We start from the raw sequence: 288,358 nt of genomic DNA, 5'->3' as shown, positions 1-288,358 counted from the left end.
CCTGCCACTGGAGAAGTTCTCCTTGGGGACCTGGTCTTTTTCTTCTTGGGGCTTCGTTGGACTTTTTTCTTGGGTATAACTTTGGGGGCATTAGGATCCCATCTTAAGAGAGAGCGAATGATGACCCCTCCCAGAGTACCGCTCCCTCCAGGTTTCACAATGATTTCTTTTTTGGTTTGAGTGTCGATGCGGGGATCGGCCAGTTGGACCAAAGCGACTTTGTTTCGATCGAAAAAGCGTTTGGTTTGATGAGGAATCTGAATGATTCCTTGGAGTATTTGACGTGCCGTCACCGTGAACCATCGTAAGACTTCTTTGAGACTAGCTTCTAAGACACGAGCTCGTATTTGTGGATTTTTTTCTCGACTGATGCCATACAAGGCACGAATCAATTTGACGGGAAGATGCGACTGAAGGGACGTCATGTTGACGTTGTGTGAGACAGACGAAAAAGGGTCTGAGGTTTTTATAGATTTTTTTGTGGAGTGAAATTAAGTCGAGGACGGAGACGTGTACAGGACAGGCCCTCCGTCTTGGCACCAGTGGTGAAACAAATGGGTACGAAATCGCAAATCCTCGGGGGTCGTAGGTTTCAAATCGACGAGTAAATAGGCGTGTGGAGTTTGAGTGGCATCGTCGTACGCCTGAGTCAGCCAAGGCGTTCCTAACTGTTTGGCTAAGACTTGCACTTGCGATTTATCTCGAGGGTTTTTAAACAAGACCACGTAATGCGCATTGAGACTGATGGTGCGATGGGCTTTACTTTGTCAAAACAAATTTTGGGTGATGTAAACGACACTGGCATTACGATGATGCCCTTTGCGCGTGAACCACAGTTTAATTTCTTCTTCGTCTTCTCCTAACATGTCGTCTAAAATGACCAAATGGGTTTGACGGGAGTCAGAGACGATGCCGTCGTCTTCTTTAGGAATGCCTTCCACAAACACGATGGAATCGCCTTGACTTTCTCGCAAGAGGCTGTACGCCGATTGCCACTCTTTGTAACACCACACGATCCGCTGAGGTGGCCGATCGATCAAATGATGTTTATGTTCGATCAAACGTTTGACGAATTCGGTTTTGCCTGAACCGCTAGGACCAGCAATGAGCATGTTAAAGGGATGGCGAAGATACAAAGCCTCCCAACTGGCACGATCTAAGTGTTCGTCGATGACTTTGACAGTAGAGGAAGAGGGAGCAGAGACAGCAGAGGTAGCCATAGTGTGAGAAATGTCACTTGTGACACGAAAACAAACAAGACAAGAGTTTATATACTTTTCAGAACACGTTTATTGAATGTTTCAGACATGAATACAAAAGACAAAAATACATAAAAGCCAAAGGCTTAAGTACAAGGATAAAAGGTACATGATAACCATTAACGTGGAATAAACACAAGTGTCTGTACAACATGTTTTGGGTAATGTTCTAACCAGTTCTATAGTAGGGGGTAAGGTCACACAAGTGTCCTCCCGAAAGGGTCTTTCAGGCCTGTCCACGACAGTCCCGTCCTGGGTGACGGGTTCTTTTGGTACCGTCACTAACACGGGTTGAAAAGTAACTTTTTTCCTTGAACAACTCTCGTGCATACTGGGCCACTTCTTCCTCAAAATCCCATTCTTTCCAGGGACGGACATCTGTCCAATGGGGATGTAAGTCATAAGCTACACACACATCGTCATACACGTCTTGGGTAGCTAAAAGTTGACGAATCTTTTTTTCCTGTTGAGGTCGAGAAGTATCCAGATGAAAACGCAAGGCTTTGAGCAAAAGGAGTTTTTCGTGACCATTTAAGCCCATTGAGGTGGTAAGTACTGATCGTAAAGAGTCCACAAAGAATCGGCTGGTAAACGAAATCCCAGAAAACAAGTCACTAAGACACACACCACTTGTCGACCCAAATTGAATGGATACAGTTCTTGTAATAATCGATGGTAATGATCCACGGTTTGAATATGGTCATTGAGTTCCTTCCACAGAATCTGTTCAATGATATGTGACATAATCCGTTGCATGGCAACTTGATTTTATAGTGTCTTTGTTTCGGAAGCAATAAAGGTAATTTCTAACTAAACATGTTCGTTCTCCAGTAGGGAATTTAAATGTTACATACTGTAACTGAAACGTCAGAGTTTGTCTAGATGTTTCGTCTTTTTCTAAGCAGATTCCATGTAACAAATGTTGGTAATCCTTTAACTCGTCTTCGTCAATACGTTGCAGTAAGTGAATCTCGAAGTAACCAAAATTACGAACGTCTAGTTCATCATCATTTACAAACTGAAAGTGTTCAACAAGGTCTGACCACTGAAAAAATTTCTGACGAATCAGTCCTCTTATACCATTCAGGTACCAGTGGTTAAAGATCTGGTGACGTAACGGATGCAATTGTTCTTTACGTTTCACTTGTATTTTGACCAGTTCTCGGTAAATCCTTTCTCTCAACTCCTCAGGCAAGCCCAAAATGTTCTCTTGTAAAGTATCCATAAGTATATACATTGTTTTTGGAATCGTTGGGTGGTGGCCAATAGCCTCGTTTACTTTTGTGCCTGATGTAATATCCACTCATAATCAGTCTTCTTATACTTTGGAACAAAGCATAATTTAAAAACGGTTAAATAACTTTGCGTTTGCGTTTCACTTGTATTTTGATCAGTTCTCGGTAAATGCGTTCTCTCAACTCCACAGGCAAAGCACGAATGTTCTCTAGCAAAGTATCCATGAATAGGTCATACTAAATCCTCTTTGGTCTGACACGAGAAATGTACTCTTTGCACAAACATGGTTTTACTTCAGTGTCGAATTTAAATCGTTTAGTCACTAATCTACACATTACAATTCGTTCAGAAGTTTCCTCTTTCACTAAGTTGACGTTGTGTTCAAGATGTTGGTAATTCGTTAACTCTTCCTCTGGAATTCGATGCAGTAAGTTTACAGTGATGTAGTAGATAGAATCGTCCATAACAAACCAATCCTTTTTAAAACTAGGGGATCGTTGATCAATGTCTGTCCAATGGAACACTTTCAATTGAATCAGTCCTTGTATAGCCTTCAGGTACCAGTGGTTCAAACACCGGTGACATAACGGATGCAATTGTTCTTTACGTTTCGCTTGTATTTTGACCAGCTCTCGGTAAATGCGTTCTCTCAACTCCACAGGCAAAGCACGAATGTTCTCTTGTAAAGTATCCATGAACAGATTATGGTAAGTTACTTCAATGTCTCCGTCCCACTAAGGGTAAGTAATGACAATTCGGTGACCATCGAGCATGTTCTACGTAGGCCGAATCTTGCGGTTCCCAGTGGTGAAGTGACACACCGCAACTGAAGCACTTGACTTTATCTCCTTCGCCCAAGTAGAAAAATCCGGCTCTGGCTAATTCTTCGGGGGTCGGGCCTCCCAGATACTTAGGCCATTTTCCTTTGAACGATTGAAGACGATTTTCAAAGTCGCAGTATTCCGACAAACGCACAGGAAACGAATATTCGTCTTTCACAGGTTCGTTTCGATGAGGGTTGAGTGACATGGGCAGGAGTTTGCTCAGGGCTGGATGACATCCGTAGGGGGGTAGACGTGAAGGTGAACATTCCCCTTTAAAACTAAACCCAGTAAAATGTCCAAGAGGACGAGCAGCATCACTTTCGCATCCCTCAGGTTTGACACGCACAGCATCACTTTCCATGATAGGGGTAGTGACACTAAAGTTCCCATGATGCTTTACGGCATCGCTAAGGTCACAACGTACAGCATCGTACCCATCGCAAGGCTCACAATCGCATTCCACTTCCGAAGCCTCACACTTGAATTGTGCCTTTCTAAACAACTTGTTCTGTGTTTCTCTGAAAGTATTCATCTTGTTCACTCGGTCTTGGTAGTCACAATGAACTATCGATCTTGACCATAGCCCCTTTTTATGCTAGTCGCAATGCAGTCTCAAGCTTGTACATCTTTCCTTTTTTATGTTTTTTATGTCTTGTTCTGGAAGGTACCGTCTCTAAGGTACCGTCAACATTGTACCGTAGTGTGATGGGTGGAAAGGCCATAGAAAGGTAAGGGCAGTGCGGAGACCATCGAGTATATTCCAGAATAGCTGAATCTTTATAGATACATAGATCCATTCGTAACTTCAGTCCGCAAGCGAAACACTGTACCTCGTATCCCAATCCTGACTCAGGTCCCAAGTAGACAAATCCTGTTCTAGCTAAAACATGCGAAGAAGGTAATCCTTCCCTATCCGTAGGCCATTTCTGAAACGTGTCCAATCGACGGGCACAATCACAATAGTCAGGTAAGAAGACTGGAAAATGGTAGGGTTTGAACTTGGAGTTCTCATCGGGTTTCTCACTCGATTCTTGCTGTGGCGAAGTCATCCTTCTAGCGGGTGACTATCCTCTTACAACCAATGTTTTATACCAACGTGTCCATACGGTAAGGTGAAATGATTGGGAAGTCGAACTCGCTTCTGGTACACGATTTGATAGACTTTTTCCAAGGGCCGACTGACGATGTGGTGAGTGGGTAAACGTACAATCTTGTTCGGTTGATAGGTGGTCACTTTAAAGTTTCCATCCTCTCCCGATTGCAAGGCTTCTTTCAATACCCCAAAGTTGACCACACGACTGGTACGATAATTCAGAGTCAGTCCTTTCACTTTGCACGTCGTGTGCACTTCTCCTTGTTTGTCCCGGTATTCGTAGCCGTAATTTTTGGGACCGCCACTGACGAAACTTAGAATCTTGTCGTCGGGATGCTCGTCTGTCCAGGCTCCTAAACGGTCTCCTTCGATGTCAGGGTGCTGTTGACTCGGGTGGTGGATGTAAATGCAACTGTCCGTGTCAAAGTACAGGACGCGTTCTCCTAACATTTCTAAAGCTTCGTACAATTTTAAGCGAGCATGAGCTGTCACGTAAGCCGCAATGATGACATTTCCAAAAGGGTCGTCTTGTACAAAGTCCAGATCTTCTTCGTAATTGACCAAGATCAAATCCTCTCGAACGACGTCCACGTGTTTCATGTATTTGGTTTTGTCGTGAATCATCTGGAAGTAGCGAGAAGGTTCTGTCAAATATTCCGTCTTGGGTAAACACGGTCGTTGTGCCATTTTACCCCACAAGCAATTTAACATCACTTTGGCAAACGATCGCCTGCCTTCGTTTTTCTCGATGTGGTCTAAAGAGATGCCTTCTTGTTCATAGTATTTCTCTTTGAATTGTATTTGGTCTTCGGGAGTGTGACACCAGGACGGATAGTCGCTGCTTTCATGCTTCAGTTTCAAAAAGGCATCCACGTAGTCGGCGAAAATGCCTTTCTGACTGGGGTCACCCTTGTGGTAATGTTGTGTCTTAGGAAAGTGGCAAATTTCGTACACTTCTAACAGTTGGTATCCCATGTCCAGAGCTTTGAACAATTCTACGCTGACGTAGGTTCCCGTCAAGGCACGTTTTTCCCGGGTGTGATGGTAAGGCTGGTCTTGGTTGCACATTTCGGCACAAGTACGGCATAATAAAAACATCAGTTTGCCTTGACAATGGTGAGGTAAGACGGGATGGTATAGGTTCGTGGGAGGCAAAACTTTACACTTGATCAAGCCTTCGTATTGTCGAATGTTTTTCAGGTCGATGTGTTCCGTCAGCAATTGTGGGTGCCCTACAGGAAAGCGACAATATTTGCACACGTAGGGATACAGCGAACACACGTCCAAGTATTTGATTTCTTCTCCTTTCTCTTCGTCGGCTTGGTACAGCAAACAGGTGGCATTGGTCCTTCCTCCGTACAAACTATCCCTCGGGTTCAGCGGGTCCATGAACTGGTAACTTTCCACGAGGCATTTAAACTCGGGATCGGTTTTCATACGGTGATCGTACTCGTGTTCCCACATTTCCACCACTTGGTATCCTTGCTGTTCCAACTTTAAGCGCCGCTGACATGTGTCCTGGTACTAGTCTTCCATGGTTCGTTGTAAAAACTGATTTTTAGTGCTACGGTCAGGGTAACAGACGGGACATCCGTGAAATAAGCAACCGTTAAACTCGTACACGATCTTGGGGTTTTCTAAGTCCCAGCCATCTACCGAATACGTTCCGATGGTCTTTTCACCCCCTCCGTTGCGGGCATGCTGAATCCACTTGTCTTCCTTGTCTCACAAGTAATGTAACCAGCGTAGGGCTTTGACCGAGTATTGACGTTTGACATAGTTGGTCGTTTGAGGACTGATGACAGCCACGGTGTTTTCAGGCATGAATCGTTGCCGGTACACTAAGGAACACGCTTTGGCAATGGTGCAAGCTTCTTTCAAAGGATCGACCCCTCCGTGTTCCATGAACAGTTCTCGAAATTTTCCACAGCATCGCCGTAAAATGTCCACGTCGGAACGACAATACTTTAGCATTTCTTCCTGAAAGTCGAAAGGGTCCGAGGTGTGAGCCTGGTACCAAGCGTAGAAAGCTTCTCGTTGTTCGGTACGCATGTTGTCGGGGTCGTAATAATGAGCCTCAGGTAAATGGGGTAGAACGGCGTGTTGATTGGCTTACGTATTGAAAAAGTGTGGAAAGTACACTTTAGCCATTTCTGTCATTCCAAACATTTTAGGCATTCGACTCAAAGGCATGGCCTAATAGCTCATCGAATCTTTAAACTGTACTTGTCCCACTTGCATGAAAATGATTTTGGCTCCGTTCAAAGTGACTTTAGGACGTTCGGTGCCATGTTCCGTATAGTACCTCAAAACAAACTGTCCATCGTATCCGGAGAAATTGTGAGCCATCACTGTGGCATGGCGATGACAATCTCCGTAACGTTCGATGTCCTCTTGGCTCCACGTCTTGTCGATGGGGTCTAAGACCCATTGGGCAAAATCGGCTAACGTGCTCGGTCCTCGAAAGATTTTTTCGCGTCCTCCAGGAATCTTGTTGCAGTGAGGGCAATGACTGAAGATAGATTCTTGAATGCACTTATCGCACGCTCGATGAGCCACGCAGAAATTAGGAATGTGAATGCCAGTCTCTTGCATGCATTCGAAATCAAAAAAGATGAAATTGTCTTTCTTCTTGTAACCGTCCTCTTTCTCTGGTGGGGGCTGGTATTTTTGCACGTAGCATTCGTGTTCCAAGTCCACGATGTGGTGACAAATGTGACATTTTTTCTTTCCTGAACATACGTGTGTCTTGGCATTATTGGTACGTAGGCCTTGTCCACACGTAGGGCACAATCTCAGCAGTTGACAAGCACATTTCTGCTGTGAACCTTGCGTCTTCAGATGTTGTTGGTAACAGGCAGGGCTGACAAACGTGCGCAGACAAGCAGGACAATGTACTCTTTCTTGTCCTTCGCTCAGACAGGGTGGAGACGCCAAACATTCTGAGCATTTCCATCCGCAATGTTTGTGTTGCTCTCGATTATTATAACCATAGTCACATTTCTCACGGTAATATTTGTATCCCAGGAATCCGGTGATAGTGGTAATGGTATCGAAATGGTCATCGTGATGATAAAGGTGAATGTATTTTCCATCCTTAAAGTCTTGGCCTCGAAACAACAGAGGCCCGCGCACTTCTTGAGGGTGCACTTTCAAGGTGTAGAATGGAGCTAGGACATCTTGCAATGTTTGCATTTCAGGAATACCGCAGGGTGTGTCTTTGGACAGGTCAGCTTGTTGTAACAGGAGTTCTGCTTCACTTCGTTGTTTGGCTCGGTTCGATTTTCGAATGTTGTCCCAGGCTCTTTTCCATTCTACCGTGTCGTTCTTTTTGGCATAGGTTCGTTCCACCATGATGGCCCTGGCTAAACACATCTGGTCTTGAGGGTTGTGAATTTGGACGAGGCTCGTTTTGGTGATGCGAAGGCCGTTCACCAATAACACCTTATTGCGTTGTCCGGTCCTTTGAGGAGGACAGACGTGGGTCATGTCGAGTGTGGCTTTTCCATCGGTGATGTCAAACTGGTCATTGGATTGTTGTACGTGTTGAATCTTGTCCATGACTTTGGAAGCAGTCAATTCTGCAGGGGTGCTAAACTCGATCTAAACAGGGGATTTCAAACCGTCGTGTTGTATGGAAAGTCTCAAGCGATCGTCTTCTTTGGGTTGACATTGTCGCTTGAGTGTGGTGAGCAAAGAATCCCACACCCCGGTGATGAACCCTTCTGCTTTCTCTAACGGTACTTCGGCCTTGAAATCTTTAAACTTCACCGTGTATTTGTAAGCCGTGGTTCTAAATTTTCTAGAGGAGCGCTTTTCTGTCTCTCGAATGGAATAGTACTTTTCAGGGTTAACTAAGGGTGGTGAACTTTGTTTAGAGGGTTCGGATTCTGGTTCACTCATGTCCTCTTCAAAATCACTGGCATGAATTTGTGCCAAGACTTCAGCCCTGGTACGAGGCGATAGATCACGTTTCTGCCTCTTAGTTTCTTCTTCTTCTTCTTTCTTCTCGAATGAATAGGATCGTTTCATCTTGACTGAAAAACGTCAAATGACTCAAGTTTAAACACCATGGACTAATTTATAGTCCTAGCAGACAAGCGTATATAAAGGGTATGTGTCTTGTCCTTTCACTATTCATTTCACTCTCTAACCGAGCACAACGATGGAAGAGACTACCCAGATCGAACGTTTCATCAGAGCGTTGCGAGGGGTCATTAGAAAATTTTCTTCAGACCAGCCGACGGACTACTCTCCTTCTTTTCGAGATAAAAGTGAAGATACTTGCTATATCTGTCAGAAGAAAGAGCATTGGTCTTCAGAGTGTCCAGACCGTCAAAAAAGAAAAACAGGGGTTAAAAGAGACAAAAGTCAAGATACCTGTTATTATTGTCAAGAAAAAGGACATTGGTCTCCAGATTGCCCAAAAAGAAACAAGAGGAGTCAGAAGAAAAGAGGGATTCTTCTTCAGAAGAGAGGGATTCTTCTTCAGAGGAAGAAGAGGAGGAAGATAGCACACAGGTGAAGAAAAAGAAACAGGAGAAGAAAAGAAGAAGAAGGGAAGAAAGTGAGGAGGAAGAGGAGGAAAAGACTGTTGACGGTGAAGAAATTTAAAAAACAGAGAGACTAAAAAGTGAGACAGAATAAATGAATGTACTTTTTAAAGTGCTCTGTTGTAAATTGTAAATTGGATTGCAACTATTGATAAAAGAATAAATTAGCTATAAAAAGGTAAGTGTCTTTGAGTTTTGATTTTAAATAAGAACGTACACTCACGCACTCATATACACGTAATATAGGGGTAAAATGTTTTTTTTTGTTGATTTTTGAGTTATTGGCAATTGAAAGTGTATCTCTTTTCGAGAGAAGTGGGTGGCCCTGAAAAGGGCCTTTGGTTTTTGGTGTAGGGGTGAGTTTAAGCAATCAACTTTAACTGCCTTAAGCCTTTGCCACGGCCAAGGCCTACTTCTGGACTGCGTACTGTTGATGATGATGATGATTTGGTTGAAATCACTAAGGGTGGTACGGTAGGCTTAGTCACAGGGTTGACGTGTTTAGCTCGGGAAGGTCGTATTCTCTTCGGTCGTGATAAAGAAGTCAGATACATTTGTTTCAGACTTCTTAACTCCGCTAAAATGTCCAACAGTACCGTGACCGTTTGATTTTCACCCTCTTGTTTCTTTGCTGCTACTTCTTCTTGTTGTTTTTTTCTTACCTCTTCTTCTTGCTGCTGTTGCTGTAGGAGAAAAGCTTGTTCCGCTTCCTTTTGTCGTTGTATAAATTTCTCCAATTCTTCTTTCTGTCTCTGTCTAAAATTCTCCACTTGCGGTAATGAAGGTGACGAAGGTTCCGGAACAAATTCTTGCGAGGTAAGAAAATCCACAAAATCCCAATTTACCTCTTCTGAAAGTAAGTCCGGGTTCCCTTTACCGGTCTCCACTGCTGGTGCACCCCAATGAATCGTTTTCTGAGTTTCCGTCATGTTGAATCACTGTCGCATAGATTGACTGCACACAGGCGCTAGCGAATCTATATAGATCACGTGACGTCACAGACTGCTCTCTTCGGATTGGATGCGGGCTGACTGAATTTTGTAACGCGTGTTTGGATTGGTCAATGAACTCAATCCGTTTCAATCCTTCCTCTACCTATAAATAAGCGCAGTTCACTGCATTGATTCACCTGTTCTCGTCGCCTCAAGATGTGGACCACAGTCGAATCATCCACCTTTGTGTCTTCAATGATGTTTAGGACGGACATGCTAATGTATGTCCGATCCAAGTGGACCGTTGTCCACAAGTCAGACACCAGTCTGTGGATACGAAGAGTCTATGTGGAAAGACAAGGTTGCCTCAAGAGAACTCTGATTTATGGCCCTACACTAAGACGCAGCTTGAGGACAAGAAGATGCCGCAGATGCCCTTTATGTTAAGGGCATATTAACATAAATCCAAAGGCCCTTTTCAGGGCCACCCACGTCTCTCGAAAAGAGATTGACTTTCCATTGCCTACCCCTTTTTTATTTTTATTTTTTTTTAATTTAAAAAAAAATCCCATGTTTAATTGCCTTTGTCCCTAGAATGGATATTTTTTTCTCCCATGTTTCAATTGCCTTTGTCCCTAGAATGGATATTTCTTTTCTCCCATGTTAAATTCCCTTGTCCCCAGAGTGGATGCCTTTTTTTCCCATGTTAAATTTATATAGTCCCCAGAGTGTATATTGCTTCCCATGTTAAATTTACGTAGACCCCAGAGTGGATATTGCCTTTTTAACATGGAACTCCCCTAGTCCCTAGACCGTCCCACCTTACTACTAACAAAACGTTTGTGCTGAGGACTGATGCGTTCAATACGGGACTTCTGGCTGTTTTGCTACAGGAGCAAGATGGGATGAAACTGTCCATTGCTTATGCAAGTGGGAAATTGCTCTCTAGGGAGCGAAACTACTCCGTGATTGAAAAGGAGTGCACAGCTTTAGTATGGGGGATAGGAAAATTGTTGTTTTTTTCTGTTTCGATCGAGTACGTCTGTACACGAAACCTTAAGATAACCTCAAACCAAGTTAGGACGATCATATCATTTTGCTGAAAAACGTTTTAGAGCGACTTCGACAAACGGGACCGACAGCACGACCGTCTAAGTGCGATATAGGATTTAGGAAACTAACCAACCTAGGTCATACCCTTAGCGAAGACACGTTAACGCCAGATAGTTCAAGGGTCGACCAACTTAGGGACGCAGTACGACCGACCACTCAGACTGAAGTTCGATCTTTCTTGGGAATGGCAGGGTATTATCAACAATATGTTGCTAACTTCAGCGTTATTGCGAGCCCATTGACTGACTTGACTCGGAAAAAGACTCAACTCCAGTGTTAAACTTTTTTTATTCATTGCCGCAATTGTGATGTTCTCAAAAGTATGCGATATATGATCCATATCATTTAATGTATCTTTCACAAAGATCACAATTAGATAAGCGGATCTCGTGTGATCGTCAACATATCGAGCGAGTCAGAGAGTCGTCGTGGGAATGTCAACGTTGTCGACAATTCCTTCCAATTCCGTTCCGTCCACTGAGTAACTTGTACTGCTCAACAAGACCATGATAACATTGTTGCCAACCGTTTCGTTCAAGTTTCCATTCAACTTCCATGAAGACATAAAGTGGAAGTTAAAACCTTGACGTCTGTTACACTTGTAATTTTCTGTTGTGTTGATCAGGGACCCTACATGGAAATGAATACTACTGAAACTCTCTTTTCCTTCAATCGACCGAAACAGGCTTGCCGAAGTTGCATGTGGGTTTGGGTGTATCTTTGACTTGAACCATTATTTATACATTATTGATTTTGTTCAATATCGTTTTGAGAACGAACAAATTCTCTTTTCTTTATTTCCCATCACTGCATAGGCTATACGCCGCTGAGCAGTTTCTGAATTTAGTAGTCGTTATAGAGCGCTTTATGAATAGTATTACCAATCAGGGCTGTTATTACTTTTGTTTCAAGGTAGTTAATATGTTTTTGGTGAATGTCGAGTCACTAATCGTCATAGTGGGTATCCAATCCATATAATCGCCTGTAATTTGCAATCCAAATTTTGTAATCGATCAGCAGCAACCTTTTTAATATTATCTCCGACTAATATCGAAACCGTTTCATCGATTGGTGAAGAATGTGATGACAAGGCCTAGAGCACCTTTGGTATCTTTATAAATCTACGAACGAAATCATGAACAGCAACATATGAGAGATTTGGCTACAAGAGTAAAATAAATATATGTAAACAGATTATTATGACATAAAATTTCATAGAGGCGTGGGTAGTAGATATCAAATCATCGAATACCTCGGTCTATGCAAACACAAGTATCATATAACCGTGAGCAAATATTATAAATTTTAACTACCACTGATGGAGTCACGGGCTAGATTAGCCTGGGTCATGGTTGTAGGCTGTAAATTTCAGATGCGAGAATGGGTTGGGTTTTTTGCGAATCAAGTTGTTGTCTTTCCGTTTCTATTAGATACATTAACATGGTAAAATCTTTCTAGGCATGGGTAACTAGTCCATATTGAGTGGTAATACCTACTTGCTTGTTAAAGTTATATGGCCTAAGTGCGGCTTGTCCAAACCCAGTTATTTCCATATATATCCACGTGACCCATACCTAAGTGTTCAACGGAAAAACAATGGATTGATTTCCTTATGGTCGATATAGATGCGATGTCGATACTAAATATGTATGCGAATATAATGATATACAAATAAATCCTTCAAACTGAAGTGCAGATTTTCCTTCATAAATGTATTGTTTTGTAATAGATAGACAGACCGATTGGCGCCATTTTATCAGTCTTAAGTTATGTTGCTTTATTGACTCGGTAAGTCACTATATCTTGCGTCATATCGCTTGGAATGGTTACCATATGGTCATGAGGAGTTTTCCATAGCGAATACACATCATTGCGTCATTAAAATAACAGATTTAATTGCCCGTATATGGTTAAATATGTCTAACTTGTGATAATTAGATAAAGGTTAAATCCAAAATAAGATAACTAATAAAATATTATTTTCACAAAAGATATTGTGTATTGTTGTAGATGATAGATGTATTATACTATCATCATGTAAGTGTCTTTCCTCAAGAGGGTTGTGGTTCTTTGGCGCAATTTTTTTTGAATTTAAGTAGGGGAATATATATATATATATATATATATATATATATATATATATATATATATATATATATATATATATATATATATATATATATAGAGAGAGAGAGAGAGAGAGAGAGAGAGAGAGAGAGAGAGAGAGGAGAGAGAGAGAGAGAGAGAATTCCTCGTTGAGCTCATAGTGTAACGACAGCATGCATAAATGGCGTTTTCGTTTTAAAGCGGCACGTGCCACTTCACCCTACTGTTACTTCCTTGTTTCACTTAATCTGGGGTTGGATATATATATATATATATATATATATATATATATATATATATATATATATATATATATATATATATATATATATATATATATATATATATATGCTGATTCTTGAAATTATATATATGTAGTATCGACAACACATTTATATCGACCGTAAGGAAATAAATACACCGTTTTTCATTGAACACTTAGGTATAGGTCAAGTGTGTATATATATATATATATATATATATATATATATATATATATATATATATATATATATATATTATATATATATATATATATATATTCATTGATTTATTCATAGTACATGGTATTTCCATTTTATATGCCTGATCTAGTGTTCGGTACAATCTGTGAATCCTTATCGCACAACTACATTTTCCGTATTGCACACATTATCTGGATCTACGTTGAGGACTATACATATTTAATACTAGTCTACACATAAAACATCTGGAATGATTTATTGTTATACAGTTTATATTATTGATATATGTTAACACACGTTTGTACGTTGAAAAATATTATAATATTTGCATGCAAAGTGCCACTGTTGTCGCTAAGGATTGGGGCGGGGGAGTACGGTTTGTGCCATGGAGGAGTATATGGACATTTAACGGTATCTACAGCCGATAGATTGCAGTTAGTAGAGGATGACAACACTATTTTTGATATAATGTTTGACAATAAATTATGAGATTAAACTGGTGTAAAAAAGCGACACCATGCATATGAGAGAGAAAGATAATACGGGTACTTTGAAGGTGACGCCTTGTATTAAAGTATTAAAAGAGTTGTAAAAACTCCAAGTAAGAAATTCTCGGGAGTCCTTTGTCAAGATAAATAGATAATCAGATGGCAGTGACTACAACTACAGCATTTAAAGTTTAAAATTAAACAAAATGAAATATAAAAAAACAAGCTACGTTAAAGATGAAACAGAGAATTGACAATCCACAATGTAAATCATCAAACCTTCCGATTTCTCGCAAAATTTATTTCAGCTTCATAGTTCCGATTTTTAAAAATATTATGCACCGATGTTAGGTTGATTACTATCCAATGTGTCTATTAATATTACTGTTGGATAGAATCGTCAATAAATCTGACGATAAATCCGACAACAAATTTCCAATATAAATTAAGTAGCATGACGGAGTGCAGACATTCCTTTTTATTATAAGCTCATTTTTTCACCGTTATCTTCACATTTTCAGAATTGTGCAGTATTACCCGATATTGAACCCGCGCGCCAATACACATATAGCATTCACGTGCATAGAGGAACCACTTTCTATTGTAAACAAACAATGGAAGCAGACGCCAGCACTTTTGATTTCTTTTATTGTCCGTGGATGAAATAAACCAGTTGTTTGAGCCATATGAAAGTAGAGATGTCAAAGTTGACAATGTGGATGAATTCATCGAATCACAAAAGAAACTTTCAACAAAGCAGGCGACTGAACGTGATATCATAAATGTGCAGCGAAGAATGTATGATAATAAACGTGAGAAACGCTGCATTGAAAATATCTATCCGGATCATTTAAACACATATTTAGCCTAAATGTTTATAACGATTCGCAAAGTCACTGGTTCTGAGTATGAGCCATGCTCTTTAGATTCCATAAGAAACAGCATAGAACGACATCTTAAGGCTAAAGGGTATCCCATCTCTCTTAAAGACCGTCCATTTCAGAAATCAATCGAAGCATTAAATTCTTTAAAAATGCAACTGAAGAAGGCTGCTTTTGGAAGAAAATCAAGAGCATCAGAGCCGATAAGCCACAATGACGAAGAAGCTTTATTTTCAGCCGGTGAAATGGGCTCTCTCACGCCAGCTGCTTTGCAATTTTCCCTGTTCAACGTTTTTGGAAAAATGTTTGGATTTAGAGGCCGAGACGAGCACAAAAAATTAAAGTTTGGATATGTATCAGTTTTCACAGATTCAACCGGCACAAAATATTTCCAATATGCTGAGAGGGATAGCAAAACATTTGACGGTACTGGGAAGGATGACTAGAGTCTAACAATACCTCGCATTTTTTTCGACTGGAACAACACCCAGTTCATCTCTGCCTGCAATATTTGAAACGAAGGCAATTGGAAATGATGGATGCCGACAGCCGCTTTTATTTGACACCAATTCCAATTCAGAAACAGACAGAAACTTCCCAGATATGGTAATTATATTTCTAAAGATTCAATTAATGTCCTTATGTTTTTAAACATATAAATAAAGAAACAAATATTCGTAAGAAAACATTTCCGACAATAAAAAGAATACATGAAAATAAAATTACATTAAAGTAAAAAAAATATATGGGAAAGATATGGAGCAAATTTTGTACTCTGCGAATACCAAACCTTGCGAAATATAAGAAAACATGTATTTATGAACGTGTAAATATAAAAAATATAAAAACTATATTTTACTGGACAAAATATTACAAATTGCAGGAGTTATCTGAGACCAATGGGGGTTAATTAACTGGGAACTCTGATGAAACGAGCCGCAGAAAGGAAACAAATTCAGGGGATAATTACCATCCGTTCAGTAAGGAAGACTACTGTAACAACCCTGTCGAAAGCTGGTGTCCCTCCAACAAAGATCATGCAAATGACTGGGCATAAAAATATGTCATCTGTAACTGGTAATAATAATGAGAATAAGTCTACTTGCCTTTTTACATCTTTAATCTCCTCAAAATGAATTTTGGTGGCTCTTTCTGGCAATAAGAATTAAGTTGTTTTCCAAATACTGATCCACATCGCGGAAACGTAATGTACTCTGTAGGCCTATAATCCAGACTACATTTTTGAAATCGAAATCACATTACAAAGTCGACTGTATTGCATTCCAAAACGAAAAGAATTTGTTGTTCTCCAACAAACAATGTTGAATCAAGCATCCTATTGAGAATCTAGATTTAAAAACTTTCATATTTTTTCAGCTTACGATTCCAAATTATCCATGGCAGAACAGAAACAGTTATGCAACTTGTTGTCGACGCCAGTACCTCAAGTCACACGCACATCGTGCGGAAAACACCCAAAAGAAGATAATCAGAATTTAGCTGGATTGACAGAACAACTCAGTTCCTTGATTCCTGACCAGCTGGGAACTTTTATAATATGACTTTAAATTTAAATTTCAGCTAGAGCAAAATGAGATTTATTTTTCAAATGAGTGAATGAGCGCACGGTACGCTATGAAGTTGAAAGGTCGGTGGACGGAGCTAGGTGCGCATGAATACTGTTATTGTGTATTACAGAATCTACGGTTGTGAATTTATTTTGAAATAAAGCATAATTCAAATGCACTGTTTCTTGTAATGTATTTTATTATTAAGCCTTAGGTAGTTAAACAAAAATGAGCATATAATAAAAATGAGCATTATTAAAAAGGTTACTGCATTTGTATGGGAAAATATGAACTCGTTTTGTCCCATGGATACACTGCACTCCCAAGGTCGTGCAGTATTTCCATCCAAAATATTCGTTCATATTTTCCCATAAAAATGCAGTAGCCTATAATTACTGTGATGCAATTGTTTAAGAATTGCATAGTGTTACACTGTTTTTAAGACTTTCTGATCACTGGGGCACAAGCATGGAAGTGTATGTTTACATTTTAAATTCTTTCTACTGTTCAAATAGAAAATAAAGAGAACAAAACAACATAGCATTGACCATAATGAGTCATGATACAAAATATTCAACTGAATTTAAACATCTAATCCGCATGTTAGAAGAGACCAAAATTTCGTTTTCTTAAATAAAGGTATGAATATAATTATACTCTTTAAGTACAAAGAATTCTTAAAGATTGGAAATGCGGAGGGAAGCTTGCCAAATTCATATTTACATTTAATTCGCTTGTTCTATTATTTTCTATCGACAGTACTGTTTATACAGATGAATATGTTTCTTGTTCGACATATCATTTCAAGTGCAACCGTTTGGCCATTCACTAAAGTCCATGTTTTGGAAATAAGTTACGCGATACGTTCAGATAGTTATAACTTTGGTAGCACGTATTGAGCTGAGATAAAATTAGGAAGGAATTCTACTATTTTGACAAAATAACTGTGTGCTCATACCTATACAACGTGTGTTTGAACTTTTAGGTTTGTTATTGTTACCGCAACTTTGTCTGTATGCACTGTCATTATGACAATAACGCTTGAGAGGACGGCCTCCCCGTTTGACTCATTTGAATATAATTACATTTTTGCAAATTTAGGAAGTAAATTATTGTGGAACGAAAATGTAGACCCCCTAAAATTCCCTAGTGTATGTAGTACTGCAATACTGCCATCTACCATGACGAACATTTCTGGATATTTGCAACTGTAATTTCATGTCAATGGCCACCTTCTCATTAGGAAGTAATACAAACTAGTCAAACATTGACATTTGAACCTATATTAAAGTATTGATATGATTAATTGTTTGGTTCAGTGTGTTATTATATTACTTTTCCTTGTTGACATATATTCATGGTACGTGGGGTTTGTTAATAATTCGTGTTGTAATAAAACAATTATACTTATTTTTCAATGTTGCTTGGGTGCGTCATACAAGCATATATTGCTTTTTAATTTGCAATTTAAACCAGACACCAACATTTGATATTGTTTCCAATCGGAAATTTGCAATATTATAATTGCTAATGACTAAGAACAATGATTTTTTGAAAATGTAATGACACTAAAATATTGGGATTTAAATTAATTACTGCAGATTGTTAGGTGTGGTGGAATGTACGGAACGTGAATGGATTCTGTGAACGAAACAATGCTGCCTCGGTGTACAAGAATGATGCATGCAATTAAATAATTAACTATATTTGCTTAAATATTTATTATATTGAACGTGATAAATAAAGCTAGAAATTAAAATTTCAACTGCAAATGAATCCGTACGAGGTATTTAACATCATACATGGTTTCCTGGTTTATTTGAATATCTAAGTAATTGGGTACGTGTGGGGATGAGAACAGAAAGACACTGCCAATTGAAAAAGGAATATAAACAGATATTTTATTTTCAGTTTTTCATCTTATGTTCATTTGAGACGTGTGGAGTTGGAATGACTGGTATGTTCAAATAATTACTGCATATGAGGACAACAAATAAATATTTATATTTGCGCACAATTCTGCACTGTGCCTCTGCCTAAGCTATATACAAAATGATAGCTTAAATAAGGTTTAATCCCTTAAAGCTAGAAAACCGCTGTTAAACATTATTGAGTTTACGATTTACAATGAACCCATTATCATCAGCCAAACTGAAAAGAATCTACGGAAAGGGTAAATTTGGTTTGATGCACTAATATGACGTCATATAAAACACAAAATAAAGATTAATATCACATTGTGTGTTTACGTCACAGAGAGACCTAAAGCAGTATTGTATTGGGCCCTGCAACGTGTTTCAAGTCTATATTGTACAAAATGTAATAAAATACGCTAAAAAGCTATATAAAAAAGAATATTGCTGATAGTATCTTGTTTCTTAACATCTCTTTATCTGAAATAAATATTTATTAAAATCCCATTCCCAGTGTCCGATATGTTTTTTGTAATCAAACATCGTAATTAAGTCAAGCAGCACATACTAGGCACAGAGACATTCAAGCTTACGCTTGGAGTTGTACGTCAATAAACTATCATAACATGATAGAATCTCAAACAGTTTGCAACTTGTTAATTATAACATTTTAGAATTTGAACCATTTACACACGTGAATTGCATTTTTGAATCTTAAAAGTGGGAGAGATACTTGAATAAAAAAGGTAAAATTAATAAAAGTTATATTTTCTCTTTATAATTTTGTGTTTTTACTACGTTTATTGAAATACGCAAATTAGGGCAGGTATTTCACGACCTTGTGAACCTATGTAAACTGAAGTATACAAATACAGAATCCAATTTTCAAAGATTCACTAAGATGCAGACCACTTACGACTTACAAGCAATGTTACAGCTACTGTTACAAGTCTATGGTCTTAAAATAAATAACATAAATGAGTGGAACGCAACAAGTTGTGTAAAATTTAACACGTAATGTAATTCCCTGCAATACAAAGTGAAAATAAAATAGAACTTACAGTTTTTCAATTAAATTGTAAAATAATCATAGAATTACTTCTACAAGTCCTAAAGATACAAGATCTGAATTAACTTTATTGGAAATCCTAATTAAGTCCAACGCTGAAGGTGTGCATGTGCCTGTGTAGGTGTTATTTTGTTGCTGTACCAGTTGTCGTTTGTTGAAACACAGTATTGAATTCACTATAAATCCCAGTGAATGTCTCTGTCCAAGAATATTATTTCTTTAATGAGCAGTCTGTATTTCCAGAGACAAATCCCTTGAATAATTTAAAGATTTAAACCCATAAGAACTACTGGACACGAAAATAATACAACTTTGATTCTGCTAAATCTTAAATTATGAAAAAATATTTTTCCAGTGTCAATATTAAATGGTCTGCTAATTGACGTCAGGTCACAATTAGCATTTTCTAAAATTAAACTCATTACCTGATTTAAGAAAACATTCTAGAAACGTCATAATGCTTATAAAATAAAATGTTAGATAATATTATAAAATTATAATATATAACCTGGCCATTGTCGGATACGTAAAAAAGGAATCCTATAACGTAGACTGAGACCCATATAAATACGTTTACTTTTTGTTTTTATCTTGTCAATGATGTAAGGGATTTGTGATCACTAACACAATAATCAGAAATGGAACTGAACTATCAGAGATATCGAAGTGTTGCAAAGCCTATATCAAAGGCAAACATTCTTCTCGATTATGGAATAAAATCTGTAGCGATTTGTTTTGATTTCGTAGAATAATATCCAACTGGATGATCTACACCGTTGTTGTTTTCTTGAATCAATACTGTGCCAAGCCCAACATCACTTGCATCAAAAGACAATTTAAATGATTGACTTAAATTAGAAGTTGAAAAGATTGTTGCACTGTACAGTATGGTATTTAACGTATAAAAAGCCATCGGAGATTTTGCAGACCAATGAACCTTGCTTTTCTTGCTCAACAAATGTGTCAGAAGTTTATCAATAATGGAACGAAATTATAAAACATATTCCGATGGTATCCAGTCTTAATCAAAATTTGCATAAGTTGCATTTTATTGATAGGCATAGTGAGTTCATGGATAGCCTTGATATTAGTATTTTAGGTTTATCTATTCATTTGCCACAATCTGCCGTGTAAATGTAAAATAAACAACGGCAAAATTCATTTTGTGATATATTAATTGTCAAATTTGCATTGGTGGGTCTGTCAAAGAATGTTTGATGTGTCTCTAAGTTATTCTTCCATGTGTCATTATAATTGATATCATAATTGATTGAAGCATCACAATTATCCAGATATATTTTGCGTTTCCAATTTCACAGTGCAGTCATCGATTCTAGGCAATGTAAATGAATCTGTTTGCAAACAGTGTTCACATTTCTTTAGTCAGTGCACAGGATGAAAGTATTATTCATGGTGAGCTCTAATCAATTTTACTCAGTTCTGTGAAATTATTATCAAGCAAATACTTTATTTCTTTTTTTAAATATTCCTCCTTGAGAGGGTACACCCTATAAGGATACTGTTTCACGTGTGTGGAATCTAAAATTTCAACTTTATGGTAGATTTTATTTGTTCGTTTAGAAACATCTGGAAACAAGTACTCATATTCTTGTAACAGCTGGTTTTGCTCATTCGTCTTTGTTGCTGCAGATGTAAACGATTCTAGTCCAGATTGTTTACAACGAATGGCTGTTCCAGTCACTACAATACGATTGCATTCCATCGCTTAAATCCTCGCTGTGTACGACGGGTACAACTAAATTGAGTGCAAGATTAACATGGCAATCTCTATCAACGTACTACTACTTTAACATGTTATTATGATAAAGTTATTTTTGTAATTGCGTCCAAGGAGCATTGATGACCTAATGACAAATTACCTTCTGACAACTTCCTACTGTTTACAAACAAAAAAAAACTGTTAATTAGAATTGAAAATGTGTTACTTAAATTATAATATATAACCTGGATTATGTCTGGTACCCTAGAGGAATCTCAATAATCTAGACCCAAACCCAAATAAGTATGTTTATTTATATTATTAATGATAATACTATTAAAACACAAACAAATACAGAATAGTTTTGTTATGTCGTATTTGTTTATACAGAAATAAATCAATAATTCGGGTCAGGTATAAAATAAATTTGAGGTAAAGTCCAACATACAATATTATATTACAATAATATATAATAAAATAAAAATACAACTGAGAAACAATGCATATTAACATATATAACAATACTGACAATATACTAAAGCGTGAAAACAAAATGGCATTCATAATTAGAGATTGTGCTAATTGGATTCATAAGGCATGTAGCGGTGCATGGCCATTATAATGAAAGGGATACACGGACGTGCCGGTCACTATTAACAACGTTATTTTGCAATTCATTAATGTTCAGATCTTTTTAATTCATTCTTGTTTAACATCACCATTAAGAGAATAAAGATAAATGTGTAAATCAGTGTGCTTGAAATAAACCCCTTCAAATAAATTGTGCAGTGATCAACTACAAGGACCTACCCAATATATCGTTATTGATACAGAATATGTCATCACTTTAATCAGCTCAGCTGTTATAGTGTCATTGTACCTCACATCGACCGAACAGATCACTAATTTGTTTCAACACATTGCGTTCAATCGTCCCAATGAATTTAATTGTTCGAACGGATTACTAAATAGTTTTAACCGATTAGTATTGTTCTAATTGCCTACTAATTCATTTGTAATTCATTTTAGTTGATTAACCAATCCGTAGGCGTAGATATATTATGTAAGAAATACATTAGGAACTGTTTTGAGGAAAACTAAATCAAGACAGTGACCACAATGAAGACCTAAATTTGCTTGTTTGATTGCTGCAATATTCTTAAAATGTTATTGTTGTTACTGTTGTTGCTGTATTATAGATGCTCAGCGATGCTAAAATTCGGCTTGCCTTCACATACACCGTTTTGGGACAACACTCAACATGGCGCATGCCGAACCCATAAAATACGTAAATCATCGCGGCTGGATAGAAAACCGCTCACTATAAAACACCCAAAAGAGGTGAGATGGGTATGTTCCGTATCACCATATTTAGGGGCTGAAAGAAAACAAAACAGACATGTTTATATGTATGTCTTGGGAAAAGACAGAATTATGTGGCAGCATATAGTTCACAACATATTGTGTGGTACGACCCGATGATATGGGAACAGGCGGACTAGCTGAAAATAATTCTTCATACAGAGAAAACCGGTTATCACAGTATAAAATCGTTCACAGTCTAATTTGCTTTACTATAGGTACAAAAATTCCTAGCAGAGAGCGAATACACGATTAACGTAGGGAGGGGCATAAAAGGAAAAGAATACAATGATGTGCTTGAAGTAATACTTCCCACTACAGCCAGCCAGAAAATTCCAGCCTTCACGCAACAGGCAGAGGTACACAATGGATCCCGAAGGCGTTAAAAACCACCTCTATTTCCCCAACCACCCATACCGTTTCCGGTGCGTCAAAGGCCTACTTCAACCACCTAGCCACCTCTACAAACCCTGAGATCAATCACAGAGTTACCAAAGCTTCTACAGAAGCTTCATATAGAAGAGCAATAAACCCAGGCTGACTACGGAGAGATGGTAGGCTTACCACCGATACCAGTCCCCAGAAAGTATAATTTAGAGAAAGACATACAATCAAAGCCTCCCCACGTCAAACCAGGTTGAAATATAATAGAATCGCTAAATCCACCACACTAGAGGTCACGCCACCTAAGACCCGCACGTGACGATTGTAAGACAAACCACCCGTTATGAAAAAGGCATGCCCAACCTGAGAACCGGCCGATAGTTAACCCATGTGGACCACAACTACACTATTATTTAAGCTACCTCTTGTAGACAATGAAGATATCGTAAAAAAAAGATTTGTGAAACCGGAGTAAAATGGGACTTTATCCTTGAAAACACGCTAGAAAAAATAACGATCGATGAAGAGACCGGCATGTCTTTGCCAATGATTTTATCAATAAACTGCTGCAGTTCGACAAACTAAGAGGATCGAACCGCAGGTGCTGTGGCGGATATTGAGCAGCGATTGTAAAAATTCATTTTTGATGGTTTTGCCTAGTGGCTATTGAAGCGTTAGGCAAACGATTTACATGTGTTTCTCAGTAACGTCCGTTCTGAGTCCTGATGAATATTACTGCAAAAGATGGAATCCCTAAAAGGGTCATCTTCAAACTGAAACCTGGGGCAACTGAATACTTGTCTTGGGCCTTCTTGTCAGCCCAACCATAAACACACCCGTATGTGCAGCTAACAATAGGCTTAATTCCGATCTAGCAGCGATCCGCTCAAGGTTTCTGACATAATAGAATTTGAGAGCCTTAGTCTCGTCATTGCCGTAAACTTCTTTGGATGAGACCATACACTCTATCCTATTCTGAACTCTGAAAAGCAGCTGGACATACGTATCAGCATGCTGCTACTACCCGATGCAGAAAGATAGCCTGCTGTGAATGAATGACTTTTCAGAATGACTTAGACCATTACGAAGCACGAACGCATTTCATGTCAAAAAGATCATGCGATAGACTGACGTGGCATGGATGCGAAGCAATAGACAACCATGGTTCCTGGCGAGGAAAGAACGAGCTGTTTGTCAGCGCATGGTCCATCATATGATCACCTTCCAAAAGAAATGTCAGGTAACCCCGTTAAGCGACAACAAGAAACATGCCAACTAGTTAGTCTACTGATTCTGCTACGTGTTCACCAGCTACTGAAAGAACTACCAAATCGGTATCGTACAGAGGAAAAAGCGCGGTAGCTAACTTTATCCGGAGACTTTTAGGACGCAATGATATTCATCATTATGGTGTTAGTCGACATTCAAACGATGGTCATAATGCCAGGCACTAGGTACTCATGTGGCTAAGAACTGACCGGGCGAACCATCACGCCTAAATCAAATTGCGATGCGAAGGCGATTCGACAATATATGTAACTTCAAGCTTATGATAAGTTCGTTAAAATCAAAAGATCACTGTTGTATTTCACAATCTGCGAAACAACGACGGCCGCTTGTATATAAAGGCAGAGGCACTAGAAACGGCAGCAAAGAAAGGCAACAACGCCATCCCAGGAACATAGAAAATTGCATGACATTTTCCCTGGGTCAACTTCAATTCCTAAACAGTATCCTGGCAAAACATGCCGCGAACCTCTCTTATAGACCTCTCTCAAATTATATGCATGCCTGCGATTCCTCTGCCAGAACGAGGCTAAATGAGCATTCAGATTAACGATATCATCCAACAATATCAAATAATCCTGCATTGCAAATGCAAATTGTATCAATATTTTGTTAATATTTAAATGAAATTTTTCACCGCAATATCTGCTTTTGATGGATGAAGTATTTAGTATATAAAATGTCATCGTTTGGAGACAAATTTTCTTGTATGATATACATTTAGAACAATTTCAGTTAGTGCAAAATATTAATATTTAGTAAAATCATGAAATATATATTATTATTTTGTATTAATGTTTTAATACAACATAGGTTACTAAGTCAACAGGTTTGTGTTAAAAACATTTTACAAAGAATGATTTCAAGTCATGGACACCATTAAGAAAAATAATATGTCCCACATAAGTGCCATCAATGTTTGATTGGATCAGTGAAGAAACACACAGGAGACCCTTAACAAGAAAACAACTTGCTTCGAAAGGGATTATAAATGGTAATTAGGAACTTTTTTTAGAATGGGAGGGTAAAATAAACAAGAACATAATTTTCCAGATACTGTTGAACCATGAATTTATTGCAATAACTTTCGTTGATATTGCTATACACCAAACTTGAACGCATCATTTTAATGAAACGGTTATTCGAAAGCCACAGTGCGACTAGGTAATTTAAAAGAGGTATTATTACATCATAAGTAATTGTAGATACATTGGATTTACGAAAAACGGAAAACTTATGTTAGTGTTTGGCTAACATTATAACGATATAAAAAGTTTCGATATTAGTTCAAAGATGCTTGTTTTTTTGTTTAAAATAATGGATTCTAATGTAACTGGCACAGATTAGTTGGTTGACAAAGACGTCAATCCTATCATTATGATCAAGAACAATCCTTATCTCAGCGAAGGATATAAAAGTTGGAGGAAAAACTTAGTCATAAATCGGAATAATGTGAAAATCTGAAAGCTAATTGCAAATGGAACGTTTTGGCTTAAATATGTTTACAAGGGACAACTCTTTCATAGTATTCCTTACAGGTTTTTCATCCTATGACTCATTTTCTGCTTCCTTTAATTGTATTCTACCATCAGCTCAAACCATGCCGAATGCGTATCACAAAAGTAGTGACACAGTTAGTCTTGCATGTAGAAAACGTAGAATGTTCCTTATAGTTGAATTGCTCATGTTTCTTTGTCATTTACAAGCAGGTCGTTTCGAACAGGATCTCGGAATTAGATTGAATTGTTCTTTGGCGACAGTAATCCGTAACAAAGTCACTTTATCTCATGTTCTATGTTTTATTTTTGGCGCCACTCATATGTCTTTACTTAGAGTGGTTGTTTACAAATAAATGCCAGAACGTTTCAGAGCTTTGTATCCATCCATAATAAATAATTGCATCGAGATAAGAACTCAGCAACCTTCGTCCCTACTTAACTACGAGCTATTTTTGAACTACAAAATGACAAGACATTTAAATGTATTTTGGGTATTGTTTGTCATGAAGCAATAACTTTCATATCTGCACGTTATACTGGTTGCACGTCTGATGTGGAAATTGGATTACTTTATCTTCTAAAACCAAGAGATGATGTCATGGCAGACGAATGATTCACTTATTTTAAAAGGGTGAAAATAGTATTATACTGAATATGCATATATATATATATATATATATATATATATATATATATATATATATATATATATATATATATATATATATATATATATATATAGAGAGAGAGAGAGAGAGAGAGAGAGAATATATGTATAGTATGTACGCTGCATCAATGATATACCACGAAATGTATAAATTTTTCATTGAAAGGAAACGAGGCTTGCCCGAGTTTCCTTTGAATGAAAAATGTACACAACGAGTGGTATATCACTGATACAGCGTACGTACTATACATATATTTTATTTATACCACATCAAAGTTTTCATTTTATATGGGAGATAAAACTGACGGCCACAAACAGTACACTTTAGGGGAGTGAATTTTCACAACCCTTCGCATGTATGTACGCTCAAAAAAACGTTCTGTGGTGATTCATAATTTCCTGTACATTTCATTCATATTAATTCCTATATATTTCCTTTAGCAATATTAAATTAAATGAAAACACTAGGCTGATAGTTAACATTCAAAATATTTTTAATAATGTGCATGCAAACATTGAATTTGCAGCAACAGTACGATTCGAGCCAGAAACATCAAAATAATGAAGGAACAATAGGTAATTAAACAATTTAACCTTAACCATATTCCATTGATATCGTTTATGTCCATATTTCGCTATTCCTACTGACTGTCAGTGTCACTTTCAATAATTCTCCTACGTTTCCTCTGTGTGGGCCCTGTTTGAGAATTCGCCTGTTGAAAGAAGTCGACCCACTTAGGGATCTCGTTCATGTTTTCCGTTTGGTTCATAACAAACATATTTTGTACGGTGATGTTTGATCCGTAGAATGGGTTGCTGATAATCTGATTCTGCTGAATATTACACATTTGAGAACTTGATTTACTACAGTCTGTTGCTGTGCAGTTGGAATTATTCTTTGTTGTGGGGTTGGGTTGATAGCATCATTACTTGGGTGGACAGTGTTGCTCAGGTAATTGGAGTACGTTTGTTGTTGTTTTTCACTAATGTTTGAGTAGCTGTTTATAGACTGTGCGTTTTTGTGGCCTGAAATTTGCATGATATCAATTGGAGGAATGTTTTTGTCTCTTAACTTCTGAATTAAGTACTTACGGCTTGTGTTTGTTAATTTCTTTCTTTCTGTAATATTTGCCCTTTCTTTCATTTTTTTAATGATGCATCCAAGTTTGTTAATTCCAACGACTTCTTTCCTAAACCATTTTGGGTTTGTCGCTGAGATTGGCATAGTGTTGGGTGCAATATAGAAAGGATCTTCACGTTGACAAAAGTCTGCTGGTCTTAGCTCAGCCTACCGTTTGTAGATAGCAAGTGGATCTCTCTCTTTGTTTGTTTTCATACATCTTTATATTAATATCCCTGAAGTCCTTGCCATTGTCTCCTATTCTTGTTTTTGTCTGCCTTTCATTGAGTTCAAGATACTCGAGGCCATTCACATCTTTCTTTAGTGTAACATCCCCCCATTTCAGATTGTAATGTTCAGTCACTCACCTCAAACCAAAATGCACAGAGTTGTTAAACCACAATGTGTTAACAATGGCTTCAGGTGTTTCCGTCCCCATTAGATTTTTACTATACAAGGCATTTATTTCTTCGTCTGTGATCTGTTGACTCCGATTGGGTTTATTTCCTTTTTCTTTAGATTTTAAATCTTTTTGCTGAGCCCAAAGAGCTTCCCTTCTTAATGCAAAATTTGTGTTTGTTCCTCTCATGATTGTACTTGCATATTTCTTGATTTGAAGGTGGTGATTTAATAGAGCTGATGATGCTTCTTAAGCTGTTCGGTTCAAACTCAGATCCATCTTTTCTCCTAACACTGAGTATAAAACAAGCCAGGTGCTGATCCAATTCAGATGGGTGTATCTTGTGTAAATTTCTGAATTCATTTATTTTACTGCAAGAATTTTGTCACTAACCTTACATCAAAAAGTGTTTTTTTTTCTAAAGTGGTTTCATTCTGCTTACTTTCTATAAATTTCAGTATATCATCAGGCTCATGGTGTACAAATCTGTCTTCCCTAGCACAACGATCATTTTCATTTACAAATGTATCAGCCATGTCTCTATCAAACTCTCCAATTAACTCACAGTTTTTTAGATTAAATGTTGCTTCATCATCTTGCTCCTTATCTGATGTCATTGTTTTCTTTTTTCCACAGAGTTGCAGTGTTTGATTTTTGCCAGAGGGAGAGACTGGAAACAGCAGTGTTGACAGAGATGACAGCAGACGACACAGGATGGAGCTCAATAATATTTATTTCCTGGACTGTGTGTTGTTGTTTTGTTCTTTTGTATAAAAATGTTAGTTTCTATTTTAAAAAAATATTTTAAAAGAAAATCATTTTCTTGTTATTTGTTCCTCTTTAAATGTAATATTACAAGAAAATCATACTAAGATTTAGAGAGTATAATAGCTATAAAAACATCTTCATTATGCGTATTCATACGCCATGGGTAAATCACAATTTGATATACCAATACTATTGGTATATTAAGTTGCTTTATATCAACACTTCAAAGGCCATGTTATTTTTAATGCATGTGGTATAACTATATATATATATATATATATATATATATATATATATATATATATATATATATATATATATATATATATATGCACACCACTGATTGTATGCTTTGAGCATTAAAATTTTATCGCATTTAAGCCGGAAAGGTCTCAGTGAAGGGTCACTTAGAGCTTTCTTCGTTCATCTCCCCCATGTCAGTGTAAACTTCAAAGGGGCAGAATTCTGACTCAGTGAAATTGACCCGATGTATCTTAACACGGTCTTTAGAAAATAAACATTTGAGCTACCAACCCTAACCGCTTGGTAGGAAACTATGTCCACTTATCATTTTTTTCAAAGGGAAATTGTCACGCACTGTGGTTCAGATTCCGAGCTGTCTAAACCTGATGAAATGAATTATTTATTTGGGAAAAATTAGGGACCGCTGCCTACGATTGGACAGAATAAATTAGGGCTTACACTTTAGAGCATTAGTCGAACTTCTTTAGTCTGAAAATTTCCTGGAAGAGGAAACTTAGTCGACTCCGGTGAGCCTTAAGAGAACAGTGCTTTCCTAGTTCTATAAAATCATTCACTGTACAATATACATCGATATTATGTGATATTAATAAATATGCAATAACAGCTTAGTTTGCTAGACTAATGCAACATATGTAGTTGTCAGTATGCTTTCTGTAATTTTACCAGGTATGCCTTCATAATGGCATGTTTACAACCAATATACCTGTGCTAACAAGCAATACCAGCCTGCCTATACTGCCAAGAATTAACAACATGTCTAGGCTACTAAGAATTACTAACATATCTAGACTACCAGGAATTACCAGACTGCCTATACAACCTGTAATAACTATCATGTCTATACTTCCAAGAATTAACCAGACTGTCTATTCTTCCAAGAAATTCATAGCCTACTGATTACCATAGTGCCTATACAACCAATAATTACCAACATGTTTATACTACTAGAAATTACCAGACTGTCTATGCGTCCAATAATTACCAACATCTCTATACTACCAGGAATTACCAGAGTGCCTATACAATCAATAATTACCGTCATGTCTATACTACGAAGAATTACCAGACTGCATATGCAACCAATAATTACCAACATGTTTATACTACCAGGAATTACCAGTCTGCCTATGAAACCAATAATTACCATGATGTCGATACTAGCAGAAATTATCAGACTGCCTATACAGACAATAATTACCAACATGACTATACCACAAAACATTAGCAACATGCCTATACCACCAAACATTATAAGCCTGCCCCACCTGTATTGATTTTAGTAAACTCTTCATTACTTAAATGTCACTGGCCACCTATATTGTACAGATGTGTGATATTGTTATAGTTATAAACAAAACGCATTGGTTATGTATGCACACCGTACAAATTTTTAATTAGACTAAAAACTCCGCTTTTTTAAATGAAAAAATTATTCGCCAATCTCCGTAAACAATCGGTAGTTTCAGCGTGCCTAAACCGGATATGACGTACATTTATCCCTTCTATTCAACCTAGCCATTAAAGTGTTTAATTTGCCCTACGTAAATATCTATGTGATATAGCTGTGATCGTACGATCGTGCTTTTCTACAGCAAATATGGTGCACTGTTGTTGCATACGGATCTAACCAAAAGAGTGATAATGGGAAAAGGGGTTCTTTCTTTTTCCGGAAGACCATGTTTACCAGAAGAAACAAAAAAGTGGATTTAATCTGTGGGATCGAATAGAGGAGGGATGGGAAAGTTGTATCATTTATGCCGGATTATAGTGAATTTGGCCCAAAGACAATTCGTTCAACTCGAAATACAATTCGGCCAAACGTAACGATAGTGTGTACTTTCCTTTTCTTCAACAAACAAGTAGATGCAATGCAAGATAGGTATTAGGAAAAAAACTAAATTTAAACAAACTATTTTGATATTCTTTGAAAGAAAATAATCATACTTCGTAACGTGCATATTTATGAAAGAAAACACAAACTGACATATCTTGCTTGTTCTAATTAAAATATTTATATACATTTTCTATGCTAAAAAATATATGCATCTGCACAACATTTTCAATTTAAGTCTTCCGGTAAAATTATCAATAATCATTTATAAAACAATATTAATTTACAGATAATATTCTACATAATACGTATACATTTTGCTAAGGGTAGTGTACATGAGATATTATAACAAATATATTTAATTTTAGGCTTCACGTTGTAACACATTCGATTTTACATGAGAGAGAGAGAGAGAGAGAGAGAGAGAGAGAGAGAATAATGTTGAGCATTTTGTCAATATTTAATTGCTGCAATATGAAGCTAGTAGTAAAGTGGGCCACCATAGCCTCAATGGGAATTAGCATTACAGACCCCCCCGGGCCACTATAGCCTCAATGGAAATTTAACATGGAGAAAAATCGTGGGCCACTATAGCCTCAAGGGGAATTTAACATGGGAAATAGTCTTGGGCCACTCTAGCCTCAAGGGGAATTGAACATGGGAAAAAGTCTTGGGCCACTATAGCCTCAAGGGGAATTGAACATGGGATTTTTTTTTTAAATTTTTTTAAAAAAATGGGTAGGAAATGGAAAGTCATTCTCTTTTCGAGAAATATGGGTGGCCCTGAAAAGGGCCTTTGGGTTTATGTTAATGTATCCATTAACATAACGGGCATCTGTGGCATCTTCTTGTCCTCAAGATGCGTCTTACTCGAAGGCCATAAATCAGTGTCCTCTTGAGGCAACCTTGACTTTCTACGTACACTCTTCGTATCCACAGACTGGTGTCTGACTTGTCGACAACGGTCCACTTGGACCTGACATACATGAGCATGTCCGTCCTAAACATCATGGAAGACACAAAGGTGGATGATTCGACTGTGGTCCACATCTTGAAGCGACGAGAACAGGTGAATCAATGCAGTGAACTGCGCTTATTTATAGGTAGAGGAAGGATTGAAACGGATTGAGTTCATTCACCAATCCGAACACGCGTTACAAAATTCAGTCAGCCCGCATCCAATCCGAAGAGAGCAGTCTGTGACGTCACGTGGTCTATATAGATTCGCTAGCACTTGTGTGCAGTCAATCTATGCGACAGTGACTCGACATGACGGAAACTCAGAAAACGATCAGTTGGGGGGCACCAGCAGGGGAGACTGCCCAAGGGACTTACTTTCAGAAGAGGTGAATTGGGATTTTGTGGATTTTCTTACCTCGCAAGAATTTGTTCCGGAACCTTCGTTACCTTCTTCATTACCGCAAGTGGAGAATTTTAGACAGAGACAGAAAGAAGAATTGGAGAAATTTATACAACGACAAAAGGAAGCCGAACAGGCTTTTCTCCTACAGCAGCAGCAGCAGCAGCAAGAAGAACAGGTAAGAAAAAAACAACAGCAACAACAGCAAGAAGAAGTAGCAGCAAAGAAACAAGAGGGTGAAAATCAAACGGTCACGGTACTGTTGGACATTTTAGCGGAGTTAAGAAGTCTGAAACAAATGTATCAGACTTCTTTATTACGACCTAAGAGAATACGACCTTCCCGAGCTAAACACGTCAACCCTGTGACTAAGCCTACCGTACCACCCTTAGTGATTTCAACCCAATCATCATCAACATTACACAGTTCAGAAATAGGCCTTGGCCGTGGCAAAGGCTTAAGGCAGTTAAAGTTGATTGCTTGAACTCACCCCTACACCAAAATCACAAGGCCCTTTTCAGGGCCACCCACATTTCTCGAAAAGAAATACAATTTCAATTTGCCAATAACTCAAAAAAAACAGCCCATTTTACCCCTATAGTACGTGTCTTTGTATGAGTGCGTGAGTGTAGCTTCTTATTTTAAAATCAAAACTCAAAGACACTTACCTTATATCATTAATTTATTCTTTTATCCATTGTTACAATCCAATTCACAATTCACAACACAACACTTTAATAAAAAGTTCATTGACTTCTTCTGTTTCCTTGTTTAGTCTCTGTTTTTTTAATTTCTTCACCGTCATACCCTTTTCCTCTTCTTCTTCCTCCTCGCTTTCTTCCCTTCTTCTTTTCTTCTCCTGTTTCTTTTTCTTCACCTGTCTGCTTTCTTCCTCTGAAGAATCCCTCTCTTCCTCTGAAGAATCCCTCTCTTCTTCTGAAGAATTCCTCTTTTCTTCTGACTCCTCTTGTTTCTTTTTTGGGCAATCTGGAGACCAATGTCCTTTTTCTTAACAATAATAACAGGTATCTTTACTTTTGTCTTTTTTAGTCCCTGTTTTTTTTTTTCTTTTTTGACGGTCTGGACACTCTGAAGACCAATCTTGACTTTTATCTCGAAAGGATGGAGAGTAGTCCGTAGGCTGGTCTGAAGAGAATTTTCTAATGACCCCTCGCAAAGCTCTGACGAAACGTTCGATTTGGCTAGTCTCTTCCATCGTTGTGCTCGGCTTGAGAGTGAAATGAATAGTGAAAGGACAAGACACACACCCTTTTATATACGCTGGTCTGCCATGACTATAAATTAGTCTATGGTGTTTAAACTTGAGTAATTTGACGTTTTGCACTCAAGATGAAACGATCCTATTCATTCGAGAAGAAAGATGAAGAAGAAAGTAAGAGGCAGAAACGTGATCTATCGCCTCGTACCAGGGCTGAAATCTTGGCACAAATTCATGCCAGTGATTTTGAAGAGGACATGAGTGAACCAGAATCCGAACCCTCTAAACAAAGTTCACCACCCTTAGTCAACCCTGAAAAATACTATTCCATTCGAGAGACAGAAAAGCGCTCCTCTAGAAAATTTAGAACCACAGCTTACAAATACACAGTGAAGTTTAAAGATTTCAAGGCTGAAGTACCGTTAGAGAAAGCAGAAGTGTTCATCACTGGGGTGTGGGATTCTTTGCTCACCACACTCAACCCAAAGAAGACGATCGCTTGAGACTTTCCATACAACATGACGGTTTGAAATCCCCTGTTTGGATCGAGTTTAGCACCCTGCAGAATTGACCACTTCCAAAGTCATGGACAAGATTCAACACGTGCAACAATCTAATGACCAGTTTGACATCTCCGATGGAAAAGCCACATTGGACATGACCCACGTCTCTCCTCCTCAAGGGACCGGACGCAAAAAGATGTTATTGGTGAACGAGCTTCGCAGCATTTTAGAGAGCGTTACATGTGTGCCCATTTATTAAACATTTTTTTAAATAAAAGTTTAAACGTACAGAACGAAAATATATTCATTACTGCAACGACGCCTTTTACCCTCGCGGACAGTTATATTTAGCAACAGTGCTCTTATGCATGTAGCCTCCATATGATCAGCACCATATTGTGCTAAGGATGTAATGCCAACTAATAAACATACGGACTTTGAATTAACCTTGAAATCATAATGTGAATAATGTTTTACCTGTAATGTTATGCTACAACCCCCCACCCACCCACCCCGTTAGCGCAAGTAATTATTTCTCAAGATTGATAATAAAATTCGTGTTGGAATAACAACAAATATAATTCGTGTTTTCTATGTTTACAGAATACACGCATATACCCATATTCAATGTATAAGTTAAAACATAAACTAAACAACTATATTTCGGCCAATGGGCGATTTATTAATATTTAATACAACTCGGCGAATATCGAAAGTCTGACCCGAGTCATTCGAATGGGACAATCTAGCTCATGAAACACACATTTTATAGTTATGCTCCTGATTAAAGAGGATATAGTACATTTTTGTATTGAACAAAACTTGCAGAACAAAATCACCAATCGCTCGACTTACTCGATGTGTCAAAACAATTGAGGTTTGACGCAATATCATTGTATGCAACGTACACTTATATTAATCGGAGGATGATCAAACGCAGCGTTTACAGAGGTACATGAAGTCAGGGGATACACTGTCATACTATGCACCAAAAAGATCTTTCTTTCACAGCGTAATAGCATTAGAAACTTTTCAAATATATATTTTATGATATCTTATGTAATTATGTAGTTCGTTGTGCTTGAAACAAACATAAATCAAATTTATTTGCCCAAACAAGATAGTATATATACTGAAATTAACAAGAAAGCAAGTATACTTAAATTAACAGGACACATCACAGAATATGATTTTAATTCATCATGATCTAATCGGTCATATACTTTCAAAATGAAATAGTTAAATAAACATATGCAAAGCATGCCGTTATCTAATGGCGTAGCGATACATTTTTGTGCCAAATACATCCCTATACGAAAGAAGCCTGTCATAGTACGTTGCATGGTACGTCGTGAAATGATATGCTGAATTTTAAAATCAAATGTAATCGATATTGTATTAAAGATGTTTGTTTCCATCAGTATGTAATTATTATCTGCAAAATCTAAAACAAATGGTTGATGGTACAGAAATAATGCTTTTTGTTTGAAGTTGTAAAACCAAACGCAAATAAGTTATATTGGAATACACTACTGCCTTAAACGTGCAATAACTCGTACAAATCACCATTAAATAAATCACGACATAACGTCTTTTTTTCATTGAAGAGATATAAACCAAATGGGACTCTGTTTGGTCCTCACAGCTTTGGGGTAGACATAATAACATGCAAAAGAGATAAGTTGATTTATAAAACTGTATCCGTCACTCACTGGAAAAAGCAAGTCTCTTTCTGAATATGTCCGCTTCAAAGCTGTAGTTAGTGTTCATTTCGTTCATAAGACGTGTTATTTTTAAAACTTAAGCTAGCTGACATAGAAAATTGTTCTATAGATTTGGATAAGAGCAGTCACTTTATTGTTATGAACAACGAAATGTCTAATCATGATAGCTGATAATCATTCGATGAAAACTATAGCAGCTCCTGCTGATCCATCAAGTTATAAATGATTATGGTGTCTCGTATACAATTGTGTGTGCATGACACATACTTAATTATTTTATATGGGTTCAAGTGATGATTGCTGTGACGCGCCATCAGTCATCCAGGTTCACTGCATCACTTCATCCAAAAATGCATAATTCAGTTTAAGCTGGCAGATCCGCCTGCATTCGAACATTCGTTTCATACCAAACATGTATCAGCTTAGATGGCAAAATGACAGGACTGGAATTAATTACGCGGATAATGAGAACAAAGAACATGCCGCTGACATGTTTAGTATCCCTGAAGCCATATTATAACATTGGAAAATAAAGTCATCAACAAGAAATGTGGTAAACAAATTTTAAGCATATTTTGTCTTGGATTCTTTATTGAACGCATTGAAGGTTACAGAGCTAAAGAGGTGTTGGTTAGTTCTTGGTACTCTAAGGATGGACCGAACAGCCCTAGTTTGATCGTTTTGAAGTTTCTGCAGTATGTACAGAGACCACCCAGAGAAAAGTGATTTACATTAGTCCAGTTTGGAATGTAATAAAGAAATCATAGGTATATTACATGTTTGCACAATAAGAGTGTTCTGTCAAGACTGACTCTTAGGTTGGTATTGCTGACACTTATTGTTTCAGAAAAGTAATGGGACTGGGGAATTCGTTCGTTGTGATTAGGATTGTTTCAGTTTTGTCAACATTAATTTGCAGCTTGTTAAATGTCATCCAGGACTTTACATCGGAAATTATGACTGCATAACAACCGTGCAACAAAACCACGATTTTCGTGCTATTTAGTGGTTGACATAATCTAAATAATTTCCTATAGTTGTTTCAATATATGTTAGTTATAGCATGTGACAAATGTTTCTCATTGTCTCTTGAATTACTAAATGCACGCTTACATTTTGTCCAATAGAAAAGGACAAATATTACAGTCATCTATTTCTATTTGGCCCTTGACAAGATTATATTTAAGTGCATACCAGGAGTTGTTAACACCGTATTGAGGTAGATTGAGTGAGGAGTGGAACAAATTACTATCGATCTTGGCATACTTACTTAGGTTGTCAGTCACATTTTCACTATGTTCCGTCACGTCCGTACCTTAAATTTAGTGATAAATAAAATATTAAACGCAAGCTTCAAAGACGGTTAAATACGCAACTAGATACATTTTGAGTCCTTCAAACTGAGTGTTATTGTCACCGACCAACAGACCTGGTAATGAAAATTTGAAAGATTCAGGAACATTACTATTGTCCACTTGAGATAATGGTAGACCATAATGACGCTTTTGTCCAACACCGTTATTGTACCCCACCGCTTTTAGTTCCAGTTAAGATGAAGAACTATATTCCAGTCAAACGCACTTATAAGATGTGAGGTTTGGGATGGTTGAGTGTTTATAAATATCAACTGGCATTTTGGATTAAGTGAATATAAATGCAAGATCACTAAATGTTTGCGATGATGGTGACCACTCAACGGCATGAGTCTATTCAGCAATAAGATGACCGCATATTGTCCCATCCAATCCAAATGTCATTGATAAACTGGAAATAAAGAAGCGGTCAACTACTTGGTCAGCCACGGATTAAAAAAATCAACTACTTTAAGTCCATGTGAGTCAATGTGTAATAAGTAATTATATGTCATTACATGATCATTCTACTCATTCTATATCTTCTTCAAGAATCTAGGTTAAAGATGCTAGTTTCACGTATTTATGGAATCATCATTTCAAGTTCATCCTGCATAAAAACATGTCGGAAATGTTGGGCAATTTGTTTTGTCATTGTCAATAAATCTAACTTGGTCAAGGGCTAGGCCACGATCTGATATCACTTGCTGTCCTGGATGATTGGTTTCAATGCTTGGATAATCCAAACTGTGTCTTGTATATTTGTTTACGATGAACTATGCGTCCTGTGATAGCTTTTTCAAAGCCATTCCTGATGCTATACCGACACCACCTGAAGCAGCCGCTTTTGCAACAGTTGTAGCCGCAGCTGCTAACAACGTTGCGGTTGTAGCAAGGAGTGGAAATATTTAAATGGATGTTGCAGTTGCATTACGTTTGACTACGACAATATTAAAGTCACGGATGTATTAATTTCTTACGTCGCAATAATCCAACTAAGTTGTTTTGAGGTCAACAATACGTGGACAGTTCAAATTTAATTGTCTGTCTTATTTCATTTTCTTAATGTCACAAACGGGTTTTCACTAATCCGCCCAACCCTTCATGATAGGATATTATTAATTGAATATGTAACAGGTTTAGTTGCAAGTTGTCTGCAGGTGGATCAAGGACCCTAATTCGACCAACCCCGTCCGCTTCCAAGAGAATGTAGCCAGAAACAGTCACGATATGATCTATTGAACCACTCCAGGGTCACAAGTCAACAACAGATTGCATGAACAACTCCATATGTTCGAATAAAAAATAATAAATCATATGTAATGTACGACATTCATCTTTGTAAATTTGCAAACCAGAATCAACGTTTTAAAGCCAGTCAATTTACAACCATAATTTGTGATTTATATGTGCGACTTGATTGTCTGGGCAGTTTGTTCAGTGGGTTCCGGATGATGACGACTAATACAAGGAAGTCACTACTAAGTTGTCAAATGTCATCTTATTGGTGGCATGTCTGTCTCGATTTATATGATGAAACGTCACAAGTGCATGCTTTGGTGCGGTTAAACAATGTTTTGTATAAATTTGCTATATAAAATGTTCTTCACTATTGCTTGCCGGCTATGCATGTGTGGTGTGACTGCATAAACGATAGCACGAATGATTCTGTAGAACGCGAAAGGGTTAGTACATGCATCAGCAAAGTTAATCTCGAGAACTCTGTTATACCATAATTACATCCATAATGCCTAATTACCACGCTGTTCATACGAAATAAAATGACTGCCTATTCAACTCAACCCCCATAACCCACCCACCCCCACGGAAACAAAAAAAAAAAAAACACAAAAGAACAAAGCAAAGCAAACCCGTGCGAACTTATCTGCAAAACCCCAAATATATTGCTGAGGGGAATTGCACACGAAACCTTAAAATAGCCTCAACCATGTTGCAACTGACGCAATAAATATCCAGTCAGACGTTGAGCAGAGCGACCGCTAAGTATCCGATCCGACGAGTGGAAGTGAAAACGTTCACGATTCCCACTGGACAGCGATTCATGATCGAAGATCATCTGTTCCAAGGACAGTTACCCAAGCGTTTAATCGTTGGTATCGTCAAGAATTCAGCCTTCAACGGAGCCTACAACGAAAACCCTTTTGAGTTTCAACCCTACAATGTGTCCAAAATTGAAGTCAGTCGCGATGGCAAAACCTTGTGTACCCGACCTTTCGAACCTAACTTTGGTGCCGCGAAGAATTACTTGAGGTCGTACCTGTCCCTGTACGAAGCTACCGGTCAGTTAGGAACCAACACCAGTCACGGCATTACGTACGAGGATTACGTAGGAGGCTACGCTTTGTGGGCTTTCGATTTCACTCCAGACCAAGGCAGCGACGAGGGACATTTCCACCCTATAAAATCTGGCCAGATTCGTGTGGAAATTCAGTTTACTACAAATCTACCAGAGGCGGTGAACGTCCTCCTGTATGAAGAATTCGATAATACCATAGAAATCAACAGTTTGAGAGAAGTCATTCTAGACTATTAGAAACCATGGAAGACTGTTATCCCTCTTTACCTAGTGGAGAAACTTTGGAAATGGAATGTGAGGAGACCGTGGAAGAAGAAGAAGAATCCCAAGACGAAGAAGTTATCATGATGAAGTCAAGATGGCCAGAACAAGAAGCCCATCTAGTCTCCTGTTTTGCTACATTCCTGGCAGATGTAATGAAAGAATTGATCAAGGAAGAGTGTTATGGATGTCACAACGATCATCCCAGTCAAATTCAACACGACAAATGTCTGATGTTGAGCCAAGAAGAAAAATTGGACGAATATCTAGACAAAGCTTGGGGTGTCATCGAGATAGAATTCGTGTTGAACGAGTGGTATAAAGGCTTGGATAAACATTCTTCTCCTCCATTAACGTCTCTGGAACGCCGTCGCATAGAATCTCTCTTTGACCAGAGTAAGAAGTCGGATCTAAACGCCTTTTACTTGTCAGACATTTTCAAGCAAAAAGTCAGGATTGAATTGATGACTTATCATTACCTGTGAAGAAACAAAACAACACAAATCAATGGATACCTGGGAACTTTATTATCTTTTGAACCACAGTTCGTACACGGCTTCTTGGAATCCTGTCGTCTGTGCTAAAGATGAACTCCCTCATCGCAAACCTCAAGGCCATCTAGCTTATGTGATCAACACGGACGACAGTCATCTCCCAGGAACCCACTGGGTAGCCGTCTACTTTCCTCAAGAAGGATGTGTGGAATATTTTGATTCGTACGGATTGCCTCCTTTGGAAGACGATATCATTGACTTTATGAGAAGAAATGCTCAGACCACCCGATTCAATAATGTGAAATTACAAGGCACAGATTCCTTGGTGTGTGGACAGTACTGTGTGTATTTTCTGCATCATCGCAGCCTGGGCTATTCCTTAGAACATTTAGTGACTCATTTTGATCCTCGTTCTCCTTCAAGAAACGATGTGAAAGTAGATCGATGGTTTTGTGACCATTATGCTTATCTTTTGTCTCAAGCAGGAAACGTAGTGTCCATCAATGGCCTAATGACTTCCAACAGTGGAAATCACAATTTCATTCACAACGTTGTCAGCCCTGTTTAAAGTAGAGTGTGAATTGAAAAAAAATGTTTGTGATTTGAAATAAAAATGTTTGATGTTATATTGTTGAATTATTATTAAAAATGTTAGAGTTGTTTGTTAGTGTTAAGTGATTTTGAATAAAAAATGTTGTGTTTTGAAAAAAATGCCTTTGTCTTTTGTTTGGCTATAAGAATGTTGATTCATGCTCTTTGATTTCTTACTATCCCTCTCATGACACTCATTGAACGGTTCGGCTCGAAAACCGTGGAGGGATGTTTTCCTTCACGTCCGCGCTTTGACTTTAAGAACCGGGGTAGTTTCCAGTCTAACCATCCATTGTCGACTCATCCTCCTACGAAGATGTGCTCCAAACTAGCTACGCTAAACGAAGCCTACGTGAATTTGCATAGGGTCAGACACAGTCTGATACCGAAGCCAGAAGAGATAATGTGAGAATGTTAAAAGTCACTGAAGACCTGATAGAAGAGCTCTTCAGAGAAGAAGTGAACAGGGAGAAAGAAGAATGGACAGAGAAGTACAGACTTCAGAGACAGCAGCAACAGCAACAACAACAGCAGAAGCAGCAGCAGCAGCAGCAACCTGAACCTGACAGAGGCTTTGTCGTATCGACACCAAAGAGTTCTTCTTCTCTTTCCGAAGAAGCAGACCTATCGTCAGAAAGTCTATCCTCAGAGGACGTCGCATTCTTAAAAACTAAAAGATTGCCATAGCAAACAAAAAAAAAAAACAGCCCTTTTCAGGGCTACCCAATACTCTAGAAAAGAAATGACAATCGATTTGCCAATGTGTGTAGGTAGAGTAGTGTGAATATAAACACTGACTCTTTTGTGATGTGAGTGTATGTGAGTGTATGTGTTTGTGTATAGGATTGTGTGTTTGTAAGTGCTCACGTACGTTGGTGTGGATAGTAGATTAAGGTCATGTTTTTGGCTGTTTGAGGTGTGGGGAGAGTAGATTTGGGGTTTGATTGAATTGCTTTTGCGTATGTGAATAGTATATTGAAGTGATTAATGAAAATTTTAAATTAGTAATGGGTAGTATAAAAAAGTGAGTGAGTGTTTCTTTTAGGTCCGCGCGTTTGTTTGGTACTGATCTAGGTAAGATCAATTTTGTTTTAAGGGGACGTTTTCCATCACGTCCGCGCTTTCACTATAAATTGAAACTCGCTGGGCAGTCTAGCTACCCTGTTCATTCGTTAACAAGACAATGAATACCAGAATTGTAAAGCTTCTAGAACTCCAGATGCACCTGGAATATGCCAGGCGCCTGTTAAATGAACTGGCCGCGGAGGCCATTGTCGAAGAGGGAAGGATGAAAGAGGAGGAGAAAAGAAGAAAAAAAGAAGAGGAGGAAAAGGAGAGAAGAAATTTCAGAATCCCAGAGACAGAAAATTGGGATTCTGAAGCCACTTATCCCGCCCCTGCACTCCCAAGAAAAAAGGTAAAAGGAGACTGGGGAAGAAGATGTGTGTGTGGTGCCAGGCCTGGAAGGTGCCATCATTAACCAGGTGTCACTGGAGTTAAAAAAAAACCCAGCCCTTTTCAGGGCTACCCCATACTCTAGAAAAGAAATAACAATCCATTTGCCAATGTGTGTATGTAGAGTAGTGTGAATATAAACACTCACTCTTTTTTTATAGTGTTTGTGTTTGTGTTTGTAAGCGCTGACGTAGGTTTGTGTGGATAGTAGATTTTGGGTTTCATTTTAATGCTTTGCGTGTGTAAATAGTAGATTAGGGGTTTGTTTATTGATGCTTCACGTATGTGGATAGTAGATAATATGAAATGAGAAAAGTAGGGGATGTTTTCCTTCACGTCAGCACGTTTTAAGTGATGATCTAGGTAATATCAATTTTGTTTTAGGGGATGTTTTCCATCACGTCCGCGCTTTCACTATAATAACCCACAAAGTTTGATGTTCCAACCATTCTAAGGAATAATCAAAACGAAGATGGAGGTGACAAAATTATTCAACAATTTGAGAGATAGCTAGTTTTGAATCATGGATGAGACTTATGTAGTAGAAAGATTGAATAAGGAAGGAAGATTTGAAGGTAGCCTGAACAATGTGAAGTGTCTTGGAGTAGCAAAAGATCAAATAGGGGGAATGATTGAGGAAGAAGTAGAAAGAATCAGAGGATTCATTGACCCACCTTACGTGAGAGTAGGTACTTTAAAGGAAGCCTTGGATCATGTCATAGAAGTTAGGAGCTTCCTAGAAAATAGCTTTTATTGGACTGACTGGTGGTACGTAAAGTGGGGTTGTAACCAGTTGATAAAAGCAGAAGAACTAATTAGAGAGGTAATGAAAGTAGAAGTGATGAAGATAAAAGAAAAATGGAGCAAAGAGAGAAAGGAAGAAGAGAATAAGAAGAAGAAATTAGAGTTTGAAAGATTGAATAACAACTGGATGAAGATCCAACAGAAATTCAGAGAGATGGGCCATCCTGACTGGATAACAGAGGAGGAGAAGAAGAAGAAAGGAATAATGAAAAAAGTGAGAACTTGGTGGAAGAAGTGGAGGAGTTAGAAGAAGAAACCCAAAGGCCCTTTTCAGGGCCACTCATAGGCCTCTAAAAGAGATTGACTTTCCATTGCCTACCCCTTTTTTATTTTTTATTTTTTTATTTTTTAAAAAAAAATAAATCCTATGTTCAATTGCCTTTGTCCCTAGAATGGATATTTTTTTCTCCCATGTTTCAATTGCCTTTGTCCATAGACTGGATATTTCTTTTCTCCCATGTTAAATTCACTTGTCCCCAGAGTGGATGCCTTTTTTTCCCACGTTAAATTTATATAGTCCCCAGAGTGGATATTGCTTCCCATGTTAAATTTACGTAGTCCCCAGAGTGGATATTGCCTTTTTAACATGGAACTCCCCTAGTCCCTAGACCGTCCCACCTTACTACTTTTGTTCAATTCTGGCAGCTTTAAGATTGATGGACTTATCAGTTTCTGTTTTAAAGCGTTAAAAGCGTTTTTGTGGCACACATCCCAGGGAACATTATTATGAAGCTCTTTCCAAGTCAAGTCTGTTAATGGGCAGGCAATAGCTGCAAAATTGGTAACACATTTCTTGTAAAAACCAATCAAACCTAAAGAAGACCTTATTTGCTTCTTGGTTTCTGGTTTAGGTGCGTCTCTGATTGCACCTATTTTGTCTGGGTGAGGTTTCAATTGGTCTAGTCTACTTACAAGATGGCCCAAACATTCCAGATTAAAATATCCTTTACTACATCTGGTGGGTCTAGCTGTAAGATTAGCAGTATGGAGTCTATCAAACGGATCCATTTCTACATCAACCTGTTCATCCCATGTATATGTATAAACGAAGATATCATCTAGAAAACTGTCGACGTATTCCGTACCGTTAAACAGTTTGAGCATGAGACGAACGCACGAGGCACCGGCGTTGACTAAACCGAAAGGCATGACTTTAAATTAATAAAACCTTTGGGAGTCGCGAATGCCGTTAAACCGCGAGCATTATTAGCGATTGGTACCTGACAAAATCGATTGGTAAGGTCTAACTTGGAAATGTATTTGTGAATAGACAACTTTGAAAATAAGCTTTCTATGTCTGGCATTGGTTCTGCACCGTACACCTGATTTTATTCAGTTGCAGAACGACAATGGACTAATATTTTCCCCACTTCTTCGTTGATTGTCTCCCGTGCTTTAAAGGTTATTGGATATCCTTTAATCCTGATCGGCTCTGAGGTATTCAACTTGATCTCGTGTTGAATCAATCCAGTACGGCCTGATTTGTCCATCAACACGTCTGAGTGTTGGGAAGAAACCTCCAAGATCTGTGTACGCTGACTCTCGGGTAAATCCGGGCATACATTGATCTGGCCTATGCCTTCTTTCCCTATGTCAGTGGGTATTCAAGGGGCATTTTGGTGCTAGAGACAAATTCTGATTCAGCACACGACCTATCCTCTATCACTGCTATACATAGTACGTTCGAGACCCCTTTATCAGTTGTTTGAACAAGTCTTTCTGCGTAAAGTTTCTGCATATTTGACCTACCTTCCATGCCAGTGGTGTAGTCCAATTCATTTGAGACCGTCTTCTGACAAATCTTGCACAAACGACGTAATCACGCTAAATCACCGTTGAAGATGGGACAATAACATTCTCGAAATCCATTAACCGTGGTTTTATTTGTACTCAAATGACCTGCCGTACTCGACTCTTGCGCCACCTTGAGTACATGTGACATGAATTGATGGGGAGCAACTAGCTGAAATAACTTCCTACCATCAGGTGTAGTATATTCTCTATACATGAAACCTTTACAATGTTGAAATATAGAGGATCCACCGTTCTTATAGTTTTTCAGTGTACCCATACAACTTTCTTCGCGGTAGCGCTTAAAGACACATGTTTTTGCTGGTTCAAATATTCTTCGCGGGATATATCAGTGATGGCAGGGGTTGGTTATCCTCCTTTACCTGAGCTCTGGTTTGCACTGTGTGGCATTTTGGGAATTGGAAATTGGACATGGTTGGGAATATAGATCCATGTACATTGGCAATCGTAAGTTCATATATCAGGTTGGCTATGCACAACGCTTCAAAGGGTTCCTGTCAGGAAAGGTGTTTCGATATGTATCCTTGCGACAAGAACGTGGTTGACTGTTTGGTCTAGTAGCACACAAGGCGATTTAAACCCAAGCAATTGGTCATCCCGAACGAAGCTCCGTTTCACCACTAAACTAGCGCACTATGTGTCTCGTAAAACGGTCACTTCTTGTTCCTTGACAGTGCCATTTACGTCGGTACCCTTGCCTCTGGGAAAATACACGTGCCGATTGATTGGATGGCATCGCAACCGATCTCTGCACGCACTACTGGCTCGTACACTGAATCATGCTGGGAAAATCGAGTTTTTCATCTACTGACCGTCTGTCTTCAATGGCCACCGCGACTCTCTGGACTGATCCCTTCCGCCTAGGACAATTGGGGAAGACATGACACCACTCCTTGCAAGTGAAGCATTGTATGTCATTATACCTTCCTTGGTTATCCCTAGAAGGTTTTTCAAGTTCCTTGTGTTTTTTGACCTTAACCTGATTCCCAACTATGCAGTCTCGCGCGATCACTTTCTGAGAACCTTTCCGAGCTTCAGCGAATGTATATGTCATGTCATATATTCGAGAAGGACTCTTCCCTTAAAAAAGAAATATAACTCCTTGATACAAGTTGTCAACAGCTGGTCTCGAAGCAAGAAATCGATAAGACCCTCAAATTTCCTAACGACTTTATCACATTCCACCTATCTTTACAAACATTTCTCGTCCTGCTGGCGAACTGGGTGAATGTCCCGCCTCTCACGAGTTTGCTATACTTAAACTTCTTGCCAAATCCTTGCTCGGTTAGCCAGTATTTCTTCAGAAGCGCTTCTTTCAACGCGAGGTAATTAAGCGAAACGGCCGCGGGTAAACGAGAATACATGTCTAAAGCTTTTCCCGTTAACAACGCGCTACTATGAATCGACCACTCGTCCTTGTTCCATTTTCTACAGTGGTGTGCCCGTTCAGCTTATTTAGATAGCTATCGATGTTATATTTGTCTTCAAATGGGGCAGTTTTGGACATCTCAGTTTATAATCATGTTCCAACACACTTGTATCTTGCAATATCTTATAATTTTTTTGATACTCCCTCTCGATATTTCTACTTCTAGGTCCAAAGATTCTAACCTCACTTGTTTTTCCCTTTCTAATTTCCTAACCTCAATTTCGTTTATTAATTGTACAATTTCTCTCTCTGCTTCTCTTTCCCATTCTATCCTTTCTTTTTCGGCCTGTTTTCTAACTCTCGGTCTGCTTTTCTAATTCTATCTTCTTCTTTTTAAAAGTAATTTGTCTTTCGCTGGCTTCCCTTTCTATTTCTAATTTCTCCTTTTCAGCCTGCTTTTCTGACTATATCAACTCTTTCTTGGCTTGCCTTTCTGTTTCTAATTTCTTCCTTTCTATTTTCCTTTCCTTTAACCTCTGATCCATTTTCCTTGCCTGTTCTTCACAAACAAACATTCTAAGAGATTCCCTCTCGTAGGCAAACTATTTCCCCAGTTCCACAAGTTCTTTTACTGTTATTTCTAAAATCTGATATGATAAACATAAAGTGCACTACTATGCAAAAATGTGTCGCTCCGGTGGCCTAGTGGTTAGAGAGTCCGCCTCGGACGCGGGAGGTCGTGGGTTCAATCCCCGGCCGAGTCATACCAAAGACTTACAAAAATGGTACTTACAGCTGCCTCGCCTGGCGCTCAGCATCAAGACGTCAGTGTTAGGACTGGTCGGCCTGGTGTCAGGATAATGTGACTGGGTGGGACATCATGCTACATGTCTGCGACATGATGCCTCGGTGCTAGACATCACTATAAACTGCCACATTGCATACATCGTAGCGATATGATGAAAAATTGTTAAAGCTACGTTAAAAATCCAAATCACACGCACACACACACACACTATGCAAAAATGCGTAATTGCTACAATTTCCACAAAAAACAGTATTTTCCATCCCCATGAAATGTGTACCAAAAATAACATTATAATGATATATGACCACTTAACCCATCTGTCTTGTCCGGAACGTCTGAAAGACACAAAAGGTCATACAAGACTAATGAAAGAATAATTTTAGTGCTCCGTTAATTCCGACATCTCACTTCTGACACCATTGTAACAAGATAACCATGTTGGGGTCGGATTTATAACGAAACACTAATGATGATTGATACAAATACAATGCTTATTGATGAATGAATCTAATAAATAAAGAATTATGATTAATACTTGCGTGTTTATGATCCAATAGTAAAAATGATGTACTTTACTCATATAGTAAAATTGACGTATTCACTCAAATAGTGAAACATGATGTACTTTACTCAAATAGTAAAATGATGTAAAATTGCGTCAGCTGTCATACAATATATCTTTACAGTCCTAAAACACTAGGAATAACAAACCCAAAAATTGGCCCACGTCTAAAAGAATACATGTATGGAGTTACACAAAACACTCCGTAACTAGAATACATGGCTACCAATCACACTGTTTAATAAAGCAGTCAGCTTTACAGGTAATCACCGAACACCATTCATTCACTTCGTTAATCAGGCAATCATTCTGCCAGCAACGTCCGGTCATATTCTACTCAACCAGCAAAACACTGTTCAATCACCTCTATGGCTGCTATTCAACTTGCTCTGTCTGCAGCTCTGTTGTCAGCTCAATGGTTGTTATGGTCAGCTTTACGGCTGCTAGGGTCAACTCTATGGTCACCTCTAAAGCTGCTACCCCGTCAACTCTGATAACCATGGTCAGCTCTACAGCTGCTGTGGTCAGCTTTATTGTAAGCTCTACAGCTGTTATCCCGTCATCTCTGATGAGCTGAAAAGAAATCTAACACCGTGTCCTAAGAATGACACGGGCACATAATATAACAAGTAATGACGTTATATACGGTAAGCTTTACAAATTACATTATCGACAGAACATTACAAAGCAATAAACATGTTCAGAAGTAACCTATGTGTGATAACAACCATAAGGCTCTAAAGATTTCATAAAAAATGCAACCTTTTTGCTGAATATATATCTCCAGTTACGTCACATACAAGAATGGAGAATATTTTCTTTATAATACACAAGCCGGAGGTACATAAAAACTATAAAAAAGTAAACATGGTAGTACAATAGTTAGAATCTTTAATATATAAAATAAATTAATAAATAACTCACTTGTACAGCTGGAGATCTGCAAGTCCTTAAGTAGACTGCTCACTGACAACAAGTTTTCCTAGTGTAATATTTTCGTCTATGGTGAGATATTTATACACAGACGATTTAGCCATAATCATCTGTGCCTTGATGAATATCGGTTTTTCCCATCGAAAGCACCTTGCATAAATCACCATCGGAGATAGTTGTACAAACAAAAGAAACTCGAGTACATGTATTTATTAAATAATAAAGGGATATGTACAATTCCAGGGCAGCGTTTTTAAACAGTATCAAACAAAATCAATAATGTATATATAATGGCTCAAGTCAAAGATACACCCAAACCCATATGCGACATCGGGAAGCCTGTTTCGGTCGATCGAAAGAAAAGAGAGTTTTAGTAGTATTCATTTCCATGTAGGGTCCCTGATCAACACAAAATAAAATTACAAGTGGTACACACGTATAGGTTATTTCTTCCACTTGAGGCCTTCATGGAAGTTGAACGGAAACTTGAACGAAACGGTTGGCAACAATGACATCATGGTCTTGTTGAGCAATACAAGTTACGCAGTGGACAGAGCGGAAATAGAAACAATTTTCGACAACATTGACAACATTGATATTCCCACGACGACTCTCTGACTCGCTAGATATATTGACAATCACACGAGATCCGCTTATCCAGTTGTGATGTTTGTGACGGATACATTAAATGATGTGGATACTATGCCGTATATGTAAGAATGCGGCTATGAACTAAAACAAATTTTAACTCTGTATATTTATTGCGTCAGTTGCAACATGGTTGAGGCTATTTTAAGGTTTCGTGTGCAATTCCCCTCAGCGATATATTTGGGGTTTTGCAGATAAGTTCGCACGGGTTTGCTTTGCTTTGTTCTTTTGTGTTTTTTTTTTGTTTCCGTGGGGGTGGGTGGGTTATGGGGGTTGAGTTGAATAGGCAGTCATTTTATTTCGTATGAACAGCGTGGTAATTAGGCATTATGGATGTAATTATGGTATAGCAGAGTTCTCGAGATTAACTTTGCTGATGCATGTACTAACCCTTTCGCGTTCCACAGAATCATTCGTGCTATCGTTTATGCAGTCACACCACACATGCATAGCCGGCAAGCAATAGTGAAGAACATTTTATATAGCAAATTTATACAAAACATTGTTTAACCGCACCAAAGCATGCACTTGTGACGTTTCATCATATAAATCGAGACAGACATGCCACCAATAAGATGACATTTGACAACTTAGTAGTGACTTCCTTGTATTAGTCGTCATCATCCGGAACCCACTGAACAAACTGCCCAGACAATCAAGTCGCACATATAAATCACAAATTATGGTTGTAAATTGACTGGCTTTAAAACGTTGATTCTGGTTTGCAAATTTACAAAGATGAATGTCGTACATTACATATGATTTATTATTTTTTATTCGAACATATGGAGTTGTTCATGCAATCTGTTGTTGACTTGTGACCCTGGAGTGGTTCAATAGATCATATCGTGACTGTTTCTGGCTACATTCTCTTGGAAGCGGACGGGGTTGGTCGAATTAGGGTCCTTGATCCACCTGCAGACAACTTGCAACTAAACCTGTTACATATTCAATTAATAATATCCTATCATGAAGGGTTGGGCGGATTAGTGAAAACCCGTTTGTGACATTAAGAAAATGAAATAAGACAGACAATTAAATTTGAACTGTCCACGTATTGTTGACCTCAAAACAACTTAGTTGGATTATTGCGACGTAAGAAATTAATACATCCGTGACTTTAATATTGTCGTAGTCAAACGTAATGCAACTGCAACATCCATTTAAATATTTCCACTCCTTGCTACAACCGCAACGTTGTTAGCAGCTGCGGCTACAACTGTTGCAAAAGCGGCTGCTTCAGGTGGTGTCGGTATAGCATCAGGAATGGCTTTGAAAAAGCTATCACAGGACGCATAGTTCATCGTAAACAAATATACAAGACACAGTTTGGATTATCCAAGCATTGAAACCAATCATCCAGGAGAGCAAGTGATATCAGATCGTGACCTAGCCCTTGACCAAGTTAGATTTATTGACAATGACAAAACAAATTGCCCAACATTTCCGACATGTTTTTATGCAGGATGAACTTGAAATGATGATTCCATAAATACGTGAAACTAGCATCTTTAACCTAGATTCTTGAAGAAGATATAGAATGAGTAGAATGATCATGTAATGACATATAATTACTTATTACACATTGACTCACATGGACTTAAAGTAGTTGATTTTTTTAATCCGTGGCTGACCAAGTAGTTGACCGCTTCTTTATTTCCAGTTTATCAATGACATTTGGATTGGATGGGACAATATGCGGTCATCTTATTGCTGAATAGACTCATGCCGTTGAGTGGTCACCATCATCGCAAACATTTAGTGATCTTGCATTTATATTCACTTAATCCAAAATGCCAGTTGATATTTATAAACACTCAACCATCCCAAACCTCACATCTTATAAGTGCGTTTGACTGGAATATAGTTCTTCATCTTAACTGGAACTAAAAGCGGTGGGGTACAATAACGGTGTTGGACAAAAGCGTCATTATGGTCTACCATTATCTCAAGTGGACAATAGTAATGTTCCTGAATCTTTCAAATTTTCATTACCAGGTCTGTTGGTCGGTGACAATAACACTCAGTTTGAAGGACTCAAAATGTATCTAGTTGCGTATTTAACCGTCTTTGAAGCTTGCGTTTAATATTTTATTTATCACTAAATTTAAGGTACGGACGTGACGGAACATAGTGAAAATGTGACTGACAACCTAAGTAAGTATGCCAAGATCGATAGTAATTTGTTCCACTCCTCACTCAATCTACCTCAATACGGTGTTAACAACTCCTGGTATGCACTTAAATATAATCTTGTCAAGGGCCAAATAGAAATAGATGACTGTAATATTTGTCCTTTTCTATTGGACAAAATGTAAGCGTGCATTTAGTAATTCAAGAGACAATGAGAAACATTTGTCACATGCTATAACTAACATATATTGAAACAACTATAGGAAATTATTTAGATTATGTCAACCACTAAATAGCACGAAAATCGTGGTTTTGTTGCACGGTTGTTATGCAGTCATAATTTCCGATGTAAAGTCCTGGATGACATTTAACAAGCTGCAAATTAATGTTGACAAAACTGAAGCAATCCTAATCACAACGAACGAATTCCCCAGTCCCATTACTTTTCTGAAACAATAAGTGTCAGCAATACCAACCTAAGAGTCAGTCTTGACAGAACACTCTTATTGTGCAAACATGTAATATACCTATGATTTCTTTATTACATTCCAAACTGGACTAATGTAAATCACTTTTCTCTGGGTGGTCTCTGTACATACTGCAGAAACTTCAAAACGATCAAACTAGGGCTGTTCGGTCCATCCTTAGAGTACCAAGAACTAACCAACACCTCTTTAGCTCTGTAACCTTCAATGCGTTCAATAAAGAATCCAAGACAAAATATGCTTAAAATTTGTTTACCACATTTCTTGTTGATGACTTTATTTTCCAATGTTATAATATGGCTTCAGGGATACTAAACATGTCAGCGGCATGTTCTTTGTTCTCATTATCCGCGTAATTAATTCCAGTCCTGTCATTTTGCCATCTAAGCTGATACATGTTTGGTATGAAACGAATGTTCGAATGCAGGCGGATCTGCCAGCTTAAACTGAATTATGCATTTTTGGATGAAGTGATGCAGTGAACCTGGATGACTGATGGCGCGTCACAGCAATCATCACTTGAACCCATATAAAATAATTAAGTATGTGTCATGCACACACAATTGTATACGAGACACCATAATCATTTATAACTTGATGGATCAGCAGGAGCTGCTATAGTTTTCATCGAATGATTATCAGCTATCATGATTAGACATTTCGTTGTTCATAACAATAAAGTGACTGCTCTTATCCAAATCTATAGAACAATTTTCTATGTCAGCTAGCTTAAGTTTTAAAAATAACACGTCTTGTGAACGAAATGAACACTAACTACAGCTTTGAAGCGGACATATTCAGAAAGAGACTTGCTTTTTCCAGTGAGTGACGGATACAGTTTTATAAATCAACTTATCTCTTTTGCATGTTATTATGTCTAACCCAAAGCTGTGAGGACCAAACAGAGTCCCATTTGGTTTATATCTCTTCAATGAAAAAAAGACGTTATGTCGTGATTTATTTAATGGTGATTTGTACGAGTTATTGCACGTTTAAGGCAGTAGTGTATTCCAATATAACTTATTTGCGTTTGGTTTTACAACTTCAAACAAAAAGCATTATTTCTGTACCATCAACCATTTGTTTTAGATTTTGCAGATAATAATTACATACTGATGGAAACAAACATCTTTAATACAATATCGATTACATTTGATTTTAAAATTCAGCATATCATTTCACGACGTACCATGCAACGTACTATGACAGGCTTCTTTCGTATAGGGATGTATTTGGCACAAAAATGTATCGCTACGCCATTAGATAACGGCATGCTTTGCATATGTTTATTTAACTATTTCATTTTGAAAGTATATGACCGATTAGATCATGATGAATTAAAATCATATTCTGTGATGTGTCCTGTTAATTTAAGTATACTTGCTTTCTTGTTAATTTCAGTATATATACTATCTTGTTTGGGCAAATAAATTTGATTTATGTTTGTTTCAAGCACAACGAACTACATAATTACATAAGATATCATAAAATATATATTTGAAAAGTTTCTAATGCTATTACGCTGTGAAAGAAAGATCTTTTTGGTGCATAGTATGACAGTGTATCCCCTGACTTCATGTACCTCTGTAAACGCTGCGTTTGATCATCCTCCGATTAATATAAGTGTACGTTGCATACAATGATATTGCGTCAAACCTCAATTGTTTTGACACATCGAGTAAGTCGAGCGATTGGTGATTTTGTTCTGCAAGTTTTGTTCAATACAAAAATGTACTATATCCTCTTTAATCAGGAGCATAACTATAAAATGTGTGTTTCATGAGCTAGATTGTCCCATTCGAATGACTCGGGTCAGACTTTCGATATTCGCCGAGTTGTATTAAATATTAATAAATCGCCCATTGGCCGAAATATAGTTGTTTAGTTTATGTTTTAACTTATACATTGAATATGGGTATATGCGTGTATTCTGTAAACATAGAAAACACGAATTATATTTGTTGTTATTCCAACACGAATTTTATTATCAATCTTGAGAAATAATTACTTGCGCTAACGGGGTGGGTGGGTGGGGGGTTGTAGCATAACATTACAGGTAAAACATTATTCACATTATGATTTCAAGGTTAATTCAAAGTCCGTATGTTTATTAGTTGGCATTACATCCTTAGCACAATATGGTGCTGATCATATGGAGGCTACATGCATAAGAGCACTGTTGCTAAATATAACTGTCCGCGAGGGTAAAAGGCGTCGTTGCAGTAATGAATATATTTTCGTTCTGTACGTTTAAACTTTTATTTAAAAAAATGTTTAATAAATGGGCACACATGTAACGCTCTCTAAAATGTGCGAGGTATCAATTTCTAAACGAGGGTAAAAACGACAGGACGATGTGTTCAACCGTTATTGTCACAATTACATTGAATACTCACCAATACACCCAAACACATCTGAGGTACGTTATATGGTTATAACCAGCTAAATGTATTCACCGGCGTAAAACCAAAACCAGGAAGAAAGCCTTATTCAACGGCTAACTGTACACTAATACATACCTCAAATTAGAATGTGAACAAGAATAAAAAGTAATAAGTTCTCTATGCACTTATGATATTGCTTCAAAAGAAAATACATAGTAATGTATATATTTAAATACATCTGCTTAAATAAGGAATTCGAATACATTAATTGATATTAAGGCTACACTGCGTCACATTCATGAAAAAGTAAAACTTTCCATGTGTATATCACAGGTAATTGACTTTAATTATCGTATCCGTATTGTTCCATTGGCTACACATGTTATAAACAAAATGAAGCTAAAATATTGAAACAAACATATTTTTCATGTGCATTAAACCTTCTGGAGCGAATTCAGGAATGTATTTGTTGTACATCCACATTTTAATCAGTCACGGTTATACCAGACAAACTACGTGTAATTGACACGACACATGGAACAATTCAACATAATTATTAATATAAATTTTAATGTCGACAAAAATTAACATAATCGTGCAATTTAATGAACAATTAAGAATTCGAAATTCTTAAAAAATTCCCGATTATAAATTTTGTGGAATTATATTCCCTCACTCTCTTTCTATATATATATAAGTAGATATAATCGGACACTTAAAGTTGCAACACAAAGTGGATGCTGCTTGAAATAGAGTTCGTAGTAAGGAAATATATTATTTCTCTTATCAAAACTGAATATTAAGCTGTTAAATTCAACAAGGAAGTAGCGATATGGTCACGTGATGTATGCGTTTTGGAAAGAAAAAACTTGTCAAAGTCGTGTGCCTTCGCTCTATCGGAACGACGTTAAAACATAAAACTTAAAGAAGGTAAGTCGATTATATGGTAACACTGGACAACAAATTTTAACAAAAGTCATGTTACTGAAATAAAATTAGTCAATTCTTATCAATTTTTATGTGCTGAACACGAATATAACAGTCAAATTGCAAAATTGGCTCTAGTTTTTTTGTAATCTGCAAGAAATTAATGTTTACATAACGAAATGCATTCCAATAGTAAAAGGTCAACTGTAATAGCCTACCTATAAAAAATCAAGTCATTGACTACATCTTAGATTTCTTCGCCTGTCTCTTGTACAGCTGTTCGGGAGCATCTCTGAGGAGTGTCCAGCAGTAGTCAGCCAGCATTGTAGTGGACCATTTTCCCTGGTATCTTTGTTCCATTGTTGCGATATCTTGATGAAAACGTTCGCCGTGTTCATCACTAACAATACCACAGTTGCTAGGAAAGAAATCCAAATGGGAATGAAGGAAGTGAATCTTTAGAGACATATTGCAGCCAAGTTTCTTATACTTCATCAACATGTCTTCTACTAGTTCCTTATAGTTTTCTGCCCTAACATTTCCGAGGAAGTTTGTAGAAACTAGGCGAAAAGCATTCCATGCTTGTTTCGCGTCACCTTCCAGCAAGTTGTTGAACCGGTCATCTTTGAAAAGCTCTCGAATCTGAGGACCCACAAAAACTCCCTCTTTAATCTTTGCTTCGCTGAGTCGAGGGAATTTTTCATGCAGGTATCGGAATGCTGGCAAAGTCCGGTCAATGGCTTTCACGAAGTTCTTCATCAAACCTAGTTTGATGTGAAGGGGTGGTAGCAAGATTTTCTGAGCCTCAACCAGAGCTGGGTGTTGGATATTCTTCTCTCCAATGGCTACATTCTGCCTGTCAGTCCATTCCTTCCTCATGTAGTGCATTTCCCTTGCTCGGCTATCCCACTCGCATAAGAAACACATGTATTTTGTATATCCTTGCTGCAGTCCCATTAAAATGGCAACTACCTTCAAATCACCACAGAGGTGCCAGCTGTACTTGTTATACTCAATGGAATTCAGTAGCTGCCTTAAGTTATCGTATGTCTCTTTCATGTGGACAGCATACGCTACTGGAATAGATGGAAGAATGTTTCCATTGTGCAAAAGCACAGCCTTGAGACTCAGTTTCGAAGAGTCCACAAATAGTCTCCATTCTTGTGGGTCATGAGTGATTTTTAAAGCATTCATGAGGCCCTCAATATCGGAACAGAATATCAGATTACTTTCCTTTCTGAAGAAAGGCTCCAATTGCTGGTGGCGCTTTCGATATGCAGTAATTGTGACATCTTCTTCTAGAAGATTCCATTGTTGGAGTCTTGATCCTAGCAATTCTGCCTTGTTCTTTGATAAGTCCAAATCACGAATCAGGTCATTTAGTTCTTCCTGTGTTATTCTGTGTGGGGTTGATGATGCACCACAGTGAAAATCTGGATCACTGCATGCTGATGGACCAGGAGAAGAACAGGTCGACTCACCTTTATCTTCGTCAGATGAATCAAGAGAATATTCTGCTGGAGGTTCTGGAATAGGAAGTCCCTCACCATGTGGAACTGGTCTCAATGCAGACGGAATGTTTGGGTAGACTATTCTCGACTTCTTTCGCTTCGTTATTCCGCCGGAAAGAGGAGGAACCAAGCAGAAGTAACAGTCATTTAGGTGGTTGCTTGGCTCTCTCCACACCATTGGGACTGCAAACGGCATTGATGACCTTTTGCAATTCAACCACTGTGAAAGCTGTGTTGTACATGTAGCACAGCATATATGCGGAGCCCAAGGCTTGTCTTGGTCACCAACCTTGCGTCCGAAGTAAAGATGATATGCCTTCTTCACTTGAGAATTGATACTTTTCTTCTGGTTGGCAAATGTCACTTCCCCACAAATATAGCAAAAATTGTCCGCGGTATTAACACACTTTCGAGGCATTACTGTTCTTTATTGTACGTAAATGGATAAAATAATAAGTTTTATGTAACAGTAGCTTGAACTGTCTCGCACAACGTCTAAAATATTTTAAATGCTGAACCTATCTGATTGGGCTTTATATAGTACACTGCTTACGTCAGCTTCAGCAGCCGCCTGGCATTAGTATAATAGGCCTACACATGTATAGTACACTGCTGACGTCAACTTACTTCAGCAGCCGCATGGCATTAGTATTGCATTGCATCAGAAAATGATGCAATCAACTGTGGATGATGTGAGCATGATGGTATTATGCAATGTTACATCATTATTCCGGATGTTGCTGCAGTCCTACTGGAGAAATTTACACAGTGAAACATAGAAAATGAGGTATATGAATATCTTCAAAACGAGAGCCAATACAAATTTTTCACGGTTATATTCGTGTTCGGCACACCAAAATACTACAGATTAGGGCCTTTTCAAGTCAGTAATGATTTCACTGTTGACCAGTGTAATTGAAACTGGTGTAAGTGTTTGCTTATTTTGAAAGGAATCTGCCTATTTATAACACCCAATGTTTTGCTCTGGTTTTTATGGTCTGATACTGGTATACCCTTAATCTACGTTCAAAGGTTACGTTATGTTCCGATAAAAAAGTTATGTTTCCAGACTTGTAGAATTCTCAATTAGTAACAAGTAATACTTTTAGAAGCTGTATATTTCTATATGATTAATATATATGTGCTTAACACACGATTTCAAGGCATCTTAAAGACTTTTAATACCTTAAAAGTTAATGGTCCAAAACGTAGCTTTTATCAAGTTTGAAATTTCACGCTTTGCAGGATATAACGTCTCACAGCATATATGTATATTCTCTCTCTCTCTCTCTCAGCAGCAGAGGAGGCCGAATGACCACTTGCTGAAAGTTCTATTCTTATTATATTTGTCACAGATAATCAAATTGTCTGTTTCTGCTAATACAACAAATTTTACTTTAAAACGATATTTTCTACTGTCGAGATAATTAATGATATTTGCCGGTCTTTTGTCGTACATCGTAGCATCGACTTCAGTCAATGAATACAGCTGCAAAATAGTTCGATATTGTACCGAATTCCGTACAACGTGTTGCAGATGAAATATACAAATCGACGATTTCCAAAAAATATAAACAAAAAATCATTCTCCATTATTGTTGAGAGAGATAGCTCTCAAGCTAAACTATCTCGGGTAGAGTTAAGTAGTTACCTCGATTATATATACCATTTATTCAATCTTTTTTGTTATCATTCCGTCATTAATTATGATACACCTGTCGATTTATCATCTTAAACTGATTTATGTCGATGGTTATCTTGCAACCCAATTCGCGATATCTCGTATCTTGAATTTTTTTTCTTCGCATACTGATATTCAAATAACCGCTCAGCAAATGTTCGATTAAATCGTTCAACAATTGCCTGATCACGGTGCATTGCAGTATGTCCTCGTCCAATTTCGACGTTATGTTTTTTCATCAGAGATGATACTGAACCAAGAAATTCTTTGCCAGGATCAACTTGTAATAGTTGCTCTACCTCTTCAATATCCCCTTGGGCTATAATAAATCGATTCCATTATTTTCATAATTAGTTGATTAATTACCGGCTCCTAATGCTAGCTTACCTTTCATCGCGGATCTTACCAACCAATTAGCTAATGATTCTCTGATATTTTTATTTTTTATCGAATTTAACTAGTGAATCAACTTTACATCGGTGATGTGTCTATCTTGTAGGTTTTTACTTTCATAAGCTACATCAAGAGCGTGACATGCTTGATCAATATCATTTATAGGATACTCTCCAGGTCTTGGTTGATCTTGGTTATCAAGTCGGATATCAAGTCGGGGACGAGGACCACAATAATTAAACCCAGGAAGATGTTTTTCTCCTAGGTATTTAGCCCATGGAGTTCCTGGAAATTTTGACATTAATGTAGGAATATCACCACTATCTTTACGATGAATTTTAGGTACAAACGAAAAAAAAAATTCTATTACTTATTGCACATCTTTCACCATATGCTATTTTTCTAATTTTTGATGTAACATTGACTAAATCAGTGGTTGGAGTTATAATTCTACAACGTAAACAATATAGATTCATGTATATTTATAATATGGATGTAATTGATTTCTCAGCGACACGAAAGCAAGAGCCAGTAAAACATATTTCAGCATTACAAATTCCATCAAATTATACGGATATAATTTATGTCACTCAACGATATACACAAATACCAAAAGTGATCAGAGATAACTGCAATATTTGAGTTGTATTTAACGGAGTTGATACACATACCTTAAGAAATATTCATCAAACTCGGTGCAGCGGAGATATGGACATAATTAGATTAAACAATTTCTTTTCAAAAGCACAATCTATTCCACACGGATTTATAACAATAAATTTACAGGATCCTCGATTTTTGGTTGATAATCATAGCAGCAGAGGAGGCGCGACCTCAAATAAGTGTTCCGACGGGAAAACAAAGTTTTCAAAAATACAAACGACAGTTTGACGTTATTGACCTTTTTTCGTTTTCGTAGAAGCCTTAGTTCTCAGAAATAAACCTTCCAGGAGTGATATCTTCACCCTTTTTCATTTTTCGTAGGAAACCTTAGTTTGGAAAATTGTACCTTCCAGCAAGTGGTCTGTTCGCCTCCTGTGCTCTCTCTCTCTCTTTATATATATACATGTGAGTTGTTTTTTCTCGAACTCGAGGAGTGAAGTGTTCTAACTGAGGTATGAACGGTTCAATTTCGCTACCCTTCGATATACTCCTTTTAAATATACACCTTCCTTGAACTTGAACAATATACATATGCATAGTTTTGCATCAATTCACACGCCTCTTTATATTTTTTTTACTGCTGCTAAATATACATGTAATAAATTCAATTTAAATATATTAATGCAGCATAACCACCAGCTGCATTGTTCTGGGTCTGTCACATGCAGATGGAGTACCAGTTATTTCACATTTCAGATCAGTAAAGAAACTAACAGAATTGCATTAAGCCTTTCGACATTGATCATATCGTCCATGCTAAATTCAGCAGCATTGTAGTAAATGAGTTCTACATGCAAATATGCCCGGCTTGGGTGATTCAGTGCTATATGAAAGCTTTGGAGTGAACCGAGCGAAGAAGAGCATCTTCTGTAATATATCAATATATCCTAAGCACACAAACACATATATACACACACACACACACGCACACAGAAACACCTACCCAAACCCAACTGACCCACCCACCCACTCCCATATATATATATATATATATATATATATATATATATATATATATATATATATATATATATATATATATATATATATATATATATATATATATATATAAGAAAGCACAATTTTAAAATAAAATGTGTATGCATAAGCAATTTTTTTCTTCTGTTGTACAAGGTGGGAATTATACTTGTATGGATGACATAACGAAATTGTATTTGGTTTCATAGTCCTGGTTTGAAATAGGACCACATGGAAATATTTGTCTGATTATGTTATATTCTTTCAGATATGTGGTCCGCAGGAAACTTTATCATCATTTGTGCCGTATGTGCACTATTCGCTAACGAAAATGTCTTCGCTTATGGAACGGTTCATTCTTTGGGTAAATATCTAGCACCTTACGTATATTTAAACAGTAAGTACATAATGGTATCCATGTACTTCGGCATTCAAGATTGTATACATCAGGTATGTTAGGCATTTTCGATAGCAAATATTCTAAATTACGCCTCAGTCAAAATATACAAATAAATCAGGCTAAAACATTCCGAAACTATTCAGAGGTACAAGATTAAAATGTTTGAATTATGAAATACAACATATTTGAATAAGCAGTGAGTATGAATACAATAAGCTCAAATGATTTCAGACATTCAAAAATAACGGGGAAAGTCGAACTGGAATTATTAGTTGTATAAAACTGGGCTCCTCTTGCTATGGTGCATTAACAAGATGTATTATCTCTATTCCCATCACATTTTCTGTCATTACCTCCTCTTTATCCGAATGTAATCTGCGTTGATGATTTGCCTGATACTGGTTTTAGCTCGTGTTAAAAATTCTCACTGGCCTTCGCATGTTTGTTTTCTAGTAGTGACTCTTCCTGTATTAAAAATGGTTTCGCTGGTATTCGTATCGCTTTCAGATTGTTTCGTACTTTGTACTGTATTACTCTTAGTTTTCCTGTAAAATATATGTTAGACTTCTAATTACCTTTTCATATTTGCTGGCAAGTTTATTGTAGTTTGATAGTCGCTCGTGACTTTTATGAGGAATATGACAGTTTAAGAGTGCTGTGTTGTTTTAGAGTTTCATATTCTTATCAACTAGAGTTAGACCTGACCTCCATTTATGTAATATGTAGTTGTGGTGGATGTTAAACTTCTTGATATTTCCAGCTTGTAATTCTGAACCAATATGTCTCTTTTGTGATCTAAGTGATCGTTCTTGTCTTCCCCACCTTACGCTTTCCATTTTCAATTGTCTTTCACTTGCATATGATTTATCATTTTACCCCTCAAACGTAAATGCTAATGAATTTTCTATCTGATGTGTATGTTATTAATAGTGAATAGGGATACCCTAGTCTCAATGGGAATTAGCATTACAGGACCCCGTGGGACAATCTAGCCTCAATGGAAATTTAACATGGGAAAAAATCGTGGGACAATCTAGCCTCAAGGTGAATTTAACATGGGAAAAAGTCTTGGGACAATCTAGCCTCAAGGGGAATTTAACATGGGAAAAAGTCTTGGGACAATCTAGCCTCAAGGGGAATTGAACATGGGGAAAAAGTCTTGGGTCACTCTAGCCTCAACGGGAATTGAAAATGGAACAAGGTCGGGACCCTGTTTTAATAGGGTCCCGACCTGATCGGTCTATGGAAAGGGAACATACGAAAATTGAAACAGGGAGGGGTCTCTATTTTTTTTAAACAAAAAAAAATAAAATAAAATAATGGGGTAGGCAATTGAAAGTCTATCTCTTTTCGAGAAATGTGGGTGGCCCTGAAAAGGGCCTTTGGGTTTATGTTAATATGCCCTTAACATAAAGGGCATCTGCAACATCTTCTTCGTCTTAGGCTTCGTCTAATGGTAGGTCCATAGACTAACACTCTTTTCAGGCATCCTTGCCTCTCCACGTAAATCCTACGTATCCACAGACTGGTGTCTGTCCTATGGATAACTGTCCATTTGGATCGGACATACATGGGTATGTCCGTCCTGAACATCATCGTTCACACAAGGGTGGAAGAGTGTACGTCGGTCCACATGTGGAGGCGCCGAGAACAGGTGAATTAATGCAGTGAACTGCGCTTATTTATAGGGGCAGGAAGGATCGAAACGGATTGAGTTCATTCACCAATCCAAACACGCGTTACAAAATTCAGTCAGCCCGCATCCAATCCGAAGAGAGCAGTCTGTGACGTCACGTGGTCTATATAGATTCGCTAGCACCTGTGTGCAGTCACTCTATGCGACAGTGATTCAACATGACGGAAACCCAGAAAACGATCAGTTGGGGTGCACCAGCAGTGGAGACCGCCCAAGGGAACCCAGACTTACTTTCAGAAGAGGTAAATTGGGATTTTGTGGATTTTTTTTACCTCGCAAGAATTTGTTCCGGAACCTTCGTCTCCTTCTTCATTACCGCACGTGGAGAATTTTAGGCAGAGACAGAAAGAAGAATTGGAGAAATTTATGCAACGACAAAAGGAAGCGGAACAAGCTTTTCTCCTACAGCAACAACAGCAAGAAGAAGAGGTAATAAAAAAACAACAACAAGAAGAAGTAGCAGCAAAGAAACAAGAGGGTGAAAGTCAAATGGTCACGGTACTGTTAGACATTTTAGCGGAGTTAAGAAGTCTGAAACAAATGTATCAGACTTCTTTATTACGACCGAAGAGAATACGACCTTCCCGAGCTAAACACGCCAACCCTGTGACTAAGCCTATCGTACCACCCTTAGTGATTTCAACCAAATCATCATCAGAAGTAGGCTTTGGCCGTGGCAAAGGCTTAAGGCAGTTAAAGTTGATTGCTTAAACTCACCCCTACACCAAAAACCAAAGGCCCTTTTCAGAGCCACCCACATTCCTCGAAAAGAGATAAACTTTCAATTGCCAATAACTCAACCCCCCCAAAAAAACCCCATTTTACCCCTATAGTACGTGTCTGTGTATGAGTGCGTGAGTGTACGTTCTTATTATAAAATCAAAACCCAAAGACACTTACCTTTTTATACCTAATTTATTCTTTTATAAATATTTACAATCCAATTCAAAATTCACAACAGAGCACTTTAAAAAGTTCATACACTTCTTCTGTCTCATTGTTTAGTCTCTCTGTTTTTTAAATTTCTTCACCGTCACAGTCTTTTCCTCCTCTTCCTCCTCACTTTCTTCCCTGCTTCTTTTCTTCTCCTGTTTCTTTTTCTTTACCTGTCTGCTTTCTTCCTCTGAAGAATCCCTCTCTTCTTCTGAAGAATCCCTCTTTTCTTCTGACTCCTCTTGTTTCTTTTTTGGGCAATCTGGAGACCAATGTCCTTTTTCTTTACAATAATAACAGGTATCTTGACTTTTGTCTTTTCTAGCCCCTTTTTTTCTTTTTTGACGGTCTGGACACTCTGAAGACCAATGCCCTTTCTTCTGACAGATATAGCAAGTATCTTGACTTTTATCTCGAAAGGAAGGAGAGTAGTCCGTCGGCTGGTCTGAAGAGAATTTTCTAATGACCCCTCGCAAAGCTCTGATGAAATGTTTTATCTGTCTAGTCTCTTCCATCGTTGTGCTCGGTTTGAGAGTGAAATGAATAGTGAAAGGACAAGACACACCCCCTTTTATATACGCTGGTCTGCCATGACTATAAATTAGTCTATGGTGTTTAAACTTGAGTCATTTGACGCTTTCACTCAAGATGAAACGATCCAATTCATTTGAGAAGAAAGAAGAAGAAAGTACGAGGCAGAAACGTGATCTATCGCCTCGTACCAGGGCTGAAGTCTTGGCACAAATTCATGCCAGTGATTTTGAAGAGGACATGAGTGAACCAGAATCCAAACCCTCTAAGCGAAGTTCGCCACCCTTAGTCAACCCTGAAAAGTACTATTCCATTCGAGAGACCGAAAAGTGCTCCTCTAGAAAATTTAGAACCACGGCTTACAAATACACGGTGAAGTTTAAAGATTTCAAGGCTGAAGTACCGTTAGAGAAAGCAGAAGGGTTCATCACCGGGGTGTGGGATTCTTTGCTCACCACACTCAAGCGACAATGTCAACCCAAAGAAGACGATCGCTTGAGACTTTCCATACAACACGACGGTTTGAAATCCCCTGTTTGGATCGAGTTTAGCACCCCTGCAGAATTGACTGCTTCCAAAGTCATGGACAACATTCAACACGTACAATAATCCAATGACCAGTTTGACATCACCGATGGAAAAGCCACACTGAACATGACCAACGTCTCTCCTCCTCAAGGGACTGGACGCAGAAAGATGTTATTGGTGGACGAGCTTCGCAGCACCAAAACAAGTTTCGTCCGAATTCACAACCCTCAAGACCAGATGTGTTTAGCCAGGGCCATCGTGGTGGGACGAACCTATGTCAGCAAGAACGACACGGTAGAATGGAAAAGAGCCTGGAAAACTATTCGACAATCGGATCGAGCCAAACAACGAAACGAAGCAGAATTCCTGTTACGACAAGCTGGCTTGCCCAAAGACACACCCTGTGTCATTCCTGAAATGCAAAAATTGCAAGATGCCCTAGCTCCACGCTACGCCTTGAAAGTGCATCCTCAAGAAATGCGTGGGCCTCTGTTGTTTCGAGGGAAAGACTTTAAGGATGGAAAATACATTCACGTCTATCATCACGATGACCATTTCGATACCATTACCACTATTACTGGATTCCTGGGATACGGTTATTACTGTGAGAAATGTGACTATGGCTATAACAATCGAGAGCAACACAAGCATTGCGGATTCAAATGCTCAGGATGTTTGGTCTCTCCACCATGTCAGAGCGAAGGACAAGAACCAGTGCATTGTTTCACTTGTCTGCGCACGTTTGTCAGCCCTGCCTGTTACCAACAGCATTTGAAGACGCAAGGTTCACAGAAGAAATGCGCTTGTCAACTGATGAGATTGTGCCCTACGTGTGGACAAGGCCTATGTACCAATAGTGCCAAGGGACACGTATGTTCAGGAAAGAAAAAATGTCACATTTGTCACCACATCGTGGACTTGGAACACGAATGCTACGTGCAAAAATACCAACCCCAACCAGAGAAAGAGGATGGACACAAGAAGAAAGGCAATTTCATCTTTTTCGATTTCGAATGCATGCAAGAGACTGGCATTCACATGCCTAATTTCTGCGTGGCTCATCGAGCGTGCGAGAAGTGCATTCAAGAACCTATTTTCAGTCATTGCCCTCACTGCAGCAAGATTCCTGAAGGGCGTGAAAAAATCTTTCGAGGACAGAACACGCTAGCCGATTTCGCCCGATGGGTCTTAGACCCCATCGACAAGACGTGGAGCCAAGAGGACATCGAACGTTACGGAGATTGTCATCGTCATGCCACAGTGATGGCTCACAATTTCTCCGGATACGATGGACACTTTCTTTTGAGATACTATACGGAACATGGCACTGAACGTCCTAAAGTCACTTTGAACGGAGCCAAAATCATTTTCATGCAAGTGGGACAAGTGCAGTTTAAAGATTCGATGAGTTACTTAGCTATGCCTTTGAGTCGAATGCCTAAAACGTTTGGAATGACAGAAGTGGCTAAAGGGTACTTTCCACACTTTTTCAATACGTAAGCCAATCAACACGCCGTTCTACCCCATTTGCCTGAGGCTCACTATTACGACCCCGACAACATGCGTACCGATCAACGAGAAGCTTTCTACGCCTGGTACCAGGCTGTCGCCTCCGACCCTTTCGACTTTCAGGAAGAAATGCTAAAGTATTGTCGTTCCGACGTGGACATTTTACGGCTATGCTCTGGAAAATTTCGAGAACTGTTCATGGAACACGGAGGGGTCGATCCTTTGAAAGAAGCTTGCACCATTGCCAAAGCGTGTTCCTTAGTGTACCGGCAACGATTCATGCCTGAAAACACCGTGGCTGTCATCAGTCCTCAAACGACCAACTATGTCAAACGTCAATACTCGGTCAAAGCCCTACGCTGGTTACATTACTTGTGAGACAAGGAAGACAAATGGATTCAGCATGCCCGCAACGGAGGAGGTGAAAAGACCATCGGAACGCATTCGGTCGATGGCTGGGACTTAGAAAACCCCAAGATCGTGTACGAGTTTAACGGTTGCTTATTTCACGGATGTCCCGTCTGTTACCCTGACCGCGACACTAAAAATCAGTTTTTACAACGAACCATGGAAGACTTGTACCAGGCCACTTGTCAGCGACGCCTAAAGTTAGAACAGGAAGGATACCAAGTGGTGGAAATGTGGGAACACGAGTACGATCACCGTTTGAAAAACGATCCGGAGTTTAAACGCCTCGTGGAAAGTTACCAGTTCATGGACCCGCTGAACCCGAGGGATAGTTTGTACGGAGGAAGGACCAATGCCACCTGTTTGCTGTACCAAGCCGACGAAGAGAAAGGAGAAGAAATGAAATACTTGGATGTGTGTTCGCTGTATCCCTACGTGTGCAAATATTGTCGCTTTCCTGTAGGGCACCCACAATTGTTGACGGAACACATCGACCTGAAAAACATTCGACAATACGAAGGTCTGATCAAGTGTAAAGTTTTGCCTCCCACGGACTTGTACCATCCCGTGTTTCCTCACCATTGCCAAGGCAAACTGATGTTTCCTTTGTGCCGTACTTGTGCTGAAACGTGCAACCAAGACCAACCTTGTCAGAACACCCAGGAAGAACGGGCCTTGACGAGGACGTGGGTTAGCGTGGAATTGTTCAAAGCTCTGGACATGGGATACCAACTGTTAGAAGTGTACGAAATTTGCCACTTTCCCAAGACACAACAATACCGCAAGGGTGACCCCACGCAGAAAGGCATTTTCGCAGACTACGTGGATGCCTTTTTGAAACTGAAGCAAGAAGTCAGCGGCTATCCGTCCTGGTGTCAAACTCCCGAAGACGAAAAGACATTCAAAGAGAAATGCTATGAACAAGAAGGCATCACTTTAGATCACATCGAGAAAAACGAAGGCAGGCGATCGTTTGCCAAAGTGATATTAAATTGCTTGTGGGGTAAAATGGCACAACGACCGTGTTTACCCAAGATGGAATATTTGACAGAACCTTCCCGCTACTTCCAGATGATTCACGACAAAACCAAATTCATGAAACATGTGGACGTCGTTCGCGAGGATTTGATCTTGGTCAATTACGAAGAAGATCTGGACTTTGTGCAAGACGACCCCTTTGGAAATGACATCATTTCGCCTTACGTGACAGCCCATGCTCGCTTAAAATTGTACGAAGCTTTAGAACTGTTAGGGGAACGCATCCTGTACTTTGACACGGACAGTTGCATTTACATCCATCACCTGAGTCAACAGCACCCTGACATCGAAGGAGACCGTTTAGGAGCCTGGACAGACGAGCACCCCGACGACAAGATTCTAAGTTTCGCCAGTGGTGGTCCTAAAATTTACGGTTACAAATACCCGGACAAACAAGGCGAAGTGCACACGCAGTGCAAAGTGAAAGGATTGACTCTGAATTATCGTACCAGTCGAGTGGTGAACTTTGGCGTATTGAAAGAAGCTATGCAGTCTAAAGAAGATGAACACTTTAAAGTGACCACCTATCAGCCCAACAAGATTGTACGTTTACCCACTCACCACATCGTCAGTCGACCCTTGGAAAAAGTCTATCAAATCGTGTACCAGAAGCGAGTGCGACTGACAACCATGTTGGTATAAAACATTGGTTGTAAGAGGATAGCCACCCACCAGAAGGATGACTTCGCCACAGCAAGAATCGAGTGAGAAACCCGATGAGAACTCCAAGTTCAAACCCTACCCTTTTCCGGTTTTCTTGCCTGACTATTGTGATTGTGCCCGTCGATTGGACACGTTTCAAGCATGGCCTACGGATAGGAAAGGATTACCTTCTTCGCATGTTTTAGCTAGAACAGGATTTGTCTACTTGGGACATGAGTCAGGATTGGGATACGAAGTACAGTGTTTCGCTTGCAGACTGAAGTTACGAATGGATCTATGTATCTATAAAGATTCAGCTATTCTGGAACATACTCGATGGTCTCCGCACTGCCCTTACCTTTCTATAGCCTTTCCACCCATGACATTACGGTACAATGATGACGGTACCTTACAAACAGTACCTTCCAAAACAAGACATAAAAAAGGAACGATGTACAAGCTTGAGACTGCATTGCGACTAGTATAAAAAGGGGCTATGCTTAAGATCGATAGTTCATTGTGACTACCAAGACCAAGCGAACATGATGAATACTTTCAGAGAAACACAAAACAAGTTCAGACAGGTACACTTCAAGTGTGGGACTTCTGAAGTGGAATGCGATTGTGAGCCTTGCGATGGGAGCGATGCTGTACGCTGTGACCTTAGCGATGCCGTAAAGCATCATGGAAACTTCGTTCTCACTACCCCTATCATGGAAAGTGATGTTGTGCGTGCCAAACCTGAGGGATGCGAAAGCGATGCCGCTTGTCCTCTTGGACACTTTACTGGGTTCACCTTCACGTCTACCCCACTACGGATGTCATCCAGCCCTGAGCAAACTCCTGTCCATGTCACCCAACCCTCATCGAAACGAACCTGTGAAAGACGAATATTCGTTTCCTGTGCGTTTGTCGGAATACTGCGACTTTGAAAATCGTCTTCAATCGTTCAAAGGAAAATGGCCTAAGTATCTGGGAGGACCGACCCCCGAAGAATTAGCCAGAGCCGGATTGTTCTACTTGGGCGAAGGAGATAAAGTCAAGTGCTTCAGTTGCGGTGTGTCACTTCACCATTGGAAACCGCAAGATTCGCCCTACGTAGAACATGCTCGATGGTCACCGAATTGTCATTACTTACCCTTAGTGGGACCGAGACATTGAAGTAACTTACCATAACCTGTTTATGGAAACTTTACAAGAGAACATTCGTGCTTTGCCTGTTTAGTTGAGAGAAAGGATTTACCGAGAGCTGGTCAAAATACAAGTCAAACGTAAAGAACAATTGCATCCGTTACGTCACCGGTGTTTGAACCACTGGTACCACACCGGTTATAATTGGCTCATGTATTATATATATATATATATATATATATATATATATATATATATATATATATATATATATATATATATATATATATATATATATATATATATATATATATATATATATATATATATATATATATATATATATTGATACATGATACAGCACTATTGCTGAAGAATGATGCCGTATACAGCCTCTAGCTCAAGAACATGTATGCATCTGCACTTTCGTGATTTATAATCCACATGTTGCACATACTATGTTGCGTACTTGCCAACATTACGCACAAGCTATGGGTGGGGGTCTGTGTGTGTGTGTGACTTTAAGTTTCAACGTAGCTTTAACAATTTTTCTGTTTATAGTGATATGTATCATTGGAGCATCATGCCGCAGACATGTAGCATGATGTCCCACCCGGTCACATTATCTTGTACCAGGCCGACCAGTCCTAACACTAAACTGTTAATGATAAGCGCCAAGCGAGGCAGTTGTTAGTAGCATTTGTGTAAGTCTTTGGTATGACTCCGATGGGGATCGAATCCACGAACTCCTGCAACCGAGGCGGACGCTCTAACCACTATGCAACCGCAGCGGTTATGGGGGGGGGTCTAGAGCATGTGACGTAAATGAAGAAAAAGAATGCAAAGAAATGCAAAGTGGCCTAATGATGCTACTCAGCTACGAAAATCATGAAGCCACTGTTTAAACTGTTGCTGGATTATATGATTTTGTTCATTAACATATTCAAAACTGTTATGACTATCTTCTAATAACCGTAGAACAAAAAGGTATTGACTTGTTTCTAAAGCAAGTTTTAAATTTTATTCTAATACTTAACGATAATTAAACAATCTAGAAAACAAACTGCAACTATATATTGATATAATTCAGTCTCTAAAAATATGTGCATACAACTACTCATGTCTACTCAGTCTGGGGGAATTTGAAAGCTAAATGTTTATGCCGTTTAAAAAGTAAATTCATCATAATTACTTCAAAGGTGTTGTTCATACGTGTCAGATTCCCCATGCAATATTGATTATCCTTTACGACGATTCGATTACATATGTTACAAATAGTCCATAGAGACAATTGCAAAGAGGAACCATATATATGTTTAATATAGACGTTTATATACAGATTATACGGTGTTAAATCTCCAAAGTAGTAAAACTCAGTGAAATCGAGTTGCCGTTTTATTTTAAGTATGCATACTTACTACCATGACCGGATAAGTATGCATATGTATTTCAGGTTTTAGTCTGTAGCAAACAGATAAGTTGCTGCAGCAGATCAATGGAGAGTGTCTTAGACGTAATTAACCATCCAATTGCAAATCTAATTTTTGCAGGAAATGGCCGATGCAGATTTGACAAATATTTTGCGAAAACTAATACGTGAGACAAATATGTATAACTTCCTCGGAGGTTGATTTGAAAAGTATAAAACCATGGAGAACGAAAGTTGATAATAAATATTGAATAAAGGTGGAATTTTAAAACAAAATGTCACAGAACTGTCGATTCAAACACTTGTGTATTCTATAACGTGAATTAAAGAAGTCAAATCCTGATTCAGATTTGATATGTCCCCATTCAGTTGCGCAATGGATGTGATTTTGAAAATGAAATTGGTTATAGTTTTTTTTAGTAAATTACACGCATTAAAGAAACATTTTGTCCATTTTCGCCAATCAGGAAGACCTCTCTATTCGTAATTAGTACTGTATGGGTCATTTGCTTTTTTAATGATTAAGATCAATATTTCCGGAATTAAAACTGTTATGGTCAATCTCTTCAGTGGCATCTGATAAGGACTGACACTTCGAAAGATTGCAAAAGAGAGAGAAAAATAGATTAAGGGAGCATAAATCCACTAATTATTGAGATATTTATCCCAACGTTACATCTTGTATTTGTGATTAAGAAACACAAGTAAAACACTTAGACACAAGTATTCCATGGGATAACTATCAAATAAATATAAAAACACCTTTTAAATGGTATACATGTGCTCATAAATGCGCAGTCTAGACATGACCTTTAGGTTAGTGGTAAATATGAGCACTTTGCACTGAATTTTGAATCAATATCGAAAGGTTTCCCTAACCTAGGTCACGTAGACAACTAAATGTTGCTATTGAATCATCGTACAGTTTTCTAACTTATTATGCATACTGTTTCTGATCTGCATTGTCGTTATTGTCTATTAGTCACTTATCCTTTGTGAGTGTCTTTTGTTTGTTGAGTGATGATGATGTTAATTATGTTTGCCTTCATCCATTCCATTAGCATTTTCAAACAGGCTTGGCGACTAGTTTCTCTTAGACGTAGAAAATATATAGCTAATTGTTTTCTTATATAATGAATTAGAACACAGTCTATAAAAATTGATCAAATAAGAACTTCAGATTATTTGATGGATACATTATCTCCATTAAGATTCTCAAGTGTGTATGTTTTCCTTAACTTGGAGTATTAAATCTTCTCTCGTTGACAAGAAATCCGAATCGTGTAAAATTGTATTACCTATAAGTGTGACGATCATATAGAAAGTACTAACAGATCTTGAATGTAGTGAAAAATCAAATTTGAACAGCCATTCCTTCATAAACCACGACGGCTTCAAAGAAGAGTAACAATGGTTTACATCTATTCTGCTTACTAATATAAATTACTGTGGCTATAGGTATACCTTAAAAATGAAATGAAATTGAAGACCATGAGCTGGTTATTACCAGTAGCTAGTCGTTGAATTACAAAAACAGCGTCAGTTCATTGGACCTCTGTACATATTGATTTAAAATATCTGAATACGATATTCTCCATCATCTTACCGTGTTTCTTCATTTGTCGATTTCGGAGTTTACACACGGCATTTCACTATGACCTTTCCGTTGTACCAATATCATGTAGTCTATAGTATCAGTGTTTTGCTCTTCTTTAGATTCAGATTGGGAGATATGCCAAATGTATTACCAATGTAAGCAATATTACCACCCATAGAACAACATCATTAGTTTAGGTTGCAAACGCTAACACAACGAACAATTCTCTGATAGTAGAAAACAAATGGTAGAAACATGTTCGATGCATCTGCATTATTAACAAAGTATAGTTTAATTTGGGAACAGATACAGGTAGAATGGTTACAGCAGCTGATCATTTAGAAATCAGAAGAATAACAACACTCTTTCTGGTACGACTAGCGTTTATTAGATTTAATACAAGTTTGGTAGAGTTTGTAGCAATAACTTTCAGTTAAAATCTAGTGGATAATCAACATAGAAAGTTGTATTATTGGCAAACGCAAAGAAGACTGATATAATGCATACATAATTGAAAACGTAGGGAAAGATTTCCGCATACGCATGTTGTAATATAATAGCAGAAGTAAAACGGCTAATTTAATATATATATATATATATATATATATATATATATATATATATATATATATATATATATATATATATATATATATATATATATATATATATATATATATATATATTAGTTTTTGAAATGTTAACTGTTTCCTTTTCTGCAACGTATATGAAAAAACAACATAATCACAGCTGGGGAACCATACAAATATTCGTATTTTATAAATGTGTTTGAAAACAGGGATGGCAAAGTATGAATTTTATTTCAGCGCGTAGCTCTTTCATCGTTTATTAAGACATTTCATACAATGAGAAACGATATATTCTATTACAATAATAACAATAATGAAACATATACCATATAAATTTGACCGCTCCGGTGGCCTAATGGTTAGAGCGTCCGCCTCAGGAGCGGGAGGTAGTGGGTTCGATACCTGGCCGAGTCATACCAAAGACTTTCAAAAATGGTACTAACAGGATAATGTGACTGGGTGGGACATCATGCTACATGTCTGCGGCATGATGCCCCAGTGCTAGACATCACTATAAACTGCCACACTGCAGATGTCGTGGCGATATGACTGAAAAATTGTTAAAGCTACGTTAAAAATCTAAGTCACACACACACCATATAAATTCATGGCGGATTGTATGGCACTGAAATGTCTGCGATCAATGAGAGATGGAATGACTGATGCTAAAATAGTCAAACTTTATTATTGTTGGGTGTTTAAAACCACAGTTTAAAGGTATTATCATTCATTGTACTTATATGGCAGACTATATAACACATTGCAAATACTAGTTGGTAGAATTCAATAACTAACCATCTCTAAAAGCAACTATTTATTCGGAAACATTTTGTGAACGGTTCAAGCTTTAAAGTCAAGTTCTTTATTAGACAAACATATGACATCGATAATTATTGCAACGTAACGGGACATATTTGAATGTTTCGTTCTCATTTAAATGTTTTCACTATAATGTTGAATCATATACCGTAAATACCACATACCAACATGTCCAAAGTGGAAACGTGCATGCTTTGAATATCGGCATTATAAGTGGAGAAATCAACGCGATAAATTTCCACAGTAGTAAGCTCAGGCAAATTATTTTTCAGTGTCGCATTTAGTGCAGTGAAAGCCGCCTTGTTCAGTTTTGTGTTTTTAAAGGGTTTTCGCAAAATTATGCATTAGTGATAAACATATGTGATAAATATAACATGCAAAATGCGCTTCAAAGTTTGATATGAGCATACTTTTCTATGACAGTTTATGATAGAATTATAAACTCTGGTTAGACATTTGAGATGTTGCATTATATGAAACAAAATACAATAACTGAGACCTAAACAACCAACGAATTACACATATAGCAGATGTTATTGAATATTCTATTCCAGTTAGTAAATAATTATATCGAAATGTACACGTCCAAAAGAAACGCACATGTTTTGAAGGATAATACATTGATAGGTACAAACCAAGAGGAGAGTAAGTTGACAAGACAATATTCTAGAAACAAAAGCATAAAATAATCATGACAGAACTGCAGAATGACGTCAGTGATCGTGAAGATTGCAGATGTTCAAAATGTATTTATTGAGATATTAATTACTGCCTCCCAGAGCAGTATACGTTTTGCAAACGTTCAATGAGATAAATGCAGTCATACCCAAAACATTGCTGTAGGTAAACAGTGTGATACTGCCTTAGGGACGGACATGGATAAAACTAAAACATCTAGGTGTTACAATATGCAGCAAATGAATCTCCAATATCAACAACAAGACTTAAAAATCTAGAAAAATACAAAACGACTAGGGCATTTAAATGTTAGTTGACGGTAATACAGCTGGTGCAAAAACGTTGGAGATAAACTGGCGGCTAATGTCAATACTTAGTCGTAGTTACCAAACAAAAGAACAAAATATTACAGCAGAGCTAGCCAGAAGGACGGATGACAACCAGAAAAAAGCACAATATATGTGTGATTCAATTTATATAAACATCAACAACAACACAAATACGACTAAGTCAGCTAAATGTCAGTTGACGATAATAACAGATCGTGCAAAAGAGTTGGAGATAAACTGGCCGCAAATGTCAATACTTAGTCGTACTTACCGAACAATAGAACAAAATATTATAGAAGAGCGAGCGAACAGGAAAGATGTCAACCAACAAAATCACAAAATATATGTTATTCAGTTTATGATAAGATCTAAGATAATGACTTATGATTTATATATTGCTAATTTGTGTGAGAAAAATATAAACGTTAATGTCAGCCAAATTTAAATATTACAATTGATGTTTTTGTTTGATGCACAAAGACAAGCCTTACACTTTCGCCTCATTTAGCCAAATACTGCATTTTACCGAACCATTTGCGAACATTCAGATGTTCGCTTAACACATAATTGAAGAGATAAGCAAAGGTATAGCTCAATATGATACAAAAATTCTTCTCTCATAAATACTAAGATATTGGATGGGTTCTGGAGTTCCGTCTAAATCCATGGATTAATCCGTTGTTATCTTTGAATTAAAACACGAACGCTTTTGGTGTTTTCCCTCAGCATATTATATCTTTCGATGGTGTGTTTCGACACTTTTGTTTATATATATAACTGAAATGGATATAAGAGATAAAAAAATATATGTCCAATTTCCATAACATTTTATTTAAGTAACCACGTTTTTCATTGGTCAAGCGAAGGCCGCAGCTCAATCCATGTTATCTACTCAATATATACTCCATGAAGCTAATTAGAGCTAACATCGGAATGATGACTCAATTGTTAAAAAATAGGTACTTACAATCCATATTAAGGACGGTCAAGATGCCTTATGATTTTAAGTTACAAACTTGTATTATATTCTGATATAATGTTACAAAATGTAAAAGTCCTTTAGCATAATGTCTTCAATCGTTGCCTCTCATGTACACCAATTATACTAAGCTGAGCTGTAATGTCACTGAGTAACGTCTGTGCACAACTACATTGCCCATATTTTGTGGTATCACTCTCTTAACAAAGATGGGACATGGGCTATCAGAGGTTAAAATAAGAAACATTCAAACGTTCATCTGAATAATATCGCTAAACAATTTAGTTTTTAATTACTGAAGGTTTTGAACATTTGTCAGCCTATGCTAAATATTAGTGTAAAGGAAGTCGTCAAAGATACGTTGCAATTATTAACAGTGATGTATATGTGGTCATTAGAAATTCAAAATTAGCATAACCAGCCCTTCATGATGATATCTTGTTCTAAAAGATATATTAATATTTCCACAAAGATAGAAATTTATGCTTGTTTGGGACTAAACGTCAAGCATCTTATATAACACTCCTGACATTGATTAAGCAAGAAAGAAATAGGTCGAAGTACAAATAAGCAACTTAGCAGCATTATATACCAGATACAAAATATATTAATTTCTAATTTAACAAAGGTTACTACCTAACACAATGGAAATTATTTTAGAACTTATAGTGGGTGAATCATCCGCAAAATCCAGCACTTCATGATGGTATCTTTCATACGTCCATCTGACAAATATCGCAAAACAATTTAGTTTTTGATTACTGAAGATTTTGGACATGTTTCAGCTCATGCTAAATATTATTGTAAAGGAAGACTGCAAAGCTACGATATAATAATTAACAGTGATATATGTGAGGTCGTTAGAAATTCAAAACTCTCACGACCAGCACTTCATGATGATATCATTGTTCTAAAACATATATCAATATTGCCACACAGACATAAATGTATGTTATTTTGGGACAAAATGTCAAGCATTACTTACATATATGATGCTCCTCACATGGATTAAGGCAAGAAAGAAATGGGTCGAAGAACAAATAACACTGGACAACAAATTTTTACAAAAGTCATGTTACTGAAATAAAATTAGTCAATTCTTATCAATTTTTATGTGCTGAACACGAATATGACAGTCAAATTGCAAAATTGGCTCTAGTTTTTTTGTAATCTGCAAGAAATTAATGTTTACATAACGAAATGCATTCCAATAGTAAAAGGTCAACTGTAATAGCCTACCTATAAAAAATCAAGTCATTGACTACATCTTAGATTTCTTCGCCTGTCTCTTGTACAGCTGTTCGGGAGCATCTCTGAGGAGTGTCCAGCAGTAGTCAGCCAGCATTGTAGTGGACCATTTTCCCTGGTATCTTTGTTCCATTGTTGCGATATCTTGATGAAAACGTTCGCCGTGTTCATCACTAACAATACCACAGTTGCTAGGAAAGAAATCCAAATGGGAATGAAGGAAGTGAATCTTTAGAGACATATTGCAGCCAAGTTTCTTATACTTCATCAACATGTCTTCTACTAGTTCCTTATAGTTTTCTGCCCTAACATTTCCGAGGAAGTTTGTAGAAACTAGGCGAAAAGCATTCCATGCTTGTTTCGCGTCACCTTCCAGCAAGTTGTTGAACCGGTCATCTTTGAAAAGCTCTCGAATCTGAGGACCCACAAAAACTCCCTCTTTAATCTTTGCTTCGCTGAGTCGAGGGAATTTTTCATGCAGGTATCGGAATGCTGGCAAAGTCCGGTCAATGGCTTTCACGAAGTTCTTCATCAAACCTAGTTTGATGTGAAGGGGTGGTAGCAAGATTTTCTGAGCCTCAACCAGAGCTGGGTGTTGGATATTCTTCTCTCCAATGGCTACATTCTGCCTGTGAGTACATTCCTTCCTCATGTAGTGCATTTCCCTTGCTCGGCTATCCCACTCGCATAAGATACACATGTATTTTGTATATCCTTGCTGCAGTCCTATTAAAAGGGCAACTACCTTCAAATCACCACAGAGGTGCCAGCTGTACTTGTTATACTCAATGGAATTCAGTAGCTGCCTTAAGTTATCGTATGTCTCTTTCATGTGGACAGCATACGCTACTGGAATAGATGGAAGAATGTTTCCATTGTGCAAAAGCACAGCCTTGAGACTCAGTTTCGAAGAGTCCACAAATAGTCTCCATTCTTGTGGGTCATGAGTGATTTTTAAAGCATTCATGAGGCCCTCAATATCGGAACAGAATATCAGATTACTTTCCTTTCTGAAGAAAGGCTCCAATTGCTGGTGGCGCTTTCGATATGCAGTAATTGTGACATCTTCTTCTAGAAGATTCCATTGTTGGAGTCTTGATCCTAGCAATTCTGCCTTGTTCTTTGATAAGTCCAAATCACGAATCAGGTCATTTAGTTCTTCCTGTGTTATTCTGTGTGGGGTTGATGATGCACCACAGTGAAAATCTGGATCACTGCATGCTGATTAACCAGGAGAAGAACAGGTCGACTCACCTTTGTCTTCGTCAGATGAATCAAGAGAATATTCTGCTGGAGGTTCTGGAATAGGAAGTCCCTCACCATGTGGAACTGGTCTCAATGCAGACGGAATGTTTGGGTAGACTATTCTCGACTTCTTTCGCTTCGTTATTCCGCCGGAAAGAGGAGGAACCAAGCAGAAGTAACAGTCATTTAGGTGGTTGCTTGGCTCTCTCCACACCATTGGGACTGCAAACGGCATTGATGACCTTTTGCAATTCAACCACTGTGAAAGCTGTGTTGTACATGTAGCACAGCATATATGCGGAGCCCAAGGCTTGTCTTGGTCACCAACCTTGCATCCGAAGTAAAGATGATATGCCTTCTTCACTTGAGAATTGATACTTTTCTTCTGGTTGGCAAATGTCACTTCCCCACAAATATAGCAAAAATTGTCCGCGGTATTAACACACTTTCGAGGCATTACTGTTCTTTATTGTACGTAAATGGATAAAATAATAAGTTTTATGTAACAGTAGCTTGAACTGTCTCGCACAACGTCTAAAATATTTTAAATGCTGAACCTATCTGATTGGGCTTTATATAGTACACTGCTTACGTCAGCTTCAGCAGCCGCCTGGCATTAGTATAATAGGCCTACACATGTATAGTACACTGCTGACGTCAACTTACTTCAGCAGCCGCATGGCATTAGTATTGCATTGCATCAGAAAATGATGCAATCAACTGTGGATGATGTGAGCATGATGGTATTATGCAATGTTACATCATTATTCCGGATGTTGCTGCAGTCCTACTGGAGAAATTTACACAGTGAAACATAGAAAATGAGGTATATGAATATCTTCAAAACGAGAGCCAATACAAATTTTTCACGGTTATATTCGTGTTCGGCACACCAAAATACTACAGATTAGGGCCTTTTCAAGTCAGTAATGATTTCACTGTTGACCAGTGTAATCAACTTAGCAGCTTTAGTCATCAAATTCAAAAATATATTAATTTCTACGGATAACATTAATTACCACACATGCTTTACAAGTTTAGAACACGCTCAAAGAATAAGACAGAAAATATAGTTTGAAGACAGAAAATAAAACTGTATTCATATTTGTTTTTCCAGACGTGGATGAATGAAGACATGGAGACAGTTTTTGTAACAACAACGGAAAATGCTATAATACTCAAGGAAGTTTCCGCTGTGATTGCTATGGAGGTTTCAAGGGAAAAAAATGTGAAACAGATATTATTTTGTCTTCATGGAAACCAATTTGAGTTAGTTTGAAGTAGTTTCTGGTTAAAGAAATTACATCACTATTGACTTATAGACATAAATATTAAATATATAGACATATGAATTGCAATTAATTAAATCGATATAAACCATGTGATAAGAAGGACAATATTTCTTCTAGATCTTTGATCAATTACAAAGGCTTCATGTGAGAGAATTTAAAGTATCACCTCTTATTTGACTTGTACGTCATTAGTGAAGAAATTTAGAGCGAAATATTTACAAAATAATGTTCACGATGAAAGTACATTGCTTGTCTTGCACGACATTTGCAAGCTATGTAAATTTGTATTAATTATCTGAGGTAAAACTGCCAAAAATATCTGAGAAGACACACATGATGGATTGTTTACACAATATTATTATCACAATCGAAACTTCCCTTTCGTTTTCCAGACCTAGATGAGTGCAAGGGTATTACGTATACCTGCAGCGGTCGCGGAAGATGTAGCAGCACTTTGGGAAGTTTTTTCTGCCAGTGCCATGATGGATATACTGGAAAAATATGCAACGCAGGTAGCAATTATTATTATACTTTCTCAAAGGATGCTCTTCCTGCCAAACTAAATTCAGATTCATATAAAAATGCCTAATACTAACTTGATGGATAACAATAAGTAGCGTTAATCATAACTAGTTAGAATTAGTCAATTTAGCAGATAAATTTGGAATAGATTTATGACATTAAACGTTGCCAGACATAATGCAAATCAAAAGTAGAAATGTTTGAAGTGTCATTTAATTTCTTTGCAATTGTGCAGTAGTCCGCAAGTTGTTTAATGGACACATGTACACCTTATCAACGAATTTCGTTGCTCTCCTTTCCTTGAAGTGTAATTTCCGTAACTAGGATGAACGAGATATCATAGCTGGGTAACATATTTAAAGCTACAATTAAATGAATCATTAGGGGATTGCTGTGTAAATGAGGCCAATATAAATTTGGTGGACATTTGGTGGACATTCGTTCATTTCACAAGATCTAATCAAGGATGAAAGAAGACAAAAAATTACAAATACAATATGCATAGCACGATATAGGGTGTTTCATTTGTATCCAATCGTGTTGATTTAATGATCACGTCTAAGCAACATATGGCATAGTTAAATTTTGCCCATGATTGAAGATTACATTTTAATATATGAATGCTTTCAATAGGTTGCTGAAATGGATTGCATTTATAAACTCAGCCTCGATAATGATCTTGGTTACAGTTTATGTTAATTTTCCATTGGTGGGAAGGTTTTGCGAATAAGATTCGTGACAATATCGTGGGTAGTATATAACGCGGCATAAGTGAACAACTATTCCCTTCTATCCCTATTAATGTTCTTATTTTGCTTTCAATCCGCAGAACTATGTAATGTTATGCTGTATATAATTTGAGATGAATCACGATTTAAATTATGTTTTGAATTACAAAGTGCTGATATAACTGTTGGACATACACACTATTTTGGAATCAATTTTAGATAACACATAAAACCATATACACTTATACGATTACAAAAGAAAACTCCATGAAGTTACAAATCATGAACATAATAAAGGAAGTAAGCATTATTAAGTTGAAATGCTTATTACATCAGCATTTTCAAGAACCAGAATGTATTCGGAACGATCATTCTTTAGGACGTGTGATGTAAGTTTCAGGATTACTTTGGATTTAACTCACACTACTGGAAGTCCCTGTAAAATTTTCCACTTCATCACTTAGAACATAAATTATTTTTTTACGGTTTACTAAATTATTGGGTTTTTCTTATTTCGGTTAGTTGTTCCTTATTGTAGGATCATAACAACAGGACGATATTTTCTTTAATAAAAATTGTTTCAACGAAATATTGATCTTTGATATAAGTTACTAGTTATGACTTCAATTTGATGACACTAACGGATATATAATCTATTAATGGACATTTTATAATCTTCGAAGTTGGGTATGATTTGAAGACTATATTTCTTATAAAACATCAAAGTTAAACAAACGGATCGTTAATATGACAGACGTTAACGAAGGTGATACTAACACCATTTAAATTATGCATTTTCAGGTACACACATCTGTCGTTAGAATACCCGACAACAACTATATCAATGTATCAACTTAACCTTTGGAACCAATACTTAACATTAAATAAGACATGGATACGACCCTGATCATACTGATTGGAATGAATACCTGTAGATATTGCTAGCATCACAATTGCTGGGAAATGGTAATATTTCTTTCCATTCGGAATGTCTTGACGTTCTTTCATATTCATATTTATTTCAGAATGTATTCGAGTATTTGTTGAACATTATGTGCACCATTTTCAATGCCTCCATCAAATATCATATAGAACACACAGCAATCTAATATTCGTGGTATAGATTTTCTTTGAATTAATACATGCGTAACACAATTTCAGCAATACAGTGCATGGATCTTGTCACACCAACCCATGGCAATCTAAGATATGAAAATGAAATTGAACGGAAGACCAAAACATTCAATTCGACGGTTTTGATGTCATGTGCGAAGGGATACCAATCATTTGGAGACACAGTTCTGCGTTGCCTTGAGTCTGGATTATGGAACGGATCTTTTGGACATTGCACTGGTAATTCAGTCTTTTATCCCTGATTGGTAGTTAAAACTGTTGTCAAGATTTTATATAATATAATTAATAATATCTTAATGCTTCCTAAATTTGTATTTGATTGACCTTTATTGTATTTCTGTATAGAACATGTTCACATTAAACTTCGCCGAGTAAGTTTGTCTTTAACTGTTTCGTACGTTCAGATTATGACCGAAATAGTTAACTATCGTTTTTATAGTTATTGTTAAGGTTTCGATCTCCGATTCATATGTAGCATGGGCAATTGTCATCGAATCTGTTCAGTGTTTGTCTGGGTATTTGGTGTTCTTTTCTGCGACTTTTATCATTTGAAGGTTTTCATGTTGTCGTTGATGGTGTTTTATATTTAGGCTGTGCAGGGTTTGGTAGATAATTCCAGAAGAAACCTCATCAAATATGACTATATGTCAGGAATCCATAGTTGGTCGTTTTAGTAGGATTTCACATTTAGAGCAGGCTTTCTGTGACACGTTGATTGCATACAAGGCATTATATATGCACAGCAGCCGACATATCTACTATTGTATACAGAAACGTACACCCATGCATAGATGCATGCATATACACTGACATACATACATACATACATACATTCTTACATACATAGGTCACTTAGTACATTTTATTTTACAATTATTGTAGATATTATATCCCTTTTCGTTATGTGACAAACCTGACAGTATCGTTCAATTAGGCCAGTTTTGTCCACCTTCGATGTTGTGGTTCGGCACTTTTGTTACATATAACTGAAATCGATATAAGAAATAAGAAGCTATTCGACCCATTTCCATAGCATTTTAATTAAGTAACCACATGTTTGTTTGGTGAAGTGAAGGCCGCAGCTCAATCCATGTTATCTGCTCAATATACGCTAAAAGAAGCTAATTAGAGTAACATCGGAATGATGACTCAGTTGTTGAAAACTAGTTGTGTACAATCCATATTAAGGAAGATAAAGATGCCTTATGATTTTAAGTTGAAAACTTGTATTTATAAGGACATAATGATACATAATGTAAAATTCCGTTAGCATAATGTCTTGAATCATTGCCTCTCATGTAAACCGATTATATTAAACTGAACTGTCATGTCACTGAGCAACGTCTGTGCACAACTACATTTTCTATAGTTTGTGATATCACTCTCTTACAAAAGATATATGTGTGGTCATTAGAAACTCAAAATTAGCATGACTAGAACTTCATGATGATATTTTTGAACTAAAACATATATCAATATTGCCACAAAGATAGCTAGTTATGTGTGTTTGGGAAAATGTCAAGCACTGCTTACTCATATCACACTCCTCACATGGATTAAGGCGAGAAAGAAATGGGTAGAAGTACCAATAAGTAACTTAGCAGCTTTAATCACCAAATGCAAAAAGATATTAATTTCTACTGATAACATTAATTACTACCTATAATTTACAAGTATATCGCACTCTCAAGGAATAAGTCACAAAATATAGTTTGAAGACAGAAAATGAAGCTGAATTCAGATTTGTTTTTTCCAGACGTGGATGAATGCAGACATGGAGACAGTTTGTGTAACAACAACGGAAAATGCAATAATACTCAAGGAAGTTTCAGCTGCAATTGCTATGGAGGTTTCACTGGAAAAAACTGTGAAACAGGTATTATTTTGTCTTCATGCAAACCAAGCTGAGTTAGTTTGAAGTAGTTTCTGGTTAAAGAAAATAAATCACCGCTGAATTACAGACACATAAATATACAAATATATAAATAGACATATGTATTACAATTAATTAAATCATTATGAAACAGTTAATATGGAAGACAATATTTCTGCTAGTTCTTTAATCAATTACATAGGCTTCATGTGAGAGAACGTAAGGTATCACCTCTTATTTGACCTATACGTTATTAGTGAAGAAATTTAGAGCTACATATATTTACATAATTATCATTCCTTGATTATATTGAGTTACATGTGATATCCTTGAAGTAATAAACTACATCAACCATGCTCAGAAACCGACGAGAATATCTAAGTAGTCAAGATGACTTTTGGAATTTAAAAATATTGAGACAAATTGTCATACTAGAAATAATATATCTAAGAAACGTTTCATTGTTATTTTGCATTATTTTGTTTGACGATTCCTAGTTGTACCATTTAATTTATCTCTTTGTGTTATTGATATTTTTAGATTTTCTTTGACTTGTTAGTATTATATTAGACCAAATCCATGTATTTGATAATGGAGGATGAGGAAGAAGGTAAATTAAATTAATCTTCTAGCTCAAGTGAAACAAAACAGTTATGTCGCCTAATGTGAAGAATAAAGTAATGTTTAGGATGGAAGTGTATTGCTAGTCTTACACGACATTTGCAAGGTACGTAAATTTATATTAATTATCTAGGGTAAAACCGCAGAAATGTATAAAATATTAGAAGAGACACATAGGATGGTTTGTTTACAATATATCAATATTACAATCGAAACATCTTTTTCGTTTTCCAGACGTGGATGAGTGCAAGGGTAGTACCAATGTCTGTAGCGGACGCGGAAGATGTAGCAACACTTTGGGAAGTTTTATTTGTCAGTGCCATGTTGGTTACACTGGACAAATATGCAACACAGGTATCAATTGTTATTATAATTTCTTAATGGATGCTCTTCCTGTCAAACTATAATCAGATACTTAGAAAAATGCATAATAGTAACGTGATGGATACATATAAATAGCGTTGGTAATAACTAATCAGCAAATTTAGCAAACAAATTAGGAATCGTTTTATGACAGTAAACGCTGCCAGACCAAGGTAACATCAAATGCAGAAAGGTTTGGAATGTCGTTTAATTTCTTTGCAAATGTGCAGCAGTCCGCAATCATGGACATGCCAAATTATTTCATAGATAGTTGTACACCTTTTGAACGATTTTGATTGTTTTCCTTTCCCTGAAGTGTAATTTCCGTAATTAGGATGAACGAGACATCATAGATGTGCAACAAATCCTAAGGTACAACTATATGAATCATTAAGGAAATACTAAAAATGTGTAAATGAGGCCAATACAAATGTGGTAGACATTCATTCACATATAAATCAGAAAAAGACATCAAAGAAGCGTTCTGACACATTTTCAATGCGCAAAAATAAAATAATTATCAAAGCCCTTGACATTAAGTATAATATGATAAGACAATAGGATTCCTATCAATATCAAAATGGACCAAGAAACAAATTTATAGAAAATAAATACTATGTTTGAAATCAAATATTTGTGATACTTCCAAAATGAACAAAATTGACGTGATTCTACACAGTTCACTGAACACTAAATCTTAGTCTTTATCCAAATCCAACGGTCCAATCGTCACCGAACCCATACAAAAAAAGAATAATTCTTCAGTACCCGGTTACATGTCCATTACAAACGAAAATTAATTCTTCAAAAGCAAACGCCTAGCATACATGACACCAGCACCTTTACTGTCATGCCAAAAAAAGCAACACTGCACCATAAATGCCCACAATGCAATTGTATTTTCTTCTTTAATCAAACAAAGGATCCTAACTCACATAATGCAAATGATGTTTGGTAATATGGTTGATTAATCAGCAGCAAAATAACTTATTTTAATTTTGCACTGACTTAATTCCCACCCCACACCTTAGCAGTAACGAGGAACCTTGCGTCATCTTTTATCAGTGACATATTTGTATCATTGATAAATTAGACCCTGGTCGCATAGTCCTTAAGAAGCTATACTAAACAATACATACAATGTAGAATTTGTTACTACTTTATGTTCATAAACTAAATAATAAAAAGACCGAAAACAAACGATTTCAACAAATAACTTACCTTTAATGCAAATTGAAATTTAAATAGAACTTACTCTATTCTGAATCAATTTCAAATAGTCCTAATAGTTCTAGCGCAAGTATAACACTATAAATTACAACCAATGAATTTCAGAGAAATTCCGAATCAATTTCAATTTGGAATGTGCGAATAATCTGATATAGTGTTGGCGCATTAATAGTGCTGACGCATTTCAATATCATAATCCAAAACGTCCTTGAATACGTTCAAAATAAATCTAAAGTTTTGATTTATTCCTAAAATCAAAGATCACTTTGTAATTCCAATGAATATTTAAAATAAATACATGCTCACAAATGAAAACTGGGACAGCTAAAATTGATCTCAATAAGACTGATGGTAAGCTATGGAATAAGTAACTTTGTCTTTGACTACCATTATATACGAAATAAAATATAATAAGAGCAACAGGTGGAGTGTCATTTTCCCATAAAATGTATTTGTAGAATATCTTACGTTTTAAACAAGGTCAGGTCTCTTACTAAACATTTAGTAAAGAACGTGTAAAAGATCAGGAAGAGCAGGTATTTCCCATGAATATTAGCCATGTCCTGGACTCGGATCCAAGTAAACATGTTTACCTCCAAGTAGTAATCTTAATATATAATCTAAAATCACATACGAATATTAGCTATGTAATATAATGCTTGCAAAAACGACATTATTCAGGTAGGCAAGACATGGACGAAAGCCAAGACACAATACAGATTAAATATGCATATCATATTATAATGCCCTTTCTTCTATGTCTGTAAATGCAATAACCAAATATCAAAGTTAATAATTGTCATCACAGTGAGAGCTATAGGCATCATGCACTCAGCTATTGTTAAATGGAAGGAAGATATATATCGATAACAAATAGTGAACTTTCCCTTGTGAAACGCTGTTAGTAATGAAATGACAAAGACATATAGACAGTTCCGGTGGCCTAGTGGTTAGAGCGTCCGCCTCGGATGCGGGAGGTCGTGGTTTCGATCTCCGGTCGAGTCATACCAAAAGACTTACACAAATGTTACTAACAGCTGCCTCGTTTGGCACTCAGCATTCAGAGGTTAGTGTTAGGACTGGTCGGCCTGGTGTCAGGATAATGTGACTGGGTATGACATCATGCTATATGTCTGCGGCATGACGCCCCATTGTTCAATTTCACGATAAACTGTCAAACTGCAGACATCGTAGCGATATGACTGAAATTTTTTAAAATTACGTTAAAAATCCAAAACCACACACACACACACACACACACACACACACACACATAAGGACAATAAGTATACTGAAAAACGTAGATATAATAATTTGAATCAATAAATCCACAGAAATTAAAAACTGAAAACAAACTGAGGCCGTGATGTTAGCACAAGAAAGAATAATTGTACACACTATCTGAATCTTTGGAACCAATACTTAAAATTAAATAGGACAAGGATACGACCCTAATCATAATGATTGCAATGAATACCTGTCGATTATTGCAAACATCACATTGCAAACATCATAATCGCTTGGAAATGGTAATATGTCTTTCCATTCGGAATGTCTTGATGTTGTTTATATTCATATTTATTTCAGTATATATTCGTGTATTTGTTGAACATTATGTGCACTACTGTCAATGTCTTCTCCACGTGTCATACAGAACTCAAAATAATCTAATATTCGTGGTATAGATTTCATTTTAATGAATATATGCCTAACACAATTTCAGCAATACAGTGCATGGATCTTGTAACACCAACCCATGGCAATCTAAGATATGAAAATGGGATTGAATGGAGGACAAAATCTTTCAATTCGACGGTTTTAATGACATGTGCTAAGGGATACCAATCATTTGGAGACACACTTCTGCATTGCCTTGAGTCTGGATCATGGAACGGATCTCTTGGACGTTGCACTGGTAAATACAGTCTTTTATCCATGATGGGTAGTCTAAACTGTTCACAAGTTATTATATAGCAGTAGTTATAAGTTCATATGCCTTCCTAAATTTGTATTTGCATGAACTTTATTGTATTTCGATATGTCACATTATCACATTAAACATCGTAGAATAGGTTTGTCGCAAATTGTTTCCTACGTTCAGACTATTACCGCAATAGTTAACTAGCGTTTTTATAGTTTCTGTTAAGGTTTCTATCTATGATTTATATGTAGCATGGACACTTGTCATATATATGTGTTCAGTGTTTGGGAATTTGCCATTCTTTCCCCCGCCTTGGATCATGTGAAGGTTATCCTGTTGTCATTGAGGTGGTTTTATATAAGTATTGTGTGCAGGGTTGGATACCTGATTCCAGCATGAACATCATCAAATATGGTTAGTTGTCACATATCCATAGTTGGTCGATTTAGTAGGATTTCTCATCTACAGCAGGCGTTCTGTGACGCGTTGATTGTATACAAGGCATTATATATGCACAGCAGCGGACATATCTACTTTTATATACAGAAAAGTACATCAATGCATAGATACATACATAGATACATTCATTGATACATACATACATACATCCATACATACATGTATACATACATACATACATACATGCATACATACCTAACTACCTACCTACCTACCTACATACCTACATATATACATTCATGCATACATGCATACATACATACATACATACATACATATATAGGTCACTTAGTTATTTTTTTTTACAATTATTGTACCTATTATATCCCTTTTCATCATTTGACAAACCTGACATTATCGTTCATTTAGGCTATTTATGCCCACCTTCAATGTTGTGTTTCGGCATTTTTGAATCACATAATTGAAATCGAGATAAGAGATAAGAAAATATATGACCCATTTCATTAGCATTTTAAATAAGTAACCACGTGTTTGATTGGTCAAGCGAAGGCCGCAGCTCAATCCATGTTATCTACTCAATATATGCTCCAGGAAGCTAGTTAGGATTAACACCGGAATGATGACTCAGTTGTTGAAAAATAGTTGTGTACAATCCATATTAAGGAAGATAAAGATGCCTTATGATATTAAGTTAAAAACTTGTATTTTATAAGGACATAATGATACAAAATGTAAAAGTCCGTTAGCATAATCTCCTGAATCATTGCCTCTCATGTAAACCGATTATATTAAGCTGAGCTGTCATGTCGCTGAGCAACGTCTGTGCACAACTACATTTCCTATGGTTTGTGATATCACTCTCTTACAAGAGATATATGTGTGGTCATTAGAAACTCGAAACTAGCATGACTAGCACTTCATGATGATAATTTTGTACTAAAACATATATCAATATTGCCACAAAGATAGCTAGTTATGTGTATTTGGGACGAAATGTCAAGCATTACTTACCCATATAACGCTCCTCACATGGATTAAGGCGAGAAAAAAAATGGTTTGAAGTACAAATAAGCAACTTAGCAGCTTTACTCGCCAAATGCAAAAAGATATTAATTTCTACTGATAACATTAATTACTACCTATAATTTACAAGTATACCGCACTCTCAAGGAATAAGACACAAGATATAGTTTGAAGACAGAAAGTGAAGCTGAATTCAGATTTGTTTTTTTCCAGACGTGGATGAATGCAGACATGGAGACAGTTTTTGTGAAAACAACCGAAAATGCTATAATACTCAAGGAAGTTTCAACTGCAATTGCTATGGAGGTTTCACTGGAAAAAACTGTGAAACAGGTATTATTTTGTCTTCATGCAAACCAGTTTGAGTTAGTTTTAAGTAGTTTCTGGTTAAAGAAAATTCATCACCGTTGAATTACAGACATATAAATAAGCAAATATATAAATAGACATATGTATTACAACTAATTAAATCGTTATGAAACAGTTAATAAGGATGATAATATTACTGCTAGTTCTTTAATCAGTTACATAGGCTTATGTGAGAGAACTTAAAGTATCACCTCTTATTTGACCTATAGGCTATTAGTGAGGAAATTTAGAGCTACATATATTTACATAATTATCATTCCTTGATTATATTGAGTTACAGGTGATATCCTTGAAGTAATAAACTACAGCAACCATGCTCAGAAACCTACGAGAATATCTAAAGTAGTCGAGAAGACTTTTGGAATTTAAAAATATATTATTTCTAGTATGACATATTTGTTTTAATATTTTTAAATTCCAAAAGTCATCTCGACTACTTTAGATATTCTCGTCGGTTTCTGAGCATGGTTGCTGTAGTTTATTTTGTTTAACGTTTCCTTACCATTTAATGTATCTCTTTGTTTATTCATATTTTTATATTTTATTTGCCTTGTTTATTATTATATTCGACCAAATCCATGTATTTGATAATGTAGGACGAGGAAGAAGGTAATTGAAATTAATCTTCTAGCTCAAGTGAAACAAAACAATTATATCGCTTGATGTGAAGAATAAAGTAATGTTTAGGATCGAAGTGTGTTGCTAGTCTTAAACGACATTTGCAAGGTATGTAAATTTGTATTAATTATCTAAGGTAAAACAGCAGAAATGTATAAGATATTAGAAGAGACACACAGGATGATTTGTTTACAATATATCAATATCACAATCGAAACATCTTTTTCGTTTTCCAGACGTGGATGAATGCAAGGGTAGTACGAATGTCTGTAGCGGACGCGGAAGATGTAACAACACTTTTGGAAGTTTTATTTGCCAGTGCCATGATGGTTACACTGGACAATTATGCAACACAGGTAGCAATGGTTATTATAATTTCTTAATGGATGCTTTTCCTGTCAAATTAAAATCAGATACATAGAAAAATGCATAATAGTAACGTGATGGATACATATAAATAGCGTTGGTAATAACTAATCAGCAAATTTAGCAAATAAATTTGGAATTGATTTATGACATTAAACGCTGCAGACCAAGGTAACATCAAATGCAGAAATGTTTGGAATGTCGTTTAATTTCTTTGCAAATGTGCAGCAGTCCGCAATCATGGACATGCCAAATTATTTCATAGATAGTTGTACACCTTTTGAACGATTTTGATTGTTTTCCTTTCCCTGAAGTGTAATCTCCGTAATTAGGATGAACGAGACATCATAGATGTGCAACAAATCCTAAGGTACAAATATATGACTCATTAAGGAGATACTACAAATGTGTAAATGAGGCCATTAAAAATGTGGTAGACATTCATTCACTTATAAATCAGAAAAATACATCAAAGAAGCGTTCTGACACATTTTCGCTGCGCAAGAATAAAATAATTATCAAAGCCCTTAACATTAAGTATAATATTATAAGACAATAGGATTCCTATCAACATCGAAAGTAACCAAGAAACAAATTTATAGAAAATAAATGTTCTGTTTGATATCAAATATTTGTGATACTTCCAAAATGAACAAAATTGACGTGATTCTACACAGTTCACCCAACACTAAATCTTAGTTTCCTTGTCCAAATCCAACGGTCCAATCGTCACCCAACAAATAAAAAAAAAGAATAGTACTTCAGTACCCGGTTACATGTCCATTACAAGCGAAAATTAATTCTTCAAAACCAAACGCCTAGCATACGTGACACCAGCACCTTTACTGTCATGCCAAAAAGAGCAACACTGCACCATAAATGCCCACAATGCAATTGTATTTTCTTCTTTAATCAAACAAAGGATCCTAACTCACATAATGCAAATGATGTTTGGTAATATGGTTGATTAATCAGCAGCAAAATAACTTATTTTAATTTTGCACTGACCTAATTCCCACCCCACACCTTAGCAGTAACGAAGAACCTTGCGTCATCTTTTATCAGTGACATATTTGTATCATTGATAAATTAGACCCTGGTCGCATAGACCTTAGGAAGCTATACTAAACAATACATACAATGTACCATTTGTTACTACTTTATGTTCTTAAACTAAATAATAAAAAGACCGAAAACAAACGATTTCAACAAATAACTTACTAACCTTGAATGCAAATTGAAATTTAAAAAGAACTTACTCTATTCTGAATCAATCTCAAATAGTCCTAATAGTTCTAGCGCAAGTATAACACTATAAATTACAACCAATGAATTTCAGAGAAATTCCGAATCAATTTCAATTTGGAATGTGCGAATAATCTGATATAGTGTTGGCGCATTAATAGTGCTGACGCATTTCAATATCATAATCCAAAACGTCCTTGAATACGTTCAAAATAAATCTAAAGTTTTGATTTAGTCCTAAAATCAAAGATCACTTTGTAATTCCAATGAATATTTAAAATAAATACATGATCACAAACGAAAACTGGGACAGCTAAAATTGATCTCAATAAGACTGATGATGAGCTATGGAATAAGTAACTTTGTCTTTGACTACCATTATATAGGAAATAAAATATAATAAGAGCAACAGGTGGAGTGTCATTTTGCCATAAAATTTATTTGCAGAATATCTTACGTTTTAAACAAGGTCAGGTCTCTTACTAAACATTTAGTAAAGAACGTGTAAAAGATCAGGAAGAGCAGGTATTTCCCATGAATATTAGCCATGTCCTTGACTCGGATCCAAGTAAACATGTTTACCTCCAAGTAGTAATCTTAATATATAATCTACAATCACATACACATATTAGCTATGTAATATAATGCTTGATAAAACAACGTTATTCAGGTGGGCAAGAGATGGACAAAAGCCAAGACACAATACAGATTAAATACGCATACCATATTATAATGCCCTTTCTTCTAAGTCTGTAAATGCAATAACCAAATATCAAAGTTAATAATTGTCATCACAGTGACAACTATAGGCATCATGCACTCAGCTATTGTTAAATGGAAGGAAGATATATATCGATAACAAGTAGTGAACTTTCCCTTGTGAAACGCAGTTAGTAATGAAATGAAAAAGACATATAGACCACTCCGATGGCCTAGTGGTTAGAGCGTCCGCCTCGGATGCGGGAGGTCGTATGTTCGATCCCCTTTCGAGTCATACCAAAGACTTACAAAAATGGTACTAACAGCTGCCTCGCTTGGCGCTCAGCATTCAGAGGTTAGTGTTAGGACTGGTCGGCCTGGTGTTAGGATAATGTGACTGGGTATGACATTATGCTACATGTCTGCGGCATGATGCCCCATTGCCAGACATCGCTATAAACTGTCAAACTGCAGACATCGTAGCGATATGACTGAAAAATGGTTAAAACTACGTTAAAAATCCAAAACCATTCACACACACACACTCATACACAAACATATAAGGACAATAAGTATACTGAAAAATAATTTGAATCAATAAATCCACAGAAATTAAAAACTGAAAACAAACTGAGCCCGGGATGCTAACACAAGAAAGAATAATCGTACACATCATCTGAATCTTTGGAGCCAATACTTAAAATTAAATAGGACAAGGATACGACCCTAATCATAATGATTGCAATGAATACCTGTCTATTATTGCAAACATCACATTGCAAACATCACAATCGCTTGGGAAATGGTAATATGTCTTTCCATTCGGAATGTCTTGACGTTGTTTCATATTCATATTTATTTCAGTATATATTCGTGTATTTGTTGAACATTATGTGCACTACTGTCAATGTCTTCTCCACGTGTCATACAGAACTCAAAATAATCTAATATTCGTGGTATAGGTTTCATTTTAATGAATATATGCCTAACACAATTTCAGCAATACAGTGCATGGATCTTGTAACACCAACCCATGGCAATCTAAGATATGAAAATGGGATTGAATGGAGGACAAAATCTTTCAATTCGACGGTTTTAATGACATGTGCTAAGGGATACCAATCATTTGGAGACACACTTCTGCGTTGTCTCGAGTCTGGATTATGGAACGGATCTCTTGGACGTTGCACTGGTAAATACAGTCTTTTATCCATGATGGGTAGTTTAAAATGTTGACAAGTTATTATATAACAGTAGTGATAAGTTCATATGTCTTCCTAAATTTGTATTTGCATGAACTTTATTGTATTTCGATATGTCACATTATCAGATTAAACTACGTCGAATAAGTTTGTCGCAAACTGTTTCCTACGTTTAGACTATTACCGCAATAGTTAACTAGCGTTTTTATAGTTCCTGTTAAGGTTTCTATCTCTGATTTATATGTAGCATGGATACTTGTCATATATATGTGTCCAGAGTTTGGGAATTTGCCGTTCTTTCCCCCGTCTTGGATCATGTGAAGGTTATCCTGTTGTCATTGAGGTGGTTTTATATAAGTATTGTGTGCAGGGTTGGATACCTGATTCCAGCATGAACATCATCAAATATGGTTAGTTGTCACATATCCATAGTTGGTCGATTTAGTAGGATTTCTCATCTACAGCAGGCTTTCTGTGACGCGTTGATTGTATACAAGGCATTATATATGCACAGCAGCGGACATATCTACTTTTATATATAGAAAAGTACATCAATGCATAGATACATACATGCATAGATACATTCATTGATACATACATACATACATACCTAACTACCTACCTACCTACCTACATACATACATACATACATATATAGGTCAATTAGTAAATTTTTTACTATTATTGTACCTATTATATCCCTTTTCGTTATGTGGCAAACCGGACATTATCGTTCATTTAGGCTATTTATGCCCACCTTCAATGTTGTGTTTCGGCATGTTTGATGCATATAATTGAAATCGAGATAAGAGATAAGAAAATATATGACCCATTTCATTAGCATTTTAAATAAGTAACCACGTGTTTGATTGGTCAAGCGAAGGGCGCAGCTCAATCCATGTTATCTACTCAATATATGCTCCAGGAAGCTAGTTAGGCTAACACCGGAATGATGACTCATTTGTTGAAAAATAGTTGTGTACAATCCATATTAAGGAAGATTAAGATGCCTTATAATTTTAAGTTAAAAACTTGTATTTTATAAGGACAGAATGATAGAAAATGTAAACGTCCGTTAGCATAATGTGTTGAATCATTGCCTCTCATGTAGTTATATTAAGCTGAGCTGTCATGTCACTGAGCAACGTCTGTGCACAGCTACATTTCCTATAGTTTGTGATATCACTCTCTTACAAAAGATATATGTGTGGTCATTAGAAACTCGAAACTAGCATGACTAGCACTTCATGATGATATTTTTGTACTTAAACATATATCAATATTGCCATAAAGATAGCTAGTTATGTGTGTTTGGGACAAAATGTCAGGCACCACTTACCCATATGACGCTCCTCACATGGATGGGTAGTTTTAACTGTTGTCAAATTATTATGTAACATAATTTATAGTATCATAAAGCGTCCTTAATTTGTATTTGCACGAACTTTATTGTATTTAGGTCTAGCCCATTTTCAAATCAAACGTTGTCGAGTATGTTTGTCGCAGACTGTTTTCTTACGTTCAGATTAGTACCGCAATAAATAACTAGGCTTGTTATAGCTCTTGTCAAGGGTTCTATCTCTGTTTCATATGTAGCATGGATACTTGTTATATATATGTGCTCAGTGTTTATCTTGGGATTTACCGTTTATTTCTCCGCCTTAGACCACAGTAAGGTTGTCCTGTTTTCGTTGAGGGTCTTTTATATTTAGGCTGCGCAGGGTTTGATACCTGAGCCAGCACGAACTTGATGAAATATGGATAGTTTTGACATATCCATAGTTGGTCGGTCTAGTAGGTTTTTACATTTAGAGCAGACGTTCTGTGACGCTTTGCTTTTATACAATGCATTATATATAGACAGCAGCCGACATATCTTCTTTTATATAGAAATTGATTGATTGATTGATCGTTATTTTTACGGCGCGTCAGCACTGTTAGGCTATTTTGCGGAATAAAAATGTTATATGTATATTATATAAAAGTGGTAAAAGGTTTTATATCGACCAGCGATATGAAATCCAAATAGTTGAAAGTAGAACGATAAGATGATTAGGGGCATTGTATAAAGCTTACCGATCAATGGGGGATGTAAATGGTATATGTTAATAAAGACAAATGAGAAGTTGTTGAAAATTAAAGACGGTAAAAACATTACATAGAAATGCTCAAAGTGAATGCATAAAAGTCAGAGATTAGAGTAAATGTTCACTGCTTTCAGGAATTATATAATACAAGTAATAATGTGTATTGTATCAAAAATTCCTTCATGTCATGCACATTGTAATACTGATCGCGGGTAGGTTGCAGGTCGAAACACTCTTAAAGCGTTTAACAGTGAATGTTTCATTGCAAGAAATGCACTCTTGTGGGTCTTTGCCTTTTAGTATGTGGGCGTGGGTTATATGCATATGACCAATTCGAATTCTTGCAATGACTACCTCCTCCTTACACATGGTTCTGTAGGAAGTAGTCCATTCTCCTAGGGTTGGCTTGATGGCGTGAAGTTTATTATTCACTGCATCATTCCGTGATGCCTGCCACTTCTGAAGTAATGTCTCTTTGATGCTAAGTTTAAAATCAGTATACGGCATTTTAAAATCAGACGATTCTTGAGTTAGGGCGATTTTAGACATGTGATCTGCTTTTTCATTACTTTTAATATCAACACAGCTGGGTAACCAACCGTATACGATAGTGTGGGAGGTACTCGGCTTAGTATTTTTGACAAAAATATTGGTCAGCAATGGGTTCTTCAGTTTTCTATTGTGTAGTGACTGACGTACTGATAAGGAGTCGGAGAAGATGATACTATTTAAAATAAATTTATTTTCGATATATTGCAGAGCAAGGTCTATTGTACCGATTTCGGTAGAAAACAATGATGTGCTATTTGGTAAGCGAACTTGTGTTGTGCGTTTTCCACTAACGAGGGCTGCAGCAGCCTTTTCCTCATCCTTTGATCCGTCAGTATAAATTTTTGTGTACTTTTTAAATTCGGTGAAGAGTTCATGATAAGAGTTTTGGAAGATGGAAGGGTTTGTCTCGGATTTTTTCCATTGTGTAGCGTAAAAAGTACTTTTGGTTGTTTAAGTAGCCAGGGAGGTGTTTCGGAGAGGGGCGTTTTCTACATTTTAGAAAGATCAATTTTTGTACTGCCAAGGCTGGATGATATTCTAATGCCAAAGGAAGGTATGGCGTTTGGTTTATTTTCGTATAAAGTTTTGTATTTGGATTGAAAAACATCCAAAAATGCATGGTTTAGAGTGTTTGATCTTAATTTTAGAACATATTGTGCGGAAAACATTTCTCTACGATGTGATAAAGGTGGTTCGTTCGCTTCAGCGAGGAGGCTTACACACGGGGATATCTTAAACGCTCCGAGAGCGAGTCGTATTTCTTGATGATGAATTAGATTAAGCATTTTCAGATATGAATTTCTGGCTGAGCCATGCAAAACTCAACCATAGTCTAGTTTGGATAGAATACACGTTCAATACACATTAAGGATGACTGTTCTAACAGCACCCCAGTCAGTGTGAGCTACACATTTAAGTAGATCTAAAGATTTTAGGCCTTTAGCTTTCAAGTTCTTTAGGTATGGAATAAAAGTCAGTTTTCGGTCGAAGATAATACCTAAAAACTTTGTTTCCTCAACAACTGGAATAGGTGTTCCGCCCAGCGCGAGTTTAGGTTCATCATGATGTCTTCGTAACTGACAGAAATGCATACCGTTTTTAATTTCGAGAATTTGAAACCGTTAGTACTGGCCCAATTTTGAATCTTGTTTATATTTTGCTGTAGTTGTCTTTCAGTTGTATGCATGTACTTTGATCGATAACATATTAGAAAATCATCAACGTATAACGAGCAATCCACACCAGGAGCGAAACACTTGGTGCCGCTATTGATTTTGATGCTGAAAAGCGTCACAGATAAAATAGTGCCCTGGGGTACACCCATCTCTTGCTCTTGCAAATCTGACTGGGTAGAGCCCAGTCGTACCTTGAATTCTCTGTATGAGATAAAGTTTGATATGAAAGAGGGCAGACGGCCTTTTAGACCCAGATCCTGCAGGTCATTTAGTATCCCGTACTTCCATGTCGTGTCATAGGCCTTTTCTAAATCAAAGAAAATCGCTAATAAATGTTCCTTCTTGATAAATACGTCGCGAATAAATGTTTCAAGTCTAACCAGATGGTCATTGGTACCACGGCCATAACGAAAGCCACTTTGGAAAATAGATATTAAATTGTTAGTTTCCATGTACAATACAATCCAAGAACTGATCTTTCGTTCCATTGTTTTGCACACGCAGTTGGTCAGATCAATATGTCGATAACTGTTAGGATCTGCGCTATCTTTCCCTTGTTTGGGAATTGGTATTACTGTTGCTTCTTTCTACATTTTTGGTACATTACCAGTAATCCATAAATCATTGAAGCTTTCCAGAAGAACTGTTAATGAGATTCTGGAAGGTGTTTCAAAAACTGGTAATGTATTTCGTCAGGCCCAGCGGATGTATCGTTGGCCTTAGTGTAAACGATTGATTATAACTTTCTGAGTTATTCGATGTGAATTTCGACTGTCTTTTCTTTTTGAGTTTTTAATCTTCTGAAGGCTTCTGAATAATTGGACGATGTGGAAGTTTTAGAGAAACTACCAGCAAGTATATTAACTATGTCAAGTTTGGAATTGAAATTCTTGTTGTTTAGTTTATGTCAGAAGGAATTGTGTTTCCCCTTTCCATTTATTTTGCGGATCGTATCCCTAACTTTCCTTTTAGAGGAACGATAATTTAAAGTTGAAACATATTTTTCCATCATGTACTTTTACTTTCTTTAATTGTGCGACGATTATTAATTTGTTTCAGTGTTTCTCGGCGTTGTCTACTGGCCTTTGTACATTCGTTTGTGAACCACTGTTTCGGGGTTCTTTTACAGTTTGATGAGGACTTGGGGATGTATTCTTCTGCAACCTCGATTAAAACAGAATTGAAATATTGAAAATGGTTTTTGTTATTTAAAACGGTATCCCTGTTAAGCCTATTGTAACGACGGTGTTCCTAAGAGAGATTGGAAGTGATCACTGCTGTCAAGGTCATCAGCGACCTTACATTCATAGTCAAAAAGCAGCGATGGGGAACAAATTGTCAAATCGATACACGTGTATGTACCCGTTCCTGGGTGTACATATGTCGGTGATTTTGTGTTATATAGACACAAATCGTGTCTAGAAATGAAGTATTCTACTATGTGGCCTCTGTCACTTAGGTGATTTGATCCCCATAAAATGTTTAAATTCCTCGAGTAAAACAATTGGTGCGGGTATTTGTTGAACAAGATTGTCTAATTTGTTTTGTACTAGTTTGGTGTTAAGTAAATATAACAAAAGGTAATCACTCGATGTAGAGTGACGCTTACAGCAATGGCTAGCAAATTTGTTTAAAGGGATGACGCTATGAAGGGCTCTATTGTTCACAACAACAGAAACTCATCCTGAGGCCCTGTCACAATTTTTAGAGTAGGTTTATATAGAGAAAAGTACATCCAATCGCACATACCTACCTACCTACCTACATACATACATAAATACATACATACGTACGCACATACATACATACAGACATACATGCGTGCATGCATACATACAAAGATACATACATACATACATACATACATACACATACATGCATGCATGCATACACACATAGGTCAGTTAGTGCTATTTATTTTACAGTTATAAAGCTTTGCTTGGAATATGGTACCATCTTTATTTCTATATATCTAGTACGGTATCCTTCGCAGTTCACGCACATGTTTTTCAGAAAAAGAATCAACCTTTCGTAAATGAAACTTCCATTGTCATAATTTTATTTCCTGAGTAATATTTAGCAGTGATTCATTACAAATCATGTAATTTGACTGAATCATGAGAGAAATATTCACACAAGAAGAGCATTATCGCATGTTGCTTATATACCGCACATGATATTTTGTACAGCAGGAATACAAGGATAGAAACTATTTATAAACCCTCTCTGCTGTATAAGAAGCCATTTCATGGAATCCGAAACATAAAACCAACCATTCAGATATCGCAACGATGGGAGCACATATGTTCAGTACATTACTATAATCATCTTGTCTATTTAATGGCATATATAATCCTAAGCACGATTCAAAATTGATTCGTGTCTTTATTAAAGGATATTCGTGCATAACCCGCTTAACACTAATGGCTCTAAGCACAAGGAAGCGATAAGATGAATATGTGTTCTTTGGTCTGATTAAAATGCATATTAATTTTCTGACCATGAAAATGTATGTGTTACTTAAAAATTGAAATGTGGACAGGTACTACTTTGGATTTTACAAACACTACAACATGTTCATAGTTAGATATGATGTAAATGTGTTCTGATCTTGATGGTCAGGCGTGATGGCAGATGGAACATTGTGCTTCGTGAATTATTGCCAATTATATGATAATGATAAAGCAGTTGGCGCTACAACAGTTTCTTGCGTCTTTGTTTATCTTTTCATCGATATTAATCGGTCTACTAGTTATTGTCCAATGAAACACTTTGATGCCTTTGAAACAAAAATTCAGTAAGATATGAGTTGTCATGACTGTCGTGTAGAAGCTTTGAATTTTACTTCACTGAGGTTTTTTAAGCATACTATAATGTTTGAATAGATACCCTACCTCAACACGATACATTGAGAGGCAAAGTGTATGCTTGTTATCAAGTTCATGTCTTTAGAATGTATGGTAGCGATGACAGTTAAAGTTTTATTATTTTTAAGTGCCAGATGAATGGAAAGTTCAAATTCAAATTTCGTTAATGACATTTCGTGCATACTGATACATTGTATTGTAAATTTCCCATTTGCTTATATTCGTAAATCACTACCGCATCGTGGTATCAATCAATTTTACTCTTAGTATTCATCACATTCCATTTTATACTGATTGAATGGAGAGTTATCACATGAGTCTTTTATACCGCTTGCCTTTTTCGTAAAGGCTATACATGTGACTTCTAAGTATTTTAGTACAATGATTCATATGATAAGGCAAGCCGTGAAAGAAAAGGAAAGGTTTGGGTCAAAAAGTAAACACAGCAGATCCATTATCAGTGAATGAATAAGGAAGAGGACATGCAGCGCAGGGCCACTGTTATTTGTTTTGTCCTTTTTCGATTGATTCCTGTTCCCTTTACTACAGATGACCCATATTGCCGAAGCTTTATTGGAATGTATATTTCGTCCAAATATGTATGTTACAAACCTTGGAGATACTCTTATATTTGCTTTAAACATTTTGTAAAAATTTCAATACAGTTATGTAAACTATGTCATCGTACAAAGAATTGTCTTTCTATAAAACTGTATTGGCCATAAAGATCGTATTTGCCAAAAATTGCTATTTTATTTGATAATGTACGGGAGGTAATTACACAAGTCAAAAAAGCAAACCTTCTCATGAATAGGCTCCCTTGTTTCGAGCAACATTTTTCATGAATGCTTGCGGATAAAAATTGCAATAAATAAATACACCAAAACCAAAAAGGAAATAAATAGGCAGCAGCGGCTACAGATGCGATAGTATATCTGGAGGCAGGAAATATAATGAAATGTTTGCCAGAGCAATTTTATCAGAATACAACATGGAGTTGTCAATGAACACAATTTTGTGCAATTTTCGCATGTTATAGTACGACTTACATCTTTAATCCAGCCACAGAATATTGTAAAATCCATCCAAGCTGTTCTCTTATATTCTCAAGTAACAGGAAAACCACTTTGCTCTAATGTTTTAAGTAGCCATGCATCTGTCATTATTCCCGTTTTGCATCTTAGCATGAAGGTAAATCTTCCGTTGTACTTTTTACACCTTTGTCCAAGGGAGATGGGAGGTGAAAGATGGAATAAAAGAGCCATGTCGCAGTTGAATCTATTTTTGCTGAAGGATATTCTGACACCTTGTCTGTGAGAAGGTCACATTATTGCCTTATGTCGTGTAAGCAACAGCTTGCGCGCCAAACACTAATCTCGTTTTAGTGAAATAATGAGCTTTGAATATTCATATGCATTCCCTGTACTATGGGACCCGATCGTGCTTGCAAATTTGCAAGATATGCTGATCTTAAATTTGGTTGCATGTGATAGTTCTCGTGCAATGCCTTCTATTCAGATTTTCAGACTATCAGAGACATCACATGTTTGTAAGACACCGCAAGCTTTTCAGAGTTTATTTGGAAAGGCTTCCAGAACTGCATCCCACTGACTTATCATACCGACTTTATCTTCAAGAGACAGTTCAGCAATTTAGACAATTCGTAGTATACGCAAATATAGTATAGCAAACGAACCTATTAAATGACCTCTCTGCAATCTTTACTTTTGAACTATGCATATATACATCATGTATGCAGCCAAGGAAGCGTTGATTTAATTTAAGTAATATAGTTTGCCTTTGAACAAACTTTTATTTCGATCTCTGTAGAATGGATGAAATTGAATTCAAAAGCACGTGATACATTCCTTGTTAAATATATTTTCTTGTGAAGGTTTCAATTCAGAAACAAACGATTAGTTTTCAACTGTATTTAATGGATTTATTTGACAGGTGACTCATGCGCATATATTTAAACGTTACTCGCTGGAGAACACGACACCGTGTATATCAGTTGTAGGTAATCACCTTAACAGGTTAACACTTCTCACGGATTAATTTGTATAGGAAGCAACGTAAACACGTCCTATTTTTCGAGATATGTTAACCTTACCTTTGCAAGCATTGTTCCGAAATTGTCCACGGTACCCGGAACTCGGAGAATCCAGTTTGTAGCGGAAGGAATATCAGCAAACGAAAATAGCAACTTCATAGAGAACTCTGAATTGAACAGAATCCTGTTTCCAGAGGTTTCGCTGTATGTACAGTTTGCAGGATATTTCAGGAAACTATTGCGAGGTATTTTCTATGTGATTTTCGGAATAAGTGCCTGTCAATCTCTGCCAATTTCATTTGGTTTACAGTACAATATTCCCTGAGAAACATTTTACTATCAGTCATCTTTTACGTCTAACTCGACTGAAAGATCAGCGATTGCCAATTATATAGTCATTCGACCCGAAATGTTACTGTATATTTATACTAAGCATTGATATTATAAGGTCAGTTTACTTTTCTGTAAATCTTGTTACTCTGGTTCCATTGTTATATGGGTAAATCAATGTCTCAAAAAATTAATTGTATTTGCTTTATTATCAGAATACCAAGAAAGAACAGAAATGGTCTAGTAAATATAAGGAATTTTCAAATTTTACCTAAAGGGGATCGTTTAAGTTTATGAGCTTTACTTCAATGTCAAAAGACAAAATCGTGTTTCTCAACGTGAGCTGTCTTTACTTAATAATAATTCTTCCAATATTACCAAAAATCATTCGAAATTTTATATCATGTCAATATGACACCATTTAGGTGCATATGACATATAAACAATTGCAAACCTGTAACCAAAACAATAACAACACCACCTGGGATATCAAGAAACTGGTTGCTATTTCAAAGGTCTCCGCTGATTTTAATTCATCACATTGTTCAACAAAACTCATTACGTGAATTGGCGCTATATTGTTCATATAAATTGTATCGGAAATTCTATATTTAGTAACCTGTAAGTCTGACATAAAACTAGGTATACGATATAAATAACGAATTGTCACACGTACATATCATTGATAGTCATTAACAAGGGTAAGATTCTCTTGTGTTTGCTGTGAATTAAAATTAATCGTCGATGGTAACGTATCAGTTAAAAATCTCGCGTAACACACATCAATAATGTTAAACTATTTTATCTGAAAAAACAGAATGAAGATGTGATTGCATACCGGATATATATATATATATATATATATATATATATATATATATATATATATATATATATGTAAAGGCTTTGCAAACTTTTTCTTATACTTTTGGATACACAGAGTTACACATACAAAACTGTAGCCTTTAAATATGGTAGGGTATATGATTGAAAATCTATGACAGAGAAAACCATGCACCTTTTGCACTAAATTTCTTAGATAAATCGTCACAGCTGTTCTACATTCAAACATTGTGTTATGAGTAGAGTTTAGGACCTCAGAAATAATGGATTAAAACATTAATTAAGCTCATATGTCTCAGTGTATTCAAGACAATCTAGACATTCATTAAATATTATAGGGGTGGGCATTTTCCGCAATGAAGCGCAACCAAACGAATTTTAGAGCAATTATTTCTGTTTTGCTAATCTAATTTTACTAAAGACAAAACAGTTTTCAATGTGCTTGTTTATGCTAAAATTATGTTAGGTACATGAAAGCAAACAATTTGCGCACGCGCTTTTTATTACTGTATTTATTCACAGAGAAGGTTTCAGGCTTTTGTGTGTATATAGTGGGGAGCACAGGGAGAGCACATACGACATGTTTGTAAATTACATTTTTGCTTTCACATGAGGAAACAGGTGTATTGTTTGGGGAATGTGCAATTTCGCTATTTGACGTATTAAATAGAGGCACATAAAAGTAAAATATTTAGATGTGGCAAAAGCAAAATGTACCAACCGTGGTTGAATAAAAAATTTCTAGGGTGAACAAATTAGTGAAATATTGTATTATGCACTTGTGACTAAGATATACTTTAAAATGGACAAAGTTGACAAGAGGAGATGTTCCGCGGAACCCGAAATTATATCAAGTTCTTTGTGTTTTCTTGTCTTATGTTTGCGCTTGCTGAATTAGGTTTTGCATATGTCATCAGATTGTTTTTCCTATTTCTATTGTTGATAAATTGTTACCGCTCATTGTAAACGTAGAAGTAGCTCCCAGCCAATTGATAGTACACAAATCGTTCCGAAGTTCATTTTAATAAAGTAATAGAGACTATTTGAACATAAAATAATTCACATCTCTGCTTTTACGTCTGTATAACTACTTATAACTTGTATGTATTCATATAGAAACGATTACACATGTAGGATTAGAAAGTATGGAATAAAGAAATAGAGTTTAGCTCTTCAACTTAAAATCTGTATCTCTCTGCTAGTCACATGCATGAATAAACACATATATACGTGAACGAATTATGATTTTAATTTGAACACATGAAGCTGTGTGCTTTAGAACAGTGCAAATAACTTTAACCATTTTTGGTTTTACTTATTTAGTTGCTATCGCACAAGCTATAGGCTACGTTATTTGTTCAAAGTAGTACGGGGGAAAGAAGCGTAATGTCGATCCAGTTCTCAGACTAGTACTCGCTTTTGATAAAGGTTATTGGTAGAAAGTCATCAAACTTGACACATACGTTACCAATTCAGTTACAATAATGTAGATTATTCTTGGTTCTTTGCGTCCCGTTTCCCATGGAGGGGAACAAGTTTAATATGCATGTGTTACTATGCCAACGACATTCCAAAATATGTTTAGATCAAACGTTAGATTGGAATTCGTAACACGAGGACAAAAACATATGGAACGGATTTTATCCATTGATTCACAGTCTTCAAGATGGTGTCGGGAGGGCGGGTATGTGCAATAAATAGAACGATGATTCCCCATGATGAGCCACGGAATTAGCCTTTGTTGCAACTGTCACACGGTACGATCACGTTTAGTTTTGGAACTACCTCAACATTGGAGTCATACATTTCATTTTCCAAATTCTGTGAAGTAATGTGTCATCTAAGTTTATACTTTTATGAGAAGATTACTAGATTCTAGATATTTTGTATCGAAACTTTTCTTCACCTGTGATTCAGCTCGTATTTGGTTGAAATCAACAAAAACAATGTAGTATGTTGATCGTACATTACACAAAAGAAAGAGAAAAAATGGTATGCTGATTTTAAAAAAGGTCGTAACTATATCAAGCGATTATTGCAGTGATACTTTGTCAGAGCGAACCTATCCAACCATCAGTCCACATCAAACTCAACTTCAGTGGATACATCGATGGCCTGGAACTTACAATATAAACGCTATAGCTATATATGATCAAGGATACCATATGACCATGGTAATCCAGGTTCGTTTCAACAAGTATGGGAAATATGAGGGATCATTTGTAAAGGTTACACAATCGATATTCTTCTAAAATATGCTTTTTTTGCAATTTCAAAATATTAGGAGTCGATTTAGCCTATTACTCTCAGACTTTTGTCATAAGTGAAATCCATCAATATATGCATCTAATTCCTCATACCTTTACAAAGTATATACAATTGCCCAAGTAAGAGAGAGAGAGAGAGAGAGAGAGAGAGAGAGAGAGAGAGAGAGAAAACTGAACAAGGTAACGAACATTAAATTGCACATAATTATAATTGCATCAGTTGATAAATATAAGGAAGTTTTCCATTGGTCAGAACAGAACCATGTGATCAGACCCACTTGTGTTTATTTCTGTATCAGCTGTGTGGAGGTCTACTTTATACAAACTTATATGGAGTCACGTGCAAAGCAATGTAAACAGTGAACTAGAAGGCATACACACTGCATGCATTTTAAACGAAATACAATCTGTGTTTATATTTTATTTAGAAAATTGAATAAATTGATGTGACATAATCACATAACAAGTGTTTGCAGTGTTGCTGGCTATACAAATATCTTCTTTGAATAGATTTGAAATCTGCCAAGAAGATAATTTAAAACTATAGGTAAATAGTTATAGTGCTTGCGAGGAGAAAGGGTTGTTGAAAAACCAACATTATAACAAGTGGACTCGCAGTCCTACAACGTATGACACCGACTCTGACAGTTATGATGACGGGATGATGGGTGGGAGGGATATTGATCAGCTACTCCCTCATCGTAACTGCCATTTTCAGTGTCTTGCCCTTTGTGACTATTTGGGCCCTCCACCGCCATCACTATAACCATTTACCAATATTTTAATTTCATTTGTACGTAGCCCTTGTAGGTAGCCTAAACTGTTAATGAGCATGAACATAGACGTAACGAAAGTATCAAATAAAAGAGACATTTGTTTGTTAAACAAAAAATCCTTTGCTTTGAACATTGAAATTCTACACAGCTCACATGTGTCTTTTTAGAAGGAAATGTTATGACTACGATGCAGCATTTTCAAAGCCTAACATTGGTAGAATTGTTTGATGCTGACGTCGTTATTACCTTACATATATGGAATCCCCGTTCTATAATTAGCTACGTAGCAGACGCCCTCAAAAGGAATTCATACACTTCAATTAAGCTTTAAAACTGATTAAAAATATCTTTAAAAATAACAAAGTAAAACTAAAAAATAAAATAAAATTATCAAGTATTGCAAATATACGAGTTTAATGTTGTTTTTCCTGAGTTTATCGTGGTATGAACTGTCAGTTGCAGACTTAAAAAGCTTCTATAACGCTGTTCAGGTGTTATTTGCCGTGTGATTCAGGACCTTTTTAAATGTATATTCGTGGTAGTATACGACTTGCCACTACATGGAAAGAAAACGACAGCTTTCCAGTGTCATGTGTGGGTGTACTGAACTGGAACAGACATGTACATGTGCACACATACACCTTCTCACTCTTGTCCGCCCTCTCTCTCTCTCTCTCTCTCGATCGATCTCTCTCAGCAATAGGGTGCCTGTCAAAACAGTCTATGTATTGCAGTTCGTTCAAGAAACTTATAGTAGATGAGACATATGTTGCAGATACCTTCTTATATAGAGTGTACAGTATGTTCAATACACAGTTGATTACATGTATATCCGTCGCACGTTACTATCGATATGTCTGTCCAATCAAGCACTGCATATACAGGCATGATTTGCATGTGCACCTATATATTCATGTATGTGTGTGTTCTTGTGTGTGTGTTTGTTTGCGTACGTGCATAAGTGTGTGTGTGTGTGTGTGTGTAGGAATGAGTGTTTGTATGGGTATATGTGTTTATAAAACTGTAGGCATTCAAATTTGCTACTGAAGGAAAGATAAAACATTATTTTTAAATGCAGCATAATTATGGTTTCGTCCTGATATAAGAGACCATATTTTGTCGATCATTATGGACAATATTTAGTGTACATTTTTAACACCGCATCAAGTCTATTTTTCAACTTTAAGTAAATTACATCTCACTAGCTGTATGCCAAGTTTTCTAGTAAATAATGTCAGTCACTAGCAACCTCTAAGCATGTTCGATTAGACTGTACATTTATCATTTTTGCTTTATTATTTGTTTTCTTGCCTCATACACATTGTCAGTACCACGTTCATCGTGCAATCACCATTTTATATATAATGTTATCTTTATATCGAGTACCTTCAATGGAGAACAGACCTAAAAAAGTAACATTCCTAATGTTTATGCAAAACTTCATAATTTAGTATAGAATCTCCACCGTGGTATTGCATCATTAATGTTTGCCGTTAAGTGGTAAATGGACGAAAATAAGAATCGCAAACGTATTTCAAAAATGTTTTGTTTAAGCCATTCATTGCAGTTTCTGTCTTACCAAACCTCAACATTATTCCATTTGTGTCATTGACCTCACTCTTCCTAAACATTTTGGGGATCTAGATAATACCCTGTACCTAGCTAGGATAATAAAATATTTTGACATCATGTATGTATTAGGAACATCCTATAAAAACATGATTACTTGTAGAGTATTGAACAGTCTCAGTTTAATGTTTTGGCGAAACACACTTGATATCTAGAATCCAGGTGTTTTATTTAAAACTTGATGGTTTTAACAGATTTTCCTTAATGCATAGGAATTTGAAACACTAAGAAACAAAAGTCTGATTTATTTGAGCTTATGCGGTCATATAATTGAACTTACGTAGATTCAAACTATGTTAACTTGGTATAAAGTAGTCGTTGGTTCAATGTATAGGTCAAATTACTTTTTTACTGGGTAGGGTTGGAAACTCCAATGTGACACGGCTTCGTTTTTGCAAATTTAACTGACATAATCTCAAGATACAGTCTAAGAAATATAATAATATAATAATACATATTAAACGTAATAACTTTTAATATCAAAACCTTCATTGATCCAGTCTTTTTAAGTAGTGGTGTAACTATACTAGGAACTGACATTTGAAAACTTGACACAGAAGTTTGAGACCATGATATTCCTAATGCACGAATCAGTATTAATGGCAGCATACAGGTGGCTTTTAAGTGCTGTGTCTGGATTTAAAACATTTCTTCCAAGATACCTTAAGGAAAATAAATCTCCAGATGAAATAGACCATTGAATTACAGGAACATTTAATCAAATTCATGACACACAGGAATTTTTAATCACATAATCACAAAAATAACCGCTTAACTATTAAATGCATGACAGATGTAATGCAAAAAAAGTGACAGCAATACGGTCAGTTATTTATTGTATTTAAAACTTGGGCGGTGAACATGATTTTGTAACTTATGTAATGTGGTATTCTATAATTATTTTCATGTCAACATATGTATGATTAAAAACTATTGTATCTGAGTTTTAGTCATTGTTGTAGTAGCAAATGCATGGCTGAAAGTTTGAATTTATCAATATTAACGAACATATTTATTGTATATTTTACATAAGAAAGTTACATATTTATCACAAAATAAGTGTTATATCTGCAAAACTCGTTTATTGCAGTGATACATTGTACCGAACAGCTTGCTCAACCAGACCACAGTGAACTCATTTACACTGGGAGCATTGAAGGCAGTAGAACTTACAATACTGTGGTAAAAGCTAGATGCAAGGAAGGTTATAATCTGACCGAAATATCCCAGATTCGTTGCAATGAACAGGGTGAATAGGAGGGAACAAGCGGAAATTGCTCGGGTAAATATATATCTTATACGTATTTGTACACATATCATTTGAGCAACAGATGTGTATTGAAAATAAAAGAAAAACAGATCTTAAAACTATTGATGAAACTACAATAACCAATTTGTCCTGCCTTTGTAGAAAGTCAATTCCGGTTGCCGTAACTATGTCAAGATTCAGAATCACACACACACACACACACACACACACACACACACATATATATATATATATATATATATATATATATATATATATATATATATATATATATATATATATATATATATATATATATATAGATAGATAGATAGAAGTGTTACAATTATGGTTCTGTGCGCTAAATACACGTGTTACTTATAGGACATTTAACCAGAAATACGTCACTAGGAATTCACTTGTTGTATAAATCAGTGCGCGAAGGGTTCCGGTAGTTCGTAGTGGTTAAAAGATACGGTACATTACTAGATATATTGAAATATTGTCTATCCACTTATCCGTGATGTATACTACTCTTGCATTACCCGGGGATAGTGCTGATGGTCTTCAACTCCCATCTGCACCCCAGCGGCCGCAACCAGAAGTTGAACCGCAGCCACAACCAAAAGATAGAACTTACATAATGGATAAATATACTGTGGAAGGTAATATAGCTATCAGGGATAGAGACCAAATAATTGATATTGCCGCATTTGGACACGGTCATAATGATCAATATGTAAAACCCAAAATATTCACAGTCTGAAAGCTGTCGATTGAGTTATGGACGTATTTATCTGTCCTTTTGATATTCAGGAAATCAATTCTAATGATGACAAAACAACTGAATATTATTTACCTGAAGAGTAGATGGATATGCTGCAAAGGTAGAGCAGAAAACAAAAAATGATCAGGGGGAAATGAATCATCAACTTATATGTAGGGGAAGAAAGGAGAAAGTCAGGTGTAAAAGCTAAACTAAAATAAAAAATAAAATGAGCCCTAGCAACGAGCTGAAACCAAGACGAGATCTGCATGACCAGTTACATGTATCAAACGGAAGTGGCCTTGGTTTAAAAAAACAAACCCCTCTCGTAATTTACGATACACTTTGTCGCAATAACGTACTCGCTGATGTTGATCGACTAGAAATTTCGATTGGGGGAAGTCGAGCCGGCAATATTTCCCCCACCCCGATATCACCAATGGACCAGCTTATATCAGTCAGCTTTTATTTACCGGTGGCATCCTGGTTACCAGCGTTTATCAGGCTATAACGGATGAAATTACCAACGATTACTACAGCGATTGATCAATTAGATCGGCGATAACAAAACAACATGCATTTACACAATGCCCAACTTGTACCTAAAATGGTCTGGATGATCAATTCACGATTACCAGTATATACAATTATCTACTGAGATGAGATTGGTAATGTTATTCAAGGTTTATTTAGAAGGAGCCTCAAAAATGATCCCAATCGCAAAGCAATTAGGCATGAAAGCCATCGCCGTTGTGCGTACTAAAGGTATTGGCGGTGTTGGTGATGCCGCTGTAAATCATTCTCATCGATCTGAGACAGTCTCATGCGAAAGATTAATACGACGAAAGGTTAATACGACAAATGATTAATACGACGAAAACCTCAGTCGCAGCACCAAAGTGCTACGAGCAAGTGTCAGTAAAATAATAAGCCAAGCCGCAAATGAGCGGCTGAAAGAATTAGTTGGCGTTCAATCACTCACCCTGCCGCTGACAAAACAAGCTGCTGAGATATAAAAAACTATACTTGCAAACCTATTAGCTTGAAGTGGCCTGGCTCAACGTCGTTTTAAACAGCAAAAAATATAGTAAAATATTCAAGTTTGTGTCTTATCTCGATTATGTCTTGGACGCTCCGGCACTTACCGACGAGTCGTTTGAGTGCTTATTAATAGTATTGCAACTATGACACCATCAATCACTGGAGAACAACGTCGCCTCTCTTTCATGGATAGCAGTGGTAAGTCGACATGGTTGACTATTACCACTGACTTAATTACAAGCACATCGCATTAATTTGCATGGCATATAGGAGCTCAACAGGAAATTTCAGCACCACGACATATATTAGTTGCATTTCAAGCTAACGCAATATTGGAAAATCAAGAAAGAATCCCCATGTTTTTTTGGGTTAAGGGTGTTTACGATTTCAATAAGAACAAACGGAAACCAGGAACCATCCGAAGACAAAATAGACGCACCAGTATAGAGTATGTGATTTCACCGTCGACATTGTAATTCAATCATTCATAATATTATTGTCATATCATCACGTCAATATCACTACATTGTTTCCACGAAATTGAAGACTGGCGTGCTATCAACGATTCCGCAAAGATTGGTGGTATATTTTCAGTGATATCAGCATCAGCGCCGATAGCCGCTAAAGCTTCACTTATTGAGAAAGCAGCCTAACTCGGTGCAGCTTAAACCTCTGCCAGCATATCATTGAAAAAGCAACTGGACACGGGCTAAAAATCAAAAAAGGGACGGGCTGTTAGATTATCAGGAACACGGTACGACCAATGTCCATGACTGCCAGGAACGTTTCGCTGAAACTCCCCATATCTAATTTTGATTTTCTTGATGTCGCTCGGCTATTGAACATCAAGAAATCCAGAGGTGTTTTCATGCCTGATGAGATGCGGAAACAACTGAACCGTGTTGAAACTGGTATCATTAATCTCGACGTCTGTTCTGGTCCAGGTACTCATCTGATTGTATACGCGGTTGATTCGTGTGGCGTTGTTTATTTTGATTCGTATGGATTGGTACCACCGAGAGAATTTTTAAATATGTCAACGACACTGCCGTCTCCGAACTGGTATTCAATATTACTAACGCATACATTAACGGATCCACCGATAGGCGGTCCATAAGTACTTGCTGTACACTCCGCCGTGTCGATGTCATCAGCGCCGCAGTATAAATTCGTGGCCGAGTACACCAGTGGTCGTTTGAGTCAATTTAGGAGTTTATAATGATAGATTTTCTGCTGAAAACAAGGTCCCTGGTAACATTGATTTGTTAGCGTATGCAACACGAAATGAACTTGCTGATCACGGAGTTAATCGGGGTTATGTTGTTTTTCAAGATCAACATGGTTGGATAAACACGGGCAATATTACACGATGCACCAGCGATAACATCACGTTAATGACTGATAGTGGAAAAATCAGAGTCTCAAACATATCAATCGAAGCGATCCGCAATGAGATTAAAAATGAGGTCAGTAAAAGCTTTGATAAGCCATGCTATACAATGACTGGTGAACTCCAAATGAAATGAAATATAATTGTAGTTTTAAGAGGACCAGCATCATGCAATGACGTTGCAACTAAGACATACGCAATCCATACCATCTTAACTACAACGAGTGATACAAAAAACCACGCTGAGATCTGAATATAATGGTGGTACGAAATCGTTTTCGGGTATTCGTCGAAGCTCTAATAGAGTTCACATAGTCGCTAATAAGTTATATTGATTCCCAAATATCGTCGACTTTAAGTTCTCTGAAATACGCATACAACTCAACGACAACGCAGAGAAAATCAAAAAGATTAGCGCTGTTGTTATTCATACGGATCCTTTCATCAACGCTGTACACATGGTGGGGTCTGGATCAGCAATACGGTCAAAACAAAATAGCACAAGAATCCTACCGCTGAGGTCCCGGTTTTTAACTCGGCGAAATTTAGCAAATTTACCACATAAACATGGTGTCTTTCTACCGATAGATTTTCCAGAACCGTGTCCGTCGCGTTGAATCAAAATATCGATACATTTTCATTTTGGATCTGTAAATCGTAGCGCAAACACCTCATTTGTTTACCTAATAGTTAATGTAGCGACGATGAATCCTACACAATCTTACAGATATAATTAAGCATTTGCGTGAAAGGCATCGCATACAAATCATAGACGAGCACACGTCTTAACAAAGAAATACAGCAGACCTATATCGTCACTGGTAGTTGGAGCAACGAAGCTAATAGGTACGTCATCCGCGAGGCGCGTGATATCGCCGGTGATTGGAATCGGTGTCGCTTTTTTGTCAGTGTTGCTTGTGTCCTTAATATTGTCGCGAAGAAAACTATGAACAAGTAATCGTAATAAATTACATGAACACACATAAATAACATGGGCAGCGATGCACGCATGTAAGAATATATCATTGATACTGTCAATGGGTTTAAACGATGGTGTAATATTAGATTGTGAGTTTGCTGCAATTGGTTATATTTATTTTCGGTATCACAAAATATGCGTCAGCGGAGATGCCTTCCAGGAGACAACGTTGCAAAATTCAGATTTAGAATCCCTAAGAATGTAACCATGACCGCAGAAATAACTACCTGGCTGGAGCAGAATATCACTAATACAACAAAACCGAGAACCCCGATGGTATTAGTGACGTCAACTCAGCCGCAATTGGTTTCCAGCTCCGATAAAGGCATTTAATTGTCGGTCCTTGAGATCGCACCGGCGTACTTACGACGACTTTGTTATAGATGGCCAAATATCAGATCAATCTCATTTGGTGGATTAGACGCTAACAATTCACTGGTATTTGTATATAGGAGTAGAGAGGGATCGGGTATTCAACGACTTGAATGTCGTATGAATTTCAACAGAATCATATCAAATCGAACAAATCAATCATAAATGTAATTGCAGAATTAAATCTATAACGGGAAAATAATCAAAGGCTTCTGTCAAAGTACATGATCCAAGGCTGAGCTCCGACATTGAAATAACAGCGCCGGGATCCGAGAATTCCCATTTGATTTTATCGGTGTCTACTAATCTTTTTTATTTACGATGTCATAATCCACCGTTGTCACGAATATGATTTCGTCTGACAGACCAAGAGGTGCATCAGCTTGACACCCACGGGAAGGTATAGGACGTCGGTTTGTATTTGAGTGACAGGCCGTGAAGAAATGGCGCATTACTCAGCCAATAAGAACAATAATATAAGGCATATTGTTTTGTCCTGCAAAACATTATATTATTTTTTATATTCTGTCGTATTTTTGACGTAGCGATTCAGCATCGGTCGATATGGATGCGGGATTCAAACAATCATTAGCTGTCTCGCACGATTGTTTAGAGTCGCTCGAGTTTTATATTGGCAAAACAGTTCTGATATGATATTTGCAATGGCGCTAGCCATTGGAACAAATTTAGCAATCTCGCTATTATTGTTGACACAGGCGGGTAAACCAGCCAGGAACAATACCATTTAGCGCTGGAGTAATTTGATAATTATATCTTTTGCCGCTATTGTATATCAACCCTCTAGCATTCGCTGCTGTATCATTTCAAAATCGTGGTTAATTGTTTCAACATTAAATTGAAGGGCGAGACCCTCTGGTAATTTCTCACTCATGAAGATGTTTGTGTTAATATTGTCTTGATTCATTCTACAGTAAAATATTTTGTTAATAAAAGGAGACTCCCACCAACGCGGGCTCACCCAAATATTACTTAGTTACCTATGGAATAACGTGTTTTTGGATCATGTGAACTGGTTTGTAATGAATCCATGTGGAGTTCTCTGAGCGTGTGCAAAAATGTTTTTAAACTTATCATTGTCCATGTCGCCGGGACGCCAGGTCTGATGAATATTTCGCAGTGTATGTTTATCAACGCCGTTAAAGATAACCAAAAATGTACAGTTTGGGAATCAGAGTGTACCGTTGTGTAACTTAAATGACAGATGTGCTTCTATGTCTGCCTCGTAGAAATATTCTGTCTGGATTTCTTTGGTTGTTCAGCGTGACATCATCATAAACCACAGGATTATGAATGTTAGCATTACGATCTTCGATAGAAGATGCATCATTGATGTTGGTGAAACATTCAAAAGCACCTGTATCGCCCGCGGCTTCGCTGGATTTATTGAGGTTATCATAACATCGCTGGTCGTCTGTGGTATGCGCTACTAAATAAACTTTGTCCATTTTGAGCAACCTCATTTACACTTGAGCAGAAATTGAATTTAACTAGACCATGACGGACCAATGATAATGACTTTAATACAATTCGGAAACGGCGGATGATGTTTGATGGGTGCTAGTTTGAAATGTCAATTAAGTTCATATTGTAGGAATATATATTACCAATAATCATAATTCTATATTATGTTTGATGCAAAGCTGTCACGGATATGACTACGTTAAGAGCTAGATCGAAGGCGAATAACAGGCAAGCTCTTACTTGGCAAGTGTGTAAACTGTGACTTAAAAATATACGTTTGTAAGTGGCGACGCTCGACCACCGGTCGCCATGGGCGCTGGTGGTGATATCGCCGCGACACTCGGAAAATTGTCAGGAAAAGCATGGCCTTGTATCCTGGTTGGAAACATATTACGGGAAATTATTATGATCCTGGAACCCGACTTGATATCAGACTTGACGAAAATAGTCAACCAAAAGCGAGCGAATTTCCAGTAAATTAGATTGATCAAGCGTGCCATGCTCATGATATCGCGTACAAAAATCAAGATCTTCAACAACGACATATAGCTGATGTCAAGTTATTTCATACATTAAAGTGAATAAAAAAAATAAAACATGCAAGAATAGGTCACCAACTGGTTGATACGATCAGCTATGGCCTTGGAGGCATTCAATTAATTGTCCGGTAATTATACTAATGTAATTGATTTATTATAGACCAGAGAGAAAAAGGATGCTGGAAAGTTACAGAAGCGATTAGCAAACTCTCCGATGCCTCAGGGCTCTCCCGTGGTGTTGCCACATATTGGTTGTCTCGATAAGCAATATGGCAAATGCACCTGCCGCCGTCTAAAACGATTCAACATAGACAGTTTGATGTCAAGACGCCCAACGAAGTTCTTCAGGCAGATCTTGTGTTTTTCTACATGTCACTATCACTGGCACATCACGCAAACGACAGACTAATACATGCAAATTCGCGTTGACGGTCGTCGACGTTGCAATCATATACAAACAAGCTTGAAGTCGCCTCCGCGTTTGAACGAATTTATCCCCGTGGACCTGGGATTTCTGGCAACCTTCGCTGGTTATGATTGCTGCAGGTTGATCAGGGCAAACACTTTATTGGTGCAGTATCATCGCTGATGCAACAACATAACATTGCAAACAGAGGCGTGCACGCCACCAGACATCTTGATCTGGCAAAGGTTGAGCAATCGAATCGAACACTTTGTGAAAGATTGTTTGGTACTAGTACGCTCAGGAATTACTGAGCAAGGGCCGATCTCGTGATTGGGTTGCGAGACTACCTCGCGTTACACTCGCTTTAGGCAATGAAGTCACGGAAGGAGCTGCAATCGCGCCAATAAACACATACCGGCTAAGCATCGCTACTCGCGGGTGAGACCGGTGCACGGCAGCTATGTGACAATCCGATATTTATGCGAACCACACATAAAATTTCCAGCCTGGTAAGATATACGGTAGGCCCGCAATCTATAGACTATATTCAGCGGTTCCTCGTGGTGGATTTGTCATTGAACACTTGCAGGTAATTCCTGAAAACACACAATTACCCAATGTTGGATTCGCGCTAGCAACAATTGACACTTTTTATTTTGTGTTCCAAAGGCCGCATTGCCAAAATTCAATACATGAACGCGATTTATCATCAAGTAGTACCCGCGCTGTTTACAAGCATGAATTGTTTTGTTCGACCACACAAACAACCACACACTAGACTGTAAAGCAATTATTCAGCAATTCATCTGCGACATTTATGTCGTCAGTGTATTGTAGAGCCACATGTTTGATTTGATCACGAGAGATTCTTCGCGATAAAATGTACTAGACGGAAACAGGAATTGATAAACCAAAATGTGAATCCTAATTCCTATTCTGGATCAATCTGAAACAGCAAGACCTTTACAGGATCTCGCTGACTATTATATTATAAATTTACTCAAAACTATTTCCACGTGGCAAATTCTTGTAGTTTTTTCTTCGGCGGGTATTTTGCTACGCTTGCCGCCCATGCATGAGCGTTCTGGTCACCTAACACTATCTGGGCCCATATACTACACTAGTTGTTGGAATCGTACAAAACCTCGTCGCTCATTGTTTGAACTACTATCGAAAACTGTAATCGCTTTTCCAACATTTCGATGTCTTCCTTGCGGGCTTCAGTGTCATTAACACTGTGTCCATTCGTTTGTATTTTTCAATCGTTTTTCTGTCAGTCGATTTCAATTTCATCGTAAGGCGTTCATACAATGTTCTGTGATGATCTGAGCCACACACTTTAAATTCGCATCGGTTGAAGAGCATTAATATTGAGCTCGTTTCAACGATAAAGTGCATAGACAACAGCAGTCGCAGGAAATTAGTTTTCATAACATGGCTAGTCAATGCCTATCAGCATTCCCGGTGCAGAATTTTTTTTTGCGAAGGTGATATACTGGGCATGTGCTAGTAATTGTTGAAGAGGGTGTAGTTTATCCCGGATATTCCATGTTGGACCATCCTGTCTGCCATCGTGTTCATCAATAAATATAATTATAAATATATACCTTAGATCATCGTCTAAACGCCCAAAAATCATCGTAGCATCAATGAACATACCGTCGTGATCTATTCTTGCAACTGTAAATCAGTAATCGTTTTTTCTTATTGGCTACTCGATTATAATGCTACCTGGCCGCCGCTGGTTTAATCATGGATAATCTTGCATAGTATTCCCCGGTAGTTTCAAACGATTTAATCTGATTTCGAAAAATTTTGTCGGTCCGTTTTTGACATAACAAGGGGTCACCTAATGAATGTGAGATTATAATACTGTTAATTTTTTGTTGTTGCTACAGTCCACCTTCCAATTCTATAATTAATGCAAGTTTTCTCTAAAATTGAACATTATCACCGAATATTATTTTATAATGTCACGAGCAAAAAATACGAGTAAGTGGCTTTTGCTTGTGTTGAAAACAACATGCATAAGCCATTTTTGAATGCCATTTTGTGTATCCCATCTAGCGAGTGTCCGGCAAGGACGTTTAGGGCTACAGCCATGCGCGAAATGCGGAATGGGGTGAAAGGAAACTCCCAACTTTGTATTCCTTGTTGTGGTAGAAAATACAGAGCCCTGAAACGATGCTAAGAACGACGAAGTGTCACAAAAAAGTTAAGGATTATCTTAGTAAAACTTTATAGATTTTTCGTGCTTAGAAATCAACCTTATTAATTAGAAGAAAAAAAATCGGCTATATCGAAGCGGTATAATCAAAAAGTAAGATTTCAGTATAGATATGTAATGTACCGTATTTTATTACCTACTAAACGATCTACTGGAACATCTTGCGGATAAATTTCAACGACACTTCCAATAACAACAAAAATTCCCCAGATGCTTGTATCTTGGTTCAATGACCTCTGGAGGCTAAAAATAGAACATGTCATTTTCAGCGCAGTGGTATAGTCCGACACAAACAGATGTACTGAAGAAAGGCGGGCTAGAATAATACTATTAAATCACAGTGACATGTACACAGATTTGTTTGAATAACATCTTACTTAACTGAATCACATTTAAGACATGCCTGTTGTGTTATTGACGTTGTAGGTGTCTATATGAATCTCACAAGATATTTCTTACAAATAGCTGGATAGTGTAAACGTTAGCGAGTTTGGAAGTTATTTGCAGTGATCCGTTGGTCGGCAATTGGAAAATATGCTTGTGTTCGAGTCAAGCGACGGACGATTTGTCAGCGTTTGTAAAACAATATTATAATTGGCTGTACATCAGCGTTCGGCTGAGAAGATGTTGAAATATCAATGGGCGGTTAATTGTAAAAAACATAACTTAGCCGAGGTGAAACTTTCCTCGGTCTCACACAACCCAATAGGGTGTTCATTTTGCACCCTCGGTTCACTTACAAGGGTGCTTAATTACAAATTAATACTTATAACAAATTAACAATGCGTATTAACTAGTACTCCTGAAATAGTAACCGAAACTTCATTTATTTGGGCGTGGTCATCTCCTTTTGCTGATTAATTGTGTTTCCTTTTGTTTTGGAACCAGACAAGCTTGCATACGAGGCAACGATTGGCTAATAGCAATGCAAAAATCAACATATCCCGTGGAATGGATTGTGGGGGCGGGGACGGGATTTGGCCGAGGATAGGTGTGTTCTCGCGCCAATAAAAGGTCGGTTGACCAACCCCACCCCACACCAACCTGCTGTTCGTGCCTATGCATTTAACATTCCCAACGTTTGAGCTTCTTTTTGTTTTTTTCAACTTAAATTTTGATGAAGGTAAATTAAATGCTCCAACCAGTGTGTATTCCAGTCAAACATTCTGTTTTAATTCCGCTTATTATGCGTATTGTTCGATATCTTAGTAATTTTGGAATCTCATTTAGGTGACATTTTGCAAAGGGCTTTTACGGCCAAATAATACCATGCGATACATAGATGGAGGTATTGAAGGCAACTGGACATATAATACAACCGCTACTATTGCATGCGACCAAGGCTATACTCTGACGGGAAAGAAAACGGTTCGTTGTGCCCATTCCAGTCAGTGGAATGGGTCTATCGGCTACTGCGTATGTACGTATGCTAGATTGTTTGACAGCGTATTGCATGTATACTATAATATCTGTGTAGCTATTGTAAACCACGAAATAAGGATAAGGATATATCTTTTTTACAAATGTTTATACTTTGGTCTAACCATATCTACTTACATATTATCTATGCTTGATATCATGGTGATTGTAGTTCAATTATGACAAGAAAGCCGAGCGAAAAACAGAACCTTATAATATCTCTGTAAATAAGTCCATTGCTATCTGACTTTTCTTAAATTAAGGTCTCAAACAACATCTATAATCGTGGGAAATGTATTGAATTTACTATATTCGTAAATAGCTGCTAAAATTGTGACTTTCCTTTTTTCAAACGGGAATCGTTCGTATCTGTACCACAGTCGAAATGCCCAAAATGTTAAAATTCTTGAACAAATCGATGTGCATACCAATCCCGCACAATCAAAAAGGATTGAAGTGTTACAAACAGTCATTCTTATTAGAGTCAAAAGCAACAGCACAAACTTAAAGGCACAATAGTGCAGATGAGGCTGACTTGTTTATGATCCTATTGTGACAATTATGTACATTAACTGATTAAATATTATGTACAAGGGAAATTGTGATTATCATGAAGTACGTATAGTGTATCATTATGAAATACGAGTGCTCATATATCTTCGTAAGTAGCGTTAAGAAATCCACCGTCTCCAACCTCGCGCCCGGCTATGATCGACAGAGCCGGGGAAAATGAAGGTAGCCTAAATGCGCATAATTATATGCTATACATTGTGTACACCGAAGCTGATAACGTGTAAAACAACCACCTTACCAAACCGCAAGACATATCAAAAACGGTGAGTACGATATTCTTCTGTTTCTGATCACTCTCTTATTTACTTAATATTTTGAGAGGAAGCATTTAGATTTTTTTAGCAGTAATGTTCATAGTTATCATTAAATACATTTTATTGTACGAGACTTCTTTGTAAAATATTGCAACAAATATATTGTTACTAGATTCGTTATAGTCTTAGAAAGCGACATTTCAGCTACGAAAGTTAATTTGTACATTCTGTAGAAAAAAACAGATCCCAAGTATGTTTCTGTACCAGCTAAACATGCAGCATCAAAGTAAAACATAACAAGGAGATTATGCACCTATGACGACTCTAATTGACTATATATATATATATATATATATATATATATATATATATATATATATATATATATATATATATATCTCTCTGACATGGACTCATTAATTGAACACAACTAAATCACTGCCTCCACAATAGATATTCACCATATGAATAATACTTCAGTCATTCATTACCTTTATAAAAAAAAGTCTGACAGAATTGCAGAATGATGACGATGGTCAATTATTTATTTCCAGAACATTCCATATGTCGGCAAAGTCGGATCCTTTAGCACCAAACCAATCAGATATCATGTGAGCCCAAAATCTTCTAACAGGGAACAGATGACCTGAACTCAGATCATATGAAATTCGACAACACGATTAAAGTTTCACCTTGAGAGGTTCTAGAAGCCACAAAACCATATTTACTCAAATGAAATTAACTCTTCCCAAAGTAAAATCCCCCAGTGGACACAGTTAGCTGTTTAATAACTTGTTTACTCAATGCCCCATACAATCTGTATTCATAAAAATTAATGCATAATATTGGCATGCATTAAAGTACTTGTTGCTGCCCATCTTATCGTAAAATGTTGTGATGGAACTCACAATACTCAAATCAAAAAACAACATTGTGCAATTTGAATCCCATATATTGGTCCATGTTTATTTTATAGTAGCATCCGGTGAACTAACGGCAATAAAATTTGAATAAGTGCATATTTTTATTATTGTTTTTATTTATATTATTTTACCTTTTATGAATACCATATTAACTCGGAATAATTCTTCAGTATTTTCAAGCTCTAATCCTGGTTCAGGCTCCCCTTGCCATAGCCATTATGCATAGAAGGGATACTCCAGTCTGTCACGATGTGGCTGTTCTGATGAGTGCCAATAGACATGCTTCCTATAGGCAGTTCGTCCTGCGGCAGCATGGTAGGCTTGTGTCTGGAGCGATACTTGCAATTCCATCATGTTGTGCGAAGCAGATACGTGACAAATATCCTGATGCTTTGGGACAGTACCCTGGCTTCTCCCCCTCTAGGCTCGCATGAAAATTTACACTTTCATGTGTTTAAGAATTTGTATATAAATGAATACAAGTGACATTTCTTTGTTTTGTTGTAACTGCACATAATATTACATATTTCTTGCATCATACAATAACGATTTAATTCAGATTTTATAAAACATTAGCTATTTCTGCCCTATTAAACAGTGTGAACAACAAGCTAAGAAACAATCAACATATAAAGATTTATGTGATTGCCGATACTATGTTATACTTTTTTTGAACTGCTGTTATTTTACACATATACTGTTAAGTATAATCTTCCGTAGCAGACACAATTTAATTCTGTATGTACCTAATGTCAAAATCAAAATATCTTAACAAAACCTAAGTTTGATGGCAGTTCCTGAGGCGCCAGGTTTCTACTAATTCACCTGGGATCACGCCCCTTGCCTTCTATTGTCCATCTCATACCCGGGTCGTCCTCAAGTAGAGATATATTTCAGTTCTGTATGCATTCCATTGTCCATCTCCTACCCAGGTCGTCCTCAAGTAGAGATATATTTCAGTTCTGTATAAGTTCCCAAATAGGGGATGTGTTATTCTCCTTGAACACAATCTGCCAATTTTATTGTTATATGATCGATGATACCTGTTTGAAAGAAAATATTATTTCTTTTGCGTTTGTCCTCGTGTCAACTCACAATGACTTTACTTTCAATATTAGAGCAATTCGTCTTCAATATTCCACATTACACTGACATTAAAGTAGATTACTTCCCACACACTACATACCAATTTGAAAATTGTGTGATGTATAAACATGTATCAAATACATATTAACATAAATAAAAAAATTCAAATTATCAAATGTGACTTGTTTTTAATACAAGACATAAAATTTGAAAATATGCAGTGTTTCATCCAGAAATATATAAGGACAAAGTAATTTAAATATACAATATGTTGCAATACCAAATACGTGAATCAAACATGGACAAATTAGGTGTACCTTGACAATGACAAAACAAGTAAATGTCATATTTTTCTGAAACAGGCAAAGCTCGATTTGAGACGTCTGCTAACACAATTAGCTGCAACTTTACAAGAAACATACATGTTAGTTGTAAAGTAGACATCACACATTAAAAGTACTGCTAGTCGCGCATACTCATTCAACGACAATTATGGAATGGGAATAACTTTATAGTTAGATATGTCATAGAAGCACGGATATGCAATGCCGAACTTATATAATTGCTTATGTCAAAGATGATTCGTCAGGGAACTTTAGACCTTAGTGTTATAAAAAATCAGTTTTAAATAATTCAGATTCCAGTTTAGATTAGTGTAATCAAGAGAACCAAATACGTGTTAGCGCCTTGCTCGAAAATGGCAACTGGCAAGCCATTCGCAGCCACAATAGCTGATTGACTGATATTTTAAGAAAAGAACAATTACAAATGATAAATAATATTAAGTCGTAAATACGCAAAATTAAAAGAACAAAAAAGCATACTTGTTGCAGTGTCAATCAATTCACCTCAAAAGCTGATATAATGGATTACTAAATTTTGACGATCATTTATTCCCAACTTTGATCTTCACCTGCTTCATAGTATGTTATAGACCTATCTGATCTGGTGGGCTGATAAATTCAACTCTAGTGATTAAACACATTAAAAGAAATCGATTGGATGAATAACTCACCAAATCTACGTTATCAGTTGGTAGTCCCACTACATAATTGTTTCATTCCATTCACTCCAGCCTACCACAACTGTAATATATAGGTGCAGTGAGAGTGGCTAAATATTTCACATAACGCATTTCATGATAACTTGCGCCTTCTGTCCCCTTCAATACTGACAAAGCATATCAAACATATTATCGTATAATAAGTGTAACACATGTATCTAGGTCCTTATAATATGCCCCCAGGTCATCATAAATACACGTATGTAACGAAATATCCATATGATGGTAAAATGGTGCGGTCAACACAAAACATTGAAATATATATTTTTTCTCCTAGATTATATGCAAGAGCCATCAAAAGGAATATATAAATGTTGCTCCCACTCGACAAACTAGGTAGAATTTTAAAAGAAAAAGTACGTCCATTATCTCCAATACTAATTTTGAAGCCAAAATTCTCAACTAGGTTTGCTTGGTGTATGTGTACGACAACGATGTGTTCTAGTGTCTGCTTACTCATTCCAAACCACGTAAGCATTATATACTTTGAAGGATTCAGCTGAGAATAAAGAACCTAATAAGACTACGTAGTATTCGCCATTTTAATTAATACAGTATCACAATATGTTGTCAATGTTTCTTGTTCGAAGAGTTGTCGTTTGGTTAAATGTATAAATAACATTTGTTCATAACCACGCTGGATTAATGCACAATACGCATTATAACGTATAATGCGCTACATATGTGTCAAACAAACATAAAAAAATTGACGAAGTATTTCATACAGCTATATGCAAACAAATTCAATTGCATTTGCTTTTAACCTTTTTAGTACTGCACAACATATGCAGACATCGACAAAATTTGAAAATAAAATATCATTAGGTCGCAAAATTTGAACTTTCACACATCCATCTGTTTGGTTTATTTACACTGCATCTTGTTAGTGTCTTAAATCTCATTTCTTTGAATCCATCTTTAGTACTTTCACCTACCTTGTAGTCTGTAACTACTCATTTTTGACGTACTTAAATATGTATGTCTAATTGTTTCCAAGTTTTATTTAGACATATATCAGATATTAACGTATACAGTATCATTGTCACTGAATGTTCTGTGTTTTTGCCTATATATATATATATATATATATATATATATATATATATATATATATATATATATACACAAACATACAATTCAACATAAAACAGTTATATATCATATCTTTATCATACATTATGCTTTCTTTTGTGGCACCACAATCCCTGAAGCGACAGAATCTCTGGACTCAGATCATCATGCTACAGGATCTGTTGGAGGAGTTGTTGTCGCCGTGTTTCTTGTTGTAGTGGGAGTTATCATTGGTGTCCTTGTGTACAGGAGGTTGTATATTTTCCTAACATTTATGTTGGTATTGTTAATTTGTATTGTTTAAACGTTCGTTGTATATACATGGTTCTCAAGTGGAATTCATACATGCTGCTATGGCATACCTGACCTTGTGCTATATTGTTTCAGAAATATTTTTTCTCCCTTTAATGCATGTACACCATTCCGAATATTATATATATCTTTATATATATATATATATATATATATATATATATATATATATATATATATATATATATATATATATATATATATATATATAACAGTCCAATTTCGTTTGTGTAATTAGCCTAAGTTCTCTCGTCTCCAACTCAATATTTGTTGAAGACAAACACAAATCTGACAAAACAATCAAAAATTCGAAAACAGTTGAAATTACACTGTATTGAAACCAGGTTGCCACATAATCAGCCCAGGTGATGCCAACTAGGAGAAACATCAAACATTTGGAAGCTTTAAATCCATTGGAAATAGTTAGGTAATAATTTGTAATTTGAGCGCTTTTCATGTTTACCGATTGACCTCTCTGTTTTTGTGTTCAGTTGACAAATACGCAGTAAAATCAGAAATAAAACAGTCCAATTTTGTTTGTGTAATTAGCCTAAGTTCTCTCGTCTCCAACTCAATATTTGTTTAAGGCAAACACAAATCGGACAAAACAAACAAAAAACTCGAAAACAACTGAAATTACACGAAGTTGTAAATGATTGTTTCTGACGTAATACAAGCTGATGATATGGTATACATTGTATTGAAACCAGTTTGCCACTAGGAGAAACATCAAACATTTGGAAGCTTTAAATCCATAAGAAATAGTTAGGTAATAATTTGTACTTTGAGCGCTTTTCATGTTTACCGATTGTCCTCTCAGGTTTTGTTTTCAATTTGACAAATACGCAGTAAAATCAGAAATATAACAGTCCAATTTTGTTTGTGTAATTAGCCTAAGTTCTCTCGTCTCCAACTCAATATTTGTTTAAGGCAAACACAAATCGGACAAAACAAACAAAAAACTCGAAAACAATTGAAATTACACGAAGTTGTAATTGATTGTTTCTGACGTAATACAAACTGATGATATGGTATACATTGTATTGAAACCAGTTTGCCACATAATCAGCCCAGGTGATGCCAACTAGGAGAAACATCCACATTTGGAAGCTTTAAATCCATTAGAAATAGTTAAGTAATAATTTGTAATTTGAGTGCTTTTCATGTTTACCGATTGTCCTCTCCGGTTTTGTTTTCAATTTGACAAATACGCAGTAAGATCAGAAATCTCTTGGGTTGGTTAAAAGCTAGCTTTACTCTGTTTCTAGCTGGACCCAAAAGACTAGAGTGGACCGTGATCTTCGAGATGATTTTATATTAATGTCGTTTGGATAGAAATCCTAACATTTCGGTCTCCAATATTTGCCAAACGATCTTTACAGGCCTCATTCATATTAAAAGTGTTTAATTTTGTTATTGACCTGAGCAGATGTAGAACAAGAGCTAGTGAACATAATTATGTTAACTCAGGTTAATATAATCAGAGCGATTATAACAACTGTTATGATTCATATAAGGTTCATTTCATACCATGCTACAGTGATATTAAAAGTGTTTAATTTTGTTATGAAACTGAGCAGATGTAGAACGAGAGCTAGTGAACATAATTAAGTTAACTCGGATTAATATAATCAGAGAGATTATAACAACTGTTATTCATATAATGTGTATTTCATACCATGCTACAGTTAATTTTATTAATTCACAGCGAAATTAGACAAAGAATTTTCATACCAGAACCGGTTGTCATCATATCCCAGCATACATTTTGACGAAATAGTTTACTTTTAACCGGATCGTTGCAACCGATAGAATGTACACATGGTAAAAAGTCTAAAATGCCCTAAAAAATGTACCCTAAAGTGCATTGATGAATTATCCCAAGGGAACATATCTTCCGATAAAGATATCGGAGCTTATTTTGACAAACCAAGGGATTCATTATTGACATAGCTTCTTTCATTCATAGACAAAATAAGGAGTACATTTCTAATTTGTATCAAACTAACACTGCACATTGAACCTACGTTTTAATGCGCAGTTTATTCATTTGGTTGATGTTTGTTAATATTTCTATGCGCAGAAAAAGAAGCCCTCTAGAGAAGACTGCCGAAACAGCTTCTGAGGAACTCCCGACATCCTCAGAAGGGATGTCCCATATAATCAGAGAACAGAGTACCACGCACAAAGTAATATTTGGTATGTTCGCACCGAAGCATAGTTTAAAACTCAATAACACTATCTGAACTTTTCCTGAAAGCACGTACATAACATTGCACCTTTAACATCTTTCAAATAATGTCAGTTTCAGTATTTGGAGCTCTAAAGTATTATTCGTCCGTTTTCAATGCTTGTCTCCGCTTGAGCTGGTTATGAAACCTAAAGTTAATATCGGGTATTTATAGGCTCTATATACTTCAAGCAGTTCTTGACGCTGATACAATCTACAATATGTACTATTTACATTCAGTTCAAGTTTCAGCCCTTGATCGAAATTCTTCTCCAATATACATAATCAAATGCTACGTTTTATCCCCAATGTTTCAGTTTAAATGTTCTTATTTGTAATAGTGAGAGATAAATTGAGAAAATGTGAATATATGTTCGCCGCATACCGACAGAGAATGCATTAGTCAGTACAATGTGTGAGCATTGGAGATTTGACAAATTTGTGATATTCATAAGTTAGAACTGATTTACATCCCATCGATTGAGACATGATCATTATGTCACCAGTGCGTGTCAAATATGAATGTACAAGTATAGGTGACTTGTGGGTTGCATGATAGCTATATCTTGTTGCAGAGTGAGCTGGATTCTAAACACCCACGATTTATTTTATTTGTGCCGAATGATAAATGTTTATATGAATAATGCTTAAACGAATATTCCACCAACACGTATGTTAGTGGTCACTGAAAATTATTCCTTCACGAGAACATACCAAAAGCCTTATAGCGAAAATTAATTACAAGCAGACAAGCCGTCGGTGAGATAGAGAAAAAGGGTATATCTATTCCTGATAGCTGTTGAAACGGCCTTTATTATCAAAGCCATGGAAAATTTAGATGTCATGATACAATGTGAGCTTTACAATTCATATAGCACGGAAAAGGACAGTTGTGTTTATGTTGTAATGTTACGTTGATTCAAATCGATTGAAAGGCAGAACAAGAGAGAAGGTCGCATCGGGAATGATTTCGTGAGAAATTAACTCGATTATGCAGGCATAGAAAAAACAATACGTCCAAGGAGTGTCTCTTCATGAATACAATTATAGCAAGCATTCACTATGTCAGCGTGATTTATAGGACCAATACAAAATTTAATATACCGGTCCACAAAAATTAACCCCGATGGTATGACATAATTTTATAAGATTTGCGACGATTTGTCAAGTTTAGGCTTTATTTCATTCATTCAAACGTTCAAATGGTTACTCGAAAATTTAATTAAAATTATTTAGAAGAGCTGGTGAAAGAGCATATACATTTTTTATGTTATACTCGTATTCATCGGGCGACAGTCTGTAAGTTTAACCTTTAGTTTTTATATAATGTATTATGAATTACATGTATTGTGCTTTTTACAATTAGCTTTATCTGCCTTATCTAGTTGTCGGCTATTCATCCTAGCAGCACGAACAAATCTAAAACACTAGTAGCTCTTAATATATAGCCATATACGCCATAGTTACACCACTCTCTACAAAGAAAATGCAAATTTCTTATATCGTGTATAATGTATAATAATGCGACTCTCCCAGTATGTAGGTACGTCCGTGGCAGTCTGACATGTTTCTATAACAATTATGATAAAATAAATCGATTGACTTTAAAAAAGCTGTGTCAGTTGCCTTCAACACCAACAGTCGCATCAGTTATCATATTTTGTGAATTTGTGGTCCGCCAGCACTAAATATGGGGAAGACAACAGACTTGAAATACGTAACATAGGATCTAAAAGTAAAATATCGTTAGAACATACACTATTTTATTCCTTTATAAATAACACTTCTCACTATGATAATTAGCTCGAAACTTCATCATAAGAATTTTTCGGTAACAATGATTTTCACAGTGAGAAAGCTCACAGAGTGTTACATGTCTGGCCTATGTATTTTCTTCAAAAATAAATCTTTCATGCATCTCAAAGTATGCCCACATCAGTATTCTTGTGTTCAAAATATCTTTCAGCTAAACCTATAGAGATGAAGGAACAAGTTTCAATGACGTCAGAGGGCAAAGGAGATAATGAGTACACTAATAGTGGTGATAGTTCCAGGACGTACTACTCATACCTTCCCAAGAAAGTGACAGACAAGCACGCAATCCAACTGGAAGATTTGCCTTCTTTCTTTCTCAGCCGCAAAATGGATCTAAAATTGTACCATGAGGAATACAATGTGGGTTTTATATTTCCTTTTATTATTTAAGCGTTTGACGGAACGATGATTTGCATGACAGGGTGACGTAGAACGTATCAGAGGTGTATCGAGTATATTTTATGTCTTTTATGTCATGTCACAGAGTTTAATGACTGGAATACCATACTCGCAAAGTCTGTTAAAATATCCTTCCAGTCAATGTCCATTGTTGATACATTGTGGTAATGAACGGATTTCATTGTGGGGCACTGTTGTATATAAATGAATTTAATATGGGGAGATTAGTTTATAACAAATTAAATTTAATACTGTAGTGTGAAATTGTAGCACTATTTGTGCGCTCAAGGGGATACTGACTCATGATGCATAATTTTTATTCCATAAAATAATATTAGATCAATGATTCAAAATAACATCATTAAATACAAGACTATTTCTTGTATCAAGCTATCTTTAAAACAAATGATAACTTCATATACTTTTCAAAATCTGTGTAAAATGACTTTACATCGGAATTCCCAAACCTTAGGCTCCTAGTTAACTCATTGAATACAATTGTATATCCGGAGGACAATGTCAGCTATAACGTGTATTTGTATTTTATGTACGGTAAGGCAGAATACATCACATAGTCAATACAGTGTTCATACAAATCACTTTCTACGCTTGGCAACACTCTTTTCTCATACATACATACACATACATACATACATATAGATAAATACATACATACATATATACATACATGCATACATGCTTACATACATACATACATACATACATACATATATACATGCATGCATGCATGCATACATACATACATACATACATATCTATCTGTGTATGTTTTAATCTTTAAATGCTAACTTTTTCCAGTGCATATGTTGGTCATACGATTGACTTCGCCTTTTGATTTACACGAAATGTAAATAACGTTACACAGTGGGGTATTAATAATTTCAAAGTTGTAAATAGAGACAAAATTAATGAGAGTTTGGAAATACGATATAAGTTAATATTCGTAACGATTGTGTCTTTCTAAGGTAAATATTGTTTACACATATATATCTATATTATCGTTCCAGCAAGTATGGTTATGCGAATGACTTTAATTTGGGCTGATTGCATTATTGGTTTTATCACCTAGTTGGTACAGTTCTCCTATATTATTGCAATGTCATATGTTTGATATAACAACCTGTTAAATGTCACTTTATGTGATTTCGATTGGTCGTTCCAAATAAGCGGTTGAAATTATCGTGCACTATTCTCTTTAGTGATTGGCTGTAATTGGGCGAAAACCTTTTTAACCTAACTGGAACGTTTTGTGTGTAATGAACATTCTGAAGGCCATTTGTTGACTCGAATGACGAACAGGAATTGGGGAAAAGCTGTATCGACTGTCAGAGTATGGTTAATTTACCCCCACTGGTGATTGTTCTGTCATGCGTAACAATATCATCATATGAAAAATGATTTCAAACCCTAAGACAAGATATACAGCAACAATTAAAACTAAAGTTATTGCTTATTTTATTGCAGGCAGAGGGGCTGGGAGTGGATGGGGTGGTATATCTGTAATATAGAATCCAATATATATATATATATATATATATATATATATATATATATATATATATATATATATATACAAGCGTTGTTTAAGCGTTATCTTTCAGAAGTAAAACACCTCCGTTCACTGAAGAATGTGGACATAACCCGATCTCCCAAATGAAATAACTTTATCCAAATACATATACACTGTGATGCAAGTACTGGACACGTGATATACGGATTATAAATGCGAAGCTCAACCAAAATGATCTACAACAGCTCCAAATAGGGCAATAATCATAAAGTAGGGATACCCATAAAAGAGTCAGATATAAGCCCATTTTTATTCCATCTCCACAGGCCCTTCCCCTAAAGTCGTAGTAATATTTGCATAAGCGTTAGAGCAATTTACACCAAAAGGCTATTGTTGACCAAGCTTCAATTCTTTCTCTTGAACGACGTAGAACATTCTAGTGAAATCAATACTTACTAACCTCGTATATGCCGGTGTTTAAAATTATCATGCCATTCTTTGAAAGCATGATGGGAAATTAATACACAAATAAGAATTTTTAATCATTTATAAAGCAGTATAAGTGTATCAGTGTGTAATCTGTTTACTCAGTGTTTGACAAGTTCCTTTCTTGAAGGAAAATGTTACGTTTCATTACATGGCATGTTTTTATTTGAGTATGAAATTTATTCGCCAATTAACAATTTGCAAGCAAAGTGTAGAATATTATTGAAGACCAGATTAAACATTTAGGCAAGGAGTCTATGAGACGAATCCCCGATGGGGGTCGATGGGTCATACTCACGGATTCTTCCTCTTTTCAAGTTTTCCAAGTGCTTACTTTTAACCATCTAACTGCAAAAAATACTTGCATTGATAAGCGTTTCACTTGGAATGTGAGGGGGGTTGCGAAGAAAGAGTCGGTTGATGCGTAGAGAGTTCACCTCTCCGTCTGTATTTTAGATGCTACCATTACATACAGATAAGCAAAACCATTTTTGGGAAATCTAATGTTTCTGTTACAGAAATAAAAGTAAATAAAAAAGCTATGAATTGTTCAAACTGGAAATTATTATCTCAATACATTTATATATGTAGAAACTGCCACAGGGACTAACTAAGCGACACGATACAGCACTCCTACCAGAGAACCAGAAAAAAATCGGTCTAATAATATCTACCCATGTATGTATATATCATGAATTTATTATTTTGTATTTGACGTTTTACACTACCACTCGCATATACTACTGACCGCAACAATAAGACATTTGGAGGATAAATTGATTTATTACTTGTTTAGTCTCGGTCGTCCAGTAAGCACTGAGTGTTATTTAATGACATTCTTGATTTATTCTTTGAGAGAGATTCCATCATGTTCATTAGATCCCGAATGTTACAAATCTTAAAGCATAACAATTACACAAAACACGTATGTAACATACATTTGGCGATTATTCATTGTAAAACCCAATTAAGTGCATATGCATAATCTTGAGAAAGCTATCAAAGTACTGAAACGTTCGAATAATTTTAAAAGTAACGCTATATATATATATATATATATATATATATATATATATATATATATATCCCTTGAAACAAAAATGCATGTAATATTAAAAGAAGGTTTGACAGGGCGAACATTACTCGTAAATGTAATGTATTTAAGACAGTTGTGATAAATTTATTATTTTTTCATATCTGGTATTAAATATTTCATTACATTTGTTTTGAAGCTAGAAACCAGTTTCATAATTGGCGCAAAGAACGACGTAAACGGAAACATTATCCTTTTTTGTTACAAGGGTTAACTGTCTTGGAATTGTATATTAGCTAATGTAAATACATCAACAGCTTATAATGTTTCCTATCTACCAAGACAACTGAGTTCAATGTTCAATATTGCAGATGATGATACACGGGTTCAGCTGGAGATATGGGACCCAGCTACTGAAACTGGTTATATTAATGCATGTTACGTGAATGTAAGTAACTAATTTATCCTAAAAAAATTTACACAATCTGTTATTAGGAGGATACACATTCCATCACAAAACATGTACTATGATCTCTGAGCTGATCTATATTTTCTACCCTCAAATCTAGATGATGCATTAATGACTGAAGGAAATGCTTTAATTTATAATAGTAATAAAAATTATCATTTAATACTGATATCATAGTAGTAATACAAATTATCATTTCATACGGATAGCAAACATTTAATATTACATGATGCGTTAATTATTTTTCAGGATTTCAAGTCATTTCATGCCTACATTGCCGCACAGGGTGAGTACATTATCTGCCGATGTTTGAAGTTTTAATTGCTATCACAGGTTATTACTGTCTTATTTCTGAAGAATACCAAATTTTGTATTTGTTTTCAGACAAGCGGCTTTTATTAAGTGTTTGGAAATTAGGAAGTTTGCTCGTAACTTTTAATTTCTCTATCTCTTTGCAATCATGAGCGGAAAGATCTGCGAACTGTTAAATTTGCCACATCGTTTTCAATTATCCATATCTTCTGACTTCAAAAGATTTTGTTGGTTTTAGTTGTTATATTGAAATATTTAGCTCAGTAGATCTTTAAGTTAGTAGTCAGAATCCACCGTGAATGAATACATTATTTTCGGATATACAAGTATTACAGATCATAAATGAAATATTGAATTATTCATGAAATAATTGTATTAGGAATGGTAAACTATACCATTTTAACCTGGTACGTATAATGCCACTTCACTGAATACATTAAATATCCTTGGTTCGTCAGGATATTACTTACTTAAAAGTTAATTGGTCACATAATAGTCAACGCTTAAGAAACAATGAAATATATTTTCACAGGTCCAACATTGGAAATTCTAAACGACTTCTGGAGAATGATATGGCAAACCAAATCCATCAAAATTGTCATGCTAACAAATTTGGTTGAAGATGGAAAGGTAATTTCAAATACTCTGAAGATGAACGATGCTATACTTTAAATTATGTTTAAATGTGACAAGGCTGCTAGGAAAAGCAACATCAGTAAAATCAATTCCATCATTAGGATTTAGTTTGCATTTCTTGCAACTATCGTAGAGAAAAAAGAACTCCACTAAATTGGCATGAATCTTTTCAAGTTTCGGAATTTAGCAATCTCATTATAATCGAGATCACCGCCATAACTGATGTATTTCAGATACACCAATTTGAGATCACTGGACGGTAAATATTCGATTCACCATTCAAAGTACAACTCTGAAGTCTATGAAAGTGAAAAATGTAATGTGTGCTTATCGTTTAAATAAATTAGTGTCCCATTGTCATAAAGCAACACGTATCTAATTAGTTGCTAACACTACGGGGATCGGGAATACGAACACACTGCATTATATGAACTTGAAAGGCGCTTGTCAGATCTATGTGTTACATGTGGAGCTCGATCTGAATCAAACTGAGCAAAAAATAAATTAGCCGCGTGGTGTTAAATTGAATTCATTTAAACGTTTATTCCTTGATTGTATATTGCAAAGACTTATAAAGTATTGTGTTTGTCTGGATTGAGTTTTAGACTATGACCTTAAAGGATTATATAAAATTCTGCTTACAGTTTGGAGCACGTTTCTGTGTGCTATCGGTATGAAATGATAATATATATGTCACGTGAGGATTAATTACGACAATGAGTCATAATAAAGTCTTGGAGATGAATAGTATGACATGTATCACATATTCATATTGAATATGTTCTTGTTGTGATGTATTTAATGCTGTTTTTATATACAATTTGAGAAATCAATTGTTTGGATTATTCAATGGAGTTGTAAAGTGCTCGTTGAGCGTACACTATAGCGATATGTCGAGATTATAGTGATTTCATCCAAAGAAGTTTTGGACTGAGTCATTGTGATACATCATCACTTTTGTCACTTCAGAATATCAATGACAATTGCACATCAGCACATTTGAGATGTTATGTTCATTCGGCGCACTATGATGCTGGACGTGTGACATAACTGTTTAGAATTATTTAGATTTAATAGCAATACAGTAAATTCCTCTTAAAGTATAATTTAACGACTTAGAAAATTGAATTATCTGTTAAGCTTAACAAAACTTGTTTCCCTCTGTTACTTAGCTTATTACCTTAGAGTTGTATATATATATATATATATATATATATATATATATATATATATATATATATATATATATATATATTTGCATATCGGTACCCATCACAAGTAGTGTTTATTTTAATCATTTTGATCTCAGTATATGTGGCATATCAACTTATGTCATTTTTGTTGGTCCTAGATGGCCCATGAAATTCATTGCATTATTCTCTCTACTGACTGGCGAAGACTTTGGGAATGTAAACTTATAGGACAGCACTATCAACAATAGGAGGCCAAATTTGTAATCATTTGCCCGAGGGGCATTTTGGAAAAGGTTACGTCGCTCAGAATATGGACAATTTACCACGAACGAGCTCGTTAAAATTATATTTAAGGTTATCGAACAAAACATAGACTGCATCGAGACAATGGCGTACATGTACCGGACTCCCAGACAGATAGTTCTCTAACCTGAGTATGTTTCGAGGAAAATAGCTTCGAAAGACTAGAGTGATCAGATTGATATCAAGGTCGCGAATGTAATGATCTACTTATATATATGCTCTTAAAATAAGAAGCACAAAAAGAGTGAAGATAACAAGCTTTGTAAAATGTAACAAATAATGTATTTCCATAGAATACAAGGTGACAAATGAGAACAAATAACTTACGGAACTGCGAATTAAATTTCCAAAATTATCCAAGATTTAAAGACACAAGTCCTAGTAATAAAAAGTAATAGCACACAATATACATGAAAACACATATTTCGTCACACGTGGAAGTAAATCTGCTATTAAATTGTCTTTTCCCTTGATGTGACTTATATCAATATTATATTCCTGCAACAGCAACCTCTACCTAAATAATTTCTGATTTTTGTTTTTCATCTTTCCGATGAAAATAAGGTGTTAGTGATCACTAAACACAATAATCGGAGAAGGAGCTGAACGTAATGTAAAGTTGAAAGTGTTGTAATGCCTATGTAAAAGTTAACATTCCTTCTCGATTGTAGAATATTTTTTCTGGTGCTTTTATAATTTCTTAGAAAATTAGGACACTGAATGATCAACACAATTTTATCTTCTTGAATAAATACTGCTCCTACCCCAACATCACTTGCATCACCAGACAGTTTGAATGATTGGCTGAAATTTCGAGCTGTAAGAACTGATGTACTCTGCAGTATGGCCATTAACTTATCAAAAGACTCCAGACATTTTTCAGACCAATCAAACTTGGTTTTCTTGCTCAATACATTTGTCAGAGGTTCAGCAATTATTGAAAAATTGGAACAAACTCGGCTCTATGAAATCGTTTTCCAGCAAATACGGAATTTCTTTTTGCAAACATTCCTGTTTGAGAGGGCTTATACTGTACGGGTGTTGTTTCACAGGTTTGAAATTTACAATTTTAACGTCCAGGTATATTTTATTTGTTCTGGTGGGAACACCTGGAAATATGTTCTCATATTCAAGTAATAACTGTTTACATTCATTCCTTTCTTGTTGTTGCAAATTTGAACGTTTCTGGTCCAAATTATTCGTAATCTCTGAATTCTGAAGATTTGTACTCTAAAATCAATAGAATCTGACTGCATTACTTCGTTTAAATTTTCACTGAGTAGGACAGGTACAAATAAATTAATTGCATGATTAACCTGGCTATCTCTCTCAACATACTCCTTTAACATATTTATATGGCAGAATTGTTTCCGTTTTCGTCTCCCATGAGTATTTATGATATAATTTAAATCATTAACTTTCTTCTCAACTCTGTAAGGAACATTATACTTGACATGAAGATGATTTCATGGTATTGGCAAGATAGCCAGAACTCTATCACCAATGATAAGTATGTATCATTTTTGTGGTTTACGCATTACATTTTGCAATTAAATGTGATTATCATATTTATGCATATCAAGTGACATACAATCCTTTTCATTTCATCTTCAACCCTTTAAAAAAGAACCGCGAATATGAAAACATTAAACATCAGAGAATGTACCACGGATATTGTCATTATTGTTATAGGCTGGTCCCTACAGTCTTTGTATTATGGTGCTTAATCACAACTAATTTTTTCATATTTTCTCTAGACTGGTTCTCATCTCTACAGTTTTTGTATTATGATGCTTATGTACAACTATTCTTGTCCTTGTTTATATACACTGGTTCTTTTTCCAGCAATCTTTGAAGATTAAGATGCGTGTTTTATATGAATACATGTCTGCTTAATATGACATAAAGAACATTGACAACACTATCAATGATATGCAAAAATTAGAAATCACGTATCCTGGACTTTTTCAAAGTTTCTGATATCTTAATGACTTGAAGTTGATTGATGTCAATGTGTCTGAGGTCGAAAACTACAGAAATAAGAGAAAACTCATGGTGTAAAAAAGCCTTCTTTTTATAGCATTAGTAAAATAAATACAATTTGCTTCATACTTGAATAGAGAATTATATTCCTGTCAATGCAGTTTTTGATGAGCACTGCTGTCGGGGTGGAAATGGTGTACTTACACCTTATTTGTGTCCCATCCGACTATGTGAAACTTGGGATCTTATAAAGACACGCTTGTGATCGTAAAAACATTCAGGTCACAAATCGACCATGTTCAACAACGTTTACTTGTCTAATACAGTATTTGCTACCTGAAGGAGTAATATTAGCTGGTACAGAATTCCAGCTGAAATTGGTTGTAGACAATGTACATTTATTTGGTATGGCAATGGCTTTAACGTGTAATCAAGCACGATAAGTGTTTCTGAAAAGCTGATGCAACTTTGAAAATGAACTTGAAATGTAAAACAGGTTATGTACTTTCAAACATTGTATAGGATTCTGATCAATTTCTGTTTAGAGGATGATAGCGGAAACGCTCTACCGAAAGAAAGACTACACCTTCGAGGATCACTGTGATCAATACCTTTCGATTGATCCAAACAAGGAGTGAAATTGACCTCATTAAAAGCCTGACCAATAAATGTGTCAGCTAATGGAATACTTTCCTGATCAACATCATTCTCAAGAGCTTTCTTTGCCATACCTCTAGTAACTGCACAAGCTGGTTATAAATCAGGGAATTTGTTTTCAATAGAATAGACTTTCTGATCCAAGCAAGGCTTGTCAGTTACAAATGGATCAACCACAACCTTATCTCCAGTTAGGTAATTGCCTAGTAATAAATGAATGTGTAAAACATACATTGTTCCGACTGTCACCGGTCCTGAGACTGTCTGATGACACTTTTACACAACGGAGAGGAATAAAAACACTCTCATTAGAAGAAGACTCCTCAGAAAAAGGCAATGTACTTGATAATACAAGATTTAGAGAAGCTCCAGTGTCCCTTAAAATTTAAATAGGGATATGATGGGCCGAATCACCCATGAGTGATATAGAACCCTTCGACATGAATGGTTCATAATTCTACATAATAAAATCAGACTGGGGTTTATAAGACCCAACTAATTTATTGCTTTCAATATATGACCGTGACCTTGACCTCCTAGAAATAACAGCATTAGGAATAGGTATGTCTTGATTCTGTTGCATATTTTTTAATTTGTAGCAATCAGAAATAACGTGTCCTTTCTTCTTGCAATAAGTACAGGTATAAAGAGATAAAGACCTCTGTTTAATCTTATCAGAAACTTGTTTTCTAAAAGTTGTGCCAGATTGAGATTTGGAAGGGCTCGTATTAGCCTGACATATTGTTTTTACCAGACGACTGCTGAGTAGAGGACTTTCTTACAAATGAAACTGTATGAGCTAAAAAATACTCTTCAGCAGTACGTGCAGAATCTTCTAAAGTTTCGACCTTACGCATATCAAGATAAGTCGCCGCAATTCTTGAACTATTCAAGTTATAAGTGTTGTCAGAGATTTTCGTAATCTTGATCAAAGATCTTGGCAAAGCATTATCTATCAAATAACTTCTCTTTTTCCCTTGCAAATTCGACATGAGTTGCTGCAGTTTTCATTTTATAGTTCCTGAATTTTTTCGATTAGCCTCAGCGACTAACTCATAACCCTTTAAGATACATTCCTTAACCAGATCATAGTCGGTACTTTGCTGTACTGACAGGGAAGCATAGATGTCTCGGGCTTTGCCAAAAAGTGCACCCTGTAATAATAGAGTCCAATACTATCATGGTCATTTTTCGAATTATCAGGAATGATTTTTTCTCTAAAAGGGGGCATTAACATATTATTCTTAGTATCATCAAAACTTGAATTGTTATGTAAAGTGTGGATGTGCTTTTCACTTGCCAGCTCTAATTCTTTTAATCTAATTTGATATTCCATTTCTTCCGTTCTCTTTGCATTGCATTGGTTACTCTCAGTCCCTTTTCTCCAATTGCATTTGCATTTGTTTATCACACTCCTGTTCTTCAATAACATTTTTCTCTCTCTTTTCCTCTTTATATAATTGTATTTGCATTTGTTTCTTCTCTTTGTCCAATTGTTGCTGGTTAGAAATTTAAATAAAGATCTCCACTTTAGATGACATTGAAAAAAGCTTGGCGATTTCACTAAAGATTTCTAAAATGTAAAATAATACTTGGGATTTTAAAAATTCCTAAACTAGGGGAATTTAAATTTCAAAATAAAGTTTTCTGAAATATTTCAGCAAAATTCGCATCCCAAGTACGAGCCCCCAATTTTCTGTTACGAATCTATGCTCTTAAAGTAAGTAACAGAAAAGAATGAAAGACAGCAAGCTTTGTAAAATTTAACAAATAATATGTTACAATAATAACAATATAGAAACATATAAAACAATCGTTTTACTAAACGCTTTACACGTTTACAAGTCGTTTGTCGAATGAATGAAACCTAAACAACGTTCAGTAATACAAGCTACTTAACTGCTATGGTGACGCGCGTACTTTAGGTGATTTTCGATTAACACTGAATGAATTTAAGTTTATCAAGAGGATGGAATGTCATGTATCCAAAGAAATACAGCGACACTTTGATATTAGAAAATATGATGCAATGCGCCAATGAAAATTGAATATACCATTATGAAAAGATGAGCCAGATAAATTTCGTCTAAGTTAGTGTTGTGATTGCCTCAAAGCTGCTTTCATGGAGGCGGTTATATACGAAAGTACAGTGTGCAGTTCTGAGTAATCGTTCAGCATCATTAGTATATTTCAACGCAAGATTTTTCATTTCTTCGCAGAGAGATTCTGTACGATAAATAACGGCATTAGGTCGTTCAAACTGATCATAATTTCCATCATCTGAACTCTGAAATAGCCATACTGATACACGATCGTCTTTACTTATTTCGTTGATAAAATTATATATATCATTATAAAATTGAACAGTTGGATTTCGTGGAAATATTGTTACGGCATTAGTCCACGCATGCACATTATGATCCATAATTTCAATCGAAGCTCCTTTTGATTTATACTTTGATTTGTACAAAATTTCTTCCGTTATCGTTGTACTTTTATTGGAAATTTTAGTCTCTTTCCTAGCTCAGCGATATCTTTGACTGACGCTCCGGTTTCTTTAACTATTTCTGCCCACTCGTTTATTATTTCACGTTTTTTATCCGTCAGAACGTTTCCACGAGTCGAAACGGTGCAATGTTCCGTAACTCGTTCGGCTACACAGTCATTGGTTTCAGATTATTAACGTTGGGTTTTTCATTTAACGCATATATTCCATAAAAAAAACTGCTGTAACAGGATACGCTATTTGATAATACGGTTTGTCAATACCAGTCAGCATTACTGGTTTGGATTTTTTATTCAGTATGGCATTTTTTTCATAATAAAGGACAGGATGATATTTGTCGCGGATAATCCAATTGTCTGTTTTTGCTAATACAACAACTTTTACTCTAAAGATATATGTTTGATGGTCGAGATAATTAATTATCGTTGCCGCTCGTTTGTTGTTCATCATAGCATCGGCACCATCGGTGATTTTGAATGTTGACCACACATGTAATGCGCCATCTTTGCGAAATTCTTTCTTGACGTCATGAATTGTATTAATCAAACTTTTATTCTTCGGATCAACCAGAACTTTCATCGGTTAGTCAGGGGATATTCTGTCAAGATTGAATTTATCTTTAGAAGGCTTAATCTTAGATCATCTCTCGAATTCATCCATTTATAATTAAGACACATATTTACATTGAAATATTATATGTATATAATGATTAAAACAAAGGACAAATGCAACTCGTTAATGATGGGTTCTTTGACTCCTTGTAACAAAGCTTGCGTAAACGAATTCTGAGGACATCATTTGAAAAGCGTTCGAAATGGCAGTCTTGGATCAAAACCGTGTTTGAAATGCGGTGTTGGAGTTAGAAGAAACACGAAGTTGTGTGGACAATGTTTGGTTGAAAATACAGAGAAATGAAAACATAATATGATGCAAAAAATAATGACGGTGACAGGGTTATAAAAAGTGTAGAAGATTATTTAACTCGATTTTGAAAGTAATGATTTAAACAAATTATTTTTTAGACAAGTTCCATTATTATATAAAATAGAAAATACGTTAATGTGACATCCTATTATAACGAATTACGAAGCATCTCGTGATGGTGTAATAAAAAAATGTCGACTAAAAAAACAGTCGGTTATGTCATTAATACTGGTTATCTCTTATTTAGTACCGGGGAAAATAAAACATATCCTTGCCATAAATTCATTTACGAGTGTTTCAACGGAGTATTGGAAGACGGGTCTGTGATCGATCATACTAACTAAACCCCTAAAATAACTCTTTATCTAGTTTACGAGCTGTCACACAAAGTCTAATTTGTAAATCCGGTAATACTGGTAAATGTAGAACAATTACAGAATAGGCGGTTATATCTACAAATACAGAAACTGGCGAGGAAACGATATTTCAATCAATGAATGCATATATATATATATATATATATATATATATATATATATATATACATGTAATGAATTTTGGAAATATCAAGGCTACTATTTCTGCAATAAAAAATAAAAAAGGAAGGCATAACAATTCAACTTGATCCAGAAAAAATTATGCATGATTTTGAATCGTAAAAAAGCGTAAATTTCAAGGTGGATATACACTACCAGCAGAAGATCGATGTATTAAAAATACACATGAAATCATGTTACAATCTTTATCAACAGTGAAGGATATATAATTCGAGAAATTCGCCCCACTTTCTATCGCTACTGACAATATTAGATCAAAATTATCTGACGAATGTGAAACAAAAAATTATAAATACACGCGTGAAACAGCTAACAAAAATTATATCGGATATCGAAAGTGGAAACACTATAAATTATGAAAGCGAGAGTAAAATTGAAAGTAGCGATGAGAATCAGTAAAAAAATCTGTTATATTATTTTTAATTTTTTAAAATATACCAAATCAGATCTTTATTCAGAATTAGACAATATTTTTTTTTTAAGTTGATCATATTTAATGCAGAATTGTACATAATTCATGATCTGATCTCTGTCACACGTGATCAGAGAAATATATTCTCGGTGTAGTTGATTTAATTGTTCCTGCGTTAATAAAAGTCTTCGTTGCTCATCAGTAATTATATCAACACTAAATTGTTCTGTGTTGACTGGAGACTGTGTCATTATTGTTCTGATGGCGTTTTCAAGTACCTCTTCCTTGTCGTGTATAAAACCCTCATATGTTGGTACATTAAAGAATATACCTTCTATTAATTGTAACACACTCTGCATGATCAAAACATCTACGGGCAATATTCTTATTATAATAATTGTTTTTTTCTGAAATATTTTATATTTTATTTTTCTGAATTTTGGTCAAACTTTCTTACTTTTTCATGAAATTTGGTCAAAATTCATCCTTTTTGCACCAATTATAGTCATTTTTGTCAAGGAAAATCTATCAGATTTCGTAATTCTTGAGGGTAAAAACCCCAGGTATTCTATAATTGATTCATCGATAAATCGATAAATTATTGCATAACACACCTAAAAATGATGTTTTTCATGCGGTCTTTTTGGTCAGTTTTTTGCTGATTTTCGGGTAAAAAAAAGAGAATTTGTCGAAAATTGGTCAAAACCACTTAGACAATTGCTGCGGTTTTCACCCTCAAGAATTACGAAATCTGACAGATTTTCCTTGACAATTTTATACAAAAAAATAATTTTGTCATCAGAGAAAAATAAATCTTATTTCACGCTGAGGTTCAAAATCGTTAGGGTTATACATACACATTTATATTTGAAATTCTCCACGCAGGTCAATTAAGTATCAGCTCTGGTTAGTAAGTTTGAAATTTATTCTTGATGATAACGGATTATAACATTGATGACAAACAGGATTAATAGGGCCTTGTACAATCAGATATTCAGGGGGTATTTGCGGAGTAAATATATATAAAATATATCCTTGTTAAGCCTTGTGTGAATTTTCAAGATATATTTGATAACTGCCATCAATTACGTTACAAACAAAATTGACTGCACTTGTTGATGTTATATTAACGATTCCTGGTGACATATGACGACCTTCACCATACGGATTATTATTGTGTTTGAGAATATTTGGAGGTGGGCCTATTTTTTTAGATGACTCGAGTATTTTTGGAAAATTTTCATTGATAATTTTTTTAAAAATTCCTCCTTTTTAAATTTTTGTACTACAAATATAAAATCACCTGGTCCTTCATATTCTTTTGCTGTTATTTTCTAGTGATTGATAAATGGTTTTCTAGGGCGGGAGAAGGAAAGAGCGTGGTTAAATAAGTCCTTAATGAAAGTGTCATTGACATAATTATAATCTAATTCCAACTGATTTTAGATGTTGTATTGTTTCAATGATTTGTTGTTTAATATCATCATCTTGTTGTGATAATGACAAAACTTATTTTGTGTTTTGTCGATTGATTGTTTAATTTCAGAATTAATGGGGTCGGAATACATTTTATTAACGTCCAAGTATCTTATTTCGCGACTAAGAGCATAAATATTATATACACCATTAATTCCATTCCACGGAAAAATATTTCGATATTTTGGAGTTGTTATAAATGTTTTCTCATTTGTTGTTAAATCAGCGAGTTGTGGTTCTGGCGGTCCATAATACTCTGGTGGAATTTCAGGCCATCCTAAAACATATCTAATCGATGATTGATGAATATTTACAACGTAATCTTGCGAATTTATCTCTATCGCGGATAATAATGTTGGTTGGTGAACTGTTACGGCTACTTTTGCTTCTCCAAATTATAGCGTTTAGTCTTTGCTGAAATTCACCATTGGCTTGTTTGATTTGATAATTTCCTGTAGGAATAGAAACAACATTCCAATCAGGTGTTCCATCTGGTTTACTTTTATTTGCAAATACAAGCGAATTATTCGCCTGTAATCGAGCAAATGATTTTGATCAGATATTTGGCCAGCTGTAATATACTCGTAATTGTGCTAGTGCGATTTCTTTCACTGAAATTGCACTTGGAAAGTTAATACTAAATACTGGATTAGTTGAGCTTACCGATATCATTGTTGTTTTCGACGGTGTTGTGTTTGCTACGATTTGCTGAAGTAGCTCGGTTGGAGATGTCAGTAGATTTGACATTGTTATTTAAATCGCGGTCCTTGCTTTATTGTAAATTTTAATCATCTCCGTGAATTAAAAATCTGATATTTTTTAACCACTAAGGCTCGTTGATAATAACGAGTATAATTTGGAGTATGCTAATGTCGCTGTGTATAATTTTATTATATAATCATGCAATTTTGCATTTGTGCACGTGCATATTTTTTGTGACGATCTTGAGAATACCGACACTCGGTGTTGTAGCTGAAACACAAATTGTTACAACTACTGGTTCCATCATTGTTATTCTTGATAATAACACGCCGGTTCCAGGAATAACAACAGACACTGAATAAACAATTGTATCAACGATAACTACACGTCTGCGATATTTTTTTAATTTTTCTATATTCTCATCAAAGATATTTTTCAATTTTGTTTGCCATTCACGTGCTTGATTGTACCTAAATTGTTCAATGTCAATTGTCGTGTTGTAAATCTTAAGTTGAATTCTGGATTATCACCATGAACCACCATCCACACATCAGCGCCATTAGCTTTGGCAAAGTCTCTTGGTCGTCTTATATTATACAATCTTCTGTCAGGGTAGTCAGAAGTATCTTTGGTAAATATCATCGACGGACCGGCTGATCTTGAATAATCATCTGCGTATCTTGATAGACCTATTATCGTCGTGGCAATGTCAACGTCCTTTTGAATTGATTCAATACTTCTTCCGTCGATAATATACGTAGCACTGTCAAACAACGCCATGATGACGTTATTAACGAAATCAACTCTAACATCAGCTGCATATCAGTATCATCTGTTTTTATAATTTCCCCTTCTACTTCAATAAATGCTTCAGCGGGTAAGAAATATCTACTTGTATCTTGAACTTGTAATTCAATTCTTCCACGCTGATTTTGTTGTCTTGCGTCGTAAGAATAAAATTGATAATCACTTATCGATTCATCTTTGAGGACTGGTGCGTCTATAACGAACGCTGGATCGGATACACGTATAAATATTTTATTATAATTGTTATTGTCTAACAGGAAGACCACTTCCTGCTATTAGACTATCATTTATATGTTTTATGTTTCAGATTTGATAGCTTTTTGTTTGCGGTCTGATCTACTATTTTACTGACATTTACAGGCATTTTATTAACAGCCAATTCTGCTAGTTGTTTTATTTGCGGCTTGATTTACTATTTTACTGACATTTACAGGCATTTTGTTAACAGCCAATTCTATTAGTTTTTGATTTGCATATTGATTTATTGCTTTACCGACATTTATAGGCATAACTTCAGTACTAGGTAATTTTACTGGTGGTTGTGGGTTTTTTGGTACTAATTGAGCTGGTCTATTTTTGACTGTCGAGAATGCTTTACCGGCAGGATTACCAATAACGTCGACGATTTTATCACAAACAGCTTCAATAGAATTCATTCCTAGTTGTTTTGCAATCGGTATTGCTTTTGGATCCATCCTTTTGAATAAACCCATAACAGTGTCACCAAATCTATCTCTGTAAATTGCTTTGCAAGTTGGTAATCGTGAGTGTACTACCCTGACCAGTCCACGTTGTGCATTGTGTACAATCATTTGTTAAATTACATGATGATTAATTAATTGTTTTCAGTCACTGTAATAATCATTAGCAGTCTCATCAATGACAGAACGATAAATGTTGATATCCATAATACCGACAGTAGATAATCTTTGACAAATATCAGAGATTTCATTAATTATTTCCGGCGAATAATTTCCAATCAAAGTTTCTAACCTATCTACGTCAGAAAGAATATTGTTAGGACAAGCAATAAGACCGCTTCCTTGAGTAGAAAAACACTTCCTATAGTACTGGGAGATCTTCTGGATCATAAAATTCTTCTTCTGCATCGGGTTTTTCAGCTGGTAGTAGTAACTGTTCTACATCTTCTTTTTGTGTGCTTTTACTTCACGCTTAAAAGCAAGGAAATGCTTGTCATTATCTTTCACAAGTTTGTTAGCAGATATGGAATATACATCTTTAACCCAATCATCTTCACTTTTCCAAGAATTAGCATATCCACGTTTTATATATTGTTCCGCTTGATGGTACCCCCGTGCGGTAATTTTTATTAATTTATCGTATCTTGAATTACTGATATCAATAAAACCTTCAGCTGTAAATTTATTTTTAATATCAGTTATTTCTGACTGTTTTTGTTTAGGAGATTGTGGTTGTTTTTGTTGTCGTTCTATTTGTCGAAAAGAAGGTTCTTGCTGGGGAGGTTGTTGTTTAGTCTGAGGTTAAGTAGGCTGTCGTCGAGAAAATTGATCACCTAATAGATATTTATCGATTTCATCTAAATACACTTGATATATAATATCATTATTTGAGATTCGTTCTTTTTCAAATTTTATGCGATATATCCATTTATACCAGGTTTATTTACTTACAAGTTTAGTATGCTCAGGCTTTAAATATCTATGTTTAAAACTATAACGTGAAGCCACAAACGCAGCAAGTTTAGGTAAATCCGTTTCACTTTCTATTACCCTAATATCCAGCTCATTACGTCTTTCAAGCATCCTTACCTGTTATTCTTCTGGTTCCTCTTTTTCTGTTGGTTTTTTTTTATGTGATAGCTTTTTTTTATTTCACCAATACCTTCAATTATTTCTTCATCTCCGGAGGGTGGGTTAGCAGCATCAATACCAGTTGGAAGGGTTTATAAAAGTTTATTTTGTTTTCTTAGTATATTTAACAGTCTGTTCTAACGTTGGACGAAGACCTTCAGTTGCTTCTGCAACTCTTTCAGTAACTTTTGTAATGGGTTTGAAAAATTTGTCTGTACCTCTGTATTCAACTTGTGCTTTTTGAAATTTTTTGATTGCTTCTAATATTTCTCTAGCTAATCTAGCTATATAAGATTCAGAAGCAGGTGCCATTGTTGATATAATAATGATCTAATTATAGCAGCAGAGGAGGCGCGACCTCAATGAGACGTCAGGTGGGTAAACAAAAACAGAAATACAAATTTAGAAAGAAACAAACTAATCTTCTATTTCTTTCTATAAAATATGTACCAATATCAGGAAATTTTCAGTTCAGTAATGGTTTAAAATGTCTCTGTCCGCTTCTCTCTTCCCAGTGCTTATCATATCTACATTAACAAGATATATTCCGAATGAATTTTCTGCATTATTATTAAATGAGATGAAATATGTTGCACATGATGATGAGAAGATTCAGATTTTGGTGACAATAGATTGTTTTGAATATTTACCACAACGCATTACAACTAGTGTGCAAATAGATATTTAACAAAAATCTATTTTTATAAATTGGAATCAACATTCAGTGTTTCGGGTATTGCTAGTTTAAAGTGTTTATGTACAGTCTTTGCCTGCCTGTGCTCGTCTTTGTCTGGCATTGTTCTGTCGTCGCTCGTCTTTGTGATACTTAGAAGCTCACGAGGGTGCATCTATTTTTAGAAACAGAGATTTTCCTTATGTGGCCACTTTCGTTACAGAAATTCGTAGACATGATCGCAAATATTTGGTTTTATATTTGTTTACGCACTCGTATCGATTCTAGGTATTGGTAAGATATGATTAGCGTCATTGCCTTTTCTTTTTTCACAACATTGAGACTTAATAATTCAAATTAGACCTTACAGCGCTTTTGGAATTCCCAAAACATAAGATTTTCCCTACGTGTCTGATATATTTGTTTATTTTGAGTCAAAATCTAATATTACAGTATCTTTACTTTGTACCTGGATTGCAATCACTATCGTGGCAAGCTTGCGACACTAGCGGTTGCAGTTCAGGTACTGACATGGGCGAGGATATAAACTGTGACTCGTTCTCGGTTGAATCTATTAACTCTTGCCATAACCAATATAACTTCCTGGTAAGTCTTTCTAACGTAATTGTGTCAAAAGTCTTAATGATCTGGTACAACATGTTTATAATTGTTTTCATATTTGACTTTTCAGATAACGTTGAATAACTTCTAAATAATATTTGTTCTGCTTAATAATTTTAATGCTATTTATATTCTTACATTTGAGACATTTATTGCATAATAACATAAATAATAGTTAGTTAATTTGAGCAAAATATTTGGACTTAATGCATTGAAAACACTTGCATTAGCTACAATGTATAGTTATTTTCATTTGGAATGACTTGGTTTTGTGCCGATACCAATTTAATCATCACTGGCTGCGGCACGTGCAATATTTCTCGAAGGTATCCCATATTACCGTGCGAGGACAAAAGAATCACATTTGTTTGCCATCCGCGTGGATTTTATCATTGATTGGACAGAGATGAGGAAATATGGTTTTCTCACTGTATAAAGCTTGGATATGTCAGCTTTGAAAATGAAACAGTGACCTCATCGGACTAGAGTTTCACCGTTAATATTAACCCTTGACCTGGACTTTCAAGACATTTTTAGCACGAAACTGGGGCTCAGATTCATATTGGTTTAATTGTTGTCTCTACCTTATAATAAAGATAGTGTCACAGAGCTTCAGGATTTGGATAACTTTGTATCTATATCTGTATATATTTCCACACAGAATGTCCAAAATATGTATTATGAGCTGAAGTTTCTTGGATTACACATTTGTTTGAGAACATGGGGCATTGGCAGTAAAGAGCCATCTTCAATAATACACATTCCCATAGTTAAGTGTTCTATGACTTCTATGAGAATACTGCTCAATGGAAAAATTCCATGGAGAATGTGGACACCGTTTACCTGTCAACTGAGAAAGCATCAGGGAAGCACAGAATATGCACACTACATACAGATAATGGAGAAACTGTAGTTTTCTACGATTTTTTCATGATCTGGAAATAGTAGTTGGACATATTTATCGTGTTGATGGAAAAACAATCAACCCAGAAAGCTCTCCATGACACCGGTTTTACACGTAGAATACGGACATTAAACTGATAAGCTGCATGTGGAAACGGAGATCACATGAAATTTATGTAAACTATATGCAGAACACTGAAATCAGGGAAAATACTTGAAACAGATATAGGTTGTAAAAATAACATTATAAAAACTTATTGAATTATTTATTATTATTATTATTATTATTATTATTATCAATGATATCGTGTAATTATTCGATACATTTCTCCATGCTTACCCCCCCCCCAGAAAAAAAAAAACAAAAAACATTTAGTTAATGTCAATGATCAGAAAATATAATAGAGTTCTTTAAAAAGTGAGCCAGTGAACATGATAAAATATTTGCAATACTTTTTTAAGTGTGTACAAATAAATGTTTCTCTGGTACATTTTTATAATAACACGTTAAAAGAACAATAACAAAACACGTATGCAGGTAATTACGTTTGAAATCAATCCACCTCATTGAAAGATTACAAAATGGTGCTCATTTGTGTGGTTTACTATGATACGCAGAAATTCCAAGGATCCTTTTTCGTTCACAGATGGATCAGGATATTGTTAATAATGAAGTTGTGAAAGTGCCTATTCTAAACACTGAGGTTGTGAGGTACATATTGTTACCATTCAAATTACATCACAATCTTTTGAAGATTAAATAGCACAATAAATGTCAATGACAAAGTATGGTTTTGGGAAAGACACTGTGAGTTTCCAACTGTATGCTTTGTTTTTCATCTATAACTTTGTCAGAAATATGAGCTTACCTTGATCACGGTAATGTGAACCTGATGCAGCTGTTAGCATACAGAACTGCAGCACAATTGCATTTTTATACCAGTTTCTTTTTCAGCCTTTTTAAATTCCAGTTAAATAGCAGTTAAACTAATAAATGTGAGCTTATCTGCATATAGGCACATTTTTATCAGTTCTCAAAGTGCAGTTGAAACGCAGAGAAGTTGGCAGCAATATGTAAAATGAGGTACAAAGTTTTATGAAGTAAATGAAAAATACGGAAACCTACAGAAAAGTGATGTTAAAAACCTTCAAGTTTAATGATGTCACTAAACACTACAAAAATACTTGCAAACAACATTTTTGAGTTAGGAATACAGTCATGATATCCGACTGATTTCCTTAGCCAGTACACCAATGAAAACAAGTCCCCCTCCTCAAAAAAGAAAACTTAAACAAAGATTTTAAACATAAACATTTTGAAGTCAAAGTTCTATCATTACTTGAATCATAAATGAAAGTGCGTTTATTCGACATATATTTTAATGTGCGAAATCTATATAAGAATGAGCCAACGTTATGGGTCCCAGATGGTATAATGACTTATGGTGTTCGCCTTTACAGATTACTGACATCTCACCTCTTGCCTTGTGGGTACGAATCTTGGGCTTTGCCAATTTGGGTATGTGCGAAAACTCGCAGGTTTCTTGCCCTGTGTCGTTGATTCTTCCCAGGGCCTTGTCGGGTTCTTTCTCTACCATATATACTAGCCGCAATGTATAGACTATATACATAAATCAAAGGAATCAAAATGGAAGGAATGAATACAAATTCATAATTGGTTGAAACAGTATATATCATAATTGGTTGAAACAGCAATTATCATAATTACTTGAACCACTATTTATAAAAGTCAAATATATTTCATACAGTTGGGGGGTAGTTATAAGTTTATATCGTAACATTTTAAAAGTTTCTTAACATAAACTTTCTCAATAAAGTACCACAACATACCGATATGCTGTTCAGTTTCTCTTATAGTAGCATTTCATATGTAAAATTTATTTCTGTTGAATCAACTGCACTGCATTCCTTGCAAAAGTGTTGCACATAGAGTAAATAAAGGATGCCTGGTGGGTGTATGATATTGGCCATATTCTAATTAATAGTCAAAGAAACAGTCAAAAAATTTAGACCTATGCACAGAAAAGGTATCTCTCAAACCGGTTTAACTTATGTAATATGACAATCTCCACATATTTTGTCTTATGGTTTTAGACACTTCTCACTTGAGGAAATTATATTGTGAGATGGTTACGTTACCACATCCATGTTGCAACAGTACGCTTTTAGGTGCAACAGACGAATATTTGTCATCTTAAGTACAGAATCACCTTATTTTAAAAATCTCCTCTCAGAAAAATGCATGCATCCTAATCTGCTTCTAGTATAATACAGGAACCATGCACTGAAATAGATTACAACAAGATGTACAATGTAACATGGACCGACATTTCACTACTTATCTGCACTTTAGTTCCGCATTCCAAAATCACTTCACAAGTCTTTGAGACATATTTAAGTGTTTATACATGGCCATTATTTAAATAGATCCTACATGTTAGTTTCGCTATCCATTTTGGAAGGGGTGCGACATGTCAGCTATTCACTAATTAACATCATATAAAATAAAATCAATGAACTTACTCACTTACTTATTGGAGTGATAGTGGGGGTGGATGAAAACACATATATTAACATCAGAAGAATAACAACATGTACAATAATTCAGAACCTGCTCAGAATTCACTGCATGAACAACAAGAAACATGCAAGATCAATAAAGAAAAAATGACTGAAAACATCCAGATAGGTCTCATCAAATCTGCCTGATCTGCTCGTCACAAACAACACAACATTAACCAATAAATGCGTTGTAATACCAGGAATTGTGGATCAGAAAGCAGTTTACATATCGTCCAGCCTAAGGCAAGTGAAACTGAAGAAAGCACATCGTAAAGTTTATCAATACTACACAGGAAACAAGACTTTGTAAAGATACGTCCAGAACGGAAAACCTCGCAAGAATTATTCATACGAGAAACAGAGAAACTATCTGCAAGTGACACATGGGTACGTCTGACAAGATGATAATATGATTAATGAAGAAATTTATATCATTAAAGACAGTATAGAAAGATCCATTAATGCCCAACATAGATGACGGAATATATTGTTCGTAAGACTGAAAACGGCAGGAAAGGCCTGAGATAGGAAACTTGACCAGGAAGTAAAAGCATTATTCCAACACTTAATACGACACGTCTACTAGATTTATATGGAGAACACGATAGTAGTTGGAAACTCTGATCAACACCATCAAACAAACAAGAAAAACAGATTTTTGAACGACCTTAATTCCGTACAGAAAGACAACTTTAGTGTGACACGCCTCAAGGCACATGGGAAGAATACATTCAGAAGCCAACAAACTAAATTAAGAATAACAATCTGTCTTCACACAAGACAACAAGAATGGCCTATCCAGCCCACATGGAGAACCGTATTTATCAGTGTCTGATATCCATGTTACCACAGAAGCTTACTGCGAATGTTTAACCCACAGAATGCCGTCGAGCCACATGGGCTCGTTACAAAGAAAATTTGGAGTATCCATCCTTGAATCAAGGGATGGGGGGTTCTAACCTGTAAAAATATAAGTGTTAGATTGTTACAGTTTAGAACCCCCATCCCTTAATTCAAGGACGGATACTCCAAATTTTCTTTATAACGAGTCCCTGTGGTCGGGTCAGACTTGATTCCAGCAAGGATCAAGGAAGATCCAGCAGAAGAGTATGCGCCATATTTGAGACATTTACCAGAATTGCCTTTTAACGGTCATGATGCTTATTTGTGGAAAGCAACCAATGTCACGACTATCTTCAGAAATACAGAAGATTTATGGTCTACAGCTATCGACCTTTCTCTCTTACAATTATCTGTTAGAAAATGCTTTAACACATCAACGTCAGCAATGTTATACGTGATATGGATCACCTCAACATCCTTACAGCCAACATGGTCTCCGTGCCAGTCGAAACCATGAAACAACTCTAAACTCTTGCGGATGAGATTACCAAATCCTTAGACAGAGGAAAGTAGTATACCTTGTGGTCCTTGACCTTAGTTAGGATTTCGATGGTGTCACGATTGAAAGACGCCCATTTAAGCTGGACCGCCATAGGATCATTGGTAATGCTCTGCAATGGAACAGATGTTTTCTGACAGGCAAATCCCAGAGGGTTATCTTAGATGGAGCAAATTCAAACCCATACCGTTTGTTAGCGCAGTGCCTCAACGGAATATGATTTCAGCATTTACAATCAGCATTATAGCAGTGCATTATGGGATACTAAGTTAGTGTGAATTGATGAAAAAGGTAAGTATGACTGCAATTTACAAATTCAGCACGACAGCAACTATTCATCCTTGAAAGCGGAATTGTTTTGATATTTTTCAGATTAGCATAACTGAAGCATGCCTAGTCAGCATGATAACCGTCCATGCAGGAAATGATCGTGGTGATTATTTATGCTAGAAATACAGTATTTGTATGCAGTATTGGACCAGCATAAGTACAGCAAGTACTGTATTTTCAACAGATGCTGCAATGCACTAAGCGATATAACATGGTGAAAATGTATCTGATGATATAAGCATTGGTAGCTTATCTATATCCAAAAGCTAGAGTCCCAAGCCAATAGCACGGTTGGAGGAATGCAATCATTTTTATTGTTGTAATAATGTAATCATTGAGTAATTACTGAGGAGTCTAATTTCCTTTTATTAGAAACATTATTCATATTTCCAAAACGGGAGTGATATTTCTTTTTTCTACAAGGAACTGTCGACTTCAACACACTACAGGTTACAGCATAAGTCATCGTCTTCCATCTTAGATTCCTCGTCAGGACATGAACTTGAAATCATTAGAACATTTTATTATTAGGACTCCTAAATTTTATTCGTGGATTATTCTTGGATTATTTTTGGATTTGATTCTTAAAACCGTAAGTTCATATTTTTTTATTTACGGAATTTTTCCAGGGAAATAAATTATTATATTTTTCAAAGCTTGTTGTTTTCACTCTTTCTTGTGTTACTGTTTATTCAAACCTAAACACGTAACATAAGAAAATAAAAATGTTTCCCAAAATGACTTGCCAGACATTGTTAAAGTCTATAGTTCTATGAAATCTTGCATTCGGCTCTGCCTTGAGCACACAATGAAATGTTGAATTCAGCTCTGCCTTGAGCGCAATGTCTTGAAATTGGAATGGAATTGAAAGTTTCCTTTTAACCAAGCCTACAGTAAGGGTGATTTATTAATCGACACTAAAGATAACTAGAGTGAATAATGCATCCAAATTATGAACTTCCAGTACAATGCCAGATTACCAAATAGGCAGAGTAGGCAGCGGCCTAGGGGCCCCATGACAACGGATCAAAATAATATTGATAAAATGTATTAGTAGATAATTTGCATTGGGGACACCAAGATGTTGACTGCCTAAGGACCTGAGGGCGTCCACAGGCTTTATTTTGACGCATTACAAGTGTACGAATTTGTATTCTTGTTGATTGTTGAGAAAGATAATAATTGGTTCCTGTTTGTCTCCATGCAGAGTCTTATGTTCATTGTTTAGCCACTCAGACATTTATCAATGGCAACTGTAAGCTTTATAGTCTCATAAGTCCAGAAAACAAGTTTTTAAAAACAAATACTTGTATGTTTTCCTCAGTTCACCTATACTTATGGTATTCCAAACTCTAATTCATATATAAATATTAAATAGTTATTGAACTTCTTTAAAGAAAACTGAATATGATATGTTGGGTTTAAAATATGATATGTAATATTCATTGTCTTTTAAGTAAATTAAAAGATTTTGACCAAGGTGTCAGCATATTGCACTTTCAGAGCTTTTCTCAATCCACATGATTCCCACACATAGAAAACCTTTTGCTGCTAATGAGATTATCTAATCTTGATTTAACGTAAGTATTTCTTTTCTTTTGCAGAAAAGACTAAGCCAACCAGCATGGAGTCATCTGAGTCACTTGAAATAACTAAGCCAACCAGTATGGAGTCATCTGGGTCACTTGAAATAGCTAAGCCAACCAGTATTGAGTCATCTGAGTCACTTGAAGTAACTAAGTCAACCAGTATGGAGTCATCTTGGTCACTTGAAATAACTAAGTCAACCAGTGTTAAGTCATATGGGTCACTTGAAATAGATCCTTCAAAGTACCAAGATAAAGGGTAAAATTGGAATAGTTACATTTTGCCTGTCATTGCAAAGATTTTGATTCAAAGCCAGTGCAATCAAATAAAGGACTATACATATATTTTTCAGACACTTCTCTTTTCTGTGACAGTCTATCATTAACCTTTCCTACTTGAAAACAACCTAATACACTGTATATGAGCATGGAAGAAAGCAGAAAAAACTGATACAATTTATTTTAGCAATTTTACTTAACTATCCTTTATTTACTAATTTTTTAAGAACAAACTTAGTGACAAAATCAAACAAAACTGCGAAGAACTAACTTTTCGACAGAATCAAACCAAACTAAGCAATCAAACCACCCCCTGCAAACACCAAATATTGCAAGCAACCGTTAGCACATAATATGGTTAAAAATCATTTTAAAAATATGAAGAAAATTTAAAACAAACATGTTGAACAAAAATAATCTATTTATCCATCATTTATTCCATCAATTTATGAAATATATTTGACTTTTATAATTCAATCTTTTGTTTCTGGAGCAAAACGGCAAAACCATTTAATATATGATACTAACTAGAAATCTAGAGGTGTTACACTACTAATCTATATATGTCACACTAGTAGTTTACATGTATCACACTAATGATCTAGATATGTCACACTAAAAATCTATGTGTCACACTAGTAATCTAGATGGCTATCTAGTAATCTATATGTGGCACTATAATAATCTATATATATATCGCACATTCAAATCATGATACGTCACACTAGTAATCTAGATATGACACATTAATAATCTAAATGTGCCACACTAGTAATATAGATACTTCACACTAGTAATCTAGACAGGTGACACTCATAATCTAGATCTGTCACAATATTAATCTTTATGTGTAAAACTAGTAATCTAGATGTGTCACATTAGTAATCTAGATATGCCACACAATATAGATGCATCACACTAGTACTCTAGATACCACACTAGTAATCTAGATGTGAGACACTAGTAATCTAGATGTGACACACTATTAATCTGGATGTGACACTAGTAATCTAGATGTGAGACACTAGTAATCTGGATGTGACACTAGTAATGTAAATGTGACACACTTTTAATCTGTATGTGACATTAGTAATCTAAATGTGAGACACTAGTAATGTAAAGGTGACACACTATTAATCTAATCTAGATGTGACACTAGTAAGCTAGATGTGAGACACTAGTAATCTAAATGTGACACACTAATAATCTACATGTATATGTGTTTGTTATGATTGAAAAATTGTCACTTTCATTACCAATTTGGAGTGGTGAGCATATTAAAGTTTTTTAATTTTCTTCATAACTCTCAAATGTCCTTTCTTTTTTAGATCTAGCCTTCTTTATTATAGCATACTTTGTTATAACATCTTTCCTGATATAGCACAATACTGCTTTGGATGCCTTGTATAAAATGAAACCGTTGTATTTGAATTGGTTAATCAAATTAAGGACACAACAGGTTGAAAAGAAAAACAACATTACTGGTATGCTGTAATTTTATCTTTATGTCCTCTGTAAAATAGATTTATATGTTTTTTTTTTCTTTTTTGAAATAGCATTGTATCTTTATTTTCTTTTCAATAGATTATTGCCTGATAAAATTTGATCATTCTTGTTGTACAGAGTATTTGCGCCTACTTCATAAAATATCAAACATTTATATCTTTCAACTTTAGAGTTCATTTGTATGAAAGACTGCACACATTTAAAAGGAAGTTCTCCATAAAAATACTGTAGGAATAAAGGTTTAAGGAAAAGTTTTATTAATAAACATTTAAAAAAATTAATGGATACAAAAGATGACATAAAATATAGGTATCCATCCTGTCTCTGGCTTCAGGAGTTTTAAACTATATTTTCTGTGACAAACCGTGACATGGTAGATATGCCACTTTTAAGGGCCACAAGTAGATTTTACAAAATGAACATAGTGTCAGCCCCTTCAAGTGACTCTTGTTCCCAATTGCATGTCCTAGGGAGATTCCCAATTGCTTGTCCTAGGGACAGATTTACTAGAATTGTCTTATTCCCCATTGATTGTCATAGGGACAGATTTACTAGAATTTTCTTATTCCCCATTGATTGTCATAGGGACAGATTTACTAGAATTTTCTTATTCCCCATCGATTGTCATAGGGACAGATTTACTAGAATTTTCTTATTTCCCATTGATCATCATAGGGACAGAGTTACTAGAATTTTCTTATTCCCCACTGATTGTCATAGGAACCGATTTACTAGCATGTGTTCAATGGACAAGCATAAAAATTTGATTCCTACCTCTACACATGCTGGTATAGTAAATCATATAACAATATAAGACAGCATGACATTTTATCAATTTTAGATCGAAATCTAATTTCCATTGAAAAAATCATGTGACATTTTATGTTCACTTTCATTTGACAGAGGTGGTAGTCAAGATACAGACCCTGAGAGTCAGTTGAAATATTTTCAAGGTACTGTATTGATTATTTTTCTTTTTAATTCTACCCATTTGTATGATAAAAATCCTTATTTCTGTTTTGGCAATAATAATAATAATAATTTTCCTATTTCCACTACACTTGTAATATGTTTTTCCTTACATATATGGTAAGGAAGTAATTAACTCAGCTGCTTGTATGTCGCAAGTGGAGTCGGCCGTCACAGAAGTAATGGACCAATGCCATCAACAGAAAGTGTATACCCTGTGCATAACTGATCACATATTTTTGAAAGATTTGTGATGCCTTTTTTAATTTTTCTTTCTTACACATTCTCCTTCTCTACATCGGTAAACAAAACAATCCAATGATGAACCTTCTCTTTATTTGGTGATAGAGATTGAATCAGGACCGCCTTATATATATATATATATATATATATATATATATATATATATATATATATATATATATATATATATATATATATTTATTTATTTATTTATTTATATAATTTTCAAAATAATTTGATAAGATCACCAATATTAGTGCAAAGAGATACAACAAAGAGATGAAAGAAATTTTTGATTATGATGGCTGTATAAATAATATCATTTGTCAATGCATATGTTTTATCAGCATAAATTCAAATCAACATATATCAGCAATGTATGGATTTATGAAAATGTTTGATCACTGTATGGATTCATCAAGCATTTTGGTCAATGTGTATAGATTTTATCAACAAACATAATTGATGTATGGAACTTTCAACAAATATGATGAATATACCATGGTGCATTAGACTGATACACATTTAGTTTTAAAACCTAAAACACTGTATGCATGTATATTCCTTGAATAGATATGATATTGTTGTCTTCTGCTATCCCAACAATGATCATGAATGCTCCCAATCCACCATTCCCTATGAATGGTCAAGGAATGTTTTCATGCAGTCCACTCCTTCTGGCATGTTGAAGGATCCCTCAGAAACCTTCCTACCCAGAGATCAACTGGTCCAAAGCATTTTTGCCCCTTTCACTGAGTTAACCCAAAACATCAGTAAACAAACATCCCCATTAATCACAGTATCTGGATTAAACAGTCCTGCAAATAAAAATGCAATAACGGAGCTGTTTAATACATGAGACAAATTTATTTGTAAATAAAATAATATGCATTATGCATGAATGCACATAAACTGACTTCATTACACATTGAATTCTTTCTGATGAATGTACAATATTATTATTATAATAATCATTCTTATACATGAAGCTATCTGCAAATAGAACATGGATTATAAAAACTCAAATGTTTCTCATCATTGTAATACATACAGCGTATAAATAACTTCAACTGACTGTTCAGCTATAAAATGACTAACCTGAAACTGATTATGTTCTGTCCATATGCAGGGCGTTATGTAACATAAGGTCTGACTTTCTAGAAATTTAGAACATGTACATCTATCAGTTAAGATTTTCTGGAGCATAACTCCAAAATTGTTCATGTTATTTCAACCAAGCTTGGAACACGAGCCAAGTAAGTGGGTAGAGGAGCCTTAATTGTGATTTTATTCATGCAATACTCATGTTACTATCAAAACAAATTGTAGCACATGTAAAGTATATACAGTATAAAAATTGAGTTTTAGTGTACATTTTACAAAATTAGAGACTTCTGGACCATAGGGTGCTTTCATTATAAAACTTTACATAAGCTAGAAACCAAGGGAATGTGTCATCCCTTGTTGACTTGTTTTGAAAGATAGTAGTCAATGGTTAAACATTTGATCTAATTTATCTCCTCGAAAAATGTAATTTAATGTTGCACATAAATTGACTATAGGATATGCCTTATATCTTAGGATTTATGAATCAAAGGTCAAAAGCCAATGTCACAATAAATTTCCATCAGTGAGTTGTCATAAGTTTATCAGGGTTCACAATCCTGTGTGTGAATATCAAATAGGAAAGGGTAAATATCAAGGTCACAGGGTTAATATTGATAGTTATCCAATTTTGCATATAAATTTACAAATGTAGGTGAGGCATCTATAGTAATTTGTTGGCTTACAGGTCAAAGGTCAAGGTAACACCTTTGAAATGATATTGTACTACTGAGGCATTAAAAGTCATGAAATTAGTGTTATATAGTATCTACTTACTAAAACTGTTATTTATGTTTTTTAATTATTTTCAACAGAGCAAATGTGGTTAGCTCTTGACCAGTTTGAACCTAGCGAGGATCTTCAGGTCTTATGGATTGCAGTAGAAGCTGAGTTAAGAGAATTAGATGAGAGTGGAGCTGTTCCTGAAACTGAAATGGATAGTGCAGGTGAGACAGAGAGAGAGAGTGGACAGGAGAGAAGAGAAGAGAAGAGAGAGATAGAGAAGAGAAGAGTGAGAGAGAGAGAGAATGAGGCTGGTAAAAATATCACTTCTTTGACTGCTTTTAGCAAGTTTGAAATTTTATGCTTGGATAGAACAACTTTTGGTATCTGCCCTACATTCTGTAGAAAATTGATTATAACTTGTTTTGTTAATGCATTAAAATCTCAAAAAAGGTTGAGCAAAATATTATGTTACTGCTTTCTTTATTATTACCAATCTTGAGTGAGAATGATTCATTTTACATACAAAAAAGCAAAAAAAAAACAAAAGAGGGGTTGTCAGTACAAGGGTAGGGCAAATCCATATAGAGACTGTATTTGATTTAAATAATAAGAGTGCCTGGCACTAGAGGGAGAGTGAAAATCAAGATAGAGACTCTATTTTGATGTCAGTAATAAGAGTGACTGGCACTAGAGAGACAGGGAAAATCCAGATAGAGACTGTATTTGATGCAAACAATAAGAGTGACTGGCACTAGAGGGACATGGAATAATCTAGATAGAGATAGTATATGACGTAAATTGAGAAATTGGTGATAACAAGAGGAGCTGGCAGCACAGATGTAGGGTAAATCCAGCTTGAGACACGTATAATGCAAATAACAGGAGAGACTAGCAGTAAAGAAGTAGTGCAAATCCAGATAGAGTCCGTACATGATGTAAATAATAATAACACTGGACAACAAATTTTTACAAAAGTCATGTTACTGAAATAAAATTAGTCAATTCTTATCAATTTTTATGTGCTGAACACGAATATGACAGTCAAATTGCAAAATTGGCTCTAGTTTTTTTGTAATCTGCAAGAAATTAATGTTTACATAACGAAATGCATTCCAATAGTAAAAGGTCAACTGTAATAGCCTACCTATAAAAAATCAAGTCATTGACTACATCTTAGATTTCTTCGCCTGTCTCTTGTACAGCTGTTCGGGAGCATCTCTGAGGAGTGTCCAGCAGTAGTCAGCCAGCATTGTAGTGGACCATTTTCCCTGGTATCTTTGTTCCATTGTTGCGATATCTTGATGAAAACGTTCGCCGTGTTCATCACTAACAATACCACAGTTGCTAGGAAAGAAATCCAAATGGGAATGAAGGAAGTGAATCTTTAGAGACATATTGCAGCCAAGTTTCTTATACTTCATCAACATGTCTTCTACTAGTTCCTTATAGTTTTCTGCCCTAACATTTCCGAGGAAGTTTGTAGAAACTAGGCGAAAAGCATTCCATGCTTGTTTCGCGTCACCTTCCAGCAAGTTGTTGAACCGGTCATCTTTGAAAAGCTCTCGAATCTGAGGACCCACAAAAACTCCCTCTTTAATCTTTGCTTCGCTGAGTCGAGGGAATTTTTCATGCAGGTATCGGAATGCTGGCAAAGTCCGGTCAATGGCTTTCACGAAGTTCTTCATCAAACCTAGTTTGATGTGAAGGGGTGGTAGCAAGATTTTCTGAGCCTCAACCAGAGCTGGGTGTTGGATATTCTTCTCTCCAATGGCTACATTCTGCCTGTGAGTCCATTCCTTCCTCATGTAGTGCATTTCCCTTGCTCGGCTATCCCACTCGCATAAGAAACACATGTATTTTGTATATCCTTGCTGCAGTCCCATTAAAAGGGCAACTACCTTCAAATCACCACAGAGGTGCCAGCTGTACTTGTTATACTCAATGGAATTCAGTAGCTGCCTTAAGTTATCGTATGTCTCTTTCATGTGGACAGCATACGCTACTGGAATAGATGGAAGAATGTTTCCATTGTGCAAAAGCACAGCCTTGAGACTCAGTTTCGAAGAGTCCACAAATAGTCTCCATTCTTGTGGGTCATGAGTGATTTTTAAAGCATTCATGAGGCCCTCAATATCAGAACAGAATATCAGATTACTTTCCTTTCTGAAGAAAGGCTCCAATTGCTGGTGGCGCTTTCGATATGCAGTAATTGTGACATCTTCTTCTAGAAGATTCCATTGTTGGAGTCTTGATCCTAGCAATTCTGCCTTGTTCTTTGATAAGTCCAAATCACGAATCAGGTCATTTAGTTCTTCCTGTGTTATTCTGTGTGGGGTTGATGATGCACCACAGTGAAAATCTGGATCACTGCATGCTGATGGACCAGGAGAAGAACACGTCGACTCACCTTTGTCTTCGTCAGATGAATCAAGAGAATATTCTGCTGGAGGTTCTGGAATAGGAAGTCCCTCACCATGTGGAACTGGTCTCAATGCAGACGGAATGTTTGGGTAGACTATTCTCGACTTCTTTCGCTTCGTTATTCCGCCGGAAAGAGGAGGAACCAAGCAGAAGTAACAGTCATTTAGGTGGTTGCTTGGCTCTCTCCACACCATTGGGACTGCAAACAGCATTGATGACCTTTTGCAATTCAACCACTGTGAAAGCTGTGTTGTACATGTAGCACAGCATATATGCGGAGCCCAAGGCTTGTCTTGGTCACCAACCTTGCATCCGAAGTAAAGATGATATGCCTTCTTCACCTGAGAATTGATACTTTTCTTCTGGTTGGCAAATGTCACTTCCCCACAAATATAGCAAAAATTGTCCGCGGTATTAACACACTTTCGAGGCATTACTGTTCTTTATTGTACGTAAATGGATAAAATAATAAGTTTTATGTAACAGTAGCTTGAACTGTCTCGCACAACGTCTAAAATATTTTAAATGCTGAACCTATCTGATTGGGCTTTATATAGTACACTGCTTACGTCAGCTTCAGCAGCCGCCTGGCATTAGTATAATAGGCCTACACATGTATAGTACACTGCTGACGTCAACTTACTTCAGCAGCCGCATGGCATTAGTATTGCATTGCATCAGAAAATGATGCAATCAACTGTGGATGATGTGAGCATGATGGTATTATGCAATGTTACATCATTATTCCGGATGTTGCTGCAGTCCTACTGGAGAAATTTACACAGTGAAACATAGAAAATGAGGTATATGAATATCTTCAAAACGAGAGCCAATACAAATTTTTCACGGTTATATTCGTGTTCGGCACACCAAAATACTACAGATTAGGGCCTTTTCAAGTCAGTAATGATTTCACTGTTGACCAGTGTAATATGGACAGACAGTACAGGAATAGATTGGTGATAATAACAGGGACTGACAGCACAGAGGTAGATTGGTGATAACAACAGAGACTGATAGAATAGGGATGGATTGGTGATAATAACAGGGACTGAGAGTACAGGGGTATATTGGTGATAACAATAGGGACTGACAGAACAGGGGTAGATTGGTGATAATAACAGGGATTGAGAGTACAGGGGTATATTGGTGATAACAATAGGGACTGACAGAACAGGGGTAGATTGGTGATAATAACAGGGATTGACATTACAGGGGTAGATTGGTGATAATAACAGGGATTGACATTACAGGGGTAGATTGGTGATAATAACAGGAACCGACAGTACAGGGATATATTGGTGATAACAACAGGGACTGTTAGTACAGGGGTAGATTTGTGATAATAACAGGGACTGACAGTACAGGGGTATATTGGTGATACTAACAGGGACTGACAGTACAGGGGTAGATTGGTGATAATAACAGGGAGTGGTAGTAAAGGAATAGATTGGTGATAACAACAGGGCCTGACAGTACAGGGGAAAATTGGTGATAAGAACAAGGAATGACAGTATATAGATAAATTAGTGATAACAGGGCCTGACAGTACAGGGGTAGATTGTTGATAATAACAGTGACTGGAAATAATGGGGTAGATTGGTGATAATAACAGGGACTGACAGTACAGGCGTAGATTGGTGATAATAACAGGGACTGGTAGTAAAGGGATAGATTGGTGATAATAACAGGGCCTGACAGTACAGGGGTAGATTGGTGATAATAACAGGGACTGACAGTACATAGATAAATTAGTGATAACAACAGGGCCTGACAGTACACGGGTAGATTGGTGATAATAACAGGGACTGACAGTACAGGCGTAGATTGGTGATAATAACAGGGACTGGTAGTAAAGGGATAGATTGGTGATAATAACAGGGACTGACAGTACAGGGGTAGATTGGTGATAATAACAGGGAGTGACAGTACATAGATAAATTAGTGATAACAGCAGGGCCTGACAGTACACGGGTAGATTGGTGATAATAACAGGGACTGGCAATAATGGGGTAGATTGGTGATACTAACAGGGACTGGCAATAATGGGGTAGATTGGTGATGATAACAGGGACTGACACTAATGGGGTAGATTGGGTATAATAACAGGGACTGACACTAATGGGGTAGATTGGTTATAAAAACAGGGACTGACACTAATGGGGTAGATTGGTTATAATAACAGGGACTGACACTAATGGGGTAGATTGGTTATAATAACAGGGACTGACACTAATGGGGTAGATTGGTGATGATAACAGGGACTGACACTAATGGGGTAGATTGGTTATAATAACAGGGACTGACACTAATGGGGTAGATTGGTTATAATAACAGGGACTGACACTAATGGGGTAGATTGGTTATAATAACAGGGACTGACACTAATGGGGTAGATTGGTTATAATAACAGGGACTGACACTAATGGGGTAGACTGGTTATAATAACAGGGCCTGACAGTACAGGGGTAGATTGGTGATAATAACAGGGCCTGACAGTACAGGGGTAGATTGGTGATAATAACAGGGACTGACACTAATTGGGTAGACTGGTTATAATAACAGGGACTGACAGTACAGGGGTAGATTGGTTATAATAACAGGGACTGACACTAATTGATTACGGCAAATCAAGATAAAGATTTAAGTGGATAAATTGGTGGTCATAGCTGATAAAGAAATACAGACTGACAACTGAGATATGCATTTTCTCAGACCACTAAAGAATGGTCAGGTCAAATGTCAAGACTGGCTGAGTCTCATGGTGTATTTATATGTACATAAAAGGCTATTTACCATTAATTAGCACACAAAACTACATGGTCAAACACAACACTGCTCCATATGGTTGATCCATTTGTGTTCCAGTGACATGCCTCTATACTATGGTGGACTCATTTTTGTTTCATTGACATAACTACATGTGGTTGACTCATTTGTTTTCCAGTGACATGACTCCATGTGGTTGACTCATATAACCACTCATAATTGATATGCATAAACTGTTTGCTCATGTAATAAAATTTAGCATAGATTATTATATCCCTTATTCTTTAAGTGTTTTATATAATAGTGGGAATAATAGATAAATTGACACTTTGCCAGCTATGACAATTTTACTTTTTATCCAGCAAAAGGTTCTAAATGTATGAAGTCATTCAGAATAAAACAGTTGTTGTTTATATGGGTATGTTTAAAACAATGCTGAATTTAGGTTAGATTGAGAAAGTTGTTTTGCACTTTTTATGCTTAAATAATTATGTGATGAAATTTAATTAACACCTTACTGAGCACAATGTATTTTTACCCAGTTGACATCTGAACTTATGCCAATTGTCATTAGGAGTAGCCCCAGACCCGTTATCAGTATCACTGCTGCTATGCCCCAGCAGCGCTAAGCTGTGTCTAGCTGCGTGTGCCCCAGAGTTTTTACCCGTTTGAAAATTTTGTAAACATCGTGCACATGCATTCACTCTTACCTTAATTTCTCTGCTTATATCCAATTAAAATCCAAGAAAGTTTCACCATTTATTGCAAATGAATTTGTCTACACAGTGATGTATTTTTTTCCCTATTTGTCCAAGTCTTTCACGACTTATTTATACAGAATTTACAAAATTATGTGCAACGTTTATCCGCAAGAACTCGATCATCAGCGCTGTCAGCATCCTCATCTTCGGACGATTCAATCTCAGAAACTTCTATGTCCGAATCGAAATCTCACAAAATATCCAACTAATGAACATATCTTTCCTCAGCTTGCTCAGTATTTTCAAGATCAAACCCGAGAAACTCCTTATTTTTGCTCTCATCAAAAATCACTCTTACGTCCGCCATCATTTACGATTTTTCATGACCAGAACACGTGTAGTTAAACCGCTTTCAAAACAGGAGCCCTTAGCTTCTGAACAATTCAAATTTCCGCAAATGAAAGTAAAATCATTTCTGATTGGTTTAATAGTTGTTAGTTCTTGGAATAAACCCATTTCTAACCAATCAGAGACGTTGAATCTAACACACATTCATCACGCATGGAGACGGGATCGGCCATTGAATGCAGTAAAAAATCACGACTACAGGCGGGATCGGCCATTGAATGCAGAAACCGGATCACGCCTACAGACGGGATCGGGGCTTAAAGGGTTAAGAGAATTGCTGATTTGTCTGTTGATTTTCTGTGTTTTGAGTCAAAATGAATTGTTCTTGTCAATTTATTTCCTCTCAATATATCCATAGGAACTCTGCTGTCCTTGCATCATTGAGAATCACTGGTTATTACCTAGTGAAATAAAGTCAGGTTTGTGATAAATTATACGTTTTTCACTTTCAGCCTTAAACCTTATCACTATTTAATTGTTCAGTAATTGAACTGTAGAAAGTTTTAGATATATAGATGGACACCTGAAGACATAAAGGCAGACATGCAGATTAAAAGTCAGAACATATTGGAGGTAGTGTTCATGTGACAGAACAGAGATGTCAGTTATAGGACAGATCAGGTAATTTAGTAAATTTGGTCAGGAGTTTTGACTTCAAAAGATGGAGGATTTTCATCAACCCAGTTTTAACCATGAACATGGACAAAACTTTCAACTATTGACCAAATTTCCAGTTTTTAACAATATTAAAATATGCACATTGTCTCATCACAAGTCCTTTCACGGGCATATATTGAAGTGGTGGTTTCATCACCCTAAAGATTAAAGAAAATCATGTTATTATAAACATAATCTTTTAAGGGAGTTTGGGAGTAAAACATCATGTTTGTAGCATGACATATAGTGTTACAGCAGGTATGACAGTAATGTTTCAGAAAACATGATTTTCAGTAATTGTAGAAACACAAAATAACGAATTGGAGACAGAGATAGAGAGAGATACATATTGTGACCACCACTATGTATATGCTTTGCATGTACCTGTAGCCTGTATAAACAGTAAACAGTTTTGCTTAGGGTCCACTATAACGACTATCCTTGGGACAGCTAATACATCATATTATCATAGAGGCTAGTAAAAGGTAAGGTGGTCAGACACAAGCATCCATCCTATTTCACAGATTACTTAATTAGAATAGGTAGTATGAAGATGTCTAACAGTTTTGAAGACTGCTATGGGAGTGGTCATTAGGCTAATTTACATAGGCAAAGTGGAAGTACCCAATTCATTTGAAGTTATAGGTAAATTCAACAGATGCATGTGGAAAAACAAATGTCATTGCACATCATGGCCTTGAATAATGATTGAACTTAAAGATTATTGGCAACTTTCTGATAATCAGCAACATTAATTTAAGATACAATTACTGGGATTTTACTTCATATATAGAATGCAAAATGTAATTATTGTGGTAGTAGTAATTTTGTACATGTGTGATTCATTTTTGAAAGTAAAATGTTGAAATGCATGTGTGATTCAATAATAGATGAGCCATCTGCAAAGCCCAACAAAACTAACTTTTTGGCACTATAATGATATCACTGATCAGTCTTTCTGGAGTGTACAATATCTTTGACAAAACAACACCACCCAGGATATTTGACACTCCATCACAGCATACAAATGTGGAAATATTGTTTTCTGTACTGAGAAAAATTCTACAAGATCTTTGAAGAAGTTTGAGAAACAGTAACATGAGTCTTCAGAGGGCAAAATTGAACACAAATGGCATTTGCATTACCTTCACCCTACCCAATGAACTGATGAGAACAGCTAAGACAGCATCCTAATAAAGAAAATATTTTACTGTCCAATGGATGTTAAAGTGAGAAGAATATTTGTAATTAATTTAATACTTATCTGGTTGTGATTATGTGAGTGTTGGCACATGCATGTGTATATAGCTGGTGATGGTTGATATTATGTGAGTGTTGGCACATGTATGTGTATATATCTGGAGATGGTTGATATTATGTGAGTGTTGGCACATGCATGTGTATGTATCTGGTGATGGTTGATATGTGAGTGTTGGCACATGCATGTGTATATATCTGGTGATGGTTGATATGTGAGTGTTGGCACATGCATGTGTATTTATCTGGTGATGGTTGATATTATGTGAGTGTTGGCACATGCATGTGTATATATCTGGAGATGGTTGATATTATGTGAGTGTTGGCACATGCATGTGTATGTATCTGGTGATGGTTGATATGTGAGTGTTGGCACATGCATGTGTATATATCTGGTGATGGTTGATATTATGTGAGTGCTGGCACATGCATGTGTATGTATCTGGTGATGGTTGTTGACACTGCTAAATCTACCAATTGTTTTTTTTTGTTTATAAGTCAATTTAATGCTTGAAAGAAAACAGATGTTATTTGCCATTTTTATAAAATCAAATCTAAATTTCCAGTAATTTTCTATATTAGCTTGTATGAAAGCATTGCTTTTTGGGGTCATGTGCACCCCCCCTCATCGGACCTCAAAACAAACTTTCTGAGTGTTCAACCAAACCATCAGAATCTGGGAATACGGCATGTATGGTGATATTGCTTTTGGCATATGGATAAATCTTGATGTGTATGACAGCAATGTACTTAAAAGCTATGGGGAAGGCCATATTGTTTATACTTTTCATTATGTTACATGACAAGATGAGGAAGAACATTTTGCAATTCAGAGTATTAGTGTACTGAAATTTGTTAACATTCTTATACATATAACCAGTAAAGGAAACAATCTGTTATGGACACTAATATTTGTTTCTTTTTTTAAGGCCTTGACCAGAACAATTCTGATCATTTATGCAAGGCATTTGCAGATATAGAGGATCAGTTTAAAGAACAGAGGTAGGTCTTCGTATAGTGCATGAATATTGATAATACTTTGGTGTGCCTGACATGGTAGGTAATGGTGGGAGTTTGAGGTGTGCATATTTACAAGTGTACCAGTTTACGATGGTAATTTATTCTGATGGTATGTACCATGGTACATTCTCATTGTGCAGGTACTTTGGTAATTTTGGTCATTACGGAATGTATTGGAATTCCCGAGTATTAACTTGTGATAAATTTAATGATATTAACAGCTTGTTTTCATTTTTCATGGCAAAATAAATAAAAACATAATTCTCTTGCAAAACAATTGTATTTGTAATACAACGGATTTTAAATATTACTAATATAATTAAATTTATGATCCTTTAGTAAAACGTTTGACAAACATGTCACACGTGGCAATGTGACAACCATAATGGATATTGTGATCTTGATTTATAAAAAACGAATTAATTTCTTAGTTATTTACTAACATTATATTAGTGTGTCGTGCATTGTTTTGTAGGACTCGTTCTTATACTGAAATTTTCAGAACAGTCAGAGGAAACTGTAATGATACCAAAACTAGGTCAAGTATTTAAATTGTCCTGCTAGAGTGACTTTTGTATTTTGTATTTTCAGTCAGTTGCTTGTGACATACTTTTCATCTTTAAGACTATAACATCCAAATTTCGTTTTGATCCTATGCTGAAGGAACTGTAGTTTTGTTTGAAGATTGGTAAGTCATGCTTACATGTTCTGAATGATTTATATTTTGAAAAATATTCTCTTATAGATACCCACTGAAAATATCCAGTGCGTTGAGCTTTCACTGATTTCCTCAAGAACTACCTTTAGGGTTAGAGAGATACATTAACATTAGTTTTAGGTGCAGGTCTTCTTCTGCATACAATTTACATATTAACATATTTCTTCTGACAATTTATGTTAATATTTTGCACTAATTATTGCAGTAAGTAACCCTCATTGTTGTCAATATGGTATTGAAGAAATCACCATACATATGCTAGTTCTGTTCATCATAAAATGATGTGTTCCATTTAGCCATATATATATAGGAATCAAATTAATAACAATAGGAAAATATCAATGTATATTATAATGAGGCAAATCTGAGGCAAACCTTTTTATAACACAAAGGTTAAAGTCCATAACATGATACAATTCTACATGCTGGATTCTTTTATTTATAACTTAACAATCTTACACAAAAAATTCATCATTGTAGTGGGAAAGGGTGGGGCATGGGTGAGGAATGGGGTTCAAAGACTGATATGAGTCTAATCATGGTTGCAATGTTTTATCAACAATGATTTGTTTAATGTCTTTTTAGAAATGCAAAAATATGTATATTTAGCAGTAATGAAAGTAAAATTCTTATTGAATAATCCAAAGTATTGCCAATGATTTAGATTGGATCTTTGCCTGGTTGAAACGGTGCTATAGCTAAGCATTTAGAAGAAAAAATAGACAAATCTTCAGCTTTCATACATATCATGCAGGAAGGTTAGTACATTGATCATATAATTATTTGGCTCTTCAGACATAACTGCCAATATTGCACAGGTCTTTGTTTAGGCTATTTAGATAATGGTAATAAAATGTATTTTTCACTGTGACACTAATCTTTTTTTACTAATGTCACATTTATAAGAATATTGAGTTTAAGTTTTAGGAGTAGTAAATAGCTTAACTTAAACTTTGTCTTTCACCTTTTACTTTACAACTTAGTATGATGGTAGGAAGGTTCATTCTTTGATGAACATCATACAATAATAGTATAGAACTGATCACAGCAACTATTAATTCTATGTTGGTGGTAGAAGTTTTCAAGTAGTTGTTAAATGTAGCCCTGAAATATATTTATATATATACTGACATTTTTAATAATCTGTTATACCTGCAAAAAGATCACTATGGAATGTACATTCCATATCTTGCTCCCATATGATACAACCGTAGTCCTTATCCATATTGCAGCTAATATTTCCTTTCATATTTCCTCTTTATCCTTGGAATATCTTGTGAAAATAATGAAGGTATTTATTTATTGCTAAATTATGCATTCCATCAGGTTGATTTGTTTAGAAATTGAGTCCATTGCATCATTCATATGACCTTGAAAATATGTTATAAAAGCAGATGTCAACATCTTTATAACAAATATCTTCTGACAAGAGCAAAAGACCATAAATTTGCAGATATCAACTATTCTGTCTTTATTGAAATAAATTACCAGCAGAACAATTTTAGAAAATTTGGTGATTTTGTAAAACACCACTCTCCATATAAAGAATGAATTATAAATATTGGCAGCTATGATTTGCATGTAGTTTCTTAATTTGTGTTATAACACAGTCCATTATAGTGGAGTTTCTTAGTATTTTGCATTTTTGTTAGTATTTTGCATTTTTGTCATGTGAAAGAACATGATAATTTAAGTTCTGAATCAATGTTTTTAAAAGTAGATACTTGAAATCATGGTGGTGACATTTGTGTTATTTTTTTGGCATTGTTTCTGATTGTGTATATTACCATAATTTCTGTATGTATTGGGACCTTGTTTGTTTTCAGACGCTAAAAACCGTTTTGCCTCAGTAATATGTGATGCATTTGACAATGGTAGATTGTATATAACACAGGAGGCTATATTCGGATTTGATTTTGCTCCAAATGTAACATATTGCTATTTATCATCAACGTCTCAAAACACATTTCATAAGTGAACTCTGCACATAAGGCCAAAAAAGTGACTATGGTAGGGTCCTGTGCCCATTATCCATTGTCAGTGTTTTATTGTCAGTATTTCGTTTTACCACTCTTATGTCTATAGTTGGCCAATATGGGAATGTGAGAAAGCTTGACACCAGAATCCTGTTTCAGGAGTTCTTATCAGGGCTTTCCAGAGTTCTGCCTCTACCATTTATTGTGGCCACCATGTAAAGAAATCCTACATTGCAACTACTGTATCTGGAAACCATATTTCTTGACCCTTTCAGAAAATAGGTCAAAAATGTAAAGATCTGTGATAACTTCAGTTGTGAGGATCTGACTACACTTATCGATTATGCCGTATCCTTAGGAAAGAATGTTTATCAGGCTACAATAAAATAAATAAAATTCTCATGATATAAAATGTTTGAGCCAGTTGATGTAGTTATTGTTATTTTATATACTACATAATACATGTCCTGATTGACAGGATGACTTATTTTCCTCGTCTCTTTATCGAAAAAACTGGAGTAGATTAATATGTTTGTGACAGCAAAATTATTTTTTTATATGTTACTTAAAAAGGTAAAGAATCTGTGACAGTATTTTGAAGAGTGAAGTGAACTTTTAGAGGTCAGTCTTGTTGGGTTTGAACACCCAATTGTAGTTTATTGATGTTTTTGTCTAATTGTTTTAGATACTCTCACCATATAGCAGTTTAATTTACATTGCACAATTGTTTATTGAAGGTTTCTGTTTCAATAAAACCTCTATTTTGTGAATACCATTGGGGTCAAGAAGGCAGGGGATTAGATGAGAAAGGGTCACTTTTAAGTGTAGGGGCCTGCTTAATGCTGTATTTTGGCACAATCAATTTGGTAATTATCATTGTACTTTAACTTAATTTGATGAGCAGCATTTTATGTTGGTAACCTTGCCTAGATTTGATTGTCAGTGTCCTTGATATTTGTTTAGCAGAGTCGTAAATTCTGATTGTCAGAACCAACGAGTGTCATTTCAACAGAATAACTCAATTTGCAGTTTGAGAATTTCCAGGGCATATGTTCAGTCCTCTAAATGTTAAGACAGATTACTCAAAGAAATGTTCTAGTTTTTTCGCTCTAAGTTTTAAAGGGGACTGAGTATAGCGTTGGGTGCCAGTCCCACTCTTGTTGCCTCTATTCTATATCTACCACTAGTGAGGCAGTTTGAAATAAATAAAAAGCATTTCACATATTACTTAACTGGCTTGCAATAGCTAAGCATTGAATCATTTGATCACTGCTGTAAGGGGAGCTAATTAGGTTAATTGGCATGTCATATATAAAGAATACTGAATGGAACTGATTTCGAATTGATGTTAGGTAATTTAATATGAATGTTGAGGAATAAAAGTTATTACACATTATTGCCTTGAATGAGAATGTTTAAGACATCATTATTAAAGATAATTGGCAAATTCATGATTGAAATCAGACTTTGCTCCATATATAAAACATAGTGTGAGATTATTTATATAGTTTGAATAGTGTACAAGTGTGATTTATTTTATTTTGCAAAATGTTGAAATGAACGAGTGGTTCAGGAGGATGAGCTCTCTGGAAACCAAGCAAAACTTAATTTCAGAACTTATGTTTGTCTGTGTTTGACATCGTGAAGTACACCAGCAGCAGTAAGCATTTTATTATATGCACATACTGCAGATACCATCAGGACAATACTGGAATGTAGAGTTCGATCCCAAATACAACTAAAATGTTTAATCAGATTTTAAAAGACTATGTCACAAGATTTGAGGTAGGTTTCTGCAGTTTCTTTGCAGAGGTTTGGGCAGCAATTTGCGGTTGCAGATCATTTTTCGGCCCCGCTTGCTTGACACTCCCTGACAGCAATTTAGATCCAGAAGGGTTATTTTATATGTCGAAAACATTAACAAAATATCTGGGAAAGTTTAAACATAAGTATATTCCAGTGCAAAGATGAACACTGTTACAACCATATGGTCTTAAACCAAGTAACAAAATGCAGAATCAACATTTGTAGTAAAATTAAAGAAATAATGTAATTCCCTCGGAGTGCAGAAACGAAAATTTATAATACAATACTGATAACATGACACCGTTGATCCAATTTGTCCATTGTTTCTTGTGACATTTGTATTTCTACTACTGCGGATATGCAACATATTTATGCAGTAACATAAGGTGGCATTGGAACAACACATATACAACTTAGATATGATCAATTCTATACCGAAAAGATGTGATATATATAATATAATATATTTGAATCAATAATTTTAAAAGCTTTTTCTATGAATTTCGGATTTTTCTCGCTGTACTTGTGTGATTGTGGATGTGTTTGTATGTTTGTTTGTTGTGGTATTTGCACATTATTTCATACCTATTTTATCTAACTTGTTTGGCTTATGATACATATGTTCAATATGTGATACGTACACCGAGACTGGAACTGCATTAAGAGCATGAAATATCGAATAATATTCCACTAATTAAATATCGGGAATGACATATTGTATACATTTGAACATTTTAATTTACTTAAAAACAATACGTTCATAGTTTTAAGAAACTTAGACATACGGTTTGGAAGGTATCCCTTTTGTTGCTGGGGATAATGGGGAAGTACGGTAAGCAGCGACAGATTCTTTATGTGCATTGCTTGATACGTAGGCCGGCAAAGTTTCATTACCTGATGTGGCAACAATAATTACTTCTCTGATGAAGCTCCTAGGCAAAGTGATATCAACTACTAGAGAGAGAGATAGAGAGAGAGAGTACTTTGCCGCTAAAATGTATCTAGTAACAAAAAAAATTAAATGTCCACACAAGGTATGGGGATGACGTTTCACAATTTTTAAAATTCACAATAGAAATTCCACAACGTAAATCATCTAAACTTACAAAGTTAACTAAATACGTTTTCACCTTAAGATTTTGCAAAGTATCGTTGGCGGAATTATTTTGTTTAAAAAGAACGTTGAAGACAAGGGATTTGCAATTTGTCATTTAGAATAACTGATGAATCGAAATTGTTTGATAATTTTGAGGATAAAACTGACACAAGTTTACAATATAAAGGTAAATGCATGACAGAGCAGAAGTCGTTTTGACTGACAGACATTTAGAAGACGTTCATCTTGTTAAAATGTTCTTGAAACTTTTTCAGCATAGTGGCGTATACAGAAAACTTCATGTTTACGTTTTGTATTCTTGGGCTTGTTCAGGTAGAAATAAAGAGAAGAAACAGCACAACAATGATATAATATAATGTATGCTGGGCTTAGCAGCAAGGCAAGCAAATCATAGTCAAGGGATTACATTATTTGTCTCCTCACGAAGTTTGTCTCCTGGGGGACATATAAAGTAACCTCGCGACGCATTAATATAAATTATGTTAGTGTGGGATGTGGTGTAACATCTGCATCAGAGTTTCAACATTTTTACTTGTGAACAAAAAATTATCAACCTAAAACTTTTGATAGTAATGACGTATTATTACATTTAATACATAGATGTTATATGAAATTGACAATAAATAATTCATATTTATTACACACAAATGTTTCATCTCTTTATTTCAGAGTTTGAACAGTTATATTGTTAATAACGAACGATACTGGGCACACTGTTCTGTATAGGCCATAACGAAGACTAACATGTAGTGTGAGTGACCGTGACTGGATTATTCATATATAATGAGAGATCTGTGCAGTTATCCTAAAAAACACTTATCCTAAAAAACACTCCTTTCCGATGTTAGAGGTGAAACTATTTTTGACATACTGGTGTTGTAATTGATATGGATTGTAAACTTACCCGCGTGCATGAAAGACACTCCGAATACAGACAGTAGCGGACCACCATGTACTGAACTTTCAAGTTCATGGTTTCTGGTAAAATTAGAATTTTCTGTCTTGGAAATATGGCAAGTGTAGCTATAAGTATTGGCGGGGTATGCTACAGGGAACTCTGCTTGTGGAATAACGTGTAGTCGGATAAATGATTCCTTCTTACTGGTACCTGCATTATTTGTCATTAATGATTGCAGGTACATGTTCAATTCTACTAGGGCACATTGAGGTAAACATTTATCATACCTTTAAGAGCCAAGATGTTCCTAGCTTGTAGTCCATTCTCTATTTCTCTTGCCTTTATCGTTTTTTCTTCAATCTTCTTTTTGTACGTTATTGGTTTATCTCCTCCAAAATGTATGTAAATGTCCCAAAGTGTCGACTTTTATTTCATCGGAAAACAACTCCATCAGGAAAAGCTGAAGATACAAATGGTTGCCTCCCTTGATAAAATAGTCCCTAGTGCGTGAAAAGCGTGACTAATACGACTGGTCAGAGATATCCAGACTGATATTGGAAAAGTAATGTTAGCAAAACATATATATTTCTCTTTAGTATGGATGAGAAACTAAAATACATGTGCATGAATGAATATTACATATCATTTATGAATCTAAGAAAGAGACAGCATCTTCGATTTCCTGGAAAATATACGCTTAACTATCCACTTTAAGGTCGATACATACATACGTTCTTATATTAAATGAACACCGGAAATGAGAGAGTGTAAACGTACTGTAAGTTACTGACATATTTAATTACTGTCAGTCAGTGAAAGTTGCTCTAAAATTTCCTTGAAAGTAGATCATTTATTCCGTACGTATTTATTACTGGTCTAAAGCCTATATTACATTTGAAATGTATGTGTAGAATCCACTAGACTGTGACTGGACATTAAATCCATTCTTATGTCCCTTATAAGATGTTTAAAACTTTAAGGCTCAACAGCAAATACATATGTGTAATACAGAGGGGACTATAACGTAACTGTACAGCACATATCTAAACCAAGTCCCTGTTAACAACACAAGTGATATTTCACAAAACGGAAGATGCCGTTTAAGATTTGCTAAAACTAGGCATTTATGAAATTTTAAACGATTGTTGGAATACAAAAGGTTATACTGTAACTGCAAAATTACATAATTGTTTTGTTCTGATTCTAAATAAAGCAAAACAATAAACTAAAATAGAGATAAATAGTCATACATATGCTTATATTGTTAAAAAGGATACACAATTTATCAATTTAAAAGAATATACAAATGTATATAGTGTATTGATATGAAGGCCATTAGGATACAAACTATCTAACTTATGAATCCAATAGGTTTCTTCTATGAGTCTATTCGTGTCACCATGCACAATATGTCTTGACATGAAAGAAAAATCGAGTAGAGAATGATTATTGGTATTAAAGTGTATTGAACTATTAGAGGATCAATGAGAATCTCGATAATTTTTATATGAAAGCGATGATATCACCTTTATAACAACTAGTGTTATGTGTTCGTTACCAGCTGCCATTGTTGTGACCTCGCGTTGGTGGTTTGGGTGATTTCAAAAGAAAAGTATTAGTACCATTCGTTAATACGAGCATGTGTGCTGATCGAGTAGAATCCAGCTTTCAAAGTCTCAAATTACATATTTCCGCTGTAACACGTAACTCGGTCGATGAAAATGCTTTCAGCGCAATACTTTAACTTTATACACTTCACAACCGGTTTCAAGTCTTTGACGGCTGTTTGCTAATGTTTGTTTCTGTATTGTGTTTCAGGGTTTACAGTGGGGAATTAAACACAAATACTTGTATTGTACTATTATATTCACGTGATTTATATATTTGAGCAAAACAAAGTGTTCCAATCACCACCCAAGACAAATAAATATTAAGTTTACATTCCATTTGAATTGATCTTCGATATCTTCGCTCCCAATCCCCACACCAACCCACCCCTGTATATATTAAAGTGAAACCAGTAAACTACGCGCCATATTTACTACTTCAGAATGATTCATTCTCAGTGGAATACTCATTCTTTGTCATTAGTTACTTACTATATTCCTGATAAGCACTTGATATGTAAGAATAGTTAATCATTCTTGTGCGTACATTATCAAGGCAGAATAATTTTAGTCACGTAATCCATTCATGCTGCATGCACACCATTATGCCTACATACAGGTTAAAATAAGGTATCATTGATAATTGAAATCACTAACTTCTTTGTCTGTAAAGTTGAACATACATTTGTATTTGGTATATTCACGAATGAAAATTATTAGCAAATCACCTCTTGGCCAAAATATTAATTCTTTGTCTGGCTAAAGTTATATGCATTATGTGCTTATATACTGTACTAAAGGATCAAAGACAACACGAATTATATTTGTTTTCAACATGATGATCTATTATCAAACCACAGGGTACATAAATATGGGTAATGAATGGAATATAATAGAATAACATTATTGTTAGCATCCGCTAGTCTCGAGAGATGATGGAAGTGCGCCCATGAAAGATGTCCCGGTTGGTGGTTGTGCAGCGTCTGCTGTGGCTATGTAGCCTAACATGGGAGTGGCAGTCCTTGCTACACTTGAAGGATGGGCTTACAGAGTCCAGGTTTCACTGGCATTTAGAAAGAGTGACTAACTCGTAGGCATGATGCACATGGACCTTAGTGTTCAGAGTCGACATGCTGTTGTTCCACACTCTCTGCAACAACCTGGAGAGATTTGTTGATTCCTTTCCAGTCCGCTTGTTGAGCTCAGCATCGAGCGATAGGTTGTTGGTGATGGTAGAGCCGAGGTATCTGAAATGACTGACTACCTCAAGTGCGTAGTTGTTGATGATGATGCTTGTGGGTCCGCGTTCTGAGCCATCACGTTTGTTTTCCTTAGAATGATGTCGACACAAACTCATCGCATACATTAGCAAAGCGGTACATCAGGTGCTATAGCTAAGCTTCTGTGTGAGTGGTTATGGCAGGATCGTCTGCGAAAAGCATATCCCTGATGGTGGCTTCATGCACTTTGCTCTTTGCTTTTAGTCGTGCCAGGTTGAACAGTATGCCGTCTGAACGCGTGTGCAAGTAGATCTCTTCTTTCCACGTCCCAAAGGCGTGCTTGAGCAGAACAACGAAGAAGATGCCGAAGAGCGTGGGGACTAGGACGTAACTCTGTTTCGCTCCGCTGCGTATGTTCAACGGTCTGACGTTGAGCCATCGTACTGCACTGTTCCTTTCATGTCACCGTGGAAGGACTGTATCATGCTTAGCAGATTTGGAGGGGATCCAACCTTCGCCAGAGTCCGTCTCTTCTGACCAGATCGAACGCCTTGTTGAGGTCTATAAAGGCAAGGAATAGTAGTCTATGTTGTTCTCTGCATTTATGCTGCAGTTGCCTGAGAGAGAAGATCATGTCGATTGTGGACCTCTCTGCGCGGAACCGGCACTGCGACTCTGGATACACTCTGTCAGCAAGCGTCTGCAGTCTGTTTAGGATGACACGTGCAAAGACTTTACCCACGATGCTGAGAAGGGATATGCCCCTGGAGTTGTTGCAGTCACTTATGTCGCCTTTTTCTTGTACAGGGTTACGAAGTTGGCATATCTCATGTCCTGAGGCACTGCACCCTCATACCAGCACTGGCAGAGGGTGCAGCGTATTCGAGCAGCACGCTGCAGCCGCACTTGATGAGATTTGCTCGGATGCCATCCTTCCCTGGGGCTTTGCCGTAGGACAGTTTCTCTAAGGCCTTCTTTAGTTCCGCCACAGTAAGATTCTCGTCCAGTTCTGCCATGAGTGGAAGGTTTTCAATGGCGTTGAGGGCATAGTTGGTCACGTGGTTCTCTCTGGAGTTCAGTGCAGAGTAATACTCCACCAATCGCTCCATCTGCTTGCCCTTGCCGTGGATGGTATTGCCTGCGGCAGACTTCAGTGGCGCTGTCACTTTCTTCGTGGGACTTATTGCTTTCGTTTTGCCATAGTACATGCCTCTGATATTTCCGATATCTGCTGCTGACTGGATGCTCTGACAGAGCTGAAGCCAGTATTCATTGGCGCATGTCGCCGTGTTATTGGAAAACATTTATTTTTATTGTTTCCTATCGACCGTTTCACATGATTATATATGGAAATTGTTAATCGAAAGGATGTAATTTATAGACGACAGAACATTAATCTATATTTTGAATATTTAAGATTAATGGTGTTTCGTTCCTTCAGTAACGTAGACTGGCGGATATTTATGACTTAAATATATTTTTTCTTACATATTGTTCATATTACCTCAACTTTATAACTACATATTAATGTTTGAAGAAAAGAAATGAACGTGAATAGCTTGGAAACTATACCAAAATATCCTGTTTATTCTATTGGCATATTATGTAGCATTTTACAAATGTGTAATTACAACTATATAATATAGGTAATGCTAGTAGTTCGGATTAATTACAATGCATATTTAAAGTAATTTAGTCAACTGAAAGGTGCAATGCCAACATGAGAATATAAACCTGAAACCTGATTATGTATTGTCTTAATGAAGAATATACATAATATATTTGCTGTTGCAGCAATCATATAATGTATTTTGTTTCATTGTTTTGCTGTTATTGCAATATTTATCATAGCTTGATAAACATTTTAAGACAAATATATTGACTGGTATTAAATTGGTATCGATAACCTAATACGTGTGATCAGTGTAAAACGGAACTAGGGAAGCGTCAACGACGTTCTATGAACAAATCATCTGGTTTATGTTGTCATGCTGTTAACTAATTTTATGTAACTTGTAACAAGCTTTACGACGTATAAATGTGGAGTGATTTCAAAACCTAAGGATCAGTTGTATTGCTTATTAATTTTTTTGTTTTCTATGGTTTACTTTTTTTAAAACATTAATCCCTCGTTGTCTTTTAGCTTGGTTTTTTACCTCTGTATTCAATCATTTATGCAGTTAGAAGAAGAAATTGAGGTTCAATTTACTTCCTTAATTCAATTTATTTCATGATCATGAATATAATTTCAGTGATGTTTGTATATTTCAGTTTACTTAGGTTCATAAGCTCGTGAAATACCTACCTTAATTTGCGTATTTCAATGAATGTTTTACCATAAAAACTTAGGAGAAAATATAACTTTTATAAATTTTGCATTTTTTTATTGAATTATCTTTCGCAATTTTAAGATTTGAAATGCAATTCCCGTCAGTAAATGGTTCAAATTCTAAAATGTTATAATTAACAAATTGCAAACTGCTTGCGACTCTATGTTATGATTGTTTACGGATGCAAAACATAAGCTTGAATGTCTCTATGTATAGTATGTGCTGCTTGACTTAATAACTCGTTGCAGGGCTTAATATAATACTGCGTTAAGTCTCTCTGTAACATAAGCACACGGTGTGCTATTTATCTTATTTTGTGTTTTTATAAAGTCATATAAGTAAATCGGATCTAATTTACTCTTTTTGTAGATTGTATTCATTTTCGCCGATGAACATGTGTTCATTGTAATACATAAACTCCATACTCTTCAGTAGCGGTTTTCTAGCATTACGGGATTAAACCTGATTTAAGCTATCATTTTGTCTATAGAAAAGGCATAGACACAGTTGATAATTATGCACAAATACAAATATTTCTTTGTTGTCCTCATATGCAGTAATTATTTGACAATACCAGTCCTTCAAACTCCACACTTCTCAAATGAACATAAAATGAAAAATTGAAAATAAAATATCTGTTTATGTTCCTTTTTTTGATAGGCAGTGTTTTTCTATCCTCATCCACACACCCATCCGATTACTTATGCATTAAAAAAAAAACACAGAAAATTCTGCATGATGTTAAATACCTCGTATGAATTCATTTTCAGTTGAAATTTTAATTTCTATCCTTACTTATTACGTTCAATAAAAGAAATTGTTAAGCAAATATAGTTAATTATTTCATTGCATGCATCATTCTTGTACACTGAGGCAGCATTGTTTCGTTCACATAATCCATTCCAGTTCCGTACATTCCACGACACATAACAATCTGCAATAATTAATTTAAATCCCAATAACTTATTGTAGTTAAATTTTCAAAAAATCTTTGTTCTTTAGCAATTATAATATTGCAAGTTCCCGATTGAAAACAATAGAATGCTTTGGTGTCTGGTTTGAAATGCAAATTATTAAAACAGTGATATATTATTTTATGCCGCACTCAAGCAACATTCAAAAAAATAAATATAATTGTTTTATTACAACAAAAAATATTACCAAAACACACGTAACATGAATATATGTCATCAAGGAAGAGTAATATAATAACACACTGAACCAAACAATTAATCATAACAATACTTTAATATAAGTTCAAAAGTCAATGTTTGACTAATTTGCATTACTTCTATAAGGGAAAGTTGTCGCTGACATAAACTTACAGTTGCAAACATCCATAAATGCTCGTCATGGTAGGTGCAAGCATTGCAGTAATACATATACTAGAGAGGTTTAGGGGGACTACATTTTTGGGCCACAATAATTTACTTTCTAATTTTACAATAATGTTATTATTTTTAAATGAGATTCAAATGGAGAGTCCGTGTGCTTAAGCGTTATTGCCATGACCACAGTGCATACACATAAAGGTGCCGTAACAATAAGAAACTTAAAAGTTCAAATACACCTCATATAGGTTTCAGCACGCAGTTATTTTGCCAAATAGTAGATTTGCTTCCTAAATGTTTTATCTCAGCTCAACACATGCTACAAAAGTTATAACTATCTGTACGTATCGCATAACGTATTTCCAAAACCTGGACCTTAGTGCATGGCCAAACGCATGCACTTGAAATGATATGTGGAACAAGAGAACATACGTATCTGTATAAATAGTATTGTCGATAGAAAATAACATAATAAGTGAATTAAACGTAAATATGAATTTGGGAAACTTTCCTCTGCATTCCAAATCTTTATTAATTCTTCGTACTTAAAGAGTATAATTTTAATCATACATTGTTTTAAGAAAACGAAGATTTGGTTCTTCTAGCATGCGGACTAACTGTATAAATTCTGTTGAATATTTTGTATCATGACCAAATATGTTCACTTTTATGCTCTGTTGTTCTCTTTATTTTCTATTTGAACAGTAGAAAGAATTTAAAATGTACATATACTCTTCCATACTCTTCCTAGTGATCCGAAAGTATCGATAACAGTATAATAATATGTAACCCTTAAACATTTGCATCACAGTCAAAGGAATTTCTGCACTCCGTCATGCTTTTTAATTTATATTGAAAATTTGTTGTCAGATTTATCATCAGATTTACTGATGATTCTATTCAACAGTTATATTAATATACACATTGAAATGTAATCAACCTAAAATCGCTCCAACATTCATATTAAAAGATCCGCAGAACATATTTTTGAAAGCTGAAATAAATTTGGCGACAATGTGGCAGTTTTGATGATTTACATTGTGAATTGTCTCTGTTTCATCATTAATAAAGCTTGGTTTTTTTTTATCTTGTTTAATTTTAAACTTTAAATGCTGTCGTTGTAGTCACTGCCATCTGATTATCTATTTTTCTTGACAAAGGACCCTCGAGCATTTCTTACTTGGACTTTTTACAACTCTTTTAATACTTTAATACAAGGCGTCACCTTCAAAGTACCTGTATTATCTTTCACTCTTATAAATATGGTGTCGCTTTCCACACCTGTCTAATCTAATAACTTATTGTCAAACATTCCATTTACAACAGTGTTGTCATCCTCAATTAAGTGTAATCTCTCGGATGTAGATACCGTGAAATGCCCATATACTCTTCAATGACACAAACCGTACTTCCCCACTCGGATGTAGATACTGTGAAATGTCAATATACTCCTCCATGGCACAAACCGTACTCCCCAAGTATTCTCAGTGACAACAGTGACACTTTTCACGCAAATATAAGAATGTTTCCTCAACGTCAACGTACAAACGTGTGTTGACATATTTCAATATTATAAACTGCATAATAATAAATCATTCCAGATGTTTTATATGTTGACTAGTATTAAATATGTATTGTACTCAACGTAGATCCAGACAATGTGTGCGATACGGAAAATTTAGTTGTACGATAAAGATTCACAGGTTGTATCGAACATTAGATCAGACATGTAAGATGGATATACCATTTAATATGTATAAATCATTATATATATATATATATATATATATATATATATATATATATATATATATCTGTGTGTGTGTGTGTGTGTGTGTGTGTGCTTCCGAGTCTTGAGATTGTATTCATAAAATGAAAGTAAAGTACAAATATTATAATATGCAACCCCACATTAAGTGAAACAAGGAAGTAACAGTTGAGTCAAGTGGCTTGTGTGGCTTCAAAACGAAAAGGCCATTTACGCATGATGTCGTTACACTACGAGCGTTACAAACAATTATACATATATGTATGTATATATGGAGGGGGATTAGCACCGTAATTATATGCGTGTATATCCTAATCTTCATTGATGCAATTCTATAAATGTAAATGGTATTTTCATTGATGCAAATTGCACGTGGCAGTTTGCAAGTGCTACTTTCCTTCTGCATTGTTGTTTATGACCTCTTGCAAGTGCTACATTCATAATTCTAGTAATAAGTTTTTATTTTTCATTGATCCACGCTGTAAATGGTTGCGTGCAAGTTTTTCGATCTACTTTCCTTTGTATCTTGCGATTTGCCAACTACTGAATTGATTTTTGTAGTTCGTCCTATGACAAACGCTGTCACTTATTGCAAGTTTTGTATAATCTGTTTTTAAACTTTACAATTGCATCATTGCAACTGCTGTTTTCATACAGATTTGGCATTGCAACAATGTAAATATTAAGTTGTATCAGTATCGTCTTTGTTGTTCAACTCGTGTCGCCATCTGGTGTCATAATGGCATACTAAAGATTAACATGGCATTATGACCACAGACGGCACTCTAAATTACTGACGTTTTTCCTTTACCAAAAATGATGAATGTTCCCCAAGAATCGTTACGGCATTCAGTTTATGTCTATAACTCTTTCTGTCACTTTTTTAAAGGTGTACCTTAGCAACAAAGTTTTAATCGTCTCTAAAACCATATGCTTTCTTGAAGATCTAAGCGATTTATAGCACCTTACGAAAACAAAAACACATACAACCCCAGTTTTGACGCACTTACGTATTTACCTTCACCGTTTAAGAAATCTACGTATTAGTGATATCTCTCATTACTCTGGAAACAGTAATTATTTTAGAAAAGTAAGGATAATAAATGACAATGATATATTCCCTCCTATTCTTCTTAACGAGCTTTCATCAGACGAACCCTGGTTGTAAATATTGTATTGTACGTCAACCCATTTTGACGCACCTCACAGACGTCTATCTTTTCCTGTGATACTCTTGTACATAAGCTCCAGCGAAAATAACATATTTCAGCGCAACATCATTAGCACATAAAAAGTTTACAGGTTAAACGACATTAAAACAAAAATCAGTCCTAACATGTGTTATTATTTTCATCACGATCTTCTTTTTGGAACATATTTAGACGCAATAACCTAAATAATCAAACTGTGGACAATCATATACGTATCATGATAATGTTTACTTGCAATTTGAAGTATTATATTATGTATAAGATTGTTCTCCAGTACTTAATTTGCATTGTTAATGTACAGAACCTCAGCCTTTGAATGTATTTATATATATTTTTAAACAGCTTTAAAACTGGTTTGCATCCTTTAAAATTTTGTATCCACAAGTGAAAAGAATCAGAGACAAAAGAAGTTACAGGAAATTCTACTTTTATTTATTGTAATTTTTACCATTATCAAACCAATTCAAATTCATTATTTGGTTCAAGTATTTTAAAAATATAAACATAGCACCCTTAGGATCTAATTATTCAGCTGCTCTTTGTCACATTTAAGATTTAGAGAAAAGCTTTAAAGAAGTATTGAAATATGAATGTAGTGACGCATGATTCCGACTTGTTAATTGTGCTGCTGTTTCCAATATGAAAGTAGTTTAGTGAATTATCTATGATCAAAGAGAGAGAGAGAGAGAGAGAGAGCAAATGCTGTTTACCCCCGAGCATTCTCAACGATTGGTACCTGCCAATATCCCTTGTTAAAGTCTAACTTGGAAATGTATTTGTGACTTGCCAACTTTGAAGTTTTCTATGTCTGGCATTGGTTCTGCATAGAACACTGTGATTTTGTTCAGTTGCTGAAAGCCAATACAAAAACTGTGTGTCGCCTGTTTTTGTCTGAATAAGACAACCGGGGACGAGTACGGAGAAATGGATGATTAGATTACTTCCTGAACAAACATTTTCCCCACTTCTTCGTTGATTGTCTTCCGCGCATTAAAGGTTATTGGATACTCTTTAATCCTGATCGGCTCTGAGGTATTCAACTTGATCTCGTATTCAATCAATCCAGTATGGCTTGGTTTGCTCATAATCACGTCTGGGTTTTCAAACAAAACCTCCATGATCTGCGTACGCTGTCCCTCTGAAAAGTCCGGGCATACCATGATCTGGTCTATACCTTCTTTCCCTACGTAAATGGGGTATTCAAGGGGATTTCTGTACTGGATACGAATTCCGAGTCGTCATACGACCTATCCTCTATCACTGCAATACATATTACGTTCGAGACCCCTTCATACATTTTTTGAACAAGCCTTTGTACGTAAAGATTCTGCATATTGGACCTACCTTCCATGTCAATGATGTACTCTAATTCCTTTGAGACCGTCTTCAGACTTACCTTACACGAACGACATAATCACGCTAGATCACTGTTGACGCTGGGCCATTAACATTTGTGGGGAACAACTAGCTGCAACAACTTCCTACAATCAGCTGTAATATATTTTCTATACATGAAAACTTTCGATGTAGAAATGTTGAGGATGCCCCGTTCTTATAATTCTTTACGGTACTGGATTAAACGTTCTTCGCCGTCGCGCTTAAAGATGTGTCATTTTCTTGCTCGTTGAATACTTCTTCGCGGTAGATATCATAGAAGACTTCCGGCACTTTTAAGTTACGCAAGGGTTCATTATCCTCCCTAACCTGAGCTCTGGATTGCACTGTTTGGATGATCGAGAATATGAAGTCAGGCATGGTTGGGAGTCTAGATCCCTGTACATTGCCAATCTTAAGTTAACATATCAAGTTGGCTATGCCATATTCCTGTCATGAAATATGTTTCAATATATGTCCTTGCGACAAGAACGTGGTTGATTCTTTGTTCTAGTAGCATACAAGGTGATCTAAGCATAAGCAAGTGGCAATCCCGAACTAGGCTCCGTTTCACTACTACACTAGTGCACCCTTTTAATCGTAAAACGGTCACTTCTTGTCCGTTGACAGTCATTTTCCTTCGATACCCTTGCCTCGGGAAAAATACACGTGTCGATCAATTCGATATCATCGCGACCTATCTCTGCACGCACCACTGGATCGTACACTGAATCCAGGTTACTATGCTGACAAACATCAAGTTTTTCATTTACTGACCGTGTCTTAAGTGGCCACCGCAATCCACTGGACTGATCCCTTAATGCTTAGGACAATAGGGGAAGATATGTCACCACTCCTTGGAAGTTAAACATTGCTTGTCCTTATGCCTTTCTTGGTTATCCCTAGCAGGTTTCTAGGTTCCTTGGGTTTTCGGGCATTCGCCTGATTTCCACCTTTGCTGTCTCGTGAGATAACATTCTGTGAATCTCCCAGATCTTCAGCGAATAAATCTGCATGTGTGGCCATGCCATATAGTCGTGAAGGAAGTTTCCATAATAATGAAATATAACTCCTTGCCAGAAGTTGTCAATGGCTGGTCCCGAAGAAAGAAATTGATAAGACCCTCAAATGTACCCAAACCGACAGGTGACATGGGAAGCCTGTTTAGGTATATCGAAGAAAAAGAGAGTTGCAGTATTATTCATTTCCAGGTAGGGTCCCTGATCAACACCATAAACAATTACAAGCGCAACACACCTCTAGGTTTTTTCTTCCACTTAATGTTTTCATGGAAGTTCAGGGGAACCTTGATCAAAACGGTTTGCAACAATGGCATCATTTGCTTTTTGAGCAGTACAAGCTAATGCAGTAAACGGAACGGAAATTGAAGGATTGTTCGACAACTTGGACATTTCCACGGCGACTATCTGACAAATTAGATATGTTGAAGATCACACGAGATCCATTGATCCAATTATAACGTTTGTGAAGAATACATTAAATGATATAGATATTATACCGTATACTATTGAGAACGTCAGAAATGTGGCAATGAACTAAACAAATTTCAACTCTGGGTTTTTATAGCGTCAGTTGCAACTTGGTTCAGGACATTTTACCCTCAGTGGTATAATTGGGTTTTGCAGATATGTTCGCAGGGTTTTACTTTGTGTTGTTTGTTTTGTGGGTTTTTGTTTATTTGGATGGTTGGGTGGGTCGGTTCTGGGTTGGAGTTGAATTGAGAGTCATTTTATTTCGTAAGAACAACGTGGTAATCAGACATGAAGGATTTAATTCTGATAGAGCTGAGTTCTCAATATTAACTTTGCGGATGCCTGTCCTAACCCATTCGCGCTCTACAGACTCACTCATGCTATTGTTTATGCAGTCACACCACATATGTATACCAGACAGGCGATAGTGAAGAACATTGTATACAGCAAATATATACTAAAAATTGTATAACCACACAAAAGCATACACTCGTGCGGTTTCATCATACAAATCAAGAACGACATGCCACCATTAAGGTAACATTTGACAACTTTGTAGTGACTGCCTTGTATGTGCTGTTAAACGATCATCAGGAACCCAATGAATAAAGTTTGCTTAACTGCCCAGACAATCAAATTGCACATGCAAATCACAGATTATGGTCGTAAATCGACTGGCCTCAAAACGTTGATTCTGGTTTGCAAATTTACCAAGATTAATTTCGCACATTACATCCAATTTTGTTATATGTATTCGAATATGTGGAGTTGTTCAGGCAATCCGTTGTTGACTTGTGACGCTTGCTTGGTTCAATAGATTATGTCGTGATTGTTTTTGACAATACTGTTTGCAGCGGACGGGGTTGATCGAATTAGGTTCCTGGATCCACCTGCAGACAACTTGCAATTTAACCTTTTATGTATTCAATTAAAAATATTCTTCATGAAGTTTGTGACATTAAGAAAATGTAATGAAACAGAAATTTAAATTAAAATAGTCCACGTTTTGTTGACCACCGAACAACTTAGTCAGATTCAAGCACAACGAACTATATAATTACATTATATACCATCAAATAGCTATTTGAACGGTCAATCATGCTACTGCACTGTGAAATATCGTTTTTAGTGAATAGTATGACAGTGTATCCCCTAACTTAACGTAAGTTTAAACGCTGCGTTTGATTCTCCACCTATTAAGGTAAGTGCACGTTGCATAAAGTGATACTGCGTCAAACCTCAATTGTTATGAGAGATCGAGTATGTCGAGCTATTGGTGGTATCTGCAAGTTTTGTTCAATACAAAAATGTACTATATCCTCTTTAGTCTGGAGCATAAATACAAAAGGTGTGTTTCATGACCTAGATTGTAGCAATCAAATGACTCGAGTCAGACTTTTAATATTAGCCGAGTTATTTAAATATTAATAAATCGCCCATTCGCCGAAATAAAATTGTTTATTTTATCGAGAACCTATACCTTGAACAATAGTGTATGCATGTATTCAGAAAACATGAATTATAGTTGTCTTTATTCCAACACGAATTAGTATCAATCTTCTCAAATAATTACTACGTGCTAACGGGGAGTGGGTGGGGAATTATAGCATAACATTACAGGTAAAACATTATTCACATTATGATTTCAAGGTTACAATATGGTGCTGATCAGATGGAGGCTATATACATAAGATCTCTGTTGCTAAATATAACTGTTCGCGAGGGTAGAAGGCGTCGTTGCAGTAATGAATATCTTTTCATTTTGTACGTTTAGATGGATTAAACGTTTATTAAAAAAATTGCTTAATAAATTATGCACAAAAATATAACGCTCTCTAAAATGTGCTAGGTATCAATTTCTAAACGAGGGTAAAAACGGCAGGACGATGTGTTCAACCGTTATTGTCACAATCACATTGAATACTCACCAATACACACAAACACGTCTGAGCTACGTTATACGGTTATAATCAACTAAATGTATTCACCGGCGTAAAACCAAACCTAGGACGAAAGCGTTGTTCAACGGTTAACTGTACACTCATACATACCTATAAAAAAAATGAGAACAAGAATAAAAAGTAATAAGTTCTCTATGCACTTATGATATTTCTTCAAAAGAAAATACATATTAATGCATATATTTGAATACATCTACTTAAATAAGAAATTGGAATACATTAATTTATACTAAGACCACATTGAGTTACATCAATGAAGAAATAAAACGTTCAATGTACACATCACAGGTAATTGACTTTACGGTCATTATTGTGTCCGTATTGTTTCATGGATTACATATTTTATAAAAAAATGTGAAGCTAACATATTGAAACAAACATGGTTTTCATGTGCATTAAACCTTTAGGAGCGACTTCTGCAATACATGTGTTTTATTTGCCACATTTTAATCATCTATGGTTATACTAGAAACAAATCATGTATCTGACACGACACATGGAACAATTCAACATAATTATAAATATAAATTTTAATGTCGACACAAATTAATATTATCATGGAATCAGAGTGGGAGCAAAAGACTGAATATATATTTATCATACTATGTCGCATGCTTGTCACGTATTCAACTCATTTAAGGTTAAATCACAGCAGCACATATAATATTCAGTATGACTTGTATTTGTTTAAGCAGAAAATTTACAGTATTCATTTTAAGAACATTGTTCACATCCCTTCTAATTTTCAATCCTAAAAATGAAAGGCATACATTTTGTTAATTTCAGTAAACGTTGCATTCGAGAAACCTGCCAGACAGTCATCCACTTACATTGGAAATGCTGAGTATGGTGATAGAGACCGTTTCAATTACTCAGCAGATCTGGCTGTCGACGGAAATAATTCCACGAACCTTACGTTTGATAGCTGTAGCCATACAGATGCAGGTCAAGACAGTGCCTGGTGGGAGGTAGATCTACAAGGTTCTTATCCGATCACTACAGTGATGATATTCCTAAGAAGTGATGGTAAGTTGAAAGTAATTCCAGTTTATACCCAATGCAAATATATTGCTCATGGCTATCTACCGATTATGCACTCCTAATTATACGTTCTCACGTAACGTAAGAAAATAATATATTACAGCAGCAGAGAGGGCGCATCCCACAAAGTATTTCGCTTAACAGAGCCTTCTATCGAGCACATTTTAGATAGAGATATTATTTTTCACAAAATAAACACTTCAAGTCAGAAAACATGACAAAATGGGCTTTCTCTGCTGACTTGAAGTGTTATCTCATGAAAATATCTACCTATACAACTATTTCTTGATACAAGGTCTTGCGAAAACACTCGGTGGCGCCCTCTCTGCTGCTCTGGAAAATATCCTGGCAGAGTTTGCTTGTCGTCGCCGTTTCTGCTGCTCTCTAGTTAAAAACTGTATCTAACCCAACTCGATATCGTGTTCGAGGATCATGTAAATTTATTGTTACAAATCCGTGTGGTTTTGCCTGAGCACGCTAAAGAAATTTCTGAATTTATTTATGTCCATGTCGCCGCTGCACCAAGTCTGATGTATATTTCGTAACGTGTGTGTGTCAACGCCGTTGAACAGCGCAAGAATGTTGCAGTTATCTCTGATCACTTTCGGAATTTGTGTATATCGTTGAGTTACATAAATCACATCCACGTTTTTATGTCTGCCGCGTGAAAATATCCTGGCAGGGTTTGTTTGTTTGTCCAACATCACATCGTCATACACGACTAAATTATTGATGCTCCCGTCAATACCATCGATACCCGGCGACTCATCGATGTCAGTAATAAATTCAATAACATCATCACCGTCATTTATTGATTTTGCATTCTCATTAAAATCTTTTAACACGTTGTAGCATCGCTGATCGTCCACAGATAGAGCTACCAAATACAACTTATCCCACTTCATCCACTTCATTATTAAATTAAGTAACAACTGCGTCTTACCCGACCCAGATGGGCCTATAATAATCATTCGGACAGAATTTGGTAGCACTGAGTTATGTTTGATTGGCTCTCGTCGTTTTGTAGCAGAAAAGTCAGTGATCTCCATTAGATATATTATAAAACAATATGGATTTATATTGTGTGAAATGTAGAACACGTACCCCAACTGCAGATATAACAACCACTACAACAAAAAATAATCGATCTGCGCTTACAGGCAAGTGTGAACGATGCGGTACAAAAAAGTTTAAATTTAGCAACACAGAAAAAGGAGGTGATATCGCAGCCAAGTTAACAGCGCTGCCAGGAGCTCTGTGGGCGAAATACCCAGGAGAAAAACATCTTCCAGGATATAATTACTGTGGTCCTGGAACTCGATTTGATATCAGACTTAATGACCAGAATCAGCCCAATCCAGGTGAGTATCTGATAAATGCTATTGATAAGGCGTGTCATGCGCATGATGTAGATTACCGAGGTAAGGATTTGCAACAGCGCCATCTCGCGGATGTGAAATTAATTCATGCGTTAAATGCCATCACTGATAAATCTTTCAAAGAAAAGTTAGCATGCTGGTTAATAAAATCTTCAATGAAAGGTAAATTAGCGCTAGGTGCTGGTATATAATGGAGTCGATTTATTATTCCCCAAAAGGATATTGGAGAGGTAGCGCAGCAATTAGTAAACTCGCTGAAGCAGCAAAAGTTACGCGAGCTACTGCAAAGACTTGGTTATCCAAACAACCAATATGGTAAATTTATCTACCGCGTCCTAAACAAATTCACTTTGCGCATTTCAATGTTAGTGTGCCAAATGAAGTTCATCAGGCTGATATATTATTTCTGCCACACGATACTATTAAAATCCGAAGACGTCAAAACACATACAAGTACGCGTTAACTGTAGTTGATGTTGCAAGTAGATACAAAGATGCGGAACCGTTAGCGACTAAAACAGCATCTGAGGTTGCTTCTGCGTTTGAACGAATTTATCAACGAGGTGGTGGACCACAAAGTGGTCTACGATGGCCAAATTTATTACAAGTTGATCCTGGCAAAGAATTTCAAGGTGCAGTATCATCGCTGATGAAGCAACATAACGTTATCATCAGACGAGGGCATGCTGAAATTCATCGTGATCAGGCAATTGTTGAGCATTTCAATCGAACACTTGCTGAGCGGTTATTTGGATATCAGTACGCAAAGGAATTCATTCAGGATACGAGATCGCGCGAATGGGTTGCAAGATTACCAAGCGTAATGAAATTACTCGAACAATCAACATGAAACCTGCCATCGCGATCACAAAAAAAAATATACCAAAACGACGTGATTCTTCAGCGCAGCCATTATTAGGTGATGTCACTGTGAGATATTTATATGAACCAGGTGAACTTGAAGGCGGTAAAAAAAGAGCGACTGATCCCATTTGGAGTGTTACCACACACAAGATATCTAACATAACAAGATCGTCAGGCAGAGCAGCAATCTACAGGTTGGATTCAACTACTCCTCAACGTGGATTCACACGTGAGCAATTACAAGTAATTCCCGAGGACACACAATTACCACCCCGATCACTTAACTAGCGCCAAGGGTGCCAGCACCCCGACGTCGATTACACTCAAGACAGGTCAACATCACATTATCACGTGTATGACCGCGACTGTTATCTTTTCTATCTACGGTGAATTGTCTTGGATTATTACTCGAATACTGCCATAGCATTATACAATTACAGCTCGCACAGTGATTATTCTGCTGTTGTTTCAGCGCAACAACGAAGTCATCGTCGAGGTCGAAATCGCGATTATTTTTTTTGGTCACTCTGTTTGTAACCGTGGAGTTTTTTTTCTTATTATGTCGCTGTTGTTTTCATTATTAATTTTATCAGCTATTGAATCTTCCAAGACATTTATTCGCAGTTGAGATATACTTCTGACTCTGGACACAGCCAGGTAGACTAAGTTTGACCATTCGATTCGATCATTAACAATCCAGACAGTTGTATCATTGATAGTTAGTCCTTGAGATGAATGTATCGTCATTGCGTATCCCAGCGTCCACGGGGATTTATTCATTTTTAGTACATCTTTGACAGCATTAATATCAACTAGCACAATATCATTCAATACTAAATTCTGTTTCCTTAACTCTGTCAAGGCCAAGTTCACAGGAATATCAACATCTATATTCTGTAACCGCGTATCAGCTGGTCTATAACATAACGGCACTGGCAGCATTGGAAACTTTTCTTGTTGTAATTGAAATAGTTGTTGTTGAAGTGTGTCTCTGACTATCTTTCTACTTGCCACTATCAAATCATCTCGTTTCCATGTTTTCCAAAAGTCGCTCAATGAGGTTTCAGAAATCATCTCGCGCATAATTTCACATTGAATTTTATTCGGTTGTAATCTGATTAATGTTTTAAATTCCTTCAACGTTGCATCAAGTGCTCTATGATCATCAGACACTTCTTCATAATAATCAACAAAATCTTTTAACCATGAATGTGGAGATACGCCGACAAACGGAGGTGGCTGACCGTGATCGCCGCACATTATCACTGCAGTATTCGCTGTTAGCACCCAATCAATAAATGTTTTTAACGTTTCCAACGGCACCGTACATATCTCATCCCAAATTATTTTCTCGGGAATATATTCTGTTCCCATTCGATCTGACGTCCACGCACCGCCGCTGTATTTGAAAAAGCTGTGATAAGTACAAGAATTGACTCCTCGTTGTTTCATCTCCCTGGCAAGCCTGTGTGTAGGTGTTAGCACAATCATATCTGAATTTCGAAATAATTCAATCGCTCGAGTTGTCTTACCAGACCCACCCGGCCCGTTCAAATAAACAGTTCTGTGTCTAGTGATTGCATCATGCACAGATTGTGCGTTCGACATTTCTGATAATTCTGATTTACAATAATTATCCTTAATTGTAACATCAGCGGATTCACAATATTCATGTAACATTTCCGCTTTTATTCTCCACGAACTCCATGATTCATCGTAAAAGTCTTCGACTTTCTTTGTAAAACGAGCCAGTGATTCTAAATATCTTTTATTGATATAAAATGAATCCGTTGCAACTCTAACTGCGGTGTCGGGAAATCGATTTATCAGTGATAGTAAATTTTTAGAAACATAAGCTAGCATCGAAGATCATAAATGTGTGTATTGAGGCGATTCTCCGTCGATATAATTTACAATTGTGCCCAACTGTTCCCCGTCAGACAAGTAAGCATCCTCCCCATTACAAAATATGTTTCTCGCAACGGCGTCAGCAATTATAAAATCTAGTTCAGCATCATCGATAATCAGTCGCGAGTGATGTAGTTTATGATCATATGCACCACCTTGAGTAAATTTACCGATTATTCTTCGTCCGAGATCCTTTGCTGTTTTTTCACTATTGCTAAGTTTGATCTTGAGAACTTTAGGAGCTTCACCGACAATGACATCCATCGGGGTATTTGGATTCTCTCGTGCATACTCGCTAATAACTTCATAGAGACTGATACGGTCCGGTGTTGGTAACCAAACTGAGGTCTGCGGTCGATATGATATGATTGCTTCACGACAGTCAACGATACCAGTATTCGGCTGTCAAGCATATATCGCAATAACACTATTGGTGCCCAGCGCTTTTCACTGAAGTGTCTGCCAAACCAAACATAACAGCACGGATGAAGTTTTTCAGCGAATTCAAACGAGGTCACACGAGCAAATCCTGTCAAATCAAAGTCGGGTAAAGGACCGTTTATAGCAACGCGTGTCATCGAGTTCGTGGGATGTCCAAATCGCTTAAAATATTCGTTACACTCGCCCATCCCGAGAAAGCTTCCCGGATAACACGCAATCATATCCACGGAAATCATATCCCTTGACAGTATGACTACCGGGTATTCCACAACCCGCCATGCCCATACTCGACACAACTTAATTGTATATCCGAGAGAAACTGACTTCGGGTTGGTCTCCATGAATTTCTTTCTCTTGCGGTGTGAGCGGCAACACTCGGAATTGTAAAACAATTAGTTAACAACTGCTCGGTGTTTTCTTTCACATATTTCTCTGCGAGTTTTTTCATTTGTTGTTGCAACGACTCCGTCCAGTATAATTCACCGTTGGGATTTACAAATTGATCATACTCGGAATCTTCGGAGCTTTTAAACAACCACATCGACACAGGGTGGGTTTTGCTTCTCTGCTTGATAGCATCAAATATATTTCCCGAATAATATTTCACAACACGATCCCGCGGAAATATCGTAACTGCGTTAGTCCAAGCATGAGCGTTATGATCAATATTTATTGGAGCCCCGTATCGATTATATTTCGATTTGTATAATACTTCCTTTGTTATCGTTTTTACGGTTATGGGAAATCTTAATGCGCTTTCTAGCTTGGCAATATCGTTTATTGATGCTCCTGTGTGTTTGACCCGCTCAGCCCACGCTGCTATCTTGGACTGTCTTAACGCAGTCAAACCGTTTCCCCGCATCGCATTTTTAAAATGTTCCATTACTCGTTCGGCTACACAATTCAGCGTCGACGACGTTCTCATCGGGGTAAGTTTATCAATTTTGTTTTTTTTTATCGGATAGATTCCATAAATGACTGCGGTCACAGGATACGCTCGAGCGTAATATGGTTTATCAATCCCGGTCAGCATTCCTGGTTTACAACCACTACTTGACATAATGGTCTTTCCGCTAGCAAGAACAGGATCGAGTTTGTCACGGATAATCCATGTATCAGAATCTGCTTGCACAATAAATTTTATTCTGAAAAAATATTTCCGACCATCAAGGGCAAGCTTATAATCAATAATTGTTTTTGCTCGTGCATCATTCATTGTAGCATCGATGACTTTGTCAACATTGACTCTGTCAACGTCGCGGATAATTTTAAATGACGACCACACGTGTGATGCGCCGTCGTCGCGTAATTCTTTTTTGGCATTCCTGATAATATTAAATAGATCAGTCAGGGATTGTCGTCGTAAGTCCCGGGTTAGTATGTCAAGATCGAATCTCCCGGCGCCAACTGCAGATAACCTCGAAAACTCCTCCATATTATATTTAAGACAAATATTTAAATAAGAAATATTATATATAACATGAACCGGTGCAAGTGGCTTGGTACAAAATCATCACACCCTTGTAATAAATCCTGCAGAGGTGAATTCTGCGGACAACATTCCCAAAGCGTTCGAAGGGGGACTTTAGGACCAATACCATGCCTTCGATGTGGTATTGGGGTCAGGAGTAAAACACAGTTATGTACAAAATGCGGAGGAAAACGAGACCGGGAACTCAAGCGATATTACAATAAAAAATCCAGCGACAAATCCGAAAGCTATTATTTAAATAAGTTTTCAGACAAATTATGATTTAGACAAATATATTATTATATAAATGAGCCAAGAATTTGTTCCACATCCTGTCATTAAAAATTATGAAGCATCTCCTGAGGGAATAGTCAGAAATAGCAGGTTGAAAAAACCAGTTGGTACTGTTAATAATTCTGGTTATCTTAGATTTACTGTTGGAAAGAAACATTATTTTTGTCATCGTTTTGTGTTCGAGTGTTTCCATGGAGAGATCAAAGACGGTCTTGTGATCGATCACATCAATGGTGTCAAAACCGACAACAGTTTATCCAATCTCAGGGTTGTGATGCAAAGCCAAAATTGCAGGGCTGGTAATACTGGCTGTAACAATAAAAGAGCCAAAGCAATTTTATTCATAAATTTAGATACAAATGAAGAAATAATATTCCCATCTATGAACTCAGCTGGCAAGTATTTTGATATTCGCAGATTCTCAATACACTCCGTGGTGAAAAATATAACCAAATCTGCTCTGTCAAAAAATAAGCAAAAGATTATTTTTCATTATTTTTAGGTACTTTACTATAATCCGAGGATTTTCCAAACGGAGATAACTCCGTTAGGTATATCTCATGCAATTAGTTCCCTCCCTTTGTACATGTCATTACAGGTAAATTTATTCAGCGCGACTTAGCGGTATATTATTTACAGGTAACACAACGAGCAGACGGTTTTCTGTGTACAAGGAAGTAAATAACTTCCCTTTATTCCTTAACAAAGTCAAGAATGATTTTATCCTTGATAAAGGCGTAATTGTCTATTTATCTTTTTTCATAGATGAAATCTATATTTTATTGCACTTGTTTGGGGTTATGGTTCATCTATATTTTCCACATGGTCATATTTAAGAAAAAACATTTTAAACGAATCACGCTGAGCTATTTTTGAACTTCCAAGTATTAGTCGCTTTATATAATATAGCGTCCGAATTATGTACGGGGTTTCGAAACCCAACAAAGTTGCACAACTTTCCCCGTTATCGTCCCTGACGGGGTGGTCTTTCACCACTCCGCGGGATTGATTTTGGGGGAGGGAGTGCAACTTTGTAGGGCGTAGAACATAACCCCGTATCTGTCTGTGTTGTCCTTAGTTACTACTATATGTTGTACCGTTATATATGCATTTGTAAATACAATGATATAAATATGCTTGTACTGTAAATACAATGCTGTAAATATGCTTCTACTGTAAATACAATGCTGTAAATATGCTTCTACTGTAAATATTGTAAATACTATATGTTGTACCGTCCTAGGATAAGTTAGAATTAAGCTATATAGTGTAAAATACACTGTAAGCTTGCTAAAATGCGGTGGCAATTTAGGAGCTTTACAGTAAATATTATGTATAATAGTGTAAATACTACATGTTGTGTTGTCCCTATATGAACCTTGCTGGCATATCATTCAGGTAATCTAGGGGTTCACATGGGGAATGTCTCGTCGCTCGCAAACACACCCTCTGGGCTCTCTAGACTGTTATTTGACAGGTTAGGGGCTCACATGGGGGTTGTGTTTCCGCTCCTGAGTTTGGTAGGATGTCATAAGACACCCTAGAGTCTCAAGGAGATGTGATTTATATATATATATATATATATATATATATATATATATATATATATATATATATATATATATATATATATATATATATATATATGTATATGAATTACGAAATTATCAATAATGTGATTGCTGCTATTAAAAATTTAGAAGAACGCGGATTTAATATATCACTAAATTCTAAAACAATTCTATCTGATTTTGAATCATTACATGAAGCTAAATGCGCAGGGCGTTATATTCTTCCTGCTCAATATCGATTCATAAAAAAATTCAAAGTAATTTGTATAAATCGCTGGCTACAGTAGAAGAAGCACAAATAAATGAATTTGTTTCACTATCTCGTGCAATTGAAAAGATTAGGTTGGCATTGGCAGCCGAGTATGAAATGAGAAAGATAATAAATACTCGGGTTAGAAAATTAAAAAATTGTATGTCCCTTGACAAAGTCAAGGATTATGAAATCAACGACGAAATCACTGACAAAGTCACTGACGAAACCAAGGAAGTAAATACCTCACCTTGATTTTACTTGGAAGTCAAGTACTTGGAAATGAAATCGAAAGTAAAAAAAATATATCACTTTTTTTTACTTCCTTGACAGAGCCAGCGCGACAACAAAGTCCCGGGACAACAAGGTCCCCTGGACAACAAAGACACGGCGTCAGCGAGATAGTAGTTTCCTTAGTTGGTCGGGTTCAATGCAGGAGTGTGCATAATTGAGAATTTGATCTGTCACATACTATTGCGGTAATATGCTCGCGTCTGATATTATCTAACTGTTGCTGTGTTAGTAAGAAATCTTCGTCTCCGTATTCATCAATAAGCAATTTAACGTTAATTTCTTCTTGTGCAAATGCAGCCTTAACTGCTTGCTTGAGTGATTGTTTGTCATACACGAAAATATCGGTGTGGTGGTACATATTTAAGATATAAATCTATAGATTTATCAATTCAATCTACGATCTAAATACGCGTATATACTCGAGGATTTGATGTATATCACAATGCGCGATAACAACATGATCTTTTATCGATACTTGCAAGTGTACATCAGTCAGTATAAAATCGTCATGACCGTATATATCAACAATTATTTTTTCCGGGGTAACTTTTCCGGTTTTGACAGCTTTATCAAGAAGTTCCTTATCATGTATGAAACATTTCACGCGGTGATACATTATATGATACTTGCTTGATTAATTGTGGAAATCTCCTGCGATTTTTCAATATATTTTTTATATTAATTTCTGTGAATTTTACTAGTAAACACCGTTATGAAATTAGCAAATCGGACGATTTCTGTGATTTTTACTAGTAAACACGCCCATGAAATTAGCAAATTGGACGATTTCTGTGAATTTTACTAGTAAACACCCTCATGAAATTAGCAAATCGGACAATATGTACAAAATATATATAAAGTAAAATAGTTTTACTGTTGCTTGCACAAAAAATACTTGCTTGTGAATTTCAGACGATTTCTGTGAATTTTACTAGTAAACACCCTATAAATTTCAGTGAATCTGACGATTTCTGTGAATTTTACTAGTAAACGCCCCCATGAAATTAGCAAATTGGACGATTTCTGTGAATTTTACTAGTAAATACCCCATAAATTTCAGTGAATTTGTCAGTGTTGCAGAAAATATATATAAAGTAAAATATTTTTACTGCAATATCCTATTGAGACGATCTCGTGAAATACACGATTCATGTTATACTTTTTAATTGTTTAAAATAATTTATTGAAATATTTTTTATGTTGACGTTGACATTACTGCTATCATCATCGTTGTCGTCGTCAGTGACATCAGTGCTATCATCATCACTGTCGACGTCAGTGACGTCAGTGACATCACTGCTATCATCAATGAAATCATCATCACATTTTTTTCAAGGACATTATTATAATATAATATTATTAATTGAAAATCGTGGAAGTCTTCGACTTCTAGGATTGAAAGTCCTTAGGACTTGGAAATCGTTTACGATTTCACAAGGAGACTAATATGTAGTGTTTCATTTCGCAAATCAAGAGGATTCCCAGACTGGTCTGTCAGTGTGCAATTTATTCTGGTCAGCCACGGATTATGACATCGTAGATAGACCGGATTGATCGGCTCTTGCACAATCAGAAATCCAGGTGGTTCTTTCGGAGTAAATGAATAAAGAATAAATCCTTGCTGGGCTTGATTTGATAATGTCGTGTCTGTGCTGTAACTGCCATCAATGACATTACACACAAGATTGACCGCGACCATTGAAGTTATATTTACGATGCCCGGGGATACATGTCGGCCTTGCCCTTCGGTGTTATTGTTATGTCTGAGGACAGTTGGCTCCGGTAGCATTTTTCTTTGTTGTGCAAGTATGTCATCGAACGACTCACTGATGAGGTAGGTGACAGATTTTCTTAACTCGGGCACGTTGTATCCGGGAAATGTAAAATTTGGCAGCGTGGCTTCCGTCAGCGAGTGATCGATTAGAAATTGTAGTTTAGAACGACTTCTGTCATCAGTGTCATCAATTATTGTCTGAATTGCTCGCTGGTTAATATATTCCATGTCTGCGGCAAGCTGATTTAACATTTCAATCCGCGTAATAATTTCGCTGCGTGAACTTGTTATATAAAAAAGATGTTCTTGGAAGAACCATCGCAGCTGCTTTAGTTGTGTTTTATTTAATTGATTAATTTCTCCAAAATATTTAATAATATCGCTTAGGTCAAGAGTAAAAGCACTAGTTCCTCCTTGGATAAAAGCCCAACTGTCCGTGTCGGGGAAGCCAAACCTAGTACCCGTTGCACTTTTTATATTATCCAGATGTTGTTTGTATGTCGGGATAATTTCATGATATGACTTTTTGTCAGTGACATAATCAGACTTTCTAGGTGTTGGCAGCATTGGTGACGCCTCGGGTGGTGCGACTTCAGGCCATCCTAACACTGTTCTGATTGAACTATTATAGATATCCACGGCGTCGTCTGGGGTGTTTATTTCGATGGCCGACGACAGCGTTGGCTCATGAACAGTTATTGCCATTTTGGATTCCTTCCCGGTGATATTTTTTATTCGACGTTGCAAGTCCTCATTGATTTCTTCGACTTGATAAGACCCGGTTGGTAACACAATGACATTCTAGTCTGGCGTGCCATCGGGTTTAGTTTTATATGCAAACACAAACGTATTTGCTGGTAATCCACCAAACGATTTTGATCTGATATTGGGCCAGCTGTGATATACTCGTAATTGTGCTAACGCGATCTCGCTTACTGGAATCGCAGTTGGAAAATTAATACTGAATTCTGGCTTAGTTGAGGTTACTGTTGACAAAGATGTTCGCGCCGGGCTTGTATTTGCGATAATCTGCTGAAGTAATTCCGTCATTATTTATCTGCCGTCGTTTCAAATCGAAGTTCTTTGTGTAATCGTTGTACACCCCTGCCATTTGCACGAATTCGAAATCTGATATTGTTGTATCGTCAAGGCTGGATGATATCAACTACGACAATTTCGAGTAGGTGCTTGTGTCCGCGCTGTTTAACTTTTCATATTCGTGCAATTTTGTTAACTCACACGAGGATATTTTTTTCGCAATTATATTAGCAACTCCTGCAATTGTCGTTGATGTTGAAATTGTGATTGTAATCGCGATTGCAGTTGTCACTGGTGTCAGCGCTGATAATAATACCCCAGTAGATGCAACTACCGCGCATACCGAATACACTATTGTGTCTAACATGGTTACACACCGTTTGTATTTTTTTATCTTTGTTGTGCACTTGTCAATAGTATCTCTTCACTCTGAATGCCATTTGCGTACTTGATCATATCTGTATTGTTGCGCCATTGACTTCGTCAATGAGGCCATTTTATTATTTTACGTAGTAACCAATTGAGGCGTTTCAGCTACAAATTCCAAACACCACCAGTAAGATGTTGCGGTTAATTTCTTGTCGGCGGCTTCCAGTATAAATGTTTCTTCGGTTTCCTTGTTTAATATGATAGTCACAACCCCGGAATACTTATCAGTGGAATGTCTCCAGGGATATGTTGTGAAGATTTCAAATTTAGTGGCACTGAACACAGACAGTCTATACACTCCAATGGCTGTTGCTGTATATTTGATAGTATTATTTTGATTGGACCATGTTGCGAATCCCGATGATACCGTGTATACTATGTTGGTGATATGCCCAGAAGTAACTCCAGTGGGGACTTTAATCAAACTGGTTTTGCTAACGAACTCAGGAATCCCCGCTACGATGTTTTGCTGTGTTTGTTTGATCGTGTCAATATTGGTCTTGATATCAGAAAGTTTTATGTCAACGATGAGAGGAGTGCCGAAGAATTTATATATGACCTCATCAGTTTTTTGATAATTTCTGCGAAATCTTGTAAACGCACCCACGTGAACATCATACTCAGCCCGCAACGTGGTTAGTTTACCGTCAATGGTGTCAACATATTGCTTGTTAGTGGCGTCGGTTGGCGAGGTCGGATCTGCCAGCGTTGTTATTTTGAACCCACCGAGATTGAGTTCACCTGTCATTGTATCACCGGTCTTCGCTACACGTTCCCCTGCAGCTTTCTGCGTATCATCTCGAAGCGCCGCGATTGATATCACCGAATCTCTGATTTTTCCGCTGTCAGTGAACACAGGGATGTTACCCGGGACAGCTCCAAGAACCCTACGAATTATTTCATGCCATTTGATATCGCTGGTTTTTAGTTTTCCGTGCCGGTCCTGAAAAATAACAACCTCATCTGGGTCTATCCCGGTCAGACTTAAAAGATTATCGATTTCATCTTTGGTCGCATATTTTGATAAATCCACATCGGCGCATTTTTTTGTCTTTGTTTCATGAGAGATCTTCAGTAAATATCAACCATTATTTGATAGGAAACTGTTTAAATCGACCCATGGTATACTCGTGCACGATTTTGTGAGGTGAAATCATTGATTTTGAGATCGCATCAAGAACATTTGTTACCTAACGGCCACATATCTGAGGATCGGTCAGTGTTTGTGTTGGTAGCGTTGAGTACCAAACTTTCGTCGTTGACCCTGACTTTGTCCCTGTCTTTGTCCCTGACTTTGTCCCTGACTTTGTCAGGGGGATGTTTTTTGTATATCGGAGAAATTCAACTGGCGGTGCTAACCCATACGAATCAAAATAGATAATTCCACGCGATAGTTTTGTTATGTTTACCTTACCAGCGTCACCTAGGGTTCGCCATATAGCATCATTGTCGTTGGCTTTTCTAACAAGCACGACTGTATGTTTTGCTCCAAAAATACCTTTCTGACATCTCTGCAAAATCCAAAGATGTGCGATAGCGGAATGGCACGTGAAAAATTTCTACGATTACCTTTCAACATTTGTCTGCGGGCAGCGAAACCTAAATTAAATTCTTCATTAGCACCATGAACCACCGGCCACACAGCAGCGTCAGCGGTATTGGTATCGTTTCTTGGTCGTCTAATATTGTACTGATCACTGTTAGGAAAATTAGAAGTGTCCTTGGCAAACATCATTGATGGACCAGATGATCTTGTATAATCATCAGCATATCTTGCTAGACCAATTATTGTTGTAGCAACATCGACATCCTTCTGAATCGATTCGATATTTTTTCCATCAATCATGTAGATAGCACTATCAAACAAGGCCATAATTCCGTTATTGACAAAACCGATTTTAACCCCCGCGTCGTATTCTGTGTCATCGGTTTTTATAATTTCACCTTCTACTTCAATAAATGCTTCAGCGGGCAGGAAATATCTACTTGTATCTTGAACCTGAAGTTCAGTTCGTCCTCGTTTATTTGGTTCTCGTGCGTCATAAGAATAATACTGATAATCACGCACTGATTCTTTTTTAAGGACCGGTTCGTCTATGTCGAATGCTGGGTCGGATTGCCGTTTAAACATTTTATTATAAAAGTTATCGTCTAAAACGAAGACCACTTCCCGCCATCAAACTTGTGTTTATTTGTTCAGGATTTATCCCTTGATTTATCAAGGCTGTTAGTTTTTGATTTGCGGCTTCATTTATTACTTTACTAACATTTGCGGGCATGCCTGCGGTGGCTGGTAATTTTACCGGCGAACCTCTTTGAGGTTTGCGTATTAATCGTGTTAGTCTGTCCTTGATTGCCAAGAATGCTTTACTGGCAGCGCTACGAACAGCGCCAGTAGCTTTATCTTTGATAACATCAATAGCTTTCATTGATAAGTGTTTTGCGATCGGTATTGCTTTAGGTGCCATCCTCGCGAATAAACCCCGAACAACATCACCAATTCCGTTTCCATAAGTCATCCTGTATACGGGTACTCGTGAATTTACCACCCTGACCATGACTGGTCTACGATGAGAATTGTGTACGATCATTTTTATTTAATCAGTTATTTCTCTAATCGCGGCGACTTTCAGTCGCTGTCCGTGAGTTCATCAATAAGTTCTCGATAAATGTAAGCATCCATGATGCCGCCGCGAAATAATCGCTGACAGATATCAGCCGCTTCATTAATTATTTCTGGTGAGTTATTTCCAGCCCGCGCTCCTCCTAAGAGAACCTCTAACCGCAATACGTCATTGATAATATTGTTAGGGCAGGGAATAAAATCACCCCCCAAACCACTTCCAGTTGCGCCGGTATCAAGTATATCGTAAAACTCTTCTTCTTCATCTGGATGTTCCAATGGCGGTGAAGGTTCCTGCGTCTTTTGTTTCAATTTTCGCTTTTGTTCTTTTTCTTTTCGCTTTTGTTCTTTTTCTTCTTGTTTTTTTTTTTGTTTTCGCTTTTGTTCTTTTTCTTGCTCTCTTTGTTCTTTTTGTTTTTGTTTTTGTTTTTGTTCTTGTTCTTTCTGTCTTTTTTCTTGCTTTTTTTCTTTTAATGTTTTATCATAACTTTCTGCCCCTTCTAAATAAATCTTATAACCAACATCTTCCTTGTCTATATGATCAACATTTTGATTTATTTTAAACAACCAATCTCTCCATGTATCACTAACTTTAACGTATCCGGGTTTCAAAAATTGATTTCTGAAAGAAAAACGTTCGACAGCAAACTCACCAAACTTGGCTTTGTCCTGTCTAGTTTTATTTTATATTTTTTAATTTCTTGTTTACCCTCTTCAGTAAATTTCTCCTAAAATCGATTACTTTCTTTTCATTTTTGGGGGTTTCACCAACAGTACCTTCAAGTATTTCTTCTCCTTCATCTTCAAGTTGTGGTTGAGCTGCAACTATATCAGTTGGAAGATCTCGTAAAATCTTTTTTGTTTGTTTGGTTCTTCTAGCAATTTTTTCAGTCTGCTCAGCGGTTTGTTTTAGCACTGGAAGAATACCTTTTTCATCTCCCAATAAAGCTCTTTCTGTGATCTCTGCAGCTTTTTAGTAGCTGTTGTAACGGGTTTAAATAATTCTTCTGCACCTGTTGCAAATTCAACTTGTGCTTGCTGCCGCGCTTGTAATTTTTGTCTTACAGAATCTCTCACAGGAAGAAATTTTTGTATTGCTTCTAGTCGCTCTCGAGGTAGTCTAGCGGAATGTGCTTCTCCAATGTTGGCCATTATTGTTAACTTAAATTTTTAATTTGTAGCAGCAGAAACGGCGACGACAAGCAAACTCTGCCAGGATATTTTCCAGAGCAGCAGAGAGGGCGCCACCGAGTGTTTTCGCAAGATAGACCCTTGTATCAAGAAATAGTTGTATAGGTAGATATTTTCATGAGATAACACTTCAAGTCAGCAGAGAAAGCCCATTTTGTCATGTTTTCTGACTTGAAGTGTTTATTTTGTGAAAAATAATATCTCTATCTAAAATGTGCTCGATAGAAGGCTCTGTTAAGCAAAATACTTTGTGGGATTCGCCCTCTCTGCTGCTATTAGTTAAATATAGAAGAGAGACTGACACTGTTTAGTGTAATCACACTGATTTGTGTAAATCATGAGATCTGACTTGATATGACAAGATTGAGTTCGATTTATGTATTCCATGAGCAGGACACTGAAAATTACTGTCCAGAAATATGGACACGGTTCTTGAAATGCATCAGACGGTGTTAATGTAATAGTCTTTCCCACATATGAACCGTTCACTAGTTTAAGACTTCTTTCTAAAAATAGAATCCTGTAGTCAATCAATTCATCATTTTCCACTAAGGATACATCCTTATGTTAACTGTTGTGTGAACGATTACATATGCTTTTTCGAGTTTGCTATCCCATAAGGTCGTGTTTCCTATTCTAATGCAATCATTGTCGCTGACTGTACTATATACTCCCCTAAGTTGACATGTATATTTTGACGCGATGATAAGAAAGATATGCAAGCTAATTTGAAAGTATGGATGAATTAATATATATATATATATATATATATATATATATATATATATATATATATATATGCACTTTGGAGGATTTATATTAGAGCTTTCATTACTGCTTAAGGTCACTAAGTTCCTTGCTTAATAGAGTATATAACGGGATCATACCTCACCTGAAGCGATCAGCATGTATCCAACAAGATTCATTAACATATATCGGGCCTCAACGAATTATCTCCCTAATATGAATCCACGCTAATTGGTATGCTTAAGTTTTTTGGTTTCCGATCATGTATGATAGTAATGTAAATTTTTGATTGACATTTTCGATTTACAGAGTAGTTGCAAACAGCCAATTTCATTACACAAAGCAAATTTTATCTCATTATATATTGAAATTTTCGACAGTTTTAATTCCGCTGCTGGATAATCAAGTTGCGTTGATATTTAGTTTAGAAGTAAGAGAGTTTCCGTTGTTGCTGTTCTTGATGTAGTTTACTGTGAGTTTAATTTCCTTTTGCAATACATGATGGGCAATACATGACGCCTAGTACTTTGGTGAAAGAAGAACATGGGAACAATCATAAGAAAAGACATCTAATGACGTGATGACTGCAATACTTACTTTTGTGTATTGCTATCTTGCATCTCTTCCATGATGCATTTGTTATAGCATATGTCCTTATGACAGAATGATGATGCTCATCAAGAAACCACCTCAAAATAAAGAAAATAACAACAAATAGGAGCAGAAACTAAGACACGGAACACCCTGTATATCAAAACCCTACGATAAATGATATATCCTAGAATGCAGAAATATTGTATACTTTAGTATATGTCTCTAAATTAAACGGTCAATATAAATGACCAACAAAGCAAATAATCTACATTGAAGTAGCTATAAACCTAAATGGAGAAATTCTGCTACTGTTTTATGTCTACGATATTGTTCAAAATAAGCATGACCAACGACCTAAATACTCTCATCTGTATAATTACCATATTTAATAGAAACGGTTTAATACATACAGGTTCAGTTTTACATAATAAACTTTAGTGATTTTAGCAGCAACAGTAGCAATATTGTATAGCGGTACATCAGCACAACCCTGACGATATAGAGCCAATTAAAAGCTAAGTTCTCCGAATTTTGATATAGTAGTTGCTCATGCATAAAAGAAAACCCTTCAAAATATACATATATATTAGTTGCCCAGCAAGTAAAGGCATTAATACAATTTTTACGATTAAGAAAGGGTATATAAAATAAAACAAACAAATACGGTAAGTCATGTAATACCCTTCTAACGTATGGTCAAGTTTGTTATATAATGATAATTCCTTCAAAATGTAGACTGCGTGACAGCTTTACCAACTGAACCTGACATTTCATTCCAATAATACCAACCTGACAATTTTATGAGCAGTTCGTGCTCCCGTAAAATTGGAATATGATCGGTTTCTCAAATCATGGTTTAAAAAAAAACAGATCATAGAAGGCCATACGTTAATGCATGCAGGCAAACATTCAAAACATTTCAGCTCATTGGGACACATGAAAATAACGATACGATCTGCCTACTAAGATACGTCTAACATTTAAAATTTGTTAAAAATATGCAATTGATAATATGTATTTTGATAATTGGAAGACAATTGCATTGTTTGGTGTTTGTTCTTTTGCACAGAAAGTTCAAAATAGGGCACAGGTATCAGTATATACATAAATGTTATTTCTCAGATTACGTAACTAAAAAGTGAAGATCTTTTGTGCCGATATTCAATGGTTGATCTCAATGGAATGTTCAACTTTGGAAAATTAATTACAAAAAAAAATCAAAATGAAAGGATCCAGTACTAACGGTACAATTGTTGGGATGTACAGTTTGTTGACTGGATAGGAAAGGAAAGATCATTTCGCAAATCTAGCAGGTGTGTTACGACCCTGTATGACATATATTGCGTCATTGTCGCTGTTGCAAATGCAGAAAAATATTTTTCAGGTCTTGAGTAGTAGGAACATATATAATCTGTATGACAGTGCAAGCATGTTTCAAGTCTCATTATAATTATTGAAACTGAGAGGTGGCACACCCCAGCAAACAATTTTGAAAAAATAGAAGAAATATGGTGACCGTCTTCGGGAATAAAAAAAACTTAATGATCTTTAGGAAATGCGTGAAACACTGTATATTTATCCTGTCTGAGGATGCAAACTAGAATTTTATAGGTGAATTTATTATGCGTTATTTTGGTAGTAAATGTAGAATATAATATTCTATCTGTTAATTATTTTCAAGAGATTCAGTAGATTTGCAAGATAAAATTACATTATATATACAAGAAAAGCAATTAAAAACAGAACTGATAGAGGAATGCCTAGCTGAGAATAAATTCAAAATGAAACCGCCTTTATTGAGAATTGTTGTGCCACTATCGTCGTTATATGTTATGTATATATATATATATATATATATATATATATATATATATATATATATATATATATATATATATATATATATATATTCTGATGAATACTTACTGATTACTGGCACTGGATGGAGGAATAATATGAAAGTGGTAAATGCACTACTACTGTATGCGTCATTTTGTGAATTTAAGATTATATTTGGACCACTATGATGATTGAGGGAATTGTAACGTGTTTAGGGTCTCAAAAACTGTAACAAAAGAAACGAGAAGACAACGAACACTATGTGTAGAGTTTAACACATAATCTTTTTCTCTAGAAATACAAGGTAAAAATAAAAAAGAACTTACGGTTTTAAAAACGAGCCCAGACCCAATCCAAGAAAAATCCAAGAATTAAAAAGTAGAAGTCCCAGTAATAAAATGTTCTAATAAATCTAAGTTCTAATTCCGACGAAAATCTAAAATGGAAGGCGATGGCGTATACTTTAATCAGTATAGTACTAAAGTGTAAGCAGTTCTTTGCTGAAATACAGAAAATAATATTCCGGTCTTTGAAATCTTTAATATCCTTGTCCAAGAATTAACTCCGAGCACAAGTCTTTCCAGGAAAAAATCTCTTGGAATCCAAATAATTTGTAGAAAATAAAAATTTAACTCCAACTACTCACAATAGAAAAAATGCCTTGACATCTAAATGCTTAAAAACGCAACTGAAACTATCTCCCAAACCATCACTATCAAATCTGGCTACTGCGAATTTCTGGTAAACCAGAATTTCGAAATAACAACGTAGAAGTTATTTACAAGTCTAACATCACGTACTCCCAGTACAGCCTCAATTTCACTGTATAAAATCCACACTAAGAAAGAATAAAAGACTAGCAAAAAAGTTCTTTACTTCCAATCATGAAATAAGGTTAGGAACTAGGTCAGTTTTTAGATACAAAATTCTGATATTAGGTTTTCTTAAAGCTGAGCTGAATTTCTGGAAAATATCGAATCAAGCAAAGAAAATTCCATTAATATATCATGTAATAATTTTTTTTTAAACTAACAAAGAAACAATTAAATCAAAGCTAATATAAATTAAATCAAATATACATAACATAATTTAATATTTCTTTAGGGAACTGTGGCTCTCTACCAGAATTCAAGCCTGCCATAATAATTAAAAAATGGTGGTCACTATGGCGTACGTTAAACTATAGCGTGATGGGTCATATAGTCCTTTGTTTAAACTCTCGCATAACATAATAGTATTGTCCTCTGGGAAATTTAACATTGTGATACGGCATTAATTTATGTAGGAATACAACATCATGGCACAGTATGGGCTCTAATTGGAATTTTTCCGGGATAGAGATGGACTCCCAAATATACATCTAAAAACATAAACTGACTCATTCTTAGTAACAAATTATCGACTTTAGAATAATAACGCTACAGCTTCTCACAAACAAGGAATGAGAATTTACGGACAAACACAAATGCGTTTGCTCTAATACCCTACATATACACACTAGCATATCTTGTGAGAACAAAAAGCACACTTACGTTAAGTATTCTTAATTCCCGATATTTTAATTATATTTTGTATCACTGCATAAGTACGCTGTTGGGGCGGAAAGATGAGAGATTCTGCGAGTTCAGACTATATACATTTTTAAATCGCAATTTACCTTATAATACATTGTTAGATGAATGACATTCTTTCCGCAAAATCTGTTTGAAGATGATTGCTAAATATTCACTTACGTAATTAAATCGGTATCTACCACATGAGATATATCTTGGATAGATATATAAATGAACGGATGTACAAAAAGCCAACATAATAACACGATGTACGACCGTGTGCATTTGATATAGAGCGAAAGTCAGAATACGCAAATAGATGGACCCCCACAACAACAAAAAATACCAACTGTGAAGCCACAGTACGATTAAAGGACTCGCGAGTGCATGGTGAACCAACAAAAAAACACTAACGCTAAAGAGATGGTTCATTTTAATGAAGTATTAAGAAAGGGATTTTAACATTAACAAGATCAGCATCAGGGCTCGCCGATATTGCCTAAACCAGTGGAATATTTCCATTATTCGCTGCATTACCAACATTAATAGATATTGCAGTACCAGCTGCTGCATAGTCCCTACGTTCGGTGACGTTGGAACCATAGACGGAATTACCACGATACAAAATACGGCCAAAATATACAACATATGCGGAGACAACGGTGTATACAATAACAAGTTGCCAGTCGAACTAAAACTTGACCTGGAAATGCGAGTAACGAAAATAAAATAACACTCTCGAATTTTGAGTTGCAGGATTTGGCTCGGCGATGACTAATCACATATTTTATGAATTACCAGGGTCGCTTCATACACGTAAAATAGAAACAATCAGTGTAAGTCCCAGTGAACGTCCTGGTACTCATTGAGTCGCATACTCAATCAGACGTTTCATTTTGATTCATATTGGTTCACAGGGCCACCTGAATTTATCATATATGTCGGCAAGGCTCAAGCGCCTCAACACAAACCGAAGTGGATAGCAACGCTACCAACATAAACAGCGATGAGGAATACATCTGTCAATTTAATCCAGTTATAAATACGACGGAGAAATCTATAAACGATCAAGACGCCAACACGGACAGGGTATTATTGCCGGCATGGAATTTGCAAAATCTTCCACGAGGGACGATACAGTCAAATGAATGGACCTCACCGATGTTTATCGAAATAAACGTATCTTGTTACAAAATCAGTGAATGTGACTAATGCGGCCTCTAAGTTGTTGACCTGGGGGGGGGGGGGGAGGCAGCTTGCCGTCTGGCGCTGGTCAGATTAAAGATTCAAAAACATCAAGAATTGTATGATAAATTAACAAAGCGATTTAACCGGTTAAGTACAAACTCCATTGATACTCTGAATCCAACTCTTTTGGATAACCCAAGAAAATCAAATTAAATCTTGCCTATATTACCATGAAATTCACCACGCTGGAAACATCGAACAATAACATTAAATGGTGACAATCTGAAATAAATCTCGAATATTTGCGTAGTATCATGATTTTATACAGATTTTGCCGTTGTTCATATTAACTCAGTCAGTGATCACCTTGTTGATACTGCCAAAGAACCTTGCTGCTTTGGAAACACATATTGGGAGAGGGATGATAAATTTCAAACTTTATGATCTGAATTAGTTCAAGACATCATCGATATAGAAACATCTAAACGGATATTGGCGGTCATACTGGCAGTTACCAATCCTCCGCCTCCGAGTTTCGAAAGCAAAATAGCTGCATATCAAACTCAAACGTATGAACGTCTTTATCGCAGTATTGATTACTATATGTAGCATAATTCCAGGAATACACACAAGCGTTCAAATATTGCTGCTATTATTACTACTACAACTAATAAGACACATAAGGAGTTGCGAAACGTTTACTTCGCTATGATTTAGAAAAGATTGCGTTGGAATGTTAAACGTTTTGCTAATATGGATCTTGTACTTATCCACTTACTGTATGAAATAAGAAGTTTAACCAACGTTAAAAAATGTTATATATCCTGCATGTCAGGAAATTTATTCTATTTTTGCATAGGTATCCTAACTTCCAACTGATTTCCAGTTTACTCCTGTGGTCAATTTCTGAACAATTTCTTCCCGAGCAAAATGTAAAGAAGTCCTTAGAGATGGTACTGACTGAATTTAACCAGAGGTGGACCGATATGGAACGCACCGGTAGAATTTGTTGAGTAAAGTTTGTACATGACATTGATTAGTAGCTACGCATGGTTTTAGTCTTCTGTCTCCATCCTTGAAACAAATCACAATATGTTGTCAGTTGCTTAATTTCCAATGTCGGGGCCAAAGATGAAATCTGAAATGTTCCACGTTAGATCAGTACTTAAAACGAAATTTTGGAATTTGGCTCTCTTCTTCACTTTCTTCCATCCCCCACCCTGTACTGTATGGGAGAGTGGGAGGAGGGCTGTATCTTTTCTTTGCATGCGATCAACACAATAAGCTCTTCGTTTGATTGCTTCGATATATTTATGTTGAGTTTCTGAAAGCGCAGACATGTAGTTTGCCAGTTGTAAGACCATTTTGCAATGTTTGCAACTTTTGTTCTTCGTTTTCAATGCTTTATCTTTCTTTCACTTAGTATATTGTGTTTGTAGATTCACGCTGTTATTGAAAGAAACACGAATCTGTACCTTTTCTTGGATTTCTACTTAGTAATTGCTTTCTGGCTGTAGGTTGCTTCTTCCCTTGACGAAAACCTTTCTAAGCTCAAAACGTTTTGTATTTGCGTCATCAATCTTTGTGACAATCTCTCCTTATCTTGCTGCAAGTTTGCATTCCATTGTACTTGTACAAAAAGACTTGTCGAATCTTGCGACATTCTACGATTTGTTTGTTGGTTGTATTCATATATTCGTCTATGTTTCATCTCGTGTGTGAAAAATGCGTGTATTTGCACCCGCTCTGTCAACTAGAAACGTTATACCGTGGTTACAAGCAAATATCATCTCTTTATATTATTTAAATCATTTTTAAATGATATTATTACGACATAATCATAAACAGAATCATGACAAGTGCTACAGGATAGCTCTAAGAATAAGACAAATTCAACAGGAATATAACCCAGATATGGCAAAGACGATATTTGCTGTCACATATTAAATATTCATACTTTCGTACATACATGAAATACAATCAGTCACGTATATATATATATATATATATATATATATATATATATATATATATATATATATATATATATATATATATATATATATATATATGTGTGTGTGTGTGTGTGTGTGTGTGTATGTATGTACGTGTGTGTGTGTATGCATGAGTGTATTACATTTACACTCGCAAAATATAGATGGATGGAATAAATCACCCTTTAAATATATGTCTTACATGTTTTTGTCAGTAATAATGACCATTGCATTATGTAATTGTAGATGAGTCGGTATATATGTACATTAGATCTTTATGTTAATAATACTTTTGCATTTACATTTTTAATTTAGATGTATGGCACTCTAAAATTAAAAATTCGTATATTGTGTTATAGTATATGCATGAATTGAACAAAGAATAAAGGTACATAATAATTGTTTAATAATTTAGGATTGCTCAAATACAATACTAACTGTTAGGCACCAATAAATCAAGTTCATAGAATGACAAGATTCAATTGTTACATACTGTTTAAAGTTGAACATCACATTGACATTTAAATCACCAATTTTGTCTACTACAACTGTAATTGATACTCACGCTTGAAAGCATATACTAATATTTCTATGTTCTGATTTTTTAAAATCATATACTAATGCGATTTTCTACTAATTATTCTTTCGATATTTGATTGAAACACAAATTTAGCTTCGTCATGCGTTTTCATGTGCGAGATCTGTTAAGGACAAATATGTACCTGGCGGATTCAAATCGTGTTCAAATGAAAGCGGTTATGAAAATAATACAATATAAAATCTGACCATGTTTTGAACTTGTGGTAGATAGTAAGCGAAACGGTGATATAGTCCAGACATTTTAGAGTTAAGATGTCCACCCCGAGCAGTTTGTTTTCTTTTAGCATGGGCTATGATATTACGAGTGGATTGAGATCGTTGTAACGTTATACCTATTGTAACGTCCAGGTTGTGCTGACTAAATAATGGTATCCATGTTTTGTTATAATTCACAAATAGTTTGCATTGTAACACTTAGTGGCCAGACATATCTCTATCATCATTTTGTAATCTCATAGGATACATTATATGAAGTGCAATAGTTTAGCTTATTATGCCAGCCTTTTTATATGTTCTTTATTATGCAGCTAATATTACATATATCGAGCAGACATTGATATTGAAAAAGCGGAGAAGAAACTTGTATGGACACAGTTATTTTAGTTATTTTCGTGTTTATATTAAGAACACTGCTTTAGAGCTGTCTTTTTCTCGCAGAAGTACTGGCTGAACATCTTTCCTTTTTATACGATATGTTTGTTTCCTTTTTCAGGCTTCACGGAGCGTAATGCAGGTTACGTGATAAGTGGGAAGCAGGAAAACAATGTCTACAAACAAATAAAAAGGTTGGGTAAACCAGAAAGTTCAGTAGTCATGGTAGATATCTCAACCTGGCCACGATTCGAATCAATAAGGATAACTAACGAAAGAGAGAATGGGAACAATAATGATGTCTATATATGTTTATGTGAAGTTCAAGTATTTGCAGGTAAGACGGTACATAGTCTATATATGTGATACAATCTATACCTTCCTCACACATCAGAGACTATACGTTTTATAAATGATTTGTATTGAAAAGAATAAAATGATTGTGACGAAAAACGTCTTTAAAAATATTTTGAGTTTGTCACGCTTCGTCAGTTATATGGCTGCCAGAAGAGGGGATATATTACATGGATTCTAAATGCAAATACGTACCTTTTTAAATAGCGTGTTTAATTACTTATTTATGTCTATCTGCTATTCCTTTTCGCACTATCTCGTGAATACGACTATGGTTGTTTTATCAAGAGTAGCTGTGAAAGTTTAGAGCAAATTATGGTCAATTTTTGGGGATGTGTATTATCAACAAGCACTGTGCACCCCTTTTATGTCATGATTATAAATATTTTAGCTACAGCTGAAACTACAATATTAAATATATGTTATCAAAGCTTCTAGCAGATCTGTGTAGATGCTGTAACATTTGATGCATCACATATATATTTTGAGTTTTGTTTTCTCTGTTCAATTACGGCTGATTGTAATACACGTCGCAAAAATGTGTTGGCAATCATTACCTGTTTTTCTAATGATTGTATTCAGAAAAATATTGTAAATATGCGCCGTGTTATGAGTCGGTTCTGATGACAGGCATACTGTCTTTTGGCTCTGCTTTGGTCTTTTTTTATTATCTGTTTGAAGCTGGAAGCAATATAACCTAAGACGTTGTTAATGTTTTGTTGTTTTTTTTTTTTGTTTTTTTTTTGGGGGTGGGGGGGTGGGGCTGTTGCCTCTGTATAACAATAATCAGAATATACCTATAATGGTTATTCGATGAGTTCCCAAATTGTTTTTCTAGTGTTATGCCATGTAGATCTTTATGAACAGAAAAACCGTGCATTTATTGATTGATTTACCTGATACTTACTTCGCAAATAGTATGGTCATTATAGGAAAATGTTAATTCTGACCAATCACTGTCTACCCGAAGATACTGAAAGAGGTATTGCTTTATCCACTAACAGCCGGATATGCTGTGACTGATGGTACATCAGGTTTGACGGAGGATGTACATAATGAGCAATTTATGTATTTCGGAACTTTTATTTTGTCGACTGTTTTACTCCCACCCAAAAGCAATATACTATAGAGATGTATCACAACTAGTGTTGGAAGTGTTTGATAATTATTGCATATTATCATTAAAATATGCATGATGTCCAATCATTGTAAAAATGAGATCTTGTAAAACTTGTGAGGATGGTGAAAGGTAAGGAGGTATTCCTACACTGTTCATATTGTGTCCTTGATTTCGAATTTGAATACCGCTTCCAGCAATGATTATATCCTTTAAGCAAAGACCCGTCATATCCAGTTAAAATCAAACGAGTGGGTGCTTTTTGTTTTCAAACGGGTAATAGTTTCCATTTTATAAGGAGCAGCCACAAACAGTTTAATGCATTTTCCATCTCATTTGTGGTCCATGAACACTTTATTAATAACATTTATGGTGCCAAATGTTCTGACCGGAGTTTATAACTTTTAATTCTTGATTAAGATACACAATTTCAAGTTTATTGAGCCTTGTCACAAATAGACAAGGAGTGCGACGGAACTCCTTCAGATCCACCATCTTTAACGTCTTATTCAGAGCCAACCTTGAAACGGACTGAGATATTTATAGGGTTTTGCCTACCTCATAATGCCCCCCACATTACCACTGCTCAAAATAATATGTAGATCTCGATGAGGAGAAACAGAGGGACAGAAGTGGTTTCCCGGCACTTGACACGAATTAAGTGGCTTTTCCTATGTACGCCGTCTGTTTTATAGGGCGAACTATCTGCCTCATACCAATCACATCTGGTTCGCGATGTTGCGGACGGGTTCGGCCAATCTACCCTTGATACAACGTGTTGCATGTGTGTGAACCACGTTTCTCCAAAATTCCGGATTACTGTTGCTTTGCAAGAATATAAAGGAAGTTAGGAGGAAGGAAGCCAAAGAACTGCTTTTCCACCTCGCAGTTTATCCCACAAAAAATTCGTTTGCAATTCTCATTTTCCGTCAGTGTGAAGGTGTGTTAAGCGGCTTTAGGAAAGATAATCTTCTCAGTCACATGTTTACCATGATAGATCCCTAGGAAGCAATTACAGATCACTGGTTCTCCCAATTCCGTGCAAAAGAATGGGGAAGGGGATGACAAGGTCATTCGGGTTTTGTTCATCAACGCCAGAACGATCAGCAAACGGATGTCTTTCTATACAAGAGATACGGTTGCTTATCAAAAGATCGGTACAGCAAGTGAAAAGGCCACATTCCCGGTGTTTTTCTAATGACTTTTTTTGTTCTCGGAAAGCAAAAATAGGTTGGAACCCTTGATCGACTGTTGTCCACACAACCAATTCAACATCGAGATGGCGAAATCTATCAGCCGACTCTCTTTCTAACGGAAGGAGGATGCCGTCAGTATTGATATGATAGATCCACACTTTCCTGTCCCTATCCACTTAATCTCTCAGCAGATTCGCCGTTTCGCTTACAGTGACTATGTTTATCAATTCACAGTTCTTCCCTTTAGCTCCTCCGATTTTATTCGTTTTATGTATTACGTCAGCTCACTAATACAGTCGATGTCAAGTACAGCATGCTCCAGAATCAAATGGTTACTTATATCCTACTCAAAGGCAGGAACGATCATCTATTTAGACAATTGTGGAAAGCCAGACCGTCGTCCATCCTAGGTCTTTGTTCAACCGGATATGGAGTGCTTAACCAAATGGAATCTGCTACAGACACCTCGTCTTCGATCCACCAGAATCGGGGAACACGTAGAGTCTGTTTCAAAAAAAGACATGGATTTTAGCAAGAGAGTTTCTGCATCTCATCGCGTTTTCAATGCGGTAGCTGAACTGGTCCCGCTCGGTCTACTTTATGCGCCCGCAACAAATTTAATTGCTTGCACAGTTGCGCATATTTTCAAGCCCCCTAGATCAAGGCATCATGTTTAAGTATAAGATATGATAGTTTCAGCATAAATAGCGCAACGTAGGTTTGCTGATCATGGCAATCCCAGTGGAGAAGCCCTAACCGTTAATAACATTATGAGCCGATCCATGTACACTTAGGTGTGTTTCCCATCTGTTCTTTGACTTCATTACCAGTCCGCCGCATGTGGGGACCATGGAAACTTCCTCTGGACATCAACCGCTTCGAAATGAGGAATGTGGTCAAGGGTTTTCACTTCTGGAAAGATCTTTTCTCGGGCGAATTGGTTCAGATTATGTTCGACAACTCGGTATGGTGCCCTATCTCCTAAAGAAATAAGTGTTCACAAACTCATCTAACCACCGTGTCCTGATTTCGCAGTTTCTTTGTGCGACTAATTCCATATCAACGTACAAGTCAAACACATTCTCGGTGGACTGGTTGTCTTTAAGACAGCCTATTAGAAGTGGTCAAGTCCTTCACAGTGAATGGACTCTCAACACATCAGACTTCACTCGGAGCTCTTTCGGTACGCCAAATAATATGCCTTTTTCCGACGAAGTGAAATTGCAATTTATCCACGTGCACATCTCCAGTTACAGACCCTTAAGTTTGGACTGTGAATGCGTTGTCAATCTGTTTGGAGGGACCTTAGACCTTTACCTACCCACCCAGGTGCTAATACCAACAATAATCCATAAATTACGGGGACGGAAGTGCAAGGTGTTTCTGATCGCCCTTCTTTGGAGGGACAAGTCGTTGGTCACCGATCCACTCCATCTAGCGTTAAATCTACATATGAAAATCCCAGCCAACCTGATCCTCCGTATGAAACCACGGTCGTGGGTGTTCCATCCATGTCCGGACAGTCTTCTTTTGCACTCGTGGCTCTTCTCAGGACAGCCTTGTCAGACCAACAATCTCGATTGTGGACAGGTTATGAAGGACAAGAACGCACTCCACAGTTAAGGCTTACGAGACGCGTGTGTAGGGACTGATACCACGTTCATCGCTTCATCTCAATGACGGCTTCAATTCCTCAACTAGTATATCTTTTGGACCTTTGAGGAGAAACAATTGGCCCCCATAACTCTCAAAACTATCGCTGCATAATATAATATACTTACTGGCATCATGGCAGATATGACGTTGGGCATAATAAAATCCTTTCATATATTTTAGGCAGTGTTGATCTCAATTGTCTAAAATCTCTAAACGTTCAGATCGGATGATGCTACTTACACAATAAGGCTTTGTATCTAAAATCGGTTACCGTCCGTCGGTAATCAACGATTCGTCAGTCGCTCCTTCTCTCTCATAGATAAGTTGAGATCATCAGCCATGCAAGATCCATGCAAGCTCTTGTTCATATTCTCAAATACTACTTGAATTGCACAGAGACATATGCCACACGAGAAACGCCTCTTCATACAGGTGAAGGCTAGAAAAGAAGACATCACCCCTTAAGCACTTATTTTTGGGCTGAAATGAGTTGTATGCTCGGCATGCTCTGAGATCTCCCAAGATCAGAGTCACCTTCTATAGATTACTGCTCATGATATTAAAGTCATCCCCGCGAGCATCGCAATTGCATTAAACAGCTAGATCCGAGATATTTTAGAAAGAGTTGCCTGGCATGCAGAGTCAACCTACTGAAGAAGTTTATTATCGCAGAAAGACGTTGAATCTGGTACGAACGGTGGCAGCAGCAGAGACGATAACAACACCGAACCAAATCATTGAACACAACCTGTTTTTCTTTGCTATTTTAGCCGGTCAAACCTTTGTAGGTAAGAGGATTTCGACTTCATCTTCTCAACTGTGTATAACAGTCTCAATTCTCGGAATCCCAGTCTGTGTTGGATGTGTAATTAGGAGAATTGATTATCTTTCACATGAGGAATCCAGCTATTCTTTGCCTTAATGATAACCAAGGTAGAGGTCGGAAGATTAGCATCATCTCCTCCCATCAATTATTATCCGAAGATAATGTGATTAGTAGACGTATTCGAAGGAGAAAGAATTTAAAAAAAAAGTAAACTGTGTTTAACCGAGAATACTTACCATATCATATTACTTTCAACACCCCCACCTCACAACCACCCCGCCATGCGAGTATCCTCGTTAGTATCTATCTCAACTAGAAACTTGCGACATCTGGTGGTATCAAGAGGAGGTAATGGGCAAGAGCTAATATCCTTTGTCTATTTAAAAAAGACAGGATAAGAGGAATTTCGAAATAGGAGGGATTCGCGAGGTAGTATTATGTTGTCATAAAGACTTCCACTAAGCAGTCGCCTGGTAAATATATATCAGTTTAGTTTACTACGAGCTCTTCCACATCTCAAACTGTCACATATTTTAGAAATCAAGTTTCTAAAAACTTTGATCAGAAATCCTTGTCTGATCATCTGAGTATCTATTGCAAGAAGAAATGGCACGTTATTTCTTATTGCTTTCAATTGAGAAATTACAAAGAATCAACACAGACCTACTCAAACTGTATTTAGTTATAAGAGGTGAACGTAACGGTCATTCGTTGAAACAATGCATTTGCTGGGTTAAACATATCCCATTTTTATTATAAAGAATTATCAACGACTGATGTCTATATCAATTTTGGTTGATTCTACCAACCCAATCCCTGTTAATATTTGAAGGGACACAGAAGATACTCAGAGTATTATGAGAATCCTTATGAGACTAAAACATATATTGGTTATGAGAGAGAGTTAGCTACCATAATGTAGCTCAAACATTATGTAGATAGGACGCTCCTTTAGAAAGTCATATAGGGATCAATACAACTTATCACATTATCTTGAATCTCGTATGCACCAAAATAAAAGTGATGTTATAAAAGCTCTAGATCTTGTCATAATTGTTAAATGGTTGAAAAACAAACCTTTAACGAAACATTTAGCCGAATAAATGTTGAGTGTTTCTGTCATTTACCGATGAACATATCAATAATCCAACATTTGTTGACCTTAGTCTGTGCATTTTTAAGATTTCAAGGAACAATTCCTTTGATGAATATTAAATCTAGAACAATCCTATAAAGTCTGATTAATTTGTATTGTCCACGATTTGGCCTTCTTAAATCTGTACACGTTACTTACGGGTCAAACCTTATGTCTGGACTTTTCAAGCAAGTTATGCATGCACGAATTTTGGTATCCAGCAATTTGACATATGCCTCTCACCTTAAAAAGCACTGGACTTTAGAAAGATTTCATCTAACTTTGAAAACTAAGATTCGGTCTTATTATTTTGCGATAGAACAGAGTGGGGTGAAGTTGTTCACTTACTGTTGTTTGCTGTTAGGGACTCAGGATTTGGTCCCTTTCGACTAGTTTCTGCAATTACGGACCCTGGACCATTGAATATGTTGCCAGATAAACTTCTTTTAGATACAGAAAGTAATCTCCTCAGTTTTGTTTCTAATTATAAAGGCAAGTCGCCAAAGGGTTGTGAGGCTGCTAAAACTAGTCTACACTGTATGAAGCGAAAAACGAAATTAAGGTACGACACGACTATGGATTCGCTATTAGGATTATTATATTGGCGTGATTCAAGGACATGGTATTCGTCATGTTCTTTATTAAGATTGTATTAAATGTAATTAAGATTTTATCTTGTAAACATTGGGAACCTAATTTATATTTGTGACCTGAGCTCCTGCAGAGGACTATACAATCTTGTCCATTGGTAATATTATTCATTATAGTTTTACGATCTCGAAACCGAATTACTGATGTGTTAATAATTTCAATTTTGGTGAAAACTTGTTATTCAAAGTATTTAATTCAAGCTATACTTCTCTTGAAATTGTCAGTTCAGCAATATATTATTATTTCAAAAAGGGACTTGAGTTTTTATTAAAAGTTCAAATAAGGATATATCGTTCGGTTGTATTATTGTAATCCCAAAAATACTATTGGTACATCACTCCTACGTGGGTACAAGATGCATACATTACTAGCGTTATATTTCATTTTGGAATACCGCTAAAGTCTATTCACAACTTTAATATTTATGACGCGTGTTAGTAATTCGAAGATTATTTGGGATTTCAATTCGCAATACCGCAATTTCCTTTTATATTTCTCACTTTGCATTTTAGGGAAAGGAAATGTTTGTTTAATTTTACAAAGCTTGATGTTTCTCACTGTTTTCTGTGACTTATCTTAGAACTATAACTCCATTAATTATTTGCATTTTTGTCTTATCTGCGATCATCACGCCGAAAACTTCTCACTCTGATGCGAGATAAGTATCAGCTAAATATTTGAGAGAGACTATTCGCTGCAATCTAGTATAACATTTTATTAGTAGTCAATCATGTTTCAGCGACCTTTCAAGAACAGATTTATAAGTTCTTCTAGTTCATGATTGGAGGGGACAAGAATATAAAAAGGAGTTGGTCGGTCGTCTTAGTTACGATAAATGTCATAATTTATTCTGTATTCTGCTCCTCCTCATTATTTCTGTTTTGATGCATCAACTCCTGACCCATATGTTCAACTTGCGTACTGGTTTACAACCCATGATTTTTACGACATAGTGAGATAACCAAATGCGTAATAAGGATAATATGTGATTTAACTTCAGAGTGTAAAAGGGTAAAATCGACGTGATTGTAGGAATCATATTTGCTAATAGTCAAGCGTCTTTGCCTGGTTTTTATGTTTATGTGGGATATTTTGGCTCTCGAACTCCTAATATACAACAATGGTTTTGAAATTTAAATTCATGTCAATGATATTGCTGTGCTCGTTCTCGACAATACTCAACAACTTCTGTAGCAATAGCATATGCAATACATTTCTGGTTCATCACCATGTCGGCTATTAACTCCTCAAGTATGTCAACTGTTCTTGTACCTCTAGGTATTCCTACATTACTCTTACGTGCAAATTGTATCAGTTGTTGTGCTGTTATTGTATTAGCAACTATTGTTGTATTGGTGACTGATGGTGGAACAAGGCGATCGAGTGCAATTATCGGTCTTATCAATGTCCGATTATTACATACAGAACAGCATTGGCATCCAATAGTGTAGTTCGATTTTGATTCAGCTGAAGCACTGTCGGCATCGTCATATAGACGAGAACTACATCTCTGATCAAGTAGTCCATCAAGGACTTGCATTTTAATTGTATATTCTACCAGGAACGGAAACTGTGATCGCTTCAATCCCAGTTTGTTTATTTTTCTTACAATTATTACTGAATCTATTTTATTTATTCCTGTATTTTTATCTAAGGTCCAATCCTCATCCAACCGATCAAAATAAAAGTATAATACTTCAGTACTCGATTACAAACCCATTAGAAGCGAAAATTATTCTTTCATAACAAATGCATGGAATACGTGACACCAGCACATTTACTGACATACCGAGAAAAAGCAACACTCTACCCTAAATGCCCACCCTGCAACTATATTGTTTTCTTTTATCAAACAAAGAATCCTACATCACACAATGGAAATGATTTTAGATAGTATAGTGTGTGAATCAGCCGCAAAATACCTTATTTAAATGTTGCACTGACAAATCTCCCACCCTACACCTTAGCAGTAACAAAGTATTTTGCGTCTTCATTTGTATCAGTGGCATATATGGATCATCGCTAAATTAGAGACTGGTCACAAACACCTTACGAAGACATATTAAGAAATAAATACAATGTTCAATTTGTTACTAAATTATGGGCTTAAACTAAATAATAAAATGAACGAAAACGAACAAATTCAACAAATAACTTATTTAACTTGAATGCAAATTTAAACTTCAAAAAGAACTTACACTATTCAGAATCAATCTCAAATAACCTTAATAGTTATTGTTCACGTGCAACACTATAGAGCACACCGAAAGAGTTAATTCCAATTTGGGATGTGTTTATGTCTGAATAATATGACATAGTGTTAACGTAAAATTATTTTAATGGCATAATCCAAAACGTCCTTGAAAACGTTTAAAATAAACTAAAATATTGGTTTAGTCCTAACATCAAGTAGCAAATTGCAATTACATTAAAAAGTTAAATAGAAAATACTTAAAATTAAAACTGGGACAACTAAAATTGATCCCACTAATAATGATGAGACGATAAGGAATTAGTAACTTTGTTTATGACTACCTTTATATACAAAATAAAATATAATGACAACAAGAGGGGGAGAGTAATGTTCCAATAAAATTCATTTGCAGAATATTTTACATCCTAAACAAGGTCAGGTCCCTTACTAAACATGTAGTAAAGAACGTGTAAAACATCAGGAAGACCAGGTATCTCCCATGGATATTATCGATTTCCTTGATCCTGATCCAAGTAAAAATGGTTACTACCATAACAACGGGACGATATTTTCTTTAATAAATATTTTTAAACGAAATGTTGTTAAAACGTTGATGCCAGTATACACTCGTCGGACTTTGTTTTGAGGGCATTAACGGATAAATAATTTATTACTGGACATTTTATAATCTTCGAAGTCGGATATGATTGGAATATTTATCTTAAACGTACTTAACAGCCTGACCGTTTGAACAGAAAACACGAATAACCACCAGTTTTGAACATTATGTGCACCTTTGTCAATGTCTCCACCATCTATCATATAGAACACATAGGAATATAATATTCGTGGCATAGAGTTCATTTTATTGAATATTTCCGTAACACAATTTCAGCAATGCAGTGCGTGGATCTTGTGACACCAACTAATGGCAGTCTAAAATATGAAAATGGGATTGAGGGGAAGAGCAAGGCATTCATTTCGACAGTTTTGATGACATGTGCTAAGGGATACCAATCATCTGGAGACACACTTCTGCGTTGCCTTGAGTCTGGATTATGGAACGGATCTCTTGGACGTTGCACTGGTAAATGCAGTCGTTTTATAATTTCATAATGCTTTTTGTTCCTATCAGTACCAAATGATCCAAAAAGCAAATGTACCGATTAAGAATATTTTGTTTGAAATAAAATATTTGTGATTCTTAGAAACTGGACAAAATTGTAATAGTCTAAACCGTTAACCCAACACTAAATCTCAGTTTCCTTTTCCAAATCCAATGGTCCAATCGTCACCCAACCGATTCGAAAAAAGAATAATGCTTCAGTACTCGTTCAGAAATCCATTAGAAGCGAAAATTAATTCTTCAAAAGCAACTGTCTAGCATACATCACACCAGCACCATAATTGTCGTACCGAAACAAAGCAACACATAAACCTTAATGCCCACAATGCAACTATATTTTTATCTTTTACCAAACAACGGATCCTAACCCCCACAATGCAGATCATGTTAGAAAATATGGTTGATGAATCAGCCAGAAAATACATAATTTTAATTTTGCACTGACTTAACTATCATCCCATACCTTAGCAGTAACGAAGTATCTTGCGTCTTCTCTTATCAGTGGCATATTTGTATCATCGTTAAATTAGAAACTGGTCGCATCGACCTTACGAAGCCATATAAAGCAATCCATACAATGTACATTTTGTTACTACTTTATGGGCTTAAAATAAATAACAAAAAGAGCAATCAAGAACAAATTCAAGAAATAACGTACTTATCTTAAATGCAAATTTAAACTTTAAAACGAACTTACTCTATTATGAGTTAATCTCAAATAGTCATAATAGCTATAGCGGAAGTACAACACTATATAGGTACTCCGAATGAATTCTAACGGAATTCCGAATTAATTCCAATTTAGAATGTGTTTATGTGCAAACAATCTGATATAATGTTGATTTAATACTAGTGTTGCCATATTTAAATGGCATAATCCAAAACGTCCTTGAATGCGTTCAAAATAAATCTAAAACATTGCTTTAGTCATACAATCAAAGAGCACATTGTAATTACAGTAAATATTTCAAGTAAATAAATCCTCTCAAATTAAAACCGGGAAAACTAAATTGATCCCATGAAGACTGATGATACTGTAATCTTATGTGTTATTGAAGAATAACTGCAGAAGGCGTTCTATGCTATTTATTAAATACAAGACATCAATACAGCTTGGAAGGGGAGTAAAGACTACCCTGAGTGTATATTTACCATGGAACTTAAAGCCTACTGACTGTATAACATAAACCAGCTGTTGGTGTGGAATATCTGATTACTTTTACTGTCATGTGATATTTCAAAGCTAATTAAATCAAGGCTTACACTACATCTCCCTTCTTTAGAAGTTTACATTTAAATGAAACATGATCTGTTGACCACATTTCTAAACAAGCTTCACGTTGAGAAGTTTAGTCTCTCAGGCGGTTTTGACAATCTTGCCGAAGGCGTGAAATGTCCGCTTTCACTGGTTGGCACTGCTTTGTTTTCATCAGAGTCAGTCCATGTATCAGGGTTTGATACAGTCACTATTATAGTCTCTTTTGATGCAGTAGGCATGGGAATTAAATTTCTCCTATTAGACCTTTCGGTGTTTCCATATCAGTTCTAGCTTTTACTTTGTCCGGATCAGGTCGGCAACCATTTTCGTCAACAACATGCCCAAGAAACCTAATGAATCGTCTCGAAAATTCACACTTTTCAGCATTCAAAGTGACGCCGGCCTTTTGAAATGATTTCATAACCATTTCTAGACTTTCGTCATGCTGTTTTTGCCTTTTACCAAAAGCAAGAACATCGTCCATGTGACAGAGTGTACGGTCATGTCGCTCCAGAGTTTCTGACATCCTTTTCTAAAAAAATTCAGGAGCAGAACTGATTCCGAATGAAAGATTATTCAAATAAAACCTACCAAAAGGACTAATGAAAGTTGTAAGGCGGCGTGAATCTTCTGACAGGTTTATCTACCAAAAGCCTGAGTTTGCATCAAGTTTGGTGAAAAACTTTGCACCTGCTAGTTTTGCAAGGGAATCATCAACTGATGGTAGTGGGTGGTTCTCTCTTTTAACCTATTCATTCAGGTTAGGTAGATCAACGCAAATTCTTACCGTACCGTTTGGTTTCGGAACGACAACCATTGCCGCGCACCATTCAGTGGGCTCATCTACTTTTGAAATAACATCCATTTTTTCCTTTCTATCCACCTCCTCTTGAACTTTATTCAATAAAGGGATAGGAACTTTTCTTGGGGTAGATAGGGCATAAGGTTTGGCATTTTTGTCCAAAGTTATGTTATATACCCATTTTATTTTCCCTAGATCATTAAACAAATTTAGATATTTCTCGCGATAATCCCTATCTAAATTTATTGATTTATCGTGAACTTTGTTTGCATTTTGTGAGCTTTTATCTGAAGCATTTACTATGGATATATTTACCTGTTTAATAATCTTGAGTGCCTGAATCGCGGGCCTGCCTAAGAGTGCATGATTCAGTCGCTTTACAACAAATATGTTTTGTACACTGAACGCATTGTTTGATTCCAGTCCACATGTAAATTTTCCCAGCACTTTAAGTTCAGAGTTTCCAGGTCCATACAGTTTTCGATCAGACCTTGATAGTTTTTGGTCTCCTAATTTTCGTTAATCCCTCTCAGGATTTACAGTCACATCAGCTGCACTATTAATCTTGAATACAAGTGAAGTGTTGTTCAATCTCACACGTTATCCACGACTGACCCTAGAAATCCAGATTCCGCTCTCGATGTTTTGTGCGAACTGCTGATTTTGACAGACAGCATTTTCATAGTGTCCTCTTTTCTTGCACTTGTGGAATTCAGCTTCTTTTGCTGGACATTGGTCTTGAGAATGATTAACTTTCTTTCCACATCTGATGCATCATTTTCTGCTGACATTATTTTGTTGAACATTTACGATTCTATGTTTATGTTTCCCATATTTAAGTGAAGACGATTTTACTGCATCCATTTCAGTCATTCGTTCTCCACATGCTCGTATAGTTTGTTCGCTGTTTTGTCACAGCCTCATACTGTCCAGCCTGACTAACAGCAGACTTTAGAGTTAGATTAGCATCGAAATGCAATTTTTACGACAGTTTTGAATCTCGCAGACAAACTACAAGTCGATCTTTGATCATTTCATCATGTAGTGTCCCGACATTACATCTATCTTCTAACACGTAGATAGCTGTAACAAAACTGACCAATGTTTCTCCCTCTTCCTGTTTTCTTTGATTACATTTTGCCCTTTCAAAAATTACGTTCCTCTTTGGAATGAAATATCACACGAATCTATCAGTAGCGGGCTTCCACTTATTTTGATCTTCCTTTGTCAGGTTGAACGAAGACAAAGTGTAATCATCCTCACTTTCCATGGAATAAATCAAGGTATTCACTTGAATTTCTTCCTCTTTTTCACTTCGTCCAGACGCTTGACGAAAGCGTTCAAGGCGCTGAAACCACTCTTCACAAGTTTCAGGTCTCGAAAAGCAAAATTTGTCCGGGTTTGTAAATTGAAGCAAAGCCATTTGCAACTCTGAAGTTTCAATCCTGTGTTTCTACCGCTGCCACCATATAATGTTATTTGTTTTTGAAGAATAACTGCAGAAGGCATTAGATAATATTTATTAAATACAAGACACCAATACAGCTTGGAAGGGGAGTAAAGACTGCCCCGAGAGTATATTTCCCAAGGCACTAATACCCTTAAAACACGGAATGAGTAACTTTTTCAACGATTACCTTTCTATGCAAAATAATATCTAATAACAGCAACAGGTGGAAAGTCATTTTCCCCATCAATTCATTTGCAGAATACTTTATGTTTTAAAAAATGGTCAGGTATCTTACTAAACATTTAGTAAAGAACATGTAAAAAAGTCAGGAAGAGCGGGTATTTCCCACGAATATTAACTATGTCCTTGACTGGGTTCGAAGTAAACATGTTTACCTCCGAGTAATAATCTTAACATCAGTCAGGTAGTCGAAACTACTAAACTCAAATATGAATAAAATTGATTAACACAATGCAAATTAAAAATACATAACCGAAAACATGGACGGACAACAAGACATACTATAGGTTAAATGTGCATACCATGTAATCATGCCCTTTCATCTACGTCTGTAAATGCAATACCCATGTCTCAAAGTTAATAATTGTCATCTCAGTGACAGCTAACAACTATATTCATCATGCACTCAGCTATTATATGATCATTTAATACTTATGATTCCAATTTCGTTCTTTCTTTCTTCAAATCCACTTATTCCATCAGCAATGTATTCCAATTTAAGTTGCGTGTACTTTCCATTCTTTCGGCGCTTCACATCGCCCCATAATACAGCCTGTTCAGAATCACACGAACATAACTGACTACTGTCACCGTTACGTTTATTCTGAAACTTTATACTTTACATCTTATGCAATGGCTACCGATGGTTTCAACAGATTTAGTTTATTTACAACAGTCTTGTTCAATATTAGTCCCATCTGCTACGTCAGATGACCATGGCCTTATATAATAAGAGCTGATACGGAACAAACAAGTATGCTAGATTAAATTTCCAATCAAACCTGAAATGACATTGCATTTTATCAATGAACAACATGGAAAGAAGACAAAGATGATGCTGTCCCTTACTAACATAAAGATAACAATTAGATCAATTGTATACAGGAATAACATTTTATATCATTTTCAACAGTGTTAATGTTTGTGAAGACCCGATCGGCGATCTAATGTCAAATGAAATGTAATTACTGTCGCAGTTACGGTTATTTGACAACTTCGTACTTTACATCTTAGGCAACGGTTACCCGTGGTGTCAGCAAATTTCTTTTCTTATAAAAAAATAACATTCATTTTTAATTTCAGTATCTCATAAATAAGAATAACATGAATGTGCAATTGTTAAATGTAGAGTTGCTTTCACAACCGGTCATATGTTTTGTTCAGTTGCATAGTGGAGTGTTGGAGTGATGGAAAGAATTAATGAATACACATCCAAAATAATTTTAAATTACCAAAACAATCACCTTTATGGATTATTATATACATTTTGTAAATGTGTTAAGTCACATTGTTGGAAATGATAGTTTTACTATTTATAAACGTTATTCAGTCTTTGAATAATGGTCCCATAAATATGTGTTTTTATTTTTGTGTATGTGGTAGTATTTAACGTACCATCAACTCCCACACACGTTTCTTTAAAAAGCAAATTTAAAATTTAAAAAAAAATTGAAAACGCAAATGGCCCATTTTGTGTTTCGTTTCGAATCATCTGATTCTTGATTTATTTCAATAGCTTTTAAGTTCTTCTCAGATAATTGGTTTATATCCGTCAACGGCCCTAAAATGTGCTGGCCCGGTTCCCACGCTATTATTTTTTTTTGTGTATGGCTAGGGTGACTTAGGTCATGGGGTGATGTGTGTGAGAATTTTTAGTCTCTGTTGTTCTGTTTCATTTTCAGCGTTTGTAACATCCAGAACATTATCGTCAGATCGATCTACATCTGCTTCAATCGCTTCTATTATTTCTCTTAACTCCTTGTCATCTATTTGTTAAAACACTCAGCACAAAGTTGCAAAATCACCGTAATCGGCCATTTTACGTGACTATGTAGCAGACGAACGCCAAATTGTAAACTATGCATTTCAATCAAAGAATATTTTAAAAAGTATAAAAAGGGTATAATATATAATATCATTTTCTGAATAAAAATGTTAAAAGATGAAACAGTAGTATCACAATGATGGGTCTGCAATGTTTATTTATACTGTAAACAGTATAAAAACAGAAGATAGTCCCAGAATTTATTGATGGGTAAAAGTTTCAGATCAGTCGTATTGCAGAAAATCCGTTTCATTTGTAAACAAATTGGAAGTATTGTTAATTGGAGGTACGATATATATCGTTAGGAAGTTGTGAACTTACCCTTGTGCAACCAAATTCAATACCCCAGTTAGTAAAGGAATGTTTAAGGCATGTTAAGAAAATATGTATACTGAAAAGAATAGATATAATAATTTGAATAAATAAATCCACAGAAATTAAAAAATTAAAAAATGAGCACAAACTGAGATCCGGATGCTAAGACAAGAAATAATAATCTTAATATGAATAATATGGTGCACTCCTCTTGTTGACTTAGATCGCAATTGCCACTTTCTGGAAATACTGTACCGTGACATTAAAGTAAAGTAAGCACTTGTACAATTAATAATTATCTGAAAATATAATTTTTACTCATAGAGAAATATTTGCTATACAGAATGCTGTTTATGAAAATTATCACTTGCAATGTACACCATTGACTTGATCTTGGATCACAAGATCTAATCAAGGATGAAAGACGACAAAAAATTACAAATAAAATATGCATAGCACGATATAGAGTGTTTCATTTTTATCCAATCAAGTTGATTTAATGATCACGTCTAAGCAACATATGGCATAGCTACATTTTGCCCATGATCGAAGATTATATTTTAATATAGTGATACTTTCAATAGGTTGCTCAGACGGACTGCATTTCTAAACTCAGGCTCGATAATGATCTTGGTTACAGTTTATGTTAATTTTCCATTGGTGGGAAGCTTTTGCGAATAAGTTTCGTGACAAAATCGTGAGGAATATATAATGTGGTACAAGTGAACAATTATTCCCTTCTATCCCTATTAATGTTCTTATTTTGTTTTCAATCTGCAGAAATATGTAATGTCATGCTGTATGTAATTTGAGATGAATCGCGATCTGTATTGGAATTGCAAAGTGCTGATATAACTGTTTGACCTAAACAATAATTTGGGATCATTTTTAGATAATACATAAAACCGTATACGATTACAAAAGAAAACTCCATAAAATTGCACATCATAAACATGCTAACAATAATAAAGAAAGTAAACATTATTAAGTTGAAATGCTTATTACATCAGCATTTGCAAGACTTGGAACGTATTCGGAACGATCATTCTTTTGGACGTGCGATAGAAGTTTCATGATTACTTTGGATTTTGCTCACAATACTGGAAGTTCCTCTTCAATTCTCCATTTCATCACTTAGAAAATTAAATTATGTTTTACATTTTACTAAATTTGTTGTTTTATTTTAATTTTGGTTAGTTGTTTTCTTCTAATAAGGTCATAATAAATGGACGATATTTTCTATAATAAAAATTGGTTCAACAAAATGTTAAATCTTTGATATAAGTTTACAGTAGTAGGACTTCATTTTGATGACATTAACGGATATATAATCTATAAATGGACATTTTATAATCTTCGAAGTTGTATGATTTGAAGACTTGAATTATATTCTAACGTCACAGTTAAACAAATGGATAGTTTATATTACAGACGTTAACGAAGGTAATACTAAAACCATGTAAATTATGCATTTTCAGATACACACGTACGTCGTTAGAATAACCGACGAAAAGGGTATAACATATCAGATCAACGTTTTGGAACCAATGCCTAAAATTAAATAGGACTAGGATACGACCCTAATCATACTGATTAAATTATTACCTGTAGATTATTGCAAACATCACATTTGTGTAAGTGCAACACTATAGAGTGATCCGAAATAATTCAAACGGAATTATGAATCAATTCGAGTTTGGAATATGTTTATGTGTGGTCATTAGAAAGTACAAATTCGCATGACCAGCACTTCATGATGATATCTTTGTACTAAAGCATATGTTAATATTGCCACAAAGATAGAAATGTGTGGTATTTTGGGACACGATGTCCAGCAAGACCTACTCATATGACGATCCTGACATAGATTAAGTCTTGAACATACGGGTCAAAGTGCAAATAAGCAACTTAGCAGCTTTATTCACCAAATGCAAAAATATATTAATTTCTACGGATAACATTAATTACCACTTATACTTTACAAGTATACAGCACTCTCAAGATATAAGACAGAAAATATAGTTTGAAGACAGAAAATGAAGCTGCATTTATATTTGCTCTTCCAGACTTAGATGAATGCATAGGTGGAAACAGCTTTTGTAACAACAGCGGAAAATGGATAAATACTCAAGGAAGTTTCAGATGCGATTGCTATGCCGCGCAAAATTCAGTGGGCTCATCTACTTTTGAAATAACATCCATTTTTTCCTTTCTATCCACCTCCTCTTGAACTTTATTCAATAAAGGGATAGGAACTTTTCTTGGGGTAGATAGGGCATAAGGTTTGGCATTTTTGTCCAAAGTTATGTTATATACCCATTTTATTTTCCCTAGATCATTAAACAAATTTAGATATTTCTCGCGATAATCCCTATCTAAATTTATTGATTTATCGTGAACTTTGTTTGCATTTTGTGAGCTTTCATCTGAAGCATTTACTATGGATATATTTACCTGTTTAATAATCTTGAGTGCCTGAATCGCGGGCCTGCCCAAGAGTGCATGATTCAGTCGCTTTACAACAAATATGTTTTGTACACTGAACGCATTGTTTGATTCCAGTCCACATGTAAATTTTCCCAGCACTTTAAGTTCAGAGTTTCCAGGTCCATACAGTTTTCGATCAGACCTTGATAGTTTTTGGTCTCCTAATTTTCGTTAATCCCTCTCAGGATTTACAGTCACATCAGCTGCACTATTAATTTTGAATACAAGTGAAGTGTTGTTCAATCTCACACGTTATCCACGACTGACCCTAGAAATCCAGATTCCGCTCTCGATGTTTTGTGCGAACTGCTGATTTTGACAGACAGCATTTTCATAGTGTCCTCTTTTCTTGCACTTGTGGAATTCAGCTTCTTTTGCTGGACATTGGTCTTGAGAATGATTAACTTTCTTTCCACATCTGATGCATCATTTTCTGCTGACATTATTTTGTTGAACATTTACGATTCTATGTTTATGTTTCCCATATTTAAGTGAAGACGATTTTACTGCATCCATTTCAGTCATTCGTTCTCCACATGCTCGTATAGTTTGTTCGCTGTTTTGTCACAGCCTCATACTGTCCAGCCTGACTAACAGCAGACTTTAGAGTTAGATTAGCATCGAAATGCAATTTTTACGACAGTTTTGAATCTCGCAGACAAACTATCGATCATTTCATCATGTAGTGTCCCGACATTACATCTATCTTCTAACACGTAGATAGCTGTAACAAAACTGACCAATGTTTCTCCCTCTTCCTGTTTTCTTTGATTACATTTTGCCCTTTCAAAAATTACGTTCCTCTTTGGAATGAAATATCACACGAATCTATCAATAGCGGGCTTCCACTTATTTTGATCTTCCTTTGTCAGGTTGAACGAAGACAAAGTGTAATCATCCTCACTTTCCATGGAATAAATCAAGGTATTCACTTGAATTTCTTCCTCTTTTTCACTTCGTCCAGACGCTTGACGAAAGCGTTCAAGGCGCTGAAACCACTCTTCACAAGTTTCAGGTCTCGAAAAGCAAAATTTGTCCGGGTTTGTAAATTGAAGCAAAGCCATTTGCAACTCTGAAGTTTCAATCCTGTGTTTCTACCGCTGCCACCATATAATGTTATTTGTTTTTGAAGAATAACTGCAGAAGGCATTAGATAATATTTATTAAATACAAGACACCAATACAGCTTGGAAGGGGAGTAAAGACTGCCCCGAGAGTATATTTCCCAAGGCACTAATACCCTTAAAACACGGAATGAGTAACTTTTTCAACGATTACCTTTCTATGCAAAATAATATCTAATAACAGCAACAGGTGGAAAGTCATTTTCCCCATCAATTCATTTGCAGAATACTTTATGTTTTAAAAAATGGTCAGGTATCTTACTAAACATTTAGTAAAGAACATGTAAAAAAATCAGGAAGAGCGGGTATTTCCCACGAATATTAACTATGTCCTTGACTGGGTTCGAAGTAAACATGTTTACCTCCAGTAATAATCTTAATATATAATCTGCAATCACATACAACTGTTAGCTATATAATATAATGCGTCCAGAAACGACATCAGTCAGGTAGTCGAAACTACTAAACTCAAATATGAATAAAATTGATTAACACAATGCAAATTAAAAATACATAACCGAAGACATGGACGGACAACAAGACATACTATAGGTTAAATATGCATACCATGTAATCATGCCCTTTCTTGCGCGTCTGTAAATGCAATACCCATGTCTCAAAGTTAATAATTGTCATCTCAGTGACAGCTAACAACTATATTCATCATGCACTCAGCTATTATATGATCAAATGATAATGGTTGGGTATTTATCGATGTGTAAATGTTACATCATCACTCACAAATGTTAATTTTTTGAGTGATTACATAAAATTTACACATCGTAAAATACGCAACCATGATCATTTAATACTTATAATTCCAACTTCGTTCTTTCTTTTTTCAAATCCACTTATTCCATCAGCAATGTATTCCAATTTAAGTTGCGTGTACTTTCCATTCATTCTGCGCTTCACATCGCCCCATAATACAGCCTGTTCAGAATCACGTGACTATGTAGCAGACGAACGCCAAATTGTAAACTGTGCATTTCAATCAAAGAATATTTTAAAAAGTATAAAAGGGTATAATATATAATATTATTTTCTGAATAAAAATGTTAAAAGATGAAACAGTAGTATCACAATGATGGGTCTGCAATGTTTATTTATACTGCAAACAGTATAAAAACCGAAGATAGTCCCAGAATTTATTGATGGGTAAAAGTTTCAGATCAGTCGTATTGCAGAAAATCCGTTTCATTTGTAAACAAATTGGAAGTATTGTTAATTGGAGGTACGATATCTATCGCTAGGAAGTTGTGAACTTACCCTTGTGCAACGAAATTCAATACCCCAGTTAGTAGAGGAATGTTTAAGGCATGTTAAGAAAATATGTATACAGAAAAGAATAGATATAATAATTTGAATAAATAAATCCACAGAAATTAAAAAATTAGAAAATGAGCACAAACTGAGATCCGGATGCTAAGACAAGAAATAATAATCTTAATATGAATAATATTGTGCACTCCTCTTGTTGACTTAGATTGCAATTGCCACTTTCTGGAAATACTGTACCATTTTTGTATGGATAGATATATATATTTTGAACGATTTTGATTGCTTTCCTTTCCTTGAAGTGTAATTCTCGTAACTAGTATGAACGAGACTTCATAGCTGTGCAACATACCCTAAGGTACAATTATAGCAATCATTAAGGGAATGCTACAATGTGCAAATGAGGCCAATATTAATTTGGTAGACATTCATTCATTTATAAGTCAGAAAAAGACTTCAAAGTAGCGCTTTGACACATCTTTCCTGCGCAAGAATAAAATAACTATCAGAGCCTTTAAGACGAAATATGATATAAAACCTAGCAAGGCAATCGGATTTCTACCAATATCAAAATATTCCACACAAACAATTTGGAAAACGAATACAGTGTTTGAAATAAAATATGAATAATATTTTGAAAATGTGCAATATTAACGTGATTCCACACAGTTCACCAACCACGAATTCTTAGTTTCGTTTTCCAAATACAAAGGTCCAATCCTCATTCAACCGATCCAAAAAAAATATAACACTTCAGTACTCGATTACAAATCCATTATCGGCGAATAATATTCCTTCATAGCAAATGCATGGAATACGTGACACCTGCACCTTTACTGTCATACCGAGAAAAAGCAACACTGTACCCTAAATGCCCACTATGCAACTATATTTTTTCTGTTATCAAACAAAGGATTCTAACTCTCACAATGCAAATGATGTTAGATAGTATAGTGCGTGAATCAGCCACAAAATACCTTATTTAAATTGTGCACTGACATAACTCCCTCCCAATACCTTAGCAGTAACGAAGCATTTAACGTCTTTATTTGTATCAGTGGCATATCTGTATCATCGCTCAATTAGCGGCTAGTCACATAGCCATTACGTATTTATATTGATAAATAGATACAATGTACAATTTTTTACTACATTATGAGCCTAAACAAAACAATAAAAAGAACGTAAAAGAACAAATTCAACAAATAACTTATTTAACTTGAATGCACATTTAGACATTAGAAAGAACTTAAACTATTTAGAATTGATCTCAAATAGTCCTAATGCTTATAGTGCAAGTGCAACACTATAGAGTAATCGGAATAAATTAAAGCGGAATTCTGAATTAATTCCAATTTGGAATGTGTTTGTATGTGAATAATATGACTTAGTGTTGCCGTAAAAATATGCTCATGTATTTCAATGATATAATCCAAAACGTCCTTGAAAACGTTCAAAATAATTCTAAAATATTGGTTTAGTCCTAAACTCAAAGAACACATTGTAATTCCAGTGAATAATTCAAATAAATTAATTCTCTCAAATCAAACCTGGGACAAATAAAAATGATCCCACTAATAATGAAGGACGATATGGAATGAGTAACTTTGTTTATGACTTCCTTTATATACAAAATAACATATAATGACAACAAGAGGGGCAGAGTAATGTACCCATAAAATTCATTTACATAATATTTTACGTCCTAAACAAGGTCAGCTCCCTTACTAAACATTTAGTAAAGGACGTGTAAAACATCAGGAAGAGCAGGTATCTCCCATGGATATTACCCATTTCCTTGACTAAAAATATTTACCACCGTAACAACGGGACGATATTTTCTTTAATAAATAATTTTTAAACGTAATGTCGTTAAAATTTGGATGTAAGTTTAAACTAGTCGGACTTTATTTTGAGGGCATTAACGTATATATAATCTATTACAGGACATTTTATAATCTTCGAAGTCGGATATGATTGGAATATTATTTTCAACGTACTTAATAGTCTGACCGTTTGAACTTAAAACATGAATACCCACCACTTGAAGACTAGAATTATTTTATAACGTGAAAGCTAAACAAATGAATTGTTCATATTACAGACGTTAAAGAAGGTGCTACTTACGTCATGGAATTATGAATTTTCAGACCACACGTATGTCGTTAGAATGCCCGAGAAAAACGATATCAAAATATCAACTGAACCTTTGGAACCAATACTTAAAATTAAATAGGACTAGGATACGACCCTGATTATAATAATTGCAATTAATACCTGTAAATTATTGAAAACATCACAATTGCTGGGAAACGGTAATTTTTCTTTCCATTCGGAATGTCTTCCCGTTGTTTCATATTTATATTTACTTCAGTATTTATTCGTGTATATTTTGAACATTATGTGCACCATTGTCAATGTCTCCAACATGTATCATATAGAACACATAGGAATATATTATTCGTGGCATAGAGTTCATTTTATTGAATGTTTCCGTAACACAATTTCAGCAATACAGTGCATGGATCTTGTGACACCAACTAATGGCAATCTAAGATATGAAAATGGGATTGAGGGGAGGAGAAAGGCATTCAATTCGACAGTTTTGATGATATGTGCTAAGGGATACCAATCATCTGGAGACACACTTCTGCGTTGCCTTGAGTCTGGATTATGGAACGGATCTCTTGGACGTTGCACTGGTAAATGCAGTCGTTTTATAATTTCATAATGCTTCGGGTTCCTATCAGTATCAAAATGTTCCAAAAAGCAAATGTATAGAATAAAGAATATTTTGTTTGAAATAAAATATTTGTAATTCTTTGAAAATGAACAAAATTGTCGTAATATTCTACGCAGTTCACCAAACATTAAAGCTTAGTTTCCTTTTCCAAATCCAATGGTTCAATTGTCACCCAACCGATTCGAGAAAAGAATAATACTTCAGTACTCGTTTAGAAATCCATTAGAAGAGAACATTAATTCTTCGAAAGAAAATGCCTAGCTTACATCACACCAGCACCTTTATTGTCGTACCGAAACAAACAACACATCAACCTTAATGCCCACAAAGCAACTGTATTTTTTTTTCTTTTATCAAACAATGAATCCTAACTCCCCCAGTGCAGGACATGTTAGAAAATATGGTTGATCAATCAGCCAGAAAATGCATTATTTTAATTTTGCACTGACTTAACTACCATCCCATACCTTAGCAGTAACGAAGTATCTTGCGTATGCTCTTATCGGTGACATTTTTGTTTCATCGTTAAATTAGAAATTGGTCGCAGACATTACGAAGCCATATAAAACAATCCATACAATGTACATTTTGTTACTACTTTATGGGCTTAAACTAAATAACACAAAGAGCAATCAAGAACAAATTCAAGAAATAACTTACTTATCTTAAATGCAAATTTACACTTTAAAAAGAACTTACTCTATTCTGAATTAATCTCAAATAGTCATAATAGCTATAGCGGAAGTACAACACTATATAGGTACTCCGAATGAATTCTAGCGGAATTCCGAATTAATTCCAATTTAGAATGTGTTTATCTGCAAACAATCTGATATAATGTTGATTTAATAATAGTGTTGCCATATTTAAATGGCATAATCCAGAACGTCCTTGAATGTCTTCAAAATAAATCTAAAACATTGCTTTAGTCATACAATCAAAGAGCACATTGTAATCACAGTAAATATTTCAAGTAAATAAATCCTCTCAAATTAAAACCGGGAAAACTAAATTAATCCCATCAAGACTGATGATACTGCAATCTTATGTGTTATTGAAGAATAACTGCAGAAGGCGTTCTATGTTATTTATTAAACACAAGACATCAATCCAGATTGGAAGGGGAGTAAAGACTGCCCTGAGGGTATATTTACCATGGAACTTAAAGCCTACTGACTGTATAACATAACCCAGCTGTTGGTGTGGAATATCGGATTACTTTTACTGTCATGTGATATTTCAAAGCTAATTAAATTAAGGCTTACACTATATCTCCCTTACTTAGAAGTTTACATTTAAACGAAACATGATCTGTTGACCACATTTCTAAACAAGCTACATCAGCTTCACGTTTAGAAGTTTAGTCTCTCAGGTGGTTTTGACTATCTTGCCGAAGGCGTGAAATATCCGCTTTCACTGGTTGGCACTGCTTTGCTTTCATCTTAGACAGTCTATGTATCAGGGTTTGATACAGTCACTATTATAGTATCTGTAGTAGGCATAGGAATTAAGTTTCTCCTATTAGGCCATTCGGTGTTTTCATTTCAGTTGTAGCTTTTACTTAGTCCGGATCAGGTCGGCAACCATTTTCGTCAACAACTTGCCCAAGAAACCTAAAGGATCGTCTCGAAAATTCACACTTTTCAGCATTCAAAGTGACGCCGGCCCTTTGAATTGATTTCAAGACCATTTCAAGTCTTTCGTCATGCTGTTTTTGCCTTTTACCAAAAACAAGAACATCGTCCATGTGACAGAGTGTTCCGTCATGTCGCTCCAGAGTTTCTGATATCTTTTTCTAAACAAAATTCAGGCGCGGAACTGATTCCGAATGGAAGGTGATTCAAATAAAACCTACCAAAAGGAGTAATGAAAGTTGTAAGGCGGCGTGAATCTTCTGACAGGTTTATCTACCAAAAGCCTGAGTTTGCATCAAGTTTGGTGAAAAACTTTGCACCTGCTAGTTTTGCAAGGGAATCATCAACTGATGGTAGTGGGTGGTTCTCTCTTTTAACCTATTCATTCAGGTTAGGTAGATCAACGCAAATTCTTACCGTACCGTTTGGTTTCGGAACGACAACCATTGCCGCGCACCATTCATGGGCTCATCTACTTTTGAAATAACATCCATTTTTTCCTTTCTATCCACCTCCTCTTGAACTTTATTCAATAAAGGGATAGGAACTTTTCTTGGGGTAGATAGGGCATAAGGTTTGGCATTTTTGTCCAAAGTTATGTTATATACCCATTTTATTTTCCCTAGATCTTTAAACAAATTTAGATATTTCTCGCGATAATCCCTATCTAAATTTATGGACTTATCGTGAACATTGTTTGCATTTTGTGAGCTTTTATCTGAAGCATTTACTATGGATATATTTACCTGTTTAATAATCTTGAGTGCCTGAATCGCGGGCCTGCCCAAGAGTGCATGATTCAGTCGCTTTACAACAAATATGTTTTGTACACTGAACGCATTGTTTGATTCCAGTCCACATGTAAATTTTCCCAGCACTTTAAGTTCAGAGTTTCCAGGTCCATACAGTTTTCGATCAGACCTTGATAGTTTTTGGTCTCCGATTTTTCGTTAATCCCTCTCAGGATTTACAGTCACATCAGCTGCACTATTAATCTTGAATAAAAGTGAAGTGTTGTTCAATCTCACACGCGTTATCCACGACTGACCCTTCTTTGTACTAATTGCCGCTAGAAATCCAGGTTCCGCTCTCGATTTTTTTGTGCGAACTGCTGATTTTGACAGACAGCATTTTCATAGTGTCCTCTTTTCTTACACTTGTGGAATTCTGCTTCTTTTGCTGGACATTGGTCTTCAGAATGATTATTTTTCTTTCCACATCTGATGCATCATTTTCTGCTGACATTATTTTGTTGAACATTTATGATTCTATGTTTATGTTTCCCATATTTAAGTGAAGACGATTTTACTGCATCCATTTCAGTCATTCGTTCTCCACATGCTCGTATAGTTTGTTCGTTGCTTTTTCACAGCCTCATATTGTCGGGCTTGACTAACGGCAGACTCCAGAGTTAGATTAGCATCTAACTGCAATTTTTACGACAGTTTTGAATCTCGCAGACAAAGTACAAGTCGATCTTTGATCATTTCATCATGTAGTGTTCCGAAACTACATCTATTAGCTAACACATATATAGCTGCAACAAAACTGCGCAATGTTGTCTCCCTCTTCCTGTTTTCTTTGATTAAATTTTGCCCTTTTAAAAATTGCATTCCTCTTTGGAATGAAATATCACACGAATCTGTCAGTAACGGGCTTCACTTATTTTGATCTTCGTTTGTCAGGTTAAAGGAAGACAAAATGTAATCAGCCTCACTTCCCATGGTATAAATCAAGGTATTCACTTAAATTTCTTCCTCTTTTTCACTAGGTCCAGACGCTTGACGAAAGCGTTCAAAGCGCTGAAACCACGTTTCACAAGTTTCAGGTCTCGAAAAGTAAAATTTGTCCAGATTTGTAAATTGAAATGAAGCCATTTGCAGCTCTGATAATTTCAATCGTGTGGTTTTATCTCTGCCACTATATAATGTTATTTGTGACTGAAGATTAACCGCAGAAGGCATTCTTTACTATTTAGTAAATACAAGACACCAATACAGCTTGGAATGGGAGTAAAGACTGCCCCGAGAGTATATTTATCATGGAATTAAAACCCTTAAAACACGGAATGAGTAACTTTGTCAATGATTACCTTTCTATGCAAAATAAAATATAATAACAGCAACAGGTGGAAAGTCATTTTCCCCATCAATTCATTTGCAGAATACTTTATGTTTTAAACAAGATCAGATATCTTACAAAACATTAGTAAAGAACGTGTAAAAAAAATCAGGAAGAGCTAATATTTCCCATGAATATTAGCCATGTCATTGAATCGGATCGAAGTAAACGTGTTTACTTCCAAGTAATAATCTTAATATATAATCTGCAATCACATGCAACTGTTAGCTATATAATACAATGCGTCCAGATACTACATTAGTCCGGTAGTCAAAAACTCCTAAACTCAAATATGGATAAAATTGATTAACACAATGCATATTAAAAATACATAACCGAAGACATGGACGAAAGTCAAGACATAATACAGATTAAATGTGCATACCAAATAATCATGCCCTTTCTTCTACGTCTGTAAATGCAATACCCATATCTCAAAGTTAATAATTGTCATCTCAGTGACAACTAACAACTATATTCATCATGCACTCAGCTATTATTTGATCAAATTATCATGGTTGAGTGTTTATCGATGTGTAAATGTTACATCATCACTCACAAATGTTAACTTTGTGAGTGATTACATAAAATTTACACATCGATAAATACCCAACCATGATCATTTAATACTTATAATTCTAATTTCGTTCTTTCTTTTTTCAAATCCATATATTCCATCAGCAATACATTCCAATTTAAGTTGCGCGTACTTTCCTTTCATTCGCCGCTTCACATCGCCTGTACAGAATGACACGAACATACTGACTACTGTCACAGTTACGTTTATTCAGAAACTTCATAGTTTACATGCTGGGCAATGCCTACGGATGGATTCAACAGATCTAGTTTATTTACAACAGTCTTGTTCAATATTAATCCCATCTGCTACGTCAGATAACCATGACCTTATATAATAAGAACTGATACGAAACAAACAAATGTGCTAGATTAAATTTCCAATCAAACCTGAAATGACATTGCATTTTATCAATGAACAACATGGAAATAAGAAACAGATGATGCTATTGCTTACTAATGTAAAGATAACAATTAAATCAGTTGTATACAGGAATAACATTTTATATCATTCTCAACAGCGTTAATGCTTGTGAAGACCCGTTCAGCGATCTAACGTCAAATGAAATGTAACTACTGCCGCAGTTACGTTTATTCGACAACTTCGTACTTTACATCTTAGGCAATGGTTACTCGTGGTGTCAGCAAATTTCTTTTCTTATAAAAAGATAACATTCATTTTGAAATTCAGTGTATCATAAACAGGAATAACTTGTTACATCTTTTTCATCAGCGCTAATAATTAACAAGACCCTTTCAGTTATCTATGCTAAATTGAATGTGCAATTGTAAAATGTAGAGTTGCTGGTACAACCGGCCATATGTTTTGTTCAGTTGCATAATTGAGTGTTGGAGTGATGGAAAGAATTAATGACTACAGATCCAAAATAATTTAAATTAGCAAAACAATAACCTTTATGGCTTATTATATACATTTTGTAAATGTGTTAAGTCACATTCTTGAAAATGATAGTTTTACTATTTGAAAACTTTATTCAGTCTTTGAATAATGGTCTCACAAATATTTGTTTTTATTTTTGTGTATGTGGTAGTATTTATCATACCACCAACCCCCACACACGTTTCTTAAATAAGCAAATTTAAAATAAAAAATAAAACAATAACATTGAAAACGCAAATGGCCCATTTTGTGTTTCGTTTCGAATCCTCTGAGTATTGATTTATTTCAATAGCTTTTAAGTTCTTCTCAGATAATTTCGTTAGAATGCCCGAGAAAAACGATATCAACATATCAACTGAACCTTTGGAACCAATACTTAAAATTAAATGGGACTTGGATACGACCCTTATCATAATAATTGCAATTAATACCTGTAAATTATTGGAAACATCACAATTGCTGGGAAATGGTAATTTTTCTTTAACTTCGGAATCTCTTCACGTTGTTTCATATTAATATTTACTTCGGTATTTCTTCCTGTATATTTTGAACATTATGTGCACCATTGCCAATGTCTCCACCATGTATCACATAGAACACATGGGAATATAATATTCGTGGCATAGAGTTCATTTTATTGAATATTTCCGTAAAACTGTTTCAGCAATACGTTGCATCGATCTTAAGACACCATCTAATGGCAATCTAAGATATGAAAATGGGATTGAGGGGAAGAGCAAGACATTCAATTCGACAGTTTTTATGACATGTGATAAGGGATACCAACCATCTGGAGAGACACTTCTGCGTTGTCTTGAGTCTGGATCATGGAGCGGATCTCTTGGACTTTGCACTGGTAAATGCATTCTTTTATAATTTTATAATGCTTCGGGTTCCTATCAGTATCAAAATGATCAAAAAAGCAAATGTATGCAATAAAGAATATTTTGTTTGAAATAAAATTTTGTGATTCTTTGAAAATGAACAAAATTGTCGTAATATTCTACGCAGTTCACCCAACACTAAATCTTAGTTTCCTTTACCAAATCCAATGGTCAAATCTTCAACCAACCGATTCGAGAAAAGAATAATACTTCAGTACTCGTTCAGAAATCCATTGGAAGTGAAAATTAATTCTTCAAAAGCAAATGACCAGTGTACATCACAACAGCACCTGAATTGTCGTACCGAAACAAAGCAACACATAAGCCTTAATGTCCACAATGCAACTGTATTTTTTTTCTTTTATCAAACAACGGATCCTAACTCCCACAATGCAGATCATCTTAGAAAATATGGCTGATGAATCAGCCAGAAAATACATTATTTTAAGTTTGCACTGACTTAACTACCACCCATACCTTAGCAGTAACGAAGTATCTTGCGTCTTTTCTTATCAGTGGCATATCTGTAGCTTCGTTAAATTAGAAACTGGTCGCATAGACCTTACGAAACCATATGAAACAATCCATACAATGTACAGTTTGTTACTTTATGGCCTTAAACTAAAAACACAAAGAGCAAACAAGAACAAATTCAAGAAATAACTTACTTATCTTAAATGCAAATTTAAACTTTAAAAAAAAATTACTCTGTTCTGAATTAATCTCAAATAGTCATAAGAAGCTATATCGGAAGTACAACACTATATAGGTACTCCGAATGAATTCGAGCGGAATGCCGAAATAATTCCAATTTAGAATGTGTTTATGTGCCAACAATCTGATATAATGTTGACTTAATAATAGTGCTGCCATATTTAAATGGCATAATCCAAAACGTCCATGAATGCGTTCAAAATAAATCTAAAACATTGCTTTAGTCATACAATCAAAGAGCACATTGTAATTACAGTAAATATTTCAAGTAAATAAATCCTCTCAAATTAAAACCGGGAAAACTAAATTGATCCCATTAAGACTGATGATACTGTAATGTTATTTGTTATTGAAGAATAACTACAGAAGGCGTTATATACTATTTCTTAAATACAAGACATCAATCCAGCTTGGAAGGGGAGTAAAGGCTGCCCTGAGGGTATATTTCCCATGGAACTTAAAGCCTGGTGAATGTATAACATAAACCAGCTGTTGGTGTAGTATATCTGATTACTTTTACTGTCAAGTGATATTTAAAGATGATTCTACACAATTCACAGACGAGGAAATCTCATCCAACCGATCACAAAAAATAAAATCATTTCAGTGCTCAATTACAAACCCATTAGAAGCGAAAATTGTTTCTTCATAGCAAATGCTTGGAATATGTGACACCTGCACCTTTACTGTCATACCGAGAAAAAGCAACACTGTACTCTAAATGCCAACAATGTAACTATATTTTTTTCTTTTATCAAACAAAGGATCCTAACTCTCATAATGCAAATGATGTTCGATAGTATAGTGCGTGAATCAGCCGCAAAATATCTTATTTGAATTGTGCATTGATATAAAACCCTCCCAGCACCTTAGCAGTAACGAAGCATTATGCGTCTTTATTTTTATCCGTGGCATATCTGTATCATCGCTAAATTAGCGGCTAGTCACATAGACATTACGATATTATATTAAGAAATAAATACAATGTACAATTTGTTACTACTTTATGGGCCTAAACTAAATTTGAAAAAAAGAACGTAAGAGAACATATTCAAGAAATAACTTATTTATCTTGAATGCAAATTTAGACATTAAAATGAACTTACACTATTCAGAATGAATCTCAAATAGTCCTAATGCTTATAATGCAAGTGCACACTATAGAGTAATCGGAATGAAGTCAAGCGGAATTCTGAATTAATTCCAATTTGGAATATGGTTATTGTGAATAATATGACGCAGCGTTGACGTAAAATTAGTGCTCACGCATTTTAATGGCATGAATGAAAACGTTCAAAATAAATCTAAAACATTGGTTAAGTCCTAGGCTCAAATGGCACATTGCAATTCCAGTGAATAATTCAGATAAATTAATCCTCTCAAATCAAACCTGGGACCACTAAAATTGATCAAACTAATACTGATGACAATATAAGGAAAGAGTAATTTCGTACATGACTACCTTTATATACACAATATCATATAATGACAGCACGAGTGGGAGAGTAATGTTCTCATAAAATTCATTTGCAGAATAATTTACGATCTAAACAAGGCCAGGTCCCTTACTAACCATTTAGTAAAGAACGTGTAAAACATCGGGAAGAGGAGGTATTTCCCATGGATATTAACCATTTCCATGACTCGGATCCAAGTAAAAATCTTTACCACCATAGCAACGGGACGATATTTTCTTTAATAAATATTGTTTAAAAGAAATATCGTTCAAACTTTGATGTAGGTTTAAACTAGTCGAACTTCATTTTGGGGGCATTAACGGACATATAATTTATTACTGGAGATTTTATAATCTTCATGTCAAGTATACTTGGAATATTATGTTAAGCGTACTTAATAGCCTGACCGTTTGAACAGAAAACACAAATAACCACTACTTGAAGACTAGAATTATTATATAAAGTAAAAGTTAAACAAATGGACTGTTCATATTAAAGACGTTAACGAAGATAATACTAACGCCATGTAATTATGCATTTTAAGATACACACGTCATTCGTTAGAATGCCCGACATAAACGATATCAACATATCAAATGAAACTTTGAAACCAATACTTAAAACTAAGGACGAATAAGATACAGTCGTAATCATGATGATTGCATTGAGTACCTGTAGATTATTGCAAATATAACAATTGCTGGGAAATGGAAATATGTTTTCCTTTCGGAATGTCTTGACGTTGTTTCATTCATATTTATTTCAGTATTTCTTCGTGTATGTTTTGAACATGGCAATCTAAGATATAAAAATGGGATGGAAAGGAAAACAAACACATTCAATTCGACAGTTTTAATGACATGTGCTAAGGGATACCAATCATTTGGAGGCACACTTCTGTGTTGCCTTGAATCTGAATTATGAAACGGATCTCTTGGACGTTGCGCTTGTTAACGCAGTCTGTTTATAATTGATGGGTATTTTAAACTGTTGTCAAGTTATTATACGACAGAACTTATAATTTCATAATGCTTCCTAAATTTGTATTTGATTGAACTTTACTGTATTTCTTCATCGTATATATTTACATTAAACTTCGTCAAGCAAGTTTGTCTTAAACTGTTTCTTACGTTCAGACTATTACCGCAATAGTTAACTCGGGTTTTTATAATTCCTGTTAAGGTTTCTATCTCTGATTCATATGTAGCATGGATACTTGTCATACATATGTGTTCAGTGTTTGTCTGGGGATTTTGTGTTCTTTTCTCCGTCTGAAATCATTTGAAGGCTTTCATGTCGTTGATGGTATTATATATATATATAGGCTATGCAGGGTTTGATACATGATTCCAGAACGAACATCATCAAGTATGGTTAGCTGTCACATATCCATAGTTGCTCGTTTTAGTAAGGTTTCACATTTAAAGCAGGCTTTCAGTGACACGTTGATTGTATACAAGGCATTATATATGCACAGCAGCCGACATATCTACCATTATATACAGACAAGTACACTCATGCATAGATACAGTCTTTTTTCCCTGACGGGTAGTTAAAAATGTTGCAAAGTTATTATAATTTCATAAAGCTTCCTTAAATTTGTATTTCGATATGGCACATTTTCATATTAAACTTCGTAGAGTATGTTTTGGCGTAAACTGTTTTTTTACGTTCAGTTTATTGCGGCAATAATTAATTTGCGTTTGTATATTTCTCGTTAAGGGTTTGATCTCTGATCCCTATGTAGCTCGTTGTTTGTCTGGGGATTTGCCGTTCTTTTATACGTCTTAGATCATGTAAAGGTTGTCGCTTTGTCGTTGACACCTTTTTACATAACGAACATCATCAAATATAGTTAGTTGTTACATATCCATCGTTGGTCGTTTAATAGTAATAGTGATACGTTGATTTCATACAAGGCATTATATATGAACAGCAGCCGACAAATCAACTTTAATATAGAGAAAAGTACATCCATGCATGCATACATACATACATACATACATACATACATACATACATACATACATACATACATACATACATGCATACACACACACACATACATACATACATATATACATACATACATACATACATACATACATACATTCATAGGTCAGTTCATTTTATTTTACAATTATAAAGTTTTGCTTTGAAGATGGTACTGTCTTTGTATAGATCTAATAAGGCATACCTCGCATTCAATGCGCATAGTTTCGACAAAAATCATTCTCTATTCGTAAATGAAACTTCCAGTGTCTGGATTTTATTTCCTGGGTATTATTTGGCAATAATTAATTAAAACTCGTGCAATTTGACACTCATGAGAGAAAGATGCAAACAAGAGGAGTATTAATGCATGTTGTTTATATACCGCGCATGATACTGTGTAGAATAAAGATACAAGGATATAAACTATAAATCATATCTGCTGGATAAAAAGCCATTTCATGGAATCCGAAACATAGAACCAACCATTCTGATATCGCAACGATGGGAGCACATATGTTCAGTACATTACTATAATCATCTTGTCTGTTTAATGGTATATATAATTCTAAGAACGATTCAAAATGAATTCGTAGCTTTATTAAAGGATATCCGTGCATTACGCACTTAACACTGATGTCTCGAAGCAACATGATTTGTGTCCTTAGGTCTGATTAAAATACATATTAAGTTTCTCACCATGAAACGTAATTCGCCAACTTAAGTGCTACTAACAAACTGAAATGTAGACAGGTTCTATTAAGGCTCTTACAAGCATTACATCATGTTCACCGTTAGATATGATGTAACTGTGTTTTGATCTTGATGGTCAGGCGTGATGGAATATGGAACACTGTGCTTCGTGAATTATTGCAAGTCATATGTTGATGATAAAATAGTTAACGCTACATCAGTTTCTTTTGCGTCTTTGTTTAAATTACCATTGATATTAATCGGCCTAATGGTGAATGTCCAACGAAACACTGGGTGCTGATTCCTTTGAAAAAAATATTGATTAAGAGATCAGTTTTCATGACTGTAGTATAGTAGCTTTGCATTGTATTTTATTGATGTTTTTGAAGCATGCTGTAAAGTTTGAAAAGATACCCAATTTCAAACCGGTGAATTGACATGCAAAGTCTATACCTGTTATCAATTTCGTGTCGGTTTAGAATTTTCTGAGAGCAATAACAGCTAACGTTTTATTTTTTTTAAGTGCCCGTTGCATGTAAAATGCAAATTAAAATTTCGTTAATGATCTTTTCTGGGTAAGAATACGCTGAATTGTAAATTTCCCATTTGCTTATTTTCGTAAATCACTACCGCATTGTGGTGTAAATCAATTGTTCTCTTAGTATAAACCATCTGCCAACATATCCTGACCAGTATGCTTGAGAAATAAGACTGCTTTACGTCAGTATAAAGTTTTAGTATATTATGCCTTGTCAGGTATAATTTTTTTATAGAAAGAACATGCTGTTTACTTGAGAAGTTAAAAGGTTCCTTATTAAATAAACTGATTGATAAAAGAGGAAATTTAAACCTGACGTATTTGATAACGGAGGGTAGTAATAAAACAATTGCACTAAACAAGCTTGAATCTTTGATATCTGAAATAGATTTACGTGGGGTTAGAAAACACAAATAACGCTGAGGCTGCTAAAAGCATTTTGTTTTGTATTTGGTGTTGCTGGCTCTTTGCTTCTGACAAACGCTTCATTCCGTCGAATCATCAGGTTTTTTTGTAATCTAAACCCATTATATACTTATTGAGGGAAGAGTGATCACATTAGTCTATTATACATCTTGCCTATTTCGTAGAGGCTATACATATGACTTTTGAAGTATTTTAGTACGATGAATCATATGATAAAGCATGCCTCAAACGAAAAGGAGAGGTTTGGGTAAAAACATAAACAGCAGATCCATTATCAGTGAATGAATCAGGAAGAGAACATGCAGCGCAGCGCTACTGGTTCTTTTTCTCCTTTATCAGCTGATGCCTGTTTCTTTCACTACAGATGACCCATATTGCTGAAGATTTATTAGAATCTATATTTCGTCTAAATATTTATGTAAAAAAGTTGGACATAATCTTATATTTGTTTTAAACATTGTGTAAAAATTGGAATGCAATTATGCAAACTATGGCAACGTACAAACATTTGTCTTTCTATACAGCTATATTGGCCACAAAGGTCATATTTGCCAAAATTGCTATTTTCTGATAATGTACGGGAGGGTATTACATAAGTCACGAAAGAAAATCTTCTCATCAAGAGGATCCCTTATTTCGAGCAGCACTTAATTTTTATATGAAATGCTTGATGATCAATATTACACTAAATAAATAGGCACAAACCATAAGGTAAATAAACATACAGCAGCGGCTACAGATGCGAAACCATATCTGGAGGCAAGAAATATAATATAATGTTTTCCAGGTTTAATTTATCATAATAAAACATGGAGTTGTAAATTGACATATATTTGTGCAATTTTCTCAAATTATATTTACACCTATCATCAAGGCAAACATTATTGTAGAATCCATCCAAGCTGTTATTTCATATTCCCAAGTAAGAGGAAAACTACATTGCTTTACTTTTTTAAGTAGCCACGTATCTCTAATTTACCATAGCTAATGAGTTCAGTTTTATTCTTGTCTTGCATCTTAGCATGAACGTAAATCTCCCATTGCACTTTGTACACCTTTGTACCAGGGAGATGGGGGATGAGAGAATGAATAAAAGAACCATGTCGCAGTTGAATCTAATTTTGCTGAAGGATATTCTAACACCTTGTCTGGGATCGGTTACATAAATGCCATACCTCGTGTAAGCAACAGCACGTGCCCCAAGCAATGATCTCGTTTTAATGAAATAATGAGCTCTGAGTATTCGGCGCCTTGAAATCAAGAATGACAAGCTTAAATAGAAATTCATTTGCATTCCCCTGTACTATTGGACGCAAATTAAACTTGCACCGGATGGTGCTTACAAATAAGCAAGATGCGCTGGCCTTAAATTTTATTGCAAGTGATAGTTCTCGTGCAATGACTTCTATGCAGGGTTTTATTTCAGACTATAAGAGACATCAGATGTTTGTACGACTCAGAAAACTTTTCAGAGTTCGTTTGGAAAGGCTTTCAGAACTGCTTCCTACTGACTTATCATACCACATTTATCTTCTTGAGGCAGTTCAATAATTTAGACAATTCGTACTATGCACAAATACAGTATAGGAAATGAATTTATTAAATGACCTCACTGAAATCTTCTTTACTTTTGAACTATGGACATATACAACATTTATGCAGCCAAGGAAGCGTTGGTTAATTTTATGCAGTATTGTTTCCCTTTGTACAACCTTTTGTTTCGATCTCTTTAGAATGGATGAAATTGAATTGAGTAGCATGTCATACATTCCTTGTTAAATACACTTTTTTGTGAAGGTTGCATTTCATAAACAAACAATTAGTTTTCAACTGTATTTGATGGCTTTATTTGACAGGTGACTCCCAATATGTTTGTCCAATCAAGCAGTGAAAATATATGCATGCTTTGTATGCGTACCTATATATTCATGTATGTGTGTTTTCGTGTGTGTGTTTGTGTGAGTTGATAAAGTATAGGTTTTCAACTTTGTTACAAAGGAAAGTTAAATCATTAATTTAAATATAATGGAATGATGATTTCGTCCTGAAATGAGAGACCATATTTTGTTGATCAGTACTGACGATATTTAGTGTACAATTTTAACACCGCATCAAGTCTATATTTCAACTTTAAATACATTAAATCACACTAACTGTATGCCAAGTTAACTAGTAAATAATGCCAGTCACTCGCAACCTCTAAGAATGTTCCAATAGATTGTACTCGTATATATTTCGCTGTATTACACTTGTCTTGCCTTATGCACATTATCAGTACCACATGCATCGTGCAATAACCATTTTATATATGCTGTTTCATGTCTTATCTTCATATCGAGTACCTGCAATGGAGAACAGGTTCAAAATAATAAAATTCATAATGTTTCCGCAATACTTCATAATTTAAAATAGAATCTCCACCATGGAATTGAATAGTCATTGTTTACCTTTAAGTAGTAAAGCAACGAAAATAAGAGTCACAATCGTATTTCAAAACTGTTTTGTTTAAGCCATTGATTGCAGTTTCTGTCTTGCCATACATCAACATTATTCCATTCGTGTCATTGACCTTACTCTTTTTAACCATGTTGGGGATTTAGATAATACCCTTGATATAGCTAGGATAATAAAATATGTTGACATCATGTATGTATTAGGAGCATCCAAAAAAAACATGATTACTTGTAAAGTATTGAACTGTCTCAGTTTAATGTTTTCACAGAACACATCTGAATCTAGAATCCATGTGTTTAATTTAAACCGTTTAATATACACACAAATTGTCTATAATGGTATATGTACTTGATAAACTAAGAAACAAATGTCCGATTTATTTGAGCTTTTCCGGCCATATGACTGAATCTATGTGGATTCAGACTATCTTAGCGTGCTATAAAGTAGCCGATGGTCTAGTATATAGGTCAAATAACTTTGTTTCTGGGAAGGGTAGGAAACGGCTTCTTTGTTGCTAATTTAACAGAAATAAACTCAAGATACTGTCTAAAAGATATTACAATACATTCTAATAACTTTTAATATCAAAACCTCCATTGATCCAGTATTCTCAAGTAGTGGTGTAATTAAATTAGGAACTGATATTTGACAAATTGACAAACACTTTTGTGACAATGAAGCTATTTGTGTACGAATCAGTATTAATGGCAGCATCCAGGCGGATTTTAAGTGCTGTGCCTGGATTTATTACATTTTTTCCAAGATACCATAATGAAAATAAATCTCCAGATGAAATGGACAATTCAGTTGCCAGAACATTTAATTAAATTAATGACATATAGTAATATTTAACGACATAATCCCATGAATGACCGCTTAACTATTAAATACATTACAGATTTAATACAACAAGGGGCAGCAATACAGTCAGTTATATATTGTCTTTAAAACTTCGGCGTGGAATATTATTTTGTAACTTATGTAATTAGACATTATATAATAATTTTCATGTCAACATAATTACGATTACAAACTATTGTATCTGAGTTTCAGCCAATGTTCTTGCAGCAAATGCATGGCTGAAAGTTTGAATTTATCAATAATAACGAACATATTTATTGTATATTTTACATACGACAGTGAAATATGTATTACTAGAAAAGTGTTACATTTGCATAAGTCGTTTATTTCAGTGATACGTTGTACCAAACAGCTTGCTCAACCAGACCATAGTGAACTAACTTACACTGGGGGCGTTGAGGGCAGTAGAACTTACAATACTGTGGTAACAGCCAGATGCAAGGAAGGTTATAATCTGACCGAAATATCCCAGATTCGTTGCAATGAACAGGGGGAATGGGAGGGATCAAGCGGAACTTGCTCGGGTAAATACAATTTATACGCATTTGTACACATATCATTTGAGCAACAATTGTTAAATGAAAAGAAAAGAAAAACATACCTTATAACTATTGAGGAAACTACAATAACTAGTTTTTCGTGCCTTTGGAGAAAGTTAATTTCAGTTTCCGGAACAATGACACGATTGCATAAGTGCGTATATATATATATATATATATATATATATATATATATATATATATATATATATATATATATATATATATATATATATAACTTTTTGTTTAATAAATATAAGTATAACAATTATAGTTCGGTACGCTAATAACACGTGTTACTTATAGGCCATTTAAACCGCTGAGATCTGAATATGATGGTGGTAAGAGATCGTTTTCGAGTATTCGAAGAAACTCTAATATAATGGGTATAGTCGTGAATGCGGTATTTAGATTCCAAAATGTCGTCGACTTTAAGATTACTGAAGTTCGCATACAACTCTTTGACAACGCCGAAAAAATTCACAACGATTTTTGCTTGTATTATTCATACCGGTCCGTTCATCAACGCGGTATACATTTTGGTGTCCGGATCAGCAATATGGCCTAAACAGAGTAGCACAAGCAAGGATACCGTTAAGGTATTGGTGTATTACTCGGCGAAATTTTGCAAATTTACCAAGTCAACATGGCGTTTATCCACCTATAGATATATCAGAATCGTGTCCGTCGTCTTGAATCAAAATATTAAAAACGTTTCATTTTGCATCCAAAATACAAATACTTAACTTCAGCGACGTGTTGGTGATGTTAGTAAATTGTGGAGCAAAGACCGCAATTGTTTAATTAATATCATATATAACGACGATGAATCCCACAATCTTACTTATATAATCAAGCACGTGCGTGTAAGGCATCGCATACAAAATAATAGACGAGTACACGACAAAACAAAGAAGTACATCAGACGATAATCATCATCGACAATATTGTACATGCGGTGCCTTCACTGGTGCAACGAAGTTAATATGTACATTATCAGCTACGCCCGTGATTGGAATCGGTGTCGCTCTTTTGTTAGTTTTGACTGTGTCCTTAATATTAAGACGAAAAGGCAATGAACAAGTGCTCGTTAGAATTTAAATGAACGCACAGACATATCTTTGGTGGCGATGCACGCATGTAAAAATATATCATCGATACACTCAACGGGTTTAAACGATGGTGTAATATTAAATAGTGGATTTGCTGCAACTGGTTATACTTATTATCTGTATCACAAGACAGACGTCAGCGGAAATGTCTTCAAGGAGACAACGTTGCCATATTTAGAATCCGTAAGAATCAAATCAAGACCGCAGACATAACTACCGACTGGAGTAGATTATCGTTGATACAACAAAACTGTGAGCCACGATGATATCAGTGACGTAAATCCAGCCGGAATTCGATACTGGTTTCCAGCCCCGATGGAGGAACATAGTTGTCGATCCTTAAGATCGCACCAGCATAATTATCACTATTATAGTTGACCAAATATCAGATCAAACTCAATTGGCGTATTAGACGCTTAGAATTCACTGGCTTTTGCGTATAGGAGTTGATAGGTATCCGATTATCCACCGGATTTGAATGTCGTGTGAATTTCAACGTGATTATAAGCGTATAATTAAATTATAATGGGAAGATAATCAAAGGACTCTGTCAAAGTACATAAGCCAAAGCTAAGCTCCCCCATTGAAATATCAGCGCCAGAATCCGATAATTCCCATTGAGTTGTTGACATATATAGGTCGTCGATTCGAGCTGTCTTTGGGAGGCCGATGGTAGCACCGGCTTGTGTTGGACCACCACAACTAGAACGATCTGATTTATTTATCGGGCAATCTAATAAGCATAAGAATTTCAGAGTATATAAGACGACATCTGTAGCGGATAACTAGGGAGAACCGTGATATGTGGGTGATGGTTATATCACAATGTAAGAATGAAGGAATCACAATTAGGTGAAACACATATGCTAGCGGTTTCTAATAAAATACTTATCGATACAATAATTAAAGAGCAAATAAAAACACAAGATGATCTGAAATCTATGCCGTAGCAGTATATAGATCAGCATTCGAACGATGATTTTAAACTAAACATCATTAAGACAGCACATTATCTGAACCTAGTGAAACCTGATGCAGAATTCGTTAATACATGTTTGCTAGACATAATAATTCACAAGGATAATGTTAGGATATTAAGAAGCATAGTATGACATAGAACGGTATTTCTTGACTTGTCACCAAAATTCAACTGCTTACGTTCAAACTACCCCAGCTGGATATAGATACAATGCAGCAAGATATCAATAACATAATTCAGGAATATTGTCTAAAGATCTTTGAGGCATTGGATAAAATAAGAGGCCCTACATATATTCTCCGACAACGATCCAACAAGTCGCCGGACATAGTTATTATCCCGTCGATGATTTATGAAAAACATGGTTGTGATGCTATAGTTGGTAACTAGACCGTCGGTGCGGGGCTCGCCCAGCACGGGTATGTTCCTCATAGAATTTTTCCAGAGATCCCACCCCGAGGCATTTGATTGTATCGGTGTTAACTAATCTTGTTTATTTACAATGTCATTATCCATCGTTGTCACGAATACGATTTAGCGTGACAGATCAAGTTTTCAACTGATTGACACCCGCGGGAAGATACAGAACGTCAATTTGTATTTGACTGACAGGCCGTGAAAAAAATAATATAACGTATCTTGTTGTTATATCTCATCGTAATTTTGACGTAGTGATCGGTTGATATGGATGCCTAATTCAAGCAATCCAAAATAGATGGACTTAGTTTTCATGCACTTTCGCCTACAGCCGTTCCAGATTTATATTGACGAGACATATACGATCTGATTCTTGGCTCTAGCCAATGGAACAAATTTAGCAATCTCGCTATCATTGTTGACACTGGCGGGTAAACCAGCCAGGAACAATACCATTTTGCGCTGCAGTAATTTGATAATTATATCTTCTGCCGCTAGTGTATATCAACCCTCTTCCATTCGCTGCTGTATCTTTTCAAATTCGTCGTTAATTTTGCTAACAATAACTTCACGAGCGATACCGACTTGTAATTTCACACTCATAGATATATTTGTGTAAATATCGTCTTGAATCTTTTTTTAGCAAAATATTTCGTTAATAAAGGGAGACTCCCACCACCGCGGGCTGAGACAAATATTATAAAGTTATCTCTGCGATAAACGTGCTTTTGGATCATGTAAACTGGTTGTAATGAATCCATGTGGAGTTCTTTGAGAGTGTGCAAATAAGGTTTTAAACTTATTAGTGTTCATGTCGCCGGGACAACAAGTTTGATGAATATTTCGAAGTGTAAGTTCATAAACGCCGTTGAAGATAACCACAAAGGTGCAGTTATCTCTGATCGGTTTGGGAATCTGTGCATACCACTGTATAACTTAAATGATAGCTGTGTTTCAATGTCTGCCTGGTGAAAATATTCTTGCTGGATTTCTTTCGTAAGCATGACATTATCAAAATCCATAGGATTATTAATGCTAGCATTAAGATCTTTGATCGATGGTGCGACATTGATGCCCGTGATAAATTCAACAGTACCTGAATTATCCACATCACTGGTCGTCTGTGGAAGGCGCTACTAATAAAGTGTGTCCCGTTTGAGCCACCTCATTATCACGTTGAGCAGAAATAGACTTTTAATAGGCCCTGACGGAGCAATGATAATGACTTGAATACAATTTGGAAACGGCGGATGATGTTTGACGGGTGCTTGATTGAAAGGTCAATTACGTTCATATTGGAGGAATATATATTATTAATGGTCATAAGTATATATTGTCTCCCATGGAAGGCTGTCACGGATACGACTTCGTTAAGAGAAACATCGACAAGGAATAACAGGCGAGCTCTTACAGGCATGTGTGTTCAATGTGACTTAAAAATATAAGTTTGTTCGCGGCGATGAACGACCACCGGTATCAGTGGGTGATATCTCCGCTACATTCGGAAAATTGCCAGGAACTGCATTGTTTTCTATCCTGGTGAGAAACATGTTCCGGGAGATAATTACTATGATACTGGAACCCGACTTGATATCAGACTTGACGAAAAAAATCAACCAAATGCTAGCAAATTGCCAGTAAATTCGATTGATCAAGCGCGTCATACTCATAATATCGCGTAAAAAACACGGTCTCCTACAACGACATATAGTTGATGTCAATAATAAATCATGCGAATATAGGTCGCTAACTGGTTGATGAGATCAGCTATTTCCTCGTGGGCAGGGAAATATATGTCCGATAATTTTACTAATGGAATTGATTTATTATAGACCAGACAGAAAAAAGATGATGTAAAGTTACAGTAGCGGTTATCAAACTCATCGTTGCCTCAGGCCTCTCGATTGATTGTCTCGACAGGTAATATGGTAAAAGCACATGCCGCCGTCTATGACGATTCAACATAGTTTTATGTGAATGCTCCCAACGAAGTTACTCAGACAGAAATTGTGTTTTTACTACATGCCTCTATCACCGGCACATTCGCGTTGACGGTCATCGACGTTGCAGTCAGATACAAACTAGCTGAACCGCTGTGCACTAATGCAGCAACTGAAGTCTCCACCGCGTTTGAACAAATGTATTCCCGTTGACTCGGGCTTCATGTGAGACTTCTGGTCATAATTGCTGCAGGTTGATCAGGGCAAAAACTTTATTGGTGCGGTATGATCGCTGATGCAACAACATAACGTTGCAATCAGAGGTGGACACGCCATGAGACATCTTGATCAGGCAAATGGTGAACGATTTAAGCGAGCACTTTTTGAAAGATTTTTTGGAAATCAATACGCTTAGGAATTACTGAGCACCGGCAGATCTCGTAAATGGGTTGCGAGACTGCCTCGCTTTTTAGCCGCGTAAGCCAAAGAAGTCACGTGAGGAACTGCAATGGAATCTTCCATGCAATCGTGTCAAGAAACACATACCGGCTAAGCGTCGCTACTCGCGGATGATATATGTGCTTGGCAGCAATGTTACAATCCGATATGTATGCGAATTTTGTAAAGTTGCAGGTGGTTGAAAAGAGCAATCTATCTTATTTGGAGAGTAACCACACATACAATTCCCAGCCTGGTAATAACTTCGGCGGATCCTCATGCTGGATTTGACATTGAACGATTGCAGATAATTCTTGAAAACACACTATTGCCCCATACTTTATTCACGATAGTAACAAAGGACACTCTCTAATCCACGTCTGTTACACGGATGGTGCTTGCAAATATGCAAGATGCACTGGCCTTAAATGTTGTTGCACGTGATAGTTCACGCGCAATGCTTTTTGTGATGAGTTTTCTTTCAAACGATCAGAGACATCAGATGCTTGTACGACTCCGAAAGCTTTTCAGAGTTCGTTTGGAAAGGTTTACAGAAATGCTTCCTACTGACTTATCATACCACATTTATCTTCTTGAGGCAGTTCAATAATTTAGACAATTCGTAGTATGAGCAAATACAGTATAGCAAATGAATTTATTAAATGACCTCACTGCAACCTTATTTACTTTTTAAATATGGACATAAACAGCATTTATGCAGCCAAGAAAGCGTTGGTTAATTTTAAGTAATATCGTTTCCCTTTGTACAACTTTTTGTTTCGATCTCTGTAGAAGGGATGAAATTGAATTGAGTAGCATGTCATACATTCCTTGTTAAATACACTTTTTTGTGAAGGTTCCATTTCATACAAACAATTAGTTTTCAACTGTATTTCATGGCTCAATTTGACACGTGACTCCCATTATGTCTGTCCAATCAAGCACTGCAAATATATGCATGCTTTGTTAGTGTACCTATATATTCATGTATGTGCCTGTTCTTGTGTGTGTTTGTGTGCGTTCGTGTGTGTGTGTGTTTTTGTGGGTATATTTGTTGATAAAGTATAGATATCAAACTTTGTTACTAAAGGAAAGTGAAACCATTAATTTAAATACACTGGAATTATGATTTCGTCCTGAAATGAGAGACAATATCTTGTCGATCAGTATTGACGACATTTAGTGTACAATTTGAAACACCGCATCAAGTTTATATTTCAACATTAAATACATTACATCACACTAACTGTATGCAACGTTATCTAGTAAATAATGTCAATCACTCGCAACCTCTAAGCATGTTCGAATAAATTGTACTGTTATCTATATCGCTTTATTACTCTTTTTTGCCTCATACACATTATCAGTACCACGTTCATCGTGCAATCACCATTTTATATATGATGTTTCATGTCTTGTCTTCATAACGATTATCTGCAATGGAGAACAGGCTCAAAATAATAAAATTCATAATGTTTCTGCAACACTTCATAATTTAATATAGAATCTCCACCGTGGTATTGAATCATCATTGTTTGCCTTGAAGTAGTAAATGAGGAAAATTAGAGTCACAAACGTGTTTCAAAAATGTTTTGTTTAAGCCATTAATTGCAGTTTCGGTCTTGCCATACATCAACATTATTCCATTCGTGTCATTGACCTCACTGACCTCACTCTTTTTAACCATGTTGGGGATTTTGATAATACCCTTGACCTAGCTAGGACAATACAATAATTTGACGTCATGTATGTATTTGGAGCATCCAAGAAAAACATGATTACTTGTAAAGTATTGAACTGTCTCAGTTTAATGTTTTCACAAAACACATCTGAAGTCTAGAGTCCATGTTTTTAATTTCAACAGTTTAATATACACAGAAATTGTCCACCATGACATTGTAATTTGATAATCTAAGAAACAAATGTCCGATTTATTTGAGCTTTTTCGGACATATGATTGAACCTATGTGGATTCAGACTTCTTGGTATAATGTAGCCGATGGTGTATTATATAGGTCAAATTACTTTGTTTCTGAGAAGGTTGGAAACTTCAAAGTGACACGGCTTATTTGTTGCTAATTTGACTGAAATAATCTCAAGATACCGTCTAAGAAATATTACATTACATTACATTCTAAACATAATAACTTTTACTACCAAAACCTTAATTAATCCAGTATTTTCAAGTCGTGATGTAAAACTATATTAGGAACTGATATTTGAAAATTTGAGGAAAAAATTTCTGATATTTAAACAATTGAGAAATAATTTTGTGACCATGAAGCTCCTAGTGCATGAATCAGTATTAACGGCAGCATCCAGGCGATCTTTAAATACTGGGTCTAGATTTATAACAATTCTTCTAAAGTACCTTAATGAAAATAAATCTGTAGATGAAATAGACTATTGAACCACAAGAACATTTAATTAAATTCATGACACACAGGAATATGTAATCACATAATCACATTAATGACCGCTTAACTATTAAATACATAACAGATTTAATACAAAACGGGGCAGCAATACAGTCAATTATATATTGCCTTTAAAACGTATGCGTTGAATATTATTTTGTACCTTATGTAATTAGACAGTCTATAATCATTTTCATATCAACATATTTATGATTAAAAACTATTGTATCTGAGTTTTAGTCACTGTTGTTGTAGTAAATGCATGGCTGAAAGTTTGCCTTTATCAATAATAGTATGATGGTATCTGTTAGTCTCGATAGACAATGTAACTGCGCCCACGACAGATGTCCCGGTTGGTGGTTGTTCAGTGTCCGCTGTGGCTAAGTAGTCCAATGCGGGAGTGGCAGTCCCTGCTGCACTTGCTGCACTTGAAGGTTGCGTCTGGTGTTGGTTGGAGCTGATTTTTCTTCCTCTGTGATCGTCTTTCATCAGCTAGCAAGCGTTGCTTGTCCTCTCCTGCTTTCAGACCAGTGCTCAGAGCATGTCGCTAGCTTGATCTGTCTAGAGCGAGCTCTTCCCAGGTGTTGACATCGATATGAAGGGCTTTCATGTCGTGCTTACAGACATCCTTGAATCGGAGATGTGGCCGTCCGATCGGCCTTTTGCCAGAGGTGAGTTCCGAATAAAGGATGTCTTGGAGGATCCGTCCGTCATCCATCCGAGGTACATGGCCCAGCCATCTGATGCGCCGTTGCCGGAGGAGTGTGATCATGCTGGGAACCTTGGCACGCTCGAACACCCCGTTATTTGTTACTCGATCGTTCCAGGTGATCCCGAGTATGCGTCGGAGGCAGCGCATGTGAAAGGCACCAGTCTTTTCTCCTGTAAAGCGTACAGAGTCCAGGTTTCACTGGCGTACATGAGAGTGCTTAGCACGCATGCACGGTACACGGTGATCTTAGTGTTCAAGGTCAGCATGCTGTTGTTCCACACTCTCTGCAACAACCTGGAGAGAGTTGTTGATGCCTTTCCGATCCGCTTGTTGAGCTCAGAATCGAGCGAGAGGATGTTGGTGATGGTAGAGCCGAGGTACATGAACTGACTCACCACCTCAAGTTCGTAGTTTTTGATGAAGATGCTTAGGATCTCCGCGTCCTGAAGCATCACGTTTGTGTTCTTTAGGCTTATGGTTAACCCAAGCTCATTGCATGCTTAAGCAAATCGGGCCATGAGGCGCTGAAGCTCAACTTCTGTGTGCGTGGCTCGAGCAGCATCGTCTGCGAAGAGCATGTCCCTGAGGATTACTTCACGCACTTTGCTCTTTGCCTTCAATCGTGCCAGGTTGAACAGTCTACCATCTGATCGTGTGCGCAGGTAAATCCCTTCTTTGGACGTCCCAAAGGCGTGCTTGAGCAGGACTGTGAAGAAGATGCCGAAGAGCGTGGGGGCAAGGACACAGCCCTGTTTAACTCCACTGCGGATGTCAAAGGTGTCAGATATTGAGCCATCGTACTGCACTGTGCCTTTCATGTCATCGTGGAAGGACTGGATCATGCTTAGCAGCTTTGGAGGGCAACCGATTTTCGCCAGGATTGTGAAGGGTCCGTCTCTGCTGACCAGATCGAATGCCTTGGTGAGGTCTATAAAGGCCAGCAAGAGGGGTCTGTGTTGTTCTCTGCATTTTTCCTGCAGTTGCCTGACAGAGAAGATCATGGCGATTGTGGACCTCTCTGCGCGGAACCCGCACTGCGACTCTGGGTAAACTCTGTCAGCAAGCGTCTGCAGTCTGTTCAGGATGACGCGTGCGAAGACATTACCCACGATGCTGAGAAGTGATATGCCCCTGTAGTTGTTGCAATCCTTCTGTCGCCCTTGTTCTTGTACAAGGTTATGATGTTAGCATTTCTCATGTCCTGAGACACTGCACCCTCGTCCCAGCACTGGCAGAGGAGGTCGTGCAGGTGTGTGAGCAGCACGCTACATCCGCACTTGATAAGTTCTGCTGTGATGCCATCCTTTCCTGGGGCTTTACCTAGGGACAGTTTCTCTAAGGCATTCTTTGGTTCGTCTACAGTAGGTTTCTCGTCCAGTTTGGCCATAAGAGGGAAGTTTTCAATGGCGTTGAGGGCATCATTGGTCATTTAGTTCTCTTTGCAGTACAGTTCGGAGTAGTATTCCACCCAACGCTCCATTTGCTTACCCTTGTTGTGGATGGTATCACCTGTGTCAGACTTCAGTAGTGCTGTCAGTTTCTTCGTGGGACCCATTGTTTTCTTTATGCCATCGTACTTGCCTCTGATGTTTCCAATATCTGCTGCTGACTGGATATTCTGACAGAGCTGAAGCCAGTATTCATTGGCACACTGCCCTGCTAATCTCTGCACTTTGCAATAATAACGAACATATGTATTGCATATTTTACATAAGAAATTGAAATATTTATTACAAAAAAGTGTTATATCTAAATAAGTCGTTTATTTCAGTGATACATTGTACCAAACAGCTTGCTCATCCGGACCACAGTGAACTCACTTACATTGGAGGTATTGAGGGCAGTAGAACTTACAATACGGTAGTAACAGCCAGATGCAAGGAAGGATATAATCTAACCGAAATAACCCATATTCGTTGCAATGAACAGGGAGAATGGGAGGGACCAAGCGGAACATGTTCGGGTAAATACAATTTATTCTCATTTGTACACATATCATTTGAGCAACAGTTGTTAATTGAAAAGAAAAGAAAAATATATCTTATAACTATTAAGGAAACTACAATAACTAATTTCTCCTGCCTATGTATAAAGTTAATTCCAGTTTATATATATATATATATATATATATATATATATATATATATATATATATATATATATATATATATATATACTTTTTGTTTAATAGATATAAGTATTACAAATATGGTCCGGTACGCTAATAACACGTGTTATGTATAGGTCATTTAAACAGAAATATGTCACTGGGTATTCACATGTTGTATGAATCAGTGCCCCGAAGAGGTACGGTACGTCGTAGTGGTTAAATTTATACGGTACATTACTATATTTATACTGAAATAATGTATATCCAATGACCCGTGATGTGTAATTAAATAATTCTTGTGCTAATAATAGAATGACTTGTTTTGCGCTAACAATGAAATTTTGAACACCTAAGATAGCACGTTAACGACTAGAGTAACTTAAAAAATATGACCCCAATTCACGCTTCTGTCAAACTAACTTCAACTGCAACAACATCACGAAACTCAAATGGAATTTACAGAAGCTATAGAGCAGTCATTTTAACCAATTGTTAAGACAACCCCAATAATTCTTACAACAATTGAGGCAGCACAAAAAGGTCTTACGTTACCCTGGGATAGTGCTGATGGTCTACAAATCAGGCTATAATGAATGCAATTACCGATCATTACGACAGCGATTAATCAATTAGATCGGCGATAGCAAAATAACATGCTTTTACACAATGTTCAACTTGGACCTGAAATAGTCAGGAAGATCAATTCACGATTGCCAATATATACAATTATCTGCGGAGATGAGATTGGTAATGTTGTTGAACGTTTATTTAGAAGGAGCTCCAAAAGAGATCACGATTGCAAAACAATTAGACCGTTGTTCGAACTAAGGGTTTTTGGCGATTTTGGTGATGCCACTGATAAAGCATCCTAGTCGATCCGAGAGAGTATTACGTGATTAATACGACGAAAGAATAATACGACGAAAGGTTAATACGACGAAAGATTAATACGACGAAAACATCAGTCCCAGCACCAAAGTGCTACGAGCAAGCGTCAGTAAAATAATAAGTCAAGCCGCACATGAGCGGCTGCAATAATTGGTTGGCGTACTGTTACTCAGGCTGCCGCTGACAAAACAAGAAGTTGAGATATAAAAAACTATACTTGCAAACCTAATAGTAGGAATTAGCCTGGCTCAGCGTCGTTTTAAACAACCAGAAATATAATAAAATGTTCAAGTTTGTGTCTGATCTCGATTTTGTCTTAGATGCTTTCAATATTATTGCAACTATGACACCATCATCCACTAGAGTACAACGTCGACGCTATTTCATGGATAGCGGTGGTAAGTCGACATGGTTGACAATTACCAATGACTCAGTTACAAGCACATTACATTTATTTGCATGTCACTTAGCACCTGAACAGGTAATTTCAGCACCACGACATAAATTCAATGCATTTCAACCGAACGCAATATTGGAATATCAAATATGAAACCCCAGGTATTTTTGCGGTTTAAGGGTGTCTACGATTTCACTAGCGATAAACGGAAACCAGCAACACATCCGAAGACAAAATATTGAATTTAGAACATAACAAAGTAGCTTTTGCGTGCAATAGTTAGATGCCATGTATTTGGTGTTATCAAAAAATTGATACTGGTCTGCATATATATTAGCGTGATTCTTCATCTTTGTATCCATTTTATCATTAATGACAGGAACATTTCGATATTTTCAGACATTCTGTCGTTGCCATACACGTGCGAGATACTGTTGATGATATACCGCTTGGTCTTGGTGGTTATAGCGCAATCGCTGTCATATTATCAGACAACACAATAAACAATATAGTTCGAAATGGTTGGTGGACGAAAGAGGGTCGTAGAAGCACCAGTATAGAATATACGAGTTCACCGTCGACATTGTAATTCAATAATTCATACTATTATTACTGATATTATTAAGTCATTTAAACAAGTCTATATAACCATAACACTTGGTCAGATTTAAAAAGCTACAATCGGCATTAAAGAGAACTGTGGAACAACGATGTCTCTTAAATCAACGGAGTTGCTAAGCCCTAATGTAATGTCGCTTATCTGACGTCAGCTCAGAAACTACATTGACTCAAGAAATTAATGGATGGCGTGCGATATGTGATACAGCAAGGATTGGTGATATATTTTCAGTTCTGTCGCGATAACGGCGCTGATAACTGCTAAAGCCTCACCTGTAAATAAAGCAGCCTCACTCGGTTCACTTGGAACGACTGCCAGCATAGCATTGAAAAAGCGACTGGAAACGGGTTAAAAAATCAAAAACAAGAACTGGATTTTAGATTACCATGAACACGGTACGGCCAATTTCCATGACTGCCAGGACAGTTTCGCTGGAACTCCCCATGTCTAATTTTGATTTACTTGATGCTGCTCGGCTAATAAACATAAAAAACGCCCAATGTGTTTCATGCTTGATCAGATGTAAAAACAACTAAACCGTGTTGTTGCTGAAATAATGAATCTCGACGGCCGTCCTGGTCCAGGTACTCACTTGGTTGAAGACGCGGTTGATCCGTGTGGTGTAGCTTATTTTGATTCGTATGGATTGGCGGCACCGAAAGAATTTTTAAAATATGTCAGTGGTACTGCCATTTCCCCCAACTGGTATTCAATATTACTAACGCATACATTAACGGATCCACCCACATGCGGTCCAGAAGTGTTTACTGTACTTATCGCCCTGTCAATGTCATCAGCGCCGCAGTATAATCTCGTGCATGAGTACACCAGCGGTCGTTTGAAACAGACTAGGAGTTTATAATGATAAATATTTAGGGAAGATCTGATAAAAGCTAAGTCTCCGGTGACATTGATTTGTCAGGGTATGAAACACGAGATGAACTTCCTGATCTTATGACCGGAGTTGATCAGGGTGATGTTGCTGAGTTTCAGTTTCAACATGGGCAGATAAAGACGGGCAGTATTACGTGGTACGACCAGCGATAATTTCCCGGTGTAGACTGATAGTGGACATTTCAGAGTCTCAAACATCAATCAAATGATGTCACTAAAAGCTTTGCTAAACCATGCGATACAATGACTGGTGAATTCAACATGAAAGGAAACATAATTGTTATTCTAAGAGTACCAACATCATACTATGACGTTGTTACGAAGACATACGTAATCACTACCATCTTAACTACAACGAGTGATACAAATAACTACGCTGAGATCTGAATATGATGGTGGTACGAGATCGTTTTCGTTTCTGAATGCAACTATCAGATCATTAGGGTGCCATGAGTTCCAGAAGTCATTGGTCGATGTCTATGGAATTACACTGCGCATTATCTCACACTGAATCTTTTCGGCTGAATTCTAATTAACGCTTTTAGTTCTCGTAATGTTTCATCACTTGTTCGGTGATCTATCAACATTTCCTCGTAATAATTGATATGTCTTGATTAGCCAGCTGTGCGGTGATTCTCCCGTAAACGGAGGAGGTCGCCCATTATCGCCGCACATGATAGCACAATTTTGTTTCGTTTCTAAATAAGCAATAAAATATTTCTAACATTTCTTTGCACACAAACATATTTCGTCCCAAATGATGATTTTGGGAATGTTTCTCTCTCATCCGAGTTGGCGTCTACGCATCTCCCTTCCAGCTGAAGAAGCTGTGATACATGTGAGATTTAACACCTCTATGTTTCATCTCCCTGCCAAACCGGTGAGCTGGTGTTAGCATTATCATATCGGAATTTATAAATGATTTGAACACACTCTTTGTTTTACCAGAACCACTAGGACAAGTAAGGTGTATCTATTTATGTCGTGAAATGCGAACATGACGGTTGTGGTAATTTACGGTTACAGTAATACTCTAGATGAAGTTTATAATCTGCAAATTTATAAACATTTCGTGTAACCGGATGAATGTTTGCTGCAAACTCAAATGATTCAGTCTCGGCAAATCCATTAAGATCCGTTGACGGCAACTCTGCTCATTTTATGTTTTAGATGACCAAACCGTGAGAAATACGGCTCACATTCATCAACTCCAGGAAAAGTAGCGGGCACATAACATTAACGCATAGTACATCAATGGGATTATATTTTTGTTCCAAAGGCCTCTTTGCCAAAATTAAATACATGAACACGATTTATCATCATGTAATCTCCGCGCTGTTTAGCGGCATGAATTGTTTTTCTTCGGCCACACAAGCAACCATAGACGAAATAGTAAAAATATTATTCAGCAAAACATCTGCGACATTTATGTCGTCGGTGTATTTTACAGCCACCTGTTTAATTTGATCAGGGAGAGATTCTTCGCGATAAAGTTTACTTGACGAAACAGGAATTGATAAAACCAAGATGTGAATCCTGATTCCGATTCTGGATCAATCTGAAACAGTCAGACTGATACAGTATCTTGCTGACTAATATTAAAAATTTATTAAAAACTATTACCACGTGTTAAATTCTAGCCGTTTATTTTTCGACGAATATTTTGGTAGGTTTGCCGTCCACGCATGAGCGGTCTGGTCAACTAACACTATCTGGGCGCCTGTTTTGCGATAGTTATCGGAAACTGTAATCGCTTTTCCAAAATGTCGATGTCTTCCATGCTGGCGTCATTGTCTTTAACACGATGTGTCCCTTTGGTTATATTTTCGTGTTTCTGTCAGTCCATTTCCATGTCATCGTAAGGCGTTCATAAAGTGTTCTGTGATCATTTGAGCCACGTAATTTAAGTTCCTATCGGTTGAAGAGCATTAATAGCCAGCTCGTTTCAACGATAAAGTGCGTAAACAACAGTAGTCGCACGAAAAGAGTTTTCATAATATGGCTAGTCAATGCTTTCAGCATTCTCGGTTCATAATTTTTATCTGCGAAAGTGATATGCTGGGCACGTGCTAGTAATTATTGAACAAAGGCGAGTTTATCCTGGATATTCCATGTTGGTTATCCTGGCTGCCATCTCGTTCGACAATATATTTAATTAACTAAATACCTTTCATCATCATCTAAACGGTCAATAATCAGCGCTGCCCGTCGGTAATTTATCGCAGCATCAATGAACATACCGTTATAATCTGTTCGTGTAATTGTAAATCAAACCGTGGGTGTTTTTTTCTTATTGGCTACTCGATCAAAACGAAACCTGACCGCCGCTGGTTTAATCATGAATAATCTTCTATAGTCTTTCCAGGTAGTTTCAAACGATTTAACCTGATTTCGAAAATAATTCTAGGTCCGTTTTTGACTTAACAAATGGTCGCCTATTACCGGTGAGATTATGATACTGTTCATGCCATTTGTTTCTGCTACAGTGCACCTGCCCATTGTATAATTAAGGCAAGTTTTCTCCAAAATTAATCATTATCACCGAATATTATTTCATAATGTTACGAGCCAAAAATACGTGTAAGTGGCTTATGATTGTATTGAAAACAACTTGCTTAAAAGATGCTTTAATGCGTTTTGTATATCTCATTTAGCGAGTGTAGGGCGAGCAGGTTTAGGGCAACAAACATGAGCGGAATGTGGAATGGGGGTGAGGGGAAAATTCAAACATTGTATTCCTTGTAGTGGTAGAAAATACAGATAGCTAAAACGATACTATGAACAACGACGAACCACAACAAAAGAAGTTAAAGATTATCTAAGTTGAAACTCATAGATTTTTCATGCTTAAAAACCGGTCTTATTAAGTACCAAGAAAATTCGGATCTATCGAAACGGTATAATAAAAACGTCTGTTTTCAGGATAGATATGTAATATACCGTATATGTTTACCTACTAAACGACCCACTGGAACATATTTCGTGTAAATTTATATGATACTTCCAATAACAACAAGAAATTACCCAGATTTGCGTATGCGGTTCAATGTCCTCTCGAGGATAACAATAGCACATGCCATTATCAGCGCAGTGGTATAGTCCGATACAAACTGATAAAAGCCGGGCTAGAAAAACACTAATAAATCACAGTGATATATACACATATGTGCTCGAATGACATCTTAATTAAGTGCATCACGTTTGAAACATGCATATTGCGTTAATGACGCAATAGGTGTCTATATGAATCTCAAAATATATTTCTTACAACTAGCTAGTTTAGCAAGGTTGGAAGTTTTTTCAGAGGCCCGTTGGTCGGCAAGTGGAAACTGTGTTTATGTTCAAGTCAAGCGACGGATAATTTGTCAACGTTTCTCAAAATAAATATTATAACTGGGTGGACGGCAGCGTTCGGCTGAGATGTTAAAATATCAAATGTCGGGTAATTGATAAACACATAATTTAGTCCAGGTGAAACTTGCTTCGGTCTCCCCCAACCCAATAGGGTGTTCATTTTGCACCCTTGGTTCACTTAGGCGGATGCATGATTACAAATTAATAATTATAGCAAATTAACAATAAATGTAACAATTACTCGTGAAATAGTTTATGAAACCACATTCAGATGGGGGGGGGGGTCATTTTGTTTTGCTAATTAATTATTTGGTTTTGTTTTGTAGCCAGCCAAGCTTACATACGAGACCAAGAGTGACTAATAGCAACTAAAAAATTAACATATCCCATGGAACGGATTGGGGGGGGGGGACGAACTTTGGCCCGGGATCAGTAGATTTTCGCCCCGATAAAACGTCGGTGGACACACCTCACAAACCCCTGCTGATCGTGTGTATGCTTTAACATTTCTACCGTTTGAGCTTCTTTACGTTTTTTCAACTTACAAGTTTGACGAAGGTAAATTAAAGGCTCCAACCAGTCGGTAATCTTGTCAAACATTCTGTTTTAATTCCGCTTATTATGCGTATTGTTCGATATCTTAGTAATTTTGGAATCTTATTTCAGTGATATTCTGCACAGGGCTTTTACGGCCAAATAATAGCATACTCTCCATAGATGGAGGTATTGAAGGCAACTGGACATATAACACAACCGTTACTATTGCATGCGACCAAGGTTATACTCTGACGGGAAACAAGACGGTTCGTTGTGCCCATTCCAGTCAGTGGAATGGGTCTATCGGCTACTGCGTAGGTACGTATATTGTATTGTTTGACAGCGTATTGCATACATACTATAATATTGGTGCTGCTAGTGTAAACCGCTAAACATGGATCAGGATATATCGTTTGTTTTTACAAATGTTTATACTTCGTTCTAACCATATCTACTTATTTATTATCTATGATTGATATCATGGTAGTTTACTTATTACAAGAAAGCCGAGCGAAAAGCAGAACCGTATAATGGTTTTTTAAGTCCATTGCTATCTGACGCTTTGCTTAATTTAAGGTCTCACACAACATATATTCGTCGTGGGAAATATATGGAATTAACTATATTCGTAAACAAATGCTATAATTGTGACGTTCCTTTTGTAAACGGGACTCCTTCGTATCTTTATCACAGTCGAAATGCCCCAAATGTTAATATTCTTGCACAAATCGATATGCATACCAATCCTGTACAATCAAAAGGGATTTAACTGTTAAAAATAGTCATTCTTACTAGAGTAAAAAGTTTCAACACAGGATTAAAGGCACAATAGTGCAGCTGAGGCTGTATTTTTATGATCGTATTGTGACATTTATGTAAACTAATTGATTAAATATTATGTAAAGGCAAAATTTTGATTAATATGAAGCACTTAGAGTTTCTTATTATGAAATACGAGTGCTCAGATATTTTCATAATTAGCATTAACAAATACATCGTCTCCATCTTCATCATCGCACCCGGCAATGATCGGCAGATCCGGGGAAGAATGATTGTAAGCTAAATTTGCATATTTATATGCTATATATTGTGTACACCGAAGCCGATGACGTACAAAACAACCACGCTACCAAACCACGAAACATGTCAACAACGGTGAGTACGATATTCTTTTGTTTCTGATTCCTCTCATATTTACTTTATATTTTGAGAGGAAGCATTAAAATTTAGTTAGTAGTACTTTTCATAGTTATCATTAAATAAATTTTATTGTACGAGGCTTTGTAAAATATTGCAACAAATCTAGTGTTACTGAATTTGTTATTGTCTTCCAGAACATTCCATTTAATACCAAATTAATCAGAAATTATGTGAGCCCAAAATCTCCTAACAGGAAACCCACGACCTGAACTCAGATCCCATGAAATTCGACAACAATATTAAATTTTCACCATGAAGGTTCTAAGGCAACAAAAACATATTTACTCAAATGAAATTGCTTCATCCGAAAATCAAATCTCCAGTGGACACAATTAGCTTTTTAATATATTGTTCACTCAATGACCCATACAATCTGTATTCATAAAATTGATTACATAATATCGGCATGCGTAATAGTACTTGAAGCTGTCCATCTTAACGTAAACTGTTGTGATGGAACTCGCAGTACTCATATCAAAATAACAACTTTGTGCAATTTGAATCCCATATATTAATCTACATTTATTTTAAAGTAGCATCTGGTGAAAGAACATGAACAACATTTGAATAAGTGCATATGTCTATTATTGGTTTTGTTTATATTATTTTACATTTTATGAATATCATATTAAAGAGGAACAATTCTTTAGTATTTTCAAGTTCTTATCCTGGATTGGGCTCTCCGTGCCATAGCCAGTGTGTATTGATGGGATACTCTAGTCGTAGATGATGCGGTTGTTATGATGAGTGACAATAGACATGCTTCCTGTAGGCAGTTCGTACTAAGACAGCATCATAGGCTTTTGCCTGGAGAACTACCTGTAATTCTCTCATGTTTTGCCAAGCAGATACGTGACAATTATCCTGATGCTTTGGGACAGTACCCTGGTATCTCCCCATCTAGGCTCGCATGAAAATTTACACTTTTGTGTTTAAGAATTTGTATATAAATGAATACAAGTGACATTTCTTTGTTCTGTTGTAACTGTACATAATATTATCTCTTTATTGCATCATACAATAACGCTTTCATTCAGATTTTATAAAACACTAGCTATTTCTCCCTATTAAACAATGTGAACAACAAGCTCAGAAACAATCGACATACAGGACACACGGTACTAATTATACGGAAGAACTGTGAACCAGTCTAGAAATGGGTGAAGAAATAATAGAGTATTTACAGGTTTGGTGGTCCATAATTGGTTAATAATGAAAATTAAAATTTTAGGAAAAATATCTTTTGAGAGCTTATCCTATATGTAATGTAAAAAAAATATTGACAAATTTCTACTGATGCAACTTTAGCATTTTTACAGGCTTGACTCAGGAGTACTCAATACTGAAAGTAGCACCTGATTCATTTGGTGCAGAATCAATAACACGTGTTTCATGCACATGTATGTAAACAAATTGCCGCGGGTCATATGGTGTTCTCCACACATAAGCTTGCACCAAGGTTAGATGTGCACAAAAAATTATAGGTGTCATTATCAGCACCCATACATTTTAAGTTATTGAATTTTGAATATGATAGTGTTTCCATATGTTTACCATTGGAGTGGAATTAGTACCGTGAGTCCTACAAAGCTTTCTGTGATTGCCGATACCATGTTATAGTTTTTTTGAACTGCTGTTATTTAGCATATATAATGTTAGGAATAATCTGCCGTAGGAGACACCCTTTAAACCTGTATGTTGCTAATGTCAAAGTCAAAATATCTTAACAAAACCTAAGGTTGATGGCAGTTCCTGAGGCGCCAGGTTTCTAATAATTCACATGGGATCACGCCCATTGCCTTCCCTTGTCCATCTCATACCCTGCTTGTCGCCAAGTACAGAGATATTTCAATTCTGTATAACTTACCAAATGTGTGATTGTTTTATTCTCTTTGCGGACAATCTGCCACTTTTATTGTTATAGCATCGATGATACCTGTTTGAAAGAGAATAATATCTCTTTTACGTTTGTCACAAATATCCTTGTGTCGACTCATAATGATTTTGCACACAAAACTTTGTGATGATTAAATATGTAAGAAATACGTTTTAACATAATTCAGAAGACACAAATTATCAAATGTAACTTGTTTTAATGCAAGACATATTATATCAGTATACACTTGAAAACGTTTACATTTATCTGTTCAAAATACAGGGAGAGAAATCTCGCCAAATATTGTTCATAGCTAGTGGCAATCTTTCATAAAAACTAAAAATGGTTTGCGATGTCTTTTGACCATTGTAACCATTGGAAAGAGGAAGATAACATAGAGTAGAGATTGCGTGGACAGCAACCATGACGACATAAATATTCTTCCAATTGCAACTACTTTTTCAAAGGAATAAATGCCATTCTATACAATTACAGGTTTGCTCAGTTAACCAACACGCGCTGCAATTGCCGACAAATAAGATCATAAAAGGGTCAACGAAAAAGTCAGTCGCTTCTTTTCGACAGTTCTAATCTTATGGTGATTATTATCTGGGCAAGTTCACAGTTCATAAAGCAAATGCATACATCACAGAATTAGTATTTCCTATTGTAGAGGCTAAATATGTTTCCAATAACAGATCCCCAACAACTTGTTCTAATTTATGCTGGTCTGGTATATAGCCACGTGGTCCCAATACCTTCTGCAGTCACATTAAATATGTCATGCAGCATATATATGATGTAATTCAGATGTGCGTCCGAATAATAACCTGAAGCTGCAAAATCATTTAGTGATATATATATATATATATATATATATATATATATATATATATATATATATATATATATATATATATATATCATGCAATATACTTAAAACTACGTTTTAAAGTTACAGTTAAATTACTCATTCCTCTGTATCCTTCTCAGATATTCTACATCAACATCTAAATTATTCAATAGCATCAAGACTAATTATACGAATGTTTGCAGATGGAATAATATCTGGCCACTCAAATATATATATTAAGTCCATGACCTCAGGCTTCCGAAACTTTCAGCTGTTGACTTGTTCACTTGAAATTAAATTTGTTGAGAACAAGCATGTTTATATCTGATCGTTTGCTATCCCATGGATTCCTTGGTATTGTAATAAAATAATTCATTACTATTTCCTCTCTCAAGCTGAAGAATTCAAAAGCTAACCGCATTTCTCGTAAATATCCCAAGGCAGCTGACCCAGGGATGGGATGGGGTATCAAATATCGAACCCTTTTAATGTTATAAATTTAATGTTTGAGACAACATTGTTACAGGATGTTAATGATATGAAAATATCAGTTTTTACACTGTACCCTAAGTAATACAAGTACATACAATAATTGATATATATGATTAACACCCATTCATTCAGAGAACAGTCCATATATGAACATGGTTATAACGCTAAAGACAGTAAAAAAAACATTCACAATGACATTCATTTATTTATATTTGTTGCAAAAGATTACTGGATTGTAAGAAGCTATTGAAAATGCACGCCATTTTTCTTTACTGTAGATATTTATATTACATCCACGTGACTCAGCCCTCCCACTCGACGAAGATGAAGGAGCCTTTTATGTGGTTTCAATTAAACGGATTTTCTCTCCTTTATTTAACGATTAACAAACCGAATAATCACATTGTTACGGACTGTTAATGCTGAAAAATGTACAGTTTTACAATGAGATCCAGAAAACCCTATGAACAGCTCAACATCAAACATGTATTATTTGTTCTAAACAGTTACATGCACGTTATTAACCTTTTGTGTAAGCAATGTTTTTGTCCCATTGCTCCAAGGGGTGTGTGTGTATGTGTGTATGTGCCAGAGGGAGAGCGAGGGATGGAGGGAGGGAAGGAGGGAGGGAGGAAGAGAACATATGTCCATGTACTCAAGGTTTCTGTCGTAATTGGAAGAACTGATCTCATGAAGGGAATGTGCATGTATACAAACAAAAACCGGAGAGGCTGTTGGATACTACTCTCCTCGATTTGGCAAACATGAAGAGTTTTGGAGTCTTGCAAAGCAAGTAAAATCATTGTCCAATGCTAATAATAATAAAACCGATTTAAAACATTGCAACAAGACATATGACAATTGAAGAACACTTTATAATGTAGATATTGACCTTCCTGTCTAACAACAATTTGGGCTTTTCAGTCTCGAATTCCAGTTCTAATTTCTCCACAGACCAAACTCGTCCCCTAGATGATATACCCCTTAAGAGTTTCTCACAGCTATTCAACGTTTCTTTTCAGAACGCGACTAAAGCTGGCGATCTTTACCTACTGTCGCGCTCGTGCATACGCCATTTTTCTTTACTGTAGATATTTATGTTACATCCACGTGACTCAGCCCTCCCACTCGACGAAGATGAAGGAGCCTTTTATGTGGTTTCAATTAAATGGATTTTCTCTCCTTTATTTAACAATTAACAAACCGAATATTTACAAACCTCAGGTTTGTATGTATTATTTCAGCTTATAATTGTTTGCCAATTTAAGTCACTTTCATGAACTTAAAATGTTTACAATTACATACACTCTGCCCTAGTGTGTCCTTAAACATGAATGGTACATACATTCTTTGTGACCCACATACAATTTAAGTAAATCAGTGGTTTCGTTATGAAACAAATAATATTGAAACAATAGAGCGTGATTAGATTCTTGAAAACAGTTCATGGCCTGTTGAAAAAATGAAATGTATGCTCGGATAAGTGCAAAATTAAAGAGACAAATGTTAGCGACAAAAATAATACTCCTTCAAAACTCTCTTAGGTCAGAATCTTATTCTATATGAGTAAGTTTCAAATTATATTTTATCTCTACTTTTGCGCTTATTATTACCCAGCATTTTTACTCAGTGGTGTGTACGCGTGTTAGTAGCATTGAATCAATACTTAATGGTCACCCTGTAGACTATACCATTGTTGAAGCGTCTGATGTAAATGCATGGTACAATGTCATCACATCACTTGAAATGTTGTTAATGAAAAAGTTAAATAAAAATCGTCGAAGGGTTACACGTGGCCATAAATTGAATGAAAATACATTTTTTAAATTAAAAATGAAAACAAAAGCGTTGACTCTATGAAGGACTATGGTCAACACAATACACTGAAGAATCATATATTTTCTCTCATAGATTATATGCAAGAGCCATCAAAACCAAAATATAAAGTCTGCTCCCACTCGACAAACTAGGTAGAATTTTAAAAGAAAACGCATGTCCTTTATCTCAAATATTAATATTGAAGCCAAAATTCTCAACTAGGTTTGCTTGGAGTATGTATACGATAACGATGTGTTTTAGTATCTGTTTACATATTACTCATTCTAAATCACGTAAGCATTATATTTTATGAAGGCTTAAACTCATACTAAAGAACTGAATAAGACTACATATAATTCGCCATTTTACTTAACACAATATCACAATATAAGGTCAATGTTTCTTGTTCGATGAGTTGTCGTTTTGTTAAATATATAAGCAACATTTGCTCATAGCTTATTTTATATTGTACCCTTCTGTTTATTTTCTGTAGGGAAAATTGTTCATTTTTAGACCTGCGATCACTATTCATATTTGATCACTTCCTCTTTTTTTTCTTGCTAAGAAGACTAAACGTATGCACGTGTATTATTACCCAATATTGGTAAATGTTGAATGAGATTTTGTGATTGTTTTCATTACATGCATACGTTGCACGATTGTTAAGTCAAATAGTGTATGCTTTTCATCTTTGTGACACAGGCGGGGCATGGGACACCGGTGGTTGTGGATGGCTGGGATACAACTATGTGTCGTCTTTTACGAGCTGCAGCAAGATGCTGACGGTGGTCAACCTAGAAGGTGGAACATGTTTTGTTTTGGTCAGCGCTCGCTAGTGGCGCCTGTCTGAGACAGCGAGTTTTGGCTGGTGGGGTTGAAGGTATGTTCATTTGATGTGCGTCTCGAGATTGTCTTTGTGCCTCTTGTGAGGGCGGCCTTGGTTTCGGTTGCCCTGGGCTCGCTCGCCAAAGAACAGCTCCTTTGGTATTCTGTTTTGATCTATGCAGATGAGATGGCCAGTCCAAAGAATCTGGGATTGGATTCGTTTGGCTTCGACGCTTGTTGAGTTTGCTCTATCAATGTCTTCCTGGTTGGTGATTTGGTCCTACCACTTGATCCGCATGAGGGATCTCAAGGAGCGCTTGTGGAATTGTTCCAACTGACTGATATTCCTTCGGTAGACAGTCCACCTTTCACAGCAATACAAGAGAGACATGAGGACAACTACATTGTACACCTTAATCTTTGTTGACAGGCGTATGTTCTTGTGCTGTAAAATCTTAGCGTGACTGTCTCTTTGGATCCTCGCAATGATCTCTTTGTCCAGGGAGCGATCACTGGATATTGTGCAGCCAAGGTATTTGAAACTGTCCAAATTCTTCAGCTGAGTGTCGCCAATGGTGATGCAGGGTTGTGAAGGGATACTGTTTGGGGCGAGCTGGAAGAGGACTTTTGTCTTTTCTAGACTAATTCTGAGTCCACATACGTTGGAGACTTCAGAGTTCCTGTCTACGGTAGCCTGTAGGTGAGTCTCTTTATGGGCCTTGATGGTACAGTCATCAGCAAAGAGTGCTTCAGTGATGAGTCTGTCTAGTATCTTGGTTTTTGCAGCTAGGCAACGGAGAGCAAGCACTAATCCAACCAGTCTATATCTAATGTAGAGAGCAAGATCAAGGTCACGGATTGCATGGAGCAGTACATGTGTGAAGAAGAGGTTGGGAAGTACTGGAGTGAGTACACAGCCCTGTTTGACACCGTTAGATATTGGGAATTTCTCAGAGGGTTCACCGTTTGAGAGAATCTCTCCAGTCATGTCATCGTGAAAGAGCCGGATGAGGCTGGTAAACTTCTGAGGACAACCAAACTTCTTAAGTACTACCACCCACGATGCGTCTCTGTTGACTGTGTCAAAAGCTTTTGTCAGGTCCACGAAGACGGCATACATATTCATGTTCTGCTCAAAGCACTTCTCTTGTACTTGTCTTACTGCAAATATTGTGTCCAAGGTGCTGCGGTCTGGGCCAAAGCCACACGGAGACTCGGGTAGGTTATCATCTGACACTACCGCAATAAGCCTTTTGAGAATTATGCGAATAAGTATTTTGCCAGCTATTAGGAGCAAGGAGATGCCCCTGTATTTACTGCAGCCCGCACGTTTGCCTTTATTCTTATAGAGGGTCACGATTGATGATTCGCGGAGGTCGTCTGGTATCTCCTCTTCCGTCCAGATGCTGATTAGCACATCGTGGGATGCCTCCAGATTATGTTCACTAAGAGCCTTGTACACCTCCTCTGGGATACCATCCTTTTCAGGTGCCATGCCACAGTTCATTTGTTTAATAGGCGTCCTCAATTCCTCTATCGAATGTGGAACATACAGTTGGTCGTGCGTTGGCTGTTGAGGTATTTGGTCAAAAACAGATGGCTGACCGATGAGGGCAGGTTTAGGATCTGACTAAAGTGTTCATTCCATCTGTCTTTAATGCCATCCTTGTCCTTTATTAGTATATTGCCATCTGCAGAAAGCAAGTGGCAGAGCAGATCTTGAATGACTTGATGGTGTTGTACAACTCTTTGGCGTTGTTAGCGTAACACTTCATCAGCTTTCATTTCCCACCAATGATCATGCATCTTGCGGATTTCTCTTGGAGCCTCTGCTTGATTGGATTTGAAGCGGTCTATTTGTGGAGGGAGTTTGTGTCATTCTGCAAGTCTATGAATGCTTTGTTCTTTCTTGCAAGCATATTTTCAATGGCACCGTTGTTCTCGTCGATCTTCTTGATGGGTTTGCTTTTTGGGGCCCAGAGTCGCCATAGCTGCTTCTCCTATCATGTTCCTGAGTTTTTTCTATTTCTCGGAGGCATTTCTACGTATTGGTCCGTTAGTAGATAGTTTGTCATCTAAGCCCTTCTGTACATCCTGGGCATCGCGCTGGCGAACTATTACATAGTCGATTAAGTGCCATTGACGAGATCTTAGGTGCATCTAGGTGTTCTTGTGTTTGTTCGCCATTCTGAACATTGACTTTGTGATTAGAGATCTAATTCTGCGCGTTTCTGAGTAGGAGCAGGCCGTTGTTGTTCACCCTGCCGACACCGTGCTTGCCAAACACACCTTTCCATCGACCATAATCGTAGTCAACACGGGCGTTGAAGTCCTCCAGTAGTATGATCTTGTCTTCAACTGGAACTGAGCTAAGTACAGAGCTGAGGTCCGTATAGAACTGCTCATAGATATCCGCTGGACTCAAGAGGGTAGGTGAGCTGATGAATGTTGGGTGGCGTTAGTGGCGGATAGGCAGTCGCAATTTCATTAACCTCTCATTAAAACCGACAGGCAGGTCCGGAAGCTGCTTCAGACGTCTTTATTTGATAGCCAGGCCGACTCCGTAGATCTTGTCCTCGTTTTGGGCTTTTCCTCTCCAGAAGACGGTGTAGCCTCTTACTAGCTGAGTCAGAGAACCCTCCTCTGCGAACATGGTGTCAGTCAAGGCTGCAATGTCGATAATGTATCGTGAAAGCTACTTAGCAACTAGAGCTGTTCTCTTGTGAGGTTTTGCTACGTTCTCTTTGTCCATGAGAGTACTTATGTTCCATGTTCCATTAGGACGTTTATTCTTTGATAGTTTCTACCGCAGATATGGATAGTCTTGCCAGCTGAGACAAGCGGGCCAGATGTTGAAGGGCAGGCTATTTTTAGACCAGCTTTTCTAGGCCGCTCTCTATGCAGGGTGCTCAGCGCTGTCCTGAAAAGGTCTACTCTGTCGGCCTGGATATTGCCGAACTATTCTGCTGCCCTGGGTACAGAGCAGAGATACCACTTGTCAATGGACCTTCTACTTGCAGTCTCTGCCTACAAATCCCAGTGGTCATCTCCACCTATTGCGTCACCAATCGCCCATCGCCGTAGGACTTTGTTAGGTGCAGCTAAGGAACAATGAGTTTTACGAGGATGATGAATGATAGGTGCACAACATAACCTGTGCGTGAATGATATTAAAGTGAAACAGCCTCTGCACAAAGAGAGACTCACTCTCTCGGCCTTGATAGTTGGAACTCACTGGCACGAAGATTTGTCACGACTGGGGACTACATGGCCTGCATTGGATGGCCCTGACGTCTTCAGTGACTTGTCATGCCCTGTGCTTTCCACAAAGCGTTTGCAGATTCGCCTTCGTGGCCGTTGGATCACTCAGTTGATCACTTCTGCCCAGTCTGTCGATGCTAGCTGGTGATCGGGGTGCTCTGGTAGGGGCAGTACCTCTGGTGGTGGGGAGTCACATCGTGCTCCTTCGGAAATAGCTAGTATACCTCTGTTCACACCAGTCTCTCAGCTCTCACCTGTGGCTCCAAGCAGCTGTAGCATTCTCAGCGGTCACAGCTCGGGCAACGGCTTCGATTGGTCGTCTAAACCAGGTTGAGGGTAGCCGACGAGCCTCAAACCCTCAGTGACTTAGGAGCTTGCATATCCTTGCATGCAAAGCTAGTTTACTTATATTACTCATCATTTATCAGTATCCTTTAAAGTATTGTTTCAGATTCTTCTTGTCGCTGATAACACATCTACCTAATTGTTTAATATGGTAACATTTTATCGGATTTGCCGAAACTGAACAGTTCCCATTTATCTCAGAACGTAGTATATACTACCCATTAATGTAACTATTTGATAACATTGTTCTGGAAGAATATTTACTACTTAACATGCAAAAACAAATATAATGTGTTCCATGATTCATGTCCTCATATATAAAGTTTGTTAATAAACGTAATACAACTAATTCGCAAATTGCTAGTTGGGATGTTTAAACCTGCTTCCAAATATGTTGGTAAGTCCACATGAGGACGATGGTGACCACAACATACATCATCGCCGTCCATTTTGGATTTCATCGGGATTCGAACTCAGTTTCATTAGGACATTTTATTACTAGGACTTCTATTATTAATTGTTGGATTATTCTTTGATTATTTTTAGATTTGATTCGTAAAACCGTAAGTTATTTTTCACAATTATTACCTTGTTCTACTAGGGAAATAAATTCATTGTTAAATTTTACAAAGCTTGTTGTTTTCACTTTTTTATTGTTACTGTTTTAATGAGCCTAAACACCTAACACTTGAGCAAAGCGTATCCTTTCTCCACATATGATAATGGCAACATAATATAGTCAATGAATTAGTTTTAGTACTTCAATTTTCATGCCTGGCACATGTCACTAGAATATAAACATTCGATAAAGAAAATATATATGACCAACTCTAAGGCATTTTAATGACGCGAATGAGTAGAAGATAGGCCACGAGTTTTCGCTATGCTAACCACTGTTTCTCAGTCTGTGAGCTTTCTTCAATAACAGCTCTCAGTGTTACGAAATATCTGATATGGCTCGCTTAGACCACCATAAATTCCAGTATTTGACGTGTTTTGCGCGCCATAGTATCTTGTAAATATACTTGTTCTTTGCATCGCGCGATGCCTTCATTGCTTGCGCGGCATGTGCGTAATACATGTTAACGCGCTCGACTATATATGTTACTTAGGGATCTTGACTGACACAGCCATTAGAGGGAAGCTCATTATGTGTTTAGCTGTCGGGGCGGGATCGCCATTATGTCTTAGTTTGAGCCAACGAGCTGGGTGAGTTATATTCTTTTTAATCAACTCTTTTGAATTAATGTTCAGTTTCGCAAAACACGTTCAATGTTGTATTATACGTTTGCGTTGTTTTATCGTACTTGTAGTTTAATTCATCAAGAGTGTATGGGTTATGTATTTTGGGAGCGGGAGATGGGTCGATTCGGATTATTAACAGGGATATGAACACATATGCAATACTCCTGTTGGTAGGTTATCTTGTCGCTATTATAACTAATATTGAAGACATATTATGTAGGTATTAGAGTTTTAGTATATCATATTTCTATTTTTTTGGTATGCCATTCGTACGTCACAGTCGTACATAAGGAATATTTCAGAGTGTTAGTATTAATCCATTTGAAATGCTCAGATATTTTAATCTAGATACACAGAAAGCAGACTATTTGGAAAGTTGTTTCTTTTCAGATTCAGCTAACTAGGCGTGGATTACTAGTTGTGGATAACTAGGTATGAGTGTCTAGGTGTGGATAACTGTGAGCGGACTGACTAGGTGTAGCCAAAGGCCGCAGCAATAGTGATGAAAGACCGCCGGGAAAGTGCCAACGTATATGTGCATGAAAAGTCTGGATGGTTGAAGTGACCGAGCCGGAAGCGGGTCAAAGGGCATATTAAATGTCAAGTAAACATTGGACATACAAGAAGTTCATTATAGTGTTTGACTATAAGATCATAGTATTTGACTAAGAGAAATGTCATAGTGTTTGACTATAAGAATTTCATTATTGTGTTTGACTATAAGAAGGTCATAGTGTTTGACTAAGAGAAATGTCATTATAGTGTTTGACTATAAGAATTTCATTATAGTGTTTGACTATAAGGTCATAGTGTTTGACTAAGAGAATTTCATTATAGTTTAGACTATAAGAATGCCATTAGTGTTTGACTATATAGGGAAAGGTCAGCATATTGGTTGACCATAGAGACAAAAAGCATGGTAGTGTTTAATTATCTGGTACAACTGTATAACTATTGAACATTTCAAATATATGTTCTTCATCACGGTTTTCCATTGGATCCATATTATGCACCTTTGTAGTTTGATGTCATGTTACTTCATCATTAGTGTGAGAGAATAATAAATCTTTTTATTGTCACTCGCATATGTTTGCTATTTCTTAAATACCAATTCAGACTCAAAGGGTGATGGCTCGATTACGTTACACTCAGAAGCTCTTAGAAGCTGACATTGGATTGAGAAAAGTCGCTAAGCTCCAAACCTAAAAGCAAACGGCCACTTCAAAACATAAATATTATGCTAAAGGCATCTCACATACATTCACGACGACTATCAACGTAATGTATTGAAATATTCTCAGTCAAAATTACCGATTGCATGTTAGTGAATTGTCATGTCACTAAATAACGCCCAAACACAACTTCAATGTCCAACCTGTGTCATGATTATCTTACTAAGTAGAGAACACGTGCTAAAGTTCAGAGTAGTTCATCTGCATGCTGTAGCCAGGCCCATTCGCTCTCCATGTTGTGACGACATGGGACATTTTAAAAATGAATGTTACCAGCTCTCAATAGTCACAACTAATACTGGTATCGAATATATTATGCATATCAACTGTGTAGTGTAAATCATGCTCTCCGTTTTCGGCAGTAGGAATGAAAATCAAACATGGACAGACACACACAACACGATGTTTTGTGTTTTGTTTTTGCCAATACAAATCCTTTCGAATTATGCAAGGTTTATATTGTAAAAGATATATGACGAAATGTACATTTAAAAACACTGTTGAAGTAGTACTTGCATGAAATGTGTCATATGATCAGCGTTAAAAATATTTTTCTTTTTTAAGTATAACTAAGCATGTTGTATCAGCTGTATCACAAATACCATAAATATCATTTACAATTTACAGACATGAAAGGATCAAAGTATTTAAAAGCATATAATAGTACGATGCAATATGTTCTTTAAAGGATAAGAAATCAAATGTTAATAACTTGGAATGGTGTAATAATAAAAGCATGTGATCGAAAAGAGTAATATTTTATTACAGATGTGGACGAATGCGGAGATGTAGACAGTGTTTGTAACAACAACGCATATTGCATCAACACGAAAGGAAGTTTTGATTGCAGATGCAAGAAAGGTTTCACTGGAAAAAACTGTGAAATAGGTACTATATTTCCTTCAAGCAAAACCATCTGAGTTAGACCGACGTGAAATCATCAGATATCATCTTGCTATTGATGCTAGGTTACAAATACTTGAATGTTTTAGCGTTTCTTTTACTTCCTTGTTGTCACCCCGTTTATAGAACTGACCTAGTTACTATTATTCCTCTTTTCCATATACGTCTAAAATAGTCATATGTACACACTGCAAAATATATGTGTGATATTGTAACAAGAGGATATGTGTAAGAACATAATTTGTCTGATTTAAAAAGGAGAAATAACTCTGTTTTATATAAACTAATCATGATTTACGAAAACCAGAATCATCAATAAATCATTTCTCACCTAATTGTGTCCACATACAACATGTCAACATTGAAATATCTATTTAAACTAATACAAATATTAATCGTTGATAAAAAAGATCGACAAATTTATGTTTACAGTGAAAGTATTTTGCATGGTATGCTTAACACTGACAAGAAATCCAAGTATAGATGCATTTATTACCATTAAAAAACCCACAAAAGTATGCACATATATACGTTGAGACATGGTCGGATGACTTTTATCATACTTACTTACTTACTTAGTTGAATTATAGTCGTTTTCGTCCTTCCGGACATGTACGATTGTTTAGGGCATACACAGTATGCTTCTTAATCACTCCTCGGGGAAGGAATGAGAGCCACATCTTTCAGGCTTTTATGTGTTCATAACACTGTTTAATTTAAGCCGTCAGATTGTAGGACTATTAGAGTCCTTAACAATCTGAGCGAAATGCTTTTGACATAAGGGGGAATGGACCCACGCACACTCATGTTAAAAGTTGGATTCAGCTGCGATTGTACGCACCAGGTATCAACCCAAGCAGTATGTAACGTCCGCTCCGATCGTTCGGCAGCGACGACGTCACATTAGGACAACTGGTTTTTTGACTGGTGGAAATGGTCCCACATTCCGTCAATGGTACGATGTCCGAGCTAGGCCAAGAGGAAAGGGATTGGAAAACCAGCCATGGATTTTGTGCACGCCCTAAAACGCCAGCCGGTATTTTATCCAATTCAGTCCAGTTGTGCTAGTAGACAGTTAAATACCAATAACGTGTAGGCCACCTGTGCAATAGTGTCAGATCCATATTAGTTATAACATTTTCCTATATTTCTAACGTAAAATTAAAATCTAGAACAAAGTGTACATTGTAAATTCCCTAAAATTTTATTAAAATCATTAATGTCTAAGCGACATTTGAGAGTTTAGTCACTATCAGGTCAAATAAGTTGGAAATTGAACGAAGGTCGAAAGGGTCAAGTCAGTTTTGTGTGGTTTTATCGAATTGGGTAACCAAGCTAAAATGGGTCCCTTATATAAGAGGTAATTTAAATTAACCCTTAGAAAGGCTATTTTTCCAGCAGGATTCTTGAAGGTATGTCGACTGGATTCGGCTTCACATAATTTCTCAGCGGTCCAGGTTTCATTGTATTGCCGAGTGGGGAAGGAGTACCTCTAGCCCATGATGTTGTATTAAAAAATCGGCATCTGTCAGGGTCGACACAGGGTACTGTGTGAAGGCATCATTGTAGCTGCGGTAGAGTACTTCCCTACCGTGGTACTATTGCTGTGGCCAGTGTGTTTTAATTCTAGATGATCTCCAAGCTACACAATTGACAGCCTGGATAAATTACTCTGAGTAGGGTCTAAAACGGCTTCATGCAGACCGAGGGCGTGTAATTTCATTATATCTGGATCGCTGTCTTCCTCGATTTGAACTTTTTGTCCCT

The 288,358-nt window shown here is 36.1% G+C and overlaps 1 protein-coding gene and 2 long non-coding RNA genes across 5 annotated transcripts; all 3 read left to right on the top strand.

Moving 5' to 3' along the window:
- The first annotated feature begins 132,212 nt into the window (after positions 1–132,212).
- Positions 132,213–134,160, top strand: LOC149807702 (uncharacterized). Its single transcript, XR_016416537.1, has 4 exons — positions 132,213–132,394; positions 133,121–133,197; positions 133,468–133,504; positions 134,063–134,160. It is a non-coding gene; the product is annotated as an uncharacterized LOC149807702 (long non-coding RNA).
- Positions 134,161–166,904: 32,744 nt separating this feature from the next.
- Positions 166,905–177,998, top strand: LOC149807701 (uncharacterized). Of its 3 annotated transcripts, none has more exons than XR_016423312.1 (4): positions 166,905–167,006; positions 169,586–169,658; positions 170,268–170,364; positions 175,963–177,998. It is a non-coding gene; the product is annotated as an uncharacterized LOC149807701 (long non-coding RNA). The 3 variants fall into 3 exon arrangements; XR_016423311.1 differs by having other exon boundaries at positions 166,921–167,161; positions 176,430–176,447; XR_016423310.1 differs by having other exon boundaries at positions 166,923–167,161.
- Positions 177,999–188,090: 10,092 nt separating this feature from the next.
- Positions 188,091–286,925, top strand: LOC149807700 (E-selectin-like). Its single transcript, XM_089959222.1, has 10 exons — positions 188,091–188,178; positions 191,273–191,512; positions 216,282–216,497; positions 226,185–226,376; positions 239,705–239,896; positions 245,834–246,025; positions 255,521–255,712; positions 265,514–265,705; positions 272,671–272,859; positions 286,457–286,925. The coding sequence occupies exons 1-10, from the start codon at positions 188,091–188,093 to the stop codon at positions 286,606–286,608; spliced, it is 1,845 nt and encodes a 614-aa protein (XP_089815348.1). The 3' UTR covers positions 286,609–286,925.
- The last annotated feature ends 1,433 nt before the right edge of the window (positions 286,926–288,358 follow it).

This window comes from Sinohyriopsis cumingii, chromosome 1 (genome assembly GCF_028554795.1).
Source record: "Sinohyriopsis cumingii isolate HCF-2022 chromosome 1, ASM2855479v2, whole genome shotgun sequence".
Lineage (NCBI taxonomy): Eukaryota > Metazoa > Mollusca > Bivalvia > Unionida > Unionidae > Sinohyriopsis > Sinohyriopsis cumingii.
Note: the sequence above shows the minus strand (reverse complement) of the source record. Positions and strands in the feature narration are given on the sequence as shown.

Bases quoted from the DNA above. Each gene is read 5' to 3' on its own strand.
- LOC149807700 (XM_089959222.1), top strand. From the start codon at position 188,091: ATGAAATATAACTCCTTGCCAGAAGTTGTCAATGGCTGGTCCCGAAGA. The intron at 226,377-239,704 runs GTAAATGCAGTC...ACACAATTTCAG, and splicing joins ATCTCTTGGACGTTGCACTG to CAATACAGTGCATGGATCTT. The intron at 272,860-286,456 runs GTACGTATATTG...ATTTTATTACAG, and splicing joins GTCTATCGGCTACTGCGTAG to ATGTGGACGAATGCGGAGAT.